General features: G+C 53.3%; 12 protein-coding genes and 2 long non-coding RNA genes across 49 annotated transcripts in view; 8 read left to right on the top strand and 6 right to left on the bottom strand.

Annotated features, from left to right (window-relative positions):
* Positions 1-9,082: 9,082 nt before the first annotated feature.
* On the top strand, positions 9,083-17,399 carry LOC122482848 (pepsin A). The gene is made up of 8 exons (XM_043579140.1): positions 9,083-9,284; positions 11,279-11,396; positions 11,937-12,055; positions 12,821-13,020; positions 14,478-14,594; positions 15,650-15,794; positions 15,893-15,991; positions 17,085-17,399. The coding sequence occupies exons 1-8, from the start codon at positions 9,279-9,281 to the stop codon at positions 17,232-17,234; spliced, it is 954 nt and encodes a 317-aa protein (XP_043435075.1). The 5' UTR covers positions 9,083-9,278; the 3' UTR covers positions 17,235-17,399.
* Positions 17,400-23,506: 6,107 nt separating this feature from the next.
* VWCE (von Willebrand factor C and EGF domains) lies at positions 23,507-50,272 on the bottom strand. 2 transcript variants are annotated; one of them, XM_043581293.1, is made up of 20 exons: positions 49,812-50,271; positions 47,261-47,355; positions 47,048-47,137; positions 46,614-46,742; positions 43,977-44,093; positions 41,388-41,504; positions 40,363-40,491; positions 38,962-39,374; positions 38,786-38,879; positions 37,466-37,548; positions 35,687-35,774; positions 33,897-33,982; positions 32,550-32,667; positions 31,970-32,055; positions 30,520-30,616; positions 29,057-29,139; positions 27,885-27,975; positions 27,721-27,803; positions 27,328-27,418; positions 23,507-24,511 (listed from the first exon to the last, which is right to left on the bottom strand). In XM_043581293.1, the coding sequence occupies exons 1-20, from the start codon at positions 49,919-49,921 to the stop codon at positions 23,916-23,918; spliced, it is 2,796 nt and encodes a 931-aa protein (XP_043437228.1). In that variant the 5' UTR covers positions 49,922-50,271; the 3' UTR covers positions 23,507-23,915. The 2 variants fall into 2 exon arrangements, with proteins under 2 accessions (XP_043437228.1, XP_043437227.1); XM_043581292.1 differs by having other exon boundaries at positions 27,721-27,975; positions 49,812-50,272.
* Positions 50,273-53,748: 3,476 nt separating this feature from the next.
* DDB1 (damage specific DNA binding protein 1) lies at positions 53,749-83,769 on the bottom strand. Its single transcript, XM_043581290.1, has 27 exons — positions 83,486-83,769; positions 82,104-82,252; positions 80,693-80,809; positions 79,911-80,132; positions 77,761-77,875; positions 76,732-76,829; positions 75,536-75,694; positions 74,869-74,952; positions 74,169-74,285; positions 73,483-73,585; positions 69,660-69,735; positions 69,455-69,563; positions 67,107-67,285; positions 66,846-67,009; positions 66,655-66,762; positions 66,296-66,503; positions 65,236-65,331; positions 65,023-65,134; positions 63,948-64,071; positions 63,428-63,592; positions 62,612-62,706; positions 57,913-58,083; positions 57,447-57,556; positions 57,001-57,170; positions 56,699-56,801; positions 55,149-55,272; positions 53,749-54,558 (listed from the first exon to the last, which is right to left on the bottom strand). Exons 1-27 carry the CDS (start codon positions 83,703-83,705, stop codon positions 54,475-54,477), a joined length of 3,582 nt encoding a protein of 1,193 aa, XP_043437225.1. The 5' UTR covers positions 83,706-83,769; the 3' UTR covers positions 53,749-54,474.
* Positions 63,493-79,133, top strand: LOC122483853. The gene is made up of 3 exons (XR_006297482.1): positions 63,493-63,610; positions 74,116-74,121; positions 79,122-79,133. It is a non-coding gene; the product is annotated as an uncharacterized LOC122483853 (long non-coding RNA).
* Positions 83,770-83,779: 10 nt separating the features above from the next.
* On the top strand, positions 83,780-97,069 carry TKFC (triokinase and FMN cyclase). 3 transcript variants are annotated; one of them, XM_043581294.1, is made up of 18 exons: positions 83,780-83,874; positions 85,256-85,371; positions 87,945-88,134; positions 89,253-89,363; positions 89,438-89,619; positions 90,373-90,451; positions 90,782-90,871; positions 91,621-91,655; positions 91,736-91,820; positions 91,912-92,001; positions 92,533-92,649; positions 92,967-93,086; positions 93,227-93,364; positions 95,449-95,555; positions 95,660-95,763; positions 95,901-95,934; positions 96,039-96,128; positions 96,499-97,069. In XM_043581294.1, exons 2-18 carry the CDS (start codon positions 85,369-85,371, stop codon positions 96,658-96,660), a joined length of 1,737 nt encoding a protein of 578 aa, XP_043437229.1. In that variant the 5' UTR covers positions 83,780-83,874; positions 85,256-85,368; the 3' UTR covers positions 96,661-97,069. The 3 variants fall into 3 exon arrangements, with proteins under 3 accessions (XP_043437229.1, XP_043437231.1, XP_043437230.1); XM_043581296.1 differs by having other exon boundaries at positions 83,795-83,897; XM_043581295.1 differs by having other exon boundaries at positions 83,823-84,109.
* A 1,449-nt stretch (positions 97,070-98,518) lies between these two features.
* LOC122483851 (lysosomal membrane ascorbate-dependent ferrireductase CYB561A3) lies at positions 98,519-108,323 on the bottom strand. 13 transcript variants are annotated; one of them, XM_043581299.1, is made up of 9 exons: positions 108,145-108,323; positions 107,917-107,994; positions 106,397-106,488; positions 104,945-105,052; positions 103,653-103,854; positions 102,288-102,496; positions 101,539-101,693; positions 100,652-100,808; positions 98,519-100,008 (listed from the first exon to the last, which is right to left on the bottom strand). In XM_043581299.1, exons 5-9 carry the CDS (start codon positions 103,837-103,839, stop codon positions 99,985-99,987), a joined length of 732 nt encoding a protein of 243 aa, XP_043437234.1. In that variant the 5' UTR covers positions 103,840-103,854; positions 104,945-105,052; positions 106,397-106,488; positions 107,917-107,994; positions 108,145-108,323; the 3' UTR covers positions 98,519-99,984. The 13 variants fall into 13 exon arrangements, with proteins under 13 accessions (XP_043437234.1, XP_043437233.1, XP_043437232.1 ...); XM_043581298.1 differs by having other exon boundaries at positions 106,412-106,488; positions 107,800-107,994; XM_043581297.1 differs by having other exon boundaries at positions 107,800-107,994; positions 108,145-108,317.
* LOC122483854 lies at positions 98,519-122,336 on the bottom strand. The gene is made up of 3 exons (XR_006297483.1): positions 122,326-122,336; positions 111,666-111,671; positions 98,519-99,681 (listed from the first exon to the last, which is right to left on the bottom strand). It is a non-coding gene; the product is annotated as an uncharacterized LOC122483854 (long non-coding RNA).
* TMEM138 (transmembrane protein 138) lies at positions 108,633-114,656 on the top strand. Its single transcript, XM_043581312.1, has 5 exons — positions 108,633-108,747; positions 111,005-111,271; positions 112,372-112,543; positions 113,705-113,780; positions 114,053-114,656. Exons 2-5 carry the CDS (start codon positions 111,144-111,146, stop codon positions 114,163-114,165), a joined length of 489 nt encoding a protein of 162 aa, XP_043437247.1. The 5' UTR covers positions 108,633-108,747; positions 111,005-111,143; the 3' UTR covers positions 114,166-114,656.
* An 8,033-nt stretch (positions 122,337-130,369) lies between the features above and the next one.
* On the top strand, positions 130,370-134,544 carry TMEM216 (transmembrane protein 216). 4 transcript variants are annotated; one of them, XM_043581326.1, is made up of 6 exons: positions 130,387-130,512; positions 131,072-131,173; positions 131,249-131,597; positions 131,738-131,830; positions 133,482-133,683; positions 133,971-134,544. In XM_043581326.1, exons 4-6 carry the CDS (start codon positions 131,785-131,787, stop codon positions 133,984-133,986), a joined length of 264 nt encoding a protein of 87 aa, XP_043437261.1. In that variant the 5' UTR covers positions 130,387-130,512; positions 131,072-131,173; positions 131,249-131,597; positions 131,738-131,784; the 3' UTR covers positions 133,987-134,544. The 4 variants fall into 4 exon arrangements, with proteins under 4 accessions (XP_043437258.1, XP_043437261.1, XP_043437260.1 ...); XM_043581325.1 differs by having other exon boundaries at positions 131,279-131,597; XM_043581323.1 differs by lacking the exon at positions 131,249-131,597 and having other exon boundaries at positions 130,370-130,498.
* A 2,845-nt stretch (positions 134,545-137,389) lies between these two features.
* CPSF7 (cleavage and polyadenylation specific factor 7) lies at positions 137,390-161,020 on the bottom strand. Of its 6 annotated transcripts, none has more exons than XM_043581317.1 (10): positions 160,903-161,020; positions 160,173-160,291; positions 152,955-153,173; positions 152,027-152,130; positions 151,496-151,641; positions 148,233-148,647; positions 147,610-147,728; positions 145,119-145,287; positions 144,300-144,467; positions 137,390-139,484 (listed from the first exon to the last, which is right to left on the bottom strand). In XM_043581317.1, exons 2-9 carry the CDS (start codon positions 160,224-160,226, stop codon positions 144,305-144,307), a joined length of 1,389 nt encoding a protein of 462 aa, XP_043437252.1. In that variant the 5' UTR covers positions 160,227-160,291; positions 160,903-161,020; the 3' UTR covers positions 137,390-139,484; positions 144,300-144,304. The 6 variants fall into 6 exon arrangements, with proteins under 6 accessions (XP_043437252.1, XP_043437249.1, XP_043437251.1 ...); XM_043581314.1 differs by having other exon boundaries at positions 151,469-151,641; XM_043581316.1 differs by having other exon boundaries at positions 160,830-160,952.
* A 7-nt stretch (positions 161,021-161,027) lies between these two features.
* Positions 161,028-174,909, top strand: SDHAF2 (succinate dehydrogenase complex assembly factor 2). Of its 3 annotated transcripts, XM_043581320.1 has the most exons (5): positions 161,071-161,159; positions 164,457-164,534; positions 164,867-165,090; positions 165,175-165,284; positions 174,616-174,909. In XM_043581320.1, exons 1-5 carry the CDS (start codon positions 161,124-161,126, stop codon positions 174,744-174,746), a joined length of 579 nt encoding a protein of 192 aa, XP_043437255.1. In that variant the 5' UTR covers positions 161,071-161,123; the 3' UTR covers positions 174,747-174,909. The 3 variants fall into 3 exon arrangements, with proteins under 3 accessions (XP_043437256.1, XP_043437255.1, XP_043437257.1); XM_043581321.1 differs by lacking the exon at positions 164,457-164,534 and having other exon boundaries at positions 161,028-161,159; XM_043581322.1 differs by lacking the exons at positions 161,071-161,159; positions 164,457-164,534 and adding an exon at positions 161,298-161,322.
* A 23,409-nt stretch (positions 174,910-198,318) lies between these two features.
* PPP1R32 (protein phosphatase 1 regulatory subunit 32) lies at positions 198,319-206,316 on the top strand. Of its 3 annotated transcripts, XM_043581327.1 has the most exons (14): positions 198,322-198,461; positions 198,968-199,110; positions 199,596-199,794; positions 200,000-200,153; positions 200,857-200,985; positions 201,626-201,689; positions 202,142-202,254; positions 202,616-202,675; positions 202,812-202,898; positions 203,445-203,558; positions 203,640-203,734; positions 205,332-205,496; positions 205,961-206,042; positions 206,219-206,316. In XM_043581327.1, the coding sequence occupies exons 2-13, from the start codon at positions 199,002-199,004 to the stop codon at positions 206,028-206,030; spliced, it is 1,359 nt and encodes a 452-aa protein (XP_043437262.1). In that variant the 5' UTR covers positions 198,322-198,461; positions 198,968-199,001; the 3' UTR covers positions 206,031-206,042; positions 206,219-206,316. The 3 variants fall into 3 exon arrangements, with proteins under 3 accessions (XP_043437263.1, XP_043437262.1, XP_043437265.1); XM_043581328.1 differs by lacking the exon at positions 203,445-203,558 and having other exon boundaries at positions 198,319-198,461; XM_043581330.1 differs by lacking the exon at positions 200,857-200,985 and having other exon boundaries at positions 198,323-198,461.
* A 13,670-nt stretch (positions 206,317-219,986) lies between these two features.
* Positions 219,987-222,066, top strand: LRRC10B (leucine rich repeat containing 10B). 2 transcript variants are annotated; one of them, XM_043581331.1, is made up of 2 exons: positions 219,987-221,352; positions 221,601-222,066. In XM_043581331.1, exon 1 carries the CDS (start codon positions 220,034-220,036, stop codon positions 220,910-220,912), a length of 879 nt encoding a protein of 292 aa, XP_043437266.1. In that variant the 5' UTR covers positions 219,987-220,033; the 3' UTR covers positions 220,913-221,352; positions 221,601-222,066. The 2 variants fall into 2 exon arrangements, with proteins under 2 accessions (XP_043437266.1, XP_043437267.1); XM_043581332.1 differs by having other exon boundaries at positions 221,655-222,066.
* A 2,899-nt stretch (positions 222,067-224,965) lies between these two features.
* SYT7 (synaptotagmin 7) overlaps positions 224,966-275,265 on the bottom strand; it is a 62,567-nt gene continuing 12,267 nt past the window's right edge. The window contains exons 2-13 of one of the 8 annotated variants that reach the window (XM_043581333.1): positions 262,386-262,489; positions 257,988-258,067; positions 253,865-253,996; positions 252,723-252,947; positions 248,984-249,355; positions 244,927-245,049; positions 239,936-240,071; positions 235,553-235,823; positions 231,999-232,168; positions 231,454-231,568; positions 230,723-230,922; positions 224,966-228,307 (exon numbers count right to left, since the gene is read on the bottom strand). In XM_043581333.1, the coding sequence (XP_043437268.1) occupies positions 228,203-228,307; positions 230,723-230,922; positions 231,454-231,568; positions 231,999-232,168; positions 235,553-235,823; positions 239,936-240,071; positions 244,927-245,049; positions 248,984-249,355; positions 252,723-252,947; positions 253,865-253,996; positions 257,988-258,067; positions 262,386-262,489 (2,033 nt within the window). In that variant the 3' untranslated portion in view covers positions 224,966-228,202. The remainder of the gene's footprint in view (positions 228,308-230,722; positions 230,923-231,453; positions 231,569-231,998; positions 232,169-235,552; positions 235,824-239,935; positions 240,072-244,926; positions 245,050-248,983; positions 249,356-252,722; positions 252,948-253,864; positions 253,997-257,987; positions 258,068-262,385; positions 262,490-275,265) is intronic. The other 7 variants (XM_043581334.1, XM_043581335.1, XM_043581336.1 and 4 more) reach the window with 7 other exon arrangements.

Consider the following 275,265-nt stretch of genomic DNA (forward strand, 5'->3'; position numbering starts at 1 on the left):
CTCACAGGAGGAGACCACGAGGGTACCTGGGTACCTGGCATGACACAGGAAAGTCCTTGACACCTACAGGCAATTGCTTTTACTAATTTGGGTGGGGACAGCTGTAGGGGAGAGATTTCCTAGGGGAGGTTTCTAGGTCTCACACCTCTGCCCTCCCAAACTCCAAACCTGCAAATGAGATAGACACCTTAGAGGTAAGGGTGAGAAGAGCATCTATTTCAAGGGTTTTTCAAACTGTGTTCCTTCGATTCCCAGGGGTTCCATAGAAATGTCTTTTAGGGCGACGGGGGCTTCATCCCCTGGCTGCCAAGTGACTCAGCTGTTCCCCTTTTCCTCTAATGGCATCGCACGCACGTAAGATTTTACAAAGGGATTTCGTTCCTAGAAAATTAAATTACTGATGTAAAACTCCCACAAATTGTAAAAAGGACAAAGAAGTTAACTTTTTAAAGTTTATTTACTTATTTTGAGAGAGAGTGTGTGTGTGAGTGGGGAAGGGGCAGAGAGAGGGAGAGAGAGAGAGAGAGAGAGAGAGAGAGAATCCCAAGCGGGCTCCACGAGTGAGTCGCTAAACCGACTGAGCCACCCAGACCCCCCAACCTAAATTGTTTTTTTAATTTTTAATGTTTATTTAATTTTGAGAGAGAGAGAGCAGGCATGGCAGAGGGGCAGAGAGAGGAGGCACAGAATCCAAAGCAGGCTCCAGGCTCCGAGCTGTCAGCACAGAGCCCGATGCGGGGCTCCAACCCACGAACTGTGAGATCATGACCCGAGCCATGCGTCGGCCGCTCAACCAACTGAGCCACCCAGGCGCCCCCCACCTAAATTTTTTTTAATGAGCAAAAGACTTGAGTAGGCACTTCCTAAAAGAAGACACACAAATGGCCCATAAGCATACGAAAAGGTGCTCAACGCGACTATTCATCAGGAAATGGAAATTAAAACCACAAGAAGCGACCTCCTTACACCCACCAGAGTGGCTAGGATTCAATGACAGACGTACCAAGTGTTGAGCAAGTCACGGAGCAGCTAGAACTCCCACCCGCTGTTGGTGGGAACGCAAAAAGGTACAACCACTTGGAAAACAGTTCGGCAGCTTCTATAAAAGCTGAACATATGTCTACCCTATGATCCAGCACGTCTACTCCTGGGTCTACACCCAACAGAAACGCACACATCTATTCACCAAAAGGCGTGTACTGGGATGTTAATAGCACCACTGTTCCTAAGCACCCCACTGGGGAAGCTACCCCAAATGCCCACCCACCAGAGAAGAGGTCAATAAAATGTGTATTCACACAATGAAATGGCACGCAGCGGTGAAAATAGCCGATTTGTGGGGCGCCTGGGTGGCTCAGTCAGTTAAGCATCCGACTTTGGCTCTGGTCGTGATCTCTCAGTTTTGCGGGTTCGAGCCCCACGTCGGGCTGTGTGCTGACAGCTCAGAGCCTGGAGCCTGCTTCGGATGCTGTGTCTCCCTCTCTCTCTGCCTCTCCCCCACTCACTCTCTCTCTCAAACATTAAACATTAAAAAAAAAATTTTTTTTTTAAGAAAATAGCTGATTTGCACCTGCACACGATACTGGGGTGAATCTCACAAACAAAATGTTGAGCAAAGGGACTAGGCACAGAGGCTGCCTGTTACACGGTGCTGTTTCCCTGAAGTACAAAAACCGGCCCAATTAATCTTTGCCGTTTGAAGTCAGGGCAGTGACTACCCTCGGTTTTGGGGGCGGGTTTGCATCTGGAAGGGAGCCTGAGGGAACTCTGTAGGCGCTTGTAATGTTCTGTTTCTCGGCTCCGGGTCATGGTTACACGGATTTGTTTGGTTTGTGGCGTTTTATCAAGCCCTTCCCTGGGACACACACCTTTCCGTGGGCACCTTATGCTTCCAGAAAAGTTTCTGAGATGATGGTGTAAACTCACAAGAAAGCCCCTGGCAGACACACGAACGTTTAGTTTTCCTTTTAAAAGCAGGTCACAACACACTGTGCTGTACCTTATGGCCCCCTACAGCATATTTTGTAGGAAAGAAATGCATGCATTTGCAACATTAATGGTGGACAATGCTGGGTGGGGTTGAAGCACTTGAAAGTTTTTGCTTACCTCTAAGTAACCTACAAGGGACACGCATTAATTCGTACACTTGGGCCAAAAGAAAATGGGATTGTGGATTTAATTTTAAAACCTGTGCCCTTCCCTTGGAGAAACTCCACAGGCCTGGTACTGGGGAGTGGCAGTGTGTGGTCAGTGTTGTCGGAAGATTGAAAGCCCCTAGGGGACCAGCCGTCCCAAAGCCTATCACAACAGCTCGATAACACTTATCACGCTTAAGTGCTCTGTTTCAGTCTTGCCATGATTGGGTTCTTTAGATTTCGTTCCATTGCTTGATTTGATACGTTCGCGGAACATTTGTGAACACCTGTGCCCTTGGCAGGGGCTGCCCCGCGTTGGTGATGGATTTCCCGGTGGCCCTCAAAGCCAAGTGCCAGGCCGGGCTAATGGCAAAGTAAACAGCATTGTCTAATCTTTCTGCCAGGCCAATCTGGCACGCTGAGATTACCCAACTTCCCCCCTGGCAGCCACGGAGGGGCCCTGGCAGATGATCAGACCTCATGGAGAACACAAGGTTCTGGAGTCGGGGGGTCCACTTTCCCTCCCAGGAGTTCCCGTGGGGACTGGGCAGAGTGGCTTTTCTGAGTATCCCGGGGATTGGAGGCTGCGGCCATCACAGAATGTCCACCTTACACTCTAACCAATGGGCAGGAACCACGTGTGTGTGTGTGTGTGTGTGTGTGTGTGCACAGAGCCCAACCCAGAGCAACGGTCTCCCAAGACAAGAGCCTTCTGTGACTCAGGTCCCGGGCTCTAAATAGTGTCACTGTTCGGTTATATGAACCTGTGTTGACCACTCAGACCTTCAGAACTGTGTCAGTAGGGACAATGCAAGGGAGGATAATAATTTTTAAAAGCTCGTGTATCTCAAAGAATGAGAAAAGCATGGAGAACCTTGGAAACACAGGCCTCATTGGATGGATGGAGGTTCGTAGGTAGTCAACTTCCTCCGGTTCAGGGTCTCTCACAAAGCCGCAGCCAGGGTGTCAGCCAGGGACGTGGTCTCATCTGAGTTTCGACCGGAGAAGGGTCCGCTTCCCAGCTCACATGGTTGTTGGCAGGATTCAGTTCCTTGTGGGTTTGGGTGTCAGACTGGGGGCGGGGGGGGGGGTGGGGGGGCTCTGTTCCTTGCTGGCTAATGACTGGAGACCACCCCCTGTTCTTCAATGTTTGGGCTTCTCTGCAGGGCAGCTCGCCTCATCAGAGTGAGCAAGGGAGAAAGTCTATACAAAGAATCTACTGGAAAGACAGAATGATGATCTCACCTAATGTCATCACCCAAGTGACATCCCATCGGCTTTGCCGTATCCTGGCTTCTCCCCACCACCCCCGGCAGCCACAGAGCGGCCCTGGCTGATGATCAGACTAGAATCAAGTCACAGGTCCTGCACACATTCAAGGGAGGGGTTTACGAGGGGCACAGATACCAGAGGGCAAGGATAACTGGGGGTCATCACAGACTCTGCCATGAGCTGGGAATTGGTGCCATCCATTTCAGCCCAGGGGTGTTAAAATCTCTAATATAGGAAGACTCAAGGGCACCTGGGTGGCTCAGTCGGTTAAGCGTCCGACTTCAGCTCAGGTCATGATCTCAAGGTTTGTGAGTTCGAGCCCCACATCGGGCTCTGTGCTGACAGCTCGGAGCCCAGGGCCTCCTTCAGATTCTGTGTCTCCCTCTCTCTCTCTGCCTCTCCCCTGCTCATGCTCTGTGTCTCTTTCTCTCAAAAATAAACATTTTTTAAAAAGAAAGAAAGACTCGATTATCTTCCCCAATCCACAAGCTTCCCATTAGTGCAATCCAAAGACCTATCCAGGTGGGAAACGGAGAGCAGCCAGCCCTCCTGGACCCCTGGCCTCTCTTGACTTGACCACAAACCCCTTGAAGGCTTGGCATGTTTCCATTTTGGGCACAGATGTACCCCCAGCCGCTGGAACATGCCAACCCAGCATGTAGCAAGTGCATAAAAATGAGCTGAATGAATACGTAAATGGCTCCTTCAGGTTCCCTCCTAAAGAGCCTTCCTTCTGCTTCGCAAACACATTTCTCCTCTGTCTGAAGTTCCCATGGGGGGGGCCCCCAGTCCAGCTGTGCCCCCCAAATTGTGGCCCATCCTCAGACTCTAAACCCTACAACCCTCTCATATGCCCACGGGGGGAGAGCCTGAACACTGTCTACCCTTCCTAGATGGACCCTGGCCACCCCACCCTCACCCCCAGGGTGGCGTGAAAGAGCCTGCCAGCCAGGGGCTCTGGAGGAATGTTTGTGGGTCCTCACTCGGCACTCCTCAAAGCTTTACCACAGCGGCCCAGCTTTGTCACTGCCACCATTCGATGTGGAGGAGAAAAGCAAATTGTGACAGATTTTACTCATGGTGTCAAAGGACCAAACTGAAATTAGGGATGAGGAAGGGGTCATTCTTCTCTTTTGCATTTCCTTTAATAGTATTACGATATCTTATTTTTTTTAAATAGAATCTATTTTGTTTTTAAATTTGTTTAATCTTTCTTTATTCTTGAGAGAGAGAGGGAGACCCAGCATCCGAAGCAGGCTCCAGGCTCCGCGCTGTCAGCGCAGAGCCCGACGCGGGGCTTGAACTCGGGAACCACGAGATCGTGACTGGCGCCGAAGTCGGACGCTTCACTGACTGAGCCACCCAGGCGCCCCTTACAACATCTTATTTGAAATGAATGCCATGTGTCGCCCCCCCTCCAGGGCCCACGTGGGCAGAACCTAGGCACCCAATTTCCTTTCACCCCCCTCCCTCGTGTGGCTGTCACTGGCTGCACACGCCACCTGCTGTGAGGTCAGGTGCATTACGTCTGTGGCCGTGGAGAGAAACGTACCTTTTCAAGTGTGCCGTCTAGAGAGAGGGTATTTCCATCTCCCCCAAGTCAACCTCTTCCCCGGCCTCTGCCCTGTTTCCTGTTCCCATTGTTTTGTCTTTTCCAGAACGTCGTATACATAGAATCGTACGGACGTGGCCTTTTGAGTCTGGCCTCCTTCACTCGGCCTAATGCTTGCTTGTAAGATTTGTCCGGCAGCTCATTTGTTTCTCTTGCTGAACGCTCTCCCGTCGTGTGGCTACACCACCGTTTGCGCAGCCAGCGCCCAGCTGAGGGACTTCTGGGTCGTTGCCAGTTTTCGACAGTTACGACAAAAAGCTGTTATAAACATCTGTGTGCAGGTCTTTGTGAGGACACATGGTTCTCATTTCTTTTCAGTAAATACCCAGGAGGGGGATTGCTGGGTCAAATGGTAAGTGCGTGTTTACTCTGTACGGAACTGCTAAGCCATTTTCCAAAGGGGCCACACATTTTGCGTAGCCACCTGCGAGGGGGGCCAAGCACTGGGGGCTGACCGTGGCTTTCGCCTTAGCCCCTGGAAGCGTGTGGCTGGTTAGCACCCTGCATTCAGTCGTCACTACAGTCCCCTGGAAGTGGCAGGACCATTATCCCCACTTTGCAGATGAGGAAACTGAGTCTCAGAGAGACCCGATCACTAGCCCCGGGTCTCACAGACGTTCAGAGGCAGGGCTGGGATTCAAACCCGGACGCTGGATCCAGGAGTCTTCAGAAGATTCCTCCACGGCCTGCGGTAAACCCCAGTCAGGCGATGGGGGCCGAAGGCAGAGGGAACAAGAGAGAGAGGCCTGGGTTCAAACCCCTGCTCTCTCACTGTGTCCCTCAGGCAAGCGGCACAACTCCTCTGAGCCTCAGTTTCCTCATCCATAAAATGGGGGTAATAATATTACTTAACAGAGTGAGCTAAGGGTCAGAGGCCGATAGACCTAAGCTCCCGTCTCCTCTAACGGCCAAGGGAGAGAAACACTTGGGATGATCCCACTCCGGGCAAGTCACCAGAACGAGCAGGCAATGGCAAAAACGCCTAATTATGGAATCGTGCCCCTGTTCTGAGCCGCATCCCCGAGCTGCTCTTAACCAAGCCCAGCTTGCTTGGGGTCAGTCAGGACACCGTCTTGAACACTTCTGTGCACCATAGAATTCACTGAGAAAAGTGAAAGGTGAATAAAACACACATCATGATCTTTATGGTCCGCTCCCCACATCTCAATCCCAAGGATTCCCTGACTCTCCCCGCTACGACCCACCCACCCACATTTCCAACTTGAAAAGTAGGCGCAAGTGGTTCGGTTCTTTAAAAAAAAAGAAAAAAAAAAGACTCGGTCCTTGTTTCTTTCTTTTTAATTTTTTTATTTTTAATTTTTGAATGTTTATTTTTGAGAGAGAGAGACAGAGCATGAGCGGGGAAGGGGCAGAGGGAGAGGGAGACCCAGAATCCACAGCAGGCTCCAGGCTCCGAGCAGTCAGCACAGAGCCCGAATCGGGGCTCAAACTCACAAGCCATGAGATTGTGACCTGAGCCGAAGTCGGACGCTCAACCCACCGAGCCACCCAGGCGCCCCTTGCTTCCTTCTTTTTTCAGAAATTATTTATGAACGGTTTCAGATACACATAACATATACATAAAGTAGAAAGAATAATGATGAGCACCCCCACCCCTGCACACTCCCCCTCCCACCCTCCCCCCTGCCCAATGGCAGCTTTGAGCCAGGGGTTCTGGTGCTCCCAGAACTTAGACAACCATCCGGAGGACCATCAGCTGCCCCGTAGATGTGCTGAGATCAACCCAAAGGTGAGAGTGAGAAAAGCTGGAGGAGAATTAAAGAGAGAGGAGAGGCAGCAGGTACCAAAAGATGGGACCGTGGAAAATACCGGGCAACGATCCACGTTTGGGCCACCAAGATGTCTTCACGGGTCTTCGCGGGTTAAGTGTGCTTTGTATTTAACCACCACCGGTCCCAACCTTGATCCACACCGCCCACCCCTCCACAGTCACCCAGAGGCACTGGCGGGGGGAACTTGGAGCTTTCATAGAATCTGTGTCTCCTGATGCTGGAAAAACCAAGGGTGGCCCAGGGGATCTGATTTCAAAACAAGACCCATAGATAGGGCTGGCAACCTCTCTCTCACTTATATCCCTCCCCGACAACTTCTGAATCAAAGTTTTCACTCCACTGTGGCCCCTGAACACCCCCTACAAGGTAGAGAATCCGGTGGACTGGTAATCCTGTTCTTTCTTTCTTTCTTTTTTAATTTTTTTTTTTACTTTAGAGAGAGGGAGTGAGAGTGGGGAGGGGCTGAGGGAGAGAAAGAGACAGACAGACGGACAGACAGAATCTTAAGCAGGCTACACACTCAGCCCGGAGCCCAATGTGAGGCTTGATCCCACGACCCTGGGATCATGACCTGAGCCAAAATCAAGAGCCAGTCGCTTAACCAACTGAGCCACCCAGGCGTCCCAGTAGGCATCTTCTAAGAAGAGAATTCTCTTTGAAGCCATTCACATGCTAGTATGAATTTTCCCCAATAGCCTTGCTCTACTGTAGCTGATCTGGCCACGTTTTACGCATGAAGCACCTGGGAGCGTCAGGCCCCGGTGGGATCTCCAAGGCGGAGGCTTCCAGCAACCTGAGAGGGCCAGAGAGGAGCAGTAGGGAGAGAAGGAATGCGGAAAGCGAAGGGCACAGACTCCCGTGACAAACCCAGCCTGTTTCAAGTTTGCTTCCTCCAGGAAAGACAGGCCTTGTTCTTCCACGTGCTCCACTCCCTCCTCTTCCTCTCTGCTGCATGAAAAACAAGAACGTAAGAGGGCCTGGAGGCTAGTTCGAAGCCCGACAAACCCTTATGAGGACATTTCTGGGCAGAAATGTGTCCTGAGGGGCGCCCGGCTGGCTCAGTCAGTTAAGCATCTGACTTCCGCTCAGGTCATGATCTCACGGCTTGTGGGTTCGAGCCCCGCGTCAGGCTCTGGGCTGACAGCTCGGAGCCTGGAGCCTGCTTCGGATTCTGGGTCTCCCTCTCTCTCTCTGCCCCTCCCCATTCACACTCTGTCTCTGTCTCTCTCTCTCTCTCTCTGTCTCTCTCTCTCAAAAACTAAATAAACATTAAAAAAATAAAATAAAAAGAAAGAAATGTGTCCTGAGTCCCAAGCCACCAACCTAGGAATGTGTTTTGGGCTAGCAGCTACAGGAACGTGGCCCATCGCCGGGTGGGGAACCGTCCCCTGAGAACCCCAGCCCCCTGTGCCACGGGGGCAAAGCAGGGGGCGACGAGCTTCCTCCGCATCCGTTCCAGGTTAAGTGCACTTTAGACCCATTCTGTCAAAATATTCAAGTTGTCACATTTTAATGGATTCCATGTAAGAAATAGGCCACCCCTCCATAGCTTGCCACTCCCCCCCCCCCCCAACCCAGGTCCATCCCAACTGCGGGCTCTGGTTACAATGGAAATCTACTTCATTGGAAACTTCTCAGAACAGAGCTCGGGGGCGGGGACCGTCTTATCGGGAACTTTTCTGTTTGGGGTTACGATAAGGGGTGACATTGGGAGGCCGATAAGGCTGATCCCCAAGGACCTGGGCTGTATATAAGCAGCAGCTCCCGTGGACTGCGGTACACTTTCCACCCATCTACCCTTCTCCGGAGATCGGGACCGACGCGAACCATGAAGTGGCTGCTGCTGCTCAGCTTGGTGGCACTCTCTGAGTGTACCATCATCAAGTGAGTCCGGGGCCGCGCTGCCCGAGGAACAGCCATCTCCTCCTGCTGTCTTCCTCCCCGCCTCACGATTTCCTTCCTCCCCTCTCCCCCCATCCGATTCCACTCTGTTCCACTGGCTCCAGTCTCCCTTCTTGTCTCTCTCTCTCTCTCTCTCTCTCTCTCTCTCTGCCTTCTTGGGGACGCAGCCCCGCCGACGTGGGGCTCCAGCCTGGCCACGGCTGGGCGCCCGGCGACTTCGGGCAACCGCTTAACCTCTTTGCCTTAGCGTGCCAAAAAGAGAAGCGTCTCCCACCCCCCCCCTCGGCCTCCCTTCTTCGTCCTCTCCCGGGCTGGCCTTCCGAGGCTTCCGCGGCACCACACGGGCCGACTCCTCGCCCGATTCCTCTTCCTCCTCCCAACACCCCCCCTTTGCCACTGCTCTGCCACAGGGTTCCCCTCACCAAGAAGAAGACCTTGAGGGAGAACCTGATCGAGCACGGCCTCCTGGATGACTTCCTGAAGAAGTACAGCTTCAACCCAGCCAACAAGTACTTCCACGATGAGTCCGCCACCTTGATAGCCGCCCAGCCCCTGGAAAACTACATGGATGTGAGTGCACGGGCCGGCAACCGGGCAGCTCGGAGGATGGGCCAGCGCTCCGGACCCCCAGGCAGTGACCGTGGGGTCTGCGTCCGGGATCCCAGAGGCCCAGGGAGGGCAGGAAGTCACCGTCAGAGCTGTTGCCATTCATTCACTCTTTCCTCCGGTGTTTATGCATACGGAGCACCTCTTTACGTGTCAGCGACCGTGCTGGGCCCAGGGGCACAGCCCCTGCGCTCAAGGAGCTCACAGTCTTAGGAGGGACACACAGACGGTCCCCAGTGAGCCTCACAACCCCGGCTCAGTGACGGTCTCACACTGTGAGGGTGTGGCCGGGGCAAGCAGGGAAGGAACAACGGGGGGTTTCCAGGGGATAGGAGAGCGTCCCAGAGGGCTGACGGCGTGTGCCAGACCTTGGGACAGTGGGGGACAGAGCGCATGCGAGGAAAAGAGGCCGGTGTTCAGGGAGAGCAGAGAGCTAGAGAGAGAGGCACGATGGAGGACTGAGGGGTCGGTGAGCGTAGCCAAATCAGAGTCTGTCTCCTCAACCACCACTCAGTTGTCTTCACCGGGAGGGTCGACACGATCGGACTGGAGTTTCAGGAAGATCACTCTGACTCTTCCATCTGGGACCCAAGGGCAACACCCTGCCCCTTAGGAGATGTCGTGTCCCCAGTGTACGTGGCACTGGGCCACGGCTATGAAGCAAGCTTGCCGGTCGTTAAGAGCGTAGCCTATGAAATCTGCCAGACCTGGTAAAAGTTAGGCCGTAGGGCTGAGGGGCCGTGTGACCTTGGGCGAGTCATTTAAATTCTGAGTGAGCCTCAAGTGTCCTTGTCTGTAAAACAGAACCACTAATATCTACCATCGGGGGGGGGGGGGGGGGTTGCTGTAAGTAATTAATGCAATAACGTTCTTTGTTTGGTTTTGTCTGCTTTTTGGGGGGGAAGGGGGTTTGTTTTGGTTTTTGTTTTTTGTTTCTCGTGGGGTTTTGGAGTGCTTAGCACAGGGCCTGGCCTTTGGCAAGAGCTTGGTAAAATTAGCCCACCTATTCACGTAACAAATATTTATGAAGCACCTACTATGTGCCAGAGTCTCGGCGCAAGGAGCTAAGGAAACAATGGTGGATAAACAAAGAGCGTAGGTTCTAGAGGGAAAGGCAAGTAAGAGACAAGTATCTAAGATAATTTCAGGTAATGACTGGGGTCACAAAGAAGAACTAATCAGAGTAAGGGGAAGGAGAACCATGAGGGAAGGGCAAATTTAGATAAAGTGGTTAGGGAGGGCCTCCTGGCAGAGGTGACAGTCGACTGGAGCACCGAATGAGTGGTGAGAGGGAGCCAGCCGAGGAAAGATCTAGAATAAACATTTGCCCGGCATAAGAAATAGCAAGTGCAAAGGCCCTGGGAGGGGAATGAGCTTGACATCATCATCAAAGAACGGCAAGCCTCACGGGGCTGGAACAGAGCTGGGAAGGGAGAAGGCGCTGCCACTGAGAATAACAATCCTGACTCTGTGCTTTCTTGAACCTGCTACATACACCGAGATTAGGAATCAGACGCCTCGAGGGGTGCCCCATCGTGAGGGGATTTATTTACCTCCCCGTCGGCAGTTTAATGACAAAGCAGTTGAGCCTAGACTCTGATGGGTGCTGTAAGTTTCTACCCCCTGTCCAAGAACGTGCGAACGTTCTCTAGGACTACGAGACTAAGATATACCAGACAAGAGCTGAATGAAGAGGGGACAGCCGATAATGATCAGGTGTTCATGGTGCTTAGAAGAGAAGAGTCAGAGGGTAACAGAGGAGCAATCAGGGAAGACTTCCAGGCGGAGGGGGAGGCCAGGCTGGGCCTTGAAGGATGGATGCATTGGACAGGGAGAGAAAGGCCGGGAGAACGGTGAAGGGAAAGGTGGGAGGTGGGCTGAAGAGCCCACCCCGACATAGTCCCCGGGGAGGCCAGGCTGGGGAGCGGTCACTGAGCTGTGCTGTCCCACCCTGGCAGATGGAGTACTTCGGCACCATCGGCATCGGCACCCCCCCTCAGCAGTTCACCGTCATCTTCGACACCGGCTCCTCCAACCTGTGGGTGCCTTCTGTCTACTGCAAGAGTCCTGCCTGCAGTGAGTGCCTGGCCCTGCCCTGCCCGGGTTCTCGGGGACCAACCGACCTGGAGCCCTGAACACCCAGGGGCTTCCACTAGGGTTGAAGCCTGGGGGGAGTCACTCAGGGATTCACTCGGCAGGCATTTCCTGAGCAGCTACTAGGCGCCAAGCCCTGGACTCGGGGGCCCAGGGAGAACGGCGTGAATCACACGCAGTCCCTGCCCTCACGGAGCCCGGTTCACCGGCAGAAAGGATTTGAAAGGGCTTGGCACCGCGGACAGCCATGAGCCTGCTCTGTTCAGTGTTAGCCTGGGCGACCTTGGGAGGACCGTTAGGTCTGCTGGGGACCTGCCCTCAGTGACAGGGTCCCTACTGGCCCAACCAGACACAAGTGGAACCTGGGCATGCTTAGGCTCCGAAACCTGGGGTGAGGGTTACATTTCTCCTGCAAAGCCCCACCCAGAACCAAGGCACCCCCTGCCCCCAAGGAACACGCTCTCAGCCCGTGACTCTCGCTCAGCTTTTCGAACTTGACATCGTGACTTCTTGCCCCGGCAGCCAACCACAAGCGCTTCAACCCTCAGGAGTCCTCCACCTACCAGGCCACCAACAACCCAGTCTCCATCGCCTATGGCACCGGCAGCATGACAGGCATCCTGGGATACGACACCGTCCAGGTGAGCACCTGCCAGCCGGCCGCCTCACCCTGCCCAGCCCTGGAGCCATCTTCCGAGGACCCTGGGGACCACGGTGCACCCCCCCTCCCAGAGCCAGCTTATTCAAGCGACGGGGGGGGCTCGGTGATCACAAAAGTAACCTGAGATGGGATGCAGGGGGGGGAAGTGGCAGAGATGTCACAGACATTTCGGGGGGGGGGGTAGTAGCGGGTAAGGGAGTGGATTCCCAGAGCCACAGGCCAACCTCAAGCACCCCCAAGTTGAATGGCGGGTAGGGGCCAAGAGCAGAAGGCACAAAGGCTCAGTTCTCTTTCAGCACCTCCTTCCCCTCCTCACCCCCCACTTGCAGCCCCCCTGAGTCACGAGAGCTTCACAAGCACCGCACCCCACCCCAGCCCCTGCAGGTGCAGCAGGGGTCAGGGGCCGTGACTTGTCTGGGGTCTCCTTTGCATCCAATCATCAGAAGCTAGAGCGTGCACGCATGCGTGCGCATGCACACACACACACACACACACGGTGGCCATCTGCTCTGCAGCAAATTCTCACTCCACAGACTGTGGCCATCTGGAGATCAGTCGCAATGGTTACTTCCACAGGAATAACAAGCCTTCCCGGGGACAGCCCTCCTCCCTTCCTTCCCGCCTGCCACCCTGGAAGCCAATTCCTACTCAAAATGAACCAGGGACCCTCTGGGCCCAGGGCCGGTGCCCACAGTGCTCAGCCAACCCGTGCTGACCGCAAACATCGTGGTTTCCCCCGATCCAGGTCGGAGGCGTCTCAGACACCAACCAGATCTTCGGCCTGAGTGAGACTGAGCCCGGCTCCTTCCTGTACTACGCTCCCTTCGATGGCATCCTGGGCCTGGCCTACCCCCAGATCTCCGCCTCCGGGGCCACACCCGTCTTTGACAACATGTGGAATGAGGGGCTGGTTTCGCAGGATCTCTTCTCAGTCTACCTGAGCGGGTAAGTTGGGCAGGGGCGGGGGAGGGGGGGGTCACAGCCACCTGGCCCCACAGGGGGCTGTCCAAGTCTGGAAAATAGGGCTTGTGTCTTCAACAAGGGAACTTCTAAATGATGAAAGCAAGTTTCCTCTGTTAGTTAAGCAAATCTAGGTTCCGGTTGTGGCTATGAGTTAATTCCAAGAGTGAATACAGAATACGCCAAGGGTTGGTTCGATTGAGCAGAGGTTTATGCAAGAATATCAGAGAGTGTCATCAATTTTCCTGAGACACTCGGCTTTCTTGTGACACATCCTTCTCTTTCGAAGCGATTGGTCGTGGTCAATGTTTTTCTTGAGCAGTTAACTGTCGCCCTATAACCTCCCTGCGTTGCATTGCACGGTCAGAGGTTTGCAGGGAGCTGGGGTGGGGTTAGGTGAGTGGAGACCATTATATCTGGGGCCAGTTCTTTCGTGGTTAATTTCTTGGAGTCACCCACCTTCGCTTCCCTATCTAACCCGAAACTGCAGAGATTTAGAAAGAGAAAGTCCCGGTCACAAGGACCCCTGCAATTTACAACAGGAGGAGCCGTTCATCTGTTTTTCCTCCGGGACCCTTAATATTCAAGTCGGCTCTTAAACACAGCCTACCTTTATGGGTGCTACCCATAAGAGAGGTCAGGGTTTCTCAATCACAGCACTATGGACATTTTAGACCCGATAACTCCTTCTGTTGGGGCTCTCCTGGGCATTGTAAGATGTTTAGTGGCTTCCCTGGCCTCTATCTACTAGCTCTCAGTGGCACCCCCTTGCGGCCACTGGATCATGACAATCAAAGCATCCCAGACAGGAGCAAATTAGAAACCGCCCCTGTCTGACAACCTGTGAACTACACTGTCAAATCCTTATGACAGACACGCATCTGCTTCTTTTCTTTCTTTCTTTTTTTTTTAATTTTTTAAGCTTATTTATTTATTTTGGGAGCAAGACAGCGCGAGTGGCAGAGAGAGAGAGGGAGAGACAGACCCCCAAGCAGGCCCCGCACTGCCGGCACAGAGCCCAATGCGGGGCTCCATCTCACAGACCGTGAGGTTATGACCTGAGCCGAAAAACCGAGAGTCTGAACGCTTAACCAACTGAGCCGCCCAGGCGCCCCTGCATTCACGGCAGTGAGGGCGAATATGCAGCAGAAACCACACGCGTTGGAACCAGAAAGACCTGGGTTCCGGTCTTGGTCTCGGTTCGGGCACTCGCTGGCTGTGTGGCCTCGGGCAAGTTGCCTCACTTCTTTGAGCCTCGGTTTCCTCGCTGTGAAGCGGAAGTAACAGTAGCGACCACTCAGGGGCCTTGGTGTAAGGATCCCAGCTCCTGGGACTGGCAAGAGCTCAATCGCGGGGGTGGCTCTTAGGACACACACAGCAGATATTCAGGTCAATGAATGAATGGATGAATCCCTATCTCCCCTCCCCCCCGCCCACCACAGCAATGACCAGAGTGGCAGCGTGGTGATGTTCGGTGGCATTGATTCTTCTTACTACACTGGAAATCTGAACTGGATCCCTGTTTCTGTCGAGGGTTATTGGCAGATCTCCGTGGACAGGTGAGAACACTGGATGGGGCAACATCCTGGCAGGGGCCCTGGATCTCCATTGCATATAGATTCCTAGTTAACGGAGCTTTCTAGAATCCCCCTGGAACAGCCAAACGGCCAGCCCAGGGAGATGTACCCCAGCAGGAGAAAGCAGAAGCTGGCCAAGCCAGAGAGATCCCAAGAAAGACACCTCACTGGAGGAGGCGAGCTACTGGGGACCCTCCCCACCCGCCTCAAGATGTTCTGCAAGGATGACACAGCCACTTTCCTTCCCGTCGAACAGACAGGACAATCTATCAGCATCCTTGTCCACACACCCCAGCACTGAGGAGACCCTGAACTGGCACTCACTCCTCCCACCCTAGGGCGAGGGGGCTCATTGCAGGGCATTCATTTCCCCCCCCCCCCCACTGCCCCCTTTGGAGCCTGCCCCTCCCCCAAGCAGCCTCATTCCCCAGCTGTTTGTCACCCCGCTGGCCTCTTAGGGTGACCACCTACACAGGTTTGCCCAAGAATGAGCAGTTCCCTGGCACGCCAGACTTGCAGTACTAAAGCCGGGACTGTCCTGGGCAAACGGGCACGTAGGGTTACCTTGCACCTGCCGCAGCCATGGCTAAAAGTCCCTCACTTCCTCTACCTCCTGCCCCTGCTCCGTATCTCTGTCATTCCCCACCTGTGATGTCCTCCTCCCGCTCTGTACCTCCCTAGCAACCGCTGGGTGTCCGCTTCCCTGAGAAGCCCTCCCTGATTGCTCGGCACCACCCCCTTTGCCCCCTGGATCATGATTCTGTTCCGCTGCCACGTGTCCTGCTCCTCCTCGACCGTGAGCTCCCCGCAGCCTGGAACCGTGTGGCTGTCTGGTTTTGCATCCCCCACGCCTAGCACAGAGCAGGCACTCGGTCAATGTTTGTTGAGTAACTGAATGCACGATGGAGAAGCTGGAATTTTATGTGTTGGCCTGTGGAGGGAAGGAGGGGACCCTCTGGGGCCACCTGGCTCCTCCTTGGGGAGATCTACCCCCTGGGGACTCAGGGGACCTTTCCTTGTATCTCATCCCTGTGTAGCATCACCATGAACGGACAGTCCATCGCTTGCAACGGGGGCTGCCAGGCCATCGTGGACACAGGCACCTCTCTGCTGACCGGCCCAAGCAACGCCATTGCCAACATCCAGAGCGACATTGGAGCCAGCCAGAACTCATATGGCCAGGTGAGTCCGGCCCTGACTGCCCTGTTCTGGACCCAAGTGGCGGGTCTGTCCGCCACGCAGAAGAAACCCAAGTCCTCCTAACCCTCAACTCTTTCCAGATGGGGATCAGCTGCTCAGCCATCAACAACCTGCCCGACATCGTCTTCACCATCAACGGCAATGAGTACCCACTGCCTCCCAGTGCCTACATCCTGCAGGTAAGGGGGCTCTGGGCCAGCCACCTAGGTGTGCCTGCAGGGAATGCGGCCACGTACCACACCACGCCCCACACCCCGCCCCTGGCTTTTGCACAAGGGAAAGGGCGCTTCCACAAGAGGAAGCTGAAGGCTGCTCTGGACAGCCTCCAGAGAAAATAGGATACATTGTAAACAACTGCATGCATGAAACTGTGGGTGCAGCGCCCCTCCCCCAACAGGGCAAAACTGAGGCAAAGGCCAGTGGCAGGAAGAGAGGGTTTCTAGCCGCACACCTGAGTCCAAGCTGGGTGCCAATTACTGGCTCGCGGAGTCTGAGCAAGCGGCAGCCGCTCCCGGCCTCAGTTTCCTGGTCTAAAAACTAGAGACGCCAGCTTCCCCCATCCTCTGAGGGTGGTGAGGGTGATCAGGTCAGAGCGACCACACAAAGGCGCGAAAAGGGTTGAGCAAATGGAAATCGCACCTTCCGCAGGGCGGGGGCTTGTGAAGTAACAAATCTTTACTTGGTAGATTACGAGCCACGGTGGGGGTGGGGGGGGGTAGTTTTGCCCAGTGACTTGAGGCTGGCTATTCAGCAAGAAGTGCTGAGGTCCGGGGGCCGGTCCCCCAGGCATGCTGATTCATTAGTAGGGGGCGGTGCCTAAACAGTGGGGTTTTCCTAACCCCCCCAGGTGATTCTAGCGCGCAGGCAAGGTTGTGGCCCGGTGCCCCAGTAAATGAAAAGGACTAACAGCCGATCCCCTTTGCCACTGGAGGGGGTCAGAATAATGAGAAAAGGCTGTGTCACCCCAGCATCCAAAATCCTTCACGGCGGCTGAGTTTTCCCTAAACCCCTCAGCCCCGATGCTGATGTCAGGGTCTGTACAGCTGCCAGAAACACTGGATAATGTCTAGTATTCCCTGGAAACCAATAGTAGAATGAGCAGTTTATACAGGCCGACCCCCGGCCGAGAAGAGCCACGTCCCCGGACGCCAGCCAGGACGCCGCTCCTTGCGCGTGCCTTGCGGCGGCCCGCGCTGCCTGCGGCTTAGTCCCCAGTGCCTTGTCACTGCCGAGCCTGTGTCCCATCTCCAGCTTCCTTCTCCTCTTCTCCAGAGCCAGCAGGGCTGTATCAGCGGCCTCCAGGGCATGAACCTCCCCACCGCCTCCGGAGAGCTCTGGATCCTGGGTGACGTCTTCATCCGCCAGTACTTTGCCGTCTTCGACAGGGCAAACAACCAGGTCGGCCTGGCCCCCGTGGCCTAAGCCTGCGTCTTTCCCGCCACGTCCCCAGGAAGATCCAGCCTTAGTTGTCCACTCTAGATGTATATAATTCTCCTGATTGTTCTTCCTATGGGATCGTGGAGGCGGAATCTTGGCCCTGTTCCCTATCATACCAATAACGTAGAATAAAAACCCAACCTCCTGAAACACGCTCTGTGCAGTCTCTTCTCTTCGTATTTCTCGCCGCACCATCGGGGTTAGAACGCCAGGCCAGGGGGACAAGATGACCACATCCGCCTGGACCGCACCAAGCAGTGACAGTGGTTCACACCCCATAATCGAGTCAGGAAGATGAACAGCCCTCCGCGGGTTTGGCTGGGAGCGTCGTGTAAAGACAGGCACCAGAAATGCCAGGCCTGTTGCCTCCTCGTGGAACAGGGCACCAAGGTTCTTGGTGAGGGAGTCAACTTCTTTCTCCCAAAGGCAGTAAGAGATAGTGAGAAAAAGAAAGAGATCGAGGGCAGGTAGCTTTCCACTGACATTCCTAAGCAGGCCAGGCCAGGCGAGGGTCGGAGGGGTGACCAAAGCTGACACCCCCAAATCTACTGGGCTGCTCTCTGTTGGTCAGCTGCTTGATCCAGACCAACGCCTGAAAACCCCTCGAGCCTCTCACTCTGGGTACAGATCACTGAACGGGTCCATTTTCCCATCAATGAGTTAAACTTATTTTTTTAATGCTTATTTATTTTTGAAAGACGGAGAGGTAGAGCGTGAGTAGGGGAGAGGCAGAGTGAGAGAGAGAGGGAGATGCAGAATCCGAAGGAGACTCCAGGCTCAAGCTGTCAGCACAGAGCCTGACGCGGGGCTCAAACTCACAGACCGTGGGATCATGACCTGAACCGAAGCCGGACGCTTAACCGACTGAGTCACCCAGGCGCCCTGCCCTGTCAGTCATTTAAAGAGGACCGTGTTCCAGGCCCCTGAGCAGAGGGTGTGAGAAGGAAGTGAGCAGGCTCATTAGCAGATATGGCCCTAGCCATGAAAACAGGAAATTCTTAGAGCATTTCTGCCCATGGGTTTGGAAGCACAATGTCCAATGAGGAACAAAGTTACAAAAGAACCAGGTAACACCTAGCTTTCTAGGTCGTGCTTCCTGGAGGTGCCCAAGGCATGTTTCCCAAAGGCTTGGCGAAGTGCTCCCGCAAAGTGATCTCTTTCACCTTGACTCAGCTCAGCGTGATGCCGCTTCCTCCCGGGTTCCTCTCTCGCTGGGGAACCCACTGCAGACCCTAGTTTCTCAGCTGCACTGTGGGAAAAACCCCCACAGCCGGGGGGCAGCTGGATTCCAGGCTAACCCTGCGGAGAGGGAGTGACTTTGGGGTGCACAGGACAACATGGCTTTGGAAACTCTCTTGTTGCCATCCTCCCCCGATTTGTCATTTGTCACCCATGCAAATATAAGATGTGGGGCTCTAGGATGTCCCGGTCTCCCTACTGTCACTAGTCCCCTGCCTACCCCATCTTCCACAGCCGAAAGATCTTTTTGAAACATAAATCTGATCACATCTCTCCCTTGCTTAAAGTCTTTTTTTTTTTAATGTTTATTTTTGAGAGAGAGAGAGAGAGAGAGCACGCTTGTCAGCGGGGTAGGGGCAGAGAGAGAGGGACAGAGGATCCGAGGCACGTTCTACGCTGACAGCAGCGAGCCCAAAATGTGGGGCTCGAACTCACGAACCTCGAGATCACGACCTGAGCCAAATCGGACGCTCTGTCAACTGAGCCACCCAGGCACCCCCGTGAAGACCTTTAATTAATGCCTTGGAATTGCACAGTTGAATAAGACAATAAGCCCTCCAAGCCTTGCATGCTCTGGTCCCCAGCTACCTTCCCTGCCTCATTTTGACCCCTCTCACCCTGAGCTCCTGCCACCCTGGCCCTTTGCCACCTCCACAGATGCCCAAACTTCTTCCCTACCTCCGGACCTCTGCACACCCCGTCCCTTTTACCTGGCTTGCTGATCCCTTTCTCCTGACCTGCTAACACCAAGCGTCCTGCAGACCTCAGCTTAAATAGCGCTTCCCTGCGAAGCCCTCCCTGACTACCGTCGCTCCGCTCGGAGCCTGGCTCTCCCATCCGTGAGGGCATTCAGCACAACCTGCCATCGTGCATTTATGGGACAGCTTGTTTTCGATCCACCGGGGCAGGGACGGCGGAAGCCTCAGCGTCAAGAGCAGGGCCCGGCACACTGTAGGTGCTCAATAAATATGTGTTGACTGAGCAATGAATTCAAGATGACTTTTTGGAAGGAAACAACAAGGAAGTGGATCTGACTTCACCGAGGGCACGCGTAAGACCCAGATGGGTCCGCTTCCACCCCCACCAACGTTCTGTTCCAGTCGTACGTGGTCCCGAGACAAACAGGTGGACTTCTTGGGTTTCTGGGGAGGAATTTCACACTGTCCTGTCTCCTCTGCTGTGTTTCCGTTTCTGGCATTTCCGGAGCACCTCCCACGAGCCAGGCGGTGTGCTCGGCTCTGGGGATGCAGGCCCGGCTTCCTGGACCCTTCCCACTCTGCTCCCGGCCCCCGGCAGCTGCAGCCCAGCCCCTCCCTCCCAGCCCCTCTTCCGTTTCCTCACCCTGGGATTCCTGGATCCCGACAGAATCTAAAAAGGCTCCCCTTTAAACAGACCATTTGGACTGAGAAACCCTGAGCTGACGTATCTGATCTGACTCTTCCCATTTCGCCCCACGAGATAAGACAGATTCACATTCCTTTTGTACAGTCTCGGGCTTCTTCGTCTTTCCTCCCCACTCCCCGCAGGCCTTGGGGGTCTGAGCGCAGCTCCCCCTTCACGCTTGTCCAGGGCTGTATTTTCATCTCCTAGGTCTCTGCTCCACTGGTCTGTGGAACCCACAGCGTCGCCGGACACACTCTGCTGGTAAGGATGGAAACTGGTACAGCCCCCAAGGAACGCCATTTGGCAATATCTATCCAAGTTAGAAATGCATATACCTTCTGGCCCAGTAACGTCTCTTCTGGGAATTTCTCTTAAAGATACACTTGCACACGTGCAAAATGATGTAAGCACAAGGTTATTCTTCGTAGCATCTTTTGTAAGAGCAAGATTTGAAACGACCCAAATGTCCACCCGGTGGGGGGCTGGTTTTAAACAACTCGGTGTGCGGGCTGGCAAGGTTTACAATGAGCATGCTCTCCTAGGTGCTGGGAAAGATCTTGAGAAGAGATGGCTAGGTGAAAACACACATGCAAATGTGACAACAGGCCTGTGTCATGCTGCCTTTGGATTACAAAGGAAGAAACTAAGATTTCCTTGCACTTACATACCTACCGGACCTGAGAAAGGACACCCAGAATCAGAAACCAGAAAAGGAAGAAGAGGGGGAGCCGGGTAGAAGGGGGGATGGGGGAGATGTCTCACTGAATACAGTTTTACGTGTTTGTATTTCTAATGATGTGAACGCACTGCACGCTAAAATTCAGGGAAGGTACTCTTAAATCTGAGTTTATCCTAATTCGAAGCCTACTGTGGTTTCTTCTCAAGCCTGTTCATCTAAAAACCTCCAAACCCACAGGGCACCTGGGTGGCTCAGTCGGTGAGGCATCTGACTTCGGCTCAGGTCATGATCTCAGGGTTCGTGGGTTCGAGCCCCGTGTCAGGCTCTGTGCTGACAGCTCGGAGCCTGGAGCCTGCTTTGGATTCTCTCTCTCTCAAAAATAAATAAACTAAAGCGAAACAAAACCTCCAAACCCAGGTCTTTTGAGCAGGGTCTCCTAATGTGGCCCTTTGGGAACTCCCCAGGGAAGTCCAGGGAAACTGACACCACAGACCAGGCTTCCAGCATCCTCTACTGCTCCTCAGACCCCTCCTAAGCACGGAGTCCCAGGGACGGGACACTGCAGGGTGCTTGGCGAGACACCCAACAACAACCGCCCACCCCCGCCCCTGCATGTTGGAGTCAGAGAATTCAGACCAGCTGCTGAGAATTCAGACCGGCTCATCCCATTCATTAAAAGCAGCTCTCACCCATCTGGGGTCCTGAAGGCAGCCATCCAGCCTGCTGGAGCCAGCCAGCCCTGGACAGGGGCCCATGCATCCTGGGGCTTATTTCGGGCAGAACACGGTCTTACCAAGTTGGATTCCACTGGGGCCTCCCAACATGTCACATCAGCACTGCTTGAAGGAGGACAGCCCTGGGCCCCCCAGGGGTCCTGGGAAGGGACGGTGCTGACCACAGTGTGAGGTAATGGCAGTCCCGGCCAGCCGGGAGGCCCTCTGCAGACAGTCCCCTACCTCTTCTCCAAGCGCCTGCTTGTGCCCGGGAGACAGTATAAAGGAGGCAAGCCCCATCCTTGGCCCTGGCCAGTCGGACATGCTGGAGAGCCAACAGCCTGGGATCAAGAGGGGGACAAGAGAGGCACGAGGATGCCTTTGTCCACAGGAGGACAGTTCCGAGGCCTGTGCTACACGGTCTCCCAGAGGGCCTGCAGAAGGGCTAGGTACCAGATGCCCATAGCCGCGACCCACTCTGTAATGCACCGCGATTGGTTTTCTTCCCGTCTCTGTCTCACCGCCCCCTTCCCTTGCCGTGCTCCCCGGGATCACTCCCCAGGGCAGTGACTCTCTCCCAGATATTGATCTCTAAGTCTGCTCTCGGGGGAACCCAAACCAAAACAGGGTAATCACAGCGCCCTACCATATACTGTCTCTAAAACTACAATGGAAGAATCCAACCAAGTGTGATGTGAAGAGACAAAACCCAGACTGGGAGTCAGAGAAACGGGGCTCTCCTCCCAGCTCAGACCTCATACTCTTGCACAACCTTAGGACCCTTCTCCGGGCCTCTGTGGTCCCAGCTGTGAATGGGGAGCGGGGGTCCAGATAAGCATTATTTATACTTGGACCACCTCGGGGAGGACGTTTATAGCTATCCTCCCGCCCTTTGCTTTTGTTTTTGTTTTTTTTTAAACATTCAAAATAAATACAATTTACTTGAGCTCTGTGGAGGGGGAAACTGGCATTAACACTCAAGTTGCACACTTTATTGAATAGCCATGAGAAACTTGGCACTGACTTCTAGCCATTACCGATAGCCGTGTTGTTCGAGAAGGGGCAGTGTGGAGGCAGCCAGCCTTCGACACTTTCATCCTGAAATTAGATCCTGGGGGGCGGGGGCGGGGGTGCTTCGTAAAGTGGGTGGGCCGCACCAAGTCACAAGTGCAAACCACAGAGGCCTGAGCCTGCCATTGTCACAGCTCCGAGCGGCGGGAGTGTTACGATTCCCCATTAGACAGACCCAGGAGCCGGACCTAAGGTCCCTGGGCTAGTCACAGCCGAGCAGGGCATCCCAGACCTCACTCCTCACCACACGCCTATGTCTTACTGGATAAAACGGTCTCTAAATCCTTTGCATCTCTGAGTCTCGGGTTTCCACGCTCCCGGCTAGAAATTCGCGATTCCTGCCACCACACTGGGATTAGGACCTCACTGATACACTCATGTCTGGGTGGGTACCCCAGACGGACGCTCCCCCCCGCCCCTCCCCGCCCCAGGAAGTGTGCTGGGCAGCAGGTCAGAGGGCAGCTGGGGGTGGGGGTGAGGGCTGGGCAAATGTGATGGGGGCTGCAGAATAAACAGGTTTCAGTGGTGGCAAGCTGCTGACTGGGTCCTCTCCATCTGTCGCACACACTGGGTTGCACCCGCCCAAATCCTCCCCTTCGGGACTGAAGATTTATTCTCCCAGCTGCGGGCTGCCGGGAAGGTTGTTGGCTAATAGCTCTCGGCCATCAGCCCTCCCTGGGCTAAAGGGAGCTGCCTGGCCAAGGTCACGCCCCTTTCCTGGGTCAACACGGGGGTCACAAAGCCCTAGCCCTGGGCCCCAATTCAGGACAACTCTGAAGGGCCATCCTAGCCTCAGAGGGGGTTGGCTGAGGCCTCGGGGCTTCCCCCTCCTGGCTGCCCTCCCTGCCTCCCGCCCCTCAGGTGCCATTGCTCAGAGGGTGCCCTAGGGAAACCAACCCCTGCTCCTGTTTAATTCCAGAGGCTCCCACCCAGGGAAACCAACCTACGAAGTCTCCTCCTCCGTCCGTCTTTTTCCTTTCCAGTATAGGAGCCCTCCCAGCATCGAAGTCAGCAGGTGCTTACACGAGACCCCCCCCCCCCCGGTTCAGCTCAGGTTTTTTTTTCCCAAGCCGGGGCGTGGGGTGGGGTGTTACTTTCCCACCGGTGGGCTCAGAGTGACATTTCCCCACCTTTCCAAAGGCGAGAAGTGAAGGAGCGGGGCAGCCGGCGGCGGAGGAGGGGAAGACGGAGACAGCCTTTAATCGGGAAACCTCAGGGAGGGACGAGGGACGGCTGGAGGCACAATCCCAGGGGACTCCCAGGCCCTCTGACTCTTCTCCTCCAGAGCAGGGAGCTCAGCAGCCCCAGCCTTCCTTCCAAGACAGGCCGCCGTGGTGTCCGAGGAGGATGCGACCGTGGAGAATGCCGTTTGCCTCCTCTCACGGCACATTCCAAATGCTTCTTGGGGACAAGGCTGCATTGGACCCCGGGGACGTTCCATCCCCCCCAGGAGCCCTGCAGCAGTGAGCCTCTGGCGTCACCAGCCTCGGTCGCCCCAGAGCCTCCCTGCCAGCACCCAGGGCCCCTGGCAGATTTCTGTGTCCGAAGTCTCCCAGGCAGGGCCCTGAAGCCGAGGCCGGCTTACCCGGTGGATTCCTCCCCCTCTGAGGTCCCCGTGCGCCGGGGGCTGGGGCTGGCCATGACTGCCAGGGCCGCAGACAGTCTGGAGGCGGCGGGAGAGAGTCTGCGAGGCCGGAGGAGGGTGGCGGGGGTCTCTGAGGGGCTGGGGGCCGTCGCAGAACGGGCTGACGGTTCAGTCAGGACGATGGCAGGCGGAGAGGGCCGTCTGGTTGCTGTCTGGGCTCCAGATGAGGATTCAGGCTCTGGGGTTACAGGAGGAGGCCCAGGAGCCCCGGGAGCGGCTAGAGGTAGAGTGGAGGCTCTTGGAAGGATCAAAGGCCCCGGGGAGGGCTGGGAGGCCCCCGGCTCCCCTGGGAATGTGCCCCCGGACCCCGAATGGGGTGAGGGTGAGGCCTGGTCTCCTGAGGGGCTCGTGGGTAGAGTCTGCGTGGTGGTCACGTTCGTTCTGAGGAGGAGCTGGAGAACATGGGGCACTGGCCTCTCAGGCAACGCTGCTGGGGGGCCCGGGCATGAGCTACAGTTCACCGGGGCCTCAGTGTCCCCACGGGGGCTCCGAGCTGCCTTGCCAGACTCCACGGCTCTTCTTTCCAGGGAATCTAGAGAGAAGAGGAGGAATCAAGATGCACATTGGTTCTCCGGACGGCCGAGGCGGCTCTGGGATGAGCTGCCCTGGGGACGGAGGCCTCTCACACCTGGTAAGGACCAGCTGGCCCCTGCCTCCAGGGAGAGACCAAAAGGGAACCTTGAATAGAGGGGGGCAATCCCCCAAAGTCACTCTGCCAGGCATTGGCTCTGTGACGTTGTATAAGGCACATAACTCCCTTGGGCCTCGGTGTCCTCATCTATAAAATGGGCATCATCACGACGTACAGAGTCACTCTGAGGACTGAATGAATGGTGCATGAGAAATCTCAGCCTAAACCCGGATGTTAAGGACGGACGGACATTGGGTGATAACCATGTGTCCATGGAGGTTCGTGGATTGTGGCAAACGGACCATCTGGTACAGGATGTTCGTGACAGGGGAGGCTGTACCGTCTGCTCATTTTTCCGTGAACCTAAAACTGCTCTAGAAAAATAAAGTCTATTAAAAAAAAAAACAAAAAACTTTTTGGAGTCTCAGCCTGGAGCCCGGCACGTCATAAGGGCTTGACACATGGGCAGAGAACAAGCAAAGGAAGAGGCTTAGGCCGAGAGAGCGAGGAGTGAAGACGCGTAAGAAGGGAGAGTATTGGAGAAAGGTATGATCAGAAGGAGACAGATGCTGTCAAATCCATAAAACCTGGAATGGTTACATTTTACTTTTTAGAATTTAAAAAAAAAATTTTTTTAACATTTATTTATTTTTGAGACAGAGAGAGACAGAGCATGAACAGGGGAGGGGCACAGAGAGAGGGAGACACAGAATCTGAACAGTTCCAGGCTCTGAGCTGTCAGCACAGAGCCTGACACGGGGCTCGAACTCACAGACTGAGATCATGACCTGAGCCGAAGTCGGACGCTTAACCGACTGAGCCACCCAGGCGCCCCTACTTTTTAGAATTTTTGTAATGTTTTTTTATTTATTTTTGAGGTGGGGGATAGAATACAAGCAGGGGAGGGACAGAGAGAGCGGGAGACGCAGAATCCGAAGCAGGCTCCAGGCTCCGATCTGTCAGCACAGAGCCCCACGCTGGGCTCGAACTCACGAGCCGTGAAATCGTGACCTGAGCGAAAGTCGGACATTTAACCGACTTCATTCCAGGTGCCCCTGGAATGATTTTAAAAATCATCTGAGAGCCTGGAGCCTGTTTCCGATTCTGTGTCTCCCTCTCTCTCTGCCCCTCCCCCGTTCAAGCTCTGTCTCTCTCTGTCCCAAAAATAAATAAACGTTGAAAAAAAAAAAAATCATCTGAAAGACGGACACACAACTCTGAATATACCCGAAGGCATGGAACTATATGCTTTGAGTGTGCGAATTAAGTGGTGCATGAATTACATCTCAAGAAAACTGTTATGTTTATTAAGTAGCAAAAGGAAACAATTCATATTCTATTTCAACAAAAAGTGGCTTCTCCCTCAAGGAGCTATTGTTAGGAAGAGGCGCATGGCGAATGGAGCCAAAGGTGGAGTGTTCCTGGGAGAAGCGGCCAGGCTCTGCACCTTGCCTCCTTGGGCCTCTGTTTCCCCTTGTGAAGGCAAGACAGCACGGGGCAAGGAATCGGAGAGACCCCGGCTTGAGCCCAACACCAGCAGCTAGAGCTTGAGTGGTGATCTTGAGGTTTGTGGGTTCGAGCCCCGTGCGCCCTAAGCGCGGAGCCTGCTTGGGATTCTCTCCCTCTCTCTGCCCCTCCCTCAGTAGCACGCGCGCTCTCTCTCTCAAAATAAATAAACATTAAAAAAAAAAAACATACAATAGCCACACGTAAGGTACTTTACGGGCGTGTTAAATTGGAAAAATTAAATTCAAGGCACACGGTGCAGAGCTGGAGGACGTGTGGGGAGCCGGCTACCCCACGGCAAGTTGCCGCTTGGTCGAGGGGCCCTGTCTGGTGACGTGCTGTCATGCTGCTGTCCCGCCCCCCCACCAGTGCCCCATGGCCCAGGATTCCACCTGCTAACCACAGGGCCCCGACACAACTCACCAAGTGTGAAAAGAACAAAGTTGTCGGACCCGAGATTTTTCACAGCAGGTCCATTATGGATAGACAGAAAAAGAAGAAGCGAGAAACTGTCCAAACGTCAGCTTAAAAGTCAGAGGGTGAGCAAACCGGAGTATCTGGGGGCTTTTTACAACGGCCAGCTCTGGGCCACGTTGGTACTTTAAAGCCATGTGTTACAGCACTTTGTCTGGGTCCTATCTGTACCTCTGCAGAAAGAGCCACACGGGCGGACCCTCATAATGGAGTGGACAAAAAAAAAGAAAATCGTGTTCAGCAGTCAGGACAACGCAGGAGCTAAAAAGCATCAACTCTGGGCTCAAATCCCAGCTCTCCTGCCAGTTACGTGACCTTGAGGGTGCCCCTCCACCCCTCTGCGCCTGTTTCCTCACCAGGAAATTGGAGATGGTAACACCTAGTATTCAGGACATACTGTGGTTACTCTCCTGCCAAGTTGATTCAGTTCCTAAATTGTGGGGTGTTGTTGTTGTTGTTGTTGGAAAAGGGAGAAAGAGGCGAAAAAGAGATTAAGGGAGGAGGTAATGAAGGAAAAGGGACACAGGTGTCACGGATGTGGCACAAGGGACGCTGGATGAGGATGAGCGAGCCCAGGCTTGTCCTCGCCACGTGCTGGCGGTGTGGCCTCGAGCCAGACGCGTTCCCTCGCTGAGCCTGGGTGTCTCACACCCAGCCCTTTACAAGGTCTCCGTTTCTGGCAAGAGCAAAGTGCAGGAAGACAGTGGAGAAGCCCCAGGACCCAGAGGCCCGCTCACCTGGACAGGAGGGGCAGCAGTCCCCAGGGGGCGCGGAGGGGTCCGAGCAGGCCGGCTGGCAGGGCACCTTCTCACAGCTCACCTCTCCCAGCTGGGGAAGCACAGGGACACACGTGAGGAAGCCCCATCCCGTCCCAGGACAGCACCGCACGTGCCTCTTACGCCCACAGAAAGCTCCGGGGACAGAGGCTGGACAGCAGGGCCGCTTTAAGGAGACCACAAACAGGGAGGATACCATCAAATCTGGAGGCATGCTGGCCGGCAATTAAAGCTGGGAAGGCAGGAGGAAGGCGGGCTTATGTTGGCTGAGGGGACTTAACAGTTTTGCAAAGGGACAACAGGCCAGACGCAGTGCCTGGCCGGGCAGCCCCTGCGTCCCCAGGCCCAGCTTACCTGGCACGTGCACTGAGTACAAGGCTCATCGTCCAAGGTGAACACCTGGCCGTTCACCACCTTCCTTCCCTCGTAGTTGCAATCTGCAGGGGCAGAGGGGATAGGGCCATGAGGGCCAAGGCCCAGCTGGGAGCCACGGACATAGGGGTGCTGGTCCCACTCACCTCTGCAGACCGGGCAGCATTCCCCGTCGGGGTGGAAAGGGTAGGTGCAGGTGATGGGGCAGTCCACCGGGGAGCAGGCCACCGAGCCCAGCTGCAGGACACAGAAAACACACAAGGCCTTTTGCTCCGAGCAGCTGATGGGACACTCGGGAAGGACAGCAGCATAACCACGGAGCGACCATCGGAGCCACCACGGTTGGGGGACAGGTTCGTTCACTCAGTCTGTCTTCTCGACAGAACTCAAGCCCCACAGAGCCAAGGGCCTGGCCTTGACCGTGCCGCTCATCTTTCAACAGATCCCTGCCGATCAAATCCACAAAATACCCAGGAAAGGTGAGCACCAGAAACCGAGGAGACAGAAGGACCCAGAAGCCTGAAGCTCCCGGAAGCACGTGAACAAATAGGGCCACTCAGAGGCCCGAGAGTTCACCTGAGTTTCTCTGTTTCTGTAGACCTTGTCCCTTTCCACTCGGCGTGCTCACTCGACTGGCCTCGGACGTTTTCAGCATGACAAGGAATAGGACTTTTTCCCCCATTTTCCAAACACTAAATGATGTTAACTATCTCGCATGCTTTTTCAGACCGAGAGGCAGCCTGGCTTAGGGGCAAAGGTTCACCTCCTGGAGCGCAGACTCAGAATACTAGGATTCGATTCTTGGCACTTGAGTGGACCAGTGTGAGAATCTTGAGGGAAGGACTTCGTCTCTCCGTGCCTCACTTTCCTCACCTAGCAGATGGACATGACCCTGGCACCTACCTCAGAGGATTCCCCCGAAGATTAACTGAGCTCATGCAGAGAGAGGGCCGAGAGCTGGATCGGCACACAGCAAGAAGTCGATGATGGGAGTATATCACAGATTCCAGCTCAGAGTCCTGGGCTTGAGGCCTTCACCTGCACCCTCAGCGAGCACGCACGTGTTTACTACTGGGAGCCCCCAGGACTCCCCCTGATCACCCAGAAGCGGAGGGCTTTCGCTGGGCAGGCTTAAAAAATATTTCTCTGGCCCCGAGTAAAGATTCATCCTCGGTAGGGCTGGAGGGAGCCAACTTTCACCGTGACCCAGGATGACTTTTCTCTTGGAAGGTTCTGGATTTTGCCTCCAAGGTTCATGAGCAGGGGTCAGTGTCTGTGGAGTTTCCACAGACGGGGGTCAGGTCTGGGTGGTCCTTACCAGGCAGATGCAGCTCAGACATGGGTCCAGCACGGATGGGAAGGTCTGGTTGTTGTAGAAGATTTTGCCTGTGTAGGTGCAGCCTGCCAGGGAAAGCACGGGGTGAGCGCCAGCCAGGAAGGTGGCTGGTGACCAGGTGCCTGCCAAGGATGAAGGTCCAAGAGTTTTCTGGGGAGCAAAGGTCAGGCCAGCCCCAGGCAGTCAGCGCGGGGTTTGGAGAAGAGACAAAACACAGGTCTGGACTGGGCGCGGACTTTTTTTTTTTGGCACTGGATTTAGCAGAGGGGTCAGAGTGGCTCTTCTTCCAGGGAGGGAAGCGTTTCCTCCCCTGCCCCTCACTGGGCAAGATCAAGCCAGGGGGACTGGGAGACACAACCTGAGAGCCCGGCACCACAGCCATCCTCTCTGCTCCCCCGTCGACCCCCCACCTTCCAGAACATTCCCCCACACCGCCTCCCTCCACTTCCCCAAGCCCGCAGAGGCCAGATCTGAGGGCTGCCACCTCGATGCCATTTATCACATTCTAGTAAGTATAAAAGGAGGTGACAGGACAACAGGAAAGTCTTTTATCATGTATATGTGTTATATATATTATTTGTTACTTATAGATACATGTTATAGATACGTTATATATAGATAAAGATACTTATGTCTTGAAAAGAGATGAAAAAAACAAAACCATGAGGCTAAAAGTGATAAGGGGCCTTTTAAATTGTTTTTATTTTTGCTCTCTGTATGTTCAATACTTTTGAAATAATAAAACAGGTGAAAATTAATATAAAAAAAATAAGTATCGGGGAGCCTGGCTGGCTGAGTTGCAAGAGCATGTGACTGTTGAACTTGGGGTTATAAGTTCATGTCCCACGTTGGGTGTAGACATTATGTAAAAATAAAAATTTTTTTTTTAAATAAAATTTTAAAAAATGGAAAAAAGTATCATTTTTTTAAGTTTACTTATTTTGAGAGAGAGAGAGAAAGACCACTCATGCAAACAGGCAGAGAGAGAGAGAGAGAGAGACAGAGAATCCCAAGCAGGCTCCACACTGTCAGCGCAGAGCCTGATGAGGGGCTCAATCCCACAAACTGTGAGATCATGACTTGAAATCGAGAGTCGGACACTCAAGTGACGGAGCCACCCAGGCACCCCCAAAAAGTATCATTTTTATATTCTCTCACTGTTCCCTGTTTCACAGGTGTGAACCTTTGTCACCCCACCTAGGCTACAAACTCAGCATATCTTTCTCTTTGCTTCTAGCACCCAGACCAGGCCTGCCTTGGGCAAACTCCTTTACGAACCACCCCCCTCACTTTCCTCATCTGTAAAATGGGTTTCTCCCACGGGGCTGCTGTGAGGGATGACCGGAGATAAAGCCTGTGTGGTCCTGTCTGGAGAAACCTGGGGCAGGGTGAGCCTAGATGTGGGGGGGAAGGGGTGCTGTGTAGCCCCACAAGCAGGAAATTACCTGCTGAACAATCCGGACAGCACTGTCCAGGGATCCGAATTGGGTGAGGGCAGGAGTCCACGCAGTCTGTCCTCTTGCAGCTCACTGAGCCATCTGCCTGAAGGAAGGAAGAACTTCACCCAGACCCCACCTGACACACCGGGCCCGGCCTCCTTGCCCGACCCCACCCTCCCTCCCACCAGAGAGGGCAATGCCTCAGACTGGCCAAGGCTTGCCTGGAGGGCGCCATGATGCAGCTAGGACGTGGCAGGTACCCCCACACAGAGGACCGGCTCCTTGGGAAAGGGGGTGTGAGCCTTCCGGGAAGGCTTCCCTATCTAAGGAGAAGGAAGGTCAGAGCGGGGTTTTGGTCTCCTCGGCTTCCTGTCCTTCTCTGGCAACAGCCAAAGCTCACCACCACCCCATCCAAATTCTCTCAGCTTTTCCCTGGAACCCTGGCTCACCCCAAACCTATAGAGTACAATAAAATCCTATTTTTATAGAAAACTATTCCACCGGAAATGTCTATTTCAGAAGACAAAAGCACCACATATGGTTTCTTTTCTTCCCTCCGAGAATCTGAACGTTGACAAAACTTTCTTAGACTACGAGTGCCCTGGGTCAGTCACAAAGGGGAAAGGCAGCAGAGGTACCCTCCTCCCGACTGTAATCCCAAGGAAACGTTCCCAAGTTCTGCAAGGGTCTAAGGCTTTTTAACAAATGGCGCATCCAAGGTACTTGGGGGCTGTGCCTCTCGCACACCAGTGTGCACATGGGTCACTGGGGACTAAAATGCAGATTCTGAGCCCGGAGGTCTGAGCAGCCTGGAGAGTGTGCGTGTCCAACAGGCTCCAGGTGATGCCGAGGACACCGCCGGTGCAGGGACCTCATTTTGAGAAATAAAGCTCTAAGCTCCGAGGCATGAATCAAGAACTCGAAACAAAAGCCAACGTGCGTACTCAACGAGCCGAAACAATAGTGTTTCTTGGTAAGTGGCTATGTTGGCATATCGGGGTCAACCGGACTCTAAAGCTCGAGCACCCCCTCCTTATCCATTTCTGATGAACTGAGGTCACAGATTCACGTTCCCAAAGGAAACACTGCAGCTTCGCAGGAAACGCCTGCACTACTGAGCCGCGGGCTGTTACGCCCCTTCAGTTACCTGTGCCCGGGGAAACCTGCTCTTGGGACCCGAGTCCTCGCAAGCAGCGTGTGGCACCCCATTTAGGCAGGCTGCCAAGCTCCACTGTTCCAAAAGAGCTACCGAGGACAGAAGAAACTGGGTCCCAGCCCCTCCTGTAAACATGGAACCTGCCAGCATGGGAGGGAGACGAGGGGCGGGCTGAGGCGGCCCGGCTTCTGGAGCAGGGGGTGCCCAGCCCGGAGGGCCCGCGCAGGGCAGAAGGGCTTGCTCGGGGCGAGGCAGGGACCGCCGGGGGAAGCAGCTGAAGGCATGCACGCTGTCATTCACCTGGCAGATGCATAACTCACAGGGGTCACCGGGAGACCAGATCTGTCCAATAGGAAACTCAACCCCGTTGTCGTCGAGAGAGCAGCCTGGCCGGGGGACAGTGAGGGAGAAAGCTCGGGTGGGCGCGAGCGCCAAGGAGGTGCTGAGCGCCCACCGGACCTACAGCAACACCCCACCAAGGACAGCCTCCTCTGCTCCCTCACACTGCCCAGGCAGCTCCCCGGGTGTCTGTCCCGCCACCTGCTGGACCCAGGGGCTGCCCGCAGCTGTCTGTGGGCTCCCTCAGTTAGTGACTCTTCCCTCCAAACGTGTGCCCGGTTCACACAGGCACCTCGCACAGACATACAGTTAACCTACAAACCCATAAACACACACATTCACACACACACGGGCACACTCGCACAAATACTGCAAACACATATACACACACACACACACACACACACACACTCATAGAGACATACACGCTTACAGAAACACACACCCTAAGTCTTTGCACGCAAAGCTCAGCCTCCCTCCTGGAGGGCATCGCCCTGGGCTGGAGGGCATCGCCCTGGGGTGCAGGGCTGGGGGCCCTCACCTGTCATGGGTGTGGGCTCCCGACAGGTGAAGCAGCACTGTCCAGGGCCCAGCCACCACTCCTCTCGGGGACAATCCAGTTCCGGACATGGTGTGAAGGAACATTCCACCTCCCCGTTCTGGAAGAGAACCAGGCACACGGGCCAGTGAGGGCAGCTCCCCGGCCCTGGGCCATCTGAAAGCTGAAGAGGAGGCTGCCAGGCTGCTGCTGTCATTCTCCTAAAAGTGACAAAGAATCTCCAGGGATGGGGGTGGGGGTGGCTGGGGGTAGGCCAGGAGCACGTTCTGGGACGTCCCAGCTGTTGGGCTGGGGGTTTCCGCCTGCCCAGGCCATAGCCCCAGCACCCCTTCCCTCCACTTGTGCAACAGCCTCCTGCTCTCACCCCAGTGCACCCTCACTCTGCAGCCACAGAACGTTCTCGAGCACCAATATGATCGCACAGCTCCACCAATTAAAACCGGTCATCAGCTCTGCCAAGTCCAGAGCCCTCAGCCTGGCCAGAAAAGCCCTTCCTGAGTCTGTGGGAGAGGCTGTGAGGCCCCCTCCTCCCCGCGACCCCTTCCTCTAAGGACTGCCTTTGGTTGACAGCCGCCGAGTCCTTCAGGTGCCCGGATGGTTTCTTCACCCCCACTTCCCAGAGAGCAGAGGGAGTGTATACAACTAACTGATGCGAGCTCCCTGATCTCTGCGCACACCCGTCTCTGCCGTGCAACTCCCTCCGGAGCTCCCTGTGGAGTCAGCCTGAGACCCCGTCTTCACCTGGCTCCTTCCTCTGCCCTTGGCTGCCATTCCGAAGATGACTTACACGAGAATCCTGCCCCAGGCCCTGCTTCTCAGACCCCAACTCAAGGACCCTCCCTACGCACAGCTTCCCCTCTGGCCTAGTCTCTTGCACTCTGTGCCCCAGGCAGCAGGGACACGTTCAGGCCTTAGAACGGGCTGTGCGTTCTCGCTTCTGCCGGGCACACCTGCCTCAGGCTCCTCTCCCTCACCCCTCAGGTGTCAACTTAACATCCCTCCTCCAAGAAGCCTTCCCTTCCGGTGAGGAGCCCCAATCACCAGCCCACAGCCCACCTAGGTTGTGGGCTCCCTGAAAGAGGGGACTGGGGCTGTCTCGTGCTTAGCTGTGTCCCCAGCATTTGGCATTGCTTTGGGCACACAGTAGGTGTTCTATAAATAGCTCTGCTGAAGGGTGAACTCCAAGGAGACTGTGGGCAGGCCTTGGTGAACGCGGGTAATGCCCCTGCTGCCTCAGTTTCCCTTCTGCCATGTGGCAGCTCCTAGTCTCCTGGTCGAGGCATGCTGGGAAAGTCCTGCGCCCTGCTCCCCTCCCCCACACCCACCTACCTGGCAGACACAGGTGGTACACTCATCACCTCCCACACTGAACACAGCCCCGTCTGCGTACCACCGGCCGTGGAAATAGCATCTCACTGCAGAGGAGAAAGGGAGAGGCAGCTAAAGAGAAAGGGGAACAGTGGGGAGTGGGGGGCCCTCGGGAAGCTAACACTGCCACCATGCCCTCCAGTATACCCCACACTCAGGGAGCCAACCGCTCCCCTCCAAACCCTTGACAAAAAAAATAAGCTGTTGCTTAAAAACTGATGGAGAGTGAGTCAAGTGCAAACTAAGGTCCTTAACCAAAAAGGGAGGGAATCCCGGAATAACTAAGAGTAAGAAAAAAAAAAAAGAAGAAGAAATGAAAGGAGACTGGCCCAGACACCCAAGACAAGGTCTGGGACAAATGACATCCCCTGGAGGTAGGGAGGAGTCAGTGAGAGCCTCTCCTCTGAAGACTGCCCCCCTACAGATAAAAACAGCCTAGGGGCGCCTGGGTGGCTCAGTCGGTTGAGCCTCCCCTCTGACTTTGACTCAGGTCATGATCTTGTGGTTTGGGAGTTGAAGCCCCGCGTCGGGCTCTGTGCTGACAGCTCAGAGCCTGGAGCCTGCTTTGAATTCTGTGTCTCCTTCTCTCTCTGCCCCTCCCATGCTCATGCTCTGTCTCTCTCTGTCTCTCAATAATAAATAAACGTTAAAAAAAATTTTTTTTTTAAAAACAGCCTAAAAATTGGCCCAGGTCCCCCTGGCTTAGTCAGATTGCCTTCGGTTCAAATCCCAGCTACGCAACCCACTAGGGAGGGATTCAAGGGGACATACTTAATTTGTCTAAGCCACAATCTTTTCATCTGTAGAATGGGGTTGATGAGAACTGATAAAAGCTCCTACTTCATAGGCAGTATATTACCTATTCAGAAATGTCTTAGCTAAAAATAATACTTAAAAGTTAAGAAAATAATTTTTTAGGGGCGCGTGGGTGGCTCAGTTGGTTAGGCATCCGACTTCGGCTCAGGTCATGATTTCACGGTTCGTGGGTGTGAGCCCCACGTCTGGGTCTGTGCTGACAGCTTGCTTGGGATTCTGTCTCTCTCTCTCTCTCTCTCTCTCTCTCTCTGCCCCTCCCCCACTCGCACTCAGTCTTTCTCTCTCTCAAATAAATAAATATTTTTTAAAACGTTAAACAGATTTAAAAATTTAAAAAAAAAAGAATTTTTTTAAAGAACACCAGCTTTGAAATCAGGCAGCCTTGATTTCCAGTTCTGTTCTGATATTAACTGGTCATGATGTCTCTGGGCAGCAATGACTTCCGTGAGCCTCAGTTTCATCATCTATGAAATGGGCCTCTGAATCGTACTCCCTCAAGGCTGTGCCACATGGATTCAATGAGATCAAGGGCTGGCAGGCAGCAGCACAGAGCCGTCGGGGAACATTTGTGATGATGATGAGGTCATCCCAGGAAAAGAGAACCACATTTTCAACAAAGGACCAACTCATTAGTGGGGAAGGGGAGACGCCCTTCCAGTCTCAAGACAGAGCCATGCCAAGGATAGACTCACACCCCTTCCTGGCCGTGCTGAAGGCGCCTCCTAGAGCAGGGGCAGACTGGGCTGTGAGCCCAATCTAGCATCTAAAGCACCATGCACATAGTAGGCGCTCAGTTAAGCTGGCACTTTGAAATGCTTCACTTGATTGGAGTTTCTGAAGCAAAACTCCATCTCCTTCCCCTGCTCTGTTCACCCTGCTCCCAAAAACACACACAAAGGCCAAGTCCCCCACCCGGACCCCAAAGACTCACTTACCTGGAATACAAGTACAACAATCTGACTTCAGGGGGGTCTGACAGGGGCCGGGAGGACACTCAGGGGACATGCAGGACACATTTCCGGCCTGAGGAGGGGAGAGATGGTGGTGGGTGGGGGCAGAGGGGAGGAGGGAAACCAGGCCCCAAGGCCCCTCAAGCTCATTCCGTATCTCACACCACCCCTCAAGCTTCCTGTCCAAGACCAAAGCCTCCAAAAGGAAGCCATCCCAAACCTTTTGAATGCCACCATGGTGACAACAAGGACAGTGTGCAGGGACTTAGTTCCTGGCATTTGCTACGGTGTGGTGAGAACATCCTCCCACGGCACATAGAAGCTTCTGGAAGGATGCCGGGAAGAGGCAAACAGAGGTTCCTCCATCAAAGACACCTTCCTGTACATCTGAGTTTTGAACCATGTGACTCTATTGGCTATTCAAAGAATTAAATTTAAAACTTACTTTTTTATTAAAAAATATTTTTAACATTTATTTATTTTGAGAGAGAGAGAGTGAGAGTGTGTGTGTGTGTGTGTGTGTGTGAGCAGGGGAGGATGAGAGCGAGAGGGAGGGCGAGGGAGAATCCCAAGCAGGCTCTGCACTGTCAGCACAGAGCCTGACGTGGGGCTCGAACCCACGAACCGTGAGATCATGACCTGAACCAAGAGTCAGACGCTTAATGGACTGAGCCACCGGGGTGCCCGTTAAAACTTAATTTTAAATTTGAAGTTAAGGCAAAAAAAAAATAAAAAATAAAAATCCCCCGCCTCAAAAAAATAAAAAAATAAAAAATACCCCCCCCCCCCCACCTCTGGAGCCACAAGAGGTGAGTTGCAGTGTTTGCTCCTCCACGAACGAGTTGTGCGACTCTGGACAATGTCCATCACCTCACTTAGCCTCAGTCTCCCTATCCGTGAGATGGGGTGGAAGAGGTGCCTCCGTCGGGGATCGCTGAGGATACACACAATGACATGATCCACGAAAGCGCTTGGCCACTGCGTGTGTGTGGCACACAGGAAGAGCCCAGGAAAGCGTGGAGGTGGCTGTCTACCTGCCTCACCCCCCATCTCACACTGCAGCCTCTGCGGTCACCGCCAGGCCAGTGATGGTCAGAGGCTGGTAGTGAGGGTTGGCGATCAGAGCCCGGGCCTTGGATACAGACAGACCTCTTGCCACCTCCCGGCCTCGGTCTTTTCATCTGTGGAACAGGGACAGTAAAGCCGACCCAGACGAGCTGCCAGGAGCCTCGGGTAAGGCAACAGATGAAAGGCCCCGAGCCCCGTGCCTGGTGCACGCTGCGTGCTCATAATCAAATCTGTGTGACGGCACCTGGCGTCACAGTAGGAACACAGTAGGTGCTTCATAACCATTCTTACAGAAGTGAATTTGCCTAAAGCGAAATAATACTCTTAACAAGCAGCGTCTGGTAATAAGCCTCCTCCCTCCCAGATGTGGATACCTTTATTGTGCTGGCAAATATTTTGCCTGGAGAGAAAAACAGCCTCCCTGGTGGGAAGTTTCCGAGGGAGTTTCATCCCCTCCCCTTCCTAGACAGATGGACCCTGTTTGCCTGTTGGCTCTTTCCTGCTCAGCAGAAGCCTCCCTGACTCCACAGACCCCCACGCCTTTAAATTCGACAGATTCCAACCAAAATCCACAACCTGGGAACTCTCCTTCCATTTGACAAGCTCACTTTTAACACCCGATCTTTCCCTCTTCCTCTAAAACCCCCAAAGGTTAGGAAAACACCCGCGAGGCTTCAGGGCTCTTGTGAGGCTCACCATGCAGACGCAGACGGTGCAGTTCTCATTGGCAGGTGAAAACACGTCCCCTTCGGCTCGGATGACGCCACTGTGAAAACAGCCTTTGAAAGACAAACAAGAGTGGAGGCATCAGACCTCTTCAAAGTGGTGGAAGCTTGAGATCTCATTACTTTTCCAGGCATAACGTACCTGGAACATTCTCTCACTAGCCAGGATGTCCTGAGAGTGGCAGATCCAGGCACCCAGAACTGTGCAGTCCTAGGACCCCCCCCCCCCCCGAGGGGTAAGCAAGAAACACCCACATCAGATGGCCCAGGAGGGCTCCATTCGTGTCTGTAAACCTAGAACTATATGCAGGACCTGGGATATTTTCCCCATAAGGCAGGAAAGGCAGCCAGACAGCCCTGGGTTCAAAATCTGGCCTGTCCATTCAGGAACCCGGGTGACCTTGGACATGTCACTTAGCCTCTCTGGACTCAGTTGTCTTTATCGTAAAATGGGAACACCACCGTGGGCAGGGACTTGGAGGGATCCACAGCCATTCGCAATCAGGGCTCAGTATAGAGCAGGAACGTGGTAAGAGGCCACGAACATCCTGAAGACACCACTAAGTCTATCCTCATTCTAACCCTTAGGAAGATGTCTTCACTGCTGTTCCACTCGCAGTGGCCTCAGCATCTTATCACCGGGGCTTCAGAGAATACAGCAGTTCTGCACCCGCCCCCCCCCCCCCCCCGGTCTACTGAAGGAGAAGCTGCATTGTAACGAGATCCCAGGGATTCGTGTGCAGAGTGAGTTTTGCTGAGCTCTGTTTGAAGGACTCGTTAAGATTCAGGGTCGTTATCCTTGCAGGAACGGGAAGCCGATGAAAAACTGTAAACAGATCATGGGAGGGAATTGGAAAGAGGACAGGATTGATGAAGGATCCCTCCTCTGGCTGTGGGAGGGGAGTTGGGACAGCGAAGGGGACATCTGGAGAAGGGAGATGTGGAGGAACTCACTGAATGAATGAATGAATGAGGCTCAAAAAGGATCCCCAAAAGATGGAAAGTTCCCCTTGAGGGATACCACAGCGTGGACCAGTGGGTCTCAAAGTGTGGTCCTTGGACCAGCAACTTCAGCATCACCTGGGAACTTGCTGGAAACGCAAATCCACAGGCCCTACCCCATGCCTAATAAATCAGAAGCTCTGGGGGTGAGGCCCCCAGATTCTAATGATTCAGGTGATTCTAATGTACCCCAAAGTTAGAGAACAGCCTTTCAGCTGCAGAAGGGCTGGGGAAGAAGAGAAGCAGGATCATGAGGCGGACTCTTAGCCTCCCCCAGACCAGCTCCCACCTGTGCACGATGGGCAGCAGCCTCCGTCTTCGGAGGGAATCGGGTGGGAACAAGCAGCTTCACACATCACCTTTTCACAGCTCACCTCCCCGTTCTGGAAGCAGAAGCAGGACTTCCAGCCATCACGAGGCCCCGGACACTGGACCAGGGCAGCCCCCAGGATCCCTCCCACCTACCTGGCACCGGCACTGGGAACACCCAGCCTCTGTCCAGCGGCTTCCGGACTCATACGTGGCTCCCAGGTGCCAACAGGCAGAGGACCCTGGTGCCAACCACGTGGCCTCTGGGCCCCTGGGCAAGTAAGGAGTCACCTCCTGTAGTTGCGAGGGAGGTCCCAGGGTTCCCAGGAGGGAGGCACTAGGCACAGGAGTGGCCACCAGGGTGGCTGGCGGCCAAGTGTGTGGTGCAGGGGTGGGAGACGGCAGGCTGGTGGTCCTGACGCCAGCTGGGGGCCCCGGGGCTCCGGAAGGAGGGCTGTGTCCAGGGGAGAGGGCAGGCCGGCCCGCCTCCGGGAGCAGCAGTAGCATTTTGGGCGGGTGCTGCAGGGGCTGCAGGATGGCAGAGGGGGCCAGCACGGCTTTGGGGAAAGCTGAAATGGAAGGACGGGGGTCCTTGAGGGAGGCAGCAGCAGTGGCAAGAGGCGAGACTGCAGCCCACCGCCAGTCACTGAATGTCCGTGGACCAGTTTTTATTCATCAGCGTAAGAGTCTAATACCCCCAGTTCACCCTAGACCAAGGGGGGCTACAGTGACCATCACACAAGGCTGAGGGGAAAGCACTACAGGAGCAGGCCCAAGTGACAAGTTGGGAGTGGGTCCCCTGCTGCCCCGCCCAGACGTGGCTTCCCAAGAGGGGATGCTGAGGCTCAGGATGAAGGAACAGCCCGGGGAAAGCTTGCCATGGCTGGAAAGAGCATCTTCGGCATTTAGATGATCGGAAACGCATGTTTATAGGCACACTGTCAAAGTATGGCAGAGCGAACTGATGCCACATCGTCCAAAGTGTCCCTGGGAGCCCAGGTTACTGCGACTCCTGTCACATGCTCCTCTCCCCGCTCCCCCCCCCCCCACCTTTTACCATTTGGGGGAAAACAAAAGGGTTAGGGAAACAGTAAAATGACAAGGGAGGACGAATGGGTAAAGAAGTAGAAGGAAGAAGTGAGAAAGAAAGTGAAGAGTTGGAAATAACAAAATGAATTGAAAAAGAATGGGTAGAAAAGGAAAAAGGCCCAGCTCTGGGAGGGCAGGGCCAGGGCAGGGGCGTGGCTTGGGTGGGACAGGGGGCGTGGCCTGGGGAAACAGGCCTAAGGCTGGAGCTGGAGGGCGGGGCCTGGTTGGGACGGACCGGGGCCTGGGGGGATGGGCCTAATGTTGGGGCGGCGCCTTGGAGCTGTAGGGCGGGGCCTGGGGAAACTGGCCAAAGGTTGGGGCTGGAGGGCGTGGCCTGGGTGGGAAGGGGCGGGGCCTGGGGGCTGGAGGGAGGGGGGCTGGGTGGGACGGGGGCAGGGCCTGGTAAAAGCCGGCCCAAGGTTGGGACGGAGCTGGGGCTTAGGAGGGTAGGTGTGAAAGGTCGCTCACCTTCACAGGACACGCGGTCAGCTCGGAGCCTGAAACCAGGTCGGCATGTGCACAGGAAGCTGCCCACGGTATTATGGCAGGAATGGTGACAGACTCGCCTCTCCAGAGGCCTCCGACACTCGTTTACATCTGCAGGAGAGCCTCGCTGCCAACAGCTGCCTTGTTGAGGCTACTGCTTCCTCCATCCCTGAGCCCAGAAGAGACTGGGAGACTCTCCCAGCCATGTTCTCATTGGGTCCATCCCTACCTCAGAGTGTGGGAGGTGACTCAGATGTCTAGGAGTGGGGCCACAATCTACTGCTAGTCCCTTTGGAAGGTTCATACATCCAGTTGGCGTTTAATGGATGCACCGGTGACTCATCCCCCAGCACCACGCAGCAGTGGTTACACGCTGGCTGGTGGGGACGAGCCCTGCTGGGAATGTCATCTCCAAACCTTCCACCATCCCACGGGCCAGGTTTGAGATGGTGCAGCCCCTTCTGAAAAGAGTCTCGAAAATCACGGCACTGCTTCAAGGTAGGCTTCAGGACAAATACCAAACTCTGCCAGAACAAGGTCTGTTTTCAGGCCCACGGGACCCCACCTTCAACCCATGAGCCAAGCTTGAGCCAAACATGCCAATCCCTTTCTGGAAATATCTGCTAATGGGCTGAGAAAACAGGGGTCTCCTTCTAAACCAGAGGAACCAAGACTAACATGCTTTATTTACCAAGGGGAGCAAAGGCAGCCAAGAAAATGGGTGAGCAGAGAGGAATCCTTGGGGTGTATCTGGGAGAGGGGTGGAAGAGGAACGTAACAGGATGAAAGTTGCATGTGGCCAGGAAAAGTCCAAGACAGGGTCTTCCGTGAGGAGCCACGCCAACCCCAGGAAAAGGCAGGCTCTGAGCAGACGCTCAAGTGCTTACGGGCTCCAGGCAGCCAGGAGGTCCAGACTGCTGGCCCGTCCCCGTCCCTGGGCTCGCCCTGTCCAGGTGACCGGTGGCTGGCAGCCTAACCATGAAGACAACAGGGTCCCCCCACCTTACCTACACAGGAGTGCCGGTTGCCATGGAGATGGAAACCCGGTCTACAGGAACACCTGTAGCTGCCGATGCTGTTTCTACACCTCTGCTGACAGGGGGTCCCGAGGCATTCGTCAGTGTCTGGAAGGGACCAGGGCAAGCCTGAAGGTCATTTCCCCCCCACGGAGTATCGGAATGGTGCGCTCCCCCGTCTTCCTCTCCTGTTTCCATCCTCAGCGCCGTGAAGGACCATCTTAAACCCTCTCTTTCTCACCACCCACATTCAGCCCATCAGTGACACTCTCCCTGGACCAGCCCTCTTCTCTCCATCCTCACTGCCCTACCATAGCCTGGGCTGCCTTTGCGTCTAGTCTGGAGAAGAGTAATGGTCTCACGCAGCTCCCCTGTGCCCCTCCTAAGCCATCTGCTACCTGGCCTCCAGGCCGTTCTGTGCAAAGGGCACCTCTGATCAGGCCACTCTCTGCTCCCACAGGCACCACTGTGGTACCAATGCTCCACCATAGCTCTCGACCCCCCAGGCGGCCTTTCCTACCTCCTTCCCTGCCCCTCACCTTTGTTCTGCCATCGTCTAAATGCACCATGTTCTTGGGGGCCTCCCTCTTGGCCCATGTTCTTTTGTCTGCCCGGCATGCCTGTGCATCTTGACTGGGGGAAAACTCCTACTCATACCTCAAAACTCAGCTTCTATAGCACCTCCTCTGTCAACGCTTCCCCAGACCATCGTTTGAAATCATGAAAAGCTGGAAATAATCCACATGTTCATCAATAAAAGAAGAGCTGGTAAACTAGGGGGTGTTTGCGCTGCAGAGCAGCAGGAAGCAGTTAAAAAGAACAAGGCAGGGGCGCCTGGGTGGCACAGTCGGTTAAGCGTCCGACTTCAGCCAGGTCACGATCTCGCGGTCCGGGAGTTCGAGCCCCGCGTCGGGCTCTGGGCTGATGGCTCAGAGCCTGGAGCCTGTTTCCGATTCTGTGTGTCCCTCTCTCTCTGCCCCTCCCCCGTTCATGCTCTGTCTCTCTCTGTCCCAAAAATAAATAAACGTTGAAAAAAAAATTAAAAAAAAAAAAAGAACAAGGCAGTGGGGCGCCTGGGTGGCTCAGTCGGTTGAGCATCCGACTTCAGCTCAGGTCATGATCTCACAGTTCGTGGGTTCGAGCCCCGCGTCGGGCTCTGTGCTGATGGCTCAGAGCCTGGAGCCTGCTTCAGATTCTATGTCTCCCTCTCTCTCTGCCCCTCCCCTGCTCATGTTCTGTCTCTCTCTCCTTCAAAAATAAATAAAAACATTAAAAAAAAAAAAAAAAAAAAGGAACAAGGCAGGTTTGTTTGCCCGGATGTGGAGACACCTTCACGACAGGTTGCTGAGAGAAGAAAAAGCAAGGAGAGGAACAACTGGGTTCAAATCCCAGCCCTAACACGATCTTGGGCAAGTTACTTAATTTCTTCAATTTCTCAGTGGTCCTATCAGGAAAACGGAAGTAAACAGTATCAACCTCACAGGATCAGTTTGAAATGGGAATGAAATGCCAAAAGGCACGCAAAGTGTGAGCACGGTGCCAGAATCCAGTTCTGCAATTGTCTGCTGCTCGTCTCTTGTCCTTAATTAGGTTTAGATGAGCTCTTGAGGCGGCTGGGGGGTGGGGGGGACCCTCGTGACGGGATCGTGCCCTTAGAGCTTGCTATCTCTACTTGTAAGAACCAGCAAGTAGTGACTGGCTACAAGCCAGGAAGGGCCTTCACCCGAAAGTGAATGGGCTGGCACCTTGACCTCGGACTTCCCGGCCTCCAGACCCGTGAGAACAAATTTCTGTTGTTAAAGCGGCCCACGCGGTGGGATTTTGTTACAGCAGCCGGAGAGGGCTAAGACACCAGGGTTATTCCCCAGGCAGAGTAGAGAGAAGGAGGGGCAGAGAAGGTCTGGAACTAGCAACTTTTAAAACTTATTTTCCCATTTATGACCATTTCAAACAATAGAAAATAATAGCGCAGGTTCATGGGCCAGCTTTCCCCTCATCGGCCTCGTTTAAGAGAGAATGCTTCCTTCTGTAAGTCATCTTAAAGGCAAGGGTGACTATGTTCGAAGATCTCCCTCATCCTACCCACTCAGGAGCAAAGACTCCTTCCTCTCCCCAGGGCTCCCCCAGCACTGACCCCTCACCCCAACCTTGTTCTGCCTCTCCCCACCAGACTGGGGGCAGGGGGAGCTAATGAATGCAGGGGGTGAACAACTGCAGCAGGCACGGTGTCCCATGTCCCACGTCCCACGAGGCCCTCCCGCACCTCGGTGGCCTCCTCCGCCCAGCCCCTAGGCCTCTCCAGCCCCCTCCCTCCACCCTGTTGTGCCGGGTCAGAGCAAGGGCCCTAGAGTCGACATGCCAGGATTCAAGCTGACTCCCAGTGTTTACTGACAGAACGGCCTTGGGTGAGCCTCAGTTTTCCCATCAGCAAAATGGGGGTGATACAATATCTCCCTCAGGGGACCATGGGGAAGGTAAGACGCAGTAATGCACGGACAAAGTGCACATGTTGGGCTGGGGAGGGCCGCGCCTTCAACTCAGAGCCCAGCAGCGGTGGTCACCTGTCCCTGGGCCTCTCACCTCGGCAGCTGTGGCGGTCGGCAGACAGCTGCATGCCGGGCCCACACTCACACACAAATCCGCCTTCTGTGTTCACGCACTGGCCCTCGCAGGAGGAGCTTAAGCATTCGTCAATGTCTGGGAAGAGAGAAAACATCTTTGCACGGACCACTCTGAACGTGGCTGCGTGCAGGGAAAAACTCTACCCCACAGGGACCCTGTCCGCGCAAGAAGCCCGCCTTCAGCCGGGTGGAACCCCCACCCGAGACAGAAAGACCAGGCCCCAGGAAGGTCATCGGCCATGAGGGAACCTCCAGGAAGCAGAGGGCGAGAGGCCAGGCTCCTGCTCTGTGACCCATGCAGACCAGATGACAGAGAGCATGGCTGAGACAGAATGATTTTCAATGGCCCCACCGCAGGGCGACCCTAGCAGGGCAGAGGAGACTGAACGGGGAGGCAGACTAAAGTCCACTAAGTGTTTATTGAGCACCACCTGTACGCAGCCGATCTGGAGGGGGTGGCCATTGAGGACACAAATGTGACCAAGACATGGCACAGACTCTCCGGCTGGTTACGGTCTGATAACATTTAAGAGCCACGACACATGCCTGTGAGGCCAGCGCACGGCCGGGTGATACGTGCCCCCCCAGGTGACGCCCGGCCCCAGCGGCCGCTGGAGGAGCACTGGGCGGAGGACCACGAGGCAGCAGGAGGAGGGGCCAGGCACAGAGACAGGGGCAGCGGGAGACAGGGCTGGAGCAGTGGGTTAAGGCTCGGCTGCAGAGTGCCGATGAGGCTCTGAGGCTTCTGCCCAGGGTGGGGTGACTGGATCCAAGTATCCTCTGGGCGGGGCGGGGGGGGGGGGGCAGTTCACGCCTGCAGGGTGAGAGGCACCAGGGGACAGAACTCCCCACCCCCGCTTCATGGCATCCCTTCCTCCTCTAAGAACTGTGGTCCATGGTGGCTCTCAAGGACCCACAGCATCTGCAACCGCCCACTGCAGTCTGCATCCGAGTCTCCCACCCCCTGGCCCCGTGCCTGCAGGGCACCTGCATTCTCTCTACTTGCTCTCCCCACAGCGGGCCCCTCGGGACCACAACCGCCGCCTCTAGGAAGCCCACCTTGACTAACCCCATCCCACCGGGATCCCTCGTGGTGGCGGCCAGTGCTGCCCTGCTCGGTGCTAGCACTGACACTCTTCTCTGGCTTTTCCTTGACCCAGTCCCCTGGGCAACAAGAAGTTTAGGCAGGAAGTACTCCCCATGAAAAACATTCAGGGGAGGATGAATTGCTTCAGCCTGCCTGAAGAGGATGTTGCAATGGGCCCCGAGCACCAAAACTCCTTAGTGAGACCCTTGGCCCAATGGTTCTCCTTCTGGGAATACTGAGAGAGGCCGATGAGAAGCCTCCTTCCTGCAGCATTACTGACAGCAAAACACTGCAGGCGACCTAAATGAGGGACAGCAGTGACAGCAGCCACAGGCGTGGCTGGTAAAAATTATGTTGTAAGGACTGTTCCCCGCTCACCATATAAAGTGAGCAAAATAAGGAGCAAAAACTATGGATAAGGCATGACTGATGCCAATTTATAAAACACACAGATGTGCATCACGCGCACACACGCGCGCACACACACACACACACACACACACACACACACACACACGTCCAGGGAAAAGGGAAGAAAAAACAAGTTCATTTTAGGAACAAATATCCAGGGACATCGGGGACATGTTTGTTTTCATCTTCTACTCTCCTTTTACTTTCCAAATGTTCCAAAATAAGTTGTTTTTCACTTTTATATTTGGGGAAGAGACCTTATTTTTACAAAGTCCAAATTCAAAAAAAGGCTTTCTTTCAACTCTCTGGAAAGATATGCAAGAAACTGGTCCCAGAGGCTGCCTCTGAGGAAGGTAACAGACTTGGCCTGTAAGAACTTGTTTAAAATCACAGGGGCGCGTGGGGGGCTCAGTCGGGTAAGCTTAGGACTTCGGCTCAGGTCAGGATCTGGTGGTTCGTGAGTTCGAGCCCCGCCTCGGGCTCTGTGCTGGCAGCTCGGAGCCTGGAGCCTGCTTCGGATTCTGTGTCTCCCTCTCTCTCTCTCTGCCCCTTCCCCACTTACTCTCTTGTTTCTGTCTCTCAAAAATGAATAAACATTAACAAAAATTTCTTTTCACTAAAAAAAAAAGAACTGTTTGAAATCACAAACGAATCACACTTTTTCACAGTAATTATTGAGGTTTGCTTCCCTCAGTGACTCAAACATCACGTGCCCAAGGGAGCCTTCCGTGGTCAACCCTGACTCCAGTCCTGGTTATCTGTCCCCCTGTGGGTCCGCCTCCAGGCACTTCACCACTTAGGGTCCCGTCGCACGGGGCTGCGGTTACCCTTACTTGTCTCCCCTCCTCTGATTACGAAGCGGGGCCAACCCACGACTCGTCACCGCAGCCCCTCGCTCAAGTTCCTGGCCGCGAGCTGCCCAGATATCTGTCAGATGGATATTTGGGCATCTGGAGGGCTGGCACCTCCCTGCCCACTCTCAAACCAGAGCTCTCCCCGGCTCAGCCTTGCCCTGCATCTCTCTGCAGACTGTTCTGGAAGGACAGCAGAGACAGAATCCCCTCCCGCCCTGTCCCCGCCAGCTCCCAGGTCTCTCACCCGTACACCTGATGCCGACAGCCGTCTCTGTCATGGTGAAGCCCACGGGGCACACCCGGGCCACCTCCTGACAGCCGCCATGGTTACAGGTAAGGTCACAGCCATACTCTCCACAGGGTCCGTGGGCTTCTGAAACAGGCAGCACACGGGTGAGCACACACCACGCCCCACTCCCGGCCGTCCCCACCTCAATTCTGCTGGGAAGGGGCTGGGGAGGCAGAAAGGCCCGATCGTAAATCCAGCACTGCCACTTTCTAGCCATGAAACCCTGGGCGAGCCACTAACTTCCATGCCTCAGTTTCCTCATCTATAAAACGGGGATGAGAACGCCCACCTAGGTGGTTGTCGGAAGATGATACTCTAAGACCAAACCCCGTGCCTGGCACATAGTCTCAGCCATGCCCCACCCCCCACCCCCCACGCCACCCCGTTACCTGGGCAGGTGGCCCCTTGCTCTCCGTCCTGGCAGGAGCAGACGTTGGGAGCAATGCAGATACCCCTCCCGCAGCCAAAGGAGCAGAGGGCTGAGAGGAGAAATGCAGGTGAGGTAGTGGGGGCTGAGGCCCCCAATCTGCCCTATTTAGGCCAGCCCAGGGAGTGAGCGCCCTGCTGTGGAGGATGTTTGGGGCACAGGGACAGGCACTTACGAAGGGTGCAGTGCCCACTGCCCATGGATGGTGCCCAGCCAGGGCAGCAGCCACTCCCAAAGCCCGAGAGGCAGACGTGGGGGCCCAGCCGGCGTCTGGAAGAGAGGAGAGAACGCTTTTCCACATTTCCGCACCGGGCAAGGGACTGGTCTACCAGGCCGTGAAAGTCTCCCGGCCAGTCAACAAATAGTTCTCGAAACCTGCCAGAGGGGCGGTGGGAAGTCCCCAAAGAAAAACGACCCAGACAGTCTCTCCCGGAGGCAGGACAAAGATAAAGGGGTGAGAGAACAGACATCAGCCTCCTACAGCTACCTGCCACATGAACAGAGGCAGAGTGGCCGGGAGAGAGGGGCCTCAGCACTGACGGGGAAAGATGGCAATGGCTGAAGAGCCCCAGGCGTGGCTGCCGCAGGACCTTTGCACCTGCAGCTCTCTCCGTCAGGAAGGTTCTTCCTCAGAAATGCACCCAACTCTCTTCTGCCTTTACCCAGGTCTCTCGGCTCATGTACCTTCTCAGAGAGATCCTTCTTGCCCGCTCTTATCTTGCTTTATTCTTCTTCATAACACGTACTTTCTGGGGCATTCGGTTACTTATCAATTTGTTGATTCGTTCATTGTCTGTCGCCCCTCTCATTCTCTGAGGACCAGGGCTTCATCTTTTTTGTTCACCTCAGTGTCAAAAGCGATGCCCGCCCGGCACATAGTATGTGCTCAATAAATGGCAGTTGAGGGAAAGGTTGAGAAAGGAAGCCAGCAGAAGAGACAAAGGAGGAGGCCAGCCCCAGAGAAGCCAGAGAGAGGTCATTCCCCAGGTGACATCAATGTGGGGGGGGGGTGCCAGCAAGCTGCCCAAAACAGCAAAGGGAAGCGTGTGCCTGACCCTGGGCAAGGCATAGCAGTACAGCCAGGAACAAGTCACTTTCCCCACCTTCAAGGGGCTCTGGGCAGACAAACAACCAGGCGGAAACGAAATAGTGTGACAAGTGCCACAATGGGACAGGCTTTGGAGTCCCAAGGAGGGTCAGGGGAGGCTTCGTGGAAGGACAGAATCTAGGCTGAGGCAGGAAAAAGTAGAGTAGGGGCAGGCTGTGAGAGCGGAGGGGGGTGGGGGTGCTCCAGGCAGAGGGAACAGCAGGTGCACAGTCCGGGAGGGGGATGGAGGTGGTGAGGGGAACTGGTCCTGTGGTGGCTAGGCGCCGAGATGAAGCCCAGCCTGCTTAGAACTGGGAATCCCGGCACCGCAGGAGAGGGACAAGAAAGCCCTGCCCTACGGAGGCTGCTGGGAATGCTGCCACTCAGGCAGTCTACGGAGCACCCAGAACACGCGCCACGTGCCAGGTGCCGCAGCAGGCACTGGCCACATGGGAAAGGCAGACTCACTCCACGCCTGAGAGTATCTGTCAAAAGCGACAAGTGCTTCGGAAAGGGGAACTTTCGGCACACGGCGGTCCAGAAACATCTGCAGCAGACGGTCCCTGGAGCCTCAAAGACTCTCCCCTCTCTGAAGTTATCACAGAAGAAGCAAAGAAGCGCGGGGCTGGGGGGCTGGGGGTGGGAGGTGCTGGCAGTGATGCCCCACCCGCTACCCCTTGCTAGAGCGATTTTGTCGGCAGCCTGGGAAAGAGGAGCCAGCGGCTCCGGCTCCTCAGACGGGGCTCTGAAAGGGGCTGGGGTGCCACCAGAGCGGCGGACGGAAGGATGCTCGCGAGGCTGGTGGAGCCGCGCCCTCAGGTGGGCGGCGGCCGAGCGCCCCAAGGAGCCTCCTAGGGCTGGCGGTGACGGGGAGACAGGTGGCTGGAAGGCTGTGAAACGCCGCGGGGGCCCGGCCCATCTGGGCAGGAACTGGCGGTGGCTGCGGAGCACACGTGCGAGCTGCGAGCCTGGCGGGGCCGCCCCCCTGCGCGCCCCCCGAGGCGGTGGCCGCGGGCCAGGCCGCCCGCTGACACCGTGTTCCCTCGCTCGGAGCATCACGCACACGCGGCGGCCCGGCCTCCGCCGGGAGGGGACTCGAGGGGAGGGTGGCATCAACCGGGAAAGAGCAAAGGGGCAAACACCCCACCCCCGCCCGCGCGCGCGCACAGGCGGAAACCGAAACGTGACCCAGGGAGAGCCCGGCGGTTCCAAGGTCCAGGGGCGTGCGTGCAGCCTGGACGCAGAGGAAGCCCCCAGCCCCGGCGCGGCCGGCGCGGCCGGGAGGCCCGTTCGCCAGCGACGACCAGCCGCTCCGGAGACCAGGTGGCACGTCCCGGGCTGCCCTCGCCAGGGGTCCGCGCGCCAGGGCAGACTCAGAGGGGCTCACTCAGCGCCTGGATCTCCATCCCCCCAGGTTCTTGTCAGGACAGCCCCTCCAGGGGCGCAGAACGGGTTCCCGCCCGGAGCACAGGCTGCTGTCTCTTTGTCCGGACCCCCCCCCCCCCGGGCTGCGCCCGCGCACGGACAGCGCCCGGGAGGGGAGCCCCGAGGCGCGGCTGCCGGCGGCTCCGGGGCGCCCTTCTGCCCCACGCCGGGAGCGCCCCTGCGGCGGGGCAGGGGAGGGGCTCGAGGCGCTTACCTCTCGGCCGCGAAATGCCCGGGCGGCTTCCTCCCGGTGTAGCCGCGGGCCGGGGCCCCCGGCAGCAGGAGCGCGACGCAGGCGGCCCGGAGGAGCAGTCCGGCCCACATGACCGGCGGCGGCGGGTCCCCCCGGCTCGGCTGGGCTCCGGCGCCGCGCGCGGGGGAGGGGGCTGCCGGCCCTCGCCCCTCCTCCTGGCGCCGCGGGGAGCGAACCAGCGAGCCCCGAGCTGGCACGCAGAGCCGAGCAGGGGGGCTGGGGACTCCGAGAGGAGGGGCCGGGGGCCGCGAGGGGACGCGGCGGACGGCTGTGGCGGGAGTGGGGGGGTGGGGGGGGGGGGTCTCTGGCACCTCGGAGCGAAACGCACAAAAGGCAGCGCCGCCGGCCGGCCGGTGGCCTCTAGGGGAGGCGCGGAGCCCGGGGCGGGGGCAAAGATCAGGGACCCCTGGGGGCGGGGTTTCGGCCTCGGCCCACACCCCCTGCCCGGGTTTGGGAGTCAGCTTCCTGAGAAGGGCTGTGGGCGTCAGACTGAGGCCCTGGGAGGAAAGAGACTCCCGGAGCAAGGCTGGCGCGGGAGGCTGTGCGCCGGGGCATTGCCGGTCTCCGTGGAGCGGGAGTTGCCTGTGTTGTCACGAGAAGGTGGGACGCTGGGTCACTGCGCTGCTGGGCAGTTCTAGGCCGGCTCCCAGCCTGCCAGCAGATCAGCACGCGAACCCTGGGTGCGCGGGGTCAGTGGATCCACCTGCGCCCCGGCCAGGGGGCACTAGCGGGTCTTGAACTCACAGGCTGCTGCTCTTTGCCCATTTCTGCAGCTGCCCCAGGCCAACAAACGGAGACTGGTAGGCAGGGGGGTGGATGAAAATCGGGATCGTCCAGCTGGGAGGAACCTGGAAGGATGACCAGATTGTGCGCCCTCTGCCCTGTGCAGGAATCTTCCCTAGCGGCCCAGTTCCGGTGAGTCAAGCTTTTGCTCAAACACTTCCAGGGATAAGGAACTCCCTGTCAATAGGCAGCCCAATTCAGTTTTGATGAACTACATTGGTTAGGAAGTGTAAAGAATCCCAGCTCCTTTGGTTCTGCCTCTACAGCTGCCCTCCTACAGGCCACCTCAGGCTGTCACTGAGACCCATAATAACACCCGCGACCACAGACGAACATGGTGTGCCACCAACGGTCTGGACTCTTGTCTCCTTCCAGACACCATCCTTTTGTCAACACAGCCCAATAGGTCTTGGCTTTCCCGGCATCCACATGAACCTAAGTTTCCAGTAGAGGTGTTCTTGGCTGTCATGTTTTTATGTTGTTACTGTTGTTCATTGAACGCAAGTTACTAAGCCAGTCTCCCTCCCTGAACCTGTGAGGTCGACTTTTCGAAGACGTTCAAAGATAGGCCCGTTGTCTCACCTTGTCACGCTTGATCCACCTTCCAATCGAAGCAACAAATTCTCAGCGAGTAGGTCACCAAAATTCTGCATCGTACGATGAGTGTGACTTTCCTATTTCTACCCGTTCTTCCTGTTACTTTCAAAAAAGTGTTCTGGTGTCCACAGAGTCGAGAACCCAGCCCTGAATTATTCAAGAGTAAGAATAAACCAAAACCCTTCCTTCACTTGAGCCCCCCCAAATCTAGTACACCGCTGCCCTGAATCGTCCCTACTTGGCCACCACTCACGCAGGTGCTCCTTTTTCCTGGTCTCAGGAGCTACCCACAAGTTCTCAACACATTTACACAAGACAAAAATTCCCTTGCACACACCTGTCCCACCTCGTGCCAGCCTCTCCCGCGCTCCAGCGCGACTCAGCTGCCTCCTCCCTACACTCCGCTACTCTCTGTCCCCTCCGCCACCGGCTCACCCCTGGAACTACAGCAGGGCTTGCTCCGTATTGGTCACTGAGCAGCTGGACAGTTGACCTGCAGCTTTGTGCTTGAAGCAAATCCTCATTTTCCCCTCAAGAGGAGCCCAGGATGTTTAAGACACGGTAAATTCCAAAATTTACTCATTCCTCGGTGAGTTCCAAAAGAAACCACTTTCTCAACAGCCCCGGGCATTTCTTTCCTCTCCCCCAGTTCCTTTTGGACCTTAGGGCATTCACCTTGCTCCTCTTATCATCAGTTCGCTTCTTTCCTTTGGTGTTTTGCTACTTTCTTTTGTCTTTTGGTTTGTTAGACCTCGAGGCTTCTCAGAGTTTGGACTCTGAGAGCCTCGAATTTAATATTGTTCGTCTCCAAGGACTAGTTTAGGCATACCCCTTCGTCACAGCTCCTCCGTGTTTCCTCCCCACTTCTGTGGCCTGTGGCTTCTCCGTAACAAAAGGGACCCTCCACTGAGGGCGGAGGATCCAAGTTGTTGTTGGCTGCAGAAAGGCGGCCTCTGGCTTGTGACCCTTCCAAATGGTCATGTGATGAGTCAGTGTTTCTATTATTCTCCCAAAGGTCCCTTCGTGCAGAGGCCTGGGGTGAGTAGCTCATCAGCGCCTACATGGAAAGGAGCCACTCCAGCTGGCTGTAGCAAAGCTCCAAGGGCAACCTTTCACCCCTCGAGAGGTGATTAATCGTTTTTAAGAGGGGTTGTGGGAGTGTGGCGGGAGAACGTCAGTTTCCAAAGGATTGCTGGAATTCAATCCAGAGTGAATATACCCAAGATTATAGCAAACAAAACAAAACTACAAGGACTCCACAGCTCCCAAAGTCAAGACTGAAGCCACTGATACGGAAGAACCTCCTTACTCAAGGTAGCAGGTCTCCGCGGCTGCAGGTCAGACCACGAAAAAGGACCGGAATAATCCTCCCACCACAGTCTCTTTCTCACCTCCGCACCTTAGAGTCAATCCTCCATCTAGGATTAAATTTTTAAAATAATCACAATCTGGAGACCGTTGCTTGCCTGCCTCATTAAAGCTGGTCTCTGGCATGGGGGCAGGCCTTTTCAATTCAAACCATGACTTGAAGAATTCAAATCACAGTGTTGAGTTTCAAGTTCAAACTGTGGTTTTTTTTGAGAGATGCTGATTATTTTTTCCCTTAAGACCCTTACTCCCCACCCTCAGAAATCCCAGAAGAGGAAGGGGAATAGAACAGTAAAGAAACACACGGAATGCCTCCTAGGAAAGGAGACTTACTCCCGAAGACCCCCAAAGCGGAGATGCTTCCTTGCCCTTTCTCTTTTAAGCTAGAATCTCCCGAAACCACAGTTTGAACTTGAAACCACAATTTTCCTGACACTGTATCAAAGGCTGGTCTTAAAGGAGCCTGCCAATATGCCCAGGATCAACCCTCCTCTCCACTGTTGGGACAGAGCAGCCTTTATTCCCACTGGGTCACTGGTGGAAATGTGGGCCCAGACACTGTGACCCACTGAGCCAAAAGAAGACAGGCTCTGTTTGCTGGACAGAAGGGTGAACCCCAAACGTGTCCTACTCCTGTATTCTCAAACCCAAGGCGCCAAAGGTTTACCTGATTAAACCAGAGGAAATAAAATCAGACTCCAAAGGGCACGTGGCAACAGGAAGCTGGGAGGTGCATGAGGAGCTCCTCGCCCTGGCCAAGGAGCAGCGCCTGGGGGCTGCTTGGCCGGACGCTGTACACGTGTCTAAAATGACACCAGGAAAGGGAGCCCAAGCAACCCCCAGGCCCAGCAGGTTACTAACAGAGGCGACTGGGAATCAAATGGTGACTACAGGGTCAAGAGCAATCAAGGCCACTGATTTTTGAAGACCTGACTCCCGTTATCCTTGGGATCCCACCAAAAACGATCACGTGGCAAAGAAGACGCAGCTGTCGTTTCCCTCCTTGGGAACCGCTGTTGCAGCAGCAAAGGCAAGTGACTACAGCAGCTGCCGTAAAGGAGGGAAAGGACTTTACACTGAACCGCTGCAGTGTGACCGGGTTGATGCTGGGGAGCTGGGCAGCAGGAAGGAAAGCGGAAGCAAATGGATCTTTCTTCTTAGATTCTACTTTATTTGGTAAAACTCGGAAACTAACAACCAATTCACGGCCCCCGACCTTCTTCCCTCTGAAGAAGGCCGTTCCCCAGAGACAAAAAAGGCTGTGGCTTGGGTAACACCCACCACCTCCAGGTTTCAGACTCAGAGCAGCTCATGGCCTGGTGGTCAGGCCTCCAGACCCAAAGCTCTCAGGCAATAGAGAAAGCAAAAGGAAGCTCTCACTTCAGAGACAATGACCCGTCCCACCCCCTTCCCCCCTCCCCACAGCCTCCCCACACCCCAACCTAAATAAAAAGATAGCAGAGGACAATGCATGAGTGTGATACACACACACACATACACATACACACACACACACACACACACGCGCGCGCGCACACAGAGCTTCTTTTCAGCCCAAGAGCTGCAAACTCCCTCCCTGGAAGGACAACCGGCAACACCAATCAAGGCTTGGTGGTCCAAAGCGATGGCTGGAATCATCTGAGACTGGTAAACATCCAGGGAGAAAATACTTCACCTTCACCCCGTTCCCAGGTCTCCAGTGAACTGGTTTTAGTTCAAAGAAATCCCCATTTCCACACAGGTAGACTGTGGCCTCTGGGACAGCTGGCTTAGGGGAAGGTTTCCCCTGGCCGAGAAGACAGTGGTGGGGGAGGGGAGCAGGGCAGGAGAGCAAAGCCTTCAGGGAGGGTCTGGGAAGGGGGACCCCAGCCCTTGGCTAATGGATCCGCGTCAGCTCCTCCACAACCTTGATCAGGTCGTCGGCGGTGGCCTCTCGCTTCATCCCGCTGCCATCATCGTACTGCAATGAGGAAAGGGGAGGACTGTGAGGGCCACTGGGGTGCTCTCTCACCCCCGGGAGGGGCGAAGGGACAGTCACAGCGAGAAGCACCTGTCGGCAGTACTGCCGTGGCAGGGAAGGAGGTCTCATCAGAAACCCACACCTTTCCTTAAAGGTACAAGTCAGCAAGGTCTCCTGACAGCAAAGCTGGTTCGAAGGCCACCACCTGGCATACACTTCTCTCCCTTCCAGAATGTCCCCCAGAGGCACCATCTCCAGTGAACAACACCCCAGAACTCTGCACTGTGGCAAGGTCTCTTCCCTATAGGATCCTGACCCTGCCTCCCATCTGTGGGTTGCCAGAGATCTGCACATGCCCGAATATGCCCTCACTCCTGGAGGTCACACAGGTGAAGTTCCTAGTACAGTGCCGTGACCCTCAGCCACATCCCCTTGCCCTCAGACTCCACCTTCCCACATGGGTAGGAAACTACTTAGAAAGGGCCGCTGGTACTTGGGGGTGGAGGCAGGAGACACCGGCACTCTGGTGTCTCCAGCACGCCTGGCCCCGCCATGGACTTGGGTCACAGTCCAAACACCGCACAGCTCACCTGCAGGTTTGCCACGACCTCCTGCATCTTGGGCCGGCTGATGTCTAGGAAACTCTCAATCAAGTCTCCATCAATGAAGCCTGTGGCCGGTTCTGTCTTTCGCTCAGTATGAAAGGATCTCCAGGTGGACAGGTGAGTTAAGGAACATGCAATTATCTGCAAACAGCCTTACTCTCAGTCATCCCCGCCTCTGCCCAACACCACAATCTAAAGCGATCACCAGGATGAGAACAAGAAATGTTTGCTCTTTAGACAGTTTTGGAACTGAAAGGCCTTAGGTAAAATTATCACCTGATCCAAATATTCTCTAGTAGAGTGATCTTCAAAATGTTTTTAAAACATATCAGGGGCAGCTGGGTGGCTCAATCAGTTAAGCATCCAACTCTTGATTTCAGCTTAGGTCATGTTCTCACAGTTCATGAGATCGAGCCCCGTGTCGGGCTCTGTGCAGACAGTGCGGACCCTGCTTGGGATTATGTCTCTCATTCTGTCTGTCTGTCTGTCTGTCAAAATAAATGAACATTAAAAAAATACTTTAAGAAAACTACAGATCAGACCGTCTCCTTAGCACAGAGCCTGACCACATACGGATGTTTTCCATAAGCACTCCAGGTAGTCCGACGTGCACACCCGGGAAGAACCACGCTTCTAAGTGTAACCTTGATCTACACAGATGAATAAACTGAGGCTTAGTGGGAGAAGAAGCATGCCAAAAGCCCTGCTGGGTAGCAAAAGCTGACCCACCAGCCCATTGCCTCTATCGCAGGCAAGAGCTGGGCCGTCCTGCCTTGGAATGGCCCAGAGCCCTCCCGCCCTCCTGCCTGGGAAGGACTCTATCTCCAGGAATAAGCAAATGTCCAGCAGTACTTGGATCCTGGGTGTCACAGGGGCCTGATCCCTGGGCTTCTGGAGCTTTCGGCTTCTTCACTTTTCCCCTCTTCTCCCACCAGCCTCTCTCACAAGAGTTCTCAGACCCTGCTGTCCCCAACAAGATCTCTGAAAGCACATTCCTACGTGGTCATCTAAATTTCCTGCTTGACATGTAAGGTCAGAAAGACCAGAGGCATATTTCAAGGACACAAATAATACATTTCTAAAATGAACCAGGTAAGCTGGGTGATAAGTACATGGGGAGTCACTATACTATCCTCTCTGCTACCGTGTGTTTGAATTTTTCCAGAAGTATATTAAGCACACACACACACACACTGGGGTGCCTGGGTGGCTCAGTCTGCTAAGCATCTGACTCGATTTTGGCTCAGGTCATACTCTCACGAACATCTGAGATCAAGCCCCGCATCAGGCTCCGTGCTGACAGTGGGGAGTCTGCTCAGCTCTCTCTCTGCCCCCTCCCCATGCTTGCTCGCTCAAAACAAACAGACATTCAAAACAAAACAAAACAAAACAAAACAAAACAAAACAAAACCCATAAAAGTCCATTCCCCATGGGAAGCTAGTCAAGACCGTTCCTAAACAGCAGTAGTTTCCAGAAGCAGCCTAGGGTAATGCAGCTGTCTACCTGTGCTGGGACACGCCCCTGGAAAGGATATAAAGAGTGCTCGATCTTGCCCACACTTTTGATGACTTTATTGAGTCGATTCTGCATGTCCAACAGCAGGTTGTACCAGCTCTCGGACAGCGAGGTCACCAGCCCTGGAGAAGCAAAGGGAGCCGTGAGCCGCAGAGCCCGCGGCACGCTTCCTCCTCCGAGGGCAGCCCGGGGGAGCCACGCGAGGAGAGCCGAGCCCGTGGCGGCCTCTGCTAGCGGACGCCTTGGCAGCGGCCCACCGCCGTCCGCGTCCCTCCGAACGGGGATCTGTGCCGCAGCGCGCCCTGCAGGCGCCCGCCTTACCAATCATGCCGTTGACTGTGCCGAAGAGCACCGAGCCCTGTGTGGGCGTGGAAGTCTCGCCCAGGTTCTGCATGACCAGAGAGCCGTGGCAGAAGACGTTGACAAACTCGCCCAGGTGGAAGAGACCGACCTCCTGGAGGTGCTGGCGCTCCTCGTCGGTAGTGGCAGCGCTGAAAGGCAGTGTGAGAAACTCGCTCCCTGCGCCTCCCGTCCCCGCCACGGACCACACGCACGGGACACCATGTGCTCCGCGTCCCTGGTGAGCCCACGCACGCCCCAGCGGAGGAGGCGGCCTGGAGACACCGACTGCTGTGGCTCTGACTCCCTCGTGGAAGAACTCTACCTCAGCGAGGAGGCGCACTGACACCGAGAAAGGACCCGACGTCCTCATCCACCACTCGGGGGCCCTGCCCCCCGCCCCGCCGTCCCCAAAGCTGGTCACTCACCTATCCTTCTGACACACAAACAAGTTAAAAGCATTTTCAGCCCCCAGGAAATTGTCGTCATCCAAGATTTCGACAGCACTCATCCAGTTAGGATTGAAGTCTCGAGCAATCTTCAAATAGGTAAGGTACAACAAGAAAATATAATCAGCAGTGTGTAACGGAAGCGAGTTCTCCGACTGGTCTTTTGGCCAGAGGCCAAGAGCCCGCCCCACGGAAGAGACGGCCCTGTGTTTAACGACTGCTGCTCTACAGAGACGCTACCCCCCATCTCCGGCCAGTGCATCCCAGCTGGTTGCAGCTGAATGGTGAGATTCAAGTGCCGGGGGAGGGTCCTCCGAAAACACCTAACCAAAGCAGAAAGGATGCCCCGGGAAAAACCTGCCCCCGCTGGGCTTGATTACCCCTCCCCACCGCAGAAACACTCGCGGAGGCCACATCGTGAGAAGTCTGCCCCCACCCCAACTACCTCTTCAAAGTTCCCCTCCATGGGCTTGTAGGCAAGCAGCAGCACCGAGCGCATCAGGTCGCCCACCAGGATGAAGTCGCCCTTGGTCTTCAGGTAGAGGGCCATGATGTTGTTGTAGTGATTGCACTCGGTGCGAAGCTCCTTCTCTGTTGTCCACTCATAAAGCCGCACCTGGGAAGGACATCCCGTTTCTCTCAACCCGAGGGGCCCCAAACCTCTCAGAACGGCCCCCGTCCCCCTCTTCAAGCCTCCATGTGCAGCACCATTTACCGGAGTGCAGTATGGGAGGTGAGCCGGCTTGCTGCGGAACTTGCGTGAATATTTTATTTTGGTATCACACACTTACGAGATACGAAAATAGAGGGAGCACGTCAAACTGGTAATAAAAAGTTTTCCTTTACATAAAAAAAAATGACTCCAGTGTCAAGAAAGATACCAAGTAAACAGCAACGCAAGCAATACTAAAGACACAACAAAAGATGGTCTTCTCGTGACTGACAGTTGAGAACTGACCTACAGAAGTATTTCTGGAGAAAGAAGATCCATCTTGATCAGGAAGGAACAAGATCACCTCCCAAAGAACCGTCTTTTCTGAACCCTTCTCAGAACATATGTTCTTAGAACATTCTGACGTGAACCCAATGAGCAGAGAAAATGGAACAGAAAGTCCAACAGAAACATGGTCAAATAACTCAAGGACTCTTTCAAATAACTGAAGGCTCAGGTCTTTATCCCAGGGTCGTGGGATCAAGCCCTGCATTGGCCTCTACACTGAGCGTGGAGCCTGCTTAAGACTCTCTCTCCCTCTCTCCGCCCTCTTCCACTTGCACGAGTGTGTGCGCTCAAGAAAGAAAGAGAGAAAGAAGAGAGAGGAAAGGAAGGAAGGGCCCAAAGAACTAGATCTGTGGCCACCCCTCCACCCAAAAAGTTTTCCCCCCTTTTTTCTTCTCCACTGCTATGTTTCTTCAGTTACAACCACACCTCCAAACTGATGAAGATGCTTTACAATCCAGCAGACAAACAGATGCATATTCGGCACAACCCAGTCAGAGGACTCCACTCCCTGGAGAAGCCTGCCCTGGCAGACCCCCAGGATCCAGGTGGTCCCGCCCAAGGCTTTGGCACATACAGGAACTGCTGGACAGAATATACTAGGCCATGATTTCTCAGGGTATGTGTAAAGAAACCGGACTCCAAAGAGGTGCCTGCCCTCCAAGAGTCACGTGTGACAATTACAATGGCTACCACACCTCCATCGGCAGGGTCATGGGTACCCAGAGCCCCCTATCTTTGGGTAAGCCCACTCCAAGAGTGGAGTAAAAATGGGGCCAAACACTCAACATGCTCCCGGCAACACCCCCCACCCCCTTCACTCTCCATTCACAGTCTGTCTGCTCTGGAGACAGTCAAAACCAAGGTCAGACACCACCAAAAATTCAGGATGTCCACTCTTTAACCCAGCAGGTTCTGTCTAATATGGTAGCCACTAGCCACAGGTAGCTACAAAACACCTCAAATGTGGCTAGCCCAAACTGAGATGTGGTTTAAGAGTAAAAACACAAAGCAGGTTTTGAAGTCTCTGTATGAATAACTCACAAAATATCTCCCTAATAATTTTTGCATTGACTACGTGTTGAAATGATAGTTTGTACCTATTGGGTTAAATAAAATACATTTCTCAAGTCAATTTCATCTACCCTTCACTTTTACTCACATGACAACAAGAAAGTCTAAAATTACACCTGCGACTCCTATGGGAGCTCCGTTAGACAGCAATGGTCTAGCCACCTCCTCCCTAAGCTCGCATCCCCCCTCCCCCGCCCCCCACGTCCCGCGCACGGGCTCTGCACCCGCTTGCTGGAGCACAGTCCCTGGGCAGCCTCCTCTCTGGCCAATCCCCTTTCTCTCAGACGTGGCTCTTTTCACAAGGACTCCAAGCCCTCTCAACTTCTCCCTGCCCCTGTCCCCTGTACTGCCGAGGCTGGAGGAAAGACAGGCTTCCGAGCACTCCCAGCCGGCCCTTTCTCACCTCCATCCTGCCTCCTCCCTGACGTGCCATCCAGAAGCCCACCCCCTCAGACTCTGCCAGCCCCAGAGCAGCCATGCACACCCCCACCCCACCACACTCCCCCACACAGCCTTCCTGGGATCCTTGGTGACTTTCACATTCATAGAAAAGGCCCAATACCGACTCCTTTCCTCTCCTCACCCCCCTCTCCTCACGTATCTTGTCCATCCAACAGTCACCCTCAGAACCTGCCACTACACGGTTCCAGAATCTTGCGTCCTTGGTCTCACCGCCTCTCAGGCCACTCACAGACAGCGAGCTCCTTCTACTTCCCAGTAACCGATACTCTCCTGGTCCGCGGCCCTCCAGGTCCTGAGGCTACGAGCCATACCTCCTGAACCCTCTACTCCCTCCGTTTCCACCCTTTCTCTCAGCTCCTTCGGAGGGTAGACACAACCAAGCGGACCGGTGCTTCCGACATCCGGGGCCCACACGGACAATGCGTCCCACCTCCCACCGGTCTACTCAAAAACACAGCTCCGGCACCTCGTGTCTCATGGACCGTTCTCGTCCACACAGAAGCGTGGAGCCGTGTTTCCAAGCTTGAAAAGCTAACAACTCTCTTGTCCTGCCACCCCTGCAGTCACCCCATTACTCTTTTCTCCCTTCAACACCAACTCCCTGAAAGCGGTTCTAACGCCAGCAGCCCTCTCCTCCCAGTCCCGGTCGAACGCTCCTCTCCCAGCTTTCCACCCCACTGCCCACCCAGAGTTGCTCTGGCCGAGGGCAGCAATACCTTCCACGGTGGCAAAACCAGAGGCCAACTCGCAACCCTTACGTTACCTGACTTCTGACAGCACCTGTAGTTTATCAATTCGCCCCCACCCGAAATTCTTTCTGTGGCTTCCAGAACAGTTTTCTCTCTTGGTTCCTCTCCTGCTTCATTCCTCACCCTTTCTGCGTTTGGCTCGTTTTTCCCCATCACCCCAACTTATGGGCCGGAGGATCCCAGGGCTCGGCCTTCTGGTCCCTCCTCCACCCACTCTCAGCATGTGGATGATCTTGGGTGACCTCATCCACGCTGCTGGCTTATTTATTTATTTTAGTGTTCATTTATTTTTAAGACCGAGAGAGACCGAGCATGAGCGGGGGAGGGGCAGAGAGAGCGAGACACAGAATCCAAAGCAGGCTCCAGGCTCTGAGCTGTCAGCACAGAGCCCGACACAGGGCTCAAACCCACAAACCGCAAGATCATGACCTGAGCGAAGTTGGACCTTAACCGACTGAGCCACCCGCGCACCCAACACACTGCCGGCTTTAAGTGCCGTGTCATAACCGCTGCCCTGCCATCTCTAGCCCATCCGGCAACCATCGTGACATCTTCACTAACGTGACTACTGAGACCCATGAGGTCCAAAACCAGGAAACCTCTGGTTTCCTCACTGGGACATAGAAAAATACCTTTGGTCTCTGCCTCCGGTTCCTGACCTAGCATGCTACTAAAACCCTTGTAACTTCCTAAATGAGAGCAGCATTTTACACTGAGCTCCTAAATCCCCCGGAATTTCCCGGGTGACAAGAGTCCTTGGTTCTAATGAGGTGCCTCTTGGTGGTTCCTGGATAGTTCAGGATGTGGGCCGGTGCCCATGATTAGGAGCCTGGACCTGTGGGCCCCCTCCCCCATCCTCTGGGGAAGGGAGAGACTGGAGATTCAGTTAATGATCGATCGTGCCTGTGTGCCGGAGCCCTCTCTACCTTCTCCAGCGCCCCTGCTCCCAGAAACCAGCCGCTGCTGTCTGCATCAGCACTACAGCCTGACAGATCTCACCGCTGCTGCCCTTGGGCTCCTCCGGCCTTTCCTAAGATGTGAAGTGATCTTTCCAAGACAGAAGTCCGACCACATCCAAGCATTTGCTCAAACCCTCTAGAAGTCTCCATCATCCTCACGGTAAAACCCCAAAGTCCTTAAACAGCCTATCAGGCCCCTGGCTGCCCCTCTGACCCCCCTGCCTGCCCCAGCTCGCTCCCACGCAGACAGCAGGACCGCTCCTACCTCCTACTCCTCGCACTGGGCTTCTCCGAGACACAGGCATGGCTTCTCCGTCCCTCAGGAACCTGCCCGGATGTCACTTTCTCAGCAAGAACTGCCCCCACCCCCAACCATGTGATGAAATAGCAGTCCCCACCCCATGCTCCTTCTGGCACTTCCTCAGTCCCTGCCCCACTTTTATCTCTCATCGTCTCAAGAACAGATACGTGTACTAGCTGCTCGTAGGTCCCAGAACCAGCTCTTTGTCCACTGCTACATCTCACACCTACAGTGGACTGTTTCACGGAACCAGTGCTTCCGGGACGTACCGAGGATAACAACACGGCTTGGCTCACCTTGTTCCGTACAGGTGGAACAGTTCCCCGCCACGGCCCACTCGCAAGCACGGGGACTGCAGCCCGCACCCTGTTCTCAATACCCACAGCGCTCAGGATCTGATAGGCACGGGGGGCTCCCGTAGCCAAGGCCAAGAGCTGGGCCAACCCGAGCTCCCGAGCTCCCCAGATGCCCAGCTGTGCCCTCCATCCCCCGCACCCTGTCATCCTTAGCATCTGACACATGGGCAGCCTCGGGGAACGTGAGAGAGACATGCTCTGTAGATGATGGGGTGCAACCCAGGGCGTGACACCAAGCGGCCTCACCGTGCTATTGATGCTGGCTAACAGCTTCCCGTTGAATTCCACCATGGAGTACACGGCCCCTTTCACTTCCTTCTCAGCCACAGTCTGTAGTTTTCCTGAGGGGAGAGAGAAGAGACTCTGAGTCTCCTTTAGGAGCCCACACTTTAACTCATCAAAAGAACCCTGATTCCCCCTCTGGCTCTAATTCCTGCTCCCAAACCACGCATCTGAATGCAGGAAGCAGAGTCAGTGTCTCCTGGGGTTAACCACCACCACAGCTATGAGCCCCAACAGAATGTGCAGCGACTCCACGCTGTGTCCAAGATCTGCCGCCCCCAAAATTGCAGCTCCGACTCCCAAGATGGAGACCACATTCCATCTCAGCCATCTGAGCTGAGATTTTGGGGTTGATAGTGAGTCCTGAGAACCCTCTTGGGTAGGGGAGATGAGAAGAGACAGATGTGCACACGAAGCACTAAAGCTGCAACAGGACCCACACGGCTGAGCAACCAAGTGCAAAGCAAACCTAGGATTCCTCTCCTTCTGGCCGCTCGATTCTCTTACCCGTACTTCACCTCCCCCGCCCCTGCCCCCACCCGTCTTCCCTTCAAAGAGTAGAAAAGGAAGAAACGCAAGCTAGATTTTACTTGTGGGTCTGCCGCCCCCCTCTGTGAAAACTGATTCAGATCAGCAGCAGCTTGAGTGGCAGAACACAAAGTCTCGTGGCACAGCAATCGATCCAGGCTCTCCCGCCGTTTCACCAAGGCCCTGAACCCAAACGGTCTCACTTTCCCGGGATGTCAGATCTCTCAAAGGCTGGGGACAGTGCCCACTTACCGTCGGAATACTGAAAGACCACGATCCGACCCTGCTTGGGCTCCGCCTCTTCGGGATACACCATGGCCGTGCCCACGATGAAGTACGTGTTGGGGTCTTTGCCCAGCTTGCAGGAGACCAGGCTGAGGGCATACTCGTTCTGCAGAAACTGGTGGGCATGAAGCACTGGAAGGAGACCGGGAGGTGTGACTGGTTGCTGAGCCCCACACACAGGTACCCCTGTGCTCCAGGGAGGCCCCCAGCCGGGCTCCAAGCACGGTGCGGGTGGTGCCGGGACGCCGCCTCCAGCTGCTCCTGTCCCCTCAGCCTGTCTCCGCCCCTCACCAGCCTGTGCTGACGGGAGGCGGCCCGGCACCCTGGACTCCCGGCCAACCCAGAGGTCCCACCCCTCCTTGCTTCTCCTCCTCCTCAGATGGTCTGCCACGAGGTTTACCCGACTTCGGAACCTATGAGAGCCCAGAATCGGCTAGCTGAGGGAGGAGGACGTGGGCAGCAAATGACAGAAAGAGCTCATCTGCACCTTCGAAGGTGTGCTGGTCGATGATGAGGAGGTTGTGCACCTCCACCTCTTCTCCAAAGGAGGTCTCGTGAGGCGCTGTGCTGCTGGAGAACAGCTTGCTGGAGCTGACACTGCTGGACAGGGCCTGAGAACACACAACGCACGCGCCCTCTCAAAAGGAGAACGGGAGGGGGCCTGCCAGGACCAGGGGACAGAAGTGGATCTGAATGAGGAAATCTCAAGGTTGGCAGCTCGAGGGGAGCCAGAAGAACAGAGAGCTTCGGAGAGGACACGGGGACCGAGGATAAGGAGCCAAATCCCGTATAAAATTGCCACAGCAGTCCAACACAGAAGAGCCTGAGGGTCGCTAACGGCCATTAAGACAGTGATGGCAAGTCACTCGAACAAAGCGAACGAAGAACTAAGGCAACCTAGCGAGGCGAGAGACTCCAGCTCCGTCGATGGGAAGCGCAGGAAGCAGGTGAAATGAAGACAGGTGTAAAGACCTTATGCTCTGGGTTAAGGAGAGATGGTTCCAGCACAGACGTCTGGGAGCAAGAAAAGCAGAGAACACGCGGAACTAAAGTGTCAGCTAACACCGCCACTGAGTCTATCACGTGGGGCCGCAGACTGGCACCCGTATTTCACAGATGAGAAATCTGAACTTTAGGCTTGCCCAAGGTCACACAGCTAGCAGTAAACCCTGAAGACAGTTCTGCCAGACTCCAGACCCCACCTCTTACCTGTTATGCTCACGCTGCCCCCGTTACTCATACCGACGAAGCCCTCAAATTGATGAACCAAGAGAATTACTCATCCGGCAAGGCTACGGACTGGCAAAATCACGGACCTCCACACTTATCCCAAATTCTTCTCAACCCTCTGATGAGGGTGCCAAGTCCAGCTCGCTGCCTGTTTTCATAACACGGTGTCACTGGAACCCAGCTATCCTACCTGTGTCGACGGCTGCTCCCGTAACGGCCGACTGGAGGAGTCGTTCCCACAGGGCCGACAAAGCCGCACCCATTATGTGACCCCTTACTGAAGAGTTTGCCAGCCCTGCTGTGATGCCATCTTTCTGTGTCCATGCCCTCACCTGGGTGCTGGCACTGGGCCTCAGAGCCGTTGTGCCCCCACTCGTGTCCTGGACTTCAATCCGGCTAGAAAGGACCCCGAAGCACTGGGACACTTCCTGATAGCAGATCTTCCTGGAGAACAGGTGTGGACAGTGCCTCTCAGAACAGGTCTGAAGCGCCCACACCAACGCCCAGATGGCTGAGCTCCGCGGCCCTCCTCCCCTGGCCCTCACCTGGGGGACTCGTAGAGGGGGACCGTGCGAATGTGCAGCTTCTGGATCTCGTCGATGGTGCCAATGGTGAGGGTGCTATTGTTGGCCAGTGCCAGGCTGGAAAGAAGGGTCTGGGTTTAGATTGAGTAGACCCAAGGAAGGAAAGGATTCTACGAGGCAACTCCGTAAGGGGAAGAAAAACAAGGCAGAATTACACTAGCTTACTCGTTAGTGGTTCTCAACTTTGACTCTATGCTAAAAATCATGAGGGGGTGGAGAAGGGGGCGATCTTGAAACATTCAGATCCCTGGTCTCACTGCCACCCCCCATCTCACTAATAAGTCTGGTTGGGCCTAGGCTGAGATTTTTTTTTTTTTTAACGTTTATTTACTTTTGAGAGACAGAGTGCAAGCAAGGGAGGGGCAGAGAGAGAGGAAGACAGAGGATCTAAAGTGGGATCAGTGCTGACAGCAGAGAGCCTGATGAAACTCACAAAACTGTGAGATCAGGACCTGAGCCACTCAACTGACTGACCCACCCAGGGTTGAGATTTTTAACTACTTTCCATTTAATGCTAAAAATGTAGCTACAGAATCTACAACTAGGATCCTCAAAATCTCATTTGCATCAGAATGAGCGAGAGTGCTGGGCCCCACCCCCAGGGTTTCTGATTCAGTGGAGTTTACTGGAGCTGCTGGGGGGGGGGGGGGGGCGGGGGAGGATCATACTATGAGAAACCCAGCTCTAGAAGAATACACAATCATTTCTAAATCAGGGGTTCAAAAACCAACTAACCATCTGAATCACTAGGGAGGTTTCCTGAAAATATAGATTCTAGGGCTGAACCCCAGATCTACTGAATCAGAATCTGAAAAGGAGTCAAAAGAAATCTGTACTTTTTATAAAGCATCCCACGGATTTCTAATGGGCAGCCAGAGCTGAGAACCTCTGTTCTACATTTCTCATCTTAGCTATTTACACAGATTCAACTTTGGGAAAAGGCTAGAGGAAAAGGGTTTGAGGAAAACATCATGACGCCCTCCATCAACGGCATCTGTTGAAGAAAGAAAAAGAGGCTCACCTGTCAGGATAGCCATCAGAGTTGAGGGGACACATGTAGTTGACTTCCTTGAGGTTGACATTGGAGAAGACCAATTTGTGGTTGCTGCTGTAGATGACAGTGGGGCGGTCAGAGCAAGCAAAGACGTTGGTGGTAGAGAGAGAACGGAAAGTCCTCAATACCGTGGGCTGGGTGCCCAGAGTCACCTTCTTCCGATCGCTCAACAGGCCTACAGAAAGAACGGCATCAGGACAGAGAAGGACAGGACACGGGACAAACAGCTGAGCCGTGGAGGTTCAAGAGCAGTGGGCCGAGGCTAAGGCCACTAACTGCTCACTCCTGATTTCTCAAAGACTCCCCGTCCAAAGTGTTCTGCTCACCCGTCTCAATGTTGAGCCCGAAGTAGAAAAGTGCCCCGTCTCCCAAGGCACAAAGGAGGTAGTGGCTGCTCTCAAAAGTGGTCATCAGGATGGAACGAGGAATGATCTCTGTGGGAGAGGGGCACGTCAAGATCTTGCTCCACATTCTGACTTGGATCCCAACCCCTAAAGGGTCCTCAGGAGACACCTACCTCCACCCAGCATCTCTTTGTGCAGTAGCTCAAAAGAGGGCAGCTTCAAGATACGTGCAGAGATGTCTGTCCACAGGCCAATGGCACAAAGAGGGGACAGCCCGTTGCTGTCCCCCAGTGGGGTGATGTCCAAGCAGGCCACTTCGTGTTCCATCTCTGTGTGGCTGAACAAAGAGGAAGATGGCAGAGGAAGGACTCCGAGGATGAACGAAGACCCAGAGAACAGGAGGGGAAAGGCAGAGCAGACCGACCAGCACACACCTGATCTGCCGGAGCTCCTGAGGGTGGATCTGCAGGTAGTAGAGGGCCCTTCCCACGGCCACCACCACCTGGCTGCTGTTGCAGGAGGCCACGCTGATGTTCTTGCCCTGAGGCTCCTTCCACTCACTGACCAGAGCTTTGGGTTCTTGAGAGACCAACCTCACAGATGCTGACGTGATCTAGGAAAAAAAAGAGCAGTGTCTCCAAGCACCTGCCGGGATCCATCCACAAGGAGGAAGGTGGTAAAGGCTGCCCTAGTGGAGCCCTAAAAGTAAACTAGGGAAGTCCTCTCTGCCATGTATTTTTCTTCCCCAAACACCTAAAACGATTAGTTCCGGTAGATGCCATCTGTCGCTGAAGCCCTGAAGAAGGCTGGCTTAAAACCACTTCCAGCTGACATACCGGGACAAAAAGGTAACCTGATTCATTCTGATGAAGTCTTGGGAAAACTGTCAACAGAGGAAGACCCTGTGACTACCGGCCTAGCAGTTTTTCTCAAACCAAAAATCAGTCTTCTAAAATAGTCAAGTTCTTTACTATACACGAACCATTAAAATGCTTTAAAATTTGGAGGCTCCGGGCTGGCTCGGTCGGTGGAAGAGTGCGATTCTTGATCTCAGGGTCATGAGTTCAAGCCCCATATTGGGTGTGGAGATTACTTAAAACTAAGATCTTAAGGGGAGGGGTGCCTGGGTGGCTCAGTCGGTTGAGCGTTTGACTTCGACTCAGGTCATTAACTACTGGTTCGTGAGTTCGTGCCCCGCATCAGGCTCTGTGTGGACAAGCTCAGAGCCTGGAGTTTGCTTCGGATTCTGTGTCTCCCTTTCTCTGTTCCTCCCCCACTTACACTCTCTCTCTCTCTCTCAAAAATAAACATTAAAAAAAAAAAATTAAAAAAAAAAGTCTTAAGGGGAGCCTGGATGGCTCAGTTGGTTAAGCATCTGACTCTTGGTTTCGGCTCTGGTCACGATCTCACAGTTTGTGAGATTGAGCCCCACGTTGGGATCTGTGCTGACAGAACAGAGCCTGCTTAGGATTCTCTCTCTCCACCCCTCCTCCATCCTCTCAAAATAAATGTTAAAAAAATAAAACCCTTTACAAAAGGCTACGAAATTATGTTGAACTAAGTTTAATGAATCTATTTTATCACTGAAATAAAATAAAAAGCAAGTTGATGACAGTGTAATGTCATTGATTCATCTCACCTATCAAAACTGACTTCCTATTTAAAGAGTAAAGCCCTTTAATAACAGACACACGAGCTGGTGCCAGTCTTCAGGCCACTAGTTAGAAAACACTGACAAAGCAATGAATCAGTATCTGGGCATCTCCCACACTTGGTCCAGAAACCAACAGAACCTTCTCTCTGGCTTTTACCAAATCCACCACTGCCTGCTGACTAACAGGAAGACCCAAGTGGATAAAAAGATGGAGACAAGTTCATTAATCCTCGGGCACACAAATGCCATGCCCGACACTGGCAAACACTGACAGTTAAGTAAAGTGCAAAAGGTTAAGAGGGATGTGCAAAAAGTGAAGAGAGCCAGGGGTCACTCCAAACTGAAAACAACGAAGGCGTGGGAAGGCGCTCAGAAATCAGGCTCCCGGGGCTAACAAGCACAAAAAGGACACCTGACCCCCGTGTCACATATATATTTAAAACAAAATCAGAACACAGTAAGTTCTGGTTCTAACAACGTGGAGAGTGTTGCTGACAATCATATATGGACGGGAGCATTAGGACTAAATAGGTGTGTATTACTATTAGAACAAGGGAAAAAATACGTCTCATAAAATAAGCATAATTAGCGGTTTGCCCAAATATGGCACCCTAAGCCATAAAAATGTTACGATCCCAGTCTATAAAAGAGAATGTGAATAAATACAATATACATACATTTCAGAAAAAAACAAAGTTAAAAGGAACAACTCCAAAATTAACCCACCACTGGGTGGTAGGTCATCGAGTAATTTTTTTTTTAAATTTTTTTTTTTTCAATGTTTTTTATTTATTTTTGGGACAGAGAGAGACCGAGCATGAATGGGGGAGGGGCAGAGAGAGAGGGAGACACAGAATCGGAAACAGGCTCCAGGCTCTGAGCCATCAGCCCAGAGCCCGACGCGGGGCTCGAACTCACGGACCGCGAGATCGTGACCTGGCTGAAGTCGGACGCTTAACCGACTGCGCCACCCAGGCGCCCCAGTCATCGAGTAATTTTAATTTTCTTTCCCTAGGATTCCTGTTACTTTTAGAGTCATAACAATGGACTGTCTTAAAATCCTGTGGTGCTCTAGACTGCACTGTAGGTCAAATTCAAGTAAACAGCGCTTGCCCCTTTCTCAGTTACCTGGATAAGTTGCTGATGAGCCACGTTGCCACAGAAGAAAGTCTGCTGATCATCCACGAAACCCATCAGTTCGGTTTCCTCCACCTCCTCTCCGTTCAACATGAGAACTCTGCGGCAGAAGGGAAGGCCCAGGTCAGCCGGCCTGGCTTCCCCACCTTGCACCCTTCACAGGAGCACCTGGAGCTGGCATCAGACTCACCCTTACCTTGTCTGGCCCACAAAAGAGAGCACCAGAGTGTCATCAGTCTCCCGGTTAGGATCAGACCGCAGTGGCCACAGACCTGGAACAAAGATCAAGGAGTAAGACTCAGAACACAGCCCAACACTCGGCTCCCCACATCTAAGGAAGGGCAGCCTGGCCCCAAGGAGCAGGAACTTTGTGGAGTCCGTCCTAAAGCTGAAATACCCACTCTGTTCTTTCCTGGCTTTAAGACCCTGAAGAAGTTATTTTTAAAACTGTTTTGAGCCTAATATTTTTAAGTTTTTCCTTTAATTTGGAAGAGGAGAATACATTTCCATGACTCAAAATCAAAATCTGTTCTTAAAATGTGTACACAGAGGTTCCATTCCTATACCTCTCCCTGAAACCTATCCGCCAAATAAGTCATCAATAGTCTCTTGTTTATTCTTCAAAAAGAAAAAAAATTTATAAGGAAATTGGCAGTATTTTACAAGCAAATACAAATACAAGAGATGTCTGGCTGTCTCACTCCGTGGAGCATGCAGCTTCTTGATCTCAGGGTTGTGGGTTCGAGCCCCATATTGGGTGTCGAGATTACTTAAAAATAAAACCTTAAGAAATATGTACGTACATACATATGCACATACACACATACGTATACACACATAAATATACATACATATACACACATATATACACATACACACACACACACACACATACGTATACACACACACACACACAAAACAGCCTAACGTACACTGTTTGGCACCATACTTTTCTGCTTTGTATTAAGCCCTTATCAAAACCGAACAGTACTTTGTCTTTAACAGATGCACAGCATTATACAGACACAGCAGTTTATTATTAAGTCTTATCTGATGGACACTTTTTCAGTATTTTGCACACAATCCCACAACAAATGATCTTGTATTTATGTCATTCCATACATACGAAGGTCTATGGGGTAGATTCCCAGAAACAGGATTGTCTATAAATCATTAAATGCGTGTGTAGTTTTGGCAATATTACCAATAAGCATGCTAATTTCCTCACAGCCTCACCAACAGTGTTGTCAAACTTTTGGATTCTGGTCACCTGGTGAAGAATGGTATTGCTACTCAGTTCGGATTTGCACTTCCCTTATTACAAGTAAGGTCCGTTACCCGTCTATGCGTGTTCTCCTACAATTTGGGGACAGGAATTTTTGGGGATCCCCTTTATAGAAATGTTTGGATAAATTAGGGAGGTTAGGCCTTTGTCTATAAGGTGAAGTACAAACATTTTTATCTGGTGTGCCATTTCTCATGACTTAACCTTACAGAGTTTGGTTTCTGCCATGCAGAAGTGTTTTACTTTTATGTTGCTGAATTAACCAATCATTCCCTTTGCTTCTGTACTGGAGTCATATTTTAAAAGACCTTCCCCACTAAATTATAAAGGGGGGGTACCTAGGTGGCTCAGTCGGTTAAGGGTCTGACCCTTGACTTCGGCTCAGGTCACGATTTCACGGTTCCTGAATTCAAGCCCCACGTCAGCTCTGCACGGACAGAGTGGAGCCTGTTTGGGATTTTGTCTCCCGCTTGCTACCTCTCTTTCAAAACAAATAAAAATTTTTTAAAAATAATAAAACAAATAAAATTATAAAGGGATTCAACTTTTTCTTTTAACTTTTCTATAGCCGTTTTTTAAAAAAGAAATTTTTATGTTTATTTTTGTACAGTCTCCTTTTTACATGAAGTCTGATCCATGTGGATTCTAGTAAGGTATACAAAGTACAGCACAGATCCAAACTCATCTTTCCCCAGTTGATGACTGGGAACACCATTTATTAAAAACCATTCATAAAAGAATCATCTTGGGGCATGTGGGTGGCTCAGCTGGTTGAGTGTCCGACTTGGACTCCGATCATGATCTCATAGCTCGCGGGGCTCACTGCTGTCAGCACACGGCCCACTTAGGATCCCCCATCCTCCTCTCTCTCTGCCCCTCCCCTGCCGGTGCTATCTCCAACATAAATAAACATAAGAAATCATCTTTGAGGCCCGTGGGTGCCTCAGCTGGTTGAGTGTCCAACTCTTGATTTCGGCTCAGGTCATGGTCTTACAGGTGGTGAGATTGAGCCCCTGGTCAGGCTCTGTGCCGACAGCACAGCACCTGCTTGGGATTGTCTCCCTCTCTCTTTGTCCCTCCCCAACGCATGTGTGATCTCTCTCTCTCTCTCAAAATAAATAAACTTAAAAAAAAAAATCATCTCTAGCTCACTGAACTGAGACACCACCATTGTATACTTAATTCCCACATGTAACTGTGTCTATTTCTGGACTTTTTTAAAATTTCTGGATGTTTGAGTTTTTTTAATTTCGGGAGTTTTGCTCAAGGAACGCTGCCTGTTAGTGCACCGAAACCACACTTTTATTCACTGAGGTTTAATGGCACATTTTAGTATCTGGTAGGGCTAGTCCCATCTCCTGACTTTTCTTGCTTCTCCCTTTTTCCATTTGGACCTTAGGTTATCTAGGTCAAGAAAAAAAAAACAAAACCTGATATTTTTATTGAGATACATGAAATATAAAAATAGGTCAAAGACTACTTTACAATTTCATTTATAGCATGTTGGCATGTCTTTTTTTCATCTGACCAATCTATCCTTTGAACCTTTAAGGAGTCTTTTAAAGTTTTCCCTGTAGAAGTTTTGCACACTTTTTAGAAAGTTTATTCCTTGGTATTTTGCCTTTTTACTGCTATTGTAAATTGGCTCCTTCCCTCCACTATACCTTCGAATGGACTGTGTTTTCACATGAAAGCTATTAACTTTAGTACGTTAATTTTATATCCTACTACCTTAATGAATTGTTGTGTAGTTTTCCACTCAATTCTCTTGGGTTTTGTAGTTTTATGATCTCTTCCTTTCTAACTCATAAACCTCTATTTCTTTATTTATCCGTTTCCATCCTCTTATTTAACAGTCTAAACTTTTTTCTGATGTGTCTCTCTCTCTATGTATGTATCTTTGGTTTTGCTTTGTGATTCAATCTGATCGTCTTTCTCCTTTTTTTTTTTTTAGTTTTTTTTTTCAACATTTATTTTTTGGGGACAGAGAGAGACAGAGCATGAACGGGGGAGGGGCAGAGAGAGAGGGAGACACAGAATCGGAAACAGGCTCCAGGCTCTGAGCCATCAGCCCAGAGCCTGACGCGGGGCTCGAACTCACGGACCGCGAGATCGTGACCTGGCTGAAGTCGGACGCTTAACCGACTGCGCCACCCAGGCGCCCCAGTCTTTCTCCTTTAATAGGTGAGTTTTAACCAATTCACATTTACTTAACATATCAGATTTTTCAGACACCCACGCAGATGTATAGCTGTTCTGTCATATTACCCTGGGTCACTATAGGTCATCTACTACCTACATATCATAAAAGCCTTTCACTACATAGTCTTTCTTTGATCTTGATTATTATAGTTCTCCCGGAATTTAGGTTTTTACTTTTGTTCTAGAAGTTCCCTTTACACTATTTACACTTGTATGTGATATTCTCAGTCTCCTCTTTTTTCAGGGATTCTGTTAGTTCCCTTGTAGAAACGTTCAATTTAACTTAGAAACTTTTCCATTTCTCTACTCCATTATCCAGTTTTGGTCAATAATATATATTTTCAAGTTTACTTTGGCACTTATAAATACGTTTAAGCTTCTACCACTGATTTGTCTTTTCCATTTTTTTTTTAATTCTTCATCTGACCTGCTTTCCTCTAGCTCCCACCCAAGTGCCTTCACAACTCGTAATGAGACCAAAGATCAAGGTCACTCAAGTAAGATTTGCACCCTACATCCACCAAAAGGTTACCTTTGATGCCTGGTAAGTCAATGCTGGCATGCTCGTGGATTCCAATTCCATTTCGGATGATCCGCAAGGAACCTTCCTTGAAAGCCCCAGAGCAAGTAACCAGCTGCAAATAGAGAAAGTGTTTCTAAATACCTCCTCGCAAGCCTGGGGCCATCATACTGATGCCCGGAAAGTAAACCCAATGACCCTTCCGGTGGAGCTAAGTTTGAGGATGCAGACTTGGCAGAGGCTGATGTCCAAGTCCCTCAAATTTTCCAAGCAGACAGGACATTCGAGTCCAAGAAGCAAAAAGCAACTACCACTGCTCCTAGCAAGGTGGCTTCCATCATTGGAACCTAGAGTGTACTAGAAAGAACACAGGATCTAGACTCAGACACACCTGCCATTTGGGGGTTATGGGACCTTGGACAAGTTCCTTGATCTTTCTCAGTCCCAAGTCTCCTCACTTCTGAAACAGCCAAGAATTCCTATCTAATAGGGTGCTCGTGTGATCACAGATAATGTAGATCTGTATCACCGACCTAGCGATGCACTCAATAAATGGTAGTTATCCTTGCGTCGTCGTTAGTGAGCAAGGCTCTTAAAACTTATCTTCAGTGGGCACACCGCAGTCCGGATAGGCAAGTCTAGAAGAGCACAGTTTGAGCGAACATATCAACCATCCATTTCTAGGATGACCCTCTTACCTGTCCCTGCCCCTGTCTCTCCAGGTCCACCACGCACATGTCCACAATGGGTCCCAAATTAGTAAAGGTTTCCATGGCCACTACATAGGAGCCTTGTTCGTTGCTGTCAACATTGAGCTAACAAGAAAAAACAAGGTTAGTCCTGGAATGCCACTAAGAGATCCACCCTAAAGAGACGGTTATCGTCCAAGAGAAACTCTGAATCCTACAAGATCTGCCCTTCTTGTTCTCCACTGGATGCTTCTAGAAGGGGATTATTGACTAAGGAACGTGGTTAGCTTCTAGAAGACCCACGAACCAGTGAGGGATTTCTAATCTGTGAGTCCCATGGATGGATTTCAAAGAAGCAGTTTGGAAATTAATGTAAAACGTTTGCATGTATTTCTCTGCAGAGAAATCCAAAGTTTTCACACTCCAGAGGTGGTCTGGCACAATACACTATGACCTCTTTGAAGGTAGGAGCTGGGTCTTGTTTCATCATTGTATCCACTGTGCCCAGCACCTTGCCTGGCACATCTGTTGAATGAACCTTTAAGACAAAGAGCTAGTCAGGGTAGGAAGGGAAATCGACCGAGGAGACAGCTGCATAGTATGGAAACAGATGAAATGAAGAAATTCAGAGGTTCCAAACACAGGAGAAACGTGACAAAGAAGCAGTGAAGATGGCGAAAAAGCCAGAAAGAAGAAAGTATCTTCTCACCTTCACAAGCTGGGAGTCACCGAGGCGAGACCCAACGAACACAACACCATTATCGAGGTATGTCAAGCATTCGGCGATAGAGGTCTAGAAGAAAGTCAGTGGCATGAAAGGCATCAGAATGGACACTCCCTGGGAGCCCGACACTGTCCTACCACTGTCCTCTCACCTCTCAGAGGTCTGCTAAGAAAACAAACAGCTGCAGCCACGAGTCCCGAAACAATTCTCCATTTCAAATCCCCAGACCCCACTAAACAAATGTTCCTAAGTCTCTGAAGTTTGTGACTCCATGTATCATATCCTTACAGTCAGAAAAATCTATTCTTTCTCTTGCTGGTGCCTCCTCCGAATGATCATCTTAATCCCAATGGCTCCAGTCTGCTCCTTAACTTTTTTGGGACCCTCCCCCTGGAAGGGAGTATTAGCGTTAGGTTAATCTTCCATTCTGAATGGTATCCTTTCCATTTCTCTCCCTTTGTGTGCTTGACGTAGAGCACGGCTGCCTGCGAGATTCTCCAACATCTAACTCATTTGAAAACCAACTTCCGCAGCAGGACTGACCACGTGTCGCTAGGTGGTACGTAACACAGTTCCCAGTCACAGTGTGAGACCACACATCTGGGGTCACTAGGGCGCTAGCAGAAGACACCAGAGCAGGGACCAGCCCGACCTCTCCAAGGAGCTCCACGCGGAGATCTTTGAGGGTGACGGTGCCGTCCATCTGCTCCTCCTTCTCCAAGAGCAGCATAAAGAGCCGTCCTTCCATGTCTCCCAGCAGATAGCGGGAACCATTGGGGTCCACACGATTGTGACACACGATCGTGCTTTGCTGCCAAGAGGGAAGACATGGTCGTTAGAGATTAAGTGTCTCCCATAACCAGAGAGCAAACCCTCGTGAACCACTCCCTTTACCAAGCCCAGCCATTTCACAGGCAAGGAATCCACTTAGCAAACGCTACGTGTGTAATTAAAAATGGGGACATTTTTAGGGGCGCCTGGGTGGCACAGTCGGTTAAGCGTCCGACTTCAGCCAGGTCACGATCTCGCGGTCCGCGAGTTCGAGCCCCGCGTCAGGCTCTGGGCTGATGGCTCGGAGCCTGGAGCCTGTTTCCGATTTTGTGTCTCCCTCTCTCTCTGCCCCTGCCCCGTTCATGTTCTGTCTCTCTCTGTCCCAAAAATAAATAAAAACGTTGAAAAATAAATTAAAAAAAAAAAAAAATGGGGACATTTTTATTCTGAAGACGATTTTCTGAGGAACTCAATATACCTGAAATGTTCACAGATTATCCTATTGGGAAATAGAAATACATAGAAAATAGGAAGCAGCTGTAAGTATTCACTGGACTATGAACACTATCACAGATTTTGTTACTTACCGTCACGACTACGAATTCCTCCCACTGCTAACGCTACCATGGACTATGTCATTTGCCCTTTAACTTAATATTCTAATTCTTATGACTTGAAACACTGAGATTTGAAACTTTTGTGACCAATTTTTTTAAGTCTGTACAACTGATCGCTCTATGACCCTCACATGACTTGAGCTCTGAGAACATTTAATCAAATCTGCAAAATCTTTCCCTTTGTAAAGTCGCCCCAGTAGACGGGAAGAGTAAGCCTCCTTCGATTACTACTTCTTTCTCTCGGCTAGTGGGCAAGCTCTCCGTAAGCAAAACCAGGCCAGTCTCTCTTCGTATTCCCAATGCCCCGCACAGTTATCTTATGCACATAGTAAGCGCTAGGACAGACATCTAGAAATTTCTCTTTACAAATGGGGAGAAACAAAGGAGCAGGGTAAGAACAAGGGCAAAAAAAAAAAATAAAAAACAGAGAAGGAAGGAAAAGTAAAAGAGTGCTGCTTACCTTGATGATAGGAGGGGCAATCGCCAGGTATTTGTCACCGTTGTGATAGGTGATCGACTCCTGTCCAATGATGATGGCCCCTCCAAAGGGCTCCGGGACTGCAGGGGAAAGGACAGCATTAGAACTCTCAGTACTCCAGACCTGCCAAGCCCTGTAGCGTCAAGGGCACTGATCCAGTCACCTCTGGGGCAAACCTTCAGGAAATCATTATTTTTAAAAAGACAACCAAGTCCAAGGAACGTGGTGGCCTTTAACTGGCACTGCTGTCTGGGAAATGTCAGGCTGGCATCACCTAACCCTGTATTTTTATCGTCACTCTTCCGGTGTTTCCGAGCCCCTACGGGTGGGGCGTCTTCTCCGTGCTCTTCCACCTGCACCCTCCCCCTTTGTCTCCTCAACTTCCATCTCTCGAATTCAAAACGGTTATTCTTTCTCCTGTTCCTTAGCTTACTTTCCCCTGTTATCAGGGCCACCATTTAGAAAAACCAATTCTCACTTGAGAGTTCTAAAATTTCTCTCCTAAGCGAGACACATAACGTGATGTTGAGGGCAGGATATGGGACAAGGAGCACAGAGGCCTGGAGTCAGGCCGAGGCTTTGTCAGCGAGGCACAGGCACGGGCAAGCCCCGTGGCCCAGGCATCCCCATCTGTGAAAGACTCAGATTAGATAAGCTCCACAGGCCACCCCGCCTCGGTTTTTCAACGTTATGCCCAGCAATGAAATAATGAGAGTAATTTCTACACACCACTCTGCAAATCAATCTCAGTACTTAACCCCGCCACCCCAAATAAAGGAAAGCTGTACTTTCTGGGAGGAGTAAAAAACAGACAATCCCAAAAACAAAAATGGGAAAAGCAAAGGAAAGCACATTTAGAAAACAGGAGACGTCAGGGCTGCTGAGTAATGCACGTGCATAATAGCATCTGAGCCCGGAAATGAAGGTGCAGAGAAGGTGAGGAAGGAGCAAGAGGAGGGAACAGACCCAGACCTGGGGGGCAGGGGACACATTTCCAAAACCCCAACCAACCTGCAATCACCATGGAAGCCTCAGCTTCTACGTTTTCCTGTTTCCAAGGGCCCTTATTGAACTCCTTCTCTCGGAGAGACACCTCATAGGTTTTCACATGCCGCCCCTGAGGGTCCTAGGTGGGGGAAAGGTGGAGTGGTTAGCCCCAACAAAGGGTGAACCCTGGACTGGCCAGGAGTCCTGAAAGGGACAGGCCATACCCACCCAGCATCTGACCATCCTATCACGTTGGCCTTACTACCCTGACCCATCCGTATGCTGACAGCCACCAACTAAGCCTGTGACTGGGTAGGCTGAGACCCAGACCTGTTTCTAACAACTCAACCAACCAAGACAGGCTTCAGAATTAGAAAAATCAATGTGGCACGCTATACCGATCACCATAAGAAATACAACATACACGTGTATATTCACGGGTGTGTCTAAGACATACGTTACGTCCTAGAGTCCTTGGTCTCAAGGAACTTACTATATTGAGAAGCTAAATACGTCTAAGAGATTAAAAAATTTATCTGAGGGGCGCCTGGCTGGCTCAGTCCGTGGAGCATGCAATTCTTGACATCGGGGTCGTGAGTTTGAGCCCCAAACTGGGTGTAGAGATCACTTAAAAAAAAAAAAAAAAAAAAAGATACAATTCTTAAGCACATTCTGCAGGGGTGATGGGAGTGAGAACAGAACACAACACTACTCTACAAGGAGGTTTTAGCTAAGACCTCCAGTCCTGCCTTTGTCAACACCTTCCCCTGCTTCTCCTGAATCCTGACTCACATCAGTCCTAGGGCCATCAAAGTCACCTTTGAGACTAGAAGAGCAGGGACAGGGAGGCTACAATCAGCCAGTGGGAGATGGCATCAACAAAGGCCAGATGGAAGTCTAAGAAGTTATGGAAAGAATTCCACAATGTGTTTCGGGGCAGGGGCCACATCTTAATCGCTGCTAATAGCTCCTGACACACTTAGAATGACTACCTTTCACCGGGCAAGTCCCTAAATGTTTCCCAAGTTGAATTTTTGGCACAAAACAGGAGATAGTGGTTTTTAGTTGAGGAAAGCTCTTCCCATCAATGACCGGGGTAAGACTGAACTTCATGAAAAGTTCAAGCTGGGGTTTGCATTTGGACCCCTAAGACATATACAGAAACGAAGATCTTTCACAACTGGCAGCCCTGAGGCTAGGAACAGACAGAATCAGCCTTGAATAACCAACATCAATGTTTTAATGACCTGGTAATTTACAAAACTGTACACGAGAGAGAAATTCTTAGGTTTTTATTTCAGCTTCAGTAGTGAACTGTGAGCAAGATCAAACAAAATCTCCTAAAGTCGTTTCAACCTCATTCAACTGAACTTCATTCCGACCAGCCTCTGAACTCTAGCACTTAGGGGGACACTAAAGAATACGCAAAAACAATCAGTGTTTCTGAAGCTTAACACAGCTATCGAACGTGCCCACGCGTCTCACTAGGGACTCAGACTAGGTTTCCCTCCACCATTGATTCAACCACATGCAAGCGAAATGACCTCATGCTATCTGGCTCTTTGTTAAAAGGCGGAGATTTTTCTAAGATACGGGCAAGTGAGCCTGGTGTTCTGCCACCCCGCCCCCACTTAACAAATCTGGCTCAGAGAACAGCTGCCCAGGATCAGCGCGGCTAAAGTTTGAGGCACAGACCAAAATAGAAGTCAACAGCCAACAAGTCACCAGAAAGTGAGGGCTGGACAAAATGCAAACCTCTTCTTAGAAGACGTAGATAAGACATCGCCAAGACGATTTTTCTTTTGCTTATAGGGGCAATTTCTAGATCACTGCTCTACAGCTAAGTTATAATAATCCCCTAGCATGCCGGTAAGAGACTCAGACAAAGTATAAACTGGGTCACCCTATAAAATCTCCAAGGTCCACAAGAATGTAATCTCAGGATTAAAACCTGCTACCAGCCCCAGAGAGCTTCCTGCCTCATTAAGTACTACTGCGCTCAAGACGCAATCAAATTCTGACCCATATTAATCATATCATTCAAAACATTTAAGGACAAATACGTTCAACTCTCTGCCTGCCCTACTGCCAAATCCAGACATTCCAATTGGCGGAAAGCAACTCCCACTGTGCAAAACCACGCCGCTTCCCCCTCTCTCCTCCAGCTCCAGTACCTGGTAGACAAAGCAGATGGTAGGTGCTTGGCAACCATATAAGAACTTGACGTCGATGACATGCAACTCCTCGAGGCGGATGTTAAAGGCCTTGAGCTCTTTATTGTCCCGGTCTAGCGGAATAACCTTGAAAAGGCCATCATAGAGTCGCAGGCCAATCATGCGGCACTCGGGGTCAATAATGCCAATGATGCCAGTCTCTGAGGGGCGGCCAATACGGTCCTAAGAAGTAAAACTGGGGTCAGGAGGGGCGCCTGGGTGGCTCAGTCGGTTAAGCCTCTGACTTCCGCTCAGGTCACGATCTCACAATTCGTGGGTTCGAGCCCCGTGTCGGGCTCTGGGCTGACAGCTCAGAGCCTGGAGCCTGCTTCAGATCCTGCACCTCCCTCTCTCTCTGCCCCTCCCCTGCTCACGCTCTCTCTCTCAAAAAAATAAAATTAAAAAAACTGAGGTTAGGGAAGAACCTCAACACTCAGGGTAACAGAGGATACCAGGCACCTCCTCCCCAAGGTGACTTTAGGGGTAGCCGTAAAACCAGCGGCGTCTACTGGCCATGCCAGCGAGCCCACGTCAGTGCGTGCCTTTTCGCAGAACACTGAATCTCAATGAATCAGTACCCTGTCCCTTGGACTCTTCCTTTCTTCATAGAAGCTCAAACCCTTAGGATGTTCTCTTTGTTTCTCTGATCACAGAGAGAGCTGCCCCCAGCAGCTCAATTTTCTCCATCAAATCATGACAGCTCTACCCAAAAAACCCTCATCAGCCTAAAGCAGCCACCTCACCTGGACGTTGCCATGGGCTCGTGTTATGATATCAATGCTCTCGCCGCTCTGCTTGTACTCCAGGATGCAGGCATTGTACTTAGCTGTCAGGATAAACAGGAGGTCCTTGCTCTCCCCCTGGAAACCAACATGATACCATTAAAAGAGGTTCTTTAAAAAAAAATTTATTTTTAATTTTTTTTAGTTTATTTTTGACAGAGAGAGAGAGCGAGCGAGACAGTGCGCGAGAGTGAGCATGAGCAGGAAAGGGGCAGAGAGAGACGGAAACGCAGAATCTGAAGCAGACTCCAGGCTCTCAGCACAGAGCCCAAACATGGGGCTCAAACTCATGAACCACAAGATCATAACCTGAGCCAAAGTCGGCCACTTAACCGACTGAGCCACCCAGGCGCCCCTAAAAGAGGTTCCTGTTAAAACAAAAACAGCTGTCCAGCCTTTAAGCCTCTTTCTTCAAGCATGCTAAGTTCTTGAAGAACTTTCTTTTCTCCCTGAAGAGAAAAATCCCAGTGAATAGGTAACACACATCAGGTACACACACCCTAAGGGTGTGTGCAACAGGCCAGAACTAAAGCAGGTAAACATCTGGGCTTCACTTTGATGACTGTACTTGTCTCTGCCCTACCCACAGTAATGTCTTGTCTATTTCCATCTCAAGCTAATCTCTCATTCCATTCAAATTCTCCAAGATGAATGCAATGCCTCCTCTAATCCTCTCCCAACTATTCGAAGAGGGAAAAACATGTGAATAACGATGAGAGCTAAAATGGATCTACAAAGTCTTACTTACTTATTAACAGAGACCCCAAAAGACTGAATATTTTGTTCCAAGGATTACAGTTGAAATTTTGAACCCACTGCTTTCTTGTCAGAGTCAGTTAGGATACAATGAAGCAACACAGATGAAAGCATTTGAGTTACAATGATGACGATAATACTATGATAATTGTTAGTGTAACAGTAAATGCTTGCCATGTAATAGCTCCTATTATTATAACATTTCCTCTTCACAGTAACCCAGGAGATTTCATGTCGTTATCCCCACTCTGCACACAAGCCAATAAGGCTCTGAGGCTCTCAAAGGTTAGGTGACATCCAAAGTTAGAATCAATAAGGAATAAAACCAGGATGGCCCTCATCAAGAGCCTACTCTCTGAATCAGTATGGTGACCCACATTTCAAACCACTGTAGTCTCCCCTTCTAGAGAAGTCAACCTGACTTTTTTCCTAGTGACCCTGTTCTATATCTAGGAAGCTTGTTCAATAATATAAATTGAAACGTGCCATCCAAAAAAAAGAGAGAGAGAGAGAGAGAGAGAGACTTCTCTCCTAAACCCCATTCCACCCATCCCAAGCCAAAGTGAAACCATCCACACGACAGTTCTTGTTGCTGGGCCCAACCCAGAGCACTTACCTTGGGCCTGAAAAGCTCCATGACAGCAATCTTCCCATACATGCCCACCTCTTTGACGGGCCGAAGCCCCTCAGCAGTGACCACATAGATCTCTAATCTCGTGTTTTTGGCAATCAACAGGTTCAGGTCTTCGGCTGATGTAAAGTGTCCTGAAAGGAACAGATCCTCTCTAACTTTTGACTCCGGAGCAGTATCTAAATAATCCTATCACTTGTCCTTAAGTACCCCCAGCATTCACATTTATTTCAGAGTTCTCTGGCTCCCTCCATTCACTTCCTTCTTGCCAAATCCAGCACCTCAGAGAGTCTCACTTCATACATTCAAGAGAGCTACTTCCCTAATCAGACTAAGAAAACTGGCCTGGGCCTAAGAGCAGCATGTCCTTCAACTGACAATGACTGTGAAAACCTTTCAGATGGCTCTGTGCCCTCAAATTTTACTTTTCCTACTGCAGTGGCAGACTTATCTTCTCGGTAAAGGATGCTGGAGAAAGCGTTCACCTGCATTCAGTCCTTACCTACATTCTCACAAAATCTTGACCAAACAGACCGGATGGAATGCAAATTCTCAGAGCTTTATATCAAGACACTGTTTTGTCCACACCTCTTGCCTTCCCAGCAGTCGACCAAATAACCCCCCCCCCCCTCCACACTCCCTCACAGCTTCCAACTCTCCCAACAACAAGAGTTTTGTTTTGGAATCGTGATTAGGATGTACACAAACATACAACTTTGAGGCCTTCATATTCTGCTGTGAACGTGGTTCAAGACGATTACTCCCAGGGTTCTGGACATCTGTGTCCTTTGTGATCCTTGTCTAGTCAACAAGGCAAACCCAACACAGGGCCGGGCCATCCGAACCCTCGGCTCTAGCAGCTCCCTCGAGTAAACAACAGCCCCAGGCAGAGAAGACTCCTCTCCTTCGGGTGAGAGCGTACATTCCTCACATCCTTCCACCTCCTGCACCTTCCAGGCTCTCCCACTGGAAAATTCTGACCCTAAGAAAGTCGCCATCGCCACCGCCCCTTCCCCTGACCACACGAGGCCAATCTCGCCCCCCCCCCCCCGCCCCCGGCAACACCGTACAATCCACTCACACTTCGCTCTCTGTCCCGGTGGGGCCCGTCCCTGTCCCCGAGGCCAAGTGACCTCCCAGGACGAAAAGGGGACCCCCAAGCGCAGTTTTTACTCCCCAAAAGGCGCGTGCTTCTTTTAAGGACACCTTCTTTAAAGCCGTGGGCTGGCGGAGCTCGGTCGGCCGCCAGCACCTTCCATTCCCGGGACTCGGTCCCGCCCGGCCGCCCCAGGGGCCGCGGGCCTCCCTAGGCCTCGGTGCCCCCCCAGCTCCCTCCCTCGCGGGGTCCCCTGCCCCGGCAGCCTCACCGGTCACGCAGCCGTTCACGGCGGTGGGCTTCTGTGCCGTTACCACGTAGTTGTACGACATGTCGAGGTCTGGGGCGGCCCGTCGGCACTCGAGCGCAACGATAGAGAAATGGACACAGGCGAAGAGACAGGGGCCCCCACCAACGCGCGGCGAACTCCAATGCCGCTGCCTCCGCCCCAGAGACACGTTGCAGGCCAGAGCGGCCGGGGCGCGGGGCATCACGGGACGGCCTCACCTGGCCTCTTGGAGGACTCACGGCGCCCTAGGCGGCCAACCAAAAGAGGCCCCGCCCCTAGAGGCCCCGCCCCGTCTCTTACCGCCGGAGCCCGGAGTACCCGGATGAGGGCGAGCTGTCGGGGGTCCTTAGGAAGCGGCTGCGGTTTTGGAGGTGGCTGCTGCGGGCGTGAGCGGGTGGGGGCCCCTTCCTCCGCCCTCGGAACCGACCCGCTGCCCTCATCCCCCGTCCGCGTCTTTCGCCCAACCGAAGACCCCCGTCCTCTCCCTCTTCCATTGCTCGGAGAGTTCTCGGGGCTGATCTCCCTTTTGGAACCGGAAGTACTGCAGAGGTCTAAGAGGGTCAGGGAGGGGACAGCGATTTGTGTACCTCCCAGACTGGAACCAAGGTCTGGACCTCTCTCTCCTTAGCACCCCCAGTTCCTCCAAACTCAGCCGGTACCCTCACCTGGCCCTAGGATGATCGATCACTCTGCCTTACCCCGAGGACACCAGGAGCCTCACCTTTCCTCTTTTAAACTGTGTTTTATTTTTCAGATATGGGAGGGCCCGCTAGGCCACTTGCCCTCATTATTAGTGCCCCCGTTGCTGTAGAAATTCTGACCTCAAACACAAAACCGGAATTTCCCCGGGTGAGACCCTTAATGGCCCAGGAAAGCAGTCAGTCCTGCAATTTCCAGGCCACTCCACCTCAGAGAGGCTTTGCAAGGAAGGAGGAGGAGGAGGACCACGTGGCTTGGAGCACCTACAGCATGCCACAGAGAAAGCAACCCCCATTTTACAGATGAGGAAGCTGAGGCTCAGGGGAATTGGTTTACCTGAGATCGCCCCAGTAAGTCGGGCAGAGCTAGGTGGGGACCCTGGGTGCAGATTCTTTCTATTGCATATGCAGAGTGAGCACGAGACCTTGGATGACTCCAAGATACCTCTGAACAAGGCTGCACTGAGAGAAGCTAAAATGTCATTGCTGTTTACCTACGTAAACAAGGACTCTGCCTGACTTAGGAAGCACTGAATAGCCAGTAAAAAGAACACCGGCTTTGTAGAAAAATTAGGCCTGAGTTTGAGTCCTGAGTCTTACCGGTATGACCTTGGACAAGTCATTAGAGCTCTCTGCCTGTTTCCCAGAAGTAAAATGGGGTCACAGACTCAGCTGCTCCCTTCCTGGTGTGGTGCCAAGACCAACTGCATGAAGATCTTTATAAATGAATTCACTGCATGCAATGCCCATATAGGAGTTGAAGTTACTCCGTGGGTAAACGCCCCTTGGTGATGAGGTGGGTGCTGTTCTTGGGCATAAAAGCAGCCCTGTGCCCAGCATGGATCAGTCTGTCTTCTGGCAGCCAAGTGCAGGTGTGAACCTTGGTCAGCCCCATGCTCTTCTCCATTCGCAGCCCACGTACTAGAGTTTGGACTTGGATCAAAGTCTGGGCCAGCTCCCTCATTACTAGGGCCCTGGGTGCGTGATTGTGCCAGCAGGGTGCCAGTAGGCTGCCAGTGCCTCCAGCGGCTCATACTGTTACCCTTTCCTACAGGTGCTCCTACGAGCTTTGCTGTGCTTAGACCCAGGTAGTACCCACGGGATCGCCCAGCCTCTGGCAGCTCAACGTGAAGGCGTGAACTCAGCTTGCTTCAGAGCCTCCCCACCATGGTGAGTCCCATGAGGGCCAGGGCAGAGGAAGGATACCGTGGCCTTAGAGCAGCGGGGGTGCCAGCCCTAGGCATGCTGGAGTTCCTTACACCCTGACAAAAAGATGCTGCTGCCTCCTGAGGTTCACAGAAGTTATGAGAGGAGAGGGGGTCATCCTCCCTCTCAGGGCCGGATCTCTGCTTCCGTCCATTTCCCAGCTGGTCCCACCCGGGCCCGGGGCTGCAGCCTCTCAGTCCCTCCAAGGCCCATCTGCCCCTGGTCTCGGTCATACGTTTAGATTACAACATTCCTAGGTGCCTATTCTGTAATAGACACTGTAGCAGTCACAGGAGGAGTCACGAAGGGTCTGGTGCCTGTTCCTGAACCTGAGGCAAGTGTGGGCTGGTCCCAGAGGTGTTCCTTACACCCTGTGGGTGGTACACCTCTGGTACACTGTGGGTGGCCCAGCATGCCCCTGGGCCTTACTCCAGGTCCACTCTAGAACTAGATCTGAACCAAAGCAGGCCTTGGAGAGACGTGGGTTCACATTTCAGCCTGTCACCAACCAGCTGTGTGACCTTCTTATAAAAGACTTGATCTCTCTGAGGCTGGTTTTTGTTTTCCTCACCTGCGGTGCAAGGCATATTAGGGCCCACCTCCAAGTGGCCATGAGGTGTTAATCAGACCCGAATCCGGGAGTCCTCACTCAGTGCCTAATCAACTTCCTTTACTTTTACTTTTCTAACCTCTCAGGCCACTGGGAACCAGGGTTGGCATGGTTGCCCGAGCCCTCCCTTCTGCCTCTGGTTGCAAATCCCAGGCAAGACTGACTGTCAGGAATGGCAGGGGGACAGATTCTTGGAGGCTGGTGGCTCTGGAGGCTGGGCTTGAAGTTGAGACCAACTCAGAATTTCTTTGCGTATTCCAGTCCCCAGAGGGCTCTGAGAGCCACAAGCCCATGCCCTTACTAGGGCAAGACTTCTGTCACTCTCCGCCTCCCTTCAGCCCCTCGGGAAAGCAGCATGATAAGGCTAAAATGGGACTATCTTTGGAGCCAAGCAGACCTGGACACTCACTGGCTGTGTGACCCTGGGCAAAGTCACTAAACTATGCCTCGGTTTCCTCTTCCAGGCTAATCTTTCCTGCATAGTGTGGTTGGGAATATTAAATGAAGCATGCCCAGAAGCACTTAGACCCAGACCTCGCTCTCAGTCACTACTTGGGAACAGAGCCAGTCTTATTATTCTGCTTGCTTCCTGCTGACCTGGGCTGCTCTCCTAATCCCAGAGCAGGTGGCTCGGCTTTGGCCCCTGCCAGAGTTTGCACAAAGGAACTGGATGCCCGTAGGTTTAGGGAAGGAGCCTCAGGGAGATGCATCTTGACAGGACCTGGCTCAAAGTCGCCCTGGGCCACCAGGCGGCGCTGGGATCCTGCCCTCTGGGTCCGTATTAGGCTCTAGTCTCTCTTTGGGACAAAGGCAGAACCCGCACCCTAGTCTGCAAACCTTGTTCAGCTAGCAAGGGAGAAAAAGGCAGTAGCTGCCTTTTATTCAGTTCTGACCCTACAGCAGGTATATACTCTAGTTTATTAAGTCCCCAATTTGCCAAGGAAGACAGAGGTCAGAACAGTGAGGTGTCTTCCCTGAGCCTTCACAGCTGCAGACGTGGGCTTTGAGCCTAAGCGCTCGTGACTGCAGAACCCAAATTCTCTTCCACTCCAGTCCTCGCTCTGGCCGCCTCTGCCTGCACCCTGTGTCAGCTCGGCTCTCCCCTCAGGCAAGCTGCCCCAGACCCTCCAAGCGAGGTGTCCCACGGCCAGGTCCCACCTTCTACTTGTGAGGACCTTCCCACCTCTTCCTGACAGTCACTGGTTGCTCAGGTCATTCTAACTTGCTTCCTGGCCCGGCCACCGTATGCTTTCACACCTCCAGACCCTGGCGTGGACTCTCCCCCCTCCGCGACCTGGAATATCCTTATCCTTTTTCCCTACCCCGGGCCTCTCGTGCCCTTTCCCTTCCTAACTCCTACCTGTCCTCACAAAGATTCTCGGGATCCACCGAGGACACGGTGCATTCCTCTCGTGCTGCACTTCCCACAGCACGTGGAAATGATCTCTCTGCACTTCCATCAAGGGCAGGACCAGCGTTCTGTTAACTCTTTGCGCGCAGTGCCTAGCACCGGGCACACCAAGAGGCTCAGGAAATGTTTGTCCTGCACCAGAGGCCCGGCGGGAACAGGGTGCCTCCTCCAGGCACAGGAGCCTCGGTCTAGGGCTTCTCCTCCTTAAAAGAAGACTGTTGGGCCCTAATGTTATTGCATTCGTTAATACTCAGGATTCTAGGTCCCCTCTTTTATTTCTGCTGAAGCCATTCTCCCAGCCAAATTTGACCCATAGTCCAAAGCGCTTCATAAATTTTGCCCTGAATAAATGATCCCAAATTAAGAGAACTCCCAGAAGCAGCCACCTAAGAAAGGCATGCCCAGTTCGAGGAACTGCTGGGCCTTTGGGGTCTCCCTACGGTTAAGGGGTCCTAGCCGCAGCAGCGTGTCCCTGCCAACCACACCTGGAGCCTCCTCCCTGCTCTTCTCTCGCAGACATCCAAGAAGCTGGTGAACACGGTGGCAGGCTGTGCCGACGATGCCCTTGCTGGCCTGGTGGCCTGCAACCCCAACCTGCATCTCTTGCAGGGCCACCGTGTGGCCCTCCGTTCTGACCTGGACAGCCTCAAGGGCCGCGTGGCACTGCTGTCAGGTGGGGGCTCCGGCCACGAGCCTGCCCATGCCGGTGAGTAGTCTGGGCAGAGTGCACGGGCTCCTGGGAGATCCTCGGGGCTCCTGGGTGTGGAGGACAAAGCCCCGGTCGGGTCCCGGTTCCTCCTCTCCCAGTCCCTCAGGCTGAGATCTGGGGCCAGTCGTGGCCTTTCTCTGGGCCTCGGTCTCTGTGTCTCTGAAGCACAAGGTTGGACCAGATGACCTCTGAGGCCCTTCCAGCTCTGCGAGTTAGTGATTCTGTGAATCCTGGCCTTCCAGGCCCACGTGACCCTTCCCCTCCTCCATGAAGCCTTCCTGACTTTTCCAGCCTAGAACCGTATACTTTTTCTGAATTCCCACCCTGCATTTTCGCATATAACGTGGACAGTCCTAGGTTGTTTCCTGTTCAGTGCCAGACATGGGAGTTTTCATTGAGCAATCCTGGGGGGCAGGGACCGGGCTTTGTATCGTCTGTACCTTTCCTGTCTCCCTTGGCAAAGCCATCCATCCACTGAGCGCTATTCACGAGAACCTGTTGTTGCCTGGTACTGCTTTGGGCGCTAGGCATGCACCAGTGAGTCAGAAAGATAAGGTACCTGCCCTCACAGAGCTTCTGTTCTCCTTTGGAGATGCGGTAACCAGGTAAACACGCAGTGAAAGAGCATTCCAGGGGCATCTGGGTGGCTCGGTCAGTTAAGCATCCGACTTCGGCTCAGGTCGTGATCTCACCATTTGTGGGTTCGAACCCTACATTGGGCTCTGTGCTGTCAGTACAAACCCGCTTCGGATCCTCTGTCCCCCACCTCTACTGCCTCTCTGCTGCTGGTTCTCTCTCCCTCTCTCCAAATAAGTAAACTTTTTTTTTTTTTAAAGAAGAGTGTTCCAGAGCGTGTAAGTCAAGTAGCAGAGACAGGAGAGCAGGGTAAAGGAACAGGGAGTCACTGGGGATGGGGCAGGGACTTGCCTCCGTTGGGAGTTCAGGGAAGGCCCTCCGAGGAGACAGCCCCTGAGGAAAGGTCTGTGGAGGGTGACCCAGGTGTTCTTTCAGCACTGAGCACACAGTAGGCCTTGCCAAACCGTGAAGCCCAGGAGCACGGGAAACCCTGGGGACTGCAGGCCCAGGTCCCCAGTGAGCACCCGCTCTGTCTCCAGGTTTCGTAGGGAAGGGGATGCTGACAGGGGTCATCGCAGGAGCCGTGTTCACCTCCCCGGCGGTGGGCAGCATCCTGGCAGCCATCAGGGCAGTGGCCCAGGCAGGCACAGGTAAGCCTGGCGTGCAGGAGGGGCTGCTGCGGGGAGGCCAGGCACTGAGGGGGCCCTGCCGGCTGCCTCTGCAGTGGGGACCCTCCTCATCGTGAAGAACTACACTGGGGATCGGCTCAACTTCGGCCTGGCCCGGGAGCAGGCCCGGGCTGAGGGCATCCCCGTGGAGATGGTGGTCATCGGGGATGACAGCGCCTTCACCGTCCTGAAGAAGGCAGGCAGGCGGGGACTCTGCGGCACAGTGCTCATACACAAGGTGAGATTTCCCACCCGGGACACTGGCTGGCCGGCACCCCCCACCCCCAGCCTGCTCTTTCCAGCCAGCCCACCTCCCAAGAAGCCACTCCTTCCCCAGTGCGCCCTGATCCAGGAAGCCCCTTTAACTACCTAAGCAGAGAATAGAAGCATTCTCCCGGACCTTTCCCTCTCCTTCCCCACACCCACCCAGTTGCCCTGTCCTAGTGATCCGACTCCCGAATGCCCCTATGACGCACGTGCCCCAGAGCCCTGCCCTTCCTGTCCCAGCCTTGGTTCAGGCACCCATGTGCTCGTGCCCGGGTGGTGGTCGCTGCTCCTCCCTGGGTTCCCTGCCAGCTTCCTGCCTACCCCTCCAGTATGTTCCCCACTCTGCCCCAGAGGTTTTGAAAATGTGTATCTGACCAGCTTGTTCACCTGCTGAAAGCCCCCCAGGCTTCTGAGAGTCAACCAGGGTTCCTTGGCCAGGCGTCCACTGACTAGCTGTGTGACACTGGACCAATCACCTCCCTTCTTTGGGTCCATTTCTCTGTTTGCAAAGTCTCTTCTGGCTCCCAACACATTGGGGTTCTTGAAGATTCCTGGCAAGTGCACTGTGAACGCAGGAGGGTGCACTCTTCTGCCCTAAATATGGTGGGCCGGGTTGAGGTGACGGTACTGAAATGCCCTCTTCCCAACTAGAAACTCAGCCCCAGCCGGTCGTCTACCCCCAAGTGGTACGGTGACCCCTTCCCCTCATTCTGTGCGGGTGCAGGTGGCAGGTGCCCTGGCTGAGGCAGGTGTAGGGCTGGAGGAAATCACAAATCGGGTGAGCGTGGTTGCCAAGGCCATGGGTGAGTGCTGGCCCAGGGATTTGGGAGGGGCCGGTGGGAGGTTGAGGCTGACCTTGGGACTGACTAGGAGCAGATTCCCTGCAGCTGCATAGGAGGGCTTTCCAGGCTACTCCCCAGGGGCTGAGGGAACGTCTCCTGGGGGAGCTCCAGGGGACAGGTAGCTTGGGTCCCCAAGCTGGGTTTCTCTTCCACCACTGAGGTGAAGAGTCTGGTGGCCTGTGTCAGCCAAGAGGCTGCCGTGGGCAGGGCTCCCGAGGTGTCTCTGCTGCCTGGCCCGATGCCTGGTGCCGAGAGCAGGATCTTTCTCACGCCTTGTCCTCGTTCCCGCAGGAACCCTGGGAGTGAGCTTGTCCTCCTGCAGCGTCCCTGGCTCCAGACCCACCTTTGAGCTCTCACCAGACGAGGTGGAGCTAGGCCTGGGTGAGTTTGGGGCCACCCCTGTCCTGGCCGTGCCTGCGCCTGGGTCTCGCCCACGTCTTATGCCCTGGGAGCTTTCCTCCCTGCTCACCTGGAGCAGGCGCCAAAGTAGTCTTTGTTGTTGGGGTTTTTTTAAGTTTATTTAAGTAATCTCTACACCCAACATGGGGCTTGAACTCACAACCCCAAGATCGAGACTTGCATGCTCTTCCGACAGAGACAGCCGGGCACCCGGGTCTTACTATTTTTATGTGGGCACTTGAGGCCCTTCTGGCCCGGCCTGCCTGGTCTCTTTACCTGCTTTACCGTCCACGCCCAGGGCTCTGGCCATGGGGGCTCTGTGCACCACCCACCTCCTTGTCTTTGTTCACACCACTTCTGGGCCCCTCTACCTCTGCCGGAAATCAGCCCTTCTTTCAAAGGGGGTCAGAGGCCACCCAGCTCCCTTCTTCCTCCCCCAACGCTTCCGAAGTGATAGGCAGAGGCCTCAGGTGGCCTCGCCGTGATTGCCTCTAGTTAGAGCTAACTAAAGTTAAAAGTTAAGTAGTTAGGTTCTAGCTGTCTCCACTACCCAGCCATAAGCTCCCAGAGAGCGGACCGTGTAGCTTTCATTATTCTGTCCATTGCCCCCGACACTCCTCACATACACGGTGCCTAGCCTCGTGCTGAGTACTTAGTAAATCCTTGAGCAAAACATGAGGAGCAAATCCGCAGGCCCCGAGTGGGTCCACGGTGACCAAGTCTATCCACAGGGATCCACGGGGAAGCTGGCGTGCGCCGGATAAAGGTGAGAGGACTCCGTGGCCCAGGCTGGTGTAAGACCAAGGCCTCCCAACGCAGCTCACCCCTGACTCTTCCTTCTGACAGATGGCATCCGCCGACGAGATCGTGACACTCATGCTCGACCACATGACGAACTCCTCCAACGTGTCCCATGTGCCCGTGCAGTCTGGTGAGGGGCTGTCACGCTGCCTCCCAGCCTTTCCTCCCACTCTGGGCAGGGGGCCTGGAGAGTCTCACCTAGGTGTCATGTCTGCCCACAGGCTCCTCAGTGGTGCTGATGGTCAACAACCTGGGTGGCTTGTCATTCCTGGAACTGGGCATCATGGCCGACGCGGCTGTCCGCTCTCTGGGTGAGCCCTGCATCGGAAGGGGACCTCCCCGACCCCTGGAGCTGCTTTCCCTGCAGCCCTTTGAAGCCAGACGTGATAAAAGCAGCCAAGATGGGGTCTTGAGATGGCCCAGAGCAGGGGCGTACAGGCAGACGAGCCCAAGTCAGGCCATCACTCTGCCAGCTGATGACTGGATGCCTTGAGCCTGTCTCCTTGTCAGCTAGGAAGTGGCAACAATAGTACCTGCTTTATAGGGTCGTTACGAGAATCACACGAGATTAAACAAACATAACGCACTTAGCATACAGCTTGGCACCTGCTGAGAACTCAGTAAAGGAGACTTGTAATAACCTCTCTTCCTTATAGAGGGGGTACCTCCAGGGAATGTGGTAATTCGGGGCATCCCTGAGGGAATCTGGCCCTCTCCCTACTAACCTCAGGACCCTAGCTTCCAAAGTCCTTGTTTCTCTCCGTTTCTTTCTCTGACACTCTGAGGACAAGTGCCCACCTTCCTCTCCTTCCCTCATGGACCTCCACACTCTGGTATTGCAGAGGGCCGCGGGGTGAAGATCGCCCGTGCCCTAGTGGGCACCTTCATGTCCGCCCTGGAGATGCCTGGCATTTCTCTCACCCTTCTGCTGGTGGATGAGCCTCTCCTGAAACTGATCGGTGAGACCTGGAAGCTAGGGTCATCCAAGCCTGGCCTCCTTGTGGCCAGGAGGAGCCATGGGGACTTGGGAGACACCCCCTCAGGGACCATGACCTCTGTGGAGAGGCCCTTTGTGGCTTCTCCAGCCTTCAGCTCTCACTTGAGGCGTTGGTAGTAGGATCCTCCCCAGGGACCCTTCACACTTCCCTTGTACACAGCAGGCACTCAGTACTTGCTTGTTGAGATGGAGGGAACCAGGCACAGGTGGGGAGTCCATGTCCCACTTAATCCCTGACCGGCTGACCTGTGTCTACAAGAGTCCTCCTGCTCTTCCTAGATGCTGAAACCACGGCATCAGCCTGGCCCAACGTGGCCAAGGTCTCTGTGACCGGGCGGAAGCGGAGCCGGGCAGCCCCTGCCGAGCCTCTGGAGGTCCCCGATTCCACTGCCACAGGAGGTACTGAGCTGTGCTGTTAGGGAAGTGGCCCAGGGATTTGGCCTGAGCCCCGAGGGGTGTGGGGTAGACAAGGGATCTCCTACCCATGCCTCCCCACACGGGTCAAGTTCAGCCTCTTCCCCGCTGGCCTCCCTCTCCAGGCTTAGCCTCGAGGCAGACGGTGCTTGTGCTGGAACGGGTGTGCGCCACCCTCCTGGGCCTGGAGGAACATCTGAATGCCCTGGATCGAGCTGCCGGCGACGGGGATTGTGGCACCACCCATAGCCGTGCTGCCAGAGGTTGGTGCCAGGGTCCCTCTAGGGTTAAGAGAGGAGCTGGTGTAGAACATTGGTTCTGAGATTTTGGCATTTCACAAACCAGAACAATTTTTTTTTTAATTTTTTTTGGCGTTTATTTATTTTTGAGACCGAGAGAGACAGAGCATGAATGGGGGAGGGTCAGAGAGAGAGGGAGACACAGAATCTGAAACAGGCTCCAGGCTCTGAGCGGTCAGCACAGAGCCCAACGTGGGGCTGAAACTCACAGATCGTGAGATCGTGACCTGAGCTGAAGTCGGACGCTTAACTGACTGAGCCACCCAGGTGCCCCGAACCAGAACAATTTCAAAAGTACTGGGAGTGTTCACATGGGATGGACAACTTTTATTTTTCCCTGAGGTCATTCATAGGACCTGGCATCCCTTTCACCTGTTTTCATAAGAAAAGGTTCTTCTAGGGGCACCTGGATGGTTCAGTCATTTGAGCATCTGACTTCAGCTCAGGTCATGATCTCGCAGTTCGTGAGTTCAAGCCCCGTGTTGGGCTCTGTGCTGACAGCTCAGAACCTGGAGCCTGCTTTAGATTCTGTGTCTCCTTCTCTCTCTGCCCTTCCCTGCCATGCTCTCTCTTTCTCTCTCTTAAACATTAAAAAAATTTTTTAAGGAGCACCTGGGTGGCTCAGTCGGTTGAGCGTCCAACTTCGGCTCAGGTCATGATCTCACAGCTCGTGAGTTCGAGCCCCGCGTCGGGCTCTGATGCTGACAGCTCGGAGCCTGGAGCCTGCTTCGGATTCTGTGTCTCCCTTTCTCTGCCCCTAACCCACTCGCGTTCCATCTGTCTCTCTCAAAAATAAACATTAAAAAATATTTTTTTTAGAAGTTTTTTATAACACTATAAATGTAGAAATGTTGTTATTGTAAAATAAAATATTTTTTTAATAAAATTACGTATGTACATATGTATGTATATACGTAAGCTCTAGGCCCAACATGGGGCTTGAACTCACAGCCCCAGGATCAAGAGTCGCATGTTCTACTGAGCCAGCCCGGTGCCCCAGTGTGTAATCTTTTATAGTGAATAATAACTTTCAGATTCAAGGAAAACTCATATAATTGTCCTTATGTTTCTCAGCTTACCCAGACTAATGAAAGGCTCTTAATTATCCAGCCACCATGGGCTGGATTCCATCAAGAATTAGGCCCACCCCGGGCCTGGCACTGCTCTGCGGCTCTGAATACAATAGTGAGCCAAGCAGATAAAACTCCCTGCCCTCGTGGCTTATGTACGGGTGGGGGAGGCAAATAGCCGACGAGGAGTATCCAGGAAGGAGGACGCAGGGCAAAGGGCCGAGAAGTGAAGCAAGGGCTTGAGGCAGGGAACGCCAGGCCGAGGGTGTCCGGGGCATGCCTCAGCGTCTGGGTGACAGGTGCCAAGGTCCCTGTCAGTCCTGGTTTCCCACCGCTCTGCAGACTGCCCAGAGGGTGTAGAAAAGGAGCTTTGGTGGGGGGCGCCTGGGTGGCTCAGTCGGTTAAGCGGCTGACTTCGGCTCAGGTCATGATCTCACGGTCCGTGAGTTCGGGCCCCGCGTCGGGCTCTGTGCTGACAGCTCAGAGCCTGGAGCCTGTTTCAGATTCTGTGTCTCCCTCTCTCTGACCCTCCCCCGTTCATGCTCTGTCTCTCTCTGTCTCAAAAATAAATAAACATTAAAAAAAAAAAAAAAAAAGGGGGCGCCTGGGTGGCTCAGTCGGTTAAGCGTCTGACTTCGGCTCAGGTCATGATCTCGTGGTCTGAGTTCGAGCCCCGCGTCGGGCTCTGTGCCGACAGCTCAGAGCCTGGAGCCTGTTTCAGATTCTGTGTCTCCCTCTCTCTGACCCTCCCCCATTCATGCTCTGTCTCTCTCTGTCTCAAAAATAAATAAACGTTAAAAAAAATTAAAAAAAAAAAAAAAAAAAAAAAAAAAAAAGGAGCTTTGGGAATCTCTCGAGGTTGGATTCCTCAGCCCCTTCCTGTGGCCATTACTTCAGCCTGGCAGCGAGGCCTGGGTGCTTGGTTGGGGTCCAGGCAGATGGGAGAGTCTGAATTCTTCGATGATTTTCTGTCTGCAGCAATCCAAGGGTGGCTGAAGGAGGGTCCACCCCCTGCCAGCCCTGCCCAGCTACTCTCCAAACTGTCTTTCCTGTTGCTGGAGAAGATGGGAGGCTCCTCTGGGGCGGTGAGTGCCGGCAGCCCCTGGGACCGGAGGGCTGACAGAGGGATCCCCCCGGTTGGCTAAGGCCCAGGCCAGCCCCGTGTGCTCAGCGTTTTGGTCCTTCCCAGCTCTATGGCCTGTTCCTGACTGCGGCGGCCCAGCCACTCAAGGCCAAGACAGACCTGCCAGCCTGGTCTGCTGCCATGGATGCCGGCCTGGAGGCCATGCAGAAGTGAGCCATAGCCCCGGGCCTGAGACCAAGGGTGGGCTGGGGGCAGTGGATGATGTCACCCACTCCCAGCCAGGCCCGATCCCCACTCCTAAAGTGACTCCCTGCAGGGAGTCCCACACATTGTCTTTCCCTGCCAGGTACGGGAAGGCTGCTCCAGGGGACAGGACTATGGTGTGTATACAGCCCAGCCCTTCCCTCTTTTGAGTATAGAAGCCCTGAAGGCCCCACTCTGTGGCAGGGCCTCTCCTTAGTCCCCTTTCCCTCACCTTGTCCAGCTGGATTCCCTGTGGGCAGCAGGACAGGAGCTCCAAGCCTGGAAGAGCCCAGGGGCCAATCTGTTCCATGTTTTGACGAAAGCAGTCCAGGTGAGTGAGGCTGGGACCCAGCCACCCAGGAAGACAGGCTTGGAGCCACTAGGCTCCCATCTCTATGTGACCCTGAACAAGTTAATATCCTTCATGTACCTGTTTCCTCCTCTGAACAGGGAGAGGAGTACCTATCTCAGGGGTACTATGAGGCTAAGAGAGATGTGCAGCCCCAGCACAGTGTCTAGGACATAGCAAACCCTCAGGAGATTCCAATTCTTGCCCTGCCAGACGTATGTGAGAGGTGACCTCTCCACCCTGGTGACAGTACTCAGGGCGTTGATAGGGCTGGGGCAGAGGGGTGCAGGGTCCATGGGAGGAAGGAGGCCTGGTGGCTTGTCTTTGAGCCTGCTCCCATGTTCCCACTCAGAGTGCGGAGACTGCAGCCGAGGCCACCAAGACTATGGAAGCGGGAGCCGGGAGAGCCAGTTACATCAGCTCTGCGCGGCTGGATCAGCCGGACCCTGGGGCAGTGGCCACGGCTGCCATTCTCCGGGCCATCCTGGAGGCCCTGCAGCAGGAGGGTGTGTGAGCGCCTCCTGGGCCTCTGTGCCCCTCTCACCGCGGCTCAGCGGTGGCCACTGGCAGTTCCTCCTGTCTTCCAGCTGTGACCCTCCCTGTCCCCTTGCCCCCAGGGCCTGTCCTGAGTTTGGCAGGGAACCCTCTACCAACCTCCAGAATTCCTACAGAAACTGCAGGCCCAGAGTGGGTCATGTCCCACCTTAGTGCTGCCCTTTCCCTCTTCAGGGAGGTGGAATTCTGGGGTCAGGCTGCTCTGCCCCAGCCACCTCGAGGCCTCAGTGATAGGCATTTTCCTTGGGTGGCAACATGGCCTTTAACTGGCCATGCTAATTTGGTTTTAAGGCTTCCTGTGAAAGGCCTTCCGACCTTGACCCTGAGCCAATGTGAAAAACAAGCAAATAAACCACATGGAAGCAAGAGCTCCGGCTTCTGCTGAGGGAGCTTTTTCCCACCAATACGCCAGGCATTAAGGCCTCAGCCTCTGGTTGAAATGATCATGACCCGGGGTGCCTGGGTGGCTCAGTGGGTTAAGCATCCCAACTTTGGCTCAGGTCATGATCTCAGAGTTCGTGAGTTCGAGCCCTGCGTTGGGCTCTGTGCTCACAGCTCTGAGCCTGGAGCCTACTTCAGAGTGTCTCCTCTCTCTGCCCCTCCCGTGCTCACATTCTGTCTCTTTCTCTCAATAAATAAACATTAAAAAAAAAAAAGAGAGATGATCACGACCCATACCCTACTACCTGACACCCAAAGGTAGGGTCTACGCAGCTGGGCTGGCTCCACTGGGATCCCATTCCCGTTCTCCCTCCAGTACACACACCACACCTCCTAGGTGTGCTTTTCTCAGCACTACGATAACCTTTAGGAACCCAGTGGGCAAACAGGACACCAGAAGAAATCATATTCTTGATTTTATATATAATTTTTTTTGAAATCACCATATTCTAAAGCTCAGTGGTAAGACAGAAGCTGCACCCAAGCCAAACCCCAGGTCCCTAGGGCAATCGCTGATAGCACCTGGGCAAGCAGGAGGGGCTGCTGCGTCCGGTGCCTGGTAGAGACGATACACACACCTGGCCCATGCTCGGTGCAAGGGAGCAGTTAAATAAAGGCACTGGTGTGGACTCAGACACAACTAAATCCCGATTTGGCTTCAAACCGGCTACGTAAACTCAGGCCCACTATTTAGCCTCTTGGAATCTGTAAAATCAGAACAGTACCCGTCTCACAGGGACAAGGACAGGGACTGACATGAACTGAAGGCAAAGCCCCCAGCACAGCCCAGGTGCTCACTCGCTGAGTTCTCGCTGAGTGTCTGCACCCGACTCCTGCCGGGTCATCTGATCCACCAGCAGGAGGTATCTACAGCTGGTCACAGAGGGAAGGGGGCCCTCCATCACTTACTTTACCCAAAGTTGGCCGCAGGCTCCCTCAGTCCCTGGGCTTCTCTATCCAGGGTCCCCTGTCTATCATGAGTCTGCACCTCGGGTCCCTCGTCACTAGGTATGGTTTTCAGTGCCTAGGTGCGCACACCCAGCAGCTGGGAAGGAGACTGGCATAAACACCTGGCCTGTGGATCCCAACTCTACCACTTCCTGGCTCAGTGATCTCAGCTACCAGTGACCAAGTCACTACCCGGTTTCTGAGTTCCAGTTGTAAAAACAGGAAACATTTCCTTCCTTGTGAGATAACCAAGTACTCAGAAGCTTTTCGTTATTAAGGACGTCCAGACATACCATGAGTCACATACCATTCCAGGAGGGCAGCCTGGAGCTCTCTGGCGCCTTTTGGTGTGTTTCTCCCCAGTCTGAAGGTCACAGCTGTCCCAAGGCTTTAACAAGTTTCCCAGAGCTCAATTAACCACAATGTGATCACAGTAGAGAAGGCTTTGATTCTTTAAAACACGATTAAAGGAAACCAAGCTGCGTGAACAAGTTATAGCTCCACCCATACGGAAAGAGGGGGCGCGGGGCACGTGACTGAGGTGCCTGGAAGTCATCCCAGTGGCTTCAAAGGCTCCATCCCCTCAGGAAGTCCAGTCACAGTCCTGCCGACATCGGGCCACATGGGGTTGGGGTGGACGGTCCGCCTCCTCACCACCTGCCAGGGGTAAGTGCACTGGTGCTGCTGGTCACTGAGCACGGCAGTATGGAGCTGGGTCCCAGCAGGGCTCATTTGGAGAGGGCGGGAAAAGCCACGGCCCCATCCCTTGAGAGAGGAGCAGATTCCCCCGTCCCATCCCCCACTACTCCCGCCCCCCCCCCCCCCCCCCGCAGCTCGCCCTCAGGCATAACACGAGACTGGGTTTGGCCAAGCAAGTAGCCACTGAGGGAGCAAATGAGGCACTCCAGTACTCAGCAGGGAGCACCTTGGAAAGCCGCCCATGGGGCACAATGCACCACAACTTTGGCTTGTTGCATGGGGAGCTAGAGAGTGAAAATCAGCTGGGCAGGGGCTCTGCCAAGAGATCGAGGCTGAGCCTGCCCGGGGCCAGGTGGGGAGGCCCTGATCTGGGCAGGGGCAGGAACGGAAGTCCAAGGCGTCCCTGGGGCCCATCCCTTGTGGGGCAGCCGGGGACACGCGGTTCTTGGGAGAGCAGGTCATCAGGGTTCCTCGGGCTGCCTGACATTGACGGGCACGTAAATCACAGGGAAAGGCCAGGATCTAGGCCAGGGCTGTGGCAGCAGCGAGAGGTAGGGGCACGTGGTCACAGTGCAGGTGGACGAGGAATGCAGCGACACGAAACAGAACAGCAAAGAGCAGTCAGCTCCTCAGCTTCTCTGCGGAAGCCCCTCTGCTGCCCTTCTCCTTCCATCACCTTCCATCACCTTCCACCTTCTCCATTCCAGCCTCACGTCTGGGCAGGCTGGATGGAGGGCACGGCGGATGCTGGCCGCCCGACGGTCAGGGCGGCCCAAATATAACGCACGCCTTCCGGGGAAAGTTGCCGGACACCGTTACCTCCCTCACTTTCCACGTACAAGTTGCACCTGCGTCCTGGCTTATCTGAGCTGGAGAGAGTCTCTACCAGATCCTTAGGGGCCGAGAGGGGAAATCAGCTTGACTTCACACAGGGAGCAGGGAGCACACAGCGTGAGCAGCTGGGGCGGCGTGTGTGGAGAACCCGAGAAGTCGATGCCAGGAAGGGGTAGAGAAGCCACCAAGCAGAGCGGGTGGGCAGGAGATTGGTGGGGAGAGCAGACCCCACACGGAGGCCAGAAGAGGTTCGGGCCCAGAGCGCAAAGCTAGTCTGTTGCTGAAACCAGAGAGGAGCCCCTGGCAGAGAAGAGCTTCTGGGGGGAAACACCTCCACCTGCTCGTGGGTGCCCTTCCCGCTTCACTCCCCGTCACGCAACAGGGGCTGGAAAGACAGGCAGAGGCACAGGCATTAATGGCAGGACACCACAACTGCCCCTGACTGGCAGGAGTCACACCTGGCCTGAGCTGTTCAGACAGACCCCCGACCCGCAGGGCGGTCCCCGCCCAAGCCACCACATCTCTCAGGGAAGCCCCAAAGTCCCTCAGTCCGATGCACCCCCCGTCTCACCACATCCCTCAGGGGGAAACCTACCCACACACCAAACCCACACCGAACCCCTCAGCCAGCACCTGCTGGATAAGCTCCGCCCCCAAGACCAGCCCCAAAGCTGGGAGAATGGGAATTCCGACACCCTCTCGTCATGCTCAAGCCCTTCCTTGGAGGACAGGAGGCCACACTTTCCCCTCATGAAGCCACAGGAATTTGGAGAAGGGCGTAACCATCTGTCCTCTCCCAAGGGACAGGCCCCGGGAGCCTCTGAACAGCTCCATTTGCCACCATGGCTGGGATGAGCCGCTTTGACACAGTGCCCCCCCGTCAGCCAACCTAATTCCACCATCAGTCGACCCAGTTTCCCACCATGTTACTGAGCGGGCTTCCCAGCAAGGCCCGAACCCTTCCTGGGTGACCCTTCTCTAGGCCTGGCCCTATCCCAACCTGGAATGAAAGACCCAAGACCCCGTACCTGTCCTTCGCTCAGGATCCCTGGCTCTGGGCGTTTCCAAGACGAAACCAGGAGGATATAGAGCACCAGTAGCCCAAAGACCACGACCAGCATCCCAGTGCTGTTGGCAAAGACAGCTTCACTGGGCAGACTGGAGTATGGCTGGGTGTTGTTGTTCCTGAAGATGACAAAACACCGTGGGCCCTCGAGAGATTTTTGCCACCTGTTTTTGCCCAGTGATAGACCCAACACCCTTAACAGATGGCGAAAAAAGCTTCCAAGGACCATCTGTGACCTGGAATGTTAAGATAGTTTCTGGTCCCTGCCACCACCACAAGTATCTGCAGGATGCTTTCACCTATGAGGAAACTAAAGCTCAAAAATATGAGCTTGCCCGCAGTCGTACAACTAGTAAACGGCATAGCCCAGACTTAAACCCAAGTCTGACCTCATATCTTCCTTGCTTTTCACTACCCACCCCCCATGCCTTAAAATAATGGGGGATGATAGTGGTTAGGCATGAGGTGGTCATCTTAACCCCCAGCTCTGCCACTTTCGGGCCGTGTGCCCTTAGGGAAGTTACTTAACTTCTCTGTGCCTCAGCTCCCTTATTTGTAAGCGGCAATGACAACAGTATCCATGTTGTAAAATGATCAGAGGATTAAATTTAAGGCGCTTAGAATAGCTTCTGACACACAGTAGGTACTAAGTCAATCGGATGGTAGATAAATTTTTTGCTGACCAATTTACCAATCCCAACCTAAAGATTCCATGACCTTCCAGATCAAGAACAAGCCCATCTCCAAAGGCTCCTCACCCCTGGATAGGCCCTGTGATCACAGGGTGCATCTTTGGAAGACGCTATGCCTTCCCCTCAACATTAGAGCTGGGGGCCCCATCCCACTCACAAACTGAAGAAGAGCTTCTCATTAATGCCGGAAATGACAGACGCAATGGACAGAAAGAGGATGACAGCTCCAAAGAAGACGTGGATGGGTTTAAGGAGGCTGCGCAGCCACACGGACACCCACGGCAGCAGGAAGACAACAAAGCCCAGGAACCACTGTAAACACAGGGAGGTGCCTGACTGCACCGCGCTGTTCCCGAAGGTGTAGCAGGCCATCCCGCCCCCCTGGGCCCCCGACCCCACAGTGGCCTCTCGCCCTTCTTTCCCAGCTCAAACCTCCCACCAGCTCCCGCACTGTGGTCGATTTCTTAGCCGAACCAGAATGTTCCACGAAATGCTCAGCTACAAGCCCAGTCTCCCGAAAGCCCAGCCACCCTTGTAATGTCTCTGCTGCCTTCCAGTCCCGGCCCATAAAACACGCCTGGGCAGGGCTGACGTCAGTGTGCAGAAACCACTTCCAGAATTGCTTCTGGTTCACAGAAAGGTGGGGACGGGGAAGGTGGAAAAGACCACAGACCGCATCAGCGTGGTATGTGCTATGATAAAGCTAGGACAACGGAGGGGCAGGGGGACGGGCGTGGGAACTACCAGTCTCCTGCGGCCACTTAAGCTGCCGATTCTATGGGATGCGCCCTGCAGGGCCATCTCTGGGCAATAACCGGAGGGAGTATTTGGTGCGGATGCCAGCGAAGTCCCAACCGGAGCCCACGGCCGCCGTCTGGGAGCGGGAACCCGAAGGAGAGGACCCACCTGGCAGGCAAAAAGGAAGACGGTGACGATGCCCAGCCAGCTGTGCAGGGAGTAGAGGCTGACGGTGTTTTCGTGGTTGTGAAACTGAAAGACGACGACCAGCCCCAGCACGGTCAGGATGAAGGCCAGCAGGTGCAGGACTGCGTGGCCAATCTTCCATGGCAGCTTGGGCCCCACCCACGACTGCGGCAGGCGGTACACCAGCGATGCTGCGGGAGAGAACGTCCCAGGGCCCGGCCTCTTCCCCTCGGCAACCCCAGCACGTTAGGGGGAATTAACCTGACGCGGTCCCACACCGCCTCCCAACCAGAGAGGAAGGAAATGCCAGCACGCGGCCACCCACTCCCCGGCATCTCCTCTCCTCACATCGTTTCAGCCGTGAAGGGCGCAGAGGGAGACAAAACAGTGACAAAAAGGGAGAAGCGGGTTTCTTGGACCCACCGGTCTGTCATTACATAATGATGTGTACATATGTCATTACATAACAAATGCACTCAAGCACAGCTCTGCGGGTGAGAAAGCAGTGTCGCTTTCGTTATTTCTTCTGCCTTCTTACAAGCGCAGTTAGCTGCCACAAACCCGGGCTCTTAATCGGGTTACACAGACCGAGGTCCACAGCCCGGCTCTGCCTCTCGGCTCTGTGGCCTCTTGTTTCTAAATCTCAGTTTCCCCATCTGTAAAATGGAGAGAGCGGCAGAGCCCATCTCACAGGCTTCTCGTAGGAACAAAATGGGCTGAGGTATCTGAGGTGCACAGGATAAGCAGCTACGACCAATGTCATCACCGTTCCCATTTTACAGGTGGGGAAAGTGAGGCTCACTTGGGCCCAAGGCCCAGCTCTGGATGCACGGGGCAAACACGGGCCTGGCACGGGTAAGCAGCTTCCTCATGGAAGGACCCGTGTCATGAGACGCTTCAATCTCCTGCTCCCTAAAGCAGAAGTTGGCAAACTACAGCCCATGGGCCAAGTCCAGCCTGCCATGCATTTTTGTGAGTAGTTTTACTGGAACACAGTCACGGGTGTGTTTTCATGTCACCTATGGCTGCTCACGATACAAGAATAAGGATGGGTAGTTGCAACACAGATCGTAGAGCCTGCAAAGCCTGGAACGTTTACTATCTGGCCCTTTACAGAAAAAGCGTGCCAACCCCCCGCCCCAGAGTGTCCGTGAAGCTCTGCTTCTCAGATGGCCCCCCTCCTCACTACTACCTTCCTGTAAATGACACCCGGGGCCACAGACAGCCCGGCCTCCCCCCACTCTCGTAGCCGCAAACCCAGCAGTGACAAAGGCCAGCTGTGGAGAGGGAGAGCTCTGCCCCGGCCGGGTCTGGGTCACAGCACGTCTCCCAGGGCCTCTTACTCACCAGCACTGTAGACCACCACTGAGCCAGCGACCATGAACACGGGGTGATAGTTGAACATGAGGCGGCTGGTGCCATCCCAGGCAAAGCCACCATGCCACAGCTGCATCCAGTAGACGGTGAGGATGACGCACATCAGGCCCAGCAGCGACAGTGCATAGAAGGACAAGTAGAACCACCCGACAGCCATTCTGACCAGGCGCCCCTGGAAGCAGCAGAGGTCACACGTCCCCGCCGGCTCTGCTGGCTGGAGCGCACCCCACACGCCAGCTAAAGGAGGGAACACTGAGCTCGCTCTTGCCCAAGGGGTGGGTGCTTTTCACTTCAGATCTCCTGCCACCAGCCCGGGCACTGCCCCGTGAGGCCTGATCTCTGGTTATGGACAGTGAGGCTGGCCCCACCCCAGCACCCAACGGTACACAGTACGGCCAGCTTGGGCCTGCGGCCGGCTCTGGAGGGGGCCCTCCTCTGCCGGGGCCGGACGTCAAGGCTCTGGGCCCAAAGCCCTGCGATTAGTCTCCCTTCACAGGGCCAAAAGGTAAAGAATCCACCCCACCCTTTCCCCACGGAAAATTAGGGAGAGGAATCAAAATCCAGGCTAGAGTCATAGAAACGCCTCAGCCCTCAGTTCTAACAGAAGGAGGCAAACCCATAATCTGCAATGAGCAAACACACCATCATTAGGAAGAAGGAAGAGAGGAAGTCCTATGATCTCCCACTTCTACAAAAAAGTTCTTCCCCAGACGGTGAACTCCGTGGGGCTAAACCTCCCACTGAGGAAGTAAGATCAGGCTGTTGCTCTAGAACCTCCCACACTCCACACTTGCAATTGGACAACAGCCCTCAGGTGTCCCCAGGCCTGACACTTCTGCTTTCTCTTCCTCCGTGGAAAGTTCAGAGGAGAAAGGAGGAAGCAAGAACTCATGGTCTAGAAAGCAAGAGTTTATTTTTAGCTTTCCCTGTGTACCTGATAAACTCAGAAACCAACTCTGGTTTCAGACAAATGCCTCGGGCCCTAAGCAGTTGCACTTTAACACCAGGCAGGTGGGCGTGAGGTTTGGCGGGCAAACACACAAAGCCACAGGGCCGTCTCGGCTTTTCCGCTAACTACACCTGCAGGCAGCACGGGCCCAGCTCTCACGGCGGTCACCCTGTCCGGCAGACTCACACCGAGAAGGGGACACTGCGGCAGGCTGCAGTTCAGATCCCTTAATCTGAGGCCGCTAACAGAGAGGAAAGGAAGTCCCTGAAACCGGCCAGAACTCCCAAGGAGGTAACACACTGGATTCCCTCACCTTTAGAATTAGTGGTAGGCTGACAGAGTGAGGGCCTAGGCTCCGATCCTTATGAAATGAGGCATCTGGAGGAAATCACTTAGCATGTGTAGGACTCAGTCTTCTCATCTGCAAAAAGGCACGGTAACAGGAATAGAACTTACTGAGTAGAACCCATGAACACAGGATCCCATTTGCTCCTCTTGACAACCCTGTGAGAGGTCCTCAACCCCACTTTACAGAGGAAACCAAGGGTCAGAAAGATTTGGGGCACCTGAGCGGTTCGGTCGGTTAGGCATCTGACTTGATTTCGGCTCAGGTCATGATCTCACGGTTTCGTGAGTTCAGGCCCCACGTGGGGCCCTGTGCCGACAGTGTGGAGCCTGCTTGGGATTCACCAAGTCTCTCTGCCCCTCCCCTGCTCGTGCTGTCTTAGTCTCTCTCAAAATAAATAAATAAAACTTAAAAAAAAAAAAGAAAGATTAAATACCAGCATTAGGACCCAGTAAAGGGGTAGGAAGTTTCAAATCCTTGTCCGTTTGGCTTCAAGTCCCCTGTTTTTTTACCTTGACCATAGGTTGTCAGAAGGTCAAGTGAGGGGCGCCTGGGTGGCTCAGTTGGTTAAGCGTCCAACTTCGGCTCAGCTCATGATCTCACAGTTTGTGAGTTCGAGCCCCACATCAGGCTCTGTGCTGAGAGCACGGAGCCTGGAGCCTGTTTCAGATTCTGGGTCTCCCTCTCTCTCTGCCCCTCCCCTGCTTGTGCCTTCTCTCTCAAAAATAAATAAACATTAAAAAAAAAGGTTTTTTTTAAAAAAAAGGTCAAGTGAGAAAATGTCCGTTAAGGATGCTGTGAGAGCTAAATATTCTGCTTTTCTCGATGTTGTCACAGCAGTTCATCCTAGCTACCAACTAAAGCCTGAAGCTCGTGGTCCCCGTGGCTGCCCAGGCCTCTCAGTGGCCCCAACAGCATGTCACGCCAGTTCTCTCCATGACAGGTATCCACCTAATCAGAAAAAGACACTGAGGGGCGCCTGGGTGGCGCAGTCGGTTAAGCGTCCGACTTCAGCCAGGTCACGATCTCGGGGTCTGTGAGTTCGAGCCCCACGTCAGGCTCTGGGCTGATGGCTCAGAGCCTGGAGCCTGCTTCCGATTCTGTGTCTCCCTCTCTCTCTGCCCCTCCCCCGTTCATGCTCTGTCTCTCTCTGTCCCAAAAATAAATAAACGTTGAAAAAAAATTTTTTTTAAAAAAAGAAAAAGACACTGAGCTCTCACAATGTGATCCAAGTTAGCAGTCACCACAGAGAAAGTTAGATCCGAGGGCTGGGGGAAAACCAAGCTTCCATAAGGCTAGAAGGAGAAAATAATGTCTTCCTAGAAGCTTCCTGATTCAACTCCTGAGCTCAGAGATTTGCTGCCCAGCCTCAGAGGCGTCCCCTTAGTCCCCGTAAGAGCAGAGGAAGTTTCGGGTCACCAGATGTTCAGTCACCCCCCAGTGAAGTCAGCATGAAGCACTTGGTCAGCAGGCTCCATCCATCAGACAGTATCTCTCATGACTTTCTTTTCCTTTGGAGGAGAAAAAAACAAAAGTAAATATAATCCAAAAGAGACTGTCTCCACCCTCCTGGATTACTACTCTGGGACAGACTTAGAATATTCAACGGGGACACTTTCCTGAACGAGGGCCGCAATATTACACTGCTCACAGTACACAGAAGAGCCCTTCCTCTGCCCGAGTGTGCAAAAACAGAGAAAAAAAGAATACAGTGAAAACTGCAACCCAAACGCTGAGAACAGTCTTTCATTTATTCCAAGAAAGTAGGTTTGTGCTATGATTTCAGGGTGTGCTCACCATTGTTTGGTCTCTGATTCTGCCCATTCCAAAGCAGAAATCCCCATACGCTTCTACAAAGGCCCAGAATGGTAAATATCTTAGGCTTTGTAGGCCGGACAGTCTCTGTCACAACTATGCCATCGACTCTTCTGATGTAGTGCGAAAGCAGGCACAGACAACACCTTCACAAATCAACACGGCTACGTTCCCCCAAAAACTTTATTTGCGGGCAAATTTCAGGTCCATGTTGTCTTTACGTATCACAAATATTATCCTTTTCGTTTCTGTTAGTTATCTAAAAATGGAAAAACCTTGGAGCGCCGGAGTGGCTCAGTTGGTTAAGCGTCCTGACTCTTGATTTCAGCTCAGGTCATGATCTCACAGTTGCGTGAGCTCGGGCTCCACGTCCAGCTCTGCGCTGACAGCACAGAGTCTGCTTGGGACTCTCTCTCTCTCAAAATAAATAAACATTTTTTTTAATCAAAAAAAAAATGCAAGTGTGCCAGATTTGGCCTGGAAGTTACAAGTTTTGTCAACTGTGATCTAAGAAACATACTCCCCAACCTAATACTTTCCTCGGTCCCTTGACAAAAAGGATTCTCCCTGGCTGCATCAGGCCCTGGGGTAGGAAATGGGTAAGTTTCCATTCAGCTCTTAATCTTAGGAAAAGGCTCTATTCCAAGCTCTTATAACTTTTATAATTTAGAACTACAAGCAGATGAAGGGATAGAAAGTCAATTTGTTGTTCCTGCTTCCGGATGAATGGTGGGGGATTTAGGAATCCTGAGAATCAGACTTCGGGTTCAAGTCCTAAACGCTTCTCTGACAGATCAAAATCACCGGGACCCAAAGAAAGAAAGCGACTTGGCCACGGTGAGTGGCAGAGCTGGTACAGGAACCCAGGTTCACTTCCCCTCAGCTCCAAGAACGCCTCACTTCCAAACGTAGCTTCTGTAAAATCAGGGCTCAGGAGTGAGGACCCCTGAACTCCAGCCAGGAGGTAGGTAAGCAAGGTGCTCCTTAGCACCACAGTGATTACAGACCCGCCCTTCCGGACTGCTCCCCTTTGGCTCCGGTGTCGGGAGAACCGCTCCAGGAATCCGGAGCCCGATCCCTGACTCTTCTGCGGGGACGGAGGGCGGCTGTCGGTCCTAGCTAACCTTCGGTGAAAACTACGGCGAGGAGCTCCGCCCGCTGACTGCGACTTCCGAAGAGCTTTCGTGCCTGTGCAACCACACCTGTAGAAGGAAGGGCACGGACAGCGGTGTCCATTTCCTACAAAAGAAAGCTGAGCCCGAGCGAGGGGTAGCGACAGCACGAGGGGAAATAGCAGCGGAGCCAGCACTCGAACCCAGGTCCGTGAACTCCCCACCCGAGCTCTTTCTCACCCCCGAACCACAGAGGGTCGCAGGGGTCTCTCGGACCCGCCTCTCGCCACCCGGCGCCGCGGCTACTAGGACTCCGGGAAGTTGGAATCGGGGACTTTCGGGGACAGACCCACCCGCCAGGCACCGCCACCCAGTGCCCAAAGAGCCGGGCCGCCGCCCTCTCTTATAGGCTCATAGCACTTCCGGCCGCGCGCGCGGCCGCCTGGGAAATGAAGTCTGGAGTTGTGGACTCCAACATCAGTCCTTCCGCTGGTGTTTCTTCCCTAGGGAGTACCGCCCCGCCTCCGCCCTGCCTCTCACCCCGTCCCCCATCTCGCGTTCGGGCGGACGCGAAGCTGGGTCTCAGCAAGGCCGCGGGACAGCGACTGGGAGGGACAGGAGCTGGACGCGGCGACGCCGGGAAGGCACCAGACGACCGAGCCCAGGGAAGCGGGGGCCCAAACATGGCGGCCGGGCTGGCCACAGAGCGCGGAGGGAAAGCCGAGGACCCGCGGACAGCCCGGCACGGACGGCGCCCGCGTCCGCCATCTACTTCCGGGATTTAAAACCTCTTCCCGGAAGCCAGGCCGGCGTCCCCATGACAACCGACGTTGGGTCTCCGAGGTGAGCGTGCTTGAGGAGTGGGGAAAAGGGACCGGGGTCGGAGTTTTCGTTGTCGCTCTTTGGGTTTGGGTGTTTCGCCAAGACAGCCCCGTGTTGAGGTGAATTGGGAAGGGTGAGGAAAACTGCCCTGGGGACAGAGGGAACGCGGCACCGAGCGGTGGGACGGACCGAAGACGGCTTCGTTCTGTCGCGCATCACTGCTGCCCTAAAGCGGAGGTCATCCTTCCCGTAGATTTGGCGGTGGGCGCTTCTGGGTCACGGTTCCTCACGACAGCTCTCCGTGGTGGCCCGTGAAGTCCCAGCTTAGAGCGCGGGCTTTGGTGTCACCCCCTGTTGTGAACCCTGGCTCTGTTCACCAGCTACCTGGAGGAATGACTTGAACCCTGACCCTGTATTCTTGTCTTTAGAACGGGGGATCATTCTTAACTACCTTGCAGAGCAGTTGCGAGGATTAAAGGAAGTTATACCTGGTTGAGGTTAACGTGGTGCTGGTAGGGGGTGATAGCTATCAATATTATTTGACGAATGAGTGAAATTGCCATCATGCAGCCACTCAAGGCCGGGGTGGGGGGTGGGGGGTACTTCTTCACCAGGTGAGGTGGATGCGGTTCGCTAACCTCTCAGAGCCACTGTATAATATGGGGATTATATTCGTAATAACGGTCTCCTTCTCAAGATGGGTGTAGGTAGGAGTAAATAATGTAATGAATATAAAGAGTTTGTAAATTGTAAAACATTTTATAGATGTTAATTAAAACTTTTTAAATACATATTTATTTTTGAGAGCGAGAAAGAGAGAGAGGGAGACAGAGAATCCGAAGCAGACTCCAGGCTCCCAAGATGTCAGCACAGAGCCCCCACGGGGGTGGGGCTCGAACCCAGAACTGTGAGATCATGACCGGAGCTGAAGTCGGACACTCGACCGACTGAGCCATCCACGTGCCCCGATTTACAGATGTTAATTTAATTTCACTCTCTTACACTTCACAGGATTTTGAAATTTGTTTGTAGATTTCACCCAGCTGGAGGGGTCACAGGACACCTTGGGCCTTGGAATGTACCTTCCCCGGTGCCACTATGTGGCTGCCACCTTAAACATAAAAGTTTTGCAGGAGACCACGATTTCCTCCCAGCCTTTTCTGCCTGCACCTCTTCCCACTTCTCCTGTGCCAACGTCTTTCCCACCCAGTGACATATCAGCCTGTTACATAACAGGCAGCTTTGGGCAGTAGTTAAGAGCACAGACTCTGGACCCAGGCTGCCTGATTCTGAATCCCAGCTCTGCCACTGCTACTGGCAATGTGATCTTGGACAAATAATTTTTCCTCTCTGAGCCTCAAGTGTCCTGTCTGTAAAATGGGTAGCGTAATGATAGTGTGTCTTCTACTTCATGGGGTTATTATGAAATTTAAATAATGTGAGTGCTGAGGATAGTCCCTGGCAGGGATGCCTGGCTGGCCCAGTTGGTGGAGCAGGTGACTCTTGATATTGGGGTCATGAGTTTGAGCCCTCCCCCCCAAAAAAAGTCCCTGGCAGGGGCGCCTGGGTGGGTCAGTCGGTTAGGCGTCCAACTTCGGCTCAGGTCATGATCTCACGGTCCGTGAGTTCAAGCCCCGCATCGGGCTCTGTGCTGACAGCTCGGAGCCTGGAGCCTGTTTCGGATTCTGTGTCTCCCTCTCTCTCTGAACCTCCCCCGTTCATGCTCTGTCTCTCTCTGTCTCAAAAATAAACAAACGTTAAAAAAAAATTTTTTTTTTAAAAACTCCCTGGCATATTGTGATATATAAAGGTTTGCCGCTTCTATTAGTATTAGAATTAATATTACTACATGGCAAGACAGTCACTCTTTGTAGTACTCCTGGATTCCTTTGAACTCAAAAGTAGTTAGAAAGAGTTCTGCGTTGGGGCGCCTGGCTGGCTCAGTCAGAGGAGCATGTGACTCTTGGTTTTGGAGCTGTGAATTCAAGCCCCGTGTTGGGTGTAGAGATTACTTACAGCAATCAAGTAAATTAAAATGAAGAAAGGAAAGGAGGGAAGGACAAAATGAGCTCTGCACTTAGAAGCTTCCAGGAATGGAGAAAGTTGGAGGGTGAGAGTCCCTGGAAGGAGTGACTAGTGGATTTTTTGGTGGCGGTCGTGGCTTGGTCATTGGTGTGTCCCAAGCACATAGAATGCTGCCTGGGACGTAGTAGGTCCTCAGTGAATGTTGTATTAATGACTTTCTAACGACCTTTTTGTTTTGTTTTGTCCTCAACAGGCCCTTGTCTTAGAGCAAGGGGAACAGCTCTGATTCTGAGGAACTAGTGCTTCTCCCTCAGTGCTGGGGAGAAAGCCACGAGCAGTTTTCTGGGTAACTGTGGAATGTGCCCCGCTGGGCCCACCAAAGCAGCAGCAGGATGCTCCAGACCAGTAACTACAGCCTGGTGCTCTCCCTGCAGTTCCTGCTGCTGTCCTATGACCTCTTCGTCAATTCCTTCTCGGAGCTACTCCGAATGGCTCCCGTCGTCCAGTTGGTGCTCTTCATGTGAGTTCAGGGGGTGGGACTGGACAGCTGAACCCAAGCAGTTAGAAGGCCCCGACGATTATGATTTAGCGTTTTAAAGTAGCTGATGGAAAAACCTCAGGGAAAATCAAATTTCACCCATGTTGGGTACTCCACGGTACGGAGACATGTCAGAGGTCCTGTGTTTCTATACTTCTAGCAGGGGCCTGGGATACAGGGAGCAGTCAGAGGGTCAGACTGCTCACCGTGTCATTCTCTTCCTCTGTGAGTAGAAATCTTGGCTTACACTGCCGTGAAAGGAGGTTGCAAAATGGCAGGTTAAAAGGGTACTCGTATCAGTTCTCTATATGGTATGGAAGCGGTTGGCATTTTTCCTGCACAAAGATTCAGAGACTCCATGAGGCAAGTTCTCGACAGAAGACTAGTTTTCGGCACCGTCTTCCTTCCTTCGGCACACGCATGAATACATGTGACGGGTATTCATTGGCCTGCCGAACCGTGTTCTAGTTGCAGTGGCAAACCTGATAATTTCGTGCTCTCACATGGCTTCCATTCTAGAAGCCCTCATTGACCCCTCCCATTGAGAGGGACAATGAACCCATTTTTTTCAAGATAATTTTATAGGGTAATGAATGTTTACAGTGGATGTGAAGTAGGTGGGGGTGGGGAGGGGAGGGCTACCCTAGGCGTAGGGTTAAAGAAGAGTCTTTCTGAAGAGGGGACACTTGAACTGAGACCTGAATGGCACTAAGGCACCGTCTGTGCAAAGATGGGGGGAAAGGTGTTGCCGTCTTACTAGATGAAAATGTCTGACGGGACCAGGTTATGCGACAGGCGGGGCCGGCTTTGGACAGAAGAAACCGTCTTCTCACCAGTGTCTAGAAGTTAAGAGTGTCAGAGCAGGAAAGCCTTGTCTGTGGACTGCGGCTCAAGTGATGGGGCCAGCCGGTAGTTTTAGTCTCGTGTCATTTGGGACCCAAAGCCCAGGCTATCTCTGGGGAGTTTCCGGAGGTCTAGATCACAGGGAAGGCCAGACTTCATAGTGTCCCTTAGGACCCAGGGCCAGCTCTTGGGTCGTCCCACAGACCTCCATTTGGCTGTGCTTTGTTTTATGTTTGCAGCATCCAGGATATCGCAATCCTTTTCAACATCATCATCATTTTCCTCATGTTCTTCAACACCTTCGTCTTCCAGGCTGGCTTGGTCAACCTCCTATTCCATAAGTTCAAAGGGACCATCATCCTCACAGCTGTGTACTTCGCCCTCAGCATCTCCTTTCATGTCTGGGTCATGGTAAGAGCGGAGCTCTGAATTCCTGAACCCTTAAGGGACTAGGAGTAGCTTTTTCTCGAGGAAGCCACGAGGAAGCCAGCATCATTCTTTTACATCTCAAAGAATCCTTGATGGGAAACCGGTGAAATGAGTGTGGTCCCGCCTGGGGTTGGGCATGTGAGAGCTCCATGAGGCACCTCTGCCCAACCTTTTGTGTTAAAGAACTGCCTTATCCAAGAGTCAGGGGCCATTTCTGGAATATTCAGCTCACCTTTGCCCCCAACAGTCCAGCCAGAGCTAAAACAGGAGGTCGAATCCGTTTTATCATTAGCTATTTGGGCAGGTGGGTGTTGAGACAGGGAATTCTTAGGCATCCGTGTCCCATGGGAAATGGCCAGGCCAGGAGTGCCCCTTGCCCTTTAGTGCTTCGTGCCCTCTGCTCTGTCCCCGTCACTTATACTGGAAGAACCCTTCTCCAGTGTGCCTCAGAGCAAATGCCAGGTTTCGTGGTTCCAGATTTCTCCTGCTTCACGAATGGTTCTGTCTGTTTGGGTATGGCCTGTGTTTCTCGCGTACTCATTTTGATGGAACACAGTAAAACCTCAGGGTTCTCTAGTCGTTCCTATACTAACGCCACCTTAGACTGAGCCGTCTGTTAAGTTGCCCTTGTTATTCCACGGAGGGAAGTAGAGCTCACAGGAAAGAAAGAGCAGTGCCAACGTCTCTAGGTGCTTCCTGAAGAAGATTGTCTCTGCTCTCCCTCCTGGGGCCAAAATAGGTCCTGGCTTTGTACTGTAAAGCTGTTAATCTGATTAAACCTTGAGGGCACTAAGCCTTTATCTGACAGGAACCGAGCCTGAGATCTTCAAGGCAAGACAGTGACCACACCGAACTCCTTCCTGAGATAATGTATAGCACTTCTCCTTGGAAAAGGCTGTGGAATGGAAGGAAATAAATAGCTTAGTTCAAACTTCCTCCTTCAGGGTTAAAAGGATATTTCCTTTGCAGCAGAAAAGGGAGTTTGAAGCTCCTTTGAGAAACACTACTTGGGGTTGTGGGAAGAAAGGAGGGGGAGATTAGCCTGATTTAAAACCACGTGGCATGTCTGCAGCTAACCAAGGTGGAGATGCTAGGGCCTCATCTGGTGGCTAAGCTTTCCCTGTCTCCTCATGTCTCCTGCAGAACTTACGCTGGAAAAATTCCAGCCGCTTTGTCTGGACAGACGGACTTCAAACGCTGTTTGTATTCCAGAGATTAGGTAAGGACCAGAGCAACCTCAGGCCTCACTTCGGTGCCACCATTGGCTCGGGCTACTAAGGCCCTTGATCCTGCCTTCCCCGTCCATCACGGCCAGCATGGGATGAGTGGATCAGCCGTGGCAAGAACAGGAGAGATTATGGCCCACTGCCCTTGCTGGGAGTCACTGGGAGATCCTGAGGCAGGGCGGCCCTCCGCCTTGGTAGGTTTGGTTCTTAGCCTGAAACGAATACTCAGGAGCGTCCCTGAAGCTTCTTCTCTACTTATCCACAGCGGCAGTGTTATACTGTTACTTCTACAAACGGACAGCCGTGAGACTGGGCGATCCTCGCTTCTACCAGGACTCGTTATGGCTGCGCAGGGAGTTCACACAAGTCCGGAGGTGACCGCTTCTCGTCACACTGATGGAGGCCTTTCCTTCCTGACAGATGCGACGCTTGTGGTCCTGTGGGGTGGGGGTTGGCCCTGTGCACAGGAAGCAGCTTGACTTTCCTAGGACAGGCTCAGGCCACTTGTGTTCTGCAGTCAAGAAGGAAGATCTTCCCTCTTGCAAGTTAAAGTGTTTCCCAATACAGATTTCAGTACACACCCCTCCCCGGCCTCCTGCCTCAGGTCCCTTTTCCTTTTCTGCCCTCTACTCCTCTTCCTCACGGAAGGCGGTGAGGCTTTATCCTTGGCGAGCTATCACTTAGCCTGTCCAGGAGGGGCTCCTGGCACCTACCTTCTTTGCACCAAACACTAATTAATGACTGAAGGATGCAAAGAGTGTCATTTCTGAGCTCCTGACTGATGACACCGTAGACCTGTAGATTTTATACCCAAGGCGCTTTTTTTACATTTTATAGATAGGAAATAAATTGAATTCTTTTTCCAGAAATGGTGGAGTCTGTCTGTCTAGCTACATCTCTTTGCAGATAAGAGGCATGTCAAGTCCTAACCTAGCGTCTTCTTGAGCCACAGAACAAATACAGATATTTATTGAGTGCCATTATGAGTATAAGCTGTTTTTATAGGAATTCGGGATGTAATCTGACGCCCCACCCCGACCCTTGGAGTTCCAAACTTCGGTGCTTTATCCAGACTCTCCCTGCCATTAGGACCCTAAACTGCCCTCAGAAGAATAAAAATGTTCCTTAGCCTGCTTTGGCAAAAGAAAATTTTAAAGTGCATGTGCCCGTAGTATCCGTTTTCTGTTGTCAGAATAGTGTGTAACACTACCACGAAACTCCACTGGCGCGTAACAACGAACAGTTACGTGGCTCTGGAGTCTCGGGGTTCAGCTGGTCGGGCTGGTTCAGGTGATATCTGCCGGGCTTGCTCATGTGTCTGTGGTCAGCTGTGGGTCAGCCAGGCGGCTGTGATGGTCTTGGGATTTGGGCTCTTGGCTAACCTGGGCCGGCCTCAGCTGGAATGGCTGGGCTGTTCTGGTTCTCATGACTCATCCTTCAGAAGACTAGCCTGGGTCTCTTCACATGACAGCGGCCGAGGAGCAGAAGAATGAGCCCCATTGTGTAATCTTCCTTCAGCCCTCTGCTTTTATCGTGTCCCTTAGACCCCCATTGGTCAAAGCAAGTCATATGACTGAGCCTGGGGTCCAAGTGGGAAAGCACTACAAAGCTTCCTGGGAAAAGGCACGGATACGGGGAGGGCCACTGATTCAGTCTACCCCACCGGAAAGTTGCTCTATGGAACTCATTGTTCAGAGGTACTTTAGCACGGAGGTTGGCAACCTTTTTCTGTGAGGCACCGGATAGTAATTATTTTAGATTTCAAGGGCCACATATATGGTCTTTGTTGCAACCATAAGCACACCTTCCTTTACTGTACTTCACAGGTGCTGTGGTGTTTCGTATAAATACAAGGTTGGTGGCAACCCCGTGTCGAGCCAGTCTGTTGGCGCCATTTTTTCCAACAGCATTTGCTCACTTCATGTCTCTGGGTCAATTTTGGTCATTCTCAAAGTATTCCAAGCTCTTGCGTTGTTAATGTATTTGCTGTGGTGCTGTGTGCTCAGTGATGTTGTCGTTGTTACTATTGTAATCGTTGGGGGCACTGCGGACCGTGCCCACGGTAGACAGCAAATATAGGCCGTAAGTGTGCGGCATGTCGTGACCACTCCACCGACTGGCTGTCCCCGTCTCTCTCCCTCTCCTCGGGCCTCCCTGTTCCCTGAGACACAACATTATAGGAGTTAGGCCACCGAATAAGCCTAAATGGCTTCTGAGTGTTCGAGTGAAAGGAAGAGGTGTACATCTGTCACTGAAAATCCAAAGCCAGCGTGACTGAGCTCAGTGAGGACGGTGGGCTTCAAAAGCCAAGATGGGCCGAAAGCGAGGCCTCTTCGGCCGAGCGGTGAGCCAAGTTGTGAACGCAAAGGGAAGTTCCTAAAGGAAATGAAAAGTGCCACTCTGGCGTTCGTACACACGAAGCAAAGCCACCTGGTTGCTGGTTCCCAGAGAGTCTGAGCGGTCTGGAGAGAAGACCAAACCAGCCTCAACAGTCCTATAAGCCGGCGCCTAACCTGGAGCAAGGCCTGAACGCTCCTTAATTCTGTGAGAGCTGAGAGAGGTGAGGAGGCTTCGGAAGGAAAGTCCGAAACTAGTGGAGGTGGGTTCAGGAGGCTTAAGGAAAGAAGGCATCTCCAGAACATCAGAGTGCGGGGGGAGCAGCTGCAGGTACACAGGCAGGACCCTCCCTCCAGCAAAACGATTACAACTCACTGGAAGCTCGAGTGACGGTTCGCAATTTTTAGCAATTATTTTGTAATTAAGGTATATGCGTAGTTTTTTTAGACATGATGCTAGTTAACACTGGCTTGACCGCAGTGTAGTGTGAGCACAACTTAGATATACACCAGGAAACCAAAGCATTCACTGGACTCGCTCTATTGCGATGTTTTTCTTGTGGCGGTCTGGAACATTCTGAGGGCCGCCTGGGCGCAACCTCAGCGCCGTAGCGTGAGAGCAGCATGGTGATAGGTCAGCGAGTGCCTGTGGCTGTGTCCCCATAGAACTATGGACACTGAAATCTGAATTTCATATCATGTTCATGTATCACAAAGTATTTTTCTTTAGACTTTTTTTTAGCCACGTAAAAAATGTAAAGCTACTCTTAGCTCAAGGGCTGTGCAAAAACAGGCTAGATTTGCCCCGGGGCCAAAGTATGTTGAGCCCTGGCTTAGAAGCCTAGAATCAAGTTCTGGGGAAAGAGAGACTATAGGTAATCTGCTGTGCCGTCGAGACTTTAACAGATATCAGGGGCGCCTGGGGGGCTCAGTCGGTTAATTGTCCGACTCTTGATTTCAGCTCAGGTCATGATCTCACGGGTTCGTGGGTTTGAGCCCTGCTGTGCTGACACCACAGTCTGCTTGGGATTCTCTTTCTCTCTCTCAAAAAAAAATTTTTTTTAACAGTTATTGAAAAAGTACAATGTTCAAATAAACCGTGTAAGGGGTGTGTGTGTGTGTGTGTGTGTGTGTGTGTGCGCGTGCGCGTGCGCGCGCGCGCGCGCACTTAATATGTTCATGTGGTACAAAATTCAAGTTCTAAAAAGGTCTATGCAATTAATCTTTCCATTGCTGTATCTCAGCCACTGAGTTCCTTCCTCCCCCGCCCCTCCCTGACAATCTACACTTACTTATATGCTTCTTATAAACACTGTAACATGTCAGAAACATTTTTACAAAAAAAATATACAAAAGACAAGAACAAAACAGTTGTCATCATCCAATCCCAGCCATTTATTTCAAATCTTGGATGATATGTGTATATATTTTCAATGCAGGTGTGATTATGGGGAATATGCCATAAACCAGTTTACTCCCCACCTCCCCCCACCCCCCCACCCCCAACTCAGCAGTAGGAATGTGTTTTTTAAATGTGATGTTAAATTAACTCCCTGGGGACAGTCAGCTTTCAAAGTTCAGAGGAAAGAAAAGAATTTTACAAGTGCTTAAAGACTTAATAGCATGCAGTTTCTGCTGGCTGACCAGTGCTCCAGCCAGTAACTAGAAAAAACCCCAAAAAGATAAACTATAAAAAAATCGTCTCTTAAAAGGGCTTCAGAGAATTACTGAAGGAAAGAGGATTGGGGGACCTAAAATTCTACAGCAGGGAGATTCACAGAGAAGCGAGCTGACAGTTTGCGGCAGATTTTTCCCAGGGGGCATTTGCTGATTCTGGGTTTGAGCAAGAAGCTAGGAATCCAAGCATTTCCCAGATGCGGGTTACATAGCCAGGAAACCAAGAGGCCAGCCGAGCTTAGTGGTCTTATCACACTGGAGGAGCAAAATCGAGGGCTAGAGGAGCCTTAAAAACAAAACATTATCTCCTCAAGATATTTACCTAATCTTCGGGCCAGAGGCTATCAAAAGCCTCAAAGCTCTGAGAAGCAGAACAGAATTTGTGGCAGATTTATGGAGCTGATAATTAGAATCCAGGAGGGAACGGGTAAGCAGATGAAAAGCTCTGGAGGACCCCTGACCAGGAACACGATGAAACAGGTAGACTGGTGCCTATCAAAACGAGTGCAGCCTCAAACCATGTAGTTCCTGAGTGAGTTATCTGCCTTGCAGAGAAAAGAGTAGAGGGAAAAACATCTAGAGACACTATTACTTATTTATTTATTTGAGAGAGCAAGCACCCATGTGCAAGTCGGGGAGGAGCAAGCAGAGGGGGAGAGAACGAATGCCACGCAGGCCCCTCACTGACAGTGCAGAGCCCGACGCAGGGCTTGAACTCACGAACCATGAGATCACGACCTGAGCTGAAATCAAGTGTTGGATGCTTAACCGACTGAGCCCAAACAGCTCCTTGAAGATACTGGAGATTGAAGGGAAAGGTCGAGGGGCAGTCCACACTCAAAAGAGGAGAACTATGCGAGAAAACTCCCTATTTGTGCTGCTCGTAGCTTGATAGTAGACAAAGTGGCACGTACAATACGCTGGCAGAAAATCCCAGAGCCATAGCCCCGAGCCCGGGCAACCGGAGCCGCTGGCAAGAAAGATGAGAATCTCAGAAGAGGAGGAGCCAGAGAGGCGGGAATCCCCAGATTCTGTCTGTCCACATTTCTGCCCAGGCTCTGGACCACGCATGTGCAAGCCAGACTCAAGGCCGCTCGGCCAAAGACAGATGGAGACTGGGATTGGAGTCGTCACCCAGTAAGTGTGGCCTGCGGTGTGTATCCAGCCAGGCTGATTACCTGATGCAACCAAAGGAACATTGCTCTTTGCAGACACAAGTAACGGAAACCGGAGTGTCCACACCTCAGCATTCAGAACTGACATGGACACCGAGACAAACCATGATCCTGGAATTAACAGACAAGGGTATTAAAGCAGCAATGGAAATCTTCTCTCAGCAAAATGATAGGTGACCTCAGCACAGAAACCAATTATTTTTGAAAAACAGAAATCCCGGATTTCTGAAATAAAGACGTTTGCAAATAAAAGACATTTGCAGATAAAGAGAATTAGTGGCCAAGAAATGCTGAAGGAGTTCTTTGGCTTGAGGGAAACAACAACAGATGGAAACTCAGATCCTCAGAAAGGAATAGAGCACATCAGAAACCGTGTCTAGTTAAATTGTTTCTTTTTTCCTGTTAATTTCTTTACAAGACATATGAGTGTAGTATGCACGTTGTTTTCAAGTACGCAGGATATTGGCCAGTATACGTTGGGCCATAAAACAATTCTCAATGCATTTAAGAAACAATAAATTTAAAAGGATAGAGAGTGGGGCACCTGGGTGGCTCAGTCGGTTAAGCGTCTGACTTCGGCTCACATCACGATCTCACGGTATGTGAGTTCGAGCCCCGCATCGGGCTCTGTGCTGACTGCTCAGAGCCTGGAGCCTGTTTCAGATTCTGTGTCTCCCTCTCTCTCTGACCCTCCCCTGTTCGTGCTCTGTCTCTCTCTGTCTCAAAAATAAATAAACGTTAAAAAAAATTTAAAAAAAAAGGATAGAGAGTAAGTTCTTTGATAATAACGGGACTGAGCTAGAAATCAGTAACAATAAGACAGCCAGGTGGTCAGTCGAGGTCCAATCAGGAGATAGAAACCACATGGTCATTTAAACACGACAAGTTGACTGTAAAGAATCATTAACGACAAAAGATGTAGAGAGAATTCTAAAAGGGTACCTGAGGGCTGAAGGAGAGTACCCAAGGGAGGACAAGCTTGGCAGAGTCCCCAGCCCCCAAGGCCGGGGGTTAGACCTCACCACAGCCCACCGGGTGTAGACAAGTTCACTGGTTTGCCCAGGCCAGAGCTGCTTCGCAGTTGTTAGGCAAGAAACAAGCCTGCCAGGACACAGGGAAGCTGAGGCTGGTGAGCAGGTGCACGGGGGGGTAAGGACACCACCTGCAGGCACCAGGCCCAGAGCACACAGTGTCCGCAGGTGGGTCAAAGCTGTTGGGAAGGTGACCAAAGGAGTTAAGAGTGTCCTATGTGTGCGAGGCCCAAAGCGCATGACCTCCACATGGCGGGGGGGGGGGGGGGGGGGGGGATGGGAATCAGTGGGGAGAAGAGCCAAGGTTGGTGAGCAAATGTACAGAGGGAGTTGGGGCACTGCTGTGGGTACACAGTGTCCATGCCTGGAAGGCTTTGGGGAAAATCGTCCCAGGCATAGGTAAGAGGCTGAGGGGCGCAGATGCATAGAATTAGGGAGGTGCCCCAGGGCAAGCCCTGGAGCATGCAGTATCCTTGACAGGAGGGCCGCAGCAAAGTAGTCACTGGGCCTGGACCAGGTCTGCAAGGTTGCTGAGGGAGTGCCTGCTTCACCTGATGCCCCCCTGTGCACCTGCAGTGCTGATAGGCCAGGGCAGGAGCAAGGAAAAGCAAACCAGAGCTCACTGGAGCCTAGAAAGACCAGTCCTTTCCTTCCTTCAGTGTCCCTCCGGCGCCCTCTACTGACAAAGCTAACATCATGCTCATGCTCGCTGTAAAGGAGGAACCACTGCCAGTCCACTAACATACTGAAGGGTGAGTGTGGAGCTAAGAGGCAAAAAGCAGATAATAGAATCCGTCTTTCTGGCTACTCAGATTGCATATGCACCCTTCTGCACCTGTTTGAACTTCCCCATCAGTTCTGTTCCTACCAACAAGATCGGTCTATCCTTCCAAGTGATGTTCTCTCCCTTCCCCCCAAATGAGAAGACACAGTCCCAACAGTCACTGTATCCAGAGCTGGCTATAGTAATCACCCTACGGTTTTGGTCATGGTTGCACTAAATATTCTCTTACCTAAAGATTAGATCACAAAGCTGACCTACAGGTTGTACATAAAATGGGAGGTGAAAGGGGGAAAACGGTCAGTAGATGCAAATGAACACACACAAGAACCAAAGAGACCCATGCGAAACCACTACGGTCCTCGTTTTTGTAATTGGTCTCTTTGTAACTGGTCACGAGGTTGGAGCTGACATCCATGGCAGCCTTCTTCAGCTACCCCCTCCATGTTTCCCTTTTCCTCGGCTGAGAGTCTGCTGCCCGGGGCTCTTTAACCCAGTAGAGTGAGACAAACGCTCATTCTGAGCGATGCTCATCTTTAACTGCCCTGCTTTGCGTGGGGCATGGATGTATCGGGAGGTGCCCCAGAGGCTCCTCTAGGCTCCAGACAGAGTCTTCGTCGCCTCCATTGTGTAGCAGCGGTGGAATTTTCCCTTGAGAACCAGGATCAGTTACTCCGGCCAGTAGATTGGACCCCTTCCCTTTTCCTTGCCCATTGGTTTAGTGCATAAGGAGCCCAGAATGGCCACGTGGCAGTCCCATCTTCCAATTCAGTGGTTCCATTCTCGTGTCCCCTTGTGGACCATTCCTCACTTGGGAACCAACGTCTCCAAATCAGCAGGCTCTAACTTTTCAGGATAAGAGGCAAAAACTCTACGGGTGGGGAAGGTATAATAGAAGAGTCATTCCTACTCCCGTCCCGTCGTTCCTGGCCCCATGTTTGCTGGCCAGGGGGCTGACGGCACCATCAAATGGCCTCTGATTCAAAGACCTACTTCATTCTGTAAATCAACCCTCATCCTTTCATGGTGTTGTCTCCCAACTGGTGCCGTAACTGGGTCTTCAGTAAGCTGTTCCGCTTTGCAGTTAAGCCCCCTGGTTCCAGGTAGTGATGCACGTGCGGGAAGACTTGTTAATTCCAAGGGCAGAAGCCCCTGGCCACACTTCCTCTGCTGCGAAATGGGTATCTTGATCAGACGCGGTGCTGTACGGAGTACGTGGTGTACGTACATGACATCTCTGTCGGGAGGGTCCTGGGAAACAAGGCTCCAGGGTGTGGGTGAGCCAAGGCTGGTGGGCGGGTGTGCAGAGCAGTCGAGGCACTCCTGCGCGGGGCTGGTCTAGAGCCTGCGGTGTCCGTATCGGGAAAGTTCTGGGAAACTCCCTCTCGGGTGCAGCAAGCTGAGGCTGGTGGGCAGGAGTACAGAGGGATCCGGCTGGTGTGAGGCTGCGGCAAGGGGATCCCAAGCCTGGGGCGGAGGCTAAAAGACGGCTGCGGGCCCCTCCCCTCTTAGCACACAGCTGTCCCCCCCCCACACACACACACGTCTGGCGTGACAGACTGTGCAGCGAGAGCAAGAACAATAAAAACGCAGCACACTGGAACCAGGACGAAAGCCCCCTTCTTCCTGCAATGTCCCTCTAGCGTCCTCTTATCATCATGCTCACTGTAAGGGCGAAATCTTAGAGTCCAGTCCACTGTCACAGAACAGGTACTGACAGGTGAATCTGGGGCTGAGGGACAATATAGTGATAACTGCCACACTGAGAAACCACTACATATTTAGAAAGTAAATAATAGCACTTGTAAACAATCCACAGATCAAAGAAGACATCAGAAGGGAAGTTAGAAAGTCCTTTGAACGGAATACTAATGAAACGTAAACATTTTTAAATGCCTGTGATGCAGCTTTTATAGAAAAAAAAAGATCTGGGGGCCCCTGGGTGGCTCATTCAGTTGAGCATCCGGCTCTTGATTTCAGCTCAGGTCATGATCTCACGGTCCGTGGGGTCGAGCCCCTCCATCGAGCCCTTTGATGACCGTCGCTTGGAGCCTGCTTGGGATTCTCTGTCTCCCTCTCCCTCTGCCCCTCCCCACCCCTTCTCAAAAATAAATAAATAAATATTGTTAAAAAAAAATAAAGATTTTTCTCTCTCTCCCTCTTCCCCCACTCATGCTGTCTCTCCAAAAATAGAAAAAAAGATCTACAATCCATGGTCTAAGTTTTTATCTTAAACCAGAAAAAAGAGCAAAGTACAAAGAGGAATAAAACACCAGAACTAAAGAGAACATGGGCAAAGAATAAAAATATATATAAAGTCAAAGTTAATTCTTTGAAAAGTTAATTGATAAATCTTTACCCAGACGGATCGAGAAAAAGAGAAGACACATATTAAAAATGAAAGACAGAATGTTCCTATAGATACTATGCATATTAAAAGGATCATAAGGTTGTTGTGTATAGACAATTTTATGCCAATACATTTGACAAGTGTTATGAAGTGAACGAATTCATTAAAAGACACAAATCACCAAAACTGGCCGAAGAAAAAAGAGAAATTAAATTCATAATGAAAAGTTTTCCCACAAAGAAAACTTCAGGTATGGACGACTTCACTGATGAATTCTATCAAACATTTAAAGAAGAGACAATATTAATCCTACACAAGCTCTTTCAGAAAACAGAAAAGGAGAGGGGCACTTGGGTGGCTCAGTCAGTTAAGTGTCTGACTCCTGATATGGGCTCAGGTCATGATCTCAGTTTCATGAGTTGGAGCCCCGGGTCGTGCTCTGTGCTGACAGCATGGAGCCTGCTTGGGACTCTCTCTCTCCTCTCTGCACCACCCCCTCCCCCCTTGCTCATGTTCTCTCTACCTCAAAAATAAATAAACTTAAAAAAGAAAATAGAAGAGGAGAAACATTTCCCAATTCAAATGATTCTATGATACCCTGATAGCAAGATTGACGAATACTTCACATGGAAATAAAACTAAAGATCAATATCCTTCAAGAACACAGATGCATGGGGCACCTGGGTGGCTTAGTCAGTTGAGAGTCCAACTTTGGCTCAGGTCATCTCACAGTTCATGAGTTCCAGCCCCACATCAGGCTCACTGCTGTCAGCCTGTCAGTGCAGAGCCCGCTTCAGATCCTCTGTCTCCCTCTCTCTGCCCCTCCCCTGCTTGTGCTCTCTCAAAACCAAATATTAATTTTTTTTTCAACGTTTATTTATTTTTGGGACAGAGAGAGACAGAGCATGAACGGGGGAGGGGCAGAGAGAGAGGGAGACACAGAATCGGAAACAGGCTCCAGGCTCTGAGCCATCAGCCCAGAGCCCGACGCGGGGCTCGAACTCCCGGACCGCGAGATCGTGACCTGGCTGAAGTCGGACGCTTAACCGATTGTGCCACCCAGGCGCCCCATCAAAACCAAATATTAAAAAAAAAATAAAAAAACATAGATGCAAACATTTTTTTTTAATTTTAGCAAATCGAACCTGGCAATATAAAAAGAATAACAACACACCATAAACAAGTGGAGTTTATCCCAGGAATATAAAATTGGTCTAACATCTAAAAATCAATGAGTGCAATTCCCCAAATCGATAGAATAACGGAAAAAAGGCATTTGATCATTAAACAGATGTAGCTGTGACAAAATTCAATACCCATTCGTGATGAAAATACTCTGTAAACTAAGAAGAGGAGAGAAATCCATTTACCTGGTAACTGGCATTTCTGAAATGCCTGTAATTAACCTACTGTGGTGGAAGACTGAATGTTTTCTAAAATCGGGGAAAAAGCACATTTCATCCACTTATACTACATCTATTCAACATCGTACTAGATGGCCCAGCCTGAGCAGTAGGAGAAAGGAAAATAAATAAAAGGCATGTATATTTTTTTAAAGTATGCTCTAGATGCAACACGGGGCTCGACCTCATGACCCTGAGATCAAGAGTCACACGCTCCACTGACTGAACCACCGAGGCACCCCGAAAGCCCTACGTATTGAAAAGAAAGAAGTAAAACTGTCCTTATTTGAAAATGATCACAGTGAACATAAAAATGCCTAAAGAATAAGCAAAAAGGCATGACAACTAGTAAGTTAGTTTGATTTAGCAGGGCATAGGATTCAAAGATGCAGCCAGCCAAATTAGCATGTAGAGGGGAATTTATAGCCTTAAAACAAACAGAGAAGAAAGACTGAAAAGGTAAGCTTTAAGTTTCCATCTCAAAAAGAACACCGAGTCCTATAAGGAAGGAAATGAGGAAGAGCAGAAATCTATAAAATAGAAAACAAATATAAAGGGAAGAAAACCAAACCCAGAAGTTTGTTCTTTGGAAAGATTAATAACATTCATAAACACCTATCAAAAATAAGAAATAAAGTTATGAGGAAGAAAAAAGACATCATTACAGATCCCACAGGCATTACAAAATACGAGGCTGATGGAGTTCCTGACTGGCTTGGTTGGTAGAGATGTGACTCTTAATCTCAGGGTCGTGAGTTCAAGCCCATGTTGGGTGTAAAACTTACTTTAAAAAAATGTATGTATAGGGGCGCCTGGGTGGCTCAGTCTGTTGGGCGTCCGACTTCAGCTCAGGTCACGATCTCGCGGTCCGTGAGTTCGAGCCCCGCGTTGGGCTCTGGGCTGACGGCTCAGAGCCTGGAGCCTGCTTCGGATTCTGTGTCTCCCTCTCTCTCTGCCCCTCCCCCGTTCATGCTCTGTCTCTCTCTGTCTCAAAAATAAATAAAACGTTAAAAAAAATGTATGTATATATACACATACACACACACACATATATATGGATGTTATGAAAAACTTCACACCAACACATTTGAAAATTTATAAAAAATGGGAACATCTTTGAAAAACACAAATTTACCCAAACATTACTCAAAAAGTAGAAAATGTAAATAATCCTATACATATTAGAGAAATTTCGTTATTATAAAATTTCTGACAGAAACAGTTCCAGGTTTAGATGGCTTCATCAGTGAATTATTCTTCTAAAGAAATAAACCTCCGTTACACAATCTCTTTCATGTAACAGACAAAGAAGGAACACTTCTCATTTCATTTTATATGGCCAACTCAACCTTAATACCTAGGTCCTTACAAGAGAGTAAAATCACAGATCAATCTCTCATAACATATGTAAAAACTTGAGCAAAATATTAGCAAATGAAGTCCAATGATGTATAAAAAGGGTAACATATCTACCAAGCATCCCCAAGACCACCCCCCAGATTCAATGATTTGCTGGGAGGACTCACAGGACTCAGCATACAGTCCTGGCCATGGCTTTGATTTATTACAATGAAATGATACAAAGCACAGTCACAAAAAGAAAAGGTGAAGTCTAGAGGAAACCAGGAGCAAGCTTCCAAGAATCCTCTCCCAGTGGAATCACATAAGATGTGCTTAATTCCTCCAGCAAGTTCTGACGACACGTAGGAAGTGTTGTCTACCAGGGAGGCTCATTAAAGACTTGGGTGTCCAAGGGGGCACCTGGGTGGCTCAGTCGGTTAAGCAACTGACTTCGGTTCAGGTCGTGATCTCACGGTTCGTGGTTCAAGCCCCGCATTGGGATCTGTGCTGACAGCCTGGAGCCTGCTTCAGATTTTGTGTCTCCCTCTCTCTCTCTGCCCCTCCCCTGCTCGTTCACCATCTCTCTCTGTCTCTCACAAATAAATAAACGTTAAAAATAAATAAATAAAGACTTGGGCGTCCAAGGATTTTACCGGGGGCTGGCCACATAAACAACTTCTGCTTAATATGCACCTACTACAACTCCAGGATCCTGGAAGGAGACAGGTGTTCAGCAGAAACCACATAGTTTGTACGAACAGTTTAGGCACAGTGAGCCACTTTGGATTGGTGGAAACGTTTTTGAAATCCGAGTTGCCAGACAGTGGTCAAAGGCGAAGCTTTGCAAGTAGGACTTCCTAAGGATAGCAGTCCCAGGCCTGCTCTGTCAACTGTTTTCTGCATGGTATCATCACCAAATGGGTTTCTTTCCAGGAAGGCAAGGCTAATTAAACCTTTGGAAATCAATGTAATTCATTCCATTAGCAGAATAAAAGTGTAAAATATGATCATCTCAACAGAAGCAGAGAAAGCATTCAATAAAATATATCATCAGCCTGTCAGCAAACTAGGAAGAGAAGGGACTTAAAAAAATTTTTTTTAATGTTTATTTATTTTTTTTTTTGAGAGAGAGAGATAGAATGTGAGTGGGGAAAGGACAGAGAGGGAGGGAGACACAGAATCCAAAGCAGGCTCCAGGCTCTGAGCTGTCAGCACAGAGCCCCACGCGGGGTTTGAACTCACCGACCATGAGATCATGACCTCAGTTGAAGTCGGATGCTTAACCAACTGAGCCACTCAGCCACGAGAAGGGACTTTCTTAATGTGACAGAGTATCTACCAAAAAAGAAAAAAAAAGTCTATATTTAACATATTGATGGTGAAATTTTTTTCTTGTGATGAGAACTTTTAAGATTTTCTTCACAACTTTCAAATTTGCAATATGATATTATTGACTATACGTTAGCATGATGTACATTACATCCCCATGACTACTTTGTTTTATAACTGGAAGTTTGTATCTCTCGATCCCCTTAACCCATTTTGCCCACCACTCACCCTCACATCCTCCCGTCTGACAACCATCAAATTATTCTTTGTATCTATGAGTTTTGTTTGTTCATTTTTTTTTAAAGTTTATTTTGAGAAAGAGAGAGAGCAGGGGAGGGGTAGACAGAGACGGAGAAAGAATCCAAAGCAGGCTGTGTGCTGTCAGTGCAGAGCCTGATGCTGGGCTCGAACTCACGAACTGTGAGGTCATGACCTGAGCTGAAGTCAAGAGTCTTCAAGAGTTGCTCACCTGAGCCACCTAGGTACCCCTGTTTTGCTTCCTTTTAGATTCCACCTGAAAGTGGAATCATCCAGGAATTGTCTTTCTCTGACTTATTTCATTTGGCATAATACCCTTAAGCTCTACCCATGTTGTTGCAAATGGCAAGATTTCTTTTATGGCCGAGTAGTATTCCATTGAATATACAGAAAGAGCACGTCTGCTTTCTCCACTCATCCGTTGTCGGACGCTTACTCTCTATATTTAGCTATTGTGAATAATGTTGCAGTGAACACAGCGATGTATCTGTCTTTTCAAATTAGTGCTTTTGTTTTCTTGGGATGAATACCCAGTAGTGGAGTTACTGGGCCACGGGTATTTCCATGTTTTATTTTTTGAGGAACCTCCATGTTTTCTAGAAGGGCTGCGTTAATATACATTCTCACCAACAAGTGCACGAGGGTTCCCTTTCCTCCACATCTTGTCAACATTTGTTATTTCTTGTCCTTTAGATACCAGCCATTCGGATAGGTGTGAGGTGACATCTCATTGTGGTTTTGACTTACATCTCCCCGATGACTAGTGACGTTGAGCATCTTTCCATGTGCCTGCGGGCCATCGGTAGGTCTTGTTTGGAAAAATCCTGTTCAGGTCCTCTGCCCGTTTTTTTTCATTAGATTTTTGTCTGTTTTGTTATTGAGCTGTATAAATTCTCTATAGATTTTGGATCTTAATCCCTTACTGGATACATAACTACATTGTAATTGCTCCCTCCTCCAGGCGCCCTGGCTTATTAGCTGCTTGCTCAGAAAAGTGCTAAGTCCTTGCCCCGGGGCTTCTCGGCTGTGGCATCTATTGTGTGCACCTCTATCTGGGCTCACAGGACTTGAGTGCCGGGAAACCAGGTATGTTCCCGCTGCTCGCTGTGCTGTGAGCAATTCAGTCTTATCCCCTACTCTGGGCACCTACAGAGTCGTGGCAATTTTACTCCTCGCCATCCTCTATGACAGAGGTGACAACGTTTTTCTTAAAGGGCCAGCTGCAGTATTCCAGGCTGCAGGCCACGTTTTCTCTGTTGGCAACCACTCAGCTTAACCACGGTAGCCTGCCGGAAACTGTTTACAGTATGCAAATGAGTGGATGTCGTTGTGTTTCCCCCCTCAGAATTTTAAGTCCAAGAACCAGCAGCTGGGTCACCTTCCTTCTCAGGTGGGACATGTGAGGCTCAGAGGAACCTGCCTAATGGCTCTTATCCAGCAGGCAGTGGAGATAAGGAAGTGGAGGTGAAGGTGGCCCTTTGTTGGTACATCCCTTTCCACCTTTCCCCACTTTAGGCTCTGCTTTTTTTCACCGGTGCTAAAGAAAACCTCCAGCTTGCGGTTAAGTTCCTAACAATGGGAGGCACGAGCCGAGACCGGAAGACAGAGGACAGGGGAGGGAAAGGTAATCGGTAATTCAGCCACCAGCTTCTCAGACCGCCGCCCCCGGGCGAGAGGACTTCTCCCTACGTCTCTCCAGGTGCATGGAGTTGCTTCTGCTCTTTCCCCTTTAGGACTAACAAGAGATTACCGTCCCACCTCCATTCCAACTAGGCAGGAGCACAGCACTGTCCGTAAAGGTTAATCACTCGACTCAAATGACCTGTTTCTTGCTCTGCGGGGACTGACTGCGGGTCAACAGTCAAGCCAGCTGGAGTCCTCTAAAAACCCTCTTTCTTTCCACTCCCCTGCGGGAAGTAACACACTTTACTCCACGTTGTAGTCAGGCTTCAAAACCCAGTTCACAGGCCATCTCTTGGAAACTTCTTTTTCTTTTTCCTTTCTTTCTTTTTCCTCTTTCTTTCTTTCTTTCTTTCTTTCTTTCTTTCTTTCTTTCTTTCTTTCCTCTTTCTTTTCTTTCTTCTTTCTCTCTTTCCCTTCCTTCCTTTCTTTCTCTCTCTCTCTTTCTTTTCTTTCTTTCTGGAGACAGTGTTTCTATTATTGTTTTTAATGTGTGTTTATTTGTTTTAAGAGCACACCAGCCTGAGAGCGGGGGGGGGGGGGGGTGGGCAGAGAGAATCCCAAGCGGACTCCCAGTCCTCAGGGCAGAGCCTGACAAGGCGTCCATCTCACGAAGTGTGAGATGTGAGATCATGACCTGAGCCAAAATCAAGAGCCCCAGCTTAACAGACTGAGCCATCCAGGGACCCTTTGGAAACTTCTTTCAGGTCCCACCCAGGAGTACTTTGTCCTCTCAACTCCCCCTGCACGTTCTGGGGTCACGTGGTGATCACGTTTCATCTGTGTGTTTCATCCGTGCTCCTTGGAAGGAGCCTCTAGTTCTGATTCGCTTTGGTGTCCGCTAACTACCTGGTTCGTAAATCCGCCACACAAAAGACCGATGCTAAACCCAACCAGGCGTTTGCCGAGCACCGTCGCGCAAACCGTTTCTCATTAAGACCGCTATTAGAAAAAAGAATCGTGGGGCTAAGGCCTATTTACCAATCCCGCGGTCACACCGCCACAACTGACCACTTCTGCCAATGCACTGTCACCTGGGGCTGGGGGGGCCGAGAACTGTCCCTGCCCCGGAGCCCTGCGGCCGACGGCTTCGGGCGCAGCCTCTGACCCCCTAAGCCTCAGCGAGCCGAAATTCCAGCGCAAGCCTTTTGCGCCGGCAGTCCTCCCCGCGCACGCGCAGCCTGCCCCCGGTCGGGCCCCGGCCCTGGAAACCATAGAGTGCCGGGGGTAAGCAGAGGGGCCAGAAAGCCGGGGTCGCTCTATCTCCTGCTTCCGGCTGCGCCTCGCTGCTCTGGGAGAGGCTGTAGCGGCGTACGCAGTTTCCATGGGGACTGAAGATGGCGCCGCGAGGTGAGATTCCGGAGGTGTGTGAGTCGCTGGTCCTGATGCCTTCAGTGCCCCTCTCTCCCCTGCCAGAGCTCGACCTCAGCTCTTCTTCTCGGGTGTTAGGGACATCGCTCCTCACCTGTCCAGAGTGGGGTTTCGAGCCCCACCCACGCTGAGTGCGTGAAGGTCTTGAGGTGCAGATCTCAGAAACCCCCCAATCCTGGGCTCGGCCTGTTCTAGGCAGGATCGGTTACAGATTTGCTGTGTGACCTGGAACAGGCCATTGCTGGCCTCTGCGCACCAGTTTCTTCTTCTCCCAAATAGTGACGGGGTTAGATCTTAGAGCGGCCTTGCCTTTCACCCCGAAGCCGAGTCGAGTTGGACGGCGATTCCCAGGGAAAGGGGGGATTGAAGGAAGCCCCCTACACACACACGCACGCACGCACACACCTTCATCATCATCAATCGGAAGTGCCCCGAATGGCCTTTCCCACTACTGCGACCTCGTGTGTTCTTCAAGTTAGATACCGAACCATTCGAAGAACAGAGATTGAGCTGCCCCCCGCCCATACCTCTTTTTTGTGCTTATCTTTTCAGGTAAACGACTGTCCTCCACCCCGCTGGAAATCCTGTTCTTTCTGAACGGGTGGTATTATGCCACCTACTTCCTGCTGGAACTCTTCATATTTCTGTATAAAGGTAAGGCCTGGGGCTTGACTACCATTGGCCCCAACATCCCTTCCCCACTTCAGCCCAGAGCCAACTCCCATCAAGTGCCTTCTTATTTTTCATTCTTTCCTGTAGCTCCTCTTCGCTGCAAGGTAGAAGGCTCTTCATCATATGGCTTCTTTGAGAATGATTCAGTAGGAAGCCCCGCAGCAAGAATCTCCTGAGTTTGAGAAATGTGGGCTTCCCCATCCTTACTCTCCCTCATCGCCTCTTTGCAGAACTGCATGTTAAGCTCATTGGTGACCCTCAGGATCTATTCAGCGGCCAGTGTACCCTTGTAGATCCGATCATTTTGGAGAATGGGGTCCTCACAGACTTTGGCTTAGGAGTAAAATCTCCTAATAATGCGCGTGCCTCCAACAGTCGCACTATGAGTTAACATATCCTGCAGCAGGTGAACAGATCCTGCCCATACCTCGTGAACTAGTTCATGGAAAGCTGATAAGACTCGTGCCCTCATTATCCCCAGGTGTGTGGGTGTTCTTGTGGGTGCCGGTGTATGTTGTTTGCAAACTCTGGCTTTTGTGTTGGCAGCTCTCCTCCTACCATACCCAACAGCCAATCTAGTCCTGGATGTGGTGATGCTCCTCCTTTACCTTGGAATTGAAGTGATCCGACTGTTTTTTGGTGAGTGTTGGCCAGAGAATCCTTCCATTCCCTCTGAGAAGAACTGCTACCTGTAACTTGATTAATGAGAACAAGTACATAACCTAGTCTCACAATAAGAGATTGGATCTAGTGGGATGTCTCATTATGCCCTCTCTGAAGTTTCAAGCGGCTTCCTATTGTGGGTCAGATCTGTTTGTGTGTTGCTCTGTAGGGGCAGGAGTGGGCAGTAGCAGGAGATTTTAGATTGTTCCTCCCGAACTGCATAACTGCCAGGAGAGCCTGGTTCCTCTCCCTGGTTTGCTTGGGAGAATAGATTTACCTGGAAGGAACTCCATGTTCAAGGCAGTGCATGTCACCCGAGTCAGCACTCAGGTCCCTTCCACTTCTCTGAACAGGGGTTTCTGTAGGACAAGTTTATCCTCAGGTCTAGAGCAAACCTCCTATTAGTTAGAATAGCTCATCCCATAAAACACAAAGAAGAAACAATACTTCCAACACATGTAATGAAGGATGAAGAAGGTCCACATAAATCAATAAGGAAAAGACAACCTAATTTTAAAAACTGTTAAGGGACACGAATAGGCAGTTCCCATAAGAATAATAAGAGGATCAATAGTCATGATAAAATGCCCAAACTCACTAATAAAAAGCAAATTGAAACAACAAGGTAACAGTTTCATCCAGCAGATTAAAAGGATTTCCAAATACCTAGCATTAGATTGGGTGTGAGGACCAGGTCTCTATATTCCCACACTCTTTGGGAACGTAAATTACAGCAGTCATTTTGCTAATCGTTTTGCCATGTAAAATTGTATTCTTGGACCTAACAATTACACTTCTAAAACTGGGTGAAAAAAACAAACACTTCCACAGATATGTAAAGATATCGATGTGTTTTGTAACCTGAAAACATTAGAGGGGTGCCTGGCTGGGTCGGTCATGGAGTGAGCGACTCTTGACTTTGGGCTTGTGAGTTCAAGCCCCAAGTTGGGCGTAGAGATTACTTAAAATAATACATTCTTAAGAAAAAAAGAAATTAGAAACAACCTAAACATCTGTCAGTACAGGATTAGTTAAATTATGGAATTGCTTCAATGAAATCGTTCATAGCGATTAAGAAAAGAATAAGGTAGTTACATGTGGCAAGCTGTCTAACTCCTGTTAAATGGGAAAAAAATGTAAGTTGAAAACAGTATGTAGAGTATGATTCCATTTTTATAATAATAGTAATATGTAAGTATACACACATAACAAAATCTGAAACAATATACATCGTTCCATAAGAATGGCTATCTCCAGTGAGGAATCATGGGGTCTTTTTAGTTTCTAGATTTTCTAAAATTATTTTCTGTATTTGTATTAGTTGGAAAGTTGTCAATGATTATATAATAAAAAAAATATTTCCCCCCAAGTAAAGAACCCATTGTCCCGGAGTGGGAGCCAGACCTGAAGCAGGACCTTTGGAGTGAATGACTCCAACCCTAATGGCTCCTCCAAAGCCTCTCATTTTGAGCACAGAGGGACCCCACTTATAATCCTGCCCATCTCCATTCAGGACCAGTTTTCTCTGCCTTGCCGGTCCATCCCATCCCATCCCATCCCATCCCATTTTCTCTGAGCCCAGGGAAAGCAGGCCACTGGAGGTGACCCCATGGGCTGTGTCTGACAGGTACCAAGGGAAACCTCTGCCAACGAAAGATGCCACTTGGTATTAGTGTGGCCTTGACCTTCCCATCTGCCATGATGGCCTCCTATTACCTGCTGCTACAGACCTACGTGCTCCGCCTGGAAGCCATTATGAACAGCATCTTGCTTTTCTTCTGTGGTTCCGAGCTGCTGCTTGAGGTGCTCACCCTGACTGCTTTCTCCAGGTACTGCTGCTGAGGGACCATTTCCTGTCACCTGAGGGTTGGGTTCCCATCCCGTCCTGGGGAGGGATTCATTGTTCTTCTGAAGCCTGACGGGTCTCTAAAGGATTGTTAAGGGGAAAGAGGTGTCTGTGAGATTGCTTTTCCTATTTAGGGTAGACCGTTACCCAGGGAAGACATTCTCCTTGTTCTTTGGGGCCAAGAGCCTTGGAGTATAGAACAGTTCAGGCCAGTCGCTTTTGTTCACTGGTCTTTTAACATTTTCTTTCTTTCTTTCTTTCTGCCATCAGTATGGACAGGATTTGAAGTGCAAAAATTTCAGCCAGCAGTCCTCAGGGGCTGAGACCACAGATACTTCTGGTCTTTAGGCACACCAGTGAGAAGTGGTGGGTCACGTTGTCCCGGGAAAGTTGCAGCTTTTCCTCAACACAGATATCTGGGCAACAAACTGAGCATCAGGCCACTGGGCATCATCTTCTAAACCAGGACCATCAGCCTGAGAGACTGTTCTACACTCCAGTGTAGGGAGGGGCAAGGCTGTCCCAAGCTGGCCCTTCTCAGAACCAGTTCCCTGCTGCCCTCAAGTCCTCTGTGATCCTCGTGGCCAGAGCCTCTTGTGTGGACCACGGAGGCTCGTTGGGCTTCCAGCAGGACTGGAGCCCCGCGCTCCCCGTACGTGCCGTGCCACCCCTGTCACCCGAGCACAGAGAGCCTCAGGATGTCTGCCCCTAGAGTGACGCAAAAGCCTCTCACCTCATTCCTCAGAGACTGAGCTCCGGAACTTTTTTAGTAGCTCATAGTGTTATTTTTCTACTCTCATCATGAAACAAACATTATTTTATAATAAACGTGTATTTTCCGTCATGGGGGTTGCAGCCTTTTTCTTATGGCACCTGTCCCTAGAATTTCGTCCACGACAAGGGAAGGGAGCGACTGTCCCGGCAGGTTTTTCTCAGGCTGTGCTCGGCGACCCAGCATGAACGCAAAGGCAGCGATGACTTTCTTCCCCCAGCGGTAGCCTAGATTAATCCCTAAAGGCAGCAGTTTCCGTATCTTCTTCAGGCCTGTCATCCTGTAAAAGACTCTGCTTTATATTCTTCGCCTCTGCCCCCAATCCCGCATCCCCGCGTCTTTTCCCTCCTTCCTCTTACAGACGGCTGTCAGCTGCTTTCCAGAGTGAGGCATAAATAATTGGAAGAGGTATAGTCAAAACTTGGCAGCATTTTTGTCATCTAGTTTAAAATTTCAATTTAATGTAAAAGGAAACCCTTTTTTTTTTTTTTTTTAATAAGCTGGGGAAATATTGTCCTATCTTAGTACATCATTCCCTTCTCCAAGCAAGAGAAATATTGTCCTGAGTACATCATTCCCTTCTCCAAGCGACCAGCTTTAAACCTGTTTCTCATCTTACCTGGTAGTGGCTTTTTTTTGTTTGTTTTTCTAAGTCCCAGGACACATGACAGAATTCACTTTAGAAACCCTTGAGCCATATGGCTCTTTGCTATCAGATGAATCCTCTGATATCTACTCTTGCTTCCAGTAGAAAGTGAATTGGTCTTTAAGTGTTTTCATGCTGGTTTTTAATTCTGCTTATTTCCTGGGATTGAGCTCATTTTCATCCTGTGAAGGTCACCGCTGTCCAAAGCACTGAGACTTTTCTCATTTCCTACCTCTTCTGTGTCCTTGCCTCCTAGCTGCCTTTGGGGTCTATCCAAAAGCTATAGTAGACAGGTGTAATCAACCACGAGAAACAGTCACAAAAAATCCAGTGGGAACCTCCCTGATATTTGTCACAAACCCCGCTAATCCCCTGACTTTTCTGCTGCTCACACTGCTTTCTCTATCTGTGCTTTGAAGAAGTTGCTGGCATCAAACTGGACAGGAACTTTTTCCATGGCCTCCCCGTTTCTTCGAGAGGTTCAGTGGTTAAGGTCACTCTCCTGGCAACACAGATAAAGGAATGAAAGACTCTGTTGAAGTTTAGAGTTGGCTTATAATTTAAAACGGACCTTAGAAATGAATCTAATCCCCCACCTTGCAGGCTTAGCGACGAGGAACAGCCAAGCCTCACACACCTGGTTAAACAGCTGGAAATAGAAACCTTGTCTGAGGAGTCTCCATTTAGATCAAGCAAACTCTATTTCAACAGGTACCGCTTGAGGATGAGGAGTGGTTGAAAATGGGGATAGGCTACAACAGGAAGTCCCCTCATTTTTTCATGCTTATCTGGGAGCTTCGTGCCTCTCACTTCCTGTATGGCTCCACCCATGTTCAATCTTCCTGGAGCTTGTTGGAACCACCTGTGCGGGTACAGTCACACCAGAGTAGAAAGAACATCACTCAACAGACACCGAGGCAGCAGAGGACAGGAATGAGGACAGCTAGCCTTTCAGGGTCAGTGTGGTACAGTGGAAAGGACCTGAGTGAAGGAGCAGGCCGTGGTCACAGGTGCTGGTAGAGACCTGCTCAGATATTCACACTCATGGCTAGAACTTGTCAAGTGACTGCAGTGGCCATCTCTAGAGGCTGAGTTGTGGCCCAGTTCAGGAAGCACTTTGGACCCACAGATTCAGGTTTCTGGCTCTATACCCTGACAGCAATGTGTAGGAGACTACTGTCCCATCCAGGGCCTGGCAGAGTATATTTTAATCCATGCTGCGATCCTATGAGGCAGAAAATCAACTTGAATATGAAGTCAACTTGTGTCTGAGCGCATTTAGCTTAAAAAGTAAGAGTTGGGATTTGAACCTAGAGTAACCCAAAGGTCATCCCTTTCTGTACCACCATGGTAGCTCTTCGATGAAGGATGGGTTTCCTTCTCTAAGCCACCAGTCCTCACGCTTTACTTTACATAAAAGTCATCTGGGGCATAAAAAGTAGGTTTCTAGATTTCACGTAGAAGTGGATGCAGGCAGAGAAGAGGCACTTTTAGCAAGCACAGCACGTACCTGAGACGCAGGGGACCACGTTACCGGCCTGGACTAAGCACACTTACTTCCCTCACGCTGCTTCTGGTCATAGAGCTTCTGGGGCTCTCCCTCCCCCTGGAAGTGTTTTTTTTATGCCAGTCTTGCCTGTGCTCGTCCCAATACTCATTCACTATCACCTGATCTCTGGTTCATCTTTTTATACATGTGACTCTCCTCTTGCTCACCTGGCTTTCTGGAATTCCAAGGAACTGACTCACAACACTTGGCTGAACTTTCCAAATGTGTACTTCCCGACGTTTAGACAGCAATCCAGTTTCCAAAACACGTTCACGTTATCTCTGATTCTTAAGACACCCCTGTGTGGAAGGCAGAATAGCTGTTCTCAGCTCAGAGGAGACAGGCTATGCTGCTGTCAACAGCCAGGTAAACAGACGGTGGAAGCAGGCACTGCGAGCACACTTCCTAAGTCCGGGCAGAGGAATCTTCCCTTCCTGAGCGTGAGAACATCAGAACATTCTCCTTACTCTGAGCATGAATCTTAAAGGATAAAGGACTTGGAATGTTTCTTTCCCTAAGTTAGATGGCTAAGGAAGAAGGCTAAGCCTCAAGGGGGGCACTTCCAAAGGTTTGCACTAGAGGCCTCCTCGGTGCACCACAGGCGCCCGGGTGCCCGCCAGGCGATTCCAGCCGAGGGCTCAGGGTTCCGCTACCATCCCACAGACTCTCCATCAGCCCATGCCCACGTCCCAGACACCTCAACAAATCTATTCAATGCAGAATCCATAAAACAGCTCACACCCCATTTATTATTTAAAAATATTTTGTTACAAAAGGAAAAAAATACAATGCAGTATAAAAGATTGACAGCGTCATCAAGTTTATTACACAATTTTCAACCTATCAGAAAGACAAACAAATCACCGACAACAGGGGGACGGGGCCTTGGCTTTTTTGAGGGCTGGGTTGTTTTTTTTTTTTTTTTTTTTCCTTTTGCTATCAGGAAATAAAACTAAAATTTGTGTCATTGAGTAAAAACAAAACAAAAGTGGGGAGAAAAAAATTCTCCGGGTAAACGGCTTTTCTGGTATTCTATATATTTTCTTCCTTAAACTGTCACCTTACTTGGTTTTCTCTACATTTTAAAAAGACACCCGGAGCTGCTCTTGAGGATAAGCACATCACTTAACACTTGGCCAGTTGGGCGGGGGGCCGTGTTCTGAAGTGGAGGTGGGGATGGGGTTGGGGGACAGGGGGAAAAAAGCTACAAACCTGTAGCCTCTGTCCCAAGGGAATGTGCCTCTCCAACCCTGGGGGGACCCCTCACTGACTGATTGAGGGCTATGTCAGAAACGTGCAGGGAACAGAGGAAGGGTTCAGTCCCACTCAGTCTCTCCCCTCTGAGCCAGAAGGGTCTCCAGTGACCCTACGTCTCACATGCCAAGTCTCATCTCACACGCCACGTCTCTTCTCGTGTCGGATGTCACATGCCCTGTAAATGCAGGCAGAAACAGCACCCATCGCCCCATGGGTACCACAGGACCCCGTTGCCGCTTCTTCCTTCAGCAGCAACCACATCACAACTTAGATGTTATGGGAAAAGCAATTCCATTTGCCTGTGTAGAAAACGGCCCCCAGAGTGGTGGTCCTTAGAACTGTGAGCTGAACTCATTCAAGTCAGGCTCCACTTCTTCCTTGCTCCCCATTAGAGGCAGGAAGTGCCTCCACGTAGAGCGAGGGGAGCTATTAAGTCAACAGTCAAAAGGTGGCAAGACACCACATTTGTGACTTTACCTGCCTACCAGTGCCAGGTTATCCCACGGTAAGTAAAGGTATGTACCTGGAGGATGTAAGCCCCTGCTCACATCGAACCTGAAAACAGAAAAGCCTATGGAAGTAGGCTCTCTCTTGCCCAGCTTGCCTCCTCTCCCACTCCTCCTGGTACTTCACAAGGGTTCTTCGTTGCTGAGGTCCGATGTCCCCATCTCCCAGTGGCAGTATCTTCCTCTAAAACAAGGAAGCAGCCTTCTTGGGGGAGGGGCTCCACGTGTGAAATGGAAAAGCCCCAGGAAAGGGAACACCTAGTACAGCTGGTTATTGCAAGAGGCGACCAAGCACGAAGCAGCAGAGGGTGGTAAGTGGCGCTGCCGGCTCCCCGGCAGAAAGCGACCTCAGGGGCCTTCTCTGCTCAGGAGGGGCAGGTCCACTGAGGCGGCTGGGCGGCAGGGGGCCGGAAAGGTTCGGCCCTCTGGGAGGTCAGGGAAACCAACCGTCAATATGTAAGAGGGAAACGCAAGAACAGGAGAGGCTTCTCATAAGGGAATTTCTGTTCTCAGGGTCCCTCTCAAAGGGCTGGGAGGGTAAAGGAGTTAAACAAAGAAGTGGTATGTTAGCAAGGGGTTTGGACCCTCTTGGCCCCATCAAACCTAGTGCTGAGGGCAGGACCCCGGGCGGATTTTGGCGCACCCAGTCCCTCTCCCAGATCCTGCAGGGAGGATCCATCTTCTTTGGGAAGAGAGCCTTCCCGCCAACCTCACCACTGAACCACTCCTGGAGAACCAGAAACTCCTACGTTTCCTCGGACAGAGCACCATTCTCTATGGAGACCAGGGGCCTGGACATGTTTTCTTCCTGTCTGCCACCCCTCCCAACCACACGAAGTCTTTAGGTTCGTTCCCCTGACAAACAGGAGGTGTGGGATTGGGAGGGCCGCCAGGCAACCTTCAATCCTGTAGGGCAGAGGGTATTCCCTGGGTGTCTGAAGGGGGTTAGGGGCTTGGAGGAAGGGGGAGGGGTGGAGTGGCCTCCGTCCTTTAGTCCTGATCAAGGTGAGGAGATGCAAGTCCATTAAAAAAACATTTGCTTCCAACCAGACTCCTGCAATGAGAACATCAGAAGAAAAGAAAGAAAACGCAAGTTAGAGGTTACTTTCCGAATGATGGGCTTCTATGAATGACACTGGCATTTTTCTCAAGTTACCACATACGAAGTAGCGCATATACACGGACCGCAAGCCTGGGAGGGTGAAAGCAAGCAAGCAAGACTGTCCGGGGGCGTCCGGCACTGTGAGCAGCGAGGGAGAGGCTGCAGGAGCTACGGTGAGCAGAAAGAGAAAGCAGGGGCATCTCACTTTGAGGTTAGGGGGAAACAGACAATGAAAAGAGCTCTCAAAGCAGTTTGATTGGAAAGTAGGCTTTGGCTGGAAAAGTACGGAAACTCCAACATTTCAAGAAAAGCTGCTCTAAGGGAATATGGGGAGTTTAAAGCCTGTTTCAGAAAATCTATTTTGAGCAAGTCCTAGCTTACCTTAAGGAGAGGGGTAAACATCTGGAAACGGGAGGCACAAGGGTTAAGAAAACAAGCAGGTACACGACCAAATCTACGACTCCAAACACCCAGGAGGCCCTGTCAGGGAGCTTGTACTTACACAGGAGACTCCTATACTTTTCTTTTAAAGAAGCCCCGTTTAAAACAGACTCCAGTGTCTACGAGAACACTTGTGGAGGCACACGTGCAAAGAGCCAGGGATGTTCTAAGCTGTACTAAAGGGATTTTAAGTCTTTACCCAGATGACAGCTCTGAGTGAGGGACCAAGAAGCATCCTAATACCAAGCAAGAGTGATCTGGCCAGGCCCCAACAGAAAGCAAGGAATGGAAGTAAAAGAATCGGCAGTTACCATCCAAGAAACCCAAAAGCACAAGTAAGAACTTCTGCCCAACAGTAAGGTACTGCTAAGCTACTTGCCACATCGCTACCAAACTTACAAGGTCCCTAGTACGTTCAACTCTGTTCCAATGCTGCAGTACCAGTAAGCAGGGGGGTGGGGGGGGTGGGGGTGGGGTGAGAGGTAGCTGGATCAATCTGACCATATAAGACAAAATTAACCACTAACAGGAAAAAGGGAGATTAAATTTGGGCTTAGGATGTCTACTAATGGCCAAACCAGCAACACAGCCTCCACACAAATGCTCACTCTTTATGTATGCACTTCTGTGACCTAGAGGAGCTATCCGAGAAAAACACATCCACAAGCTACCTGATCCTTCTACATTCTGAAATGGCACTATTTCGGCTTGGGATCTTCAGAATCTGTTACAGAAGCCTGTTTTCCGGTTTCTCTAAATACCTGTGCTGGCAGATGTCTGTCTCATTTTCTATATGGGAAAACTGAAGCCCTCAGTGCCTTCTCCATTTCTCACCAGTGGGGTTTCTGAATCTCTGCATCGGATCAAAACTGAACACAATGTTTAGTTTTCACTGGACCAGGAGGATGGGAACGAGGTGAGAATGACCATCTTAAATAGGATAATATCCCCAAATAATGAGCCAATAGCCAAGAACTACAGGAAGTTGAAGCCAAAGCCACAGATTACCTAAGAATATCCTCAAATTCCAAAGCATACACCTGTATACCCCAAAAGAGATGTAATTTGGGAACTGTCCCTACAAAGCAAAACATGAAGCATAACTAGTACATCAGGAGACGTAAACTGTAGCACCCAATTCTTAGAGGTTACGGTTACATCTGCTGGTAATGTTTGGATGTGGGCAGAAGCCAAAGTGGGCCAATCAGACTTCGTGCCCCAGTGCTGGTGTCCATCCTGAGGAAGGATGGAGAAAAAAGGTTGCTGTTCAATTGCTGCCTCTAGACAGAAGACACCTTTTGCTTTCAGGAAACACCTGTCTATACGATATAAACACTATTCTTTTCGAACTAAAAGGTGTTGTACATAGAACCTGCGAGGTTCTCCAGATATATGGACCCATGTACATCTCCCCAGCATGAGATCTCCTACGTCACAACTTGGCGACTGCAGATAGAACGAAGAGTCCTTAGGATGAGGATGTGAGAAACTGACATTTTTGGGGTGTCTCAATCAGTTCTTTGGACTAGTTATTCGGAGGGAATAACCAACGTATCTAAGGGGTAAAAAATGGGGAACTGGGAAACCCGTCGCAGAGTTCCTTTTCCTTGTCTTGTCATAGGCCTGCACAGGCCAAATGACTTTTCTGGGTACTGGGTTAAGGGATTCTTCAGTTATCCAAATGGAATCACCCTCCTAATGGAAGAAACAGTCCCATTTTACAGGTGGGAGAAATGAAGCAAAAGGACAGCTATAGTCTCAGGTTCAGATGTTCAGTCCCCAAAGTACTAATTATCAGTGGATCTCACAAGTTCTCTATCAAAAGGCTGTGAAAAGCAAAGCCACCAGGAATGGTGACATGCAGGGACATGTTCTAACTGCTGAACTGAATGTAGCCCCAGAGACTACAATCCGTGCTCTGCACTGACAAGTGCCTCCCTCGTCACTGTTCTCCTAGTCCCCACTCTGAAGGACCTACACTGTGAGCAGCAGGATTGGGGAAGGGGGGACACTGGACCCACAGCAACACTAGCAACTGTGCTAGCTCAAACAAGAGAAGGGAGATGCTGCCGCTGCCACCGAAGGGTGAGACAGGGACAAAGGTCTACCCCAATGCCTAGCTCTCCTGCCCACTCTGAGGCCAAATTAGCCAAGGGCTATTAGCAGCTCCACCTCCCCTCAAGTCTGTTTTTCTGGAAGATATATGGGCACCTTCTCAAACTCAACCTGTTGCAAAATCTAGAAAGAAGTATCTGGAACCCACAGCCTAACTGTTGATTTTATGTGGACTACCTTAGATTTCAGTGATCTCAAGCACTCTAAAATTTTGTGGAATAAATAAGTGGTTTAAGAACAGAGAAGGAGGGGCGCCTGGGTGGCTCAGTAGGTTAACTGCCTGACTTTGGCTCAGGTCCTGATCTCATCGTTCATGAGTTCAAGCCCCACATCGGGCTCTCTGCTGTCAGTGCAGAGCCTGCTTCAGATCCTCTCTCTGCCCCTCTCCCACCTCTCAAAAATAAAACTAAAAAAGAAGGGAAGCAGTTAAAAAGTTTCACTTTTCATTTTCCCACTTATTCGTCTCCTACAAAAGATGACAGAAAAGAATTTCCAGCTCTAACTGCTTAAATTAATGGCAGATAATGCCAAACAACAAAGTAGAAGGCGGCACCACGTAACAGAACTTTCTTGTTAGCAGGTTGTCAGCAGGCCTAACACCACAGTTTCTGTCTACAGTCCCACCATTGCGTGTGAAGCATAGGCACTCTCAGGTAGCGGGAGGCTTTCTTTCCCCTTCTTCATCCAGTCATCCATCCAGCCACCCCTCAGACACGACAGAACCATTCCTAAGCCTCACCCCTCCTCACCCTGTTACTTCAGACCAACCAAACTGGCAAAAAAACCCCGGGACACCTTCGTAACACACTTGACGTGAAACCACAATGTTGAAAAGAGCCCCCCCCGCCCGGTCACCTGGGTCACTCAGTAGCCTCCGGGGAACCATTAACAGACCACCATCCCAGCCAGAGTGTAGACTACCGCTAAAGGTCTCCATGGAAACAGAATCAACAATCACTCCTGCTTGCTTATAGACTAGAAACAATCTTCATTGGAAGTATTCTTTCAGTTGGGATTACTAAGCTGGTAGGACATAACTGGGAACTATGGGGCCCCTGCCCCCATCCCCCAAGGTCTGTCTGAGAATGAAGACCGAGAAAAAGCAGGGTTGAGACATGTGGAGGGATGAAGTCCTGAGGGCACAGCTGGAGCCCCTGGATCCAGCCTACCCTTACTCAACTTCTCCATTACCTGAGTTAAAAAGTTCCCCCTACCACTCTTCTGCTTTTGCTTTGGAAAAAAACAAAAAAACCAAAACAAAAAAACCAAAAAAAAAAAAAAAACCCACATAGGACTGTCAATGAGATTTTTTCCCCCCAAAACAAATGTATCCTTCCATTGAAGTATCCTCCACACTATTACATTAAATATGATTTTTTTTAGATCAGCCTTCTCCTCTGACTAAAGTATCCTGAGTTTCAAAATCTTTTTAATAGATATTAATTCTTAAAATCATTAATGCTATGCCTTTTGAAAACTAACAAGAAGGCAATGGTCTTACTTTTTGTCTTGGTCAGTTCTCCTGATTTCTTACTTGCAAGTTTGGTGGGGTGACAACAGAAGTGGCTATCGTCTATTGAGAACTTGGTATGTGACAAGTCCTATGAGCGCTAAATGCTCTACATGGACTGTCTCACTGAATTCAACAATTCGGGGAGACAGCTGTTTTTATTATCTTCATTCCCAAATGAGGAAACTGAAGAACAAAGTAATAAGGCCCACAGGGGTGCCTAGGTGGCTCAATTGGTTAAGCGTCCTGTAAAACGTCCGACTCTTGGTTTCGGCTCGGGTCATGATCTCACGGTTCGGGAGATCTCAAGCCCCATGCGTGGCTCTCCACCAAGTGTGTAGCCTGTTTGGGATTCTCTCTCTCCCTCTCTCTCTCAAAATAAATAAATAAACTTAAAAACAACAACAACAAAGTAATACAGCCTGCAGACACTGTGCTCTCAGCCCAGACGCCATGCTGTCTCTCAGGTACGAGCCTAAGGCAGACAAGACACAGACAAAACCAGCACAATCTCAGGTCCATTTCAGGGTGAGTCTTCTCCAAACGAGCCCCAAATCTGCCCTCCTCAACTTCCGGTTACCTAAGTCAAAAGTCCTCCCTTCCCCTTTATTTGCTTTAAAGAGAGAGAGCAAAATCTTTGCCGTAAGTATTTTTCCTTTCACACAAGGTGTCCCGCAGCCAGGAACAGGGCCTCGTCCCACCTTTCTCAGTGGTGCCGGTCCCGCTCTCTATCCCGGTGCCGCTCATGCTCCCGGTTCCTTTCTTGGAAATAATCATCATGTCGATCTTCGTTATGAAGCAGGTCCCGATGCCTCCTGCTGCTCTCCCGGGACCGGCTAGGTGACCTCTCTCGGGATCGATGTCTTTTCCTATTAGAAAGATCCTTCAGCCTCACTCGGAGGACCTACCACACGCCTTCCAAGAGTGTTGTGTTTCGGTGTCTTCTGGTATTTGTCTGAACCACTTTTCTAGTTTGGGCCCAATGTCTGAGGATTTAGCTCTTTGAGGACTCGTCTTTTTTTGGGGAAACAGTAACAGTCAAGTTTGTTGAGATCTTACTAATGTATCAGGCACAGTGCTAAGAGCTTTACATGCTTCTCTCACCTCATCTTTACGACAGGTCGGTACGATAAGTACTACTGTTGTCCCCTTTTTAAAAATGAGAAAAATGAGGTTTGGAAAGCCGAGTGACTTCCATACTCAAAGTCACACAGGTACTTAGAAGCAGAACTGAGATTCAAATCCAAGCACGTATGGCTTCAAAGCCCACGTTCTTAACTATGCCAGTCTATCTTTATTCCTAAATAGCCCACTGCCTCACCCAACACAGGTTCCAGACATCACGTCATTTGTCAACACGGGTGTTTGACTAACTCCTTCCCCTTAAAGACGTTACAGGGCTAGATCTGCTCTTTCAGCCAGGGCCTTTCCAGACCCCCTGGGCTCTTTTCCTCCCCCTGCCAATCCCTGGAAGAGTGCTACTCAGGGCTGGGAGGCCGCGGAAGCAACCAACAACTCACCTGGACGAGCTCCCGCTGGCACCCACACTGTAGGACTTGGCTTCAATGCCATGAAGACAGTCCTTAAGAGAGGAGATGAGGACACGGCAACGCTCATCATTGGCGACCCGGGACTGTTTGATAACAGCAATGGCTGTGAGCAGCGTCTCAATCGCGTCACTGTAATCCCCTGACAGGGGAGACGGATGGGAAAGGCCAACGATGAGCAGAGGCAGTAGACTATCGGGACCAAAAGGAGAACTCAGGAGGACACAAATCAAGAGTAACTAGCTGTCCCACAGAACCATGGTAAAATGGACGAGGCAGAAGTGGCAGGTATAAAGCTGGATGGCACCTATATTCCAATGGTCTGGAATCAGACTGACGTTCTCAGATGTTGCTAGTGGATGTACAAACTGGTGCGTGGTTGTCTGAGGGCGACTGGACGATATCCGTTAAAATAAACAACGTGCATACTTTTCGACCCAGCAATTCTAAAAACGTTCTACTTCTCTTCACAAGTATGTATGCTTAACAACGTATGTTTCGGCATTATTTTGTCAAACTAGACATGACTTCAGTAGGGTCTGGCTATATGAATTATGGGACATTGGTTTCATAGAACACTACGTAACCGTTAAAAAGCATAAGATAAATCTGTAGGTAAACAGAGTAATCCACATAAAGCGCTTAGCACAGTGCCAGGCACACAGTAAGGGCTCAATAAATGTTAGGTATTAGTACATATTGATGTCCAGGATGTATTAATTTTTAAAAAGTTGCAAAACAGTATTCCATTTTTGTAAAAATAAAAATTACATGTATGCTGTCCTATACGCACAGAAAAAAAATCTGACACTAAATTGTAGATGGTCTTGGTGGTAGTCCTTGTATAGAGGACTTTCATTTATTAACAATGCACATTTCTAAGTCTGAATTATTTTAAATCTATAATCAGATGTGTGTACACATGCGTGTAACGTGTACCTAACACTTCTACACGTAGTGTGTGTGCGTATACATTTTTAAGTTACGCTGCCGTCAAGAACCAGCCCCTTCATTCCCCAAATATGAGCAATGCCTGGCTCAGGGATAGTGGTCACGGGCTGGGTACTTGCACGATGCTTTCCCAAGCTAAGTTAAGTGCATTACAGACCGAAGACAATGCAAGGGAAGCATGAAACCAGACAGGGGTCCAATGAGGAGGACTGGTAGCTTCCTCTGTGCAAGGCAGTAAGAACAGAACGGAAGCTGAGGAGGAACTGTGATTCTGTAGAGGTCCAGGCACACCAGGCTGTCAACTCTACCGGGGTGGGGAATTTTTGCTTATTTTGTAGGCATTCAATAAGTATTTGTGGTTTGAATGACTGGAATGAGAACAACAAAAAGGGAGGGAGATAGAGATTCAGTTATTGATCATCTCAAAGTGAAGGAGTTGATAAGGAAGAACAATGATTATTTCCCTTATACTCCTCTGTATATATCTGACTTTAGTTACAATGAGCACTGATTACTTTCTAATTTAAAAATCATTCAGATGTCAATGAATGTTTTGGGGAGGAAAAAAAAAAAGGAAATAAAAAATATAATATATATATTTATATATATATTATATTTTTTATATTTCCTGTCTTTAACCTACTCTGTGGATTATATATATAATACATATATAATGTATACAATATATAACATATATAATATATATACATATTATATTATATTTCCTGTGTTTAACCTACTCTGTGGATTCAAATTTGGCAGCCAGAGATGAGAAATTACGGAAAACAGACAATATTTACTGTTAACCCATTTCTTAGGAGACCTGACGGTCTACATTTACGTCAACATGGGAAACTCACAAGAAGGAAGTGAATATGACTAATATCATAACGTGAAACTCAGACCAGAACTCTATAAAGAACCGAAGATTCCATGCCCGGGGCTCTCAGAGTCACAGCTTCTGGTTCTGCCCACTGATTGCTGACAGCAGGGCCAAAGTCAGCCATTAGGGCATATCATGTCTTACGATGACACCCAACAGACCTCCTTATTTCTAGGATAGGCTACGTGGAGGCCACCAGTTCTGCCAACACCCCTGGATATAATGAGATTCCATAACAAACCACATCTAATTGGGGTATCAGTCCTAAAAACCCAGGGTCTACACTTGGCACTGCAGACACCAGATCCCCTGATCAACCACTGAGATCTCCACGAGGCCAGGAATTTCATTCTACAACAAATACTATAATGAGGTATTATTAGTCATTTATGACCTAGGCACGAAGTTTGTTTTCATGGGGCAGGTGTAGGTACAGGTTCAATAAATAACACCAGTGGAGCTTCTGCAAAGCCACAAAATCAGGTTATATATACTGCTTCTCAAAATGTGCCACTTTTGAGACTCTAACAGTGCTCCAACTTTATCTTACGGAACTTCCTGCCAATGGAAATGACAAAACCTGGGAAAACCAAAGGTAAGGAGAAGACAGCAAAGGTAAGGGTGAGTTACCTGCACTGGCTCCAGATACCGCTTTGGAAATGGCACTGCTGGAAATCGCTCTATTTCGCTTCATGATCTCTTCAAATTCTGCTTCGCTCACTGTGGAGGGCGGAGGGCCCGAATCTCGGCTGCACAGAAAGAACATTTCTGATTGCCCACACCCCTTATTATCTTTACCATACCCTACAGTACGATGTCACTTAATCATGCTCTCCTATATAACGTCTTAAGTGGTTCTCACCCTGTTCATATTTTATGTGTTCACATTCTCTTCAAGGACAGGACTGACATCGTGTTCTTTTCTAATTTTGGCATGACCCAATAGCACTAGGCATTCCCAGCATCCCTAATAGCCACTTATGGTGCTCAATTTAATCAAGCTCCTTACAAAGGGATGTGAAAGGCATGGTTTGGGTCAAGAGACTAAGATGCAACCAAAACACCAAATAAAAAACGTTACCTAACAGACGGTTAACTACTTCCCAGGACTCAACACTGTGGCAACAGAGTTTCCACAAGGGAAAACACAAGAATTCACGCTGACTTACTTCCTCAGGGAGAACAAAATGCTTAACACATGGTCTACCCTACTATACCTGGCTCAGATCAGAAAGGAACAAGATAGTCCTTACCTGCCATGGTGGTTATAGGGTGCTGAGGCCTTCATGTAAGTATCTGGTGGAGGCCCCACTGTAGCATTTGGTGGGGGGAAGAAGGCTGGATTGAGGTGAAGGGCAGGTGGGATGGCCCCAGGGGGAGGTACAGCCAGATGAGGAGGTAATCGAGGAGGAGGGGGCATGAGATGCTGGTAGTGGATGCCAGGAGGAGGAGGAGGGACCCCAAAGCTTGAGGAGAGAGGGGGTGGCGGTGGAATTGGGGGTGGGGGCAGACCCATCAGGGGGAGGGCTGAAGGAGGGCGATTGAAGTAGGGCAGCACACTGGGGGGCTTATCCACACGGGCAGATGAGGGCACAAGGTTCTCAGAGGGTGTGGCCCGTCCATCAGCAGAATCACTAGAATCCCGGGAATGGGCCCGTGGAGGTATTCCTATGAAGCAAAACAGAACTAACATTACTGCCCAGGCTTTACACGTACCCACGGGACCAGCTCCTCCTTCAGCAAGAGTCCTCTGACACCACACTGAGGAAGGCGACAGGTAGCTGAGAAAGAAGACGAAATCATCGGCTCCCTTTTCTTTGGCCTCAGAAAAAAAGGCAAGCGAGTTAAGTCATAAACCCAGCCAGCACTATCACTCTAATTCTGTTTGTCAGAGAATGCTCTTTATCCAGAACTCTCAGTGCTCTACACTTAATTTATCCTCAGATTTGCTTTCAATTTCTAAATGCAGGATCCTAATTAACCCCCAAGAAAATGACCTGTTCAAGTATGTTCATTACTGTTCAGCTGGATTCAAGCAGACATGAAATCCCAGGGCCCTTCTCCTTCGACCAGTACTAGTTGATCTTAGACTAATGTGCTAACATACACTCGAAATTCTCTTTACCGTGGCACTATGGCCAGGGGATTTGGGAAAAGAGAAGGGAGGGCAGGGGACATATTTCTTCCAACCATATACTAAAACTAGCCACTGGGACGGGGAACAGACATATACCACAGAAGCCTTGGAGGTCAAGTTGAGAGGTAGGGAGAAAATGGGAGGTAAGTCAAGATAAGATGTGCCCACAGAACGAGCAGAAGGCACACAGCCGAGAGCAGGGACTCCTAGTAAAAGCTTAGTGAAAAACAAGCCTCACACCTGGGGAACTCCCACTATATTTCAGTGGCCCAAACACTGTACCCCACAGGGCAGCCTACCAGGGAACATCACCATAGCACCTTGGTATGGTGTTGTGCACAACAGGGACTCAAACGTGCTTGTATGCAGCTGGGAATGGGGTTGTAAACTGTCAAGTCACCCAGTTAAACTTGTTCACTCTCCCAATTTAACAGTCGACTCCAAGCCTGGTTAGTGTGGAATTGAACAGAAGAACACGATCACACGGCCTTAAAGGTCTTGCCGGGAGGCAGAGATGCCATTAGCAGTCAAATGTGGACAGAAAGGAGAGCGCTCCGTAAACTAACACTTGCTGGTAGACACAACTCCAGGTTCAAACACAGGGGGAGGGGGTCCATCACCCAGCAACCACCGAGCTTTCTTCACCGTAGTGTATCACCAGTGCCTGTCACGGCACACTTGTGCTTTTCATGCCTCAAACACACGGCAACTTGTCTCTTCCCTGAGTTCTCTCAAATCGAAGAAAGAGGTATTAGCTCGTGTGATCCTCTGAAAGTTCGTCATCTTCTCGGTTACTGTTCCCACTTCTGCACGGGTTCTGTTTTGTATCTATGGCTACAATCCCAAGAGCAGCAACCATTTTTATGCGGAGGAAGTCCACCAGCTGTACTCAGTGACTTAACAGAGCCCAAGTCTGTCAACATGACAGAGCAGACCACCACCACTCAGTCACTACCATTATTTCAGCAAAGAATGGGAACACTGAGTAAGCAGCCAGGTGGAGGTAGGAATGTTATCCCTAATGCGACTGTCAATTTATGCATCTTAGGAAAGTCAGAAGAGGGTTGAATTACATAAAGGCTCTGAAACAGAAACTTGAAAATTCAAGTTGTCAAGGAAGAAAAGTGTGTGCCTTTTAACCCAGAGCAATGGGAGCTCACACTACACCCATCTAGGCTCTCAAACTAGTTAAAAGAACAGTTTTTCCTGTGCAAGAGACAAGTAGCCAGATTTTCACCTTCAATCAATCAATACAAGGCGCTATCTTGAGAGCAGGACCTAAGAAATGACAGAACGTAGGCGGTGAGTCTGTCCCCCTCCCCCACCACCCCCGCTGTCAGAAAAGAAAAGTAAAGCCAGTTGGCGGCTTCAGGCAGGGCCTTGCAGGGTGGCTGCACCTGGTGAGGTCAGGACAATCCAAGGTCTGGTCCTCAGGTTTCGCAGGTTCAGAAACTCGATTTTTAACAGTACATCCAGGGGTGATTGTACCCTAGGAAACTGATTCACGCTAACCAAACTCACAAGAGACTGATTCATAAACCAGAATGCCAATTTATTAATTTACAATGAGAAATATAACTGCCAAGCAGACCGGAATACTTGTGTCGGCTGGTCAGCGCATTCTCTTCCCAGTAGGAGAGCCTAGTTGGGAAACCAAATTAGTATCAGAAGGTGGCTTGGTGAGTACAGAATCAGAACAAAGGGAGCAAGGTGAACTTAAGTGATACCATCATCAAGCTACGGTAGTAAATATGATGCAGCTTTATTAGTGGGAAGGATCTGCCAAGCAGACTAAAATACCTGGTCACCGAAAGGGCACCCTCTCCCCCAGACAATGCTAGAAAAACACTGTGAAATTCTTATCTTCCAGCCCTCCTTTTGGTTGATTCCTTACAGAGCACCCTTCCAATATAGGTTTATGACAAGATTATAGCCATCTTTTATACCTATTACCAACACATTAGGGTGGCTGCTGCTTGTTAATTAATAGAGGGCACAGGTTACAATTAAGCGCATACACTGATTTTTTAGATAGAAACACGTAATTTAGAGTTGACAGGAACTTTAAACATCACGTATCTACTTCAGAGAAGGGAAGAGGTCCTAAGCAGTAAAGTGACTTGCCCAAGGTCACACAATGAGTTAGTGGCAGAACCAAACTATAACTTGAACCTACCTCTCAGCACAGTGTTCTTTCTTGTACACAGCCTCAAGTTTGGGTCTGCTAACTGACCGCGCCACCACCCATAACCCCCACCACCCACCCCCGCGCCCCACACTGTAGGCAGAGCCCACAACACAGCAAACAACCCCACAAACTTGCCCCCCTTCAGACAGATGGTCTCCACGTACCCCCTCTTGGGACTCGGACGCACTCACGTTTCCGAGCCTGTGCCTCAAACTGTGACAGGTTCTGCCGGGTGGCCGGCCTCACGTCCACTTTTTCTCCATTAAGAACTTTTCCTGGCAGGAGTTCCAACAATTTGTGGACAGAATTTTCAGAGGCTACCACCACCTCAGCATACCTTGGGGAAGAAAAATTGAAAACGAGTGAGATCTACTAGCCGAACAAGAGAGGGACAAAGAAACACTCTTCCGCTTTTAGTGAAAATTGGTAAAGCAAAAGAAAGATTTCTTGCTAATATAACATATACAAAACCACCCTTGATAAAAAGGTGTCACCCTTTAATCTTCCTATTTATTTGGAATTAGAAATCAGCTTTCTTCGCCCCTCAATGGATGGACATTGTTACACTGCAGCTAGGTCCCCATTCTACAGCAGTGTGCCAAAACCAAGGAAATGATCCTGGCCAGGGGTAGGAGGGATTAAAATCCAGGGTCCAAATACAGTGTAGATCTGTTATCCTAACGGCGACAAGCTAAAAGGGGCTTCTCAAATCCAGACCTCACCCTTTGGACTGGCCATTTGCTCGATTCTCTGCAAATTTCAACTCCACCACATCATAGACTCCTATAGAGCGAATAACCTGGATCAGCTGCTGGTCTGTAGTCCACTGGGGCCGGCAAGATGGAAAAGGAAGAAATGTCAACAGCTACACCCCCGCCCCACCTAGAATGTCCCAAACCCCTTCACCAAACCTAGGATTCTAGTCACAACCACGACCTCCCAGAGAAACCCTAAAGCCCATCAACATTTCAATTAGTGCAGGCTTTTCTTATTATCCTCATCCATACAGAATCCCAAAACTTCCCACCCCCTCCCCAATCCCCGTCTTTTGAGATTAAGAAGATTAAAACCTATTTTAACTTTGACTGCCATTTGGACTGGCTGGTCATCGGTTCAAACACTGATTATTAGCAGCTTTAATTACAGAGCTGACAGGCTACAGTTTGACCACTATCAGGAGTATGTTCATTTTCTAATTTGGGCTCTCCCTCTACCAGTCCCAAAACATGTTATACAAGAACTTTTGCAGAACAACAATCAGCACCTACCCCAAGTATACTAGAACTATCAAGGTCTTTGATCCCTGTCACCCATCGTTATCAAAGGACCGTCTAATGACCACCAAGAGTTCAAGGTGCTCATTCTGAAATCTCATCCCACAGATGACCCTACTGGACATAAAGCCCCAGGGTCAGGGGCATTAACAAGATGGCAGAAAAAGCAACTACCCACTTAATCATTGCTTTCTTCGGCACCAGTACGTCCTCAGGATAGTTCTCTTTCAGAGATCAATCCAACCTGATCCCAGGAAAAAGAAATCCAACCCCATCAGAGCACAAAACAGTGCAACAGTGGTTTTTGAAAATGCCATCACCTCCCAGTGCTCTCCCTCCAGCCTACCCATGGGCCTTTTTGGTTCCCCATGCTCACCCAGGAGAAGCTGCCCACATAGACAGCAGCTCGCCTATTACGCAGGCCACTGTACGTGTACAGGATTGCAGGGCTCTTGTTATTGGGCTTGGGAGACGGCTCCTGGCGAACAGGGGGAGGTGGCTCAGTGCTGCTGCTTCTGTCATCTGAGGGCTGTGAGGTGGCTGTCAACACGTCATCATACAGGTCAATCTGATCTGTATTGTTGAACTCCGGGTCCTAAGAGATGAGGGGTTGACAAAGGTGGGTTTGCAGACCTTCCACTGGGTTCATTCTATTTCATTCTAGTTCACTTAGAATCCATGGTCAAATACTTCAAGAAACAACGTGTAAAACTTCTTTGTCCTACTCCAGGAAACTAGGTAAGAATAATTTCCTTTTAAGAATAATATTTCACTTAAAACCATTTCATTGAATTATGCTTCTGTAGGTTTTTCTTCTAAGACCCTGTTAGTAGTCTGCGACGTTTCCAGCTTCAGCCAGCTGTGAGAATCAAAAAGTCATGGTGATTAAACAAGCAAACTAAGAATGCATAAAGATGCACCTGCTACCGCTACCAAAGAGGTCAGCTTCTAAAGGCCACATCTAAGACACAGCAATGAAAACTTACTTTCACCATCTCATGCTGCTTCCACAATCATGAGTTACACAAAACTTACTACTCTATTTAATCAGAAAGACAGTATATTCATTTAGAAGGAAAAAGCATATGAAAGTGGAAACCAGAACGCAAAAAAGAATTGGGAGTTACTTGTTTAAACTTTTACATTTACACAAACGATTTAGAGAGGCCCTGAAACTCAGTCCACAATCCCGTCTTTCTACTAACCACCAAAGAAACTTTAAAAAAAAAAAGGGGTGGGGGGAGGAATAACTCTGGGAGATTTTCCCTTACTATTTCTCAAATGACAATGCAGGTCCAATACATTACTATGACACTTATATGAGAGATTTTTGGGAGGAACACCAAAGACATTCAACGATACACAAAAACAGTGAAGTTCTCTAAAATAGAAGGGCAGAGGGGCGCCTGGGTGGCTCAGTCGGTTAAGCGGCCGACTTCGGCTCAGGTCATGATCTCGCAGTCCGTGAGTTCGAGCCCTGCGTCGGGCTCTGTGCTGACAGCTCAGAGCCTGGAGCCTGTTTCAGATTCTGTGTCTCCCTCTCTCTGACCCTCCCCCGTTCATGCTCTGTCTCTGTCTCAAAAATAAAATAAACGTTAAAAAAAAAATTTTTTTTTTAAAATAAAATAGAAGGGCAGAAAACAGGCCAAGCCCCCATGGCCCTAACTGTGTCACGGTTAGCATTTACAATGTGGACACGTACTCTGAAAGACACGTGAAATATACTTTGTGTGTATGTGATCTATTGCTGTTATGGACTGAATGCCTGTGGCCCCTCTAAAGTGCATATGCTGAAACCCTCTTCCCCAGTGTGATGGTATTAGGAGGAGGGGCCTTTGGGAGATAACCGAAATTAAATGAGGTTTTGAGGGAGAACCCTCATGAAAAGGATTAGTACCCATATAAAAGCCAAGAGAAAGCATGCCTGCTTTGTATCTCTGCTCAGCCTGCTGGCATTCTGCACCCAGAAGAGGGCCCTCACCAGAACCCAAACCTGATTTTAGTCTTCCAGTTTCCAGAACAGGGAGATACATTTCTGTTGTTTATAAGCACTGTTTGGTATTTTGTTATAGCAGCCTAAGTTAACACTATATACCCCCAATCCTAAAACCACAAGAACTACTGCCAAGTGACCTCAACGTTTCAGATTTTGCAATGTTATCTCAGAGAGCTCTTTTTAAGGATCAGTGTTTTCTCAGATAACGTTCTAAAACATCCCGACCATGCTAAAGATGCTGCTGCCAACATGACAGAAGTTCAAAGTGTTTTAGGGGAACTACAGCTCATCATGTCATTGCTGTGTTTTTAAAAAGGAAACAAAGAAGAACCTACGTTAGGTAACTTGTCTACTTCTCTGAAGGAGAGCACTTCCTATGATGTAACTCAGGATAGGAAGTTCCAGTAACTTTCTCTGTTCAATTCCATCATAACAACTGCAGATTCTAAAATGAGACTAGAGAGGAGACTCACTACAAGATTCTTTCCTAGACCTATATACCATCACAAAGTTCTGGAAACAATTTTCTAGTTCCTCAGTTCATCTGAAGAACAATGGAAGAACGTGCACACAAAAATAGCATTACTGGACTGTTCTGGTAGTGAAGGGGGAAAGGGTTCTACTCCCTGAGGCATGTAAATAATTCCAAATATTACAAATACCCTAAAAACCCCTATAAGAGGAGCGTATACACTTGCTAAAACATCAGAAATAGGATGGCAAAAGAGAATAACCTTTTTTTTTTTTAAGTTTATTTATTCAGGGGCTCCTGGATGGCTCAGTCGGTTGAGCATCCGGCTTTGGCTCAGGTCATGATCTCACGGTTCGTGAGTTCGGGCCCCGCATCGGGCTCTGTGCTGACAGCTCAGAGCCTGGAGCCTGCTTCTGATTCTGTCTCTCCCTCTCTCTCTGCCCCTCCCCCACATGCGCTCTCTCTCTGCCTCTCAAAAATAAAGAATACTGAAAAAAAAATTAAAGTTTATTCATTTTGAGAGAGAGAGAGCACACGCGAGCGGGAGAGGGGTAGAGAGAGAGAGAGAGAGAGAGAGAGAGAGAATTAAGCAGGCTCTGCGCTGACAGAGCTGGGCTCTGGGCTGGATCTCATGAACTGTGAGATCATGACCTGAGCTGAAACCAAGAGTTGGATGCTTAACTGTGGCACCCCAAGACAGACCTTTTTGGAGGTGACTTGTAAGTAAGAAAAGGAATTAATGAGATAAATAAGCACAAAAAGACTGTTCTAGATAGTCAATTTATAAGTAAGGATCTTCCATAAAGAGTATGTAAAGAACAGGAAGAGAAGCTAACACTGGAGAGCACAGGGGGGATAATAAGGGGAGTACAGCGAAGGGCTAAAAACTTGACAAACACAATGTGCGTAGAATACTTCACAGCTATTATGTCTCAGGAATTGCAACTCTAAACAAAATCATTTATTTCCTTATTCCTGTACTAAGTATGGGGATACACCCTTGTGGTTCAAAGGAAGAAGATGGAAACCGCTTGAGCCTCTTCAACGTTCTAATCCTTAGAGAGCAATAGTCCACACCAGAAATAAAAAAATTCATTTCTTTATTTACTGAGTGTTTCTTTATTTTTGAGAAGGAGAGAGAGAGTGTGTGCAGGGGAGGGGCAGAGGATTCGAAGCGGGCTCCACTCTCACAGCAGACAGCCTGACGTGGGACCCCAACTCACGAACCGTGAGATCACGACCTGAGTCAAAGTTGGGAGCTTAACGGACTGAGCCACCCAAGCACCCCACTTCTTAATTTAAATCGAGGATTTTGAAATGGAACTTAAAGGGAATAAAGAAACACACCATCTTGGATACTCAGTGGAACCAAATTAGGATTCCTTCCGGCACTATCTGTGATTCAGAGATGCGAATCTAAAAGTTGTAATACAAAAATCACCACTGATACTTGGGTAGTGAACTAGCGTGCAGATTTGGGCCAGCTCAGAGATCACATACGTGACCAGGAAACCTCCCATACCGCAAGCCTAGGCAAACAATCTACTCTTTTAGGGACCCTTAGAGAACACAGTAAGACTCAAATCCTGAAAAACCTTGTACATGATTACCTTACCACTTTAAGAAGCACAAAAGGATTCAATGAATCCAAAACTGTCACAAGATTCAAATGGTTTCCCTGGGCCATAGAACCTGGGAACTGTTCTGATGCACAGAACAGGCCTGTGGAGGAGTCTGTTGAAGAAACAACGTATCAAGTTGTGTCTGAATTTAAGTCTACTGGCAACACCAATTCATTTTAAGTTCTTGAGCTGGTAAGAGAAAAACAGATAAGGCCTTGAAGTTTTTCTGATTACCAAATGAGCTGGCGATTTACTCAGTGTTGAATTAGGTTAAAGCAAAATCTAATTCTACAAATTAAGGGAAAAATACAATGTTTTATGTGCACTGATGCCAAAGGTTTAGTTCCAGGGAGATTAAAAAGTATGTATTCGTATTTAAAACTGATTATATCAGGAAGAATTTTGTGTTTAATCGTATAGGAAGAACTGTGACGGTCTCAAGAAGCTCTTTAGATAAAAAACAACTTGCATGATTCTGAATTTAAGGAAGAACCTCTCCACCTGTATGTTCAATGTTTCTACCCTCCAACCCCCTTTTCCTGATATCTGAGAGAAGAAAGGTTAGCATTTATTTTTCTCAAAGCAACCTACTCAATGTTCCTTTTAATTGTAACTAAAGCTCAAAGTTTTTGGCTTTATGACGACTGTCTCCAGTCCTCACCTCATGCCTGCCTTCCTTGCCACTATCCACTGCCCTCAACCACCAGGAATGGAACGTCTTTTGAACACAGGGATCCATTTGTTCCCCATTCCCTCACTGGTCTTGACACAGTGCCTGGCAAACAGAAATTGCTCAATAAATACTTGATGGAAATAGCAAAGAGAACTGGGTAGTGTGCAAAGCACCTTGCTTAGCACAAGGAACAGAGAGAAACACTCAGCAAAGCGGCAGCTCTCACTCACTTTTCCAGAGTACCTCCCAGCCCAAGAGAGCAGCTGTGAATTTCAAGACTCCCGATGTGACAGGAGTAAAGCAGTTCGGCAAAAAGAGGCTTTTATAGCACGTTACAGGGGATCAGGGAGTCAGCACCACAGGGTTCCATCTAGAAACTGTTCATTTTGCCTGGGGACCAGAGTACCATGTGACAAGGTTCTTGAGAATGGGTTCTTGAGCTTGGGATGAATCCTTAATATTCTTAAAACATTCTAAAACACAATCTGTACTGGCTGCCTTCAGTCTAACCTTGCTTTTTACAATGCTTGCCAAACAAAACCTTAATCATTTCTTTAGCAGCCTCCCAATTACACTAAAACCGGCTTCACCAAAAATTTACTCATGAGAGGAGCACTCCTCCCTGGACCTTCCATAAATGGCCATGATATTCAAAATCTGTACTTCTTCCAACTTGCCAAGCATTAATTATTGTCTATTTGATACAAACGTCTACTAGATTCCACACACCATCTTTGGCCTTACACCCATAAACAAGTCTTTTTTTTTTTTTTTTTTAACCGTTTATTTATTTTTGAGACAGAGAGAGACAGAGCATGAACGGGGGAGGGTCAGAGAGAGAGGGAGACACAGAATTGGAAACAGGCTCCAGGCTCCAAGCTGTCAGCACAGAGTCTGACGTGGGGCTCGAACTCACGAACCGCAAGATCATGACCTGAGCTGAAGTCGGACGCTCAACTGACCGAGCCACCCAGGCACCCCGGGTCTTTTTTAACTAAAGACACAGGAGAACAAATTGTTGAGGCCAAAGACACGGCAGCGACCACTGGATAAGGTCTGTGCCTTGATTATACCCTATAAGTTATACTGCTTAACAAATTCTGAAATTCCATTTTCTAAGACCAAATGTGACTAAACCTATCCTGTTCTGCTCATTTCTCAAACTGATTCAGCAGCATGGTTATCTACCTATAGAGAAGAAAATTAAGGGGGGGGGGGAAGGGTTTTTATTAATAACTATCCTTCCTATCATGTACTAAAAACAAAACAAAAAAATGAAAACCACCCATAACTTGTAAAGAACAGTAAAGGTCTGATTCAAAGTAATATGGAAAACTCAGGAAAACAATGGTTGTAACTAAACTGATATACTGAACCTTTCTATTCAGCCATAATTATTTAACTTGTTGGAGCTTAAAAATTTTTTTCATGTATTTAGGTCAACATGTAGATGACTCCAGTATACCTGAGGAGACGTGGGAAAATGACTATTAAAGAGCATAACTGACGAAGCTGTATGATGGGTACAAGATCATTATACTATTCTCTCTACTTTTGTATTTTAACGTCTCCATGTTAAAATGGCATAACGTGTTAACTTTTTTTTTTCTTTAATGCAAACTTTTGCCAAGTGTACAGAACCTCTTCTGTTGCCTTGTATAAAAGTCAGGGTCCAACCAGGGCACTCTCCTTCCCTAGTCTCTACTTTTTACCCTCTTTCCAGGTTCTTGTGTGTATGCATTGAAAGACACCAATGAAAGAACAAGTTTCCTCAAGTAAAATGGTGCTGAAAACAACCCAGGCAAGCTACTACTAAGTTTTGAAAAGAGACTTTGAGAGGTGCCTGGGTGGCTCAGTTGGTTGAGTGACTGACTCCTGATTTTGGCTCAGGTCATGATCCCACGGTCATGGGATCAAGCCCCACTTCAGGCTCTGTGCTGAATGTGGAGCCTGCTTAAGATTCTCCCCCTTTCTCTCTCTCTCTCTCTCTCTCCCTCTCTCCCTCCCTCTGCCCCTCTCCCCCACTAGCACGCCCTCTAAATAAATAAATGAATGAATGTTTGGTAGAATTTATCAAAAAAGTAGAATAAAAAGAGACTTCAGAACATTCTTGAGCTTGACCTCAATATATTACTGTTTCAAGGGAAATCACCATGTAATGTTCCTTGACGTAACATAAAGAGATCAACAAATCCACAGGTCTATACCTGCTTTTTAACTGGTTTTCCCTCAAAACAATGAGATTCATCAATAAAATAAAATTTATTACACCAAAATGCCTACACACCGCTGAAGACTGGAGTCAAACTACTTACAGGAAGAAGTAAAGCCCAGCACAGTCGGAATGGAGCGTCAACTAATTGTTCAAGTATCTTTTATAGTGTGCTTTTGCACTGCCTCCTGGAGGAGGAGACTACGTTTCTCCAGCTGCCGTTTGAGAGAGTCACAAAGGAACGGGTATGAACACTGTCTTCACGAATACTACAGCAAACATAATTCTGGTTTTTAAGTGTGCTCAGTCTCTGAGCAGACTGGCACCCAACTCTGGCCTCCTGGGGGAGCAAGTTCCACAGGTTGATCCCCATTCTATTAAACCTGATTTTTATTTGCTCTTAAACCAAAGCTTGTAAAAGTAAGCCTGGAGGCTTAAAATTAACATAAAGCGGACCGGTCAGAAGTCTCGAAAGTCTCTGATGGAGGAAACATTTTAGACCCTACAGAGGGATGTTCAGGCCTAGCAAAGACTGCCATAGCCTGGAACCACCGCAAGTTTGGGGAAAGTGATTCCTCAGCTGATCCAGGAAAATCCAATGCTCCCGATGACCCCTCACCTGATTGAACTCCTCGTCAGCATATATATCAATCAAGTCCACTCCTTCTGACATGGCTCCGGAAGGAAGATCGCGAGCCCGGAGAACCGACCAAGTAAGAAAGATGCCACTGCGGTATCCTGGAACAGGCAAGAGTTAGAAGGCGTGAGGGTCCCGGGCTGGGAGGAGAGCAATGGTTGCCAACCTCCCGTCTCCAGAGACGCAGCATCCCGGCAGCCCAAGCTCGGTCCCACCCGCTCCGCCCCGCCCCCGGCCTCGCGCCGCCCCTCGCTCTCCCAGGCCGCCGGGGCTCGCGGGGCTCGCTGCCCATCACCCTCGGGCCCGACCCGAGTTGCGCCGCAGCTGCCCGCGGCGCGACGGGAAAGTCCAGGCCTCTGCTCCTAGGGGCCCTGGGACGGCGCTGCGAAGAACGACCGCGGCGAAGCCCGCTGCCCCAGCCCGCCGCACCTGCCTAGGCCCCAGAGCGGCCCCGGCTTGCGTCCCTGCGGGTCGCGGAGCTCCAGCCGCCTTCGCTCCCCACCCAGGCCCAGTCCTCGCCCCCGGCTAGGCCCGCCCCGCTCCCTCCCCACAGACTCGGCCCCGCGCCCTCGGCCTCCTCCCTCAAAGGCCCGCGCCTCCCTCCGCCCGCCGACTCCGGCTGCCCCAAACTCAACCGACCCCCTCCCAGTTTCAGCGCTGGCCCCGAGCCCTCTTCCGGCCCAGCCGGCCCCCGGCCGCGCGCCCCCGTTACCGGGAATATGGCGGCGGCGGCGGCGAGTCCGGACTAGGCCCGAAGCGCGCGAACCGCTCTCGGCCCCAGGTCCCGCCCCCCCCCGCCGCTGGCGTCACACGCACAGCCACTTCCGCCATACGCAGGGACTCATCTTCCGGCTCAGGTCCTCAGAGCAGAAGTCCACAGTTCAGGCGTCCGGAAGTGCCTGGGCCACAGGCTTCCGGTGAGGGTCGGGAAGGATGGCGGTGGCCACCATGTTCCCGGGTCTGGCACGGGTGAGGAGAGTGGAGGTTTTTAGGGTCCTGGGCAGGCCGTAGTGGGGACTGAGTCTCGTCTTCCAACGCAGTCATGGAGACTGCGAGGAGCGTCCAGCTGCCTGATAGCCCAGGGCAAGGGCAGACCCAAGGAGAGATCCGTCTTGAAACATAGGAGATTCAGGTCACATCCACTCTTTTCTGAGCCCACTGTGTGCCTGACTCGTGCGAGACCCAATTCAGATTTCACCTGTTCCCCAGGTGGAGCTGGCTGCACCGCCTCTGTGCGCCGCTTCTCTCTGTTCTTGAGTCTCTGTTCTTACGTGTCTAATACATGTTAGGATTTCACATCGTAGATTTTTTTTTCTTTTTTAATGCAGGCATTTCAGACTGTAAACTTCTCTCTACTTTTTTATTGCACCTCATAAGTTTTTGTATGTTGTGTTTTCGCTTGTCTCAGGATGTTTTGGAATTCCCCTTTTGATTCCTTCTTTGACCCGTTAGAACTGTTGGTTTATTCATGACCTAGAGTGTGTTCATTTTCACATATTTGTGAATTTTCCAGTTTTCCTTCTGCTGTGGATCTCTAGTTTTAGTTCGTTGTGGTCAGAAAAGATACTTTGTGTGATGTTAACCTTTTTTAATTTGGTAAGACTTGTTTTGCAACCTAAGGTGATCTGTCTTGGAGAATATTCCCAGGGTGCTTGCAAAGAATGTGTTCTGCTGGAATGTTCTGGATGTGTCCGTTTTGGTCCACTTGATCTATAGTGTTGTTAAGGTCTTCTGTTTACTTATTGATCTTCTGTCCAGATGTTCTATCCATTGATAGATACCCATTGATAACTATCCAATGATAGATATCCATTGAATGTGGAGTACTGAAATCTATTTTTATTGTTTTGCTGTTTCTTTCTTCAGTTCTGTCAATGTTTGCTTCGCGTGTTTGGGTGCTCTGATGTTGGCTGCATGTATGTTTATGATTGTTACGTATTCCTGGTGCATTGATCCTTTTATCATTCTATAATAATGTTCCTTATCTCTTGTGACAGTTTTTGACCCAAAGCCTATTTTGGCTGACATAAGTAGTGCCATCTTTGCTCTTTGGTTACCATTTGCACGGGTTATCTTTTTTTTCATCCTTTCGCTTTTCAGCCTGTGTAGTCTTACATCCAAAAGGAGTCTTTTGTAACAGCTTATAGTTGGATCCTGTTTTGTTTTGTGTTTTTAATTTTTTTTAATGTTTATTTATTTTTGACAGAGACAGAGCATGAGTGGGGGAGGGGCAGAGAGCGAGGGAGACATAGAATCCAAAGCAGGCTCCAGGCCCCGAGCTGTCAGCACAGAGCCCAACGAGGGGCTCAGATGAGCTGGGAGATCATGACCTGAGCCGAAGTCGGACACTTGACCGACTGAGCCACCCAGGCGCCCCTGAATCCTGTTTTTTAATCCATCTAGCCACTCTAGTGTTTTGTTTGGAGAGTTTAGTTCATTTATGTGTAATTACTGATCGAGAAGAACTTACTATTGCCATTTTGTTTTCTATCCATCTTGTAGCTTTTGTGTCCCTTTTTTCCTCTCTTGTTATTATCCTTTGTGTTTCATTGTTTTGTTTTGTTTGTAGAGACCGGCTTTAATCCTTTTCTCATTTTCTGTATGTATCTTTTATGGGTATTTTCTTTTTGGTTACCATTGGGCTTACATAAAGCATAATCTATTTTAAGATGATAGCAATTTAACTCTACTGTCATTGCAAAAAAAACTACTCTTTTACTCCTCCCGCTTTATGTTTTTGATGTCGCGACTGCATATTTTTATATTGCATACCTATTAGTATATTTTGTTATTTTTTGATGTTTTTCTCTTTTAACTTCTGTACTAGCATTAAAAGTGATTTACCTATCACTTACAGTATTACAGTATTTTGTATTTGTCATATGTTTATCTTTACCAGTGATGTTAATACCTATCACTTACAATATTACAGTATTATGTATTTGTCATATATGTATCTTTACCAGTGATCTTTATGCTTTCATATGCTTTTGTATTGTTTTCTATTGTCCTTTGGGTCCTTTGGGCTTCTTGAATTTGGATGTCCAAACGTCCCCAAATTTGGCAAGTTTCTGGCCATTTAAAAAAAATTTTTTTTTTAATGTTTTATTTATTTTTAAGACAGAGAGAGACAGAGCATGAGTGGGGATGGGGCAGAGAGAGAGGGAGACACAGAATCTGAAGCAGTCTCCAGGCTCTGAGCTGTCAGCACAGAGCCTGATGTGGGGCTCGGACTCACAAACCATGAGATCGTGACCTGAGCCGAAGTCAGACGCTCAACCGACTGAGCCACCCAGGCGCCCCTCTGGTCATCTCTTTGTATTAATTTCTTTTTTTTGGTAAGCTGTACACCCGATGTGGGGCTCAAACTCACAATCCCAAGGTCAATAGTCACATGCTCCCACCGACTGAGCCAGCCAGCCACCCCTGGCCATTTCTTTAAATAAGCTTTCTGTCTCTTTTCTCCTTCTGGGACCCCATAATATTTGTGTTGGTTTGCTTGATGATGTCCCATAAGTCCCTTAAGCATATTTCACTCTTTTTCATTCTTTTTTTTTTTTTTTTCTTTCTCTGATTGGGAAATTTCAAATCACCTGCCTTTGAGTTTACTGATTCTTTCTTCTGCTTGATCAAGTCTGCTAGTTAACCCCCATAGCGAATTTGTTTTCATTTGGTTATTGTATTCTTTAGCTCCAAAATTTCTGTTTGGTTCTTTTTAATATTTGTCTCTGTTTATATTGTCATTCCGTTCATTCACTGTCTTCCAGAGCAAATTGAACATCTTGATGACAGTTGTTTTGAATTCTTTGTCAGGTAATTCATACGCCTCTGTTTCTTAAGGGTTGGCTTCTAGAGATTTATTTTGTTTCTTTGATTGGGCCATGTTTTTTCCTGTTTCTTCGTGTCCCTTGCAAATTTATGTTGAATCCAGGCTTTCAAAAAGACAGTCTGCTCTCCCAGTCTTTTTAGATTGGCTTTGTGCAAGGAAAGACCTTCAGCGGTCAGGTTGGCTAAAGATTCTGGGAGCCTCTCAAACATTTTTGTGTGGATATATCTTCTCTAGGCTGGTGCATATAAATTCTCTATTGGAAGGATTTGCTGACTTCTTATTTCAGGAGCTTCTTACCTGGTTTCTGGATTTCTCATAAAGGGAATCGGTCCATATATTGTTGTAGAGTTGCTGTCTCCGTGGGAGGAGGGGAGTGGGGGCTTCCTGTTCCACCATCTTGCTGCCATCATCACTGCCTTCTCGTTGCATCTTGATAGGTTTTACCCTTCTCTAGATTGGGAGTCTTCTGGGGATTAGGAACCATGCGGTCACTGTATACTCAGACTCTAACGCAGGCAAGTAACTAAAATATATACAACACCATAAGAACTTTAAGGGAATGCAAAGGAAGGAGAAGATACTTCTGCTGGAGAATTTCTGGAAAGGTACCAGTTAAGAACACATGTGCAGTTAGGGCCGTGTTCTAGTCCTAACTGCAGTCACTACGTGGGTGACCTTGGTAATTATTTAACCTCTTCTAGCCTCAGCTTCCTAAGCTATAAAGTGGGAACAGTATCAACATAACTTCTTAAGGACTAAAGGAGATTGAATGAGCTTAGTACTTAGGAAGTGTTGAGGGAATGACAGTGACGGTAGTTATTATAAAGATGTTTGTGCTTTATTTCAGATGCTTGCTCTGCCAAGGCGCCACCTAGTGTCACCTTCGCTCAGCACGACATCATTCAGCCGTTTCTACAGAGGTGACAGCCCAACAGATTCCCAAAAAGACATGATCGAAATCCCTTTACCTCCGTGGCAGGAGCGAACTGATGAATCCATAGAAACCAAAAGAGCCCGGCTGCTCTATGAGAGCAGAAAGAGGGGAATGTTGGAAAACTGTATTCTGCTTAGGTAGGGAAATACGAGTCTTGGCATCGCTTGTCTCGTACTGGAGACCGCCTTTTCAGCTTCCTTCTCTCTCTTTCTCGTTTTTAGCCTCTTTGCTAAAGAATATCTGCACCACATGACAGAGAAACAGCTGAACCTGTACGATCGTCTGATTAATGAGCCCAGTAACGACTGGGATATTTACTACTGGGCCACAGGTACTGGGCATGATAAACAAGCAGCATGATATGAGAAATAGGATGGCTTGCGGTGATTTGCGTCTGGAGTTGTAGCCTAGGCAATTTTTTTGCCGTTCATTCACGTAATGGACACTCAACCCAAACACTCTTCACATTCTTCAGAGTGAAGAAACGGTTTTGCAAAACAAGTGCAAAATGGTTTTGTTACTTAAAGTTCGCTGAGGCCCTGTCTGTCCCGTCCATGTTCCAGCCAGGAGTCAACGTATAGAAGCACACACCCGATTCTTTATGGATCCTTCTTGGGAAATTCTGCACCGCGCTTCTGCTTACTTTCCATTAGCCACAGTTTAGTCACATGGCTACACCTCATCATAATGAGAAAATACTATAGTCTATGTGTCTAGCTAACTTGGGGGTTCCTTTATTATCAAGGAAAAATGAGAGAACGGGTATTAGGGGACATCGTGTCATTTCTGCCACACTCTGGGTCTTCGGTTGTTATGTTTCCACTCAATATCTGAGTCGTAAAATAGACACCATTCTGTAGGTTCCATGTGTAGAGTGTGATGGTACAGAGTCTAGAGGTTTATATAGCCATTGGACAACCCACAAGGTGTGAACTATTTACGCTCTGAGCTTTTAGTATTGTTGAGTAAAGTTGTATTGTGTGGGCGTACCACAGTTTGTCTATCCATTGACCAGTAGAGGGATATCATGGTATTTCCAGTTTTAGGTGATTATGAATAAAGCCACTATAAATGCATATAGCTTTTTGTGGAAGTAGGTTTTAGTTTTTCTTGGGTAGATACCCAGGAGAAGGGTTAATGAGTCCTGTTGTAAGTGTATGTTTATGAGGAACTTTTTCTATAATGGGACAGGTAGTGAATATTTTAGGCTTTGCCGACCATATAGTCTCTGGCGTGATATCCACCTCCTGCCCTTAGAGCATGCAAACTGTCACGGACGATAGGGAAACAATTGAGTGTGACCGTGATGTAATAAGATTATTGACAGGCACTGAACCTTGGATTTCATATAATTTTCACATGTCATGAAATAACTTTTTTCCTCAACCATTTAAAAGTCATCCTTAGCTCACAGGCCATAGTTTGCCGACTCCTGTGCAAGTGAAAGGGGCCAGGATCAAAGACTGGCCATACAAACAAACTGTATGATTCCATTTGTATGATATTCTGGGAAAGGCAAAAGTGTAGGGGCATAAAACAGACCAGTGATTGCCAGGGACTGGGTGTGAAGTTCCACATCCTTACCAGCACTTGGTATTATCAGGGTTTTGTTCTTGTTTTTTAGCCACTCTAAGGAGTATGCAGTGGTATTTCACTGTAGTGAATTGGCATGGCTCTGATAATTAAGGATATTGAGGCTCTTTTTTCAGTGTTTATTTGCCATTCCTATATCTTTGCTGATATGTCTCTTCAAATCTTACCCCACCTTTGTTTTTTTTCTTAATTGGGCTTGTTTTCTAATTGAGTTTTGAGTGTTCTGTATGTTGGATTCAAGTCCTTTATCAGATGATGTGTCTTACAGATTTCTTTTTACTTGTCCATGGCTTGTTTTTTCATTTTCTTAACATTATTTTTCAAAGAGCAGGTTTTTTTTTTTTTAATGTTTATTTATGTTTGATAAAGAGAGAGAGAGACAGTGTGAGTGGGGGAAGGACAGAGAGAGAGAGAGAGAGAGAGTCACAGAATCTGAAGCAGGCTCCAGGCTCTGAGCTGTCAGCACAGAGACCAACTTGGGGCTCAAACTCGTGACCCGTGATATCATGACCCAACCTGAAGTTGGAGGCTTAACCCACTGAGCCAACCAGGAGCCCCGCAAAGAGCAGTTTTTAATTTTGGTGATGTACCATGTTTTATTGGGTGATTTCGTGGATTGTGCGTTTGATACTGTATCTCAGAACTCTGCCTGATTCAAAGTCACAAAGATTTTTGCCGTTTTCTTCTAGGAATGGTATAGGTTTAGAATCACCTGTTCAGTTTCTCTAAAAAAACAAAAAAATTCTACTTGGATTTTGATTGGAGTTGTGTTAAATCAACAGATCAATTTGGAAACATTTTTTTTAGCAATTTAGAATTGTCTGATCTATGACCATGCTGTATTTCCATTTATTTAGGCCTTTGACTTCTTTTTTAAAAAAAATTTTTTTTTTCAACGTTTATTTATTTTTGGGACAGAGAGAGACAGAGCATGAACGGGGGAGGGGCAGAGAGAGAGGGAGACACAGAATCGGAAACAGGCTCCAGGCTCCGAGCCATCAGCCCAGAGCCTGATGCGGGGCTCGAACTCACGGACTGCGAGATCGTGACCTGGCTGAAGTCAGACACTTAACCGACTGCGCCACCCAGGCGCCCCGGCCTTTGACTTCTTTAATCAGCAAGTTCTCTATTGTTGCATAACAGATTACCCCAAAACTTACTGATTTAAAACAAACCCACCTTTATTATCTCATCGTTGCTGTGGGTCTGGAATCCAGGCATGGCTTAGCTGGGTCCTGTGCCTTATTCTGTCACGAGGTTACAGTCAAGGTGTCAGCCTAGGTTCGGGAGTCTCATATGGAGGCTCAGCTAGGGAAGGAGCTGCTTCAAGTTCTCTCTGCTGTTGGCAGAATGAAGTGCCTCACAGGTTCCCCACCTGCAGGCCTGAGTTCCTTGCTGGCTGTTGCCTGGAGGCTGCCTTCTGTTCGTTGTCACCAGCGCCTCTCCCACTTGGCAGCTTGCTTCTTTGGAGCCTGCCAGCTGAGAAGGCGACAAGAGGAGTCCGCTAGTATGACGGAAGTCTCAGTGTTTTGTAACATAATCCCAGAAATGACATTCTGTTATCCTCACCACGTTCTGTTGGTTAGAATTAAAGAGTTCGGTCCAGCGCAGGGTGGGGGTGGGGATCACACAAGGGCTTGATACCAAGAGGGGGACCTCAGTGGGGGCCATCTTAGAAGTCTGACTGCCACAATCCGTGTGGTGGAGTTTTCAGCGTTATTTTGGACATCTTTTGCTGGATTTATACCTAGGTAGTTCATGTATTTTGGCGCTGTTATAAATGGTACTTTAAGAAAAGCTTCCAATCTCCCATTGTTGGTGGAATGTCAGAGTATAATTGATTTTTGTATCCTGTGACCTTGCTAAGCTCACTCAGTTCTAGAAGCTATTTTGTAGATTCTTCGGGATTTTCCATGTAGACAGTTGTGTCATTTGTGAAGAGAGATGGTTTTTTTTTCTTCTTTTCCAGTCTGTATTGTATCCCCTTTATATCTTTAATTTGCTTTATTGAACTATCTGGGATGTCTCGTACGCTGAATAGCAGCAGTGAGAGCAGGCATCCTTGCTTTGTTCCCACTGTTGGGGGGAAGTATTCAGTCTTTCACCATTAAATATAACGTTAGCTGGGCGCCTGGGTGGCTCAGTCGGTGAAGTGTCCGACTTCGGCTCAGGTCGTGATCTCATTGCTCGTGAGTTTGAGCCCCGCATCAGGCTCTCTGCTGTTAGCACAGAGCCCGCTTCACATCCTCTGTCCTCCTCTCTCTCTGCCCTCCCCCCCGCTTGTGTGTGCATGCGTGTGTGCATGCTCTCAAAAATGAACATTTAAAAAAAATAATAAATTAATTAATAAATAAGTTAGCTGTAGGTTAGTTGTAAATTCCTTTTATCAGATTGAGAAAATTTCCTTCTGGTTCTAGTATATTGAGTGTTTTTCCATAGATACTGAATTTTGTCAGGTGCTTTCTAGGCATTTCTGTAGAAATGATCATTTTTTGGTCATATGATTTTTTTCCCTTTAGTTTATTGATATGATGAATTGTTGACTGATTGGTTTTCAAATATTGAACCAACCTTGTATTACCATGCTAAACCCCACCTGGGCTTGGTAGGTATTTGATTTGCTAATATTTTGAAGATCTTTGTATCTGTCTTCATGAGGGTTTTGGCGGGTAGTTATCTTGTAACGTCATCTGGTTTTGATAGGGGTCGTGCTGTCTTCATAAAATGAGTTGTGAAGTGGTCTCCTTTGTCATTTCCTGGAAAAGTATATAGAATTGGTATTATTTCTTCCTTAAATGTTTGGTAGAATGTGCTAGGGAAGCCATCTGGATCTGAGCTTTTCCCCGTTGGAAGTTTTTAACTGTGAAGTCTGATGTTTTATTTTTTACTAGCTGTGGAACAATTCCTGTTACCTGTTTCTTCTTGGATGAGATTTGTTAGTTTGTGTGTCTTTAATAAGTGCCCATTATCATAAGCTGTTAAATCTAAGTTGTGGTAGTATTCTCTTTCTCTTTGAATGTCTAAAGAGCCGTAGTGAGGTCCCTCCTTTATTTTTGATGATTTATGGATTTTTCTTTTTTTCTTGATCAGTCTGGCTAAAAGTTTATCAATTTAATTTATTTTTTCAGAGAACCAGCGTTTGATTTCATTGATTTTCTCTATTTTTCTTTTTCTAATTCCATTGATTGCTGCTTATTATTTCCTTTTTTCTGCTTGTGTTTGGCTTAATTTGCTCTTATTTTTTTAGTTTTTTAAGGGGGAGGTTGAGCTCAATGATTTGAGACCACCTTTTCTACTATACACATTTAATGCTGTGAATTTCCCTCTAAGCACTGCTTTAGCTGCATGTTGCCACTTTGGATATGTTAATGTTTTCATTTGCATTCAGTTCAGATTATTTTCTAATTTCCTTTCTGACTTCCTCTTTGATCCGTGAGTTATTTAGAAGTTTCCAGATATTTCTCTGTTATTGATTCCATTGTGACCACAGAATGTACGTTGTATAGTTTTGGTTAAGTTTCTTGAAATTTGTTTTATGGCCTGAACTGTGGTCATGATACTTGATGAATGTTTCATGTGCACTTATTTGAACATAACAGGTCTTTTGCACCTGCGGGTGAAGTGTGCTGTAAATGTCAACTAGGTCAGCTTGGTTGATACTATTCTTCATGTCCTCGTATTCTGACTGGTTTTCTCTGTACATATCCTGTCAACTAATCAGAGAAGAGTGTCAGAATCTCCAGTTGTAATTGTGGATTTGTCTGTTACTCCTTTCAATTCTCTCAGTTTTTCCTTCATGTATCTTGTAGCTCTGTGGTGTGTGAAAACATATTTAGGATTATTGTATTGATGAATTGATTCTTTTACCATTATATAATGGCTCTTTCTGTCTTTTTTTTTTTTTAAGTTTATTCATTTTCAAGAGAGAGCACGAAAAAAGCCACACGTGATTATGTTAGAACCACCTAGATAATTTTCCTGTCCTGAGGTTAGCCGTGCTGTGTATACAGCCTGATCACGATAGTGAAGACCATTCTGCCCACAATCCTGAAGATTATGCAGGCCCTGTACACCAGGGGAGTGGGAAATACTGAGGGCCAACTTAGAAGTCTGCCTCCCACACCATTCTTTTCCTTTCCTTTGAACCTGTATTTGTCTTTATATGTATTTTTTAAATTAATTTATTTAAGTAGTCTCTATACCCAGAGTGGGGCTCAGACTCACAAACCTGAGATCCAAGAGTCGCATGCTCTGCCAACCGAGTCAGCCAGGTGGCCCATATCTTTGTCTTTATGTTTAGTTTGAGCTTCTTATCGATAGCATACGTAGTCTCTTTTTCATTCAATCTTACGGTCTCTGTCTTTCCACTGGTGTGTTATATATCATTAAGGAGCGATGTGGTTGAATTAAAATCTACCGTCTTTGTTTCCTGTTTTTTTCCATCTGTTCTTTTTCCTTTCCCCCTCTCTTTCCATGTTTGTTTATTTTTTTAGCATTTTAAATTTCATATGACCTCTGTTGTTGGTTTATTATTTATACCTCTTGTTATAATTTTTCTAGTGATTGCCGTAGGGTTTACAACCTACATCCTTAATCACAGTGTCTCTTCAAGTGATCTTAGACTGAATTGTGTATGATGTAAGAACTTCACAGTAATATACTCCCAAATCCTCCCTCCCATCTTTTGTGATGCTCTTGACATACTTTTTATCTCTACTTACGCTGTAAGTCTACACTACATTTCTCCTGCTTCACTTTAGACAGTTATCTTTAGAGCAGTTTAAAATAAGGAAAAGAGTACATTATATTTTACATTTGTGTATAGATAATTGTAACTCTCATATGTGTTGTGTATATGACAACAATATGTAACACAATGTGTCACATATATTTTATATTTACCTTTGTGTTATCTCTGGAGATCTCATTTCTTTGCATAGATCCATGTTTCTATCTGATACCATATTCCTTCTGCCTAAAGAACTTCCTTTAATATTTCTTGCAGTGCAGGTCTACTATTATGAATTTTCTCTGCTTTTGTCATTTTTAAGGGATACTTTCTTTCACTGGGTATAGAATTATAGGTTCATGGTATTTTCTTTCAGCACTTTGCAGGGGCACATTTCATTTGCCAGGCTGTTAGTGTGCAGGGTTGAGTCGGTCTGGTCAGGAGTTGAGCTGGGTTTGGGTTTGTTTTGATTACCTTCATCATAGCATTAACTTCAAATTCTGGGTACTGTTTTCTGGTTTGCATGGTTTCTGACAAGAGGTCTGCTGTGTCTTTCTTTATTCCTTTGTATGCAGTGTGTCATTTGTTTCTGAATGTTTTCAGCGTTTCATCTTTGGTTGTTAGCTGCTTGGACATGATGTGTCTTGATGTTTGTTTTGGGGATTTTTCTCCTTGGGTTCTCTGGGAATGTTGAATCCCATTACTCCATTTAATATTACCCCACAGCTTTTGGATTCTGTTTTGTGTCTTTAACTCTTTTTTTCTTTGTTTTCTTTTTTTTTTCTTTTTAAAATACTTATTTATTTAAGTAATCCCTACACCGACATGGGGCTTGAACTCACACCACAGAGATCAAGAGTCACTTGTTCTTCCCACTGAGCCAGCCAGGCACCCCAACTCTTTTCTTTTTATGTATCAGTTTGAGGAATTTTTATTGGGTAATATTGATTGATCTGTCTTCCAGTTCCCCAAATGTTGAATCTCTTGATGAGCCTGTTGAGGTCAATCTGCTTTTTTGCTACTGTATTTTTATTTTTAACATTAACGTTTAACTTTTACAGTTTCTAACTCTCTGCTGAAGTTGCTTATCTGTTCCTACATTTTTGTCTACTGTTTCTACTAGAGCCTTTAACATACTAGTTACTTGAAATTCCCTAATAGTTCTAAAATCTGGGTCATCCATGAGTGTTTTTCTGTTGATTGCTTTGTGCCTTCACAGTGTGTTGTGTTTTTCCTCTTTTGTGTGCATGTGTATCATAATTTTCGATAGAATGTTGGACATTATGCAGAAAACACTAAAGACTAAAGTAGATAGTATTTATATATGCCTAGAAATGGGCACACTTCTACTAGGCTATTAGATGGGGATCAGATCAGTCTAGTTAGGAGTAAAGCTCCCTTAGATTCTGTTTTGGTTTTGGTTTTTTAAATAGGCTCCACGTCAAGCGTGGAGCCCAGTGCAGGGCTTGAACTCACAACCCTGAGATCGAGACCTGAGCTGAGATCAAGAGTCCGACGCTTAACTGACTGAACCATCCAGGTACCCCTAAATTCTGTTACTGCTTTGGTTCCCTTCACTGCACCACGAGCCTCTGTTGCTACCATGTCCTTAGAGTAGGGGCTGAGTTTCCAGAGGCATATCTCAGTGTTCCCCTTCTATGCTCAGCATTGTGCCTTCCTTGTATTTCTGTGCCTCAAAAGGGATCTCTTCATGCTCTGTCCTTCCCCAGCCGTAGATTCCTGTCCGCGCCCGCTTGGTGCTTCCCTCCCTTGGGGCAAGGAAAGTTGGGAGGGCATTCTCTGTTATCCTGGTTCATATTCAGTCCCTGTGGCACTGGGCTCCCAGGGGTGGACTTCTCTGGCTCTGCCTGTCCCACAGGAATAGAATTTTTTTCCTTTTCCCTTTTTACCCCTGTAGGAGACTGGATTTGGAGACCTAGTCTCAGTCTCTTAAGGCTTTTATTCTTGAGAGGAGAAGGGTTGGGCTGGGCTTTATGCTTTTTTTGTTTTTTTTTTTTGCACTGTTGGCCGCTCCCCTCCTCCTGGCCTGCCTCACTGAGGCAGGCATTCTCCAGCTTCCTGCTCTGAACCTAGTCTTTGTCAGGAGCGCATTCTGGAGGTCTGTTGACAACAGCCTGCAGGGTGTGAACTCCCCTGGTGTCTGTGGCCCACACTTGGCTCAGAGCAGTTTGTTCAAAATTGTAGCCAAACTCTTCTTACCTGTTCATGGGGTATCCAATGTCTCTTCTTCCCACACCTGTCTCGGGTGAGCAGGTGCCCATGTGCAGTTTCTCCTTTGAGGGGCTTCTCTTCCCTTACATTTTATTCTACTTGGTTGCCCCGCGACCTCCGTTCTCTGACGACTTCACAGAAAGTCGTGCTCTTTGTATTTTATCTGGCTTTTGTTGTCAGGATGAGCGCAGTGTTCTCTTGAACTTTCACTGTCTTTGGGGGAAGCCTGAATCTCCTGGACTTTATTTTCATCGCCACAGAAAACAGATGCCAGGTCCATTGGATGCCGGGCTTTGTGCTGAGTGAGGGGGAATCGGCCATTGTTTTGAGGAATTCTCTCTCCCAGCATTGTGGTCTTGATAGGAGGGTCATTCTCCAGCACATTATTACCCAAGCTTTCCCAGCGGGAGGCTTTGCTTGTAATTTGAACCTTAGGTGAGTGTCTCAAGTTGGAGAGAGAAGTTGGAGGTGAAGGTGCTTACTGGGATTCCCTCGTGTGCTCCCAAGATGACGCTCTTGTGTTTCTGCCCTCGATGCTGTTCCGTTGTCTGTCCATTCATGTCTGGTTCTCTGGGTTTATGTCCATTTTGTGTGCATAGCCTTGCAATGCATTCCTTTTTGCTTAAGTCAGTAGAGCTACTAGTTTGTCATGTACAACTGAGGATTTTTGCCTTGGGAAGTCCATAGGCTGGAAGGGGAAACACAACACCCAGAAAACCAGAGAATACCAAGTGCAGAGCAAAACGGTGCAGCTGAGCTGGGACGGTCCAGGGGTCGGCAAACTTGTCCCTAAAAGACCAGACGGTGAATACTTTTTGTCTTGTGGCCATATGGTCTCTGTTGTGGCTACTCAACCCTGCCGTGGTAGTGCCACAACAGCCACGGACAGTGTGTCAACAGATGGGAGCGGCTGTTCCGATAGGACTGGTTACAAATACGGGCTGCCGTAGTTTGCTGACTCCCGGTGGAGGCTGCCATGTATACTTAGAGGGAGGATGGAGACAGTCTATGCATCTACTGGTTCTTTGCCAAGGCTAGAGTTTCAGGTTTCAAGGTCCTTGTGCCTGAGTATTGACTGACATTCTTTCTGTCTATCCTTCTCTTGCAGAAGCAAAACCAGCCCCAGAAATCTTTGAAAACGAAGTCATGACGATGCTCAGAGACTTCGCTAAAAACAAAAACAAAGAGCAGAGACTGCGTGCCCCGGATCTTGAATACCTCTTTGAAAAGCCTTGTTGAGCTCTGCACCGCTGCCTGCCACGGGGGCTCAGTCCACAGGCCCTAACATGATAGGCAATGGCCTTGACTTCCTGCCTCTCCTTAGACAGCCCACCCAGACCATTCGGCTTGCCTCCAATGATGGACCCATCTCTCAGGCCGTGTAAATGTTCAGTTTGACTCATTCTGGCAATTTTGTGCAGTTTTTACGCCTCAGAAGTGGTTGTCAGGGTTGCTGGCACTCAGGTCCGTTTCTGTGGCTGCTGTCTCCGGAGGCAGGCCTCTGCCACAGGAGGGCACTGTAGGTTAGCGATGGGCCCGGCTCACTGCTTCAGCCACGAGGGGTGTGTGCTCAGTGGAAAGAGACAGCCAGCGGCCGGTCCCTGAGCAGCCCAGGGCCTTATTCAAGTGAAATTCCCCCTTCCCGCCCCCAGTGTGGTCCTTTCTACCAAGGGAAGTGGATCCAAACCCCCTGAGCTGAATCGTTCAAAGGCACCGCAGGCAGAATGAGGGCAGCAAGCAGGAATGTGTGGGCCGAAAGGTAATTAAACCGAAAGGTAATTAAATATTAAAGAATATTTCACAAAGGAAAATCACAATGCCCCAGCCCTCGCACCATGGTTTTAATGTTGTCTATTCTCACATCATCCGTAGTCCTTTGTCTCTAGAGCGTTACAGAGTCCCAACCACAGGTTTTATTTCCATGTAGCACGGTGGCAAACTTTTTCTGCATTTCTACGGTCTTGCCAGTTACTTTGGCAAGTAATTTGTCAATTTGTAGTTGACAAAGTAACAACACATGAGAAATAGCATCTTCGAGTGAATTAGTGGGAAGTGTTGAGCCCTGGAGCCCGGGAGACTCCTGTGTGGCCAGCAGTGGTGTCGCTGGAGGGGTTTTGCCCTCAGAACTGTAATCCAGTCAGAGCAGTAGTGACCCAGACTGCGCCGGGACCTTCTGAAGGTGTGGACCTCACGAAGGCAGGCCAGGATTGACGAGCACGCGGTGGGTGATCACAGGAGATGCCTGCAGAGAGGAAGTGTGGGCTTCCAGTTTTGGGGAGCCGTAGGGTTCCCATAGAGCCTCCTCATGGTCCTTCCTGCCCTTCAGTGCCTCCAGCTGAGGAGAGAAGAGAACCAGTCTTTACTTATAGGACTTCGTGAAAGCCTCACAGCCTCACAGTGCCCCTATGGAAAAGTGGTGTCATGCTAATTTCGTAGATGAGAAAGTGGGCTCAGAGTCATTTGTCCAAGGTCAAGTAGCTATTCATTCATAATTCACGGTCTCCTTTAGGGGCACCTAAAGTTAAGCATCCAGTTTCAGCTCAGGGAATGATCTCATGGTTCATGAGTTCAAGCCCCATGTCGGGCTCTTTGCTGACAGTGCAGAGCCTGCTTGGGATCCTGTCTGTCTGTCTGTCTCTCCCTCTCTCTCTGCCCCTCCCCCACTCACACTTTCTGTCTCAAAAATAAAAAAGCAAGAGAAAAAGCTCGTAAAGCCCTTATGTGCCCCCCCTCCCCCCAGCACACTAGTTCTCCGTAGATATTAGGTGTCAGTGCTTGGTCATGGGCCCCTGAGGCCTGAGAGTTCAAGCTGTCTCCTAACACAGATTGCCTGGCATGTCCGTGAGGTCACCGGAGCTCGTGCAGGGCTGTCTCCTGCACAGGTGGTAGGAAAGTGCAACCTGTTAAAGACCCGCACGCTATCTTCCCAGCCAGTGAAGACAGAAACCCCCCTGGGGGTGAGAAGCACTCTCCCCGAAGCAAGGAGTAGGAGTGACCGTTGGGAGGCAGCAGCAGGGCCAATGAGAAGGCGTCCCCTGGCCACCCTTGGGCCTCCTGGTGAACCGTGGGGAGGGCGTTAGATGGAGGGTTTGTATAGAGATCAAAGTGGATGTAAGAAGTACACACGAACTGGGCAGTGACTGACTCGTCTGTTCTGGGCGCTTGTGCAACCCACCCCACCAGCCTAGTGTGCAGCGTGAGCTCTTTTCCCCTGGGGTCTGATCTCTCCTCACCCTGGTTGTGTCTCATTTAATGTAATGTTAAGCTCAGGCCGCCTCCACCTGGGAATGGCATGCTTCTAAAAAGGATTGTTTTCCTCCCAGGCTGCTGGCTTGTGTCATCTCTGAGAGCGAAGGATCTTGCTCACTTCAGCTGCCCAGTGTCAGACTCAGGGGTGCTATGTCAACAGTTTTTCCCTTTATTAGGCATTAACTGAAACTAGGCCGGCACAGTGCATTTTTTAAAAATTAATAAATGTCTAGCAAGGGCCTGCAGCCCCCCAAGGATCTGTGGTGACAGGAGCTTGACCCATAGCTCTCAGTCTGACCCCTCAGTGCTCAGTGGCCTCATTGCGGGCCAGAGCCGGGCAGATGAGCATCTGGCCCGTGACTCCTGCCATTGCAGGCTGCCAGGTGACGCATCACGTTGGGTCATAAAGGCTTTTCTCTTCCATTCGTTCCTCTCTCCATCATCTTAAGCCTTCGGAAGGCACAAGCCAAACACCTTTGCCCCAGCTCTGTTGCCTTGGGGTACATCTGTTGGGGTCACTGTGGACGTGCCTCTCGCTGGCTTTGAGCCCCATCTGGAGATGATCTGGTCCGACTCGTAGCTCTAGCCAGGGTGGCACAGACAGGCACCTGCTTCATACTTTGAAACGTCCCCAGGGGAAGAGATTGCACCGGCAGAATTAAGAGTCCCGTCTGCCCATCTGCCGCCACTGCTATGGCGAGATGGAGAGGAAGGGTCCACGGGATGGAAGCTGGGCAGCCTTATGTGGTGAGCAGGTCTGGGAGACTTCTGAGCTGTCAGGTCCCCGTCGGCACAGCCTAGTGTGTCTGATGGGGTGGGCTCGCCATCCTGTGGCCGTCGGGGGGGTGATGCCTATCAGCTTCCAAACAGCTTCCAGTTAAGCCACCTGTCGGCAGACACTTCCGTTTGCCGGGGAGCCCTCTGGGAGGGAGGTCGCGTGCAGAATCTTACCCAGTCGGTCGGGTAGAATGGCGCCGGTGGGACAGGTGGCCTGACGCAAGGGCTGCTCTTTCAGCTTCGAGAACCACATGTCTGTGAGCGGTCTGACATTTTTTAAGGTGGCTTATAGAAAAGTGGAAGCTTTCCAAGATAACAGGCTCGAAGCGGAAGAGCTGCAGCGAAGAAATCTACCACCTTGTAACCTGTAACCACAGAAGCGTCCAGGTCTTTTGCTGGGTCCCAGGTCTTGCCTGAATCCAGATACCCCTGCCAGAGCGGAGAACGTTCTCTCTAAAAAGGGCACTGTGAACACATCTTACGTAACTACACATCACAGCAGGTAGTTTTAAAGCACATGGTGATATTAAGGTGTGTGGGGTTTTTTTGCCAGTGGGTTTCGGGTTGGTGGGTATTGAATGGAATGTTCACATTTGGCGATGCCCTGGAACGCATGTTTAGGGCAAATAGAGCAGGGCAGATGTTTGGGAGTCAGACCTTAGTAAACATCCTGGATCCCATTGGCGAGCCAAGTGGGCACAGCATTTAACCTCTGTGTCTTTGTGTGTGTGTGTGTGTGTGTGTGTGAAACGGAAAGGAAAGGAACCTTCCCGCACGTGTGTGGGGACGGGCCAAAAGGGTCACGCACGTCAGGCGCTCAGCGCAGTACCCCGCGTGTTGGCGGCACTCAGTAGTCATGGCAACAGCGCCGTGTGCAGACAGCGGGCCCAGCGCTGCTAAGAGGACCATGTGGGCTCTATCACGGGATGCTCCCAATGGTAACGTGAGACGGGTACAGTTAGCATTCCCTTCCACGGATGAGGAGAGTGAGGCGTGCTGAGACGAAGCTACGTGCAGGAGGTCACAGATGGGAAGGGGCGGAATAAGCATCTGAAGGCCGGCCTTGGTCACCATATGCTCCAGTGCCTCGAAACAGGAACGCCATCACCAGTACCCCTCTGCTACTGACTTCTCGTCCTGGGCCTCGTCTTGGTCCGTGCAGGACTGACTGACTGCTGGGCACACTTGGCAGAGATCCTCCCTTGGTTCCCGGGCCCCGGCTCTTGCAGAAATGACGTCATGGCCTCAGCAGCTCCAGCCTCAACCACCCGAGCCCTCCAAGCATGACAGGCGCAGTCTCCAGAGGATGGTTTGGAGAGACCCTTCTTTTGGACTTGGGGGACGGCCAGAGAGCGAGGCTCCAACTCTGCCCTGGTTTCGAGGGTTTTGCCCTTACCTCAAGCAGCGGGGAAGAGGTCTGAATCTTTCCGGAGCTTCCTGTCACTGTCTGTCCTCTTCCTCCAAGTTGGAGGCTGTCTCTGAGAGCAGGGTGTGGCTGGTGGGGAAGGCCACGAGAATCCCGTTCTAGGGGCCGAGACGAGCTGCCCACCCACACTGGCTCCAGGACTTTCGCTAGGAAAACAGTGCTGGTTGCTAGTCAGGGGCTGGGACGCCAGGCCCCTGGTGAGCGGGACCCTCACCCTGTTCCCCTTGCCTCCCACCCCCCTCAGCAGGGGCCTGCAGAGGTGAGAAGTTCTTGTAGATGCTGCGCTAGATGATGTGTCTCCGGCTCAAGTAGAAAGAAGCAGCTGGTTTGGTCCAAAAAGGAAGCGATGCCCAGAAATTAATTTGAAAGATACACTGTAATGGTCTTCAGCACGGTGTGCATTAGCAAAACGTTCGGTAAAGCTACTGCCTGCCCTAACTTTAGAAGAAGCCCGCATGCTTTCCAAGCTGACGACCCACGGAAAAGAGGTTGCAGAGCCAAAAACTAGTCATCTCTGTTGGCCGCTTTTGTGTGCGTTTGGTGAGGATTTACAAGGAAGAGATGAGCTCAGGAAAGAATTACCTTGTGTTCAAGAAGTAAGGAACGGAAGTGGAATCCGGAGATCCAGGGCCTTCCAGAGCTGATACATCTTCTATACCCTAAGTAGAAAAAGATGAGATGTAAGAAAAATCGGGGGCAACAAAAGCCCAGTAAAACTTCTCCCTTGGATAAAGTGACTCAGGACAGGACCGGACGAGGCCATGCCTCCTGTTATTATTCTGAATAGCTTCAAGATAGCCATTGAGGGGAGAAGGAATAGTAGGGAGAGTGAACCAGCAAAACAAGTTAGGTTCTAGAATTGTCTAGGAAAGGAGGAGCCAAGATAGCAGAACAGCATGGAAGTTTTTTGTGTGTCTCGCGTCCATGAAATAGAATTGTCTAGGAAAAGACTTTGGGGAGTGTGGCTACTGGCACACAGAACTGACTAGAAGCAAATGGGGTGGAAGCCAGCTAAGTCTGTGAGGGATTGTATTGCCCTTGGAACCATGAGTCGGGGCTCCCCTCCCCTCAAAAAATAAAAGTCCTTGAGACGCCTCAGTGGCTCAGTTAAGTGTCTGACTTCAGCTCGGGTCATGGTCTCACAGTTGATGAGTTTAAGCCCCGCATCGGGCTCTTCGCTACCCTGCTGACCTGCCTGCTTGAGATTCTCTCCCTTCCTCCCTCTCTGCCCCTTCCCTGCTCACGCTTTCTTTCTCTCTCAAAATAAATAAAAAAGAAAAGTCCGTGACAGTTTTGGGGCACCTGGGTGGCTGAGTCGGTTAAGCGTTCAACTCTTGGTTTTGGTTCAGGTCATGATCTCATGGTCCATGAGATCGAGTCCTGCATCAGGCTCTGCACTGGCAGCCCAGAGCCTGCTTGGGATTCTCTCTCTCTCCCTCTGTCTCTGCCCCTCCCCCCTGCTCTCTCTCTTTGAAAATAAATAAACATTAAAAAAATGTTCTTTAAAAAAGTCCTTGGGGGCGCCTGGGTGGCGCAGTCGGTTAAGCGTCCGACTTCAGCCAGGTCACGATCTCGCGGTCCGTGAGTTCGAGCCCCGCGTCGGGCTCTGGGCTGATGGCTCAGAGCCTGGAGCCTGTTTCCGATTCTGTGTCTCCCTCTCTCTCTGCCCCTCCCCCGTTCATGCTCTGTCTCTCTCTGTCCCAAAAATAAATAAACGTTGAAAAAAAAAAATTAAAAAAAAAAAAAAAGTCCTTGGGCCGCCTGGGTGGCTCAGTTGGTTAAGCATCCAACTTCAGCTCAGGTCATGATCTTGTGGTTCGTGGGTTCGAGCCCCCCAGTCGGGCTCTGTGCCAACAGCTCAGAGCCTGGGGCCTGTTTCAGATTCCGTGTCTCCTCTCTCTGCCCTTCCCCCACTCGCCCTCTATCTCTCTCTCAAAAATAGATAAACATTAAAAACAGATTTTTTTTTTAAATAATTAAAAAAAAGTCCTTGACAGTTTTCAGCGGGACGTCCAACCATCCATGGGCAGGAGGGAGAATGTGCAGCCCCCAAGGAGGACAGGCCTATGTCAGAGGTGGCCAGGGAGGATGGTGGCCAAGGAGGAAGTTCCCAGTGGAAGGAGCCAGACCAATGTGAGCAGGGGGCGGCTCTGCAAGGCAGAGCCAGTCGGGGAAGGAGTTTCCCTGCAGCGCCGTCTCGGCCCCACCACTGTGCAGGCAGGGCAAGGGGACAGCGGACCTGGCTTTTCAGTGCCAGGGGTCGTTGGCCCAGGAAGAGAAGAGGTTGCTGCACTGACGTCACCAGGGACGCTGGGCTTCGAGCCAGATGCAGGGACTGGGCGAGGCTCTGGGTGGTGTCCCTCGAGGAGAGCGTCCGTGGGGGCCACGTGGGAGCAGACACACCTTGCTGGTTTGGCGAACGGAAGGGCGGCTTGGGCAGGGACTACAGGATCTGCCCATCGCCCCGTTTCTTCCTCCTGAACACCTAGAAGACCGCCAGCTCCCGGCCTCCCTTACGTAAGGGCGGTGCTGGGTGATCAGCACGGGCAGGTGGGACGTGGGCAAACATAATGAAGGCCACCTTCAGGCCTGGGCCCTTACGAACACCCCGAGTGACCTCAGGCCGCTGCCACCCGGCTGCAGATGTCCAAGACGCACGTTGGCGGTGGGGTGCCCACGCCAAGGAGGAAGGCCACCGAAACGCTCCCATACTGCACGGATGAGATACAAGCCTTTATGGTGCCGAGTCAGGGCGGTTTTGTGCTTTATTGATTTCCTTGTCACAGCCTTTTCTACTCTGACCAGCACGTCTTGTTGTATCAGATACACAGCACAGCAGACCCCTGAACCACGCGGGGGTGGAGATCCACGCACGCTTTGACTCCCCGAAAACCCAGCTACGAATAGCCTACTGTGGACTGGAAGCCTTACTGATAACATGAACAGTCAATCAACACATCTTTTGGGTTGTGTATTATAGACTATGTTCTTACACAAAAGTAAGCTAGAAAGAAAATGTTATTTTTTTAAAATGTTTATTTTTGAAGGAGAGAGAGACAGAGCCTGAGCAGGGGAGGGGCAGAGATAGTGGGAGACAAGAATCCGAAGCAGGCTCCAGGCTCCGAGCTGTCAGCACAGAGCCTGACACGGGGCTTGAACCCACAAACTGTGAGATCATGACTGGAGCTGAAGTCGGACGCTTGACTGACTGAGCCACCCAGGCGCCCCCAGAAAGAAAATGTTATAAAGAATATCATGGCGGGGGGCTGGCTGGCTCAGTTGGTTAAGCATCCAACTCTTGCTTTCAGATCAGGTCATGGTCTCATCGTTCACCAGATTGAGCCCCGTGTCGGGCTCTGTGCTGGCAGCATGGATCCCACTTGGAACTCTGTCTCCCTCGCTCTCTGCCCCTCCCCTGCTTGCATGCGCCCCCCCCCCAAATAAAAATTAAAAAATAATAATTAAAAGAATATCATAAGGTGGGGGGCTGGCTAGCTCAGCGGAGTGTGTGACTTAAAAAAAATTGTTTTTTTTTTATTTTTTTTTATAAATTTTTTTTTCAACATTTATTTATTTTTTGGGACAGAGAGAGACAGAGCATGAACGGGGGAGGGGCAGAGAGAGAGGGAGACACAGAATCGGAAACAGGCTCCAGGCTCTGAGCCATCAGCCCAGAGCCCGACGCGGGGCTCGAACTCACGGACCGCGAGATCGTGACCTGGCTGAAGTCGGACGCTTAACCGACTGCGCCACCCAGGCGCCCCCCAAAAAAATTGTTTTTAACGTTTATTTATTTTTGACACAGAGACAGAGCATGAACGGGGGAGGGTCAGAGAGAGAGGGAGACACAGAATCCGAAGCAGGCTCCAGGCTCTGAGCTGCCAGCACAGAGCCTGACGCGGGGCTCGAACTGACAGACTGCGAGATCGTGACCTGAGCCGGAAGTCAGACGCTTAACCCGCTTAACCAACCGACTGAGCCACCCAGGCGCCCCAGCATGTGACTTTTTAATTGTTTATTTATTTTGAGAGAGAGAGCATGAGTGGGGAGGGGGACAGAAAGAGAGAGAGAGGGAGAGAAAGAATCCCAAGCAGGCTCTGCACTGTCAGTGCAGAGCCCGACTTGGGGTTTGAACTCACGAACTGTGAGACCATGACCTGAGCCAAAATCAAGAGTCAGATGCTTAATTGACTGAGCCACCCATGTGCCCCAGGAGCATGTGACTCTTAATCTCGGGGTCATGAGTTTGAGCGCCACGTTGGGTGTAGAAGTTATTTTTTAAAAAAGAATACCATAAGGAAGAGAGAATACATTTACAGTACTGCACTGTATTTATGGGGGAAAAATCCACGTATAAGTAGACCCACGTGGTTCATACCCGTGCTGTTCAAGGATCCACTGTATATCACTGCCATTTCTTTTTTTTGTATTAAAAAAATTATTTTAACGTTTATTTATTTTTGAGACAGAGAGAGACACAGCATGAACGGGGGAGGGTCAGAGAGAGAGGGAGACACAGAATCTGAAACAGGCTCCAGGCTCTGAGCAGTCAGCACAGAGCCCGACGCGGGGCTCGAACTCACATACCGCGAGATCGTGACCTGAGCCGAAGTCGGACGCTTAACCGACTGAGCCACCCAGGCGCCCCAATCACTGCCATTTCTTGTATATCAGACCTCATCTTGGCCAGGCCCTCTCTGTTTTGGTGCTCCAGCCTTTAAGATGCTCCTTCAGCCTGTGCTCTCCGCAGTCCCTCCCACCACGGGGCCTTTGCACATGCTATGTACGTTTGGCCAATCGGCCATCTCACTCTCCACAATGACTGCGTCAAACCTACCCATCCTCAAACCTGTGACCTTTCACGTCCCTCCGTTCTCAGGAGACAACCTCACCGACTTCCTTCAGGGAAAACTGGAACCATCAGACGGGTACCCCCCTACCTTCCCATAGCTGCACACGCTGTTCTCCTGTTATAACACAAGAGCTGTCCCTCCTCCCACGTGCAGGTTCAGAGCCCATCCCAACCGTGTTCCATATCATCCAGCAGCAGCCCTTATACGCGCACGTATCTCTCTCCGCTGCATCCAGCTCGCAAGCCGGATCCTTTGTCTTTCCTCCCTTTGGCGGCCCACCTTCCCCGAAGGGTTGACTGCACGCGTCTCCATTCCGTTCCTTATCTTCACCCGACTAGCTCTCCACTTTGCTGTGCTATGAGAGCGTCTCTCACCGGGGTCCCCTGGGACCTCCATGCTGCAGTGGGCATTATGCACCTGTGCCCAACAAGGGAAACCTCTCTGTCCCGTTTTCATGACTCAACGTTTCCTTGAGCCTCTCTAGCCACACCCCTGCCTCCGTAGAGGCGCATTTACCGTCTCTCCGGTCATCAGATTGGAAGGTCCTCATCGTGTTGTCCTGGGAGCACTCCTCTTTTCTCTTGATACGTCCTCTAGTGATCTCACCCACGCTGGGCTGTCCGGTACCAAGTGCGTGCGGGCAGTTGGCAAATCTGTGTCTCACACCTGTGCTTTCCTTTGAGCTCCAGCCTGAATACCTAACTGCCAGCTTGACTCCTCCAGTGAGTCTCAAAGGTCCTTCAAACGCAGCACGTCCAAAAGGGAACCAGGCTATTCCCCATCCCTGATCCACCCCCCTGCCAACCTCCCTAGCTTTCCTCTGTAGTCTCTCAGTGAATGGAGTCAGCATCCGTCCAGTTGCTCGAGCTAGAAATTGTCCCAATGCCCCCCCCCCATGACATCATCAAGGCCTATTGACTTACTTCCGAAATAGCTCTTGAATCCATTCACTTCTTTCCGTCTCCAGAGCCATCACCAGGGTCAAAGCTGCTCACACCCTGCAGCTGGACGACTAGTATGGCCGCTTGACACCCCCTTGAATCTGTTCTCCACCTGCGGCCCTGTATTCCGATACACTGTTCTGATCATGACTTCCACCTCCTTAAAACTCTTCCATGGCTGCCCACTGCTCTTCAAAAAAGGGGAGACCCTTAACAGGGTCCTCTACGACAACCCCTCCCACCACAGGGCCTTTGCACATGTAGTTCCTTCTGCCTAGAATGCTCTGGCCTCCGTTTCCTTCTTCACCCCTATCCTCTTTCAGATCTCAGCTCAGGTGCCACTTTCTCAGAGAAGCTTCCCTAGCCTCTCCATTTTAAATCTGTCTGGTGATTTCTCTGATCAAGGACTGTCTCCTCACCAGATTGTAAGTTCCACGAGGACAAGGATTAGATCTATTTGTGCTCATCTTCTTATGCCTAGCGCCTGGCATATCGCTTGGCAAAGTGTTTCTAATTATTTTTTTTAATGTTTATTTATTTTTGAGAGAGACAGACCGCGAGTAGGGGAAGGGCAGAGAGAGGGGGAGACACAGAATTCGAAGCAGGCTCCGGGCTCTGAGCTGTCGGCACAGAACCGGACGCGGGGCTCGAACTCCCGAACCGTGAGATCATGACCGGAGCCGAAGTTGGATGCTTAACCAACTGAGCCACCCCGGTGCCCCAAGATGTTTCTAATTATTTAAGAAATCAAAAAAAAAAAAAAATCTACCCGTCAATCACATTGCAGAGCTCAAAACAAACCTTCCCAGCAGGGAGAGCTGGGGTTCCGCAGGGATCGCAGCCCTCTTGGGTGCACTGCAGTGATGACGTATTTTTTCCTCTCTCTAGTTCCAGTGGTTTTGTGTGCTTGAAGGATTGGTCCCCAGCTTCTTAGGTGGCTGGATGCCCTTGGACTGAGGAGAAGGGTTTCTATGAGTTAGATGGGTCTGTCTCACGGTGGAAAGCAGAAAGTTCTTGGTTCTCTGCCCAGGTCTCTGGAAGGAAGACCAGTCCCAAACCCAGACGTGCTTCCCAAACCCAGACGTGCTTCAGGAAGTAGATGCTGCACGGAGGGGGGCTGAAACTCGGGGCGCAGTGTGTGTGTGTGGGGGGGGGGGTCCGTCCACCACCCGCTGAGGTGTGGGCGTTATTCCCGATACTTTTGCCAGATGGCGATGTTCCTTGCCTTTCTCGGAAGCAAGGAGGTCACTCAGCTGGGAAGCAGCAAGACAAGAGTTAAAGCCAGGTTTCCCTAGATCTTGGTGAGAACTTGTCCCGGACTTGCCCTGTTCACTCCTTGCCTTCACGAGCCTTGCCGAACCCATGCACCGTCTACACTAATACTTACGGTCTTCCTTAAGTCGAATGCCTTCTTTATTTAAACAAATTAATTTTCAGGAGCGCCTGGGTGGCTCAGTCGGTTAAATGTCTGACTTTGGCTCAGGACATGATCTCACGGTTCGTGGGTTCAAACCCTCCGTCAGGCTCTGTGCTGACAGCTCAGAGCCTGGAGCCTGCTTTTGATTCTGTGTCTCTGTCTCTCTCTGCCCCCCCCCCCCAAAACTAAATGTTAAAAAAAAAAAAAAACAACAAATGAACTTTTAAAAGGAAACTTTACATCATAACCGTGAATGGGAAAAACCGTATCAATGGCGTCACTGGCCAAAACGAACAAGGTACCTATAAAAAATGCATAAAAGTTACGGATTTTTTCTAACATTTCATTCTAAAAAATTTCATATACACAGCAATGTTGAAAGAAGTCTTTTTTTTTAAATGTTTATTTTTGAGGCAGTGGGGTGGGGGGTGGCACAGAGAAGGGCACAGGGAGAGGGAGACAGAGGATCCCAAGCATGTTCTGCACCGACAGCCGATGCGGGCCTCGAACTCATGAAAGTGAGATCATGACCCGAGCCAAAGTCGGACGCTTAGCCAACTGAGCCACCCAGGTGCCCCGCGATGTCGAGAGGGTTTTACAGTGAACGCCTGTATATCCGCCACTTAGATTCTAGCATTAACTTTTTACGTACTCGGTTCATTGCCTATCTGCCCATTTTCCCATTCCTCTCTGTCCGTTAATCCATCTACGTTCTGATTCACTTCAAAGAAAATCACAGCTATCAGAATGCTGCCCCTAAATACTGCAGGACGCACATCATGAACTAGACATATATTTACTTGAAGTTGTTTCCTTTTGTTGTAGAATTTGCATCCAACGGAATGCCCACCCCTTAGGCGTCTACGCGCTGCATTTTGGCGGGTGCTTATGCCAAACTCCTACCAAGAAACAGGAATCACCATCACCCTAGAAAGTTCCCTCATGCTCTACCCCGGTCAGTCCCCAGGACACACCTCCCCACACCCCAGGCCACCATATCTGTTTTTTTTTTTTTTTATTGTTGAGCCAAATGTGTCCCATGGGACAACTCGACCGCACTCGATCTGTCCGTTGAGTTCTTTCCAGGATTGGGCTACAGACAATTCCTTTTGTCAACAAATGCTTTTATTTCGCTTGGTGAATATCTAGAGGTAGAATTGCTGGGCCAGAGGTGGGCGAATGTCTAGCTGAAAAGCAAGTGCCAGAACGTTCTCCAGAGCAGAGGTGCCATTCTATACTCTCACAAACAACGTACGAGAGATCCAACTGCCCCGTGTAACCTTGCCAGGATTTGGTGTCAGTCCTTCAAGATTTAGCCATTCTTCTGGCTAAGTACTGGTGCCTCACTGTGGGGTTTTATTATTATTATTATCTTTATTTAAAAAATATTTTTTTTTGTTTCTTCCTGGGAGGGCAAAAACTGGAGAAAGGCAGAGAGAGAGGGGGACAGAGGATCCGAAACGGGCTCCGCACTGACAGGCTGACAGCAGCGAGCCTGACGCGGGGCTCGAACCCATGAACCGTGAGATCCTGATCTGAGCCAAAGTCAGACGCTCAGCCCACTGAGCCACCCAGGTGCTCCTCACTGTGGGGTTTTTTAAATTTTTTTTTTCAAACGTTTATTTATTTTTGGGACAGAGAGAGACAGAGCATGAACGGGGGAGGGGCAGAGAGAGAGGGAGACACAGAATCGGAAACTGGTTCCAGGCTCTGAGCCATCAGCCCAGAGCCTGACGCGGGGCTCGAACTCACGGACCGCGAGATCGTGACCTGGCTGAAGTCGGACGCTTAACCGACTGCGCCACCCAGGCGCCCCAACTGTGGGGTTTTTTAAAATTTCTTTTTACCGTTTATTTGTTTTTGAGAGAAAGCATGCAACAGGAGAGGGGCAGAGAGAGAGGGAGACACAGAATCTGAAGCGGGCTTCAGGCTCCGAGCTGTCAGCACAGAGCCGGATGCATTTTTTTGGTTTTATAAACTGAGGGGTTTTAATTTGCATTTCCCTGATGATTAATGGTGTTGAATTTTTTTTTTCACGTGCTCCTTGGCCCTCCATATATCTTCTTTTGTGGGGGGCCAGTTCAAGTCTTTCGCCCACATTTAAATTTGGCTGTTGTCAATTTGTTATCGAGTTGTAGGTATTCGTGATGCCTGCTCACCAGTCCTTTGTCGATATATGTTTGCAAATATTTTTTACCCAGTCTGTGAGTTGCCTGTTCATTTCCTTAAGTGTCTTTTGAAGAACCAAAGTTTTAAATTGTGATGGAGTCCAATTTGTCAGCTTCTCCTTTCATGGGTATTGCTTTTTGTGACCTGTTTCAGAAGCTTGCTTATCCCCGAGCCATGAAGGTGTATCTGTGTATCTTGAATGAATTTTTACATGTGGTGTGAGGTAAGGTTTGAGGTCCTTTTTTTTACATATTGATACTTAGTTATTCCAACATCGTTTATTAAAAAGGCTTCTTTTTTCAGCCTTTTTAAGCCTTTTTAAAAGGCTTGCTGTCGTATCTTTGTCCAAAACCACATCTGTAACTGTGAAAACCAACAAAACTATTTGTACATTATTAAAAAAATTTTTTTTAATGTTTTTATTTATTTTTGAGACAGAGAGAGACACAACACGAGCAGGGGAGGGCCAGAGAGAGAGGGAGACACAGAATCCGAAGCAGGTTCCAGGATCTGAGCTGTTAGCACAGAGCCCGATGCGGGGCTCGAACTCACGGAGCGCGAGATCGTGACCTGAGCTGAAGTCGGACACCCAACCGACTGAGCCACCCAGGCGCCCCCACACTTTGTAAATAAAATGTTTACATGAAAAATAAATGTAGCTAAAAGTAGTCTCATTGAGTTACAAAAATTCATATTTGAAAATAAGTTCCTCACTGAGAAAAATGCGACCTGGTGAGGACTGGTCTATTGTAAAAGATTGCTTGGTTTAGTAGTATCATTTATATCTAAAGTGAAAAAAAAGTTCTCCATCAAAAAGCAATTCTCCTTTCAAATCTTTTTATTTATTTTTGAGTGAGAGAACACAAGCAAGGGAGGGAGACAGAATCTGAAGGAGGCTCCAGGCCGTCAGCCCAGAGCCTAATGCACGGCTCGAACTCACGAACCATGAGATCATGACCTGAGCCAAAGTTGGACGCTCAACCGACCGAGCCACCCAGGCGCCTCAGTAATTCTCCTTTTAAACCGTGATATTAACCAGCTTCGAGAATGCCAACAGCCCATATGTATGTAGGTGGAGAGAGCAGAAGCTTTTAACTGTCTTTTGTGATACACTTGTTTCTTGGTTTGTCGCATAAAAAATGGCTGTCCACGTCCAGGAGCGTTTGCTGTGGTGACACGTGTGTAAATCCAGCGCCGGAAAGCCCACACCGGTGATCGCCATCGCCTACGAGGCCCGTTGACCACGTGGCAGGAGGGGCACGTGGCCGCGTGGTCGGTGTCCCGGCCAGTGTCACGGGGACAGCCAAGACCACACGTCTTGTAGCTTTCTCCTGAGACTAACGACAGCGAGATGTAACCGTGTGAGGCGCGCACCTGGGGCAGCTCACTTCCAGAGAGAGGTGGAGGCTCTCGGGCCATCCCGCTCTACCTGGGGATCGGAGGTGCAGAAAAGCCGAGCCGCTTGGCCAGGGCGGCTCCGCTGGGGACCGGGAGATGTGGCGCGTAAAGCCGGGCAGCCCGGTTTCACACCGGCCCTCCTCACCCCTCTGCGGTTTTTGCCCTCTCGTAAGAACAGGGCTTGGCGTGCTGCCTGTATTGGCCGTTCCTGTCCCTCGGTCATTTCGGTTTATAAATTGTTAAAAACCTGTGTGCGCCATCGGGGAGTGTCCCCTCTGGGAACTCTGCACTGTCCCTTGGGTGCCCGCTGCCTCGATCTTGCTAAGCACCTCCCGGAAGCCACTGTGGGGGGTGCAGCGGCCACAGCACCCCGGTCTCTCTGCCGCCAGGCGGACAGCCCCCGCCTGTACCACCCTAGCCTCGCTCTCCAGTTGTGACACTCGACACCGCTTAGTGAGATGGCCTTCCTCGCTGCCAGCAAAGCCCTCTCGTTCAGCTTGAGGATGACCTCCCTGAAAGGTCTCTGAGAGCTATCTGAGAGATATAAACAGAGAAGGGACCTGTTCAGATCTGTGCTTTAGGTAGAGCACTGTGGCAGGGAAAAGCATTCCAGGCAGAGGGAACTGCATGGGCGAAGGAAGGAGCTGGCAGAGGGCGGGGCATGTTTGGAGAGTCTGGAAACGGCTCTTGTTTGAGGCTGGAAGCACAGGGCACCTGGGCGGTTAGACTATGATAGTAAATAAACCTCCAAATCGCAGCAGCTTTAACAAAGCGAGGTTTATTTCTCACTTGGGCCAAGTCCAGCGTGAATGGGGCAGTGTCTTCAGGGGGAGACTGGGTGATCCAGGCCCTGCCCTGTGGTCTCCACACATTGCTGGGGTTAGTGATGAGGCCTGGAAAGGAGGATGGCAGGTTTTTAAAAATATATATATATATTTATTTTGAGAGAGAGAGAGAGAGAGCGGGGGAGGAACAGAGAGAGAGAGAGAGAATCCCAAGCAGGACGTGGGGCTCTATCTCACGAACCAGGAGATCATGACCTGAGCCAAAACCAAGTATTGGACCCTTTTTATTGTTTTAATTTTTTAAACATTTATTTACTTTTGAGAGACAGAACGTGAGTGGGGGAGGGGCAGAGAGAGAGAGGGAGACACAGAATCCGAAGCAGGCTCCAGGCTCCGAGCTGTCAGCACAGAGCCCCTCGTGGGGCTCGAACTCATGAACACGAGATCATGACCTGAGCCGAAGTCAGACGCTTAATGGACTGAGCCACCCAGGCGCCCCAACTGTGGTCTTTCCTGAATCCTCAGCCTCGCTGTATGACTTCTGCTGTGTGACCTCACCACTGTGGCCTCATCACTCCAGCTAAGGAAACTTCTGCCCTTCGAGAAGTTAAGGGCATCTGACAGCACAGCCCTCGTAAAGACAGGGCTGCAGCTTTGAAGCCGGATCTCCGTGTATCCAGACCCCCTGCTCTCGACCCCTGCCCCGAGTCTCTTGCTGATCGCTGCCGGGAATATCTTCATCTCATTGGACGACTGGGACTGGGTTCTTATTTTCTGCTCCGTCTCATTTCATCTTTCCCGGGAGTCATGAATTTTTAAATTTTGTGCAAGATCAACCAGTGCACCCAGAGGAGACAGTAAAAGAACAGAACAGGCAGAACCAGAACAGCCATCAAATGAGCACGAGCTGGAGAGAGAATGCCCAGGTCGCCAAGGGACTTGTTGCCTTTTAGGAAAGACAGAGACAGAGAGAGAGAGAGAGAGAGCAGACTTAGGCCATTTCAGTTCCTGGTGGTGACTGCGTAGTGAGCAGAATACTCTAGAGCACTTCTTAAAGGGGAGGGTTTCAGGACCCCGTCCCCGGCAGCCCTCCCGTGTCCCCAGGGCAGTTCTCCTTCCGAGAGGCCACAGTCACAGCGCAGAGAAGCTGGAAACAGGCAAATAGTGGAAGCTGGGGCCCCCTGGCCTGCCCGCTGGCTCTCTGCCTGCACCCAGTCTTTGTACCCACGATCATCACAGCCCCATCTCTCGCTGTGTCCACTGTGTGGATGCCACGCTGTGCCCCCTTCTTACTGCCCTCGGGTCATTCTCAAAATGGCCCAGGGAACAGCTAGCATCCTGCTGTCACAGAGAGGAAAGTGAGGCCCAAGGACACTGACCTTGACTGAGCTAGGATCTGAGTGCCGGTGGGTGAGGCCCCAAAGTCAGACCGAGTAGCCTCTGATCCCCAGCCTGGGCCATCCTCGGGGCTGCGGAGCCCTTGAGCGGGACGGCCCCCACCAGCCACCCTGCTACCCCCATCCTGTGGACAAGCGGGCCCTGTGGGCTTGGCCATTGCCCCCATCAGCCCTTCCTGCCATGATCCTCTTTATGCTGTGTCTCCAGCTTCAAATTACTCTACCCCAGGTCACTGAGATCCCAGTGATCCCACAGTGGGGGGCACCTGGCCTGGGTGGGGTGTGTCAGGTGGGCTCAGAAGCATCCTGATTCAGAAGCAGTGTTCCTGTCGGCAGAATGAGGGCTTTGGGGAGCTCGGTGCCACAGACCCCGTGGCCTCTGTGGCCACATCTCCGGGTCTGGGCCAGGCGAGATGGCCAGTAGGGGGTCCAGCTGGTCCCAAAGCGGGAGTGTGGGCGGAGCCGAGGCAGAGCCCCCACTGCCCTCCCCTGGAACAAGCGGAAGGACCTTGAAAGAGAATGGGCTGGGGTGCTGCTACCACACAGGGGAGGGCCTGGAGGAGGAGGTGCGGAGGTAGCTGTCATTTCCACGTCTGTTTGAAGAACGAGTTCTGAGGCCCTGAAGCCAAAGAAACAACACATCTCAAACTTAAGCAAATCTGTTCTGGCCCAGCGCCCTTCGATTCACAGGCAGCAAGACCAGAGAGGGTGATGAACTAAGGAAAGTCACACAGCACTATTTGTGCCACAGCTGGGCATCAAACCCAAGTTCTGGCAGAGGCTCAGAAAGGAGCAGGGATGCGACCTGGTCTCACCCAAGACATCAGCCTTCCTGCCCCGTCCTCTCCCACCTGAAGGGCTCAGCCCAGGCCTTCCCTGGGGGCAACACTGATCCAATCCCTCCTCCCCCACCAGCCCCTGGTTTTAGTGCCAGCCCGAAGCCAGGCAACATTCCCTTTGGGGCCGCCCCAGCCTCTAGCACAGGGACTGCGAGAGCCGACTCTTGATTTAGCTCCGGTCATGATCTCACAGTTGGTGGGGTGGAGCCCCACGTCAGGCTTGGGATTCTCTCTCCTTCTCTCTCTGCCCCTTGCCTGCTTGAATGCATGCACACATGCTCTCTCTGTCTCTGTCTCTCTCTCAAAAAAAATTTTTTTTTTAAGTTAAAACATTTAAAAATTGTGGTATGGGGCGCCTGGGTGGCGCAGTCGGTTAAGCATCCAACTTCAGCCAGGTCACGATCTCGCGGTCCGTGAGTTCGAGCCCCGCGTCGGGCTCTGGGCTGATGGCTCAGAGCCTGGAGCCTGTTTCCGATTCTGTGTCTCCCTCTCTCTCTGCCCCTCGCCCGTTCATGCTCTGTCTCTCTCTGTCCCAAAAATAAATAAACGTTGAAAAAAAAATTAAAAAAAAAATTGTGGTAAAATATACATAACATAAAATTTACCATCTCAACCATTTTAAAGTGCACGGTTTAGGGGCGCCTGGGTGGCTCAGTCGGTTGAGCGCCCGACTTCAGCTCAGGTCGTGATCTCACGGTTCGTGAGGTCGAGCCCCGCGTCAGGCTCTGTGCCGACAGCTCGGAGCCTGGAGCCCGCTTCGGATTCTGTGTCTTCCTCTCTCTCTCTGCCCCTCCCCTGCTCACACTCTGTCAATCTCTCTCTCAAAAAGTAAATAAAATACACATGTAAAAAAATGGCATTAAATACATCATAATATTCCACAACTCTCCCCACCACCCATCTTCAGAACCTTTTCATCTTCACCCTGTCGGTGCAAAGCCCAAAGGCTCGAACTCACGGACTGTGAGATCCTGACCTGAGCCGAAATCAAAAGTCGGAGGCTTAACCGACTGAGCCACCCAGGCGCCCCTTAGCACAATTTTTTCAAAAGGAGAACAAAGTCCCCTCTCCCTGCCACCCCCAGCCCCCCGCTCCGCTGCACCCCGGAGCCCTGCTTCCCACTTCTCAGTCATCGTGGCCAATTTGGATGATTTTAAGCCTTTCTTCTGTAGATTTTCACCCCGAGGCATCTAGCAGAGGCCAAGGAGCTGAGTGAGAGAGAGGGCAGGGGAGGCACGCGTCTTAGAAGAGAAAAACCGTCATCAAACCTGAAAACCCATTTTCAGATTTTGACAACAGCTTGGAGAACCTTCTAGTTCAACCCATGAGGCAAGAGCAAAGCAGCCGCCAGCATGGCCCTCAGAGGCAGGCTGTCTGCATTCAAACAGTAACTCTTCCCCCATTAGCTGGGTGACCCCGGACAAGTCACACAGGCTCTCTGGGCCTCAGTTTCTTCATTTATAAAATGCAGGTGCTGATGCTATCACTCCCACCCAGGAGCACATCTCACCGTGGCAGGGTTCAAATGTGTTCATACATGCGAGGCACTTAGAACACTGCCTGATACCAAATAAAGCCCGAAAGAGAGTTTGCTATTATTGTCATCCAGATTCAGGTGAATTCAAACTTGAATGCCTTCTGGGATGGAGAACTCACTCCCCACCAGGACTACCTGTTCCCCCATTAGAAGGTTGGGTGTGTCAGGAAGTTTTTCCCTCCTTGAACTTCTCCTCCTGGTCCTGCCCTCTGAGACCTGTCATCAAGACACACGTCGATCCGGGGCGCCTGGGTGGCTCAGTTAAGCGCCCAACTCTTGATTTCTGCTCAGGTCATGATCTCACGGTTCATGAGATCGAGCCCCGCGTCGGGCTCTGTGCTGACAGTGTGGACCCCGCTTGGGCTTCTCTCTCTCCCTCTCTCTGTCCCTCCCCCCTCTCAAGTGCTCTTTCTCTCCGTCTCTCAAAATAAATAAACTTAAAAAAAAAGACACATGTCAATCAAAGACAAATGACACCTGCTTGGTGCTGTGCTGCCTCGTTCGCCTGAGTTAATCTTCCTTTGGGGACCCAAAGCCCACGCAGCCCAGAGCACAGTGTGCAGATGTCTGTCCCCATTCAGGGCCTTCCCCTCATTGGTCCCAGCTAAGGAGTTCCGTGTGCCAGGGCCCCAAAATGTCCTCTAACTGGTTCCTGAGCCTCAACCTTCCAGGCTTCAGAGGGGAGGCAGCTGCTGGTGTCCAGGGCCAGCCCCAGTGTGTCTGTAGCTCTGCCTCCTCGAAGGAGGGAAACAGGGCTGAATCTTGCTGCTCAGGACCAGGCAGGCCTAGAAAGGAGAAAGAGGTGGCCCATCTGGCCGGGGCGGTCTGTCCCTTTGGGAGATCACAGAGCTCAGCCAAATGGTGGAGAGCCCACTGCTATAGTCCCAGCACCTGACAGAGAATTTCCAGCACATTCTAGCCGGCTTGGTGTGGATTCTGGGATCAAAGCTGGCTCTACCCCTTCCTGCCTACAAAGTGGGGATAATAATAACAGTTCCTGTCTTCTGGGGCCGGACTGAAGAGTGAAGAGACAACCCAGCTCTGCACCTGCACAGAAAATGCTCGATAAATGGGAACAGCATTGGGAAGATGGGCTGAGGCGGGCCCTGGATTTTTCCCACTTTAAATCTGGAAGGATCCTTTAGTCTGTTGCTTCCTCTTACAGATAGGAAGATGAAGGCGCGGGGTGCCTGAGCGCCTCAGTTTCTTAAGCGGTGAACACTCGATTTTCGGCTGTGGTCGTGATCTCGTGGTTGGTGGGATCGAGCCCTGCGTGGGGCTCTGCGCTGAAAGAGAGGAGCCTCCTTGGGACGCTCTCTCTCTCTCTCTCTCTGCCCCTCCCCTGCGCATGCTCTCTCTCTGTCTCTCAAAATAAATAAATAAACTTAAAAAAGAAAAGAAAAGAAATACGGAGGACGCTCGCTGAGAGGTCCGAAAGTCGCACAGCAATTCGGTTACCACTGGGGAGCAGCACCTGGTAAACTGCCCGGAGGTTCCTGCTCCTTCTAGGCTCCGGCCCCTGCCCTCCCCGAGCGCTCCTTGCCAGGTCGGCCCCGTCTGTTCTGGAGGGCAGGGGAGGCAGGGTGGTGTGTGGCCGGGGCGATGGGGCCCCTGCACCCTCCTCAGGGCGCTCCAGGAGCCCCCTAGCCCTATGAGCCCTGCTGCACATCTTGCAGTTCCCTCTGGCGGCCGCCGGGTGTCGCCACACAGCAAAGAAACAAAAACAAAAACAAAAAAACAGGTCGCGGGCGCCCAGACCTAAGGGGAGTTGAGTCAGGGAGCAGACACCTCCCTGAATTCCTCCGCATCCTCTGTGGGCTCCAGCCCGGGCTGTCTCCGGCAGCTCTAGAGTTTCCCTCGCAGCGCTCCCGACTATTTCAAACCTCTCGCCACCTCCTCTGCCCCCGCCAGCTGCTAAAAGGAAAACCTGGCGCAGCCTCTCCCGGCCGAGCGCTTCCTCCCCACACAGTGCTCCGGCCACCAGGGACCCATCGCGGCTCCGAACATGCCAGTGCTACCCACCCTCGCCCTCGCGGGGCCATCCGGGTGGCGAGCCCTCCCTCCCCTCCACCTATGGCCTGCTAGACACTGCGCCTCGAGTATCTCAAGTGCTTCACAATGTACCACAACCCCATAGGCAGGTACCATTTTCCAGAAGGGGAAACTGAGGCACAAGTAACACGCATCGAATCTTAGTTATTATGTGGTAGAGCCAAGGGCTTATGCCATCAGGCTTCAGGGTCCGAGCTCTTCCTTGGAACCACTTTTCTATGCACACTTTGGGGAGGGCCACTGCATCCCTCCGTCCTGACGACGCATGGCGGTCTTACTCTCCTTTGTGGTTCATGGGTGGAGCTCACCCGAGCCTCCGTCATCAGACTGGGAGAGCAGGGCTGTGCGCTTTCGCTTCTGGCCTCGCAGCTTCTGATCCCTGAACAGAGTTGTTCCTCTGGTGGGTCTCCCCTTGGCCCCGGGGCACCTCTGGGTCCAGGGCCTCTCTGTGGGGGTCAGGTGTGGTCACTTGAGGCTGAGTGCAGCCAGGGCACCTCCCGGGTGGGGCGGCCCCCTTTCCCTTGGCATTGTCTTCATTCACACCTCGCTTTCCCCTAGCTGTTGGGGTGTTCTAGAGCCAACGCACCCCAGCTCGTGAGAGAGCAGAAGCCAAAACCTCCAGGAAATTTGTGAGCTGATTGCCAAACTCGGCCACTGTTAAAAATCCAATGATAGAAACTTACAATCGAATCAATTACATTAAAAACAAAGCAATACATATTCGACGTCATCACCTCCTTATTACGTTCCTACATTTGTCTGCCATTCGTGGTCTGGAGGCTACTTCGGTCTACTGGCTCTGGATGTGCAAGGCCTGTATAGTGGGGGCTGTGTAGGGGGTTGAGTATGACTTCCCATTTCCCTGCTTAGTGACATTGCCCTGGCAGTTGGAAAGCAGAAATGGGCAAATGCTACACATCAGGGCCCCCCACCCCCAGCACACCCCCAGAAATCAAGTTGTTAAACATTTGCAAGCCTGAAAGCACCTGTGGGGCAGATGGGCCAGCCCAGAGGGAGCAGGGACTTCGGAGTTGGCTGACGCCCGTCTTAATCCTTCGCCAACTCTGAGGCCTGGGCAATGTCCCTGGGCCTCACCTTTCCCATCTGCAAAACAGGCTGAGGGGCACCTGGGTGGCTCAGTCGGTTAAGCGTCCAACTTCAGCTCAGGTCATGATCTCACAGTTTGTGATTTCAAGCCCCGCGTTGGGCTCTGTGCTGATGGCTCAGAGCCTGGAGCCTGCTTCGGATTCTGTGTCTCCCTCCCTCTCCTCCGCTCATTCTCTCTCTCTCTCTCTCTGTGTCTCTCAAAAAATAAACATTTAAAAATAGGCTGAGAATAGCAGCTTTGAAAAACTGAGCATCAACTGTCTTCCGGGAGCTGAATACATTAAGAGGATGGGCATCTCACTAAAGGTGACACGTCCGGTTTGAGCTCCACTCTCAGGGGCTGTGGCCTATTGGCCCTGTGATCGTGGTGCCCAGTTCACGAGGTGGTTTGGGGGGGATTATCTGAGGTGACGTGTGTAAAAGAGCTTGGCACCGATCCGGCTCAAGTAATTCACCGAGAGGCTTACGGGTGGGATCTGGACCCGCCCACGTTCGAGTCTCAATTCTTGGGTTCCTGAGATCTCTGGCCAGTCCAGGCACTGCTGTCTCAGCCTCATATTCCCCACATGAAAAGAGGGATAATAATAGCTACCTTGAAGAGCCACTCAGAGCACTGGAGATAAAGGATGTAAAGCATCTGCCGAGGAGTGCATACCCAATAAGCGTGAGTGGTTGTTTGAGATTATCTTTAATTTCTTGTCACTCAGACAGCAACTCTGCCCAGCTCTGCCCAGGGAAGCCGGTGGTGGGGGTGGGGACCAAAGGAGGCAGGACCTTGCCTGGGCAGCGCCCCCCACCCCCCATCCTGGCCAGGTCAGCTTCTCAGTGGGCCCGGGGCCCTAGAAGGGCTTCCGAGGCGTGGGGACGCTGTTGCTAGGCACCGGTTGCTAGGCAACACACTGTTTCTCCTGGCCTGGCCACCTCCCAGAGGGCCTGGGCTTCTCTGGAGCAGCTCCTGCCTCCCCAAAGCCTCTCTCGCCAGACCTCAGAGCCACAGCAGAGGGCAGGTGAGGGTGGGGCCAGCTGCGGTTGGGCCCCAGGAGGGCTGAGCCAACTTCCTCCAGCAAGGCCCGGGAGCCGGGGGAGAGACAAGGAGCCTGGGGCTGGGAGTGAGCTCTGGAGCCCGGGTGGCCAGGAATCCCCAGGTGGGAGGGTGTCTGTCCATTCAGTCCACAGAGGAGACCATGAGGGGATTGAGATCAGGAGCTGGCAGTCGGCCACCTATTATGAGCAAATTCTTCATCTTCTGGAAGCTCGGTTTCCCGGCTATACCCTGGGGAGATGACAACAAGGTGTGGGGAAGGCGAAACAAGTGCATATGAGTGAAGGGTTGACAACGAGGACTCTTTTCTTTGGGGTGCGGGTGTCGATGGAGAGGGACAGGCCGAAGGGGAAGGCACTGGCTGGGTGGGGTTCGAGCTTCAGCTCCATGGTCTCCGCAGCCCGGGGCCTGAGCCAGGCTCGGGGCCTTTGGGCTGCTGACCTGATGGGGCTCCTTGTGTGTCCTTCCTAGGTGCCCCCCCCTCGGGGCCCTGCCCCACAGCATCATGATGGGGAAACTCCCCTTGGGGGTTGTGTCCCCTTACGTAAAGATGAGTTCAGGAGGCTGCACGGATCCCCTGAAATTTTACGCCACCACTTACTGCACAGCCTATGGTGAGGACCCCTTTGGGCAGGAGCCCCCCCACCCCCCCTTCCCGGACCCGAGGCAGGATGGGAGGAGGCCCTCCCCCTGGGAGAGGAGCAGCCCGTCCGGTCACCACTCGGAGCCACCCCAGCCCGCCGAGGTTCCCCAAGGACCGTGAGCCTCCCAAGGACTGTGTCCACACCTGTACTGTCGGGCTGGCTTTGCCCTGCTGCCCCCGTCCCCCTCTCCCCCCCCCATTCCATCCTGTGATTCTGCCACACTGACCTTGTCCCCACCTCGTCGTTTCTATTTCCTGCTGCCACGGTCTCGAAGGGCCAAGCTTTCACGGCTCCTGGCACACTTGTTCCAGCCCCTGGCTCTATGCCTTCTCCATCCCAAGGGGCCTGGGCCCCTGTGTGTGTGTGTGGAGGGGGGGGGGTTGCTGGGAGGCCCTGCTCACTGCTTTTCCACTCCGCTGACCCTTGGTCCTGTCTTCTCTCTCCCCCTCTGACAGGTCAGGAGGAGTTCAGGCCCCGCATGGGCGGTCACGAAGGCACAGGCTACAAATCAAATTACCGTCCTGTGGCCTCATACCAGGCCAATCTCGATGCCCTGGACAACCCGGCCATGGGGCACGGTCCATACAATCCCTTCTCACCCCCTGCTCCGCTGAGCCTTAGCTCTCAGGGCCATCGAAGCTCATCAGACCCACTGTAAGCTCCGTGCGCGGAGGCCCTGACCCTTGCCCGGCCTAGGTCTGGGACCCTGGGGCACTCCGGGCGCAGCGCCCAGCCTGGGGCGCAAAGGCAGGCGGACTCCTGCGGGAGGTTTGAGGGGAGTGGGAAGCTTCTAGAGATAAGCACGGCAGCCTCCATGTGGCCCTGGTGGTAATCGCTCCGGCTCCTGCCCCACCCTCAGGGAACAAGTCCGCCCCAATTTCCAGTCAGTGACTAGTCAGAGTTACCGCCCCCTGGAGGTGCCTGATGGCACATACCCGCTGCCCTGGAACATGCACCAGACCAGCTCTGGCTATTCTCAGGAGAAGCCCAGCGCGGCGACCCCTACTAAAGAGGTCAGTGCTGGGCGGGAGAGGGGGAGCCCAAGGCTGGGGTAGAGGAAGAGCCGAAGGGAAGGAAGGGTGAGGATCCCTCCGGCAGGGCGAACTGCACCACCAAGGGTTGGTCAAGGCTGAGATGACTGGGCACAGGGGAGCCACATGGGGGCTGGGAGTCGAATCACCTTTACCACCTTCGTTCATTCAACCAGTGTGTTCTGAACGTCTCTTCTATATATGAAGGCGCAAGTGCTGGGGGGGGAAAAGGCAAGGGGTGCAGCAGAAGTGAAGGGGTTGCAACGGCAAAGCAGGAGGGTCGGAAAAGAGCTTGCTATGGGGACGTGAGTCAAAGAGTCAAGGGAGGTTAGTGTGCCTCTAAATGCAGCGCTGTGAGAGATAGAGAGTTCCAGGCAGCGCAGACAGCACGTGCAAAGGCCCTGCGGTGCGAGTGTGTGATGTGACAAAGAACAGCAGGGAGGCAGATGGCTGCAGCCAAGTGAGGAGCCGAGGTCCTCGCGGGTGGCTGTCAGGCCATGGGATTCTACTCCCAGTGCAGTGGGAAGATTGCAGGGCTCTGAGCAAAGGAGGGACGTGACCCAACTTCATTATAAAGGGGCCCCTCGGGCTGCAGATACTCCATAGGGGTCAAGGGCAGAATCAGAGTCGAGAAGTGACTGCCATCGCCTCACCTGGAGAGTGACTGGCCGCTTCTCCCTCCCAGGTCAGGAAGGTCCATTTCGACACCCAGGACTATGGGCCGCAGGCCATCACAGGGCTGGAACCCAGGGACATGCCCCTGCTCCACCAGCAGCAGGGCAAGGGCTCGCTGGAGTGGGAAAACTCCCGGCATGTGAGTGGGCAGCCCCCAGTAAGGGCTGTGCCCTGGGCAGAGGGGCCAGACCCACCCCCTTCCCCTCCCGGAGACATGTACCTGCTCTGACTCGCCCTGAAAGCCAGCTAAATAAAGGTGGACTCAGCATTCCTAGAAACAGTGGGGAGAGCCAAGGTCATTTGTTATTTCCAAGACAGCATCAGAGCGGTCCTCCCAGGCTTCCTTACTCGTGTCTTGGGATTTAACCCCAGGGGCCCCTTCCCTCCCCTCTCCCATGCAGACCTGTTCAGCCTTGGGTGGTGAATTGTGAAGTAAGCACCCATTTTTCTTCCCTCAGCCTCTCTCCTTGCTTTGAGCCCCCTCCTAGTCTGGGTCCCAGGGCTCTGGGCCCCCTGGTCATTCCTGGGAGTCCGGTGTGGGATGTGACAGTTGGCACTGCCACAGGGGAACCGTGTTCTCATGGTGGAATTTATGGGGCTCGGATGCCCCATCAGACACAGATTTGGGTCAGGAGCGCTGTGCTGGCCCTCCCTGCTCAGAACAGGCCACACAGGTCTACTCAGAGCACAGATAACTAAAGAGCCACCACTGCCACCAGCCGCCTCGTGGGCCCTGTTCTCTCTTACGTCCCCCCTCCGGCTCACCTTCTGTGTTCCAGGGCCCGCGCTTCTTGACTTCTGAGTACAATTCCAAGTATCTCAAGGAGACTTCAAACCAGCCAGGTAGGCACACGTCTGAGCTCATGCGTCTCTCCCACTATATTACCCTAACCTGAGCCCTAGGAGAGACACCAGGGGACCTGGATGAGCTGGCACAGGACAAAGAAGGCACCAGCGGGAGAAAAAAGGACACACAGGCAGCTTGGGGGAGACGTGCCTTAGTGCCAATCCCCCAAGGACACCTCACTCGCTTAGGAGGGCTGTTGAACCTGACCATAGCTGCCTCCTGGCCCATCAGCCCTGCCCTTCCTTCTCCTCTTCTCCTCTCCCCTCTCGCTGTCTATCTTGGACTCTGAAGTCTTCCAGATGCCCACGATCCTGTAGCTTGGGCCTCCAGACCCTTGGAGTCAGCTCTGTGCCTGCTGGCTGGGACACTGAGCCTCTGGAGGCCATGTGGGCAGGGCCAGGTGGCTGGGGTGGGGCTGGGGGCAGCACAGGGGGGATGTCTTTTGCAGATCTCTTGCAGAAGATATCAATTGGCTCCAAGGAGGAGACTGGCTTCACCGAAGAGTCCACCAAGAACCCCATTGGCTTCCAGCCACCCTCCCAGACCGTCCTTGGGGACCCGGTAAGTCAGGCTGGTGCCCACTTGGACCTCAGGGTGACTTCTAGCTTCTTTAAAAGTGTGAGCTGCAGAACCCTTTGTTCAAACACAAGATGAACGAGTGTGGGTAAAAACCACCACTTTTGTCCAGCCCCCCCACGGCCCCATTTTATGGATGAGGAGACTGAGGTCCAAAGAGGAGAAGGGGCAGAGAGCCAATGTTTGGACAAGAGTTCAGACCAGAGCCCTGCTGATTCCTGTTCAGCATTGTTCTCCCCAAACTCTTCCCTTTCCTCAGTTGCCCCAATGATACCCACTTGTGAGCCCTCCCCTGCACGCAGGACAAGGGGCCGCTGCTTATGTTCCTCTGGGGGCCTCTTTCCAGGTCCTCCACCCTGGCCGGAGTGTCACCAGGTCCGACTTTCTCCCCATGACCCACATTCGTGTAAGCTGAGCTGGTGGGGGTGAGGGCTGTCTGACCCACAGCCTGGGGTCCTTCTGTGGGGCCCTTAGGACACTACGTGGAAGGGTGTGGGGGGAGCAGGCACGCTGTAGCGCCAGTGGCTGCATTCCTGCCACAGGGGGATGAGTTCCTGCCTGTGCTGGCCAGAGGCTCCGAGCGGGAAACAGGCTACAGCCGAGTGAATGAGAGGTTGCTGAACCCCAGAGTGAGTGGCCTTTTGCGGGGGGGAGGGGGGCTCCCTCAGAGCAGGAGCACTCTACGGGAGGAGACAGGGAGGTCTCTTGGGCGCAGTGGCATTTGGGCACTAAAGAATGGGAAGAATCGGGATGTTTTGGACGTCCTGGTGGAGGAGTAAAGGCCTAGGAAGCCAGAAAGTGAGGCGTGTCTTTGTTTTTGTTTTTGTTTATTTTGAAAGAGAGAGAGAGAGAGGAACAGAGAGGGGGAGAGAGGGAGAGCATGAGCAGGGGAGAAGCAGAGACAGAGAGACAGAGAATCCCAAGCAGGCTCCGCACTACCAGTGCAGAGCCCGACGCAAGGCTCGAACTCATGGCTCGTGAGCCGAAACCAAGAGTCGGATGTTCAACCGACTGAGCCACCCAGGCATCCCGAGGGGTGTCTTTCAAACCAGGAATTTGGTTTGTCTGGAGGGGGAAGGGTGAGGCCCCAGGGCCACATCTGTCTACGCTCCCTCTATCCTTGCTGCCTCGCCCTGGCCACCCGGCCACCTTTCTTGTGGCTCTGTCCTCTGCAGGTGCCCCCACCCAGCCCACGGCCTAGCAGCGTGAGCCACGGGCAATTCCAGCCCCCCCAGCGGGTGCAACAGACCAACGTTGCCCTGCTTGGCAGGGAGACTGTGGGAAACAAGGTGAGGCCGGGGTGCCCAGCCCCACTCCCGAATCTCCACCCCGTCCCGGCCTGACACTTCCCCTCTATACCTCTTGTGCAGGAGCCCACAGGGTTCACCCTTAACAACCCCAGCTACATCCGGAGCCCCTATGACCCAGACATGGATAATCAGTACCTGACCACCTACAACCAAGGGTAAGCCCCCCTTCCCTGTGCAAATCGACGGCCGTGACGCCGACGTGCGGTTTGTAGACAGACACTGGGACAAGTCACGAGCTCACAAGTCTGTGAGGTAGACCAACACTGAATCAATGTGGGTTCCCCCAGAAGCAGCCCCGGAGCCAAGGATTTGAGTGCAAGCCTCTTACTGGGGAGTGTGGGGGAGTGGGAAAGTGGTATGGGGAGAGGAAGGCAGCCCCGAGCGAGTGTGGTATCAGCCAGATATCCCGCGGGAAGACTCCAGAAAACGGTGCAAACACACAACCCGGGATCATCCCAGCCAAGCGGGGAGAGAGCTAGGGGGCTGATAGCTCCACACCCATTGGTCGTTAGTTAAGGGCTGTCCCCAGGGACCATACTAAGAATCCCCGGTACCTCCTTGCTCAGGCAAAGCGAGCTGTAGCAGCCTCTGGGACGCCTTCCTCTGCACTTCTCTCTGATGCAGTGCAGGCCATCGATGCCCAGGCTGGTGGGCTCAAGGGGGCCCGGGTGGGACAATACCCCATCTGCTAAGATCCTACATCCAGTCCATGGCAGGCGGGCTCTGTGCTCCCCAGAAAGTAAGCTCTGTGCCGAGCATCAGGGAGGGCTTCCAGGAGGAAGTGGCCCTAGAGCCTTTGGGAAGGGCTCCTGGGGCCAGGACTGGATGGGGAGGGCATTACAGGGGTGGGATCAAGGAGGTGTAATTCTCTGGACAAAAGCCTCCTAGCACAACATCTGCCCTCTGTGTGTCCGCCTGTGTCCACACTGCCCCCCAATTCCTTGGTCTCCCAAGATGCCTCCCATCCTCGGGCTAACTCCCCTCTTTGGGATGTGGACTTTGAAGCTCAGAGGGGGGATGTGATGCGGGAGCCACACGGCAGAGCCGTGATCTGCTCCAGGTCCCACGGAGGGCGAGGGGGAGGGGCTGAGACTCACTCTGGGTTTTGGGGGACAACAGTGTCCCTGCAAATGCCCTCGTCCTGTAGCTCCTCTGGCAGAACCTCTGCCCCAGCCAGCTCTGCGGGGTCCTTCTCCCACCCCACCCCCCTCGGCTTTCCTGAGCTCCTGCCCGTTGTCAGGCACGCTGCCCTTCCCCAGGGGTGGTAACCACTGATTTTCCCACTTACCTGTCTGCACCCCTACTTTGTAAGCCCCAGGGCGGGGCCCACATCGTACTCCCGGCACTTTCAGAGCCTGGCCCAGTGCTCAGTGAATAGTAGCAAAACGGAAGCCAAGTGGACCCCCTGGAGAGAAACGATGGAGGGGTCTCCCCTCCCCACCCCTGAGGTGTTCACAGGCCGGGGAGGGAGGCGCACTTAAAGGGCCCTTTACGTTCCCAAGTGCTGGCTTGGGCATGGGGGGCTGCACAAAGGAGGGCCATCCAGCTCACGGCAGAGCCAGCGTCCCCCATGCGGGCAGGGGCTCAGGGAGTGCCTGGCAGAGGGCACAGCGTGGGCAAAGGTAAAGAAGCTGGAGGGATCGGAGGCAGTCTGCCCTGCTGGATTCAAGATTCCCGTCCCGGAAGCGCAGAGAGGCCGCAGAGGTGGGCAGAGGCCGACTTATAGCCAAGAACCCCCTCCCTGTGCTGCAGGTACTTTGAGAACATCCCTAAGGGTCTGGACCGAGAAGGCTGGACCCGAGGTGGCACCCAGCCCCAGAAGCCCGGAGGCTACGCCCTCAACCAGCCGGTCACCCGCATGGAGGCCACCCCCACCCCCACGGAGAGCCTACGGCGCCTGCACCCCCACGTGGGAAGGTAGCTGGCCCTCTCTCCCCCGCTTTGCCCTTTGCTGAATTCAGGTCTTTCCCCAGCTTCTGCCCTCCCTCACTCCCTCCCTCCATCCGTCTGTCTGAGAGGCCCCTTTCCTCTCTCAGGTTTGTTCACTGCCTTTCCTGGTACCCCCCTCTCCCCAGCGACCCCTCCCTCTGTGGGGGCTGCCCTCCACCCTCCTTGTTCCCATCCCCATCCCGGAGGCCAGCACCTGCTCCCTGCCTGGCTGCGTGGGGGGTGGGGACAAAGCTGAATGGACTGTGGTTCAGCCTCACTCTGACTCCTTTCGGCTCCGATCAGTTTCCCCCAAATTACATTTGTAAGACAATGGCCCAGAGTTGGCGGGCAAAGAGCGTTTGTGGCTTGGCCAACCGGGCTGAAGGCTACCCCAGGGGAGGGGCAGGCAGAGCAGAAGGTCCCACCCGGCACCGCTCCCCCCTCCCCTGCAGAACCCTGATCGCGGAGGACCCCTTCTACCGAGCTGTGCCTCCCAGCAGCCACTTTGCCACATCCAGCTGAGCCTGAGTCTGGGTAAGGGGCTCCCCTGCGGGGCCGGCCCCACTTCCCCAGCCCTGGGACAAGCAAGCCCTGATGGAGACCCTGTCCCAGAGTGGGGGGCGGGTGGTGGGAGACTGGGGACCTCTCAGGGTGGAGGAGTGCCCAGAGCCACCCTGCAGCCGCTCAGGGGGCATCTCTGCTCCCCACAGGTTTGCCAACCCAGCTGGACAGGAGTGGATTCCCATCCCTTCCCCTGCTGGGACTCCCCTGGCTACTTTCCTAATGAAATAAAGAGGCTTGAAGCGGGCCAGCATGTCTAGTCCCTGCCAGGGGAGCTGGGGAAGGATTGGGGAGGGCGCGGCCAGAGTGCTGCAGTTGGGTGGCCGGGGCGGGGGGGGGGGGGGGGGGGGGGGGGGCGGCAGGCGGCAGGGCCAACTCTGGAGTCAGGGAGGTCGTGTTGGACTCACTGTGATGCTATGGACCCGGACACAGTTTCCTCTTCGGTCAAGGGGTCTCCTACAACCTGTGCTGAGGGCTCAGTCAGTGTGGGGTGGGGGGAGGAAGCCCCAGGAGGGAGCAGGTGGGACAGAGTAGGGGGAGGCAGAGGGGGGACAGAGACGGGTCTAGGAAGAATATGTTTATAAAATGGGGCAGTGGGACCATAGTGGGGCAGGGGAATCTGAGCAGGACTTCCAGGGTCCTTCTGAGTCCCACACTGGATGGTTTAAAAGAGAAGGGAGGACTGAGGGGAAGGCAGTCATAGAGATCTCTCCCCAGAGACGGATGGAGAGAGGTCTGCAACTGGATGGACACCTGGACACTGGCACAGGAAGGAGTGGAGGCTGGTTGAAAAACCTGGTGCCTCAGGGCAGCCCTTTTGTGAGAATTAAAACGAGTGTCCCCCCCCCCCCCCCCCCCCGCCCCTCCGCCCACCACTCCTCAAGAGGGAACTTCTCTTGGGAAGTAAACGCCTTCCTTCCTCCAGAAGCTGTAGCCTAACACCGGGGCCGGCAAGGCAGAACCTGGGCTGCCTCTCAGTGCCTGTCCCCTCCGCCAGGTGCATTTGCACAGTGCACAACTATACAACGTATGCTGTGGCCCCGCCAGCGCCATCTCCTCCTTATATAAAGGGGACTCTGGCCCCAGAAAGAGTGCACGAGTGGCTTGAGGTCCCCAGGGTAGAGAGGCAGTGGCAGCCCCAGGCTTGGCTGTCCCCTGCACCTTTCAGGCTGGCCTGCGTGCAGAGGGGCAGACTCAGTGGTCTAGCAGCTGCCCCCTCCCCCACCGCTCAGTGGGTATCTGTGGAGCCATACTGCTGGCCCCCCCAGGCCTGGGTGTACCAGCAGTCTTGAGTGGCAGGCCCCGGGGGGCTGTCCTCACTCGGCCTGGCTGGGGCTCCATGTGGGATGTGGGTGGCTCCAGCTGGCTCCAGCACTGGAGGAGGGGACTGGGGACACAGAGTCTCTCAGCTACAAACCCAGCCAGACTCAGGACCCAGTGACAGCCGCCCAGACTGTGGGTGCGTCCTGCGGGTCCATGGCCTCCGGTACCGGGGGGCAAGTTACCAAGTCAGGGGTTTGCCAACTGGGCTGGGTGTCCGTTGTGGCCTGGCCACGGTGAGGTCGGGGCTGGGAAAGAGATCAACCAGCCCCTCCAGCCCACGGTCTCTCTCTCTCACACACACACACACACACACCCCGCTTCACATCTCCATTTCTTTCTTCCCCTCCAGTGTCCTTTTACAGCTCAGGTTTCCTGCTCACCCCTCCTCTGTCTGACTCAGTAAGGGATATGGTGTCGGGGGCATTGGAGACTGATGACGCGCTCTCTCCATGGCCTCCCTCTCCCATTGTCCGGCACCCAGTTTCCAGGCCGTGTGAGCTGGGGCCACCCCACGCTGTTTCCTGAGCTGGGAGCTAAGGACTCCACCCCAGAGAGGGGGCTGAGGAGCGCCCCTCTGCTCCCCTTAGCTCCTGCCTTCGCCCCCTGTGGCTTCTCTCCAGGAGCCCCATCCTGACCTCTCCGTTTGGATCCTGGACCCCAGCCCAAGAGGCTGTGTGAGGGTGGGGTGACCCAGGGCATGCGGTGGCAGAAAGCGGGTGCAAGAGGACCCAACGCCTAGCCTAGATGTTTCTGGAAGTCCTGCCCGGTACAGGGCACGGATGTCCCCATCTTCTAGATGAGGAGACAGACACAGAGGCGGTGCCATCGGCCATGGGTCACGCAGCAGCAAGATCTGTGGGTGGGGGCCTGCTGGTAAGGGTGGGAGGGGGGAGCCCGGACTGGCAGCAGCCTGGTGGGGGTGTGAGTGGCCTCCGAATCACACCCGCCTTCCCGGCCTCTGCCCACCCCGCTAGGTTTCTCAAAGCAGGCCCCGTGGGGGAGGGTGTGTGAGCCGGACCGTGAATTAAACGGGCAGCACGGCCAGTTGTGGGCGCTGTAAGGGGCAAGGCCGTGGGCAAGGACACAGTGCAGGGGCCAGCTCAAGGCTAGGGAGCCCTTCTTTGTCCTCCTCCTCAATGATGGGGCTCAACAAAGCCACAGAGGACGTCTGTCTACAGTGGAGACTCCAAAGCCCAGGACAGTGCCTGGCACATTTGCAGGTGTTCAGGAAGTATTAGAGAATGAATGAATGAATGAACGACCGAGTGAATGAACACTGCCCGTCAGCGGAGCACCAGATTTGAGCTTCTGGGTGTCACTTGCCCTAGTCCCAGGATGTCAGTCATCCAGGCTTCCTGTGTATGTACAGGCCAGCAGCTGAGACCCTGCTGTGCCTACCCCCCACCCCTTGCACGGATGCCACAGCTGTGACCTTGCAGGACCTCTGAGTTTTAAGGCTCCGGGCCTCCTCTTCTCTTTGTATGTGCCCCTTGCCCTCCCCTCAACCGTGCCCACCCTCTGACCAACCCCAACCAAACTCCCCTGTCCTGTCTTGAGGGCCTCACATTCTAATCTTGACGCCCCCCGCCGCCCCCCCCCCCCCCGACACTGGCCCCAAGACCAGGATCGGGTCGGTGCAAACCTCTCTGTGTCCCCAGGGGAGGAGGGGTAGATACTTTCCCCGCTGTGGCCACTCAGGTTACTGAAACCCCACTGAAGTGCTGGCCTTTGCCACAGCACACCTGCTCCGTGCTGTCAGGTGACTGCGGGCGCGGATAACGTGGCTTCGTTTGGGGACGCCCCGTCCCCTTGCCTCTCCGAGACGTGAGTCTTTGGCCCGGCCGCAGCCGGCCTCAGCCCAGAGCCCTTTCTTCTCCCCGGGCCCAGGCAGGCAGCGGAGCAAAGCTGTCCTGACATGAGCTCTGGAGTCAGACGGCCTGGGTTTGTACCCAGCTCTCCGCAGCCTGCCACCCGCCGGGGAGGCCACTTGACCATTCTCAGCTGCAGTTAATAGCATTACCCACGCCGTAGGCTAAACAAAATGACAGGTATCGAGTGCTTGGCTGGCGAACAGTAGCTGGCTTGATGCTGGAGCAGAGGAACCAGAGGCCCACATAGGAGTGGGGACTTGGGACACTCACGGGGTCTGGCCGTCGTCTCGTCCCACTTGGCCCGGGACAGGCGCCCTCAGGACCCTTGTCCAGGAGCAGCCCCCTCTCGGGTGCGTAATCCACCTGCACAGCCAGGAGGCCTAGGCCGCTCCTGTCGTGTCCCCAAGGCCAACTCCTGCCAGGCTCTCTGGCAAGCGGCCTGCCTCTTCCCTCACCTGGAAACCAGGGCTTGGGTGTTGAGGTGAGTCACTCTTAGTGGGTGCTGATTGTAGCTGCTACCAGAAGCTTCCTTCCCCTCCCCACGGATATTCTAGAAGCCGTTCTGAGGTGTACAATGACGATGATTAACTTTATTAAGCCCCCACAGCCTGCTGGGTGCTGGGAATATTCCGTGGGCCTTCATTTTCTTAGCAAGAACACAGAGGGGCCTCCCTCGGGGGGGGTAGTTTGGGGGTGCAGGTGGGTGCTGTGCTGACAGCTGCGGTGTGGGGGTGTGGAGGCCCGAGGGCTGATGGGACGGCAGGATTGGGAGGAACGCTGGATGTCACGCCATCGGGCCCCACTCCTGACGCACGGGGACGTGTGTGAGGCCGCTGCCCGTCATGGCACTGTGGCAGCTGATGTTGACAGGTACCATCTGTCCGGGTCACGTGGTGACAGGAAGAGCCGCCAGCTCACAAGCTTGACAGCTGGCCAGCTGGGAAAAGGCACCTGTCTGTGGGAACTGGAGGCCCCCAGGGGGGTGGGGAAGGGGTTAGGAGGAAGCCTGTGTGGGAAGGACCGTGGGTTCGCTAAACCCAGACAGATGGAGGGCCCGAAACTCAGAATCTGATCCCCACTTTCCTCTCGGACCATCTGGAGGGCCACCCATTCTCGAGGAAATTTTCCCAACTGTCAAATACACAAGGGCAGAGGAGGAGTGGCACCCAGGAACCCACCCCCCCTTCCCCCACCTGGGGGCCTCCGTTCAAGGTCAGAAGAGAGCCTGCCGGTCTTTCGGGCCTTTGGACACTCCTTGCTTCTCACGAGGCTGCTCTGCCAAGAACGTTCTTGGAATCGTAAAGCTTCACTCCTGGAAGGACCTTTGTCATAACAGTTAACCTGGGCCAGACAGACGAGACAGCCTCCCAAGCCACGCAGCTTGGTGAGCACATACTCGGGTCTCTGCGCTCTGAACACAAGGCCTTCCCCATGGTATCACTGACCTGGGGCCCTTAAGTGGGCTGAAGTCGGGGCCTGGAAGCTTCCTAGGAGAACCGGGCATCTCCTTGGCAGCCAGCAAGGCGTGGGGCTTGGTTTTCTTTGGCTGAAGGGGGAACGTGTGAGTACGAGTGTGTGTTAACACACGTATGTCCTCAGAGGTCCCCAGCTTAAAGGGACAGGTCAGAAGGACATCGGCCTAGCCCACCTATCCTCAGAGAGACACTGGGTGATGCTGAAGGAGCTGTGTCCAGGCAAGACTTTATGGGACTCTGGGCCCCAGCATGCCTACTGTGGCCCCAGTGACAAGGGGTGGTCCCTATGGCAAGAGCCTTGCTGCAGAAACACGTTCTCCTGGAGGGCTCTGGCACCAGGGGCAGGAGGCTTTAAAGAACACGGGCAAACGGACTCCCGAGCGTATCCAAGGCACCTGGCAGTGTGGGCATTCCTGGGCACCGCAGTGAAAACCCTGGAGTGTGGGACAGCGGACCCTCCACTGTGACCATGTGGTCCCCTTAGTGCCCCACACTGCAAGTAACAGAAACCGACTTCAGCTAATGGAAGCAGAAGACGAGCTTACTACAAGGATTTCCGAGCTCACGGAATCTTTAGGTAGACTGGAGAACAAAGCGTGGACGCTACCCAGCCAAGAACGGGGGTCAAAATCGTCCCATGAGCCCGGGCGCCCGGCGACAGCCTGCCTCCCCCTTGCCGATGCCCCCACCCAGCCTCAGAAGGGATTCTGCTCCGCAGCTCAGATTTCCGATTCCAGATCAAGGGCGGGCATTTTTCTGCTGGGTGGCTCCGAGGTCCCGTGCCTGCACCCAGCTTGCCGAGGAAGCTGGGACAGTGAGTTCGTTTCCGGCATTTTCACCTTCCACAGGAGGAAACGGGTTCTGTTTCCTGAGTTGGTTGGGATCGTCCGACGAAGAAGAAGGCTGAGGGGTCCGGGGATTTCAAGTATCCTTCACATCCGGGTTACCAACGAGAAGGAAGCGAGCATTTGTGCAATGCCTTAGGCACTGGGCAGGGATGCTGCTTGCCTTCAAGGACACTCTGGGAGACATGGGGAACAGACAGATCCCCTCCCTCAACTTCCCTAATAGTCTACCAACCTGCGAGGTCGCTGATGCAAAGGCGCCCCCTGGGCCGGGGTTCCACTGTACCTGGCGCCATCTGCACAGCCGGTGTGGACCTCACAGACACCTAGTCAGGAGCTCAGAAACGCACCGTGGTGTGTCTGTAACTGAACTTAGTGAAGACGTCCATCGGTGGCCTCCAGGCCAACTTCCTCATCTCCTCTGAATTTAAACTCTGTCCATTCGGGACTCAAATCCAATCTGCCCCTCCTCCCTTTCCTGTCCTCTTTAGCAGCATGTGGAGCTTGCTCTTGGGGGGCAGGCAGCCACCTATGTGGACTCCCCCGGAGATGTGGACCCTCCACTGTGATCTTTGTGGGTTTTGGTCAATCCACACGTGTCCTCCCCGCACCTGCCCCGAAGCAGCTGGGACCTTCTGAGCTCTGGTTGCCAGGGTTCTGCGAACCAGCCTCCAGCGGGGCCACACATGCAGCCCCTCGAGGTCTATCAGCTGCTGTCAGCACGCCAAGTCTATCTCAGAGGTGCAGAAACTTCTAGATGCTCTCTCTCATGAGAGAGCAGTTCAAGGGTAGAGGGTTCAGGGGAGGGGCTAGCTCACCTCAATTTTGACTCTCCTGAGCCTTCTTCATCCAGACAGGGGCACTTGTGGGAAGCCTGATGCATTCTTAGGCCACACTTGGTAAGGAAATTGTGGATTCCCTCTGCCCTGGTGTCCCCTAAGTGTTCCTGGGATGGTTTCCATGCCACCCTCTGCCTCAGCCCAGAGCAAGTGAAGCCTGAGCACTTTTGCGCGATGTACCCATCCATCTGTAGGGGTGCAGCTCTGCCCTTCTCTCCCACATACTGGTGAGCCCTTCTCTCTTTTTGGGTGGGATCTTGGCCCCTGTGATGACACATGCTGGCCCACTCCAGGGCTTCCGGCATCAACTCCCCGCTCTCCAAGTTCAAAGCCAAGCTTTTGGACCTACACAAAAGATTTCTGTCTCAAAACCCAGCTCCCGCAAGGCTATAGTCTGAACTCCGGTTTCAAAGCGTCTTTTGCAACTCAAAGGCAAGGATTTGATTCTTTGTTCTGAGTTTCCCTCCGAGAGAGCGGGAGAGCAGGGAATATAGGAAGCCAATTTAGTATCTGACAGATGGGAATGGGTGTGTGCAAATTGTCTACAGGGGAGCATTGGTTAATATCTCAGAATGACGAACCCCAGGTCTCATATTACTCACCGATGCTTCATGATAATTCTTCAAGAGGGGGTGACTGCGCCCATTCCAAGGCCGGGACTAGGGTGAGGTGAGGGAGACGTCCTCCCAGGCACAGAATTTAGAAAAGTGTCAAAAAAAAAACAAACAAAAAAACCCCTCTGCAATCCAGATAAACAATAGTGTCATGCAATCGCTGAAAAAATAAAAGTGAATGCAAAAAAAAATCACAGTGAACAAAATACCAACACTTTAAGACAGGACAAGACCTACGGATTTCTCCTCTTGCCAAAGGCTCCAATGGGGTTCATCACAGCACTGATACTGATCCTATCTTCATTTGAAACTGTAAGGTTTTGTTCATCGTAGATTTTCTGCATTAATTTCAGATCAAGAACCATCGCATTGAACTATTATTTATGTTGATTACTGAGGGTTTTTTTGGCACCCCCTCAAATTTTGTGCCTTGCTCACCTCGCCCTAGCCCTGGGCTTCCTCCTCCAGATGTGAACATCGAGGTTCAGAGGTGGTGAGTGGCTCAGGCAGAAGAGAGGGCCTCACACGTGCTGGCCATGCAGGCACAATGCCGCAGACACCGGGCTGAGTGTGTGGCATATCAGTGGATAAGGTCCCTGTCCTCACAGAGTTTGTATCTGGTAACAGGGGAAACACTTTTCAATCAAGTAACCCGCAGCTGATTATTTAATTACAATCGGGACAAGTACTTTGAAGGAGACACGTAGGAGCTCAAGAATCTACAGAATGGAGGCTTGACGGGCTCTGGAGGGTCCTGGAAGTACTCTCCGAGCAAGGAAAGTTGGAGCTGAAACCTTAAAGGTGAGGAACATGAGCCAAGTAGAGAAGGAAGAAGAGAAACCAGCACGTGTAGAGATCCTGGGGTAGAAAGAAGCTGGCGTGTGTGGGACACTGAGGGAGTATGCAAGTCAGTTCGGGCTGATTCTGTAACAAACAGCCCCTAAGTCCAAATGGCTACACATATTAAAAATGCGTTTCTCAGGGTGCCCGGCTGGCTCAGTTGGCTAAGCGTCTGACTCCGGATTGCGGCTCAGGTCATCATCTCACGGTTCGTGGGTTCAAGCCCCGTGTTGGACTCGGTGCTGACAGCGCTGAGCCTGCTTGGGATGCTCTGTCTCCCTCTCTCTCTGCCCCTCCCCTACTCGTGTGCATGCCCTGTCTCTCTCTCTCTCTAAGTAAATAAACTTAAAGAAACCGTATTTCTCATTTGCCTCACAGTTTAACATGGGTCACTCATCTCCAAGTGGCGGGTTGGGGATCCGGGTCTTTCCACCTTTAATACTGCAGAAACCCAAAGAATAGGGGGTTGTGTCTGGATGTGGCGTGTATCACTTCTGCCCATTTCCATGGGCCCGGTGCTCCATCCAGGGCCCCACCCCATCGGCCTGGGAGAAGTAGCGGGCTAGCCGCTCAGCGAGAAGAGGAGGAAAACAGAAGTCGTGACCCTCAGCAGCCTCTGCCACAGGGAAGGGGGCCAGGCCAGGCAAGTATTTGGCGGTCATGGTCGAGACTGGCATCTATAGTCTTAGAGCAGGAGACCCAGCTTGCCCTTGATCCAGAAATGCATTTTTTAAAATGTTTATTTATTTATTTTTTTGAGGGGGTGGAGAGGCAGAGAGAGAGAGAGGGAGAGAGAGAATCCCCAGCAGGCTCCACACTTGTTAGCACAGGGCCCGATGCGGGGCTCGAACTCACAAACTGTGAGATCATGACTTGAGCCGAAGTTGGAAGCTTAACCGACTGAGTCATCCAGGCGCCCCACAGGAATGTATTAATGCAAGGGCAGCTGCTAGCCATGACCACTGTGGCCTCTTCCTGGAGAAGAAGCTGTCATGCCCAGAACCCCTTAGGATGGTCAGGTTCCCGTCCATGGCATGGAGGTGTGGCCTTCACTCTCTTGGCCTCTTTTGCTCCAGCTCTGGTGTCCCTGGAAGGGAAAGGAGAGAACTCTCACCTTTCAACAGACCAGGCAGCTCATTCTCAGAGCTCAAGTTCCAGGGGAATGTGATCCTCAGATCATGTCTAGCCTCTAGTTTCTAGAAGGTCTGGGGAGCAGGCTGAGTTAGCCTCATGTGTTTGGCTACCCAGTGAAGGGCTCTGGTCTAATAATGGGTCAGAGACTACCTGGAATTCGCTAATAGGCAAATCCTGAGCCCAGATCACCACCCCTGCACTTGAGGACTTCTTTGCTCTGCCCTCTTGAACTTGGTTGAGGTTCCTAGGTTTGTCCTGTGGCTTCCAGGGTGCCCCTAGCTGCTCAAACATACGGAACCCTGGGGCCATGGATCAAAGTCTCCAAGTAGGGTTTTGCTGTTTGGAGGATGGGAGCAGTCATTTGGGCAACGCTGGGGGGTTTCTCTAATTTCCCCCAACCGAGGGAGACCATGAGACACAGCAGGAGATGCCCAGACTTTGCAATAGGATGGACTGGCTTTGCCCCTTCCCGGCTGCATAACCTTGATCAAGTTACTTCGCTGAATGCATTTCCTCAGCAGTCAAAGAAGGGGTGCTTGCCTGGCAAAAATTGCAGTGAAAGATCAATGAGATAGGCTACAGGTGCCAGTAAGTGATAACCATCATTCTCTTGTGGAGGAGAACCCAGGTGAGAGGTGCATCAGTTGCACAAACTCCTTCCCTCCCTCCCTCCCCACACTTTCCTTGCAGCTGCAGCCAAAGGGATCCTGTTAAAATATGTCAGATTGAGCCACTTCTCTGCTCAAAGAAACCCCCCAGTGACCTCCCATCCAGAGTCAAAGCCTTCACAAAGGCCACGGACCCAGTGAGGTCCGCCCCCTCCTCACTAGCTGTCTCTGGACTCATCTGTAACCGGGGTCCCCCTTGCTCCTCCTCCCCGGGCTCCCTGCTGCTCCAGAATGCCCCAGCGCACTCCTGCCCCAGGGTCTAGGCACAGCCACGCCCTCTGCCCAGCATGCATTTCCCCTTGACATCTGTCTGCCGGGTCTACTTCCTCTCCTTCCCATCTTTTCTCCAAGACCATCCGGTCAATGAGGTCTCCCTGGCCACTCTATTTAAAGTGGGGTCCTCGGTCCTCCTTCTGTCTCTTTCTGGCTTTATCTCCTCCACGGCCTGACCGTGGCCTGACACACCGTGAATGCAGCTTGTTGACTATCTCCACTTACAGGGATATAAGTTCTACGACGATATAAGTTCTACGCCAGGGTTGTGGTTTTTTTTTTATTTTAATTTTTTAAAAAATGTTTATTTTTCAGAGAGAGAGGGAGCGAGCAGGGGAGGGAGACAGAGGGTCTGTCAGCTCACAGCCCGATGCAGGGCTCAATCCCACCAACTGTGAGATCATGACTTGAGTCGAAGTTGGACATGTTAACTGACTGAGCCACCCAGGTGCCCCAAAAGTCAGGGGTTTTTGTCTATAATGTTCACATTCACAGACATCCCCAGTGCCTAGACATACACATAGGGGCTTCATGTTTGTTGAATGAATACCTGAGTGGAGGCAAGGACTCAAGTTGGGGAGGGGTGCAGACCAGAGGAGTGAGCCTGGCATGAAGGACGTCGTCAATTTCCTTTTTCTCCAAATGACGGAGTTGGACCAGAGCCCGGGAGACCATGAGCCCGTGGGAATTGTGCACATCAATGGTGAGTTCCTGCCTCCACACATTTTTCTAGGGTAAGGATCACTAACTTCCTGCAGACATTTAACAGAGCTAAGCACCGTCCCTGCTCCACTGTTTCATGGTTTGGATTCAATAGGCTCAAATCCTTGCTTTCTAAGAACCCACGATACCTACACTCCGTGATCTTATTCTAGTCTCAGCAGCCACAGGGGTTCTGGCCCCAAAGAGGGGGCCTTGGCAGGGTCAGCCTGGTGGGGAAGGGGTGCCCGTGGGTGGGAACACGGGAGGGAGACTTCTGGGTTACATATACTGCTTTTCTTCTCTTTATATGAAAGAAAATAGATGTATAGCAAGTGTGACAAAATGTGAACAATTGTCAATGCTGGATACTGGGCACAGGCGTGTTTATCACAGAGAGCTTTGTACTTTTTCTGCGTTTCAAAAATTTATTTAAAAAAACCCCCACAGATTTGGAGGTGGGCAGGGCAGTTATAGCTTGTGATTAGGCATAGAGAGGCTGTGTGTGTGTGTGTGTGTGTGTGCGCACATGCGCGTGCAGAGGGGACAGCCAGGGTCTGAGCCCTCTCTCCCGCCCTCCCTGCTCCCCCTTCCCAGGTCTCAGTTTCCTGCCTTCCTGGGGAGCAGGGACAGGCTGAGAGGCCCCGTGCTGGGGGTGAAGCTAATTCATTAGTGACGCTCTCGACAAGGACTGGGCGCCTGCAGTGCCAGCGTGATTCATCAACATGATTGCCCCGCTGCCAGCCTGCGTGGGCCTGGAACGCCAGCACATTTTACCTTTACCCACTGAGAAGGGCCCGGTGGGAGGTGAAGGTACATGATCTACTCAGAGCAAGAAAAAGACTCGGAGCAAAAAGAGGGCTGGTCCCCTGTGCCCTTGAACCCAGGAAGCTCTGCCAGGCTGGGGCTGGGGTGCGGGAGCTCCTGTGACTCCTGCCCATGCCGGCAGAGCCCACGAGGGCTGCCTGGTGCTGGAGTGCCAGCTCTGAGCCATGTGCGGAGGGGTGGGGGCTGGCTGGGCTTCCTCCTCCACATCGAATGTTCCCGGGTTGGGGGGGGGGGGACTGCTTGGGGGGCGGGGGAGGGGGGAGGTGCTCAGCCTCTTCCCCTGCATCTTGGCTGGGTTCTTTTTCCTCAGCTTTCTAGCCTCTGAGGTGTCACCTGTTCCACAGAGTTCTCCCAAAGGACAAGAGAGAGAGTTGGTGATAAAGGTCGGACTCATGGTGGCCTCTGGGTGGGGGGGATTGACTGAGAGAGGCACAGGGGAACTCGGAGTGATGGGAATATTACATGGGTGTTTACATTTGTCAGAACTCATCAGACTGGACACTCACCATCGACGCATTTCACTCTCCGTAAATTTTGTCTCCACTAAAAAAAAAAAAAAAATGTTAAAAAGTTTGGGGCAACTGGGTGGCTCAGTTGGTTAAGCGTCTGATGCTTGATTTCGGCTCAGGTCATGATCTCACAGTTCATGAGTTCAAGCCCTGTGTCGGGCTCTGTGCTGAAAGCACGGAGCCTGCTTGGGATTCTCTGTCTTCCTCTCTTGCTCTCTCTCAAAAATAAATAAATAAACGTTTTTAAAAAGTTAAAAGTTTTCATTGAATACTTACTATGTGCCAGGCACCTGTGCACTTGAAGCTTACATTGCAGCTTACAAGTGGTTCTTATCCTTGCCTTGCATTGGCCACTGCTCTCTGGCCCTGGGCTGGCCTCCCCCACTGCTTGCAGTGGGGATGGGAACCCCGGTGGGTCGAAGGAGAGGTTGCTGCCTGGACATAGTCACTTACATAGTCCCACCAGCCAGGTTCAAGGGAAGAGTTAGAGGCTCCCTTGTGAGAAAACTCATTGCCAGAGGTGGGGATCATCATTGTTTCTATTTTTTTTTTCATGTTTATTTATTTGTGAGAGAGAGACGGAGCGTGAGCAGGGGAGGGGCAGAGAGAAAGGGAGGCACAGAATCTGATGCAGGCTCCAGGCTCAAAGCTGTGAGCACAGAGCCCAAGGCAGGGTTCGAACTCACAGACCGTGAAATCATGACCTGAGCGGAAGTCGGACACTCAACCGACTGAGCCACTCAGGCGCTCCGTCATTCTTTTCTATTTATTGGTGTGATACACGATTAAGAGCACAAGTCCCAGCCACTCAGGAGCGGGGTGACCTTGGGCAAGTCCCCCAGCTCAAGTCAAATTCTCAGAGCCTCAGTTTCTCTCCTTTGCAACTGGGGTATTGAGGGTACCTACCACCTCAGACGTGTTGCAAGGATTCTGTACAATGCCCTCAGTACAGCGCAGGGCACATGGCAGGCTCGCAGTAAATGGGAGCCGGTGTTTCTGCCAGGATCTGAACCGGAGGGAAGAAGGCAGGGGCGCACCGCTGTTGGTGGGAGCATGCGCAAGAGAGTTACAGAAGGAGTGGTCATCCTTGGTGGCGCTCGGAGGGGCTCACGTGTCCCAGTCCTCTGGCCACCGCAGCCACGCACAGACCTTGAACACAGCTGGAGGGATGCGGCAGGAGACCGGAGCGAGAGTACACGAGTACGCGAACAAGGAACCTGTTGGGCAACGAGGGCGGGGAACGGGGGCGGAGCCAAGTCCCCACAAATCCTCAGCTGTGACCCACCCCGAAAAGGGCCAGAAAGTGACACTGTGGCGAGTTACTATCCTAAAGTGACCCCAGCGGGGAGAATGGGAGCAAGCCGGCATGACCGGGCCCCTCAGTCCCTCCCCGAGAGCCACTTGGCCAGAGCCCTGGTCGCGGGCCGGGTTTCCTAGGTCCTCGGTTCCTTCTTACTTGCCGCTCTGGGTTCCACACCACCGCACGCCCAAAGGCTCGCCGGGCCGAAGGTGTAGACAGCGTCGGACGTCGGGTCTGTGTTAGCACAGCGCCAGGCTTTCGCTGCGCGGACCTCGGGTTCCCTGGGCGTGCGCCGGATTCCGGGCGGGTCTCCAGGGCCGGCGCGGGGGGCGGGCCCGGGCGCCCGGACCCTACTTAGGCGGCACCTTGGCCCCGCCCGGCCCCGCCCCCTCGCCGCCTCATTGGCAGCCGCACACGCGTCGGGGGTTGCCAGGGCGACGGGTCGCGGAGCCGCGGGGAAGCGCGAACGCGAGCCAGTCGGCCTCCGGCGGAGGGAGCGGGGGAGGCCCGAGGGCGGGCGGCGGGGCGCGGCGCGCGGCGGCGGGGGCCCCGAGCGGGCGCCTCCTCCCGGCCCGGCCCGGCCCCCCCTCCCGGCGCAGAGGCAGGCCGGGGCGGGGGGCCCCCCCGGAGCCCGCGCGGCCTCGGCCCCGTCGGGGAGGCCCGGGAGCGGCCGGGGCGGGGGCGATGCCGGGAGGCGGCGGCGGCGGCGGCGGCGGCGGAGGCGGCCCCGGCCGGGGCCCGTGACCATGGGCATCGCCGAGTCCACGCCGGACGAGCTGCCGTCGGACGCGGAGGAGCAGCTGCGCAGCGGCGAGCAGCAGCTGGAGCTGAGCGGGAGGCGGCTGCGGCGGCTGCCCGGCGCCGTGTGTGCGCTGAGCCGCCTGCAGAAGCTGTACGTGAGCGGCACGGGGCTGCGCGAGCTGCCCGAGGAGATCGAGGAGCTGCGCGAGCTGCGCATCCTGGCGCTCGACTTCAACAAACTCGAGCGCTTGCCCGACGGCCTGTGTCGCCTGCCGCGCCTCACGCGCCTCTACCTGGGCGGCAACCGGCTGCTGGCGCTGCCCGCCGACTTCGCGCAGCTGCAGAGCCTGCGCTGCCTCTGGATCGAGGGCAACTTCCTGCGGCGCTTCCCGCGGCCGCTGCTGCGCCTGGTGGCGCTGCAGTCGCTGCAGATGGGCGACAACCGGCTGCGCGCGCTGCCCGCCGAGCTGCCGCGCATGACGGGCCTGCGCGGCCTCTGGCTCTACGGCAACCGCTTCGAGGAGTTCCCGCCCGCGCTGCTGCGCATGGGCCGCCTGCACATCCTCGACCTGGACCGCAACCGCCTGGGCGGCTTCCCCGACCTGCACCCGTTGCGCGCCCTGCGCGTCTTCTCCTACGACCACAACCCGGTCACTGGGCCCCCGCGCGTCGCCGACACCGTCTTCCTCGTGGGCGAGGGCGCGGTCGAGCGCATGGCCGAGCGTGACGAGCCCACGCCCCGGCCGCCGCCCCGGCGCCCAGCTCGGGCTTTTGAGGATGAGGAGGAAGAAGACCTACTCATAGGGGGCGGGAGCTCCCGGGCTCTGGGGACCCCCGGGGGCAGCCTCCCCGCCCTGGAAGCCGCCCCAGGACTGGGCACCTGAGCCTGTGCTCTGGGTGATGGACTTCGGCCGTTCTGGGAGGAGGGGCTCCGGGAAGGGCTGTGGGAACGGTGGTCCCCTACCTTGGGGCAGCGGAGGGACCGCTTTGGGCAATCTGTAGGGGACAGGCAGGCCTGGGGGCCATCTTCAAGTATTCCCGTTTGGTAAGGAGACTGCCGCCTGGCTGATCTCTGGGCAGTCCTCGGACGAAGTCCCGACTCAGTCAAGTTCCCTATGGCTCTGTCGGGTCTCTGACATCAGAGTCACTGACAGCACAGTAGAGATGCTGGCTTCCTCCTGGAACCAGGGTCACCGCTCGCTGCTGGCTGAGTCTGGATGCCCAGGCTGCCGCTCCAACCCCCCTCCTCCTGGAGTTTGGATCTCCTAGACCCTACCCTTTCTGGTGCAGGAGCCGCTACCTCTGGGGTGGACCACACGCCTGTGTGAGACATAACTGCCCTGGGAGAAGGGCCTGGGCCACGGGCGGGGGCTTGGGATTGGGGCGGGGGCCCAGGACAGAAGTCCTGGAAACTGGGATGGGGGCCCTAACACCGGAGCTGCCCTTACCCCTCCGCTGGGCGTCTTCTGCACATCCCTCCCTCCCCAAGCCCTCTTAAATTTGCATGGGGGAAGGGGGGCGCTTAGAGGGCAGGGTCTCCACCCCCACCTTTGATTCTGTTCTGTTCTCTAGGCATGGGCCCGGAATCTTGCTGGGAGAAGAGAGCTCTCTCTCCTTTCCCCACAGCCTGAGCCTTCCAGCTGTCAAGTTTGAAAAGAAGCCACTGTGCCTCTAGGGCCTCCTGCGCGGAAGAGAGAGGTCCTCTGCCCTGGGAGGCTGCTCCAGAACCTCTCCGACTGCCTGTACTCTCCATTCCCTTAAATGGGCACAGACAGGGTAGCTGGCACGGTGTGGGGCAAGGGACAAGCACTGTGTGCCTCCGCTCCGTCACCAGGGACAGCCTCGGGGTGAGGAGTGGGGTATCGCTCTGCAATTCCCAGGGCCGGATCTTTCCCATCCAAGCAATAATGGGAGGAGGGGGCCAGGGTCAGGGACACTCAGGGACACTGTCAGGGGCAGTGGCCCCATGTGGTAGTGTTTTCTTTAGGAAGAAAAAAAAACTGGCTGTAAACATAAATTATATTTCTTGGAGAAAGAATGTGCGTTTCCCACATGCCTGTTTATTTATAAGCCCTGGGAGGGAGCACCGGGTCCCATCGCTGTGGGGAACCTGGGCTCCCTCCGGCACTGCCCTCTTGTCCATGTGCCCCAGCTCTGCGTCAGATTGGCTCTGGCCAACAGTTGTGTCCTGTCCGGGGAACAAGTGCTTGTCCTCGGTTACAAATAGCTCTGGCTGCTCAAGGCTGGTCTCTTGTCTCCCTCTAACTTACTCTGCCTGCCGGGCACCGTTCTCTGCCCTCTCCAGCTTAATTCTTAGGTTCCTGACTCTCAATATAATTTGAATCTCCCTCAAGCCGGGCTGACCTTTCATCTCCCGCTGGTACTAACCCCCGCCCCCGCCCCGCCGTGGCTCTATTCTCTCTCCCTCGCTCCATTTTCCTTTTTCTCAGTCTCCCCCTCTGTATCATTTTTTTTTTTTTAACTCAGCCACAGTATTTCTTTCTCCCCTCATTGTTCAGGGGGAAAAAGAAGATTTAGAGAAAAAAAAAAATCCTGAAACCTCAAGCCTAGAGGCTCCTCTCCCGTGAGAAGCCAGGTCACCATCACCATGGCAACGGGGCTGATGTCATACAAGGCCCAAAGGTCAGGTCCGGCCCAGCAGCTCTGTTGGTCACTGGACTGGGCCCGGGTTAGGAGGAGGCTTGGGGTGAAAGAGAAGGGCCTTGAAAGGCTGGGGGTGGGGGGTGGGCCATGTCTACAGTGCCCCACGTGGTCCGAGGCGGTCAGCGGCGGGTGGGCCTCGGGGGAGCATGGCAGGGAAGCTGTGCAGGAGCTGTCCGTGTATCAGGGAGACGGGGATAAGAGCAAGAAGGCAGGCAGTGGGGACAGTAACGACAAAGGAGCAGAGGCAGTGGCAGGGCTAGGAATAGGCCCAGCCAGGGAAGGGACTTGTTCATCCGTGAGTTTCAGGCCTCCTGCCCCAGGGCTCAATCCACGCCACGGGAGATCCCCTCTGTCCTCGGCTGATGGTCAAGGTCTCGGTGTGGAATGGGTGGGACGTGCTCTTGCTCTCTCCCAGAGCCTCCCCACGGCCAGACCTGGTCGGCAGAGCAGCACAGGGTGGGGTGTGTGTGCACGTGAACCCTTTTCTTAACTTTGCTACAGTCATGCCCTGCTTCCCACCCATCCTCAGGGGCTCAGGAAAGCAGAACATGGTGTTTGGGAACAGGGAACCCTGCCCAGGAGCCCCTCCCTGCTTCCAGTGCCACCACATTGGCTTGTTCAGCCACCTGTCCCAAAGTTTCCTTAAGACACCCGGCACTCTTGTTCTGAGGATGGACATTTATTAGCACACCTGGGTGCACCACACAGAACATGTATTCAGACAGGGATCTCTGCCCGGGGTGGGGGGGCTTACAATCTAAACAAAACACAACACACACACATACACACACACACGCAGGACACAGACACAGGGACCGGGGCATCTTCAAGGGACACGGAGGGTCAGGGGAGCCACAGGCTGGGGCATACAGCATGTTCAAGCGTTGTCCTTCCGTTGTCTTTGGTGGGGGAGGGAGAGGAGAGCAGGACGTGGCCCAGGATGGCCTTCCAGAAAGCAGTGGCATCCAGGAGGGACTTGCATGAGGAAGAGAACACCAGAGGACAGTGGTCCCATGCCCAGGGAGGGAGAGGCAAATTTCTTGGTGAAGGCATGGATGAAGAGGGAGCCAACAGAGTGAAGGCAGGAGAAGGCAAAAAGCCCAGGAGGAGCCCCTGATCCCAGGGCGAGGGGCTGTCCCGTCTGCCAGGCTGAGCTGTCCCTGCTTCCCGGCCCAGCTTTCCAGAGCCATTGTTCCAGAGAGATCCTGAACAGAAGTTCTGGCAAGGGGTGCTCTTGAGGCTACTTACCTGACCCTAGGGCTCCCTCTAATCTCTGGGACAGAGATCAGAAGCCAAAAGGAAAAAAAAAAACCCACCTTTTAATGGGACACTTAAGCCAGGTTGTAAGAAATCGACGGGGCGGAAGGGGAGAAGGTGGGCAGCTTCAGGTGGGGGTACTCAGTGACACGAAAGGAAGCAGCTAGCTGCCCACCCCAGGTGCTGGGGAGCAGGGGCGCGACGGCCAGCAGGTGGACACATGGTAACAGGTGCACTTGCCCCTTTTGTGTCTGCGACACATGTAGCACCTTCCTTCTAAAGTACCCTGAGAGCTGCCAGGCCTCAGCTTCCCCCAGGCTGTGTGTGGGGAGGAGAGGGAAGGGGTGGGGATGGTTATTGCTTTTTTTGTGAACTAAAGACCCTGGCCTTGGGGAAGGAAATAACTTGCCTGGGACCACAGTGACTGGAGAAAGAAGACACTGGGGCCCAGTGTCCTCAGACCGGGACTGGCCATGGCCTCTTTTGAGTGGGAGAGACTTTTCTAATCCTAAAGGATTAAACCAGAAAAGGATGGGGAGAAGACAAAGATCCAGCCAACTCAGACCTGGATCCCTCTCCTTGTCCAAGCGAGGACTGGGAAGGGGACACTGGTCTGAAACCACAATGGCCCAGCCGGCATCAGGGGACAGTAGGGAAGGTGGAGGGCCCCGCTTGGGATTGTCTGACCTGCCTTGGAGGGTGGTGATGGTCCCCTGGGGACTGAGGGAGGCCGGGTGCTCTGGAGGACCTCAGGGAGACTCTACTCCCGACAAGCCTTGCTTCAGGCCTGACTGGGAAATATGGCTGCTCTCCTGCTTGCTGGGCAGCTGGTGGGTTCAGATTCTAGATCCGAGGATGAGCTGGAAGCTCAGGGAGGACCTCATCACCAGTGAAGCCAAATCCCGAAGGTGACAAGGGGAGACTCAGTCCCAGGCTCCCCATCCCCCTCACCCCGCTGCCTCTTCCCCTGGGAGGTGAGGTAGGGCTGGGACCCACGGAGGAAAGAGCCGAGGCCCTACTTTGTCACGATCCTTTATTAATCAGAACGGGCCCTGCTACAAAAAGCAGGGCCCATTCCCACAAAAATATGATTTTGTAAAGAGGAAATCTTGCTGGCTTAGAGGGTGCGTGTGGTGGAAAATTTTTTGTATGGTTCTTTTTTCCTTTTTTTTCTTCAGTTTTTCTTCATTTTCTCTTCACTGCAATTTTTTTTTTTTGTGATAGTGGGTTTTGTCTTTTTTTTTTTTTTTTAAATAAAACACTTGCACTCAAGGACTCAAACACAATACAAACAGCGGCCACCAACCCCACCCCTGGGGTCCCAGCCGGGCTGGGGGCTCTGCCCCCCCCCCCCCTTGGCTTTTATTGTGGCTGTTTTCCTTGTCCCTTCCCTGGCGTCTGGCGCCAGTGGGCAGGTGCGGGGTCCTGTGGCAGGTGGAATTTGTACAGCAGTTACGTAGGGAGATGGTCACAAGGAAGGATACCTGAACAAGATAACAACCAAATCTAGGGTGCCCACAAAGACGGCAGATGACGCTCATGAAGGGACCTGGGACACAGTGGAGAAGAGATAGATGGGCCCAGGCCAGCCTCGGCTATCCCGGGAGACTCTGCAGGGGGAGGGGCAGGGGGGCCTCGCTCTCAGGCTACAGTAATAATACTTTGCTCCCGGGTAGCACCTTCACAGTCCTCCTGCCTCAACCCCCAGGTCAGGTGACGGCGGCCTCACAACCTCCCCTATGAGGTAGGTGAAGTATTATGACCATCGTTTTACAGATGGGGAAACTGAGGCCCCGGGAGTGTGGGTGATCTGCCCAAGGTCCTGGGATGGTGGCAGGGCTCCAGTGCCCTCCACCCATCCTCAAGTTCCCCCATTCCCTGTTCTCCTATAGGCCTAGCCCACCCCGTCCTCACCCCATACCACCCGCCTCCTCCCGTGCCAGCCCACCGGCCCCTGGGCCCACCTCTTGCCACCTCTCCCCCGCCTCTGGGCTGCGTGTCTTGGGGGTAGGGGAAACCCAGGTGGGTCAGATTGGGAACAGACTCCGCCCAAAGATGCTCTCTGCATGTGATTGGTTAATAGCTCCATGGGTGGGGCTGGGGAAAAAAGGGATGCAGTTGCCCCGCCCACTCATTGCAGGTTGGTTCAATCCCTGAAGGCTCCAACAGGCCAGGGCACATGGGGCGGGGGCTGGCACCGAGAGGTGGAGGGGCACGGGATCTGAGGGAGGGGTCGAGGATGACAGACCCCTCGCCTCTCAAGGCTTTCCACAGCACCCTCGGATCACGTCCACACAGCCCGCGGAGTTGCTGCCCTCCCAGCGGGGGGGCTGGTCCCCAGCCTGCCCAAAAAGGACCCTGCATTTGGGGCCGGCCCTCATTCTAAGCAAAGCTACAACACAGAAAAATTGGGATTTACAAGAAATGTGGGTGACTATTTGCTTCACATAAGTACTCCTCAATCTACAAAATGATTCACTTACTCTGTGTGATATTCCTCCAGATCCTAGTGGGAGGGGAATGGGGCCAGGGTGTGAGATTCAGTGTAATACATGTGGGCAGCTCAAGGGGAAGCCTACTGAAGGACAATGGTTCCCCAATTCCCATGCTTTTGCCGTGCTCCGCAGGTGGGGACCCTAACCTTATCCAGAGTCTCCCCTGGGGTCAGGCCCAGCTCAGGGGAGGGTGGGGGGCAGGGGAGAGGGGGTGTAGAACTGTGGTCCCAGAGAGCAGCCACAGATGTGGTGTCCGGGCGCCACCTGGTGGCGCGTGTCAGAAATGTCAGGCCCAGGCTCGCGGACCCCTGGACTTGAGACAGTCACCAGCTGCCTTCTATCAGTATCAGGACCCTCGTGGGGATGAGCAGGCTTAGGCAGGGATCATCTCGGAATCTGCTGTCTCCAAGGGGAAGCCAGTTTTAGTCTCTGCAGCCGCTGAGGCAGAGAAACCACAGCTTGTGTGGGGCAACCTCAGAACCTGCAGCATCCTGGACTTTTCCTGGTTTCCTGCCTGACCTGAGGGGCAGAAGCGGCTGCTGGGGAAAGAAGGTGGGGCCAGAAACTCCTGACTGCGAATGGAAGGGAGGGTCTGTGAACACGGGGGAGGAGGAGGAGGCAGAGGTTCCAACAGCGTGGGGGGGGGGGGGGCGGGCACCAGGGTAGAGATAGGGAAGGAGAAGGAAACTGGGAAGCATGGAGAATATTGCCAGCTTTGGCTGGGATATGAGATCCCGGAAGGCTGAGGGTGTCTGCATGATGGTGCTGGAGAAGAGAGCTAGTGGGGGGGCTTGGGCCCTGAGAAGGAAGGGAGGTGAGTCCTGGTGGAATGTGATGCATACAGTAGGTGCCTAAAAGGTGTGAAATGATGTGCAAGAGATGAAATCGCTAGGCAGGGAGCTACTGGAGAACACTGAGCAGAGAGGGGCTCGGGGTGGAGGCGGCAGGAGGCAGCCACGTTCTCAGCCCGGCTCCACTGTCTGCCCCTCTCCCCCCCACCCACCTTTCCCCAGTCCCCCCTTCACCTGCCTCTCCTAGCCCACCCCCTGGCTCTGTGCGTAGACCTCTCTCAGCCTCCTGCCCTGCCTCACTTTATGAAACCCTGCCCTCTCTGCACTGCCAGCCCCGGGGGCGGGGACAGGGTAAGAGTGCCCCCACCCCCGTACACACACACACACACACACACGCACACAGTGGACACGACGCAAGGACACAGGCTGCGGCTCCAGGACCCCGGAGCGGGCTATATACTATCCTTGGCATTCAGGGCCCAGTCGGCACCTGAAACTGCCCGGGGAACGGGCCTTTCCCGGCCAGGCCGGGGCCAAACGCCCCGGCCTCCCCTCTCCTGGGCCCGCATCGGGAGCTGGGGAGGAGGCAGCTTCTCTCCACTCCAGGCACTGCCTTAAAGAAAACGGGGGACCGTGCCCACCTGGCGGGCCTCTGGAGGGATCTGCCCGTCTGCCTGTCTGGCCTTCACACTCTCCCTCACTTCTTTAGTATCAGCAAGTCAGGAAGGAAAGGGGCAAAGCAGGAAAATGGCTCCCAGAGCCCCTCCCCCAGAGCTGGACAAGTGGAGGATGAGGCTGGTACTTCCTAGAAACGGGGCCCAACTGACTCCTGGGACCCCTCCATGGCCAAGCCCTCGGGGTCCTCCCCTCACCTATGGCGGGGGGCCAGGCCGGGCATTGTGCATAAAGTGGTGAGGGCATGATGGGGACCCGGGCCCTCGGCCCCCCGGGCCTCCCTTGGCCCCACTTAGGCCTTCAGCTGGTGCCACTGGGCCACCGGCTGCCGGGGACGGGCAATCATGTCTTTCCAGTGCTTCACCTCCCCGGGCCCGCTCTTCCAGGACAGGTAGATCTGGGGAGAAAGGGAAGAGCACGGTCTCAGTGACACTCTCGGAGGAGGCATCGGCCCCTGCCCCCACCGGGGCTGACACTCCATCTCCTCAATGACACCCCGCGATCATGATCTTGGGGACCAAGGGACCTCCGCCCACAGAGACAACCTCCCCTCAGAGGCTCCCTCCGGCCTCCTCCCCGCCAGCAATGACCTACTTTCCTGGTGGCACTTCCCTCGGGGAGCCTGGGCATGCCTGGCCCTTCCCAGTTAAGACTCCTGACCTGCTTTGCAGTGGGGGATGGGGGTCGAAGGTGGGGGTGGAGACGGTCTGTTCCCACGCCCTTCCCTGCCCTCCCTGTTGGCTGCTGTCGATCTCTCCTGCCTTACGAGTCCTCCTACCTCCTCACCACTTACTGCACACTGAGCCCCGGGTTCGGGGCTTTCTACACACAGATCATCCTCTCCTTACCGGTGCGGCGGGTATAGGATTCCCATTTTACAGATGGAGAAACAAAGGCGTGGAGAGTTAAGAAACTCACCCACAGTCACGGGATTTGTAAGTGGTGCGGAGGAATTTAAATCTAGGTCCTTCTGGCTCTGCACTATCAGCCCAATCCTGCAGCCTTCTGCGTTAGGGGCGGCCTCGTGGGGCCGTGCACGTGGTCCTCCAGCTGACCCCGGCCTTGTGACTGGTGGCCGGTTCGAAGCATAGGGCTCCCTGAGCTACCCAATCCTCCTTCACCTTGGTTCGGTCGACAGAAGATAGGATGGTTTCAAAAGCAGCTATAATTGGTATCTGAAGGACACCCAACTCGAAAAGGCTAAGCTTCAGAAAAGCTTAGACGTAGATGTGGCCATGTGGCCCTTGGCCCCAGCTGGTCAAGGAGGGGGCTTAGCAGGCCTCAGGCCTGCTCGGAACACACGGTCCTGCCGGGATATGGGTGACGCCGCCCTGAGAAACTGTCCCACCTGTGACCACAGGCCGGCCAGTCATGCTCCCTGGGCCATACTAGGTGGGGGGCAGGGCTCAGGTATCCTCTTGGAGGCCCCCTGCTTCCCTTAGCCCCAGGAGCTAAGTTCCTCAACCCCATCTGTCTGAGGCTTGCCTCCACCTTGGCCCCCTCCCCTGCGGGGGCCCAGGCCATCCTTTCCCATTTACCCCCATTTACCCCTGGGTCGCGCCAGGGGTAAGACCAGGTGATCCATAGTCTCTCCTCACGGACTTCTGGCATCTGTCCTTCACCTGGCCTGCCCTGATCACTGGCTTCCTGCACTGCTCCTGGTCAAAGCTCCGCGCCCAGATGCACAAACATGCCCTTAGTAGGAATGTTTCAAAAATAACTTTTATTATAATGGCAGCTAACACATACCTTCTAAGCACTGTACTAGGGGTTTCGCCTGTGAGGTTAGGACTGTCTTACTCTCATCGTGAGAGGAGGAGATGGGGCGCATGGTTGTCGAGAGGGGGGCTGGGCCCAGGAGGTCTGATTCCCAAGCCCAACCTCTCAACACTAAAACCCTAAATGAACACAGGGACAGACATTTCAAAGTAGAGAAACAGAAGGGTTTGTGTCACGGAATCACATCCTGGAAAAACCGAAGGCCTGGCATGGATTTTTTGGTTAGTAGATGATGAGAAGAGGTCACTTTCTACAAGGAGGATACCCGCATATCTCAGGCAATTCTCACACCATTGGGGGAAGTGCCATAGGGTTGGTACTATTAGCTCCATTTTACAAATGGGGACACTTCGGGCGCCTGGGTGGCCCGGTCCTGTTGAGCGTCTGACTCTTGGTTTTAGCTCAGGTCATGATCTCACGTTTTTTTTGAGTTCGAGCCCCACGTCGGGCACTGCTCTGGCAGCCCGGAGTCCTCTCCCTCTCTCTCTCTCCCTCTCTGTCTGCTCCTCCCCCACTTGCACTGTCTCTGTCTCTCTCCAAATAAATCAATAAACTTTTTTTAAAAAATGAGGACACCACAGGTAAAGAGAGACAAGTGACTCGCCCAAGGTCACACAGCTTTTAGTAGCAGATGAGGTGGCAACTGAAGCCAGGTATTTGGAGTCTCGCTGCAGCTCTTGACATTGGCCCGCATAGCTTGCCCTCTGAAGATGGGACCTGGGTGACATTGCTCGGAGGTCCTTACCTTGCCCGAGGCTCCTGTCCAGCAAATCCTCTTTTGGGGATCCAGGGTGCTTCTTTCTCCCACTTCCTCCTTTCCCTGCCCTCCCAGCGGTCTGTCCTGAGCTGATGAACCCACAGTAGGACACTTAAGGGAGATTTTGTCCTAGCCTCTCATTTTCAGATGAAATGGAGGCCCAGAGAGGGGAAGAGACTGGCCCTTCTCTCTCCTGCTGCTCAGCCCTGAGCTCACCTACTACCCCTGCTCCTTCTTGTGAGGACAGGTGCGTCACCCTTCCCACGAGGCCCCTACCTTGCCAATAACGTCATTGCGGCTAAGCTTGTCCTTGTCCATGACAGTGATGATGATGGTTGTCTCCCTCAGTTTCTCAGTGGGGATATCAAAGGCAAAAGACTCATTGAAGATGGGGTTCAGGTTCCTCTTCATCGTCACTGTCTTCTTCTTCTCTACCCGCTTGTCCTTGTACATCAGCCACACCTTCACGTAGGGGTCTGGCAGATGGGTAGGAGAAGGGTCAGATGGGCAGTGTGGGGGGCTCCCCAGGATCCCCCTCCTTCTCCAAGTGTGGAAACGGGGGCAGGAGGGGCTGTAAGCTTTCCCCAGAAGGTGAGGAAAGCCCTAAGCAACAAGGAGAGGGATCTGGGGACCAGCGGATGGGTGAACTGGAAGGGACCTCAGCCATCAGCCAGGGCCCTATTGTGAACACAAAGGAGCAAACCCAACCCCACAGAGGCCGAGCCCCACAGTAGTGTCCGAGCTGAGGCTGGAGCCCAGGTCTCCCACCGCAGTGCTCCCCTGCTCTCTGATTCTGGTAAGGGGAGAGTCCAAGATGATGCTGACCCCAGGGGTGCTCCAGAGGGGGCCACCTAGGGCTCTAGGGTAGAGGAGTTGAGACCAGAGGTGGGGTAGGACGGTCAGGGGTGAGTGCCACAACTCAGACCCTGCTTTCCACATCCAGCATGACCCTCACGTCCCCACAACTCCCCAGTCCATCCACCCTCTATGATGAGAGGCCCCAGCACCTGATGTGCCCCCGATGTCCATGGCTTTGAGGTTCCGGGCTTTGATGATGTTCACGATGATGGAGTTGGCAGAGGGGTTGTAGCAGAGAGACAAGAGCAGCTCCCCTCGGCTCCCCTGGGAGGGATAAGGTGGGGGGGGTGAGCCTGGGCTTTGGAGACGGTTGTCCCCCAGCCTTGCCTCAGCTCCTCTGCGAGGGAGAACAGGAGGGCTTGGGGACTAGGGGAGAGGGGACAGTTAGAGAACTCTGGCTGGCTGGGGTGCTGACCCACCCCCATCTGTCACCTCTGTCACACCTGGTATCCCTTCATCTGGCAGTTCTGGGCGCCCCCCCCCCCCATGAGCCCCCACTCCCTGAGCAGAGTCCAGGTTCTTTGTCACAGCTCAGGCAATTCCGCCCAGCGCGGTGCACCAGCTCTGAGACTGCCGCCCTGCGCACTGGCTGCACCTCCCCCCCCGCCCTCCTGACATGCCAGGGGACCAGGACCAGATCTGCCAGCCCTGACCTGCCAGCCCCCAAGCCAGGGACCCACAAGTGGGGCCTTACACTCCCATCGCTGCATGGCTTCAGATCCTTCCAGAAGGTCTGCATCTGGGTCAGGTCCACCTTGTTGAGAGGGATGGACACCTCTCCAATGGGGTCATTGCGGCTAAAGCGGTCGTAGTCCAGGACCTGGAGGTAGAGGACCCTCTGCACCACCTTCTCGTAGGGAAAACCTGGGGGACAGACAGCCTGGGTGAAGAGTGAGACAGAGGGGCCACACAGGGCCTGGGCAGGGTGATGCTCCGGGGCAGGGAGGCCCCGGGAGGAAGAGGGCCGGCCCCGTGCGGTCCCGCTGCCGCCCCACTGAGGCACGGCAGGCAGCAGCCGAATTCAGACCTTCCCGCAGCATTAGCAAGAACTGTCCCCGTCACATCTGTCTCCCTTGACAGTTCTCCAAGGTGGACGGCATCTCGTACGTTTCACAGAAGAGGAGACTGAGCCGCGGATGGCTTAAATTACTTGCCCCAAGTCTCCCAGCTGATAGAGAGCAGAACAGGGACCACTGACCCACTCGTTTGTCACATGGCTGTCTTGGTGGCCGGGCAGCGGCCCCTTTCTCTCTGGGAAGCCCTGCCACTGCCGATCATCCCGAGACAAGCCTGGGCAGGTGGCCCTGTCGGAGGTGGCCACGGCCACCAGAAGCCAAGCCCCAGGAGGACTCGAGGTGGAGGAAGCGGCAAAGACACAGAGACAGGAGTGGAAGCTTGTCCTAGGACGCGCGCTTCCCCCCTGCTTCCTTCCAGGGCATCGGCCTGTCCTTCGCTGTTCCTCAACAGATCCTGCGGCTGTCCCCTTCTCCTCCCTCATCCCAGCCGCTGGCACATTTTGCCTAGAGAGCCGCGAGAGTTTCCAAACCGCCCTCCCCACTTGCACGCCTTCTCCTACCGTCCATTGTCAACACAGCAGAGCGATCCCTTAAAAATAGAAATCACATCATGACACTCTCTCGCTTAAAGCCTTTCAGTGGCTCCCAGGGCACTTAGAGTAAAAGCTGCGTGCCCTGCCTTGGCTTCAAGTCCTTCTGTACAGCCTGGCCCGCTGACCTCTCTCTGCCCCTCTTGTGAGCACTCTTGGCCAGCGATGGGCTCTCACCGCACCAGCCTCCTTCCCAGCTTTTCAGCACCCGGCTTCCTGGTGGCGCCTCCATGACCCACCCTGGCCTTTCCTCTTCCTGAACAGGTCACCGCTTTCCTTCCTGACATCCCAGACGGGGTCGGATCCCCTGCTCCACGTTCTAGCAATTTCTTTTCACGTCACACACCCCGGGGGCTGTCACAGGGACGTATCTGTTTCCTTGAGTCTGACTCCCACTAGGCGAGGATTTCCAGGAAGGCATCGCTGCCCTCACCCGCTGGATCCCAGCATCTAACGCTGTTTCTGGCACGTAGTAGGCACTCGATAAGTATTTGTTTAAGTGGATCAATAATTGGAAGAATGAATGAATGCCAGCGAAATGGCCTGACCGAGCTGCTGGAGTGTGCCGGGGTGCAGCGGGAGATAAGACCAGAGGGAGAGCCAGGGGAAGGAGCCTGAGTGGGATGGAAAGGGATGGTAAGAGGCCTTGGGGAAGGGCTGAAGCCGGAGTCATTGGACCGGGGAGGCTTGGTCAGAGGAGGGGCCGGCCTGGGAGGCGCAGGGGGTCTAGGTCAGCCTGGAGGCCTGAGGTGGTGAGGGCCTGAACTAGGGTGTGAGCAGGAAGGAGAGAGGACACTTAACACCTCAGCCCGACTGGTGGAGAAGATGAAGGGAAAGAAAGAGCCCTGGAGGACTCTGGCACGTTCGGCCAGACGCTAGAAGCAGAAATGCCTCTGAGAGGAGCGGTGTGCTGGAAGGGGAAATCCTATGTTCCCCAAATCCCCAGCCTCTGAATTTCTTCAGGGCTTCCTCCTCAGACCGAAGGGGGCTCTGTCTTGCTCATCTGGGAGTCCCCCCTACGCACTTCCCCCCGCCAGGGACCTGCCCAGGGGACCTTCGGCATCTATCCAGGTGAAATGCATGAGGACAAGTGTTCTAGAAACGGTGGCGGCTCCAGGAGGTCGCCGCACCGGAGTCAGCCTCTTCAACAGCAGAGGAGGAAGACTCTTATTGGGCAAACTCCTATTCATCCATCAAAACGCATCCTGAATGGCCCCCACTCTGGGAAATGTCTTCCAACACTACCAAGGGGAGCTCGCAGTGGGTTCCTACAGCATCTGCCCTGCAGCGTATGCCTTCATTATCTACACGTCTGTGTCTTCCATTAGATCAGGAACGCCTTGAGGGCCAATGGTGCCTTGCCCTTTTCTGCACCCCCCAGCGCCGAGAACAGCGCCCAGCCCATCGCTGAGTCTAGATAAATGTTGCAGAAGAGACCAGTGGGTCGAAGATATGCTCATAAACCTCGCCCCGTCAGCTGGCTACATGCACCTGCAGAGCGGAGCCTCTCCCCGGCCCCCACACCACACTGGGGAGAAGGGTCCAGAAACACACGAGCACCCACTAGCTCACCCTCAATGATTTATCTGAGGTGAGTTGGCTGCCACCTTGCGGAACGGGTGGGGCGTCAAATGGCTGGGACACCAGGCAGGGAAGATGCCTCGGGGCACACACTGAAAATTCCAGAGCGCCAAGGCACCTGGCAGTTGGAGTTGTAGGGACCTATTCTCACTGGTCGAGCCGTGTCAGGAAAGGGCAATGGCTTCTCTAAGTGGAGTCCAGGCACCAAAGAAGGGCTGGGACGGAAATCACTCCCTGATCTCGCACCCAGCTTCCTGGTTACCTCGCATCCTCAGAGATAAGAGATAAAGCCGGCCTTCAGAGAGAGTCTGCAGGAGAGACATTTGTCTCAGTGCTCTCTAGGAGCGAGGGGCATGGCTCACAGCTGTTGTTCCCGTGTATCTGGATGCGGTGGGGGCGGGAGGAAGTACAGGGGAAGGGCTCGGAGAAGGGGAGCGGACAGAGTGTATTTAACAAACTGCGCTCATGGGTTCTCTGGATATGGTGCCTGCCTTCGCAATTCACTGATTTGTCTCCAACCCTCACTGGGATTATCTTTGTCTTAGAGACGAAGAAACCACGACACAGAGACGTTCGGGAACGTGCCCCTGGTCACACGGCTAGGAAGTGGCGGAGCCGGGTTTGGAACAAACGGGGGGGGGGGGGGGGGGGGGCACAGCCCGTGCTCTCAACCGCTAACCTATGACTGCTCCCGGTGCTCCGCCCCTGGGTCCTGTGGACGCCGCCCTGCCTGCCTGCCCTCCTCACTCAGGATGAGCCCTGTGTCTCAGCTGAAAGCCCAGGAGGTGGTCTAGTTCGGTTCCAGGCCAGGCCCAGGAGGTGGTCTAGTTCGGTTCCGGGCCTCTGGCCGTGGTGCGGCTCCCACGGGCCCTGTAACCTGATCCCAGCTAGACGCGAAAGGCCGCAGGTTCCCTGGGCTCAAACACGTGCCTGCGTGGGCGGGTGCACGCAGGTGTGGATGCGCGCGTGGGTGCCCCCGTCTGTACCCGTGCAGCTGAGCCGGCCGTGGTGGAGGGGAAGAGGGGACTCTGGGTGGGGGTGGGGTGCGGCCCCAGCCTCACCTTCAAAGAGGAAGGTCTCATTCCAGTGGGGGTTCAGGTTCTTCCGCTTCACCTTGGTCTCCAGCTTGTGCTTCTTGTCCGGCAGCAGGTAGATCTTGACAAAGGGGTCGCTGGTGCCGCTGAAGTCCTTGGCTGGCAGCTCCTGGGCCTTCATGATCTTCACAGTGAGTGTGGACTCCTGGAAGTTGTAGCCGACACTGAACTGGATCCGGCCCAGGTTCTCCCGGCTGCAGCCCTCGTGCGCCTCGTCCTCCTCGGAGCCTGGGGACAGCTGGGGGTGGGGGAGGGGCCGGCGGGGTTAGGAAGTCTCCCTGTGCCCGAGGCCACGTCCCCGCTGCCAAGAGCTGGCTCTCCCTCTGGGCACAACGTGGGGCTGGTGGTGATCTACCTCACATTCACATCTGGGCCAGGACGCTCCGGTCCCGCGGGGGGGGGGGGGCAGAGCCGGGACAGCCCCCGTCCCCCGGAACCCCAGAGCAGGGCGCACCCCACCCCCTGGCCTCCCCTGGAAGCCCTGGGTCCCCCGAGCGTCCCCTTCCTGCCTTCCGCCCTTCCACAGCTCTGCGGGGCTCACAGAACAGATCAGGGAGACCGCTCCCATCTCAAAAGAGTTGGCCAAGCTATTTCTTTGGAAGGTGACTCCCTGGGGTTCTGAGAGTGATGTGATTTACACAATGAGAGAGGTGAGTTGTCAGGAGCCACATCTAATCTGTGTAAGGCATAAATTCATGTAGAGATGCTAAAAATACAGGTTCCCAGGCCCCGTCCCCAGAGAGCCCGATTTGATGGGGCTGGCGAGGGCCCGGGTGGCAGCATTGTTTTAAAAGCTCCTCAGCTGTCTGTACCGCACCCCGGGGGCTGAGGGCCACTGGAAGGAAGGGCTCCACCTGCATTCGGTCCCACTCTAGGGGTGGGGCCCGCAACAGACATACACGTGGAGGGTGGCGTGGGTGTCCCCTTCCCACGCTGATGTTGAAAACCTAGGAAGTAATTTGGGGGAGGGTCTCCCAGCCAAGTCTTCTCGGCTGTGGCTGCTCACTGGGAATACGTGGGGAGGTTTCCCAGCTCCCCGGGTCTCACTCCAGACCCAGGGGTCCAAGGGGCCCAGGCATCCCTCTCTCTGAAAGCTCTTCCGGTGACTGGAGGAGAGCCAGAGTCGGTGCTCACGGTACCACATTTTAGGCCAAAACTGCTGGCCCATTTTCTCTCCCCACTTCCCCTGCAGAAGTCTTCCGTGTGCCCTGTCCTTCCTCCAGGCTCTGAGATACCAAATAATACAGATAATAAGAATATATATAGTGTGTACCTACCATGGCAGAAGACTCTTACATCACCTTCTTACTGAATCCTGCCAACAGTCGGGCGAGGCACTTATCACCACTCTCTAGCTGAGGAGACCGGCTCAGAGAGGTTAAGTCACACGGCCAAGATTGCACAGCAGTATGGACCCTCTCTGACCTCAAAGCCCACTCTTTCCACCAAGGCGGCCTCACGTGCCAGGGCAATTTCGAGAACCTCCCCTCCCCCTTCAAGCCCGTGAGGACTCACCCGCCCCAGGTGAGAAGATTTGAATCACACGAAGAACAGTAACTCGCCCTGTGCTCCCTGCCCTGTACTCATTTACTCCCTACGACCTCTGAGTGAGGCAGGCACTACCATTACCAGCTCGGTTTGGAGCGCAGAGAGGTGATCAGCGTGCCTCAAGTCACCCCTGAGTCAACAGGGAGTTGAAACTCAAAGCCAGGTCAGCACCCAGCCATCACGGGTGTCCTTCTGGCTCCCCTCACTCTGACACTCAGATCCAGCATCCAGGGCCTCATCGGCCGCACCCTGGTCCCGTCTAGAGCTGGAAGGCGGGCTGAGCGGCCTCCCCTGCTCCTCCTCGCCGAGGAAGAGGGTCCCTCCAGCTCCTACCCGTTGGCCGGATCCAGGGGCCCCGCAGGCCCACTGAGAACGTGGCTTCCCTCCCCAGGTCCGGTGTGCCCCTGCACTCCCTCCCTGTGCCGGTACCAGCCTCACTGCCTGTGAACCTTAGATACTGCATCTGCAGAATGGGACCATAGCAGATATCCCGCGGGGCTCCTGGGAGGGTTCGGTGGGTTCCCGTCCTACTCTGCAGTCTGGCCCTGGCCGCTGCCAGCCCTGGGGCCGAGAGCCCGGGGCCTCACGTGAGTAGGTAGGGCCAGCAAAGACCTCTTGCCCCTCCTGTTCCTTCTGTAGTTTGGGTGGAGTCCCTGGTGACCGGAGCCCAGGTGGCCCCAGCCCCAACTGTGGTCCCTCTGGTCACTTGGCTCTTGGTTCCCAAATAGGGGGTGGGAGGCCCAGACTGGGCCTCACTCCGTGCCCACTCCCGGCTTTCCAAAACTACAGTCCTAAGCCCTAATTAACCAGCCGGGGCAGCCCGAGGAGCTGTTTCCACGGCAACCAGACTGGCCACCCCTGCCGTGGCCCTAGGGGAGATGTTGCCTGAGCCCCTGCCCCAGTAGAAACAAGCATCAAAAAGCATACCAGAGCCGGGGTGACTCAGACAGGGGTGTGGCCTGGTGTGCCCTCTAACCCCTTGCCCTCAGTCCCTTCCTTGGGCCAGCAGTGGGGGCCTAACTCCTGACCCCAAGCTTCTGCCAGCCAGGGGCCTGCTTATCTTCATCATTAATGACCATGACCCTGCTCTGGGCTAGGGTTGGGCAATTAGACCTTGCCTGCCCACCTCTGAGCTCAGGGCTCAGCCGGAGCCTGCCCTGTGAGAGGGCCCTCGGGCCTGCACTGTCTTCCTCGGCCTAATGCTGTCAGCTCCTCCCTGGGGGCAGCAAGCATCAGGCAGCGAGCTGGCTGGGAACGGGCCGTCCCTTCTGGGATCCTGATTGTCAGGAAGCTGTAACCCATTAGGGGGCTGTGCAGGGAGGCAGGATGGGCCGGGGCAGGGCCCATCCAGGGGTCAGTATGGCTGGGCCCATCCATGTGGGTGGGGAAGACAGACAAGAGGGCAGAGGAGGGCCAGGCGTGCAGGGGCCTAGGTGTCGTGGCCCAAGGGAGACCAGATCTGGAGCAGAGAAAATCTGATGCCCTAATCTAGATCCAAGAGAAACGCAGACTCCAGGCTCCACCTCAGGCCTGCTGACCGGGAGTCGGTATTTTTTTAAGTTTTGTTTATCGAAGTAATCTCTACACCCAACATGGGGCTCGAACTCATGACCCTGAGATCAAGAGTCGCACGCTCTTCTGCCTGAGCCAGCGAGGCGCACCTGTGGGAATCCGCATTTTAGCAAGATCTCCCAGTGATTCGTGTGCATGTTACAATGTGAGAAGCTCCCGGGCTAGAAAGGGGCACTGGGGGTGGATGGTTAGAGCTGGCCGGAGTGCTATGGGGGCGAAGGGTGGGGCCTGGGGCTCTGGGGGCTCAGGCAGGTGGCAGCTGTGGCACCAGGCCACGGGCAAGGGAACTCTGACCTGGATGGTGTCAGCACTGGCAAGGGCTTGAGAGCCCGCACACCCGCTTCTCTCTGTCTACAGGAGGGACCGGGGAGGGGACTCAGGTCTGGGGAACGGGAATGACTTGTCCCAGGTCAAGTCCAGTAGGAACACAGGAGGCACCGGCTTCCCAACTTGATGCCCTAAGCCTCCTTGGGATTTCGGAGCTGCCAAACTTCGACTGCCACCTGCAAACCTCTGGCTGCCGTATCACAGTGTCCCGGCCCTGTGGCGGCCCTCCTGGGGCACTTTGGGGAGCACGAGTGGGGCCGATGGCTGTGCCTTGCTGCTGCCGCCACCAGGGGGCGCAACGTGGAGCTGCAACCTCCGTCTTGGTGAAAATGCCCTGGAACCACGGGGCTGGGATCCCGGCGGAGTGGGGTGTGCCCAGAAGGCCCTCACCACAGTTGTTCCTTCGTAGGAATCATGATCAGGGGGGCTCCTACTCTCCTGTTATCTTGGGGCCTCAGCTGGCCCCCAGCAATGGGGGCGGGGGGGGAGGGTCCCAAGAATGGGGGTATGAGACCCACCCCATTGGAAGCTCTGCCTCACACCTCCACTCAGTGGGGCGCCAGTCCAAGAGAGGGGACGCATTCTGCCCCAAGCCTTTCCTCGGACGATCATAAAAATATCTCACATGAGTAGGTTTTCTTAGGCCCCCACTCAACCCAGAAAGAGACCGGAGAAAGACGGGCGTTCTTATTCTCATTTGACCAATGAGTAAACTGAGGCACAGAGAGCCTGTTTCGATGAAAGAGCTCAGAAAAGAACCCAAGCCTCACTCACTCAGTCACCATGCCGTCAGATAACTCCCATGCCGTCACCAATTGCCACACATGTCCCCTCCCCTGCCTTGCCCTGCCCCCCCCCCCAATCCAGCTCCTGCCTGGGGCCCAGGCCTCCTGCCCTTCTCACCATGAGCATCTCACTGGTGAGGGAGTTGACGAGGTCCGAGACGGAGGAGCGTGGCTCGGTCCGGCGGTCAGACTCATCGTGGGGTGTCTGGCCGGGCACTGGGGCTGTGTTCACCGCCTTCCCTCCTGCAGGCAACCTGGGGGTGGGGGGAATCCGAATGAGCACGGGTCGGGAGGTGGGCTGGGCTGGGTACCTTGGCCTGGGTGGCGGCGGGACCTTCTCTGAGACCCAAGCAGCTGCCACTCCTGTGGGTCAGCAAGAGGTAGGCTCTTGTCCATGGGGAGGCCTGGTTTCCCCCTAAACCAGCGCTCAGGGCCCATTCCCCTCACCTCAGCGTAATTCCGCGTGGCTGGCCCCGTGGGTGCTGTTTTGGTGGGTATTCCCACTCTTCCCGCTCCCCCCGAAAATCCCCCCCCATCTGGTCACTGCTTGCATGGTGGTATCTGAGCGTGCGCCCCTCCCCAGAGGCCCCTGTCGTCCCTGCTGGCTCCAACCCAGCAGGGGAGGCTCCCGTGGCGGCACATCCATGTTACCCCTCTGCGTCACTACCCTCTGCAAACACGCCCAGAGTGCTGGCTCCCAGAGGCCCCACCTGTGTTTGTTCGGGCTGAGAACACAGGTGCCCTTCAGACTGACCAGGTGAGGTCAGGCCCACTGTCCACACAGCTCTGGCCAGCAGAACCTTCTACGATGACAGCAGTGTTCTATTTCTGCACTGTCCATATGTGGCTACCGAGCATTGGAAGTGGCCAGTGTGACTGTGAACAGAATGTTCAGCTTTGTTCGGCTCAAACTAATTTAGATTTAAACAGCCACCTGGTGGATAGGGCGAGTCTCCACCCCCTTGCTCCCCAGTCCCCACTCCTCTCTCGCTCTGAGGACTGTGCAGGGGAGAAGGCTCTCACCCAGGGTCAGAGAGAGATGGGGCACCACCGGGAAGCCCCGGATCGGACCACTCCACGGGAGGCCCTGTGTGCAACCCCGACTCCATGCTGATCCCGGAAAGCTGGGTAGTGAGCCCAGGCCCCATCCAGCTGGGGCTCAGAAAGGGGACACTAAAAGCCTGCCCAGGGACCAGGCTGGAACACCTCATGAGGAGGAGAGGTGGGGCAGGCAGCGAGGGAAAGACAGAAAGACTGGCGGCGTAGGGCTCAGGACAGGCTACAATAGAACAGCTCGGAGAGTCCCAGAGCCACAGACACACGGGCTAGACACGGACACCCTTGGTATGAACCAGCTGTCAGCACATAGTTGGCCACGACGGGCAGACAGACATGCACAGAATATGCCAGGCCCCGGAGGGAAGATCCCCGGACCCAACAGCAAGGTGCGCACGTGCGTGCACACACACACACACACACACATACACACACGAGCGCACACAAGCCCCACAGACACCCAGGGGACCAGGGAGAGAATGGCACAGCAACAAGGCAGGTCAACCAGAGCCGTGAGATGCCACACACAGCAGCAATGTGCACACTTAGATCCCGAGAGGAAACATTCGGGGAGACCAAGGCATGCCAAGGTGTGCGTGTGAATTGGGACAAACTGAAACAGAAAAAGCAGGGAGCCGTTTCGGGGACAGACACCCAGAGGATCAGACACACACGCACCAGCTGGGAGAACCCGGCCTCGCCTCGACGGCATGAAACACACACCTCCCCCCCCCCCCCGCCACGCCCGGGGCCGCACCCCGGGGTCCCTCCCAGAGGTGCGGCTGTAGCCACGCACGTGCGCGCGTGCACACAGGGACACACACTCGCGGACACGTGCGCACGCAGACAGGCGCGGGGAGGAAGAGGACACTGAAATAGCTGGAGAGGTAAAGTCAGGTTAAAAATAGAGTGGGACAGGAGGAGAGCGCCAGATTGACTGCTGAAGGTATGAGAAAGTCGGAGTTATTCTGGCCACACCACAGCATCAGCACAGCTGCAAAGCAGCCTGGGTAGATGGTCAGCGCCACGGAAGCTCTCGGAGGTCACAGGACAGAGAGAGACAGAGAGACAAGTGCACAGAGAGGCAGAGGGAGAGGCGGAGGGGCCCGTCACCGGCCCAGGGACATCCCTGTGAGGAGCAGATGGGAGGAAGGAGAGGAGAGAGAGAGAGAGAGAGAGAGAGAGAGAGAGAGAGACAGAGAGGCCAAGAAAGGTTAGTCGGAGACTAGTGAAGGAGGCTGCAGGGTGGACAAGGGGACGAGCGAGGCGGCCGAGAGGAGAGGCAGAGAGGAGGCGGGGGACACACACCGGGACAGAGGAAACATGGTGGTTTGGGGGCGAGGAGAGCGATGGGGGTGGCCCAGTCCCCGCCCAGCCCCGCGCCCCACTCAGGTGGGGGTGGGGCCACGGTGGAAACCATTTGGATCCCGAGGAGCAGTGGAAGGGATGGCAGAGAGCATGATGGGATGGATGCAGGGAAGGATGGGTGAAGGCAGCAGGGCATGGGAGCCTGGGGTGGTCCTGGCCTCCTTCCTTCCCTCCCTCCGGGCTTCCAAGAGCATTCTGTTCTTGGGACCTACGGTGCTGAGGCCCAGAGACTGGGAGATCCTGAATGGGGGGCTTCCAGGCCACCAAGGATCCTGGGAGGGAGGTAGTGACCAACCTTCCCATCTCCGTGTCGCTTGCTAGATGCACCCCTACCTTGCTTCAAGGGACTTGGAATGGCTGCACTTCCTGCCGGGGCCCCTCTGCCTCCCAGGAACCCACTGCCGACAGACCCACCCTTCACCCCAGACATCCAGCCAAGGGGTCAGCTGAGTGGGGAAGGGAAGGGTCGGGGGCAGAGGGGCAGACTCTGGGTCTGGAGGCAGAAGGTGAAGAGGAAGAGGCAGCTGACCTGAGCCTCCCATTCCAAGGTCCAAAGGGCCAGGAATCCAGACGAGTGGAGCCCTAAGGCGCTGGGTGGCCCATGGGTGGTGCCAATGCCAATGCCAAGCTTGGGGACGGGGAGAGTGCCGGGAAGGAAGCGCTCCGTTCTGGATACCCTGGCGGGGCCCTATCACCCGGGAAACGCCCCCCCAGAGGCCGTGAGATGGAAGGGGTGGGTGTGACCAGGTGGGAATGGCCCGTGTCCACCCGGAAAGTCAGGCAGGGTGGGGGCGAGGGCCCAGGGCCTCCACCTCTACACGCACCTTTCCCAGGAAGGCAGGGACAGCTGATGCAATGATCAGAAGGGATGGGCGTGTTAGACCTACATGGCAAAGAGGTAAAAATAGGCTGTGGGTGGAAATGGAGGCAGCTAATGAACGCATGGGTGATGTGAAATCTCGTTTCCAGCCTGCGTCTGCTCCCTCACGCTTTACACCTTTCCCCAGCAAGGAGCTCGGTTCGCCACGGGCTTCCAGGCCCCTCCTGCGGCCTCTCATCGGTGCCCCCTGGCCCTCTCCCCTTGGCACTCTGGCCTGCCCGCGGCCCAGCCCAGGACTTCTGTGGCGCCAGGTGGCAGGCTCTGTTCCTCCCGCTCCCCAGGACATGGGCTCGAGGGTTGACACCATCTGTGCCACTGAGGGAAAGAACCGGTCCCGCTCTCCCCTCCCACTCTCTGGGGGTTTCTGGCTGTGTCCACCATAGACATGCAACAGGAAAAAATGAAATGAGAGGGCTGGTCTCCAGAAGTCACCGGAGGGACAGGCAGTCAGCTGTCTAACACTTGGCCTACCCTTCTGTAACCCACAGGCCCCCTGGTGGCAGCCGGGGACAGGTCCTTCCTGCCCTAAGGGCCTCCAGGACCGTCAGGATCCCTGTCTGGTTGACAGGATCAGAGGGGTGCCCTCCCCCCACCCCCAGTCCGAAGGTCTGCTCCCTTGTTAGAAGCTTAGCATGTCCAAGCTGGAAGGGGTCACCCTATCCGCTCCTTTATTCAACAGACGAGGAAGCAGAGGCTCAGACAGGGGCAGCGACTTGCCCAAGTTTGCAGAGCAAGGCTCTGGCACCACCAGAGCCAGAAGGGCCGGCATGCTGGCGGTCAGCCCGCACACTGTCCTGCAGGCCTTTGGTCTGACGAGAAGCGGACCTGACCAAGGTGATGAGCCCTCCCTTCACGACTGCAGGTGTGGGGCTGGCCCAGCCCAAGGCCAGGTGATAGGAGGCAGCCAGACCAGGTGCAGGATCACCCCGCCGTTGTGACGCTGCCCGAGCCCCGGGACCTCTGAACCCCGTCTCCTTCCCCACGAGTGCCCCGTGAGACAGCAGGCACCACGAGATGCTTCCCTGAGCTCCTGATGGCCAAGACTGTGGACGGCTAGAGGCCCAGCCCTCTGCTCGGCCTGTGCGGTGGCCATACGGGCAACTCCTGGGGACCAGCGGCAGGGCGCCTGGTAACAGGGAGCCTGACCGGCGCCTGCTGGCTGCTCTCGGCCCCTCAGCCCATTTCCTCCTCCTGCTCCCTCGGGTTCAGGGCTGCCTTTCCAGTTCTTTCTGGTCACCAGGCCTCTCCCATGCCCCAGACCCTCCCCACCAGGGGCTTCTCTTCATTCAGCCAAGCACCTCTGTAGCACCCCTGCGGCAGGGCGGGGGGTGGGGTGCTACCGTCACCCCAGCGGGATCTCCAGGCAAGAGGGGGGTTGGGGTGGCGGGGATGAGGGAGAACAGGCTGGTGCCCCTTCCCTGCATCCCCCCCGCCCCCCAACCACCAGAGAAACGGGGATTTCGGGGTGCGGGGTAGGGCAGAGATGAAGGATGAGGGGAGGCAAGCAGGGAGATGGGGCAGAAAGGCTGGCTTGCTCCGGGCGAGGGCAAGCGTGCCCAGGGAGCAGGCTTGATCCAGAATGGTCCCAGGACAGCCACACTGGCCTTGGACCCCAGGGACACCCGGGGGTGGGGGGGTGGCGCGTGTGAGGGCACCAGCTGGGGAGGGGGCAGTCCTCCCGCTCCAGGATCGCTGAGGGTGCCACCGCCTCGTCCAGCAGCCGGGCCAGGGCTGGTGGAGGCAGGTGGCCTCTCCACGCCTCCGTCTTTGCCGCTGCCGCCGCAGGCCCTTGCCTGTGCTCGTACCTCTTGTCCCCCTGAGCGTTCTGGTTCTGCTGGGTTCCTGGGTTTTGCAGGTCAGGGATATTGGCAAAGTCATCCTGTTCCGAAAGCCCTAAGACCAAGGATAGCACCACCATCCTGCCTTCCCTGCCCGAGGTGGGCAGCCCACCGGCCGGGAGGAAACGAGGAGGCCCCGTGGGTGGGGGCGGGGAGGGGGAAAGAGAGAGACAGAGACAGAGACAGAGACAAAGAGAGAGAAGAAAAAAGCGTAAGAAACTGGCCCTGCAGGAGAGAAACCACACTTTAGCACTGTCAACAGTTGTAGAGCAGAGTCGGGGGGAGTCAGGGAGGGAGGGAGGGGATGAGGGGAGGTGTCCGCAGCCCCCAGACCCAGCCTGCCTTGGGAGCGTAGCAAGGTTCTCTGGAGAGAATTGGGGAAGGGGCCGGGCAGAGGCCTGCTGGAAGGCTAGGGGAGGAGAGCACAGGCCCTGGGGGCACGCAGACGGCCAAGGTTAATTCATCGCCAGCGGAACAAAGGTCAGAGGCTACTTGCTCTGACCATCTGGGCCCCTGGGAGAAGAGGGAGGGGCTCCATTTCCATCTTGCTTTGAGACTGTGCAGGCAGGTTTAGGCTCCCAGGTGAGAGGTTCTTAGAAAGCTTGGAAATCCAATGGGCACTGCACCCTGTACTTAGGGAAGCCCCTCGTAAAGACATCTCTGGGTCATGGTCAGCCAGATGTCCTTGATACTGGGAAGGGTCCCTGGACACACGGCCCATCAGAGGAGAATGGAGGTCCCTTCTGGCATACGGTGCGCTGGCCATCACGGGCCTTCTCTTGAGCACCCCCCTTCCTGGAGATCCGGGGAATAACCGCCAAGTCTTTTGGGTCCAGTTCTGGGGCCTTTCCCTGGAGAAGCAGTCCAGAAGTCACCAAAAAACAAAGGTGGAGAGAGAGAACGTGCAGGAACCTGGCAAGGTCTGGAGAAGTCCTGCAGACTCGTGTGTGTCGGGAGGAAGGTCTGGAAGAGGCTGTGACCATCCTGCTTTGAGGGAGGCTCAGTCCAGGCGGAGCTGCTATGCGGACAGCAGCATGGGGCCAGTGGTCAAGGTGTGACAATTTTCGTATGGGGCACTCTCAGAGAACCCCTGGGTAACTAACTGTGGGGTCACCCTGCAGTTTCCAGGGCCAAAAAAATGACCTGTTGCCCCTCAAAGCCATCGGAGTTCACGGGCATTTTCTGTAGTTCATCCAGCGCTGGGTCTCTCATCCAAACAAAGAAAGAGGGGAATCTCAGAAGGGGCAGGCAGGAAAGCATGTCTCAGGAAGGGCCGAGGGGAAGCTGGTAAGCCGGATGGAATGTTCTGGAAGGGGGAGGGGGATCCTGGGTCAGGAAGTCTGCCCCTTCAACCACAGTCGGAGAGGGCAAGGTTTAGATAAGAAGGGCCAGCTGTGGTTATTTCCCAGAGGGTGGTCAGAAAGGGAACTGGAGTAGGAGAGGGGTGGCCCTTCAGGGTGGGGGGTGGCATTGGGGGGGGGGTGGGAGATGGCCGTAAGGGCCGAGGGAGGGAGGGAGGGGAGCTACGTGGTTGCACTGTCCTTCCAAAGATGTCCAGGCATCTTTGTCCTGGGCCTGTCACTCCAAGGCTGACCCTCGTGCCGGCATCATCTAACTTTCGGGGAACAACTCCACTTCCCTCAGGGCAAATCCTCCTTTTCTTCTCTGCCCACCGGTACTGTTTCAGAGTTGGTAAAATTCCATTTGGCTGCTCGGGAGCTGGTGGAGCTGGGGGAAGGAGAACCCAGCGAAAACAACATGTTTTTCCCCCGGTTAATGCATTTTTCAGATACTCCTTTTCGCTCTTCTGAAAAACAAAACGGCTCCTCTGCATAAATTCCCAATTTGTCATTCTCTCCAGCAACACAGGCTGCAAGGGTGAGAACGAGGGACAAGAGGAGGGTCTGGGGAGAAGCTGGTGGTACTGGGGGCGGGGGGGGGGGGGGAGTTCACACCCATTAAGCAGGAGGAACGGCCACCCTCCCCGCGAGAGGGGGTGGGGTCCTGGGAGGCCTGGCCAGCCCTCCCGCCCTGACTCTCTACCTGGAAGGCAGCATTTGGGGCAAGAAAAGGGCCTCAGAAGCACACCAGCGAAACTGGAAGGCAGGGGTCAGAGGTGGGCAAAGTACAGCTGGTGGCCTGTCTTCCTACAGCCCACAAGCTAAGAATGGCTTGTGCGTGTTTAAAGTGTTGCTTTAAAAAATGTGATCGAGACCACGTGTCCCACAAAGCCTAAAATATTTATAATCTGGCCCTTTACAGAAAAAAATTTGCCGACCCCTGCTGTGAGGAATGACAAGAGGCGGAGGTGGGGAGCTGGGTGAGCTCCAGAGGTGGCAGGAGAGGGGCCCATAAAGCCAGAGGCGGGCAGAGGAGTGTGGACAAAGGATGCTGGTGTCTGAGCTCCGGCTCATCAAATCCCAGTTGGCCGGGGGCTCAGAGGGCAGGGAAGAGTTGGTACACAGAGGCTTTCCTGCAGCCGCGTCCTTTCTTCCCAGGGCCTGGGGACGGCCCCTGCCCCGGTGTGATGGCTGCTAGAACAGGAGGCAGGGTAATGGCTGTGCAAAGAGCAGTCTGAGCTCAGGAGGAGCCGAGGGGTGCGGGGCCCGCGGGCTCCCGGTTCTGTTCAAGCCACAGCGGGACCAATTCCCTCCACTCTCCTAACTCGCACCAGTGCCACCGCATCCGTCCGGAAACAAACCACCACCTGGAAGCCAGGAGGCTCTGCTGGGCATCTTGTCGCCTGCAGGCACCAGCTGGATCCCCAAGGGTCCTTGGATGGGGGAGAGCCCCAGCAGAGGCACTGCCTGGATTTGCCGAGTAGAGTCACAGGCAGCACGCGCTCCCGGGCCGGGGCCACAGGCCACTTGCACGGATATGGGAAGCTGGCGAGGCAGGGCCTCTTCTGTCGGGGTGCCTCTGCCGCGGCCAGTACTCCTGTCTGCCCTGGAGGCCTGGAGTCTCAGCTGGAGAGGCAGGATGCTTGGAGGGACCTGCCCTGCTTGTCTTCAGAATCCCCACATCTTGCCAATGAGCTGGGCTTTGACCTTGGCCTTCCCTTTCCTCCTCCCTTTCTCCTCTCCCAGGCTTAGTGCTGGTCTCTTGCTCCATGAAAAGTGCTCCCAGGAAGACCTGGGTGATGGGAATAATCCCCAGAGCCTGGAAGGAAGGTCATGTTAGGCCGGAGGACTAAAGCCCAGGTCTGCCCTGGGCTCTGAGAGTCCAGATGCCCAGAGTGATGGCAGAGAGAGGGAGCCCTGGGTGGGGGCCCTACCTGTGAGGGGGGTTCGGGGCAGCGCGTGGTTGGGGGGAATGAGGGATGGCTAAGATACCCACGGTGTGTGGTTACTTCCCAGACCCGTACACTTGAAAGGCTCTGATTGAGAAAGTACGGTTTCCAAAGCTTTGGGGGGAACATCTGAGGCTTGTCCTCAGGGGTCACTCTGGGAGCTGGAGGACAGGTGGCTGTAGAAGGTCAGAGAGGCAGAGGACAGGGCTGATGGCAGGGACAGAGGAAGTGAGAGGGAGGGAGGAAGTGTGGGGCGGGAAGGTGAGCGGAGTCGGAGTCGGGTTACAGGGAGGAGGTGATCTGGAGGGTTGGAGGCAGGGCCGGTCCCCAGGTTTGGGGGGAGGGGAGGAGGCTGGCAGGGAGGCCAGGAGCAGCCTGGGACTAGCGGGAAGAGGAGGCTGACCTGGTGGCATTGTCTAGTGTCCCCACTGACTTTTACTGGGGGTGGGGGGACCTTCTCCAAGCCCCGGGAAGGGAACGAAGTCGTGGGGGGAGCTGCGGTCTCCAGAGGGGTGGCTCAGATAAGAATCCTTCCACGGGGATGGGGGGCGGTGGGGGGCCGGGGTGGGGGGTGTGGTTCGGGCAGGAGCCTCCAGCCACAAGAGGCTGGGGAGGGGTCGGCCAAGTCTGCTCCTGCAACCCTGGCCACGGAAGGCCAGGGAGGCTCCCAAGGAGACGAGGGGAAAGAGGCTGGGTCGGGAGGTGGGGGCCGGCCCGCTCAGGGGGGGCACTTACAGGAAGGATTTCATGTCCAAGCCTCGGTTTCGAATCTGCCCCACCACGTGGTCCCAGCTGCCCGGGTTGGAGCGGCTGCGGCCGCCGCCGGCCGCCCGGTACTTGGAGCCGGCCGAGGCGCCCTGCCGGGCCTGGCCCCTGCCGTAGGCCCGGGGGTTGGGGCCCGGCGCCGAGCCCGTGTGGGCCTGCAGCTGGCCCAGGCTCTGGCTGGTGGTGGGCTGGCTGGGCTGCCGGCCCCGCTGGTGCTGGCTTAGCGGCTGTTGTAGGCTCTGCTGCCGCATCAGGGTGCGGGGTCGCTGGCATTTCGGCTCTCCCGTGGAGCTGGGGATAGACTCAAGGGTAGTGGCCGTGGACAGGGTGGAGTCCTCGAAACTTGGGGCGGGCGGAGGAGAGGAGAGAAAGGAGAAGCAGGTGAAGGGATCACAGTGGAGGAGAGAGAAGCCGAGGGTCAGGACTAGGAGGCCCCGGTGCAGGGCGCGCGCGCTGCCGGACCTCGCCAGGCCTCCGTCACGGTGGTCGCCGCTGCCGTTGCCGCCGCCGCCTCACCCGGGGGGGGGGGGGGCCACCAAACCCCGAGCCCGCCCTGAGGTGCCCAGGTCGGCCCGGCCCAGCCCACCCTCCGGCTGCGGCTCGGCTGGCGCCCCGAACACCTCCTTGTCTGAGTGGCCGCGGGAGCTGTGGAGGCTGGAGGCCGCGTGGTGAAGGCGGCCCCAGGGCCCTGTGCCTGCCGTGTAGGAGGGAGCTGCTGCGGTCTCTCTGGGGGACCCCAGGAAAGTCTGCCTCTGTGATCTAAGCAAGGCTGGCCTTTGGAGGCATGAGGAAACCCAGGCCGGCGCAGGGCTGGCCTAGTAAAGTGGGGCAAGTCTGGGAGAGCCAGCGATTTGTATGTTTGGTCCATGGAGGCTGGGGACTGTCCCCGGACTCCCAGACCTCCGCGTTACGGCCAGGGCCGTCGGTGCAGATCTTTGCCCTCCTTCCAGACCTCCTCGTTTCTAGGTTCAGCATCCTTTCCTGATACCTTGGGAATGCCTCCCAGTCAGAGGAGGGGACCCAGGAAAGGAGCAGAGAGCCGGGAGCCCCTTCTCCGGCCACTGTTCTGATGGAAAACTGGGTGACCGTGCATTTGCAAGAGGCCACCCTCCTAACGGGCCCACCGGCATCCCTGAAAAGTGCCAGTAAGGGGGCGAGGACAGACAGGGAACAGGACCCGGCTGATTAGAGGTAGTATGAGGTCAGAGTGACCCGGGTTCAAGCCCCATCTCCGCTGCTTCCTGACCGTGGGACTTTGGAAAAGTGAGCCCACCTCTCAGTTTCCTCATAAAACCCAGGTGAAAAGTAATCCTTGAGCAGCTTCTGCCCCAGGGTTGCCACGAGGACCTGATGAGGTCTGGCCCAGGGACATGCGTATTAGCTAATGCTCCCCGTGCCAGTGGCACCCACAAACATCGCAGGAGATGGGGGTAGGAAGGGTTAGAGACACACACCCCCACCAGCCTCCCCAGCAACCTGTCTCCTTGGTCCCCAGGCCAGAGATTTCAGCACCTCCGACCGGCAGGGCCAGAGCTCAGAGGTCCCAACCTCCTTCTCTGTCCTCTCCCTCCATTTCCCAAACCAGTGGTCTAGGGCAGGGGTTGGCAAACTATAGCCTGGGGGCCGCATCCGGTCCACCACCTGTCTTCGTAAATAAAGTTTTACTGGAACGCGCTGTCATTAATTCACATCCTATCTATGGCTGTGACAGGCTTGAGTAGTCCTAAAAGGCACTGTGTGACTTGCAAAGCCTAAGTATTTCCTATCTGGCCCTTTACAGAGAAAGCTTGCCGACTCCTGGTCTAGGACCACAGGGCAGCTGTGTCCCCTTGGGCGAGGCGGGGGGGGGGGGGCTGCCTGAGGGAGGGGCCCCAGGGCCTTGGAACCACTTTCACCACTGCAGCCAGACCTCAGCTTTGCTCATCCCGAGCCTACCCTGGGAACCAAAGCACAATAGTTAGGCTGCCCCTGTGGGCTGAGAGAGAGAACAAGAGAGAAAGAGAAAGAAAGAGAGAGAGAGAGAGAGAGAGAGAGAGAGAGAAAGAGAGAGAGAGAGAGAGAGAGAGGCAAAACATAGCTTTGGCTGGGGTCCTGGAGAGGGCAGCAGTCTTGCCTGGCTCAGGTCTGGAGTGGGGGCCACCACCAGGGACAGGCCCAGGCCTGGCCGGCCAGGTAGGCCCATAGCTCCCTGGGGTCAGGCTGAGGCAGGGGAGGACGATCCTCGGACGGCCTCCTCCTCCTCCTTGCTGGCCTCATTTTGATTTCCTATCACATCCAAAATTAGTCCAATTTACAACCTCTCAGTCACAGGAAGCTAAACTTGGTGCCTCCAGGCCCAGAGCCAGCGGATGGCACGAAGGCTTCAGCCGGCCTGGAGTCTGTGGCCGGAGCAGGCTGGGGAGGGCGGGGTGCTGGGCTTGGATCTCTGAGGGGGGGTGTGGGGCCGCCTCCCTCGGAGACCTTCCCGAGGCTCCACGTCAGGGCAGAAATCCACCTGTGTCCCCTCAGGCTGACAAGCAAATATGGTCTCAACACGGGGGCTGTCAGTGGTCCCAAAGGCGGGAGTCACAGGCCTTCTGAAGAGAACCAGGAGGAGCCTGATTGGAGGGAACAGGACAGCCCACAGCTACGGAAGGGTCAGGGCTGCTGGTCTTCTAAGTGAGAGGCTGCTCCCTTTAGCTGGGAAGGAGGCAATTGTAACAGCCGAAAAGGGAACCTGAGTCCCAGTGGACGAGAAGGGTCACAGTTCAAAGGATTTAGAGCCTGAAAGGGCTCCTCTGGGGAAATGGAAGGTTCTACCAGCCAGATGAGAATAAGGCTGCCCCATGGTGGAGGAGGAGAGACCACCCTCTGCTGAGAACGGGGGGGAGGGGGGGCAGCCCTATGTCCATGGCCCACGAGAGGCACTGTCTCGTTCGGCAAGCTCAGAGAGCTCTTAAAAAGGAAACGGCCCTCTGTCCGACGTCCAGACCACCCTCGTCAGAAAAGAGAAGCTCGCTGGGGCTCAGCAACCCAACCGCCAGGAACACACAACCCAACCGCTGACAGTGGGACGGCTCGCTGCCCAAGACTGGGACAGCCAGTGGGGATGGCCGAGGTGAGGATGAACCGATAGCGACGGCCCAGCTGCTCGTGGTGGCCTCGCAGGACGGATGGTGTCATGGTGCAAGCAAGAGTGGGGCAAGCCGATGGAGGCGCCGGATGGTCAAAAATGGAATGGCTCAGCCGCTGGGTCTAGAGCCATCTGCTGGCTGCAAGAGGGAAGGCGCGGTGGCAGGTGAGCGGCATACACAGGCTGAGAGTGGGCCAGCTCCCCGGGGGATGGGATGGTCCGATGGCTGAGCAACCGCGGTGGCCCGCAGAGGGATGAACTGACGGCTGAGATGGGGCGGCCAGTCAAAGAGGATGGGATGACCCCAGGATTGAAATGAAGCTGCCGTGGGGGCAGGAAATGGAATGACTTGGTCACTGGCAAGGAAAGAGACCGATGAGGGCGGCAGCAGCCGGAGGCCGAGATGCGACACCGTGTGGCTGTTAGTTGCGCCCGATGGCAAGGATGACGGGCGTCTCATGAAGGGATGGAATGAGCCAGGGGCCGAGGACGGCACCTCTGGGGGCAGCAGCGGGCGTGCCAGGGGGTCCCGCTGTCCACCCTGGACGGGGGCAGGCCCGAGCTCACGGCTCCGGCGGCCATGGGGCCATCACTCACTTGGACAAGTTGAGCTTCCCTGCGGCCAGGTGGCTCTGCACCGTCCGCCAGCGGCCTCTCCCCGCCTTGCCGCCGCTGCCCGGCTCGCTGGGGGCGGCCCCGCCGCTTCTCAAGGCGTCCTCTCCGGGTGGCGGCGCCGGTGCCGGCTTCTCCCCCAGCCGGCCTTCCCGCTCCACCGCCAGCCCCGCCGCAGCGGCCACTTTGGCGCCCGACAGGAGGGTGCCACTGGAGGCACGCAGGAGGCAGCCGGGCCAGAGGGGCACCGGGGGTGGCGGTGGGGGAGAGAGGGCAGGCCACACGTGGGGGTGGGGGGGGTGGGGTGGAAGAGGAAGAAAAACAACGACAGATAAAAGGAAGAGAGAGACAGCGAGAGAGGAGGAGAGAGAGACAGACGGACAAGAGACAGACAGAGAGAGAGAGAGAGACATCAGCACTGCAAATGGGTTAACAGCAGAGCCTGCAGAGAGGAGAGAGGGGACCGGGCGGGCGGGGGGTCGGAGAACAACGCACCACGACAACGGAGGGGGGGCCCCTCCCCACCGCCTGGGGCAGGGGCGGCGGGGGTGGGGGGAGGGCAGCCACCTCCAAGTCTATCCCACAGGACAACGAAGGGTTAACGACGGAGGAAGAGCGGGCTGTCCAGGCCAGGAGGCCCCAAGGCAGGGAGAAAGAGAAAGCCGTGTTAGTCAGAGTTCATCACCACCACCACCGTCACCGCCATCACCGCCATCACCGCCACCGCCACCACGACCACGACCACCGACCACCGACCACCGACCACCGACCACCGAGCAGCCAGGGCAGCAGCACACAGCGGGGAGGAGAAAGCGAGCCACACCGAGAGGGAGGGACCGAACGGGCAACCCCATCCTGACTGCACAGAGGGGTGGGGTGGGGGGCCCCGGAGTGGGGGGCTGCGGAGGGGCTCTTCTGCGTGGCTGGCCCTGGGGGAGGGGACGGGAGAGGGGCAGGCGGGCGAGGGGAGGCAGGAGGGGTTGCTCGTCTCCATGGTCAGCCTGCCCATGGGTGCGTGGGTGGGGAAGTCCGGGGAGAGGAGCAGGAGGGGCGGTGAGGGCCGGGAGGGGGAGGAGGGCGTGCGCGGATACTCGGTACATATGATCAAACCAGGTAAAGTCACTCACTTGAGGGACAGTCGTGGGTCGCCATAAGGGGCGTAGGGTGAAATGTTTAGAATAAACTCCTTGGGAGGATAGGAGCTCCATTTCTGCTGCACTGTGCTCTCATTGTTATTCCAAAAGTCTCTGTCTAGATCGCTGGAGGGGCAGAGAGAGAGGGGAGAAAACAGGGAGATACAAGAAGAAACAAGAGCTGCAAGTCCTGCGGGGGCAGAGGGGGGACCGGGGCCCCGGGGGCCGGGTGCACAGAGTGGAGGGGGCCAGGGTCTGCTCCTGCGGGAGGAAGAGAGGCGGCCGGCACACACACGCACGCGCCCGCACACGCGCACACACTCGAGGGCCGGGAGAAGCCGCGCAGAAAGGAGGCGAGCTGCAGGCAGGCACCACTGGAGCCTCGCACCCGGGAAGCTGGTGGGAGAGAGAAAGATGTTGAGAGAGGAGGGGAGGAGAGCGGGCGGGGGACAGGCCTGGGGCGGGATGGCGAGGGCAGCGGGAGAAGGAGAGGGTACCGGTTTCTGGCTGGAAAGAGCGGAAAGGTAGATCAGACCCTGCCGCCAACTGGCTGGGTGGCCCCCCTCCCCGCCCCCCACCTGGCCTCGGCCTCCCTGCCTGCCAAACCCAGAAGGCTGGCTGTAACCGCTGGGCTGTCAGCTCTCCCAGGGGAGACCTGAGGTTCTCCCCTCTTCCATCCACCTCCACTGAGCCACTCCTGGGGCAGGCCGGGCACCCGGCCCCGTCTTTCTCCTCCTCCCATTGGCCTGAGGTCCCCCAGCCTCCTCTGCTCTCTCCCCTCCTAGGACACGGCCTTTCCGTGAAGGAGCTGCACTCTGCACTCACTGCAGACGTGGTGGTTGGGTCGCCCCCTCCGCCCCCAGAAATGAGAAGCACCTCCAGGCCCCTGACCTTGCTGAGGGTGTGACCAAAGTCAGCAGGAGCCCTTCAGGTCCAATGTTTTGGGGCCCATGGTGGCGGGGAGCCTGCCCTTCTCTGTGGGGGCTGATGGGCACGCTCGACCTCGGGCCCTTGACACGTACCTGACCTGCCAGCCACGGCAGCCTCTCCCTGTGCCCCTGTCCCTTTCCAAGGTGGAGTCTGGAAGGGACCCTCGGCCCCAGTCTTCCCACCCCCTCCTGCTCTGAGACAAGTCATACCAACGAAGCAGATATGCTGGAAGCACAGAGAATGTGGGGACTTCCGTTGGGGGCGGGCTGCAGAAACCTCAGCCGTCAGAAGGCACAGCCTGGAGATCCCAGGAGCCAAGGACAAGGGGCTCCATCAGCTTGTCTGTCAGGCTCCTGGGGCCCCGAGGAGCAGGCCTGGGAGCACAGGGAGAGGAAAGGCAGAAGAAACAGGCCAGAGGAACATTCCGGAAGGGAGCCATGCCTGAGACCTCAGAAGTGCATCTAGGGGAAGGGGCCCCAGGGAGGGCTGTGAGGCATGGGCCCGGCTTGTGTTGGGGCTGTGCCATTGCTCAAGGCCAAGGCAAGGGCCCTGCTGGGGGCGGGGGAGGGCACTGTGGGGGAGGCACACCCCCTGGAGATGGAGCAAACTTGTTCTTGGGGGACCTGCTTCTCCCCCCCCCAACCGCTGGAGTTTCACCTTGACCTTGACCTTGGTTCTCAGCCTTAGACTTGGGAACAAAGGAGAGAAGCTGAGCTGCCACCACAGGCCCAGAGGAGATGGTGGTTCCGGCCCAAGGGGGGTGTGGACAGCACATGTCTGTCCAGAATGCACCCTGGAAATGTCTCACAAGGACTGCCTACACGGGGTTCAAAGCCAAAGTCCTGAGCCAGTTTGTGAGTAGGGCAGTGGAGGCTAGGGTGGGAGAGGCAGGACAGGACCTCAGCACTGGGAGGCCCGTCCCTGGGGAGGATCCCTCAGCAGAAGACCCTTTCCCTGCCAGAGACATCCTTTGGTCCCCCTCCTCCAGCATAACAGAGATGGAACAGTTGGAAGGCCTCCCTCCCCCGCCCCCTCCAGATCTCCAAAATCGAGGGCCATCCAATCCTAGGTCCTGGAGAGAAAGAGCCACCAGGGTCATCACTGCAAGGCTGGTCTCCCACCCTCTGTTCCAAGGAGCTTCAGGGTCCCTCATGTTGTCTGTTGCGATACTGGAAAAGAGGATCTTTAATTTTAAAAGTTTGGGAAACACAGGTTCCTCTACTGCAGGACTTCTCAGAGCCTTTAATGTGTCAATGAATACCAGTATCTCCAAGAGGGAGATACAGTGTGCAGTGTTTCCCAAACTTAGTTGGTCATGGAACCCATGAAACCTCAATGATTCATAGAGTGACTATTAATCATTGACGGAGTGCTTTGAGGAACACAGTTTGGGAAGCACTGCTGAAGAATGCAACTTCCCGGGATCCTTGACAAAAGATCCCTTTGGAAGAGGTCCTAAGCCCAGGAGGAGATCGTGCAGTGGGTGAGCCTTACTTCCTGCCACTGTACTGGCTTTGGGCCCTGGCAAGAGGTAAAGGCCTAGGAACCTAAGGGCATGTAGACATGAACCGGTGGTGCTTTTGTTCCTCTGAGGCAGAGGCTGTGACAGCTCAGCAGGGTGGGAGGGGGCAGGGGCTGCAGGGCTACAGAGAAGTGGGGGACCCACTGCTGCCCCCACTTGGTCTCAGAGCACTCATGGATGCTGTCCCAGCCTGCGGAGCCTGCTGTCTGCCCTCCTCCTTGCTGGGCATCCCGTCTCCTCTCACAGGCCCTTTCCACGACTATCCAGAACACATACAACCCCAGGTTACGGTCACCTGGCAGAGACAGGCCCCCTGGCCCAGCTGCAAACTGGGTTAGGGGCCTGGTCTGGAGGCGGCGGAGGTGCTGGGCTGGCCCCATGTGGTCCCTCTCTGCCTTCGGAAAGCCTGGGGCCTGGGCTCTGCCACAGCCCTTGAGACCTGCTAGCTCTTGGCTTTGAAGACTGGAGAGTGCGCAACCAGACCCAGCTTCAAAGGCTCCCCGAGGCCTCCTCCTGAGCCTCCTCCCACCCCCAACCTCGGCAGACCCACCCTGCCACTTGCCCACCTCCCCCGCCCCCCCCCCCAACCACCAGACACACACCCACCGGAAGCTTCTGTGAAGGCCCCAAACAGGGTCAGAGCTAGAGATGAAAACAGAGGAGGAACAGGGAGGGAGCCCTCAGGAGCAGGGGAGAGGGAGAAGGGAGTGGGAAGAGAAGAAGGGAGAAGGATGGACAGGAAGGGGGACAGACTAGGCAGTGGGAAGGGGGCAGGAGAGAAGGTGTGGGGCAGGGCTGGTGGGGGCTCTGAGTTAAAGGGAGGCAGGGTGGGGCGGCTCTCCTTCAGGCCAAGCCCCTTGCTGGCAGGCTCGGCCCTCGCCAGGCTAGAATGGAGGGGCACCCAGCCCTCCCTCAGCCTGACAGCCCCCCCAGTGAAGGCCTGCGTTCAGCAGAGAAGGCTCTCGAGAGAACCCTCCCGCTACGAGCCTCTGGCCAGGTGGGGAGGTTGGCGGGGGGCTTCCCTTTGTGTGTCCCAGCAACCCTGGCCAAGGCAGTCCGGGGAAGGCAAGCCTGCCTACTTGAAGAGGGATCTCAGAGCGGGAAGTCTGGGTGCTTCAGAGGCAGCAAGACAGGCCTTGGGGGCCAGGAGTGACAGAGAAGGGAAGAGTCCCCATTGCTCTGCTTCCCCAAGTGGCCCAGCACTGAGGTCTGCCCACCTTCCAAGTCACCCTCAGGGTACTGCTGAGGTCTTCAATGAGAGCCTGAGCACCCCAGGAGAGGGGATCCCAGCCCAGGGGCTGCGGGAGGAGTTCGGATATGCAGGGGAGCTAGGAGGGGGGTGGGGATGGCGTGTGATGTGGAGGAACCAGCAACCAGGGTTGAGGGAAGAGGCAGACAGTGCTGGGAGTGAGCAGCCGGAAGATGGGGCTGGGGTCCTTGGAACGCTGTGAGGGTCTGAGGGACACAGGCAGAAAGGGTGGAGCCCTGGGGCCACCCTGAGGTGCTAGAAGTGTGTGGGGGCCGGCGGGGGGGGCAGGGAGAGAGAATGGCCCCAACGCGTGAGGGGGAAACTGAATGCATGTGGCCAGCTCTGGGGAGGGGGGAGGCTCCTCCCACTTGGGCTGCCTGGGTGCTCCCACCCCAAACTCGAAGCCTGGCACCTACTTGATGGCCTTCTTCTCACTGCGCCCACGCCCTGAGTCTGGCGTGCCCACGGTCTCCAAGGAGTTCTTGTAGCGTTTGCCCTGTGGAGACAGCACCAGGGTCACTCCTGGGAGACAGGACTGCACCCTCCCTGCCTCCCCAGAATGGGCCTGGGTAGGGGAGTGGGCTGGGCCCAGGCCGGGGCCGTGGCAACAAGATCTGAGGCCAAGGTGTGAAGGCGTCACCACGGTACCTGCTCCCCGGTTGGTAACTCCTTGGCCCCATAAGGCTCTAGGACCGACTCCGCTCCTTGACTGACACCCCATCCCTGACCCCCAGGGATGGGGCCCCTCCTGTCTGCCTGTCTCCTGGGGCTCTGGCCCGGCTCCCAGAAACACATCTCCCTCTGCCACGGACAGACGGCTCTCAGGCGCCTGGCCACGTCACCGCTCCCAGATGGTGGGGGTGGCATCCTGCAGGGCAAGGTTGGCAGTGGCCAGTGACGTGAATGGCGGGGGCGGGGAGAGGGCCTCGTGCCCAGTCGTGCCCAGGACAGTGCCCAGCACTGTCTGGGGGCTCCTTGGGGTCCTCCTGCCTCAGGCAGTAAGGCAGAGTGGGGCTGGAGCGCTCTCCTTTATAGGAAGGCAGCTTTGGGAAGAAAGGCAGCCCCCCAGCTCTGAGGCTGGGGCAGCCGACCAGCACCCCAGAGTTCCTCACGCCTGCCTGAGCCGGGGGGAAGGGCACGGCCGGCCGTCCAGGCGCTCTGGGTCCCCTGGCTCCAGGAAGGGCCATGGCTGAGCTGGGGACTGGGCCTGCTGCCGGGAAGGTGAGTGCCATTCACCTTCTCGGTTTGGGTTTCTAAATTTAGCTCATGCAGTGCCCAGCACCATTAACATTCCTGACTGTCACCAAGCTTCCTCACGTGCACCAATGGGCCATGGGCCTGGGGCGGGCCCAGGGCCGATGCGGGCAGTGGGGTGGCAGCACACACACACACACACACACACACACTCTGACACGTGCACACACATTTCCCCAACATCCCACATGTGCACCGACACCACAGCCACAACACTCGATGACTCCGCCCGCCCTAAAGCAAAATGAAAGCCGCACCACGGTGCTCCCCGTGCTCCCCCGACACTCCTGCCAGCCGCAGCCCCTGACAGGGCACGGGAGCCGCCCATTTGGGGAGCTGGGCAGAGGTAGCAGAACCCCCCAGAATGGTGTAGGGAAGGGGGTGGGTCCTCATTCCATCTCCAGCACCCCCAGGTCTCAGGGGCGACTGGGTCCTGGTCCCAGCAATGCCACACCTTCCCCACATCACCCCGGTTGAAGCTCCTTGCCCCCTCTGACCTCCTTTTCCTCCTTTCTGAAAAGGTGTGCTGTCTCCAGATGAGCCCCGGGTCCCTCATCCTTCCAGGTTCTCATCGCAGAAATTACTACTTCTCTCCTGGCTTTACTTTAGCTCCCACCCCGGGGGAACACAGCCCAAAATGGCAGGGACCGTTTGGTCTCTAGTACTCAGTGTGGAAGCTGGTACCCAGCGGTTCTCAAAAAATGATCACACGGGAGCGCCCCACCCCCACCCCCGCAGTGCCCCACCTGCCCTGGGGACTCAGCCCCAGCTGTTGCCTCTGAGCCAAAACTTTAAGAGTTAAAAAAAGCAGAGGTATTGGATCCTCTGAGTCTACAAAAGCTGCCCTCTCTCAGCTCCAGCTCTGCTCTGTCCCATCATTACCCAGAAGTTCAAATCCCGAACAATGCCCAGTCTGGACTGGGAAGATCAGGGCCTGGGGTTGTTCCATGCTGGCCAAGGGCCCTTCTCTGGGCAGGACACAGGGAAGAGCCCCATCCCCAGCATTCCCCCACACTTCAGGCAGTGTGGCCCAGGGAGGACCCTCCAACCCCACCCCTCACTCCCTCTCCTGTCTCTCCCTGGCCTCGGCTGGAGAACCTGCCTCAGTCAGCTGCCCCTCCCCCAGGCCAGGCCTGGCTGGGGTGGGCTGTCCCCAGTTCATCCAGGGCCTGCCCCTCTTTCTCCCACAGCTCAGAGAACTTTCCCCTCTGGCTGCAATGATCACTCTGCAGCAGGAGCCGTGGGACTATGGGGGACAGGAACGTGGGCAGGACTTGACTTGGGGGGCAGGGGGATGTTAATGGGGCAACGATAGGAAACCCAGGCAGCGTCCAGGAGACACTGGGTGGCTCCAGAGGAACCCAATACCATCAGCCTGCTTCTCAGGGAGGGGGTTGGCCAGGCTGATCTGGAAAAAGCCAGCTGGAGATTAAGGAAGTTATTAATGTTTGGAAATGGGATCTGGGCTGTCAGGGTATCACATCACTGCTGCTGGGGGGACAGGCGGGCAAGGAGAGCCCAGTAACTGTGCAGGGAGCGTTTTAAAGCCCCTTCCATAAAGCACAGAGACAGTCCAGGCAGAAAGCTCCCAGGTCCCTCTGATGTGGGGGGCCGGGGGAGGGGTTGTGGCAGGGTTGGGGGCTGGGCAGCTCGGGGGAGAAAGTCAAAAGGGACAGACAGATTGTGGCTTGGACCCCTGGAGAAGTTCCTGGCTGGAGGCTGGGAGGAGGGGCTGGGGCTGTAAGATGCCTGAGGGGCTTCCCGCACTGACAGCCCCCCACCTGCTACAAAAAGCTGTCATCTTCGGATGCTGGTCCCCAGGTGAGTGGGGTGGGGGTGAGGCTCTCACCACAGCGCGCGCGCGCGCACACACACACACACACACACACACACACACTGCAGCACTTACCACAAGAGGCCGGGACAGTGGGGATGAAGCAAGCTTCAGCTCACTCCGGTGGGGATCTGATGAGAAGCACATCCCATCATGCAGAGGTGAACACAGACATACACACACACACACTGCACCAATACCCTCAAAGTCGACGCACTCAGCACAAAGCCCCCCACTCAAGGTCACCCGCAGGGCCTGCTCATACACTTTCCTCTGCCTTCAAACACATACGGACGGATGGACAGCCCGACAGGCCGACAGGCCCCACAACAAGACGCACAGGGCTGCAGTGTGTGCGTGCTCAGCCACTCCCACGGCCTCTGAGGACACTCGCATATGTAGGCACGTGGCCAAGCCCCCTCCTCCACCTCCCCAGATGCAGACACGGGAGATCCAGGGACAATGCAGGCAGCCAGCCTGTCTCCACATACCTGTGCTCCCACACCCGGAGTGGGCCCAGGTTACACATACGCTCATACTTGGGGCATAAGGGGGCCTTCTCCATGGCTCCTCCCCAGAGGAAGGAGCCACCTGAAGCTGAATATCCCAGGATGGAGAGCCGTGTTCCCAGTTCCTGAGTGTGCCTTTCCTGAAGGAGACCTGCTGGGTTATGGGCCTCTTGGGTCCTTCCCAGAGGTATCTGCCCCCTTTCCTTCCATAGGATTGGGGCTTGAAGTCCCTACCTACACAGTGCCCACGGCCACAGCCCTCCTCGCCTCGTCCTTAAGGCCCCTCTGTGACCAGACAGTGACACCTGGCCCCCACTCCCACCGTGCACAATCTAGGAAATAAAGGTACCTGCCAGGGACCCTTCTTCACCTAAGCCCAGGAAAGTCCCCACATCTGGGACACCTCTGGGTCCACCTTTAGGAGTGCCCCACCGCACCCCCCCAAAGTCCCCACTGCACTTCTGGGTTGGGACAGCAGGACTGGGGTAGGGGAGGAGGAGGGGAAGCGGGGTGGTGGTGAGGGGGGGTCTAGCCTTGCAGCCACTTCTGGGGAACTGGTGGCTGCAGGCGGGTAGACGGCTCAGCCCGGCTCCCCCTCCCGGGGCCTTCGGGTGATGAATGTCCCTCCTGATGGTCTCGTTACTTATTGATGGCCTAATCCTGCTCGTTAATTCCCCAGCCCTCGTTAAAAATGAAAAGAAGCCGTTTGTGCTTGTACAAACCCCAAGAACCAGGATGGATGTGCGGGAGCTGGGGGTGGGGCGGGGCGGGAAGCGCCTCCTCATTGGCCAGGAGACAGGGCTCGGCCACGCCCAGCCCTGGGGAGGTGGGGCAGTGGGCGGCGGGGAGTGGGGCGGGAGGCGCTGGGGTTGGAGGGAGCCTAGATTCTCCGTCAGCGTCTGCGAGGAAGCGTAAGGTTCTTTATGCCGCAGGTGGGGCGTGTGTGCGTGTAGTCGCGAGCGTGTGGAACGCCTGAGACCCACGTCTGTCCACAAACGTGTCCCTAGGTGTGTGGTTCTGGGTGTACACCCAGACAGATGGGGCCAACATCCAGGCAAACGCAGTGCGTGCATGCGTGTGAAATTCTGCGGAAACGTGCCTGACGACGTGGGCAAGTGGATCATCTGCGCGCACCCTTGGGCGGGTTCACGAGCCAGTAGTTGTGGGGGGTGGGGTGCAGGGCCAGGCCCCAACCCCCGGGCCCTGAGGAGCCTCACCAGTTTGCGCTGACACCAGTGGCAGAGGCCGCAGAGGACGACAGTGACGCTAAGGCTGACGGTGATGATGGCAGAGACCAGCAGGACATCGCGGGTGGGCGCCCCTGGGGAGGACACACACAGGTCAGACCCTCATTGGCCAGGGCCAGCCACGCTCCCTTGGCTCAGGGCCCCCCAGAACAGTCACCCGGTCCTTCCATTTGGCCCCCCACTGGGAGTTCTGAGTCTCAAGTTCTATTCCCAGCGAGATCTTGCTGGCTGACCTTAGGAAGTTCCTTCTTTTCTCTGTGCCTCAGTTTCCTCATCTGTAAAATGGGGGAATTGTGCAGGTTGAAGTTCCTCCCAGGCCCTCCCTGCATGGGCTCTGCTGAGTCCAGAGGATCCACACCATCCCCCAAACTTGACATCTCAAAGGGAGAGGCCAAGTGTGTCCCCCAGCCCAGCCAGGCCTCAGTGGACACTTCCAACCCCCCTAAAAAAGCCACTGCCTCTGCACAACCTTCCTGCCCAGCACACTTCCATCCCCTCCAACACTGAGCCACAATGCCAGCCGACTTTGCCCAAAGGACGATGACTAGTTCCTACAGTCTCTCTCAGGCCACCTGCCCCACGGGCACCAACGGACCCTCAGAAGTATCTGGCCCAAACTCAACAGCGACATGTGTAGTCAAAGAGGGAATTTCTGGAACTCTCAGACCAGCCCTCACTCCCTTTAGCTCAGCTTTCCTTGGGCTGGAAGCCCACCCAAGTGGCCTCTGTACACATTGACCAAGCCTCAGCCTCAGGTCCCACCCTGTAGGTTCCAGTCCCACCTGAGACTGGCTCCTGTCTTAAATGCTCACAGGGGCCACCCAGCAGCTTCCATTCCAAGAGCTCCGGGGTCTCATACTTCAGGAGTGGCAATGGTGATACACCTGCCCTGGGAGGAAGATCCCAGGTTTCTGTGCAAATCCCACCACTTGCTAGCTGTGGCTTTGGACGAGTCGCATAACCACTGAGTTTTCTCCTGTGGAAATGTGGATTAAACCTCCTCCCTGCCTTCTCCCAGGTGGTTGCAAACACGAGCCCAAACCAAATGCAAGGAAAGCAAAATTTCACCAGAAATTCTCATGTGGGGGAGTGAGTCGAAAGAGAGCAGCATAGATCACACGTGCACTGTAAATATGTGTGCACTAGGATGCGTCCTAAAGACAAGTAGACACTGTTTATTTACAGAGGAGCCTGCGTGGGCTTTTCGGTGCCAACGATGGTGGTAATTAAGAGTTGACGGTATCTGTCTGGTCCTGCTTCCTGCGGTTTTAACTTCTGGGCTCCCAGTCTCTCTTGCTTGGCTGTGGGGCCTCGTGGGGAAGGGCCCAGCGGTTCTCCCGGCTCTCAGGGGCCTCGGGGCTCCCTCCTGCCACCACTCTAGTGCTCTAGGCAGCCAGTTTAGCACTTGGTCTCCCTAGAATCCTGCTTGGGCCCTGACTCTCCCTTCTCAACTTCCTGAACCTCCCAGCTGTGGGAAAAGGCCACCTTGATCTGGTCCCCACCTGTCCACCTGCCAGGCCAACTAAGCTTCCTCCTGTCCGGGGGTCCACAGGCTCGGCCCCCAGGAAGTCCCTGCACCCAGTTCACTGTCAACCTCAGGGCACACAGTACCCAGGAGCTCTGACCTGGACAACCAGCAGGCACCAAGGAACTGGTCCTGCCCTTCCCAGCCCGGGGTGGAGGACCACAGCTCCGCCAGACTGGAGGGGTCACATCTGCCAAAGTTCTCAGGCCAAATGGCAGGCCTCCGTCTTTAACCTCCAGGCTTCTGAGGGAAGGGGGGCAAGACAAGTGGGGACAGTGGCAGCCATAGTAACCATAGGTCTTGCCACCAAAGTCCCAGGAAAGGGGCCTGTGCTTTCCCCAGCTCCATAGGAACTTTTCCTCCCCTGCTGGAAGGGTCTGGGAAAGCAGGTGACCTTATACCTTCCTCTGCTGAACTTGCTTTTATTTTTATTGAAAAAAAATTTTTTTTTAACGTTTATTCATCTTTGAGAGACAGAGAGAGACAGAGCATGAGCGGGGAAGGGGCAGAGAGAGGGAGACCCAAAGCAGGCTCCAGGCTCCGAGCTGTCAGCACAGAGCCCAACGCAGGGCTCCAACTCACAAACTGCGAGATCATGACCTGAGCCGGAGTCGGACACTCAACTGACTGAGCCACCCAGGTGCCCCTGAACTCGCTTTTAAATAAAATAAATTCCATTCTTGGACGGAGCGTTCTTCAGCCACTATCCATTAAGAATCTATCATGAGGGGCGGGGCGCCTGGGTGGCTCAATCAGTTGAGCATCAGACTCTTGGTTTTGGCTCAGGTCATGATCTCACAGATCATGAGTTCCAGCCCTGAATCGGGCTCTGTGCTGACAGTGCAGAGCCTGCTTGGGTTTCTCCCTCTCTCTCTCTCTCTCTACCCTTCCCCACCCCTCTCAAAATAAATAAACTTAAAAAAAAAAAAAAAGAATTCAGCTAATTATTTCTTAGCATGTCAGGTGCCCCAGAACCAGTGAGTGGCAGAACAGACAGCCTGGGGCTCCAGACTCCAAAGTACCCAAGAAAAGACCCAAGTGTGAGTGAAGCTTCTGCCTCTTAATAGCTGAGTGGCCTTGGACAAGGGTCTTAAACACTCAGTGTCTTCAAGTAAAGATCAAATGGTGCCCACCCGTGGGGTTAGTGTTAGCACTCAACAGATAGGTATTATTATTAAGGTTGATGGTGTTTGTTTTCTCTCCGGTGTAAACAGAGGGCTCTGGGAGCACAAATGAGGAAGTGACCGCTGGACTAGGGAGCTATCCGGGGAGGCTTCCGCGAGAAGGGGTATTCGGTGTGGTCTGGCGGATGGCTGTGAGGTGAGGTAGGATATTCCAGGCATAGGAGGCAGCAAGAGCCAAGGGGAGAAGGGATAAAGAGGAGTCAAGCACGTTGTATGAGGAACTGGACTAGGTCAGTGGGGCCTTGATGGGGAAGGGGCTTGTCTGTCAGGCTGAGGGGCCTGCTGTGTTTCGCAGGCCATGGGAGCCATGGAAGGTTTTTGAGCAGGATCAGAGGGGGTGTTAGCAAGCTCTTGCTGTGGCAGCTGTGGTGCTGTGGTAGGAGGCCCGTTCCAGCTGGGCTCCTCGGCTCTAACACGCTCTTCATGCACCCCGCCCCCCCTCCATACATCTTGGCCGTGGGGCAATTCTCAAAGGCGCCTACCTCCTCTCTCTGCCAAAAAAGGGCTGTCTCAAAACTGTTTCTCGACCCCTGCTGTAGGAAGAGGGCGCCTGAGGACAAAGCCTATCAATCCCAGAAGCCAGGGGGCACACACTTGGAACAGTCCCCAGAGACCCAGGGAGGGCCCATCTTAAACAATTAGCATTCTGGGGGCATCCAGAAGGAGCACTGGGCTTGGAGTCTAGGAAAACGAGTCTGAGGCCGTTCTGGCCACTAGCCAGATGTGGCCATGAGCAAGGCGATCAACCTCTCGGATGTCAATGCCTTCATCTGTGAAAGAGCTGCCCCTTCCTCTGATGACGACACAGGTGTCCTAGGTGCTCCCTGCGGGGTAACAGCTCAGCCCTTCAAACAACTTTAGTAAAACATTACGGTTGTCCCCATTTTGCAGATGGGGAAACTGAGACACAAGAGGGTCAAGAACCTTGTCCGAGGTCATTCTGGTAGCAGGTCGGGGACCCAGGATTCAAACCCGGGCAGCCCAGTTCAAAGGCTACCCTCTTTGCTTTGGGTGCCCCTTGGAACTCTTAGGGTTCCCAGGAATTTCTCTGGGGCTACGGAAGCGGATGCTGAGCCGACGAGGCCATGGTCTCTCAAGCCCTCTTCAACAAGGCAGCACCATCTCCCTGGTTCACATCTTGGTTTTTGTAGAAAGTTCCATTTGAAGAAAGAGATGGGTTGCTAAGGAAGAGCTGACCCCCCTAGATCGGGGAGCCTAGGATCCTCGACAGCACAGGGTGGATGCTGTCATCTTACAGGCAACGAGTCTGACCCCTCCCCCGCCCAGGCCCCCAGCTTCCCCCAGAGAGCCCTCGGAGCCAGGGTGGAACAAATGTGTGTCACTGCAAATTGCATTGATGCTGTGACCGAAAGTGACATGGTGTCCTCAGCCAGCAAGTGACATTGCCATCAAGGGGTGCTGGCGTGGGTTCTTGCCTGCCAGCCGGAGCGAACCCATTCCCACAGCATGGAGCTACTCTGTTGGGGGCTGGAAGGGGCCTCTGCCATCATGGAGTCTGGCCCCCCGCAATGCGCAAACCCTCTGGGCAGCCCTGTGGGTGACAGGAAGGAGGCAGGCCCTCCACCAACAGGCATCGTTAGGGAGGGTTGCTGTGTCTCGTGCTGAGCAGAATCTGTCTCCCCAGAACTCCCCCTCCCAGGCCCCCCTCGTTCCCCAGCTTGCCCTCCAGAGCTGCTGGGAACCAGCCGGCTCCCTCTGCCACATGACAGGCCACCAAATCCTTGCCGACAGCTCTCATGTCCCCTTCCGGTCTTCTCCAGGCAAAGCCGCTCTGGCCCTTCTAACCCTTCCTCCGATGACATACATGGTTTCAAGTCCCCTTAGCGTCAGCATATTAACATTTGGGGAAAGAAAATATTGCAGCCCTCGTCAGCCTTTGACAGGGCCGGGTTCCACAACCTACCCTTGGACACAGGAGACATCCTGGGTCCCGGGGCTGAGACACAGACAAGGGCAGACAGATGACATCAGGAGGCCCGGGCGGCAGGGTGAGCCAGGCTTCCCGGGTCCGATCCCCGAGGTGTCTTGGGAGTGAGGTGTAAGCTCAGGTTTGTTGCTGCCTCTCTGCCCAGGCCTGTGGCGGGCACGTCAGCTGACTAGAGCTCAGAACTAAAGATGATCCGGCAGGGTCCTGTGGATGGGGCCTGTGTTCCTGGCCACGCCACCAGCCAAGGAGCTCTCAGGGTAAAGCCTGTGTGCTCGAGAAGGCAGCCCGCCTCTGAGCGTGGACGAGACGCTCATGCGTGGTCTTCCCCTCTAGAATGTCAGCTCCTTGAGGGTAGGGCTTGCTCTCTGTTCGCTACTGTCTTCCCAGAATCAAGGAGGGAGCTGGGCCTACAGCAGGTGCTTGGCAAATGCTTGTTCAAAGAATGGGTGAGTAAGAACCTCAGGCCTCTAAGAATAATAATTACAGAGGCTACCATTTATTAAGCACCCACTCTGTCCCGGACTACAGGGTCCACAAAGGCAAGGGCTGTATCTGCTCTGCTCATTCCGGATATTCTGTGACAGGCTGACATATGGGAAGTACTCAGTAAATATTGTCAAATGTTCAGTGCTTGCATGGTATCCCGCTCGTCACCCACACAAGATGGGAAGGAAGAGATGGGAGAGACTGCAGGACAGAGTTTGAGCCTCTCTCTTTTACACACACACACACACACACACACACACACACACACCAGGACCTCCTTCATTCTTCCTCCATGCCACCTTTGCCTGACAGTTCCTGCTTTTTCTATACCCAGATGAAAAGCACCTCTTCCAGGAAGCCTTCCATAATATCCCCAGTGGGAATTAATTTCTCCTGCCTCTGAGCTGCCATCACCCTGCGCCTGCGCCCTTCTTTTCGGGTGCAGTGATTAAGCGCCAGCGCTCTGGAGCCAGACTCTCTGGGTTCAACTCCTGGCTCTTATTCTTCCGCGATGTGTGACCTAAACTTTGCGTGCCTTTGTTTCCCCATCTGTAAATGGGGGCTAATAACAGTACGGGCCTCATAGGACAATTGTGAGGTTTAAAGGAATTAGCACACATGATGCGCTTAGCACAGTGCCGGACACAAAATAAGTAGGCAATAAATGCTAGCTATTATCATAGCATTACCACGTCGGCCCTATATTACAGACGTCTGGGCCACGGAGCTGGCGCTCAACGAGTGTTGAATAAAATACTGAAGTAGATACACATCTAGTTTTTCCCCACGGGACAGCAGAGGCCAGGGGTCACGTCTTACTCAATTCTGGGCACCCCAATCCCTGCCCCAGGGCTCGACCACGACCAAGAGCATCAGTGAATCCCTATGGCAGGAAGGGGGAGGGCGGAGGCCAGTGGGGGGTGGGGGGGGCAACAGCTGGGAGCCAGGCTGGGTTTCAGGTATGAACTGCAGACCTGAGCCCGTCTCTTGCCAGAGCTCTGCCCCCACTCCCAACTCCTTCTCATCTCCTCAGTAAGCCATAATTTATGGATGAACAGAATCAAACAGGACTGCTGGCTGCTGGGATGCCCTGGGGAGCTGCCGGAGAGGGAATGGACTTCTGAGGGCACGCTCACCAGCTGCCCGGGGGGTGGGGAGAACAGGAGGGGACCCAGAGGGGGAGGAGGTACACACACACACAGGTCACAGACATGGACACCCACAGCTCGTACACACACATGCACACGCCTCAGAGACACTCTTGACACAGACAGCCGTGCAGCCCACACCCCACACATGTGCATGCAGGTGCGCGCGCGTGCACACACACACGCACACACACAGAAGCCACAGAGACTCACCCCTTGCACAGATACCCGTGCTCATTCACACACGTGCAAAAATACACACCTGTGCACGGATACCCATGTACACACAAATACACACACATGCACTAGCCGTGGAGACTCACCCCTTGCATGGACACCTGTGCTCACGCTCACACACACCGATGGCCTGGCCACAAGCAGATGTCCAGCCCACTCTGCCATCATGTGGCCTAGGTGTTCACGCACTTCCTCTGGCCTGCGATTCTCTCCCCTGCCCATTATTCGTCTACTCAAATTCTGTCTGTCCTTTTGTTTTTAAAAATTTTTTTTTAATGTTTATTTTTGAGAGAGAGAGAGAGAGACAGAGCGTGAGCAGGGGAGGGGCAGACAGAGGGAGAGACACAGAATCTGAAGCAGGCTCCAGGCTCCGAGCTGTCAGCACAGAGCCCAACACAGGGCTCCAGTTCATGGACCATGAGATCGTGACCTGAGCTGAAGTCGGAGGCTTCACTGACCGAGCCATCCCCCCGCGTCTGTCCTGAGGCAGAGCAGCAGGACAGGGAATAGACCTGGAGGCAGATGACCTGGATTCAAGTCACACCTTTGCCCCTGGCTGGTGACCCCAGGTAAAGCCCATTTTGGGACCTCAGAGGTTCACCTTCAAGCGATGAGAACAGACCCTGCCTTCTCATGCTGGGGTCCTGTCGACATAAAATAACAGCTCACGTGAATTGGGCATGCACCTTTTGTGGCAGACAGGAAGCTTACACATGCCATCCCACGTCATCTCCACAACCTGGTACCATTGTTGGCCCCATGTCACAGAGGAAGAAACAGGTATGGAGAACTAAGGCAAAGTGAGCCTGCCCTTTACCGCAGCTGCAGAGACTGCCCTCTGAGCGCAAGGGTGTGACAGCCTCCCACAAGGGGCTACAGCGTGACCTAGCCACACCTAACTTTTCTGCTTCCTTCCAGAAGGCTAACCTCTTTCACTCTTGAGGCTTTGTGGCACGAGCTCTTTGCTCTGCCTAGAATACCTTCCTTCCATCTTCTACCATTAGTATCCCTAGACCAAGATGGTCTTCGTTCCCTCCCACATGCCTTTCTGCCTCCCCTGTAACTATGACAATTCATCATTGTGGGTTAATAATTAGCACTTGGTCTCCACCCCACCCCCACCCCCAACTGGGAACACCTGGAGGGCTGAGACCCCCCACCCCCACCCCCACCACTCATCTCTGTAGCCCGAGGTTTGGTACCTGGGAGAGGCTGGGTAAGTAAGTGACAAACAGATGCATGAAGTTATTCAAGGCCCCAGGTAAGCCAGCCTCTTCCGGGAAGCCCTTCCTTATGGCCAGGGATTCACAGCAGTCTCGTCATTTTCCAAGCTTGAATTAACTGATCTTCTGTCCGATGCTCTTTCCTTGGGGGTTGGAGCCAATGGGGTAAGATCGTGTCTCCCCATCGCCTGGGGTCTCCCACAGCCCTCAGCCCAGGATATGACACAGGGAAGCTGCTGGACATGCTGAAATCTGTGCACATAGACTCTTTCCCCCACACTTTGCTTGCTCTTGCATTCTCGGCTGGTGACACGCACACTCTCCATATCCAGGCCTTCCAGCATTGTCCCCACACCCTCCCAACCTAGACTGCTTCCCTCTTTGGGGATCCCCAGATCCCAGGCCCTTGCTCTCCTGACCAAATACCTTTCATCCCAGCACCGATGTGTGCTCCACACTGAATCATGTTTACAGTCTTTAGGACCCCTCTGGAGGTAAATACTCTCATGCTCGCCTCACAAAGAGAGAAACTGAGGCTCAGAAGGGTTAAATACTTGCCCAAGGGTACAGAGCAGCAGAGAGGTAAAGCCAGGGATGCACCTAGAGTCTGTAAACCTCAAACCCTACAGCTCGTTCTCTCTCTTGTTCCACCCGAGGGGAGCTGAGCCTTGAACCTAGTCACTCTGAGGACAGAGCCAAGAGAAGAAAGAAACTGAGTGAACACAAAATAAAAAAGCGGTCAGGGAGAGGAATTTCCCCCCAGAGTTTTACCAAAGAGAGCCCTGCCTGAGTTACTCCTCCTGGTGCTTCAGAGACTCACTTCACACACACCCTTCCCGGGGACCCTTTTTCCCTCCATTGGCCCAGCCCGCAGCCTTAGTAAAGCACCCTCATTAGAGAGAGGTTCAGTCCCCCTAAACGTCCCCAAACAGTCTGGGGGGTGGGCCCCTGGGGTTAGACACAGATGGGCAGGAAACAGAGAAGGGTGGGGTAGCCCAGGACGCACCCGGCCCGGCCGGCCCGGCCCGGGTCTCTGATACTGCCTAGGGCACAACCACTATTCCCGAGATAAAGCCGAGTGATGTTGGGGGTGGTTGGGGCTACATCTGCCAGCGCCTTCCTATCCTAATCCTGCCTCCTCCCACCTGATTCTGCACTACTTCCGACACATCATGCCCCGGCGCCTCCCTCCTATCCTTTGGTGGCTGCGTGATGACGTTAGAGGTGGAAAGCAGTGAAAACTGGAGTCACAGGTTTTCAAAGGAAGCACCCTTCCACGTGCCTACTGAGCAGATAGAGATGGGGGGAGGTGAGGGGGGGCATTTACAAGTGCAGAGCCTGCCATCCCTAGGGACATTTGGGCACGGGAAGGGGGGACATTTTCAGTACCTTTCCCACCTTCCTTTCCTCCTCCTGACCCAACACACAGACACACAGACACACAGACACACACACACACACACACACACACACACACACAAAGTCAGAAGAAGGCAGAGTTGGGCAGAAAGCAACAGAAAACCAGTGAGCAAAATTCTGAACCTTAAACTGCCAGGCTCCGGGCTGCCTGTCATGCCAAATTTTCTGCCCTCTCTCTACTCTAAAGCTCCCCCTCCAGGCTACCCACCTTGGGAAAAAGAAAACAAGATGGGTAGGTAGAAGGAAGAAAGAAAAAGGAGGAGAAAGAGAGTCTGGCATTCATTTCCCAGGAAAGCTGGTCCTCCACCCTACCCCCATGCCCTCCGGACAGTCTCCCTGAGCGTCCTTCAGAAATCCAAGGAGACGCCCACAACCCCTCAGGCTTCACCTGGGGCCAGAGCAAGGCTGGTGAAAGAGGAGGCCCAAGGGGAATTGTTTTGGAAAGTTACAAGTAGCTGAAAATAGGGGCTTAGCACGAGCAAGCCTCCTCAACCTTGACTGTAATAAAAACAGATAATGCGTGAGTGAGCTAGGGAGAGAGCGCTGGCAGGGGCCGCAGAGGCCGGCTGGATGCAGACGGTTTAGAATTCAGAGGAGATGCCAAGTGAGTAAACAGCGAATGAAGGATTGTCCGGATGGGCCAGGAGCCATTCCAGCAAGAAATTGGACGGGGACATGTCAGGATCCACAAGCACTTTGACTCCTCATCAAGGGAGCAGGGCCTGGTGAGCTACAAAGGCCTCATCCATGCATTCTCTATGCCTTCTCTACCTTGGTTCTCTCTTCCAGCAGACAACATGGCTTTGGTAATAATGTCTCCCATTTCTTCAGTGCAGAAGAGTTTACAAAGTGCTCCAGAGTTTACCTAGGGGGTCACATCTCTTGCCATATTTAGTGGTGATGGGGTATCCTCTGCCTGGTGACCCCTCCCCTCAGTCACCCCCACCTCCCACAATTCCTGGCTTACGGAAGCCTGGTGTACCTGGCTTCAGTCTTCAGCCTCAAAAGATGGGGAGGGGGAGAAAGACCATCTGCAGACTCCAGAGAGCTGCTGAGTCTGGAAGTCATCAGGGTCAAAGCCATTCAGGATGAACATGACCAGGTGCCAGCTCTGAGTTAGCCTAGAATCAGTCACCCTCCCCACCCACCCTGATCCCAAAGCCGAAGAGCCACCTGGGCAGCCATGAAAATGATCATGTCCATCAGTGTAGCAGGAGCCCAACAAAGGAGGAGCTCAGGTGGAGGGCTTCTCCACCAGGAGTGTGGAGCAGGGGCAGGATCAGGGACGTGTGATGATTAAGTGCAGGCCCTGACCACTAGTTACTCCTATGAATAATGCATTGTTGTGCCTTGGCCTAAGTCAGCATCTTATTGTTATTAATAATACACGGCTGCAAAGAAGCTGAGGTTGGAATGGTGCGCTCTATTTTATTTGAGGATCTCAGAGCACTTAAGAGTTCCTCTCACTGATGACTCAACTCCAGCTCCCCAAGTCTCATCCTTCCTTACAGGCCAGGGCACCTGTCCTGCCCCGACACCCTTCCACCTGATGCTGGGAGCCATGAAAACCTCAGGGGCTAGGAATCTTCCATCCTGGGATTCAGATTCTTGATTGGGGTTTTGGTGGGGGAAAGGGCACACTTAATAGTTGCCAGCTCAAGGGTTCTTGAGGATAGAACCGAATGTGAAGCTGCTCCCGGGGATGTTTAGGAAGGAGGGAGAGATCTAGTGGAAATCCAGGTGGGGAGAAATGGTTGGAGAGAGACCATTGGGGCTCTGAATCCAGTTCTGCCACCCACTGTATCGCTGTGGGTGTGTGGCCTTAGGCAACTAACTCAACTCTCTGGTCCTAAGTCTCCTCGTTAGAACATAGGGTGACTGAGATTCCCTCTGGGAGGTGCCATTCTGCCATATTCTGGGCTATCATTTGCACCACAAATATTAGGAAGGAGCCACTGAGTGCGCCGCCCTGGGATCTGTCCACGGTGCTGAAGCAGGGGCGGGTCGCAGCACTCCTGTCCTTGGTGCTGAAACCCGTTTCTGTCCTTTGACAGCTCCCTCCTCCAGGCTGCCCTTTGCATTGCCCCTAACGAGCAGGATCCAAAGAACCGGAGCTGTTTCCAGGACTGCAGCATAGTGATTCCACTTTCCTCTGCCAATCGCTCCCCGATCAGCCATGAGCTGAAGCCACGGAAGCGACCAGGCTACTTCAAGAGCTCCCTTTCCCCAGTGAGGTCCTCAGATACTGAGGACCCAGTTAGCAGTCCGACTCATGACCAAAAAAAAAAAAAAAAAAAAAAAAAGCCTCCCCGGTAAGGTAAATGCCATATCCCATTCCCTCAAGTGGGGCCCGCCGAACTGCCTCCTGGCGGCTGGTGCGGGTACTGCGCTTAGAGCAGAAACAGAATGTCCCCCGCGGTGGCAACTGGGCGGGTGAAGGAGTGGCAGACAGTCCCCGTCGCCGTCCCCTCAGCCATTCCGGGAAAATATGGCGCTCTGTGCTTGCAGCGCTGCCTAATAACCTGCACGTTCCAGACAGTCCGACCGCGTTTAGGCCGCCTTGGGGCACCATACTGCCTGGTTCATAGCAAAGACTCAACCCAGTGGTCAACCCGGACCACGCTAAACTTCCTGCTCCCTCTTCCCAGAAGGGTGGGGTAGATCAGTTTAAACAAACACTTTTCCTCCCTGCAGTAGAGCCAAACCTACCAAAAGGAACACAAAGGGTTGTAATAGGCCTCCCTGAGGGCAAAGGCTCCCTACCTCACACCCACCCAGATGAGAAACTTGCCTAAAGCCCTTCTCTAGGAGAAAGTGGGAGTCAGGGAAGAAGGCCACAGCTTCACCCCACTCCTGTTCCCTACGCCACAGGTTGGGCCTCTTTGATAAGCAGATCTGCTTGGTGTTTCTAGGGACTGCTTTATTTTAGCCCCACTGGGTGTAGAAATCCCCCTCTTTCCAAAAACAAACAGCAAAACAAATAAAACCACCTTAAGACAATACCCCAAATCACAGCTTCTCTGGGTCCAGGTAGGGAGTAAAGATAACAGTCTTCAATTACAGTAGATACAGATAATATAATTTATTGAGCACTTACTATAGGCCAAGAACTGCTAAGAGCTCTGCAGACTTCATCTCCTTTAAAACTACAACCCCTCCCCGGGAGGAAGCATGATGATCAGCATTCTACAGATGAGGAAAGTGGGGTCCAGAGAGGTGAGGTGACCACTCAGGGTGGTGCAGCTGGCGTGTGTTGAGACTGCCATAGAAAACCCCATTGTCTGCCCTTAACCTTTCAGTTCCGCAGGATCCACCTCACCATCCTTCCATGTTCTGGAAACCTCACTGCTCCACCCCTCCACATCCTCACATCTCCTATGAGGGCAGACTGGAGGAACACAGTAACACCTCACACTCCCACAGCACTTTACAGCCCGCGAAGTGCTTTCATAGCCATTGTCCGAATCAACCCTCATGATACCGAGGCATTTTTCTGATTTTACAGGACAGAAAACTAAGGCACAAAGAAATAAGTGACTTGCCCTCAGTCACACAAGGAGTAGTGGAACCAAACTCAGATGACAATGGTGGTACTCCCAGCCCAGGGCTCTCTCCCTATTTCTGCAAGGCTGGGGTCCTGGGGGCAAGCCAGGGAAGGGATCCAGGGGCTTCCCGAGACC

Source organism: Prionailurus bengalensis, chromosome D1, assembly GCF_016509475.1.
Source record: "Prionailurus bengalensis isolate Pbe53 chromosome D1, Fcat_Pben_1.1_paternal_pri, whole genome shotgun sequence".
Lineage (NCBI taxonomy): Eukaryota > Metazoa > Chordata > Mammalia > Carnivora > Felidae > Prionailurus > Prionailurus bengalensis.

Excerpts from the sequence above, each read along its gene's own strand:
- TMEM216 (XM_043581323.1), top strand. Across the intron at positions 131,174-131,737 it reads CTTCATATTTCTGTATAAAG|CTCTCCTCCTACCATACCCA; the intron begins GTAAGGCCTGGG and ends TTGTGTTGGCAG. Across the intron at positions 131,831-133,481 it reads AGTGATCCGACTGTTTTTTG|GTACCAAGGGAAACCTCTGC; the intron begins GTGAGTGTTGGC and ends TGTGTCTGACAG.
- VWCE (XM_043581292.1), bottom strand. The coding sequence starts at position 49,921 with ATGTGGGCCGGACTGCTCCTCCGGGCCGCCTGCGTCGCGCTCCTGCTG. Across the intron at positions 30,617-31,969 it reads GTGAGTTATGCATCTGCCAG|GCAGATGGCTCAGTGAGCTG; the intron begins GTGAATGACAGC and ends TCCTTCCTTCAG. Across the intron at positions 27,976-29,056 it reads GTCTGAGCTGCATCTGCCTG|CTGGGCTCGGTGGCCTGCTC; the intron begins GTAAGGACCACC and ends TGTGTCCTGCAG.
- LOC122482848 (XM_043579140.1), top strand. Across the intron at positions 11,397-11,936 it reads CTGCAAGAGTCCTGCCTGCA|CCAACCACAAGCGCTTCAAC; the intron begins GTGAGTGCCTGG and ends TTGCCCCGGCAG. Across the intron at positions 15,992-17,084 it reads CCAGTGCCTACATCCTGCAG|AGCCAGCAGGGCTGTATCAG; the intron begins GTAAGGGGGCTC and ends CCTCTTCTCCAG.
- PPP1R32 (XM_043581327.1), top strand. The coding sequence starts at position 199,002 with ATGATGGGGAAACTCCCCTTGGGGGTTGTGTCCCCTTACGTAAAGATG. Across the intron at positions 202,899-203,444 it reads AGAGGTTGCTGAACCCCAGA|GTGCCCCCACCCAGCCCACG; the intron begins GTGAGTGGCCTT and ends TGTCCTCTGCAG. Across the intron at positions 205,497-205,960 it reads CTGCACCCCCACGTGGGAAG|AACCCTGATCGCGGAGGACC; the intron begins GTAGCTGGCCCT and ends CCTCCCCTGCAG.
- LRRC10B (XM_043581331.1), top strand. The coding sequence starts at position 220,034 with ATGGGCATCGCCGAGTCCACGCCGGACGAGCTGCCGTCGGACGCGGAG.
- LOC122483851 (XM_043581299.1), bottom strand. The coding sequence starts at position 103,839 with ATGGCTGTCGGGTGGTTCTACTTGTCCTTCTATGCACTGTCGCTGCTG. Across the intron at positions 102,497-103,652 it reads AGTGGTGGTCTACAGTGCTG|CATCGCTGGTGTACCGCCTG; the intron begins GTGAGTAAGAGG and ends TCTCTCCCGCAG. Across the intron at positions 101,694-102,287 it reads TCTTCCTTTTTGCCTGCCAG|TGGTTCCTGGGCTTTGTTGT; the intron begins GTGGGTCCTCTC and ends CTGTGTTTACAG.
- DDB1 (XM_043581290.1), bottom strand. The coding sequence starts at position 83,705 with ATGCCCCGCGCCCCGGCCGCTCTGGCCTGCAACGTGTCTCTGGGGCGG. Across the intron at positions 77,876-79,910 it reads CCATCTGCTTTGTCTACCAG|GACCCTCAGGGGCGGCATGT; the intron begins GTACTGGAGCTG and ends TCCCCCACCTAG. Across the intron at positions 65,135-65,235 it reads CCCCTCTACGAGTCCCCCAG|GAAGATCTGCTATCAGGAAG; the intron begins GTGAGGGCCAGG and ends CCTGTTCTCCAG.
- TMEM138 (XM_043581312.1), top strand. The coding sequence starts at position 111,144 with ATGCTCCAGACCAGTAACTACAGCCTGGTGCTCTCCCTGCAGTTCCTG. Across the intron at positions 111,272-112,371 it reads GTCCAGTTGGTGCTCTTCAT|CATCCAGGATATCGCAATCC; the intron begins GTGAGTTCAGGG and ends TTATGTTTGCAG. Across the intron at positions 112,544-113,704 it reads CCTTTCATGTCTGGGTCATG|AACTTACGCTGGAAAAATTC; the intron begins GTAAGAGCGGAG and ends TGTCTCCTGCAG.
- SDHAF2 (XM_043581320.1), top strand. The coding sequence starts at position 161,124 with ATGGCGGTGGCCACCATGTTCCCGGGTCTGGCACGG. Across the intron at positions 161,160-164,456 it reads TGTTCCCGGGTCTGGCACGG|GTTTTACCCTTCTCTAGATT; the intron begins GTGAGGAGAGTG and ends GCATCTTGATAG. Across the intron at positions 164,535-164,866 it reads ATACTCAGACTCTAACGCAG|ATGCTTGCTCTGCCAAGGCG; the intron begins GCAAGTAACTAA and ends GCTTTATTTCAG.
- CPSF7 (XM_043581314.1), bottom strand. The coding sequence starts at position 160,226 with ATGTCAGAAGGAGTGGACTTGATTGATATATATGCTGACGAGGAGTTC. Across the intron at positions 151,642-152,026 it reads GCAAATGGCCAGTCCAAAGG|GTATGCTGAGGTGGTGGTAG; the intron begins GTGAGGTCTGGA and ends TTCTTCCCCAAG. Across the intron at positions 147,729-148,232 it reads CCCTATAACCACCATGGCAG|CCGAGATTCGGGCCCTCCGC; the intron begins GTAAGGACTATC and ends CTTTCTGTGCAG.
- TKFC (XM_043581294.1), top strand. Across the intron at positions 88,135-89,252 it reads CCACGAGCCTGCCCATGCCG|GTTTCGTAGGGAAGGGGATG; the intron begins GTGAGTAGTCTG and ends CTCTGTCTCCAG. Across the intron at positions 95,556-95,659 it reads TGGGAGGCTCCTCTGGGGCG|CTCTATGGCCTGTTCCTGAC; the intron begins GTGAGTGCCGGC and ends GGTCCTTCCCAG.